The 259,319-nt window shown below is 43.8% G+C and overlaps 4 protein-coding genes across 9 annotated transcripts; 3 read left to right on the top strand and 1 right to left on the bottom strand.

Moving 5' to 3' along the window:
• Nucleotides 1-30,564: 30,564 nt before the first annotated feature.
• LNX2 (ligand of numb-protein X 2) lies at nt 30,565-117,916 on the bottom strand. 4 transcript variants are annotated; one of them, XM_057532760.1, is made up of 11 exons: nt 116,060-116,190; nt 115,333-115,499; nt 75,049-75,570; nt 63,691-63,917; nt 62,336-62,535; nt 57,278-57,646; nt 53,711-53,848; nt 49,738-49,915; nt 44,855-45,086; nt 34,564-34,722; nt 30,565-32,811 (listed from the first exon to the last, which is right to left on the bottom strand). In XM_057532760.1, exons 3-11 carry the CDS (start codon nt 75,453-75,455, stop codon nt 32,676-32,678), a joined length of 2,046 nt encoding a protein of 681 aa, XP_057388743.1. In that variant the 5' UTR covers nt 75,456-75,570; nt 115,333-115,499; nt 116,060-116,190; the 3' UTR covers nt 30,565-32,675. The 4 variants fall into 4 exon arrangements, with proteins under 4 accessions (XP_057388743.1, XP_057388742.1, XP_057388745.1 ...); XM_057532759.1 differs by lacking the exons at nt 115,333-115,499; nt 116,060-116,190 and adding an exon at nt 117,777-117,916; XM_057532762.1 differs by lacking the exons at nt 115,333-115,499; nt 116,060-116,190 and adding an exon at nt 117,777-117,912 and having other exon boundaries at nt 75,049-75,519.
• A 1,375-nt stretch (nt 117,917-119,291) lies between these two features.
• On the top strand, nt 119,292-120,904 carry LOC103018134 (RNA polymerase I and III subunit D). The gene is made up of 2 exons (XM_007164190.3): nt 119,292-119,425; nt 120,328-120,904. The coding sequence occupies exons 1-2, from the start codon at nt 119,400-119,402 to the stop codon at nt 120,701-120,703; spliced, it is 402 nt and encodes a 133-aa protein (XP_007164252.2). The 5' UTR covers nt 119,292-119,399; the 3' UTR covers nt 120,704-120,904.
• LOC114236017 (protein POLR1D-like) lies at nt 119,295-162,854 on the top strand. 3 transcript variants are annotated; one of them, XM_057532763.1, is made up of 5 exons: nt 119,295-119,425; nt 145,282-145,356; nt 160,558-160,821; nt 160,943-161,041; nt 161,734-162,854. In XM_057532763.1, exons 1-4 carry the CDS (start codon nt 119,400-119,402, stop codon nt 161,007-161,009), a joined length of 432 nt encoding a protein of 143 aa, XP_057388746.1. In that variant the 5' UTR covers nt 119,295-119,399; the 3' UTR covers nt 161,010-161,041; nt 161,734-162,854. The 3 variants fall into 3 exon arrangements, with proteins under 3 accessions (XP_057388746.1, XP_057388748.1, XP_028018711.1); XM_057532765.1 differs by lacking the exon at nt 161,734-162,854 and having other exon boundaries at nt 160,943-161,645; XM_028162910.2 differs by lacking the exon at nt 161,734-162,854 and having other exon boundaries at nt 160,558-160,839; nt 160,943-161,645.
• An 84,595-nt stretch (nt 162,855-247,449) lies between these two features.
• Nucleotides 247,450-248,715, top strand: GSX1 (GS homeobox 1). The gene is made up of 2 exons (XM_007164276.2): nt 247,450-247,861; nt 248,336-248,715. Exons 1-2 carry the CDS (start codon nt 247,450-247,452, stop codon nt 248,713-248,715), a joined length of 792 nt encoding a protein of 263 aa, XP_007164338.2.
• The last annotated feature ends 10,604 nt before the right edge of the window (nt 248,716-259,319 follow it).

The following is a 259,319-nucleotide window of genomic DNA, read 5'->3' as shown; positions in this document are numbered from 1 at the left end:
GATCAGGTTTGCCTTCAGGCTTCACAGTCAGGCAAACCTGGGCTCCGATTTGAAAGTGTGTTTCCAGGCTTTGGAAAGTGGCTGTCTCCTCAGGATTTATTGAGCACTTTCTTGGACACGCCACTGGGAAGTCACAACTACAGTACAATTCAACTGCTCTGGATCAATAAACTTGAAAAATTACAAGAAGTCAGAATTCATTGCCACCATTATCTCGACGATAAAATCTGTTTAACAAATCCTCTGTGAGCGAGACTCAAATTAATTGGAAAACCCAGTTAAATGGAAATGACTTGGCTTGTGATTTGGCGTTTTAAGAATCAAAATGGGAAACTGCTGGACGATCATTGCCGTTGCTTTGGACAAAGATAACCTGTTTGCACCTGGACCAACTCGTACTTCACTGGGCGTTTCCCACACTCACCGGAGACACTTAGTCACCATCGTGTGCCCCATAAACCTGGGACGATGTTCAGAAGATGACTTGGAGGGGCTGTGAACTCCTCTGGATGGACCCCACCTGCCCATCTTTGACATCCCCTGAAAGGGAGGTAAAGCGTCACATTCTAGCAACACTTTTATGGACATGAGGTGGGATTCTTTTTCCCCCCTCAGCCCGCAGTGAGTAGTAAACTAAGGCAATCAGACGTTATATTCTGATAAATAGATTCTGAATCCAGCACAAAAATCTGGGACAATCACAGAATCCGTATGGTCCTGGAATCAAAGGTTTTTTTTCTTTAAGAACCGAAATGGAATTTGGGATTATCAAGTGTTCACAGCCCAGACGAGAAGAGGCGGCCTGGAGGGGTTGTGATACTTGCTCCAAGCCAGCTGGATAGAGCAGAAAGAGGCCCAGACCCAGCTCCCAACCTCCGGAGGAATGCAGGGTCTCCCTGACCCGGGAGGGGGGCCGAGGCTCCCGCTTGCTTTTTTCTCGCCGGCCCTGCGGTGCACACACTTCTGGGGCTTGGCCCTTAATGCACTGGCCTCATCGCTCCAGGCCTGGCCAGAGTCTAGCCTTTGAAGTCAAGAGGCTGCTACGTTTAGACCAGAGCAGCAGATTTAGCAAAGTGAAGAAACTAGCATGGCCACGCCGGGGCCCCCCGTGGCTTAGCCAGATGTAGTTTGTGTGTCTGCTGCAGCTGCCCTCCCAACGCCTGGATCCTGGGACAGCAGGAAAGCAGCGATCCGCATCTCATTTCATGTGTGAGCGGAGAAGAGAGATGCATGCCTGACTCCCTTCTGTGACACTGGTTATTGGGAGTGGAACACTTAAAAAACCAGTGCTAAGGAAATTCTTGCCAAGAATTAGAAGAGAGAGTGTGTGAAGGGCCAGGAGCCCATAACCCCTCCTCGCTGCTCCCCGGACCCTCGGACCAGAGCCAGATGCGCCCTGGTCTTCTCTGCTATGAGAAAGCAGGGACCACTGACATGCAGCCTCTGAGCCAGGACTGTGTCACATGCTTGGTGGTCCATTCTGCAAAGCCCCCCCGCCCGCGTGAGCGCTGAGAGGGAGACCACTGCCCTTCCACGCCTGGGCTGCGTTCAAATACCACGGAAACAGCGTGGACTCTGTACACGGCTGCGCGGGGTGCCCAGCAGGTGATCTTCGTCCTTTCCATAATTCATTCACTTATTCAGCAAATCTGACCACTTTCTTTCCACCAGGCGCTAGCGCTGGGGATAAGACGGTGAGGAACGGGGATGCGTTTCCTGACCTCACGGAGCTTGCGGTCCAGGGGTGGAGAGCAAGTCAAACAGTAATCTCTACGGTAAACTGATTAAGTTATAAGGTCCCCTTTGCCTCCTCTGGTCAGTACACCCAGCGCTTTGTTACGGTGGCTCTTGGGTGCTAAGGGGACAGGTCAGTCTTGCCGAGACCGGGACCAGGGATCCAGCCAGGCCACAGGCTCTAAGCGGCAGAGAGACCAAGGGTGGCTTACAGACTCAGAGCACCCAGGTTACAGTCTGGTCCCTGTCTCTCACCAGCTGTGTGACCTTGGGCGGGTCAGCTGCGCATGTCTGAGCCTGCTTCCTCGGAGGTAGAATTGAGTCTAGCGCTCGGCCTCGGATGGGTCGATGCCTGCGCTGGTGCCCAGTGCCAGGTGTGGTGCCTGGCACATAGGAAATGTTAGCTGTTGGCTTGCCAAGAGTTCTTGGCTGGAAATTTAGTTTGTTGAGGGCAATTCAGTTTATTTGATTAACAGTAACAACAATCTAGGCAGATAGAGGGCCTGGGAGGCTATCGGGAGAATATGGCAGCAGAGTTCAAAAACTAAGACTGGTCTTAGGCAGGAAGGGCAGGCAGGCCAATGGCTGCAGCAAACGGAGGGGTGGACCCAGACCCCACAGCTGCCTCTGTTTTGCGTTTCCTGAGACCACGGACTGGGAGTGCACGGGACATCAGGAGAGGGGCCTGTGTTGGAAGCTACTGTGAGTTCTGAAATCAGAAAGCTTTCCTGACTTTTCCGTCTTGTTCACCTTTGGGCAGAAAAACTCCGCCAAGGTCACGCTTACTCCTGTGTCTGAACCTGGCTATTCAGAGGAAGACAGGACCCAGTGTTTTTCTCTAATTTTCACTGGAAGTCATAAGGAGTGAGGACGCCTGTCCTGGGCATGTCTGTAGGAGAGTTTAAGTTCATAGTTTAGGTTTTAAAACTGCAATTTGAGCCCATTAGAGAGAGATTGGGCTACTGACACACACGAGAAAACAGTGCATTAGCCTATTTCCTTCCCGTAAAGACCTGTAAAAGCCAGTGTGATTTTTGCAGAATGAGGTTATTGCAGCGAGTAATCGGCTCGGGCAGCACCAGAAGCCCTGAAATCAAGCAGACGGGGTCAAAGCAGGGCTGTGTGCTTGAGAGTGGGAGCCGGGAGCAAGGCTCTGTGCCTGGTGTGGAATGTGAACGGATTTATCTGAATATTCACTGTCACTGGGTGGGGTTAGGATCAACTCCATTTTATGGATGGGGAAGCTGAGGCTCAGGACCCCGGGATTGTGCTCCCTGGCATTGGGAATGGAGCAGCCTGAGAGAGGAAAAGCTTCCTCCCAATCGAGACAGCCCGGGTTTGAATCCCGCCTCTGCACCCACTGGCCAGGTGACCTTGGGCACGTTCTTGACTTGTGGGACCTCAGTTTCCTCATATAAGTAGCCCTGCCTTGCGGGGCAGTGGGGAAGGTTAAAACAGAAAATGCGCCAGCCTGCTTAGCCCTGCTCCTGTGTCTTGACCTCAGAGCTGCCCCTGCTGCCCTTAGCATAGCGACATGGAGGGGACCTCAGTCTGCTCAGCACAGGGGCAGGCGCAGGTGCAGGAGGCCTGCGGTGTGCTGCCACTTCCGCACTTGGGGAGGCCCCGCCCAGATAGAAGGGGGTGCCTGGCGACGCCAGGACTCTCCCGGCCCCTCCACATACCAGATGGGCGGGCCCCCTGTCGCCCCCAGCCGCTCTCACCTTCCAGCATTACAGCTCCTCGCAAACACCACCCCCCGTGGGTGGACCTTCCATGGAGCAGCTTCCAGCCCATTTCCTGGACTTTTGCCTTTGGATCTCCCGGCTTCCTCATCTGGAAGCAGAGGTCATGAAGTGGCCCACCCTTTGGGGAAACTTTGAGTGTAATTAATCTAATTGTTTAGAGTGCTTTGAACTCTTGGGGGTTATGGTTTATCATGAAGATTATCACCATCGGGATAGCAGCTATAATTAACTCACCATATACTTTGCCCAGGAACCATGTCTTTGAAAAACATTATTTGTAACTTTACAAATTGGATGGCCCCATCCTGGTCAGCAGCCAGCAGGGGACTCTTGAAGCAAGCCCCGGGGGTCCTGGACTGGTGTCTCTGAGCATTCCAAAGGGGAGTGGGGACAACTTTCCTCCCTGAGGGCCCTTCGCCCCAGTCGGTAAAACCACCGCAGCACAGACTTCAGAATCAAAGCGGGATCCTGTCTCAAAATCGCTCTTCTTAAGTTGCCAAAGCCGGATGGCAACTGCACCCGCAGAAAGTCCCTTTCTCTCCTCCGTCCAGGTCCGTGGCCCACCTGCATTTTACCTCTTCCGAAATCACTGCCGTCAGAAAACCCATTTTGATATCCTTTGAAAGAGCATTTATTTATTGAATGCTAACTCTGTTCTAGGTAAAAGGGAAATGAGACATTCTCTCTGTCTTTCATATGGTCGGTTATGGCTGTGGTCACAGAGGGGGAAGAAGCACACCATTTGGGGTGGGAGATGGGGGAGCAGCACGGATGAGAGACGGGAGGGTCACTGTGGAGACTAGCATGCGGGTTTGAAGGGGATGCTCAGACCATCTTTCCTCGCTTTCAAGGTCTCAATGGCCCCCTGAGGCAGGAGTTACGCCTTTTCTTAGAGGGGCCCCAGTTTTGCAGTCCCGATGCTGAAGAGGTCTACCAGTGACCATGGTTTGAAGTTAGCGAACACAGGCAGGCGGGGGACGCACGCGGGGAGAGGCAGAGGGGATCACGCACGCGCCCGCACGCACACGCACGCACACTCGCACGCATGCGCACGCACCCTGCGTACCTGCGCAGGTGTGGAGCCGCAAAGTGGTGCAGTGCGAAGGATTCGTACGAGCGAATCAAGGCACCAGCGATCGGCTCTCACCTCTGCGACGTGCATTGTGCTTCTCATCTGACCATCGGAAGAGTTCGTCTCCCAGGTCCCCTCTGCCTGATTCCACATTTTACGCTCCTTGGCAGGTATCACGTTTTGAAGCGAATGCAGTCGCAGGTCTTATGTAATGTGGTTTGCCGTGCGCGCTGTTCCTCTTCCTTTTTGGGTCCTCTTCCCTGCCTTTTCTTAATCGTTCTGTTGTTGCTTGAACGCCTCACGTGCTCCGAGTTCTTTAGAAATGTGGCAGTGTGTTTGTGTCTCATATGTTAGGATCCTGAAGGACCGCACGCTCGTCTCAGCTGGAAGAGGGGCAGGCAGGTGGGCCTAGCCAGCGGGCGGTTTTTGAGTGGTGTCCGCAGAGCGGTCTGCTAACGACCCCGGTAACAGAAGGCAGCATGGCCGCAGGAACACCGTCTGCTACCCTGAGAGGCCTCATGAATCCCCTCCTGTTTAGTAACTGAGGGTACGCGGCTCGCGGCTCGCGGCCTGGCCTCTGCCCGATGCAAAGCGTGCAACTTGCCTCAGGCAATGAGGGGCTCAAGAGAGCCCGGTTGTGTGACAGTGTCTTCTTAATAAATCACTCACCGCAACTGTCAGGGACGTTCTTTCCCATGGATGTCTGATTTAGGGAAAGCAGCCCTGGGCTGTGGACAGCCTTGGAGGAATTTGGTCCTAAAACAATGACCCAGAAGCAATCAATGACATAGCTGTGTTAGGGAGATGGGCCTTCCATGCTGTGGCTTTGGGCAACTCAGAAATCACGGATCCGAGCAGTGGAAGAAGAATTCCCAGGTTCAGACCAACAAGGTGTTCTTAACACCTCTGGCTGGCACTCCTCCGAGCCCAAGGATGCCGCTGCAGAAGGCTCTGTGGGCTGGCGTCCCCGGGGAGGGGGGTGGACCGGGGCGCACTCCAGTGCCATCTACTTGGTGATTGTCCAGCTCTTTCGAGGGTGTTCTCTGCAGAGCTTTTCACTGTGTGCTTTATTGTCTTGTTTGGAGCTCCTTTAAATGAAGACAATCCACGCCAGCACGGTTCTCTCATTGTTGCCTCTGGTCTGTTTACTCCCAGCTCTCTTTAGGGAGGAAAAGGCTGGAAACTGCATCCTAATGGCCCAATTAGTCCTAATGCTGTGCGGTGTTGACTGTTTAGTTACCACCATATTGTGTACAGAACTAATTGTGGTGAAAGCAAATGAATGGTCAGGAAACAAACAGGCTACTAGAAAATAATTACTTGGAGTGTATCTCTTTAGTACCTGTGCAGCGGATTTCATTATAGTCAACAGCCTCTAAGCTGCTCTAAATAGTGGTATTTGTCATTTTCATAGAAACTTGATAATGACATTAATTTATCTTAATGGCCTGTTCTATTGTTATAAATAGTAAAATTAGCTTAAATTGTCTTGCTTTTGCTGGTTTTGGATGGCTGCAGAGGACCTCACAGCAGCCGACGAGTAGATAATTTGGTGTACTTGACAGATTTCCAATAATTTGTTATGTGGAACATGAGTAATGCTAGTACCATTAATGTTCATTTTCCTCTAAATTCATTACTGCCCTTTTCCCTTTTATCTTTTTTAATGTCTGGGCCATTTTTCTATATTTCAAGTGGAGCTACAGAGCCTATTCATATTCAGCCAGCTATTAACATTCTGCACATAGCGAACATCCCATAGAAAACAACTCTTTATGAAATGATGAGCCTGGTCGCTCTTTATGACAGAAAAACAGGCAGAAATGGGGGGCTTACTGGTATCAGGGCCTGGGTGTAATTAAGTCAAATGTAATTTTAAAGAAATTTAAATGTTTTCATTTTTGTTTTTTTTTTTGTTTTTTTTGTTTTTTTTTAAACATTTGTTTTTTAATTTATTTATTTTATTTTTGGCTGTGTTGGGTCTTCGTTTCTGTGCGAGGGCTTTCTCTAGTTGTGGCAAGCGGGGGCCACTCTTCATCGCGGTGCGTGGGCCTCTCACTATCGCGGCCTCTCTTGTTGCGGAGCACAGGCTCCAGAGCGCAGGCTCAGTAATTGTGGCTCACGGGCTTAGTTGCTCCGCGGCATGTGGGATCTTCCCAGACCAGGGCTCGAACCCGTGTCCCCTGCATCGGCAGGCAGACTCTCAACCACTGCACCACCAGGGAAGCCCTAAATGTTTTCATTTTATGGCAAAGGTAAAATATACTCAAGGGAGAATCTAAGAAGGTGTAAATGCATTAACCACACCTCCTCCTTCCTCCCTTCCACATCACTCCTGTTTCAACTTCCTGGGGCATTTTAGCAAAGGTGAACAGGCAGAGTTCCCTAACAGTTCGATTCTAATTAATCCCTAAGAAATGTTACGACTGATTTCATTTCTGTAAGCAGATATGTTGACGTAACATCTGGAACAAATGTGAAGGCTATTTATCATCGGAAAAACTCCTACGATTTAGTTTGTTCGCTCTTAGTTCCAGATCTTTGTAATCCCCCCATTTACTGGGAAAGACCACAAAATCAGCTGCTTCTGTCCCTCAGCATTTTCTAAGTGCGTGTCCTCTTCTTTTGTGTCATGATGTGAAGGCTCTCAAGCAATAGTCCAATTAGAGCTTTTTATCATTTTATTAATATACGTGTTATGGCTAACATGGAAAAAAAAAAAGTGTGCACTATTTATCCAGGACAAGAGAAAGCCCACTGCCACTTGAAATGGGTTTCTTTTTACAACCTGGGCAGAATAGACATTATTTCTTAGCCTGAGTCCCGTGACCCACCCCAGGTTGAAATGCCCATGTGGGTACAGTGAAAACATGAGCATGTTTGGTGAGAAATAGGCTTTTCTATTATAAGCTGCATCTTTTAAAAAAGGGAACTTAACCAAACAGAAAGATTGACTTTCTTAGGATGTTTGGTTCTCAGCATAAGGGAGATGCTCTTTCCTGTATCCGTGCAAAACTCATCCCAGGATTCGTGGTTCCGTTGGGAGCGCCAAGGGAAGAAGGTGCACTGAATTTTAAAAATGAGACCCTGGACACGTCTGTCAAACCAAAAGTCCCCAAAATGATGACTTTCACGCTGAAATAGCAAATCCACATTTAAAGAACTTTTCCTGTCCATGAGACAAAATTATTTCTTTTCTCCATGGATACAAACAGATTTTGAAATCAGCCTGTTCAGTAAAATCACCCAAATGTACTCTTGAGTGTATGTATGCCCAGGCCCTGCAAACCTTGGGGAGGAATGAAGGATAATGTACTAATAATGTGATGTCTCAGAGGGGCAATTCATACAATATTTATCCTAAAGCAGAAAATGTGTCTGTCTGCCTTGTTCATTTATAAAATAATAGTTTAGGGGAATTAGGTACCAGCTAAATTCCTTAGTCAATGTGGTTGGTTTCACCCAGAGTCCATTAGACTCGGTTATGTATCTGCTGAGGAAGACACAGCCTGTCAGCAGTGCATAATGGATCATGAAAGATAAATGGAATTAGGCAATTGAATAATTAGAGTAGTGTCCACCAGAGCGGCTCTAAGTAAAGGGCTGCAGGGATTTCCATTAGAAACCTCCATTTCAACGGTTAGAAATCCATCTGGGAAAATTTGGCTGGTGCTGAAAAGTTAGAGCCCGGTGGGGAACTAAGGGGAAAGAATCTCCCCAGGGAGTGTCCTGGTACCCAAAAGCCAGTGTTGGGTGGTTTAGGAGCCAAGATGCTGGAGAGACTTGAGCCTTGCCCCCTTCCTTCACCTAAGTAAGTCTCCCAAGCACCAGGCTGGATGGAATTGAACATTTCCCTGGAGAGGGGGGAGGTCTGATCTGCTCCACTGTCCTCAGGCTTGGAGCCCTTGGAGATGCCTTAGGGAAAGGCTGTGCTGTGAAGGCCGTACCCTGGGATTGTGCAGTAGACAGCCTACACAACCGTGCTCTGCCGCCCTCCAAGGGCCACACCTCCAACACTTAGCACGGAGCCTGGCACCTAGAGGCTGCTCAGACATATCTGATGACTGAACCACAGATGATTATGACCTTTACTAAATCCAGTGAGAAAAAAAGAGAAGACAAATTGCTAACAAAGGTGGTCCCAGGCTTGGAAGACAAGATTAGAAGATTTTCTGCAGATGCAGGATGAGAAGAGAGTAAAGTCTGTGGGCTATTTTTAAGAAACCCAGAAAGCATTTCCTCACTCGGGATTTATTAAGCAGCTACAGTGTGCCGGGATACAAGACGAAACACAGGCTCCTGTCTCAGCAGCTTTGTGTCCACTGGGGGGACGGGCGTCATGCTGGAAGAGGGGACTGTCCCCCGGCGCTGGGAGCCTATGCAGGAGCCCAGTTGGCCTGGAGGCCCCGAGGAGTCTAGGCACATCCGTGTGCCCTGGAACCTGCACAGACATGCAGAAGCCTTTTTGTCCAATAGGATCTAGCTCTATTCCGGAAACTATTGCTGGAAGGAAGGAAGGTTTTTATTAAAGGTGTGATTACGTATGGAGGGAAACACAAAATCCCCTGGCCCGGCTTGGCCTCTGATTGGGTGCGGAGCCAGGGGCAAGTCAGTGACCGTCTTTAAGCCCAGTTTTCTCGGCGTCTGTAGGGTTGACGACGGCCAGCTCTTAGAGTCCCGGGATCTAGTGAGGAACGAGGGGCCTGAGTGTGCTGTGAACGTGGAGTCCCAGTGGATACGGTCTGGTTATGCCCATCACCCTCCGCTGGACATGCACACAGGTCCGTGCAGCTCTCCTTCATCAAACACACAGGCATCTTACTGTCCACCGCACGTGTTTGAATTTGGTCGTGTTGCCCTATTTTATAGAGAATGAGACTTAAGGAGGTGCAGGAATTTGTGCTAATCCGATGCCTGGTAACTGATGACACGGGTAGGACTCTAACTGAGGTCTGCCCAGCACAGAGGCCCCTGGGCCTCGGGGTTTGTTTGGCCTGCACAGAGGGGAGGTCCTGCACGACAGGGGACGTGCTGGCCACCTGCGTACGACAGTGTCCACGTGCAGAGCCCCACCCTGGTAGAGGTACACGCAGGCACAGGTGCCCCCGGGGGGCTGCCGCTGGGGGGGCGTTCTCAGTGCGTGCGGCCAGCCTCCTGCACACTTTTCATCCTGCAAAACCCAAACCCTGCAACTCCCTGTTCCCCTCCTGCCCAGCCCCTGACACCTGCTATTCTGCTTTCTGCTTCTACGAACTTGACTACTCCAGGGACCTCATACGAGCGTAATCATACAGCATTTGTTCTTTGGTGTCTGCTTATTTCACTGAGCATAATGTCCTCAAGCCTCATCCATGGTGTAGCCTGTGTCCAAATTTCCTTCCTTTTTGAGGCTGAATAATATTCCACTGTGTGTTCACGGCACAGTTTGCTTACCCATTCACCCCTCAATGGACGCTTGGTCTGCTTCCACCTCTTGATTGTTGTGAACAATGCTGTTGAGCACGTGGGGGTACAGTGATCTCTTCAAGGCCCTGCCTTCAATTCTTCTGGGCATATACTCGTAAGTGGGACTGCTGGATCATACTGTAATTCTATCTTTAATTTTTTGAGGAACCTCCACACTGTTTTTCATAATGGCTGCACCATTGTGCGTCCCCACCAACAGGGCACAAGGGTTCTCATTTCTCCACATCCTCACCAATACTTGTTATCTTGGTTTATTGATGGCAGCCATCCTAATGGGGATGAGGTGGTATCTCACCGTGGCTCTACTCATCTTTTATTTATTTATTTATTTATTTATGACTACGTTGGGTCTTCGTTTCTGTGCGAGGGCTTCCTCTAGTTGCGGCAAGCCGGGGCCACTCTTCATCATGGTGCGCGGGCCTCTCACTATCACGGCCTCTCTTGTTGCGGAGCACAGACTCCAGACGCGCAGGCTCAGTAGTTGTGGCTCACGGGCCTAGTTGCTCCGCGGCATGTGGGATCTTCCCAGACCAGGTCTTGAACCCGTGTCCCCTGCATTAGCAGGCAGATTCTCAACCACTGCGCCACCAGGGAAGCCCTCTACTCATCTTTTAAGACCTAGGTTAAACTGCTTCTCTACTGCCAGAATTCTCCCAACTTCTTCAGACAGAGTGAGCCTCCCGGGTGCACCCCTGACACCTGTCCCCAGCTCAATTATGCTTTATGAGGTTCTGTATTTATTTGTTTACCTGCATCCCCCGCAGGATGTTGAGTTCCTAGATGGTGGTCCCATTTGGTCAGTGAGGTGTTTTCAGCGTCCTGTACGCAATAGTTATTCTAGAGATGTTTGTTGAATGAATTAAATGTTTTGTCACTCATATTTAGTATAACATTTTGTTGATTTACCGGTTTTAATTTTTTTAGAGCTACACCTTACATAAAGTACACACATCTTAAGTGTACAGCTCAATGGATTTTTAAATATGTTTACACCTGGGTAACCATCTGTCCAGATCAAGACAGAACATTTCTAGCCCTTGAAAAGTTCCTTTGGGTTCCTTACCAGTCAAATGCCCACTCCCCAAAGTAACTCCTGCTTTTATTTTTTCACCCTCGATTGCTTTGCCTGTTCTTGAGTGCATATAAATGGACCCACAGGGTACCTGCTCTTCAGTACCTGACTTCTTGCATTCAACCCAGTATTTGGGAGATTCATCTTCATTGCTGTGTGTGTCAGTGATTCATCCCTTCTCATTGCTGAGGAGTATCCCATTGCGTGAATAACCGCGGTTCATTTAGCCATTCTCTTGTTGATGGACATTTGGGCTGTTTCCAGTTTTTGGCTATTGTGATTAAAGCTGTTACAGATATTCTCGGCTCTTGCAAATAGAGATGCTGTAAGTATCTTATACACGTCTTTTGAGGAATGCTCCTCTTGTGTTCTCATTTCTCCTGTGTCTGTGCCTTTGAGTGGAACTGCTGGGCCATCTTGTACGCGTATGTACAGGATTAGCAGGTAATGCCAGCTTTTCAAAGTGCTTGAATGAATTCACACTGCCGCCAAACAATGTGCGAGAGACTCAGGTGTTTCCTAGCCTCATCTATGCTTGACACTGTCAGTCTTTTGACTTCATTCATTCTGGTGATTGCACATAGCTTTTTCATGATCTTTTCCCTGATTTCAATTTTTCTTTGTACCAAAATTTTATTTTTATACTGATATTTAAAAATTTGTTTGTCGCAATTTCTTCTGTTTATTGAATGTCAGACTTCACCTCCTTCTGCATTTGAGATAGGAATTTAAATTTTTTTAAGTTTTTTTTTAAAGCAGGGCTTTTTAAAAAAAATTAAGTGTAGTTGATTTACAATGTTGTGTTAGTTTCAGGTGTGCAGCACAGTGATTCAGTTATATATATATTCTTTTTCGTATTCTTTTCCCTTATAGGTTATTACAAAATATTGAGTAGACTTCCCTGTGCTCTACAGTAGGTCCTCATTTATCTATTTTATATATAGTAGCATGTATATGTTAATCCCATCCTCCTAATTTATCCCTCCCCCCACCCTTCCCCTTCGGTGACCATCAGTTTGTTTTCTATGCCTGTGGGTTTTAGCAGGGCTTTTGAAGCATAACTGTTTGAACAGCTGGGTTGAAGCTCTGTCCTCACTGCAGGGTGAGCAGAGCAGTGTGAGGTCAAGAGGCTGGGTGTGGACCGATGCTCCGGGCGTGAATCCCACCTCTGACACCAGAGCTGCTGTGTGGTTTTGGGCCAGTTCATACACCCTCTTGGTGACGCAGTTTCTTCATCCATAAAGTCAGGAAAGTAATAGAACATGCCTCTTGAAGTTGTTAATAGGATTAAACAAGTTATTGCACTTTTAGAATAACCCCTGGCAATAAGTAAGTTAATACGTATTAAATAGTAACTATTATTGTCACTGAGTTTCTTCAGTGGCTTTTATTAAAAGTTGCTTCCTTTCCCTTTGTTTTCTTATTCCAGGTTGGTCCTAGTAACAGCTCTCATAAGGTTTAGGCATATATCTGGAATCTATGCTTTATTTTGTTGGTTACTTTTTTCTGTTCTTAAGCCAATGTCATACTGTCCTATTGATTGTCATTTGGTAATATATTTGATAATTATCTAAGAAGTGAGTTCTCCTGATTCCGCTTTTATTTTCCTTCCCCAATGCAGTGTTCTTGCCTACTTATTTTTCCAGTTGGATTCTTAGTATAATTCCTGTGGAAATTTCTAATTAGTTTTTGAACTGTATAATTTTTAATTAATTAATTTTTAATACAATTTAAAGTTACTTTCCATTTACAGTTATTACAATATATTGGCTATATTCCCCCTGGAATATATGTACAATACATCCCTGAGCCTATCTTACACCCAGTAGTTTGAACTTTATTTATAACTAACTACAGGAGTTTTTTGATCTTTACTGTGTCAGATCTTCATAGCCTGAAACAGAACCCAGCACCCAACTTTTTAAAACTTCCTTTATTTCTCCCACAAGAATTTTATAATTTTCTTTCAACAGATCTTGAAATCACCACACCAGGTTAATTTCCAAGCATATAAAGAATAAAGCTTTTGTGAATGGGATTGCCTCATTTACTATGCCTTCTGTTTATCTCCCATGTATTAGAAAGTCATTGATTGTGGTGGATTTCTGTCATAGCATGTCACTTTTGGGAACCTGTTGATTATCTCCAATAGTTTTCTGTTTGGTGGGGGAGATAGCAAATTATAGTGGGTAGAACATGGGCTTTGGAGCAGAAGAGCCAGACTGTAGATGTATCTCCTCTCGTGACTTGTGTGAGACACTCTGGGCAAATTGCCATCTTCTCTGAGTGATGGGGGTAATAATAGCTAGGGAGGACTTGTGCTGGAACTCTGGAACTTCTTTCTTTCTTAAAAATCACATAAGCTGCTGGGTAGATACCCAAAAGAATTAAAAGCAGAGTCTCAGAAATATTTGTACCTGACATTCAGAGCAGCATTATTCACAGTTAATCAAGAGGTGGAAGAACTCAAGTGTCCATGGATGATGGATAAACGAGATGTGGTCCATCCATACGGTGGAATGTTGTTCAGCTTTGAAAAGGAAAGAGATTCTGACACATGCAAAAATACGGATGAACCCTGAGGACATTATGCTCAGTGAAATAAGCCAGTCACAAAAGATGAATTCTGTGTGATTCCACTTATATGAGGTACCCAGAGTCATCAGATTCATAGAGGTAGAAAGTAGAGTTGTGGTTGCCAGGGGCTGGGGAGGGGGGAATGGGGAGTTGTGTTTAACGGGGACAGAGTTTCACTTTTGCAAGATGAAAAACATTCTGGAGGTGGATGGTGTGTTGGTTTTACAACAGTGTGAATGTACTTAAGGCCACTGAACTGCGCACTTAAAAATGGTCACGAGGGGAAATTTTGTTATGTGTATTTTATCACAATTAAAAAAATAATTCTTAAAAAAAATCATGCAAGCTGGAGTTGGCATTCTGGAAGCACATCCTTAGCAGATGGGAGTTAGTGCAATGAAACACATGCTATGCATCAAAAAAAAAATATAGGGCTGAAGTCCACGAACAAACGTTTAATTGTGCATGTTTAATATCTCCTGGTATGTAATAAAAGGAATCATATTTGTTCCTTCCTTAAGTTAGCAGGCTGGGGGGAAAGTCCTTCCATGACCTGCACCGGGGTGGAGGTGGAGGGAGGGGTACCAGGTGAGAGAAAGGAGGGTGAGAAGCTGCAAGTGTAGAATAATCGTGTTTATAACATTAATAACGGCGACACCAACAGGTAGCCCTTAATGACTCTTTGTGCTAAACATTTTGAAATCATCATTTTATTCAATATTCATAGCAACCGGGACTTCCCTGGTGGTCCAGTGGGTAAGACTCCGTGCTCCCAATGCAGGGGGCCCGGGTTCGATCCCTGGTCCAGGGAAGTAGATCCCACATGCCGCTGCAACTAAAAGATCCTGCAGGCTGTAACTAAGACCCAGCGCAGCCAAAATAAATAAATAAATATTTAAAAATATATATATATATATATTCATAGCAACCCATGAAGTAAGAATTATTCCAGTTTTCCCAGCAAAAAAACCTGAGGCTTAGTAGGTCAGTGAGGAGGAAGCAGCCGTATATTTGCTGTTTCTGCCAACAGGCCTCTTCACCCTGCAGGGGACCTAGAGTTGTTATTTCTTTTTTTTCTTTTTTTAGTATGGGTTTTCTTTTTTAATGTAAATTTATTATGATTATTTTAAAATTTTATTTATTTATTTATTTATTTTTGGCTGTATTGGGTCTTTGTTGCTGTGCGCGGGCTTTCTCTAGTTGCGGCGAGCGGGGGCTACTCTTCGTTGTGGTGCGCAGGCTTCTCATTGCGGTGGCTTCTCTCGTTGCGGAGCTCGGGCTCTAGGTGCGCGGGCTTCAGTAGTTGTGGCTCACGGGCTCAGTAGTTGTGGCACGCGGGCTCTAGAACGCAGGCTCAGTAGTTGTGGCTCGTGGGCTCAGTAGTTGCGGTGCACGGGCTTAGTTGCTCCGCGGCATGTGGGATCTTCCCAGACCAGGGATCGACCCCGTGTCCCCTGCACTGGCAGGCGGATTCTTAACCACTGCGCCACCAGGGAAGTCCTGGAGTTGTTATTTCTGAGAAATTTTTACCGTTTTCCAATTAAAGAGGACAGAAGGTGTTGTTCTCTCCCAGATTCGGTTTGACAGATCCCATGGAGGAAGGACCTGGCTTGGGTCACATGTCCTATCCTGAAGAGATGACTATGGTCACAGGAGGCATAGTGATATGCGGCCTCGTGAGAGATGGGGCCCTAAAAACACCCTTGTCTTGTTCCTGACTTTAAGGGAGAGGCAGCTGGCACTTCAGCGATGGCCACAAAAAGAAAGACTTGGAACATATTTTAAAAGACCAGAACAAATGGAGAAAAAATGAAGTTCATGGGCAGAAAATACCAATACTGTAAATGTAATATTGTAAAGATGTCAGTTCTCTCTGAGTGAGCTCAATGCAGTGCCAGTCAAAATCCCAGCAGTCTTTTTCAAGGAACTGAGCAAGCTGCATCTAAAATTTTACGTAGGAGTAAAGAACCAAGAATAGACATAGAATTCCTGAAGAAGAAGAAAATGGAGGGACTTTCAGATCAAATATAAAGTCTCATTATATAACTATTACTGTAGGAACAAAAATGAAATCGCATTTGTATCTGACACCACGCACAAAGATCACTTCTGACAAGGAAAGACTTAAAACGTGAGAGGCAAAACCTAAATAAATGAGTGGGTTATCGTAACATAGGCATAAGGAAGAATTCCTTCCAAAAGTTCCCCAAAGTACTAATTATAAATGAAAAGACTGGTAAGTGCAACTACATTAAACTTAAGACCTCCATTCATCAAAAGACAACATAAAGGAAATTTATATGAAATTCACAGTGGAATCCTGGCTCAGCTCTTGAAATGGCAAAAGGACATTGCTGGGAAGAGTGGTGAAATCTGAATGAAGTCTAGAGTTTAGTGTATAGTAACATATACCGATGTTGGTTTCTTCCTTGTGACGAATGCTCCTTGGTAATGTTCCCAATTAGGGGAAATTGGGTGAGGAGTAGATGGTAATTCCTCTGCAAGTCTTCTGCAAATCTTAATTATTTTAAAATAAAAAGTTTATTCACAACCTGGGATTCGATGTTTATGATATATGTAATCAGTAAAAAAGTAATTTTAAAGAACCACAAAAAAATCAATAAGAAAAAGTCATACCACCCAACAATAAAATGGGCAAAAGTCAAGAAAAGATGTTTTTCAGAAGAGGAAAAGTAAACAGTAAATAAACTTAAGGCAAGATGACAATCTCATCCTTTTAAAAAAATTTTTTTTGTATTGGGGTATAGTCGTTCTACAATGTTGTGTTAGTTTCTACTGTACAGCGAAGTGGAGTTCCCTGTGCTGTACAGCAGGTTCTGTTAGTTATCTGTTTTATACATATTAATGTACACATGTCAATCCCAGTCTCCCAAGTCATCCCCCCCTTCCCCTCTTGGTGTCCATACGTTTATTCTCTACATCTGTGTCTCTATTTCTGTCTTGCAAACCAGTCATCTGTACCATTTTTCTAGATTCCACATATATGCATCAATATATAATATTTATTTTTCTCTTTCTGACTTACTTCACTGTGTATGACAATCTCTAGGTCCATGCACATCTCTACAAATGACCCAATTTCGTTCCTTTTTATGGTTGAGTAATATTCCATTGTGTATATGTACCACATCTGACAATCTCATCTTAATAAGCAGACAACTGTCAATTAATGCTACAGTGCCATCTCATCTCAGCAGTTCTCTTATAAACTGCTGGTGGGAATGTAAAATGGTACACCCACTCAGTGAATAAGCTGGAGGCCCAGCAATTCCTTTCCTAAGTACATGCCCTAGAGTTGCTCTTGCTTTTGCACTTGGACACCAAGAGACAACTGAAAGGGTGTTCACAGCAGCATTGCTCATAATAGACAAAAACTAGAAACAACCAAAATGTCCATCGATAGGAGAATGGATAAGTAAATCACCCAGTGGAATATTATACAGCAGCAAAAATGGATGACTGTCAACAATATGCAAAAATAAGGATGAAGTTTAGAAACAATGTTGAATCAAAAAAAAGTCTCAGATGAGACAACAGATGGTATAATATTTTATGAAGTTCAAAATCAAGCAAAATTAAACTTCATATTAGAAAACTGTAGGACGGTAGTTACTCCAGGGTTGAGGATGAGAGAGGGGTATGGGTTCAGGGAGGGACACTCAAGTGCTTTTAGTGACCTTGGAGACATTCTGGTTTTCAGGTCAGGTAGGTTCATGATGTTCATTTATTATTTTTTGTCTCATGTTATCATATGCATTATTTTGTATCTATTAAATGTTACCAATTTGTTTCAAATTTAAAGATAGGTTAAAAAAAACAAGCAACAGACAGAGCAAGCATGTTGCCAAAATTCATGATGACAGGGCTTTTTTTAAAAAAGTCTAGTGTTTCTAGAGGAAAATGGAATCTTTGGAAGGCTTTGGGAGACTATGGAATATCCACATGTCTTCTCAGCTGGAACTGATGCCAAGAATGTAGAAAAGACGGCTGATCTTAGTGTGTCTAGAGGGCAGGGTGGGTGGATGCACGTGAAAATGCTATTCAGCCTCCCAACAAGCCTTCACTAAGAATGGTGAGTGCCCTGGGGATGCCAAGGGGGGAGGGATAGAGCTCTGCACTCAAGGGGCTCGTAGGGTGGAGAGGACACTGCTTCGCTAGGGAAATATCCAACAGTGGCAGAGATGATCTTTTCGGAACACAGGTGGATGATGGCGTGACCTTTGCTTACCCCTCAGGGCTTTCTCTATTTGCGGCGAGCAGGGGCTACTCTTTGTTGTGGTGCACGTGCTCTCATTGCGGTGGCTTCTCTTATTGTGGAGCATGGGCTCTAGGGTCGTGAGCTTCAGTGGTTGCAGCATGCGGGCTCAGTAGCTGTGGCACACGGGCTCAGTAGCTGTGGCTTGCGGCTCTAGAGCGCAGCCTCGGTAGTTGTGGCACACGGGCTTAGTTGCTCCGCGGCATGTGGGATCTTCCCAGACCAGGGCTCGAACCCATGTCCCCTGCACTGGCAGGCAGATTCTTAACCACTGCGCCACCAGGGAAGTCCCGCAGGTACGTCTTAAGAGTTTCATGCAGTTACAGAGGAGGGAGCGATAACTTGTACTTGGAGGGAAGAGGTGGAGGGCTTCCTGGAGGAGGTGGCGTGGGATATGAGGACATGTCCGTGACTTGCCTCAGCTTCCACTTACCAGCGTGCTTTGCCTGAATCACAGGTTGTCCTCAATGGGTGGGCTGTGTGTCCCTGTGGTTGCCACAATTTCTTTATCCATTCATCCAGTAATGGACAGTTAATTGGTTGCACCAATTTACAGTCCCACCAGCAGTTCACAAGGGTTCCTTTTCTCCACATCTTCACCAACACCGATTTCTTGTCTTTTTGGTATTAGCCATTCTGATAGGTGTGAGGTACTCTCGCTTTGTGATTTGGATTTGGATTTTCCTAATGATTAGGGATCTTGGGCATATTTTCACGTACCTGTTGGCCATCTGTAAGGAGGGCTATTCTTATTAAAGCATCGGCACTGTACCAAATGCCCACTACAGTCAGACCTTGGGGAAATTCATAACCCCCTCTCACTAATTTCTCCAGAATCTTCTACTGTGTTCTAGGTGTACTGTTTCTGTGTCACTCATCCTCTTCCTAGTGTCACATGGGCGAGTGAAAGTTGGGGTGAATGCACGTGAAAAGACACAAGGAAGGTGGCTCATATGACTGAGCTTCTTGAGGAGAGGAGGGGAGAGTTTTCTCCTCTTACGCCTCTGTCTCAACATTACTTACATCCTTTTACCCTTTATCCCTCTTAGCTTTCTTTTAACCACCAGTGCCCTGTCTAACCTAATTTTGAAATTCCTCCCCCCTTATGCCCAGACCCTATAAAGATAAAATACCCCCGAAAAGTGAGCAATTTGGATTTGGTGGAGAAGTCAAAAGTGAAATCCTCAACCACAGTGTTCCTGAAGCCGCCCTCCCAGCTGGGAGACAGACCCGGGGGCTTGGGGACAGGGGTGGGAGTGACAGCTGGTGGGGCAAGGGTGGGGACACCCTCATCAGGAACCTGGAAGTTCCATTCCGGTGTCTCTTAAGGGGTCGGGCCACTTGGCTGGCAGGCCATGGAGCTACAAGGTCAAGTTACTTGACTTGATTCTACATCTGTCAAATGGGAAAGATAATACTTACTTGCAGCGTTCCCTTTGCTCTGGGTCAGTAGACTGAATTCCACTTTTATGTCTGTTCCTTTCCAGTTTAGGGCCTGTAGAGAATTCAACCCCACTGAACTTGAGTTTCCTCACTGTCAAATGACAACGTGCAAGGTGATTTACCTGCGTCGTCCGTCAGAGTAACACGCAGACTGAGGCATGGTTAATCACTTGTTAAATAGATGAGTTTTTATTTTGGAGAAACACCGCCTGCACAGAGCATATATGAGAAAGGTTTGCATTGCATGAATTATTTTCCCATTTGAAACCCAGAATCTCGCTCAAATGGCTTCCCAGCCCACATTGTACTGAAGTACCCTGTTTGTTCCATTAACTATTCACAGAGTCAACTGGGGAACCGCTGTTATTAATTTCAATGGAAAGCTAAAATGCAGTTCATTTTCTGTAATTGCAGGCCCACGGTCTAAAGAGGCAGCAAAAGCTTTTAATCTGAGGCATTTTTAGAGGAGTATGATCAGAGTTACATTGAACATCTTTTGAAGGTACATAATTATGAAAACCTCAACGACACTGACATTCAAAGAGCCCAAACCATAGATGCGGGGAACTCGCATGCGGGGAACAAGGCAAATTGCCGTCTTAGTTACTCGTGATGGAGAAACGCCCACGGGGAAGGTCGGCAGTGTTTGCCCACCTTGCTTTTCTATTTTACTCCAAAGACGGGAGCTCTTCATACCGCATGGGGGGGTGGGAATATGGCGCTCTCGTCCGAAATGTAAGATTTCTGTAGCCCCAGAGAGCCTGCCCCCGGGCCTGCAGCCTCCCTCGCACCCCTTGCGCGGGGCGGGGCTCGGGCCCGGGGCGCGCGAGGGCGGGAGGGCGCTCCGCGCGGCCACCAGAGGGCGCCAGAGCGTCTCTGCGGGAGCGGCCGCCCGCCGGCCCAGCTGCCGGCCCCTCCACGGCTTCCTGCGTCCAGGCTACTCCTGGGTCGCACGTGTCTGGGCAGGGGGGCTGTCATCCGTTGGTCGCGACTGCATGAGGACAGAGCTCCCCCTCCGCTTCCCCGAAGGAGGAAGGACACTAAGAAGGCAGGGAAGTGCCCGCAGCAGCCACCTCGCCACCACGACTCCCATGGGGGCCTGGGGGTGGGGAGAAGCCGCGTGCGGGAGAGACGTCGGCTTTCGTTCAATACTGAAGTGCGATTTACAAACACACCCTCCAGGCGAGCTGCGCAGCAAGGGGGCCGCAGAGATAACGAGGCGGGGGCCCCCGCGCAGCAGGGGTGCCAGCCCCGCGCCCACTCAGCCCTCCCTCCGGATGGGGGTGACGCACGTGCCGTGGGCGCCCAGGCCCGCGAATCGTCCGCTCCGCCCCGCGCGGTCGAGAGGGCTCTCTGAGCCCTCCAGGCGGAGCTGGGGTGGGCCGGGCGTCAAGCCCCACAGGCGGCTCGGGGCCCCCAGGGGATGGGTCCCCGGTAACCTAAGTCAGGCTGAGGAAGCTGGACTTTATTCAGTGGCCTGAGGAACCAGCAGCGGTGTTCGAGCTGGGGGGCGATTGACCAGGTCCAGCCTGGCCTTGGCTGTCACCATGGCTGGATGGGTAGGAGGGGGCAGTTTACCACCGTGCAGCCCGGGAGGTGGGAGGAGACACTCACCCCCCACGGGTGCTCAGCGGAAAATGTTTTGCAGTTTGCATGCTGCGTTTCTGCAGTTCTCCAGATCTCTTACTGAATTTCAGTGTCAAGTTCTTAACGCGTGCATCTCGGAGTTCTGAAGTACACTTGAGGCTTTTTGCCAAGACATGTAACAGCACCAGGAGAAGGAGTGGAGAAGAGGCCTCCAAGGGCGTTCTCCTGTTTAGAAATTAAAATGGAAAAGTTTGAAAGCAAAGAGCTCAGATACAGGGGATGGGCTGAACTCAGCTGGTTTGACACTATGAACCAAGAACGCCAATCTTTTTCAAAGTCAAGGGTAAGCGTAAATCAGAACATAGATTTAGCATAGTTTGCAACCTTGCAGCGTTCCTACTCGGTAGAGCTTTTAACTCCTGGCCTCTCCGAGGTCCGGCAGAATACGATAATGTTTTAACATTTCTTCTGACTTCGCTCCTTCCCCTGTGAACGTCCCACAGTGCAAGGCTGTCCTCCTCATCCTCATGTTTGTTAAATGAATGGTGACCACCCCGAAGCACTCCTCATGGGGAAGGCGGATGTGAAGAGGTGGAGAGCAATTCTTCCTCCTATTTTCAAGATGCTAATACAATGCACTGAGGTAGAGTCTGTAGCAGGTGGTGGGCAGGGACAGTGGGGCTTCTGGATTCTGGTGCATATTTTTCCATTTGCCACTTTTGTGCAAATAAGCCACTTAACCTCAGTTTTCTTCACTTATCAAATGGGAATAATCTATACTGAACAGACCTCCTAAGGTTATTATGAGAATCAAAAGGAAAATTTGTAGTGAACGCACAAAGTGTGAGAGTAAAGCTGTTGATTGTATGGAATGTTGTGGACAGATGTGCGGGGTTATGATGTTAGTCATCGGTCGGTTGCCCTTGAACATGTGGGAAGACAAAAATTAGCGAACTTGCCTAGAAACGATGCCCAAATAGGTAAGCAAAAATAAATTAATCACACTCTTGTGTTCCTTGTACGGGTTCATTGTACTGATTTCAAACCACAGGGGTCTGGCCAACGACAGCTTTTCTTTCTCACCTCCAAACTTTTCTGTTGGTTGGTTTCTACTATTGTGCTATTTCTTTTTTTTTTTTTTTTTTAAATTTTATAGCTACTTTATTTATTTATTTATTTATTTTTGGCTGTGTTGGGTCTTCGGTTCGTGCGAGGGCTTTCTCTGGTTACGGCAAGTGGGGGCCACTCTTCATCGCGGTGCGGGGACCGCTCTTCATCGCGGTGCGTGGGCCTTTCACTATCGCGGCCCCTCCCGTTGCGGGGCACAGGCTCCAGACGCGCAGGCTCAGTAGTTGTGGCTCACGGGCCCAGCTGCTCCGTGGCATGTGGGATCTTCCCAGACCAGGGCTCGAACCCGTGTCCCCTGCATTAGCAGGCAGATTCTCAACCACTGCGCCACCAGGGAAGCCCTATTGTGCTATTTCTATTATGGAAAATTTCAAACATCCCCTTACTCCCTTCTATTCCCTTGTTCCCATTTGTCCCTCTTTGTTTGCTGGAGGATCCCAGACGTTGTCCTTTCATCCACGAATGCTTGCATGTCTGCCAAACGTCTTGCAAGAGCAGCTTTCTCGGCGGCCTCCATCCACTCCCTCACCCTCGGCACCGCTCTTCCCAGCCCCACCCCGCCATGGAGCCTGTTTTCTTAATATTTTTCTTTTAATTATTTATTTATTTATGGCTGTGTTGAGTCTTCGTTTCTGTGCAAGGGCTTTCTCCAGTTGCGGCGAGCGGGGGCCACTCTTCATCGCGGTGCGCGGGCCTCTCACTATCGCGGCCTCTCTTGTTGCAGAGCACAGGCTCCAGACGTGCAGGCTCAGTAATTGTGGCTCATGGGCCTAGTTGCTCCGTGGCATGTGGGATCTTCCCGGACCAGGGCTCGAACCCGTGTCCCCTGCATTGGCAGGCAGACTCTCAACCACTGCGCCCCCAGGGAAGCCCGCCTGTTTTCTTAAGAATCACCGAGGACGTCATCCGGAGACCATTTCACAGTCTCATCCTCAGCTTCCGACACTGTTGGATGGAGACCGCTGAGCCAGGCACTGTCAGGTGTGGCGGCTGACCCCCAGACCTGAAGGCGCTCACAGCTGCCGGGGGCTCAGCCCGAGGAGGAGCCCGCGGTCAGAGGGCGCCTGAGGGACGGCAAGCCCAGCCGAGGGGGAGGCGGGGCCGCCGTGGGGGAGTCGGAACCAGGACGAGCAGTGCTGGGAGGCTGGCTGCAGCCGGCCCTGGGGCTGGGCTGGAAGCCTCAGCAGGGCTTGAGAGGCTGGTCTGGGCGCTCCTGGAGGGATCGGCGTGAGCAGAGAGCCTGGCCGTGGGAAAGCTCAGCGCCACGTCTGGGGAAGGGGACGCAGGTCTGAGACGAAGGTGTGTGAGAGAACCTGCCGATTAGTGCATCGCGTTTAGGAAACATGCACAATGCTGAGCGTCAACAAGAGCTTGAGTTCAGAGGAGCCTCTAAAGCAGACAACTCACCTGAAGCGCGATTTCTTGCTAATTCCCAGGGGTGAGCTGGGGGAGCCGGCGTCTCTTGGTGTCCGCACGTACCTGCAGCCGTCACCTCTTTGCACAATGTGTCAGCCACCTCATATGCACCATCTCTAGAGCTGGCAGCCATCTAGCGAGGTAAGTAGTATTCTCCTTTTACAGGTGAGAGGCTGAGGTCCGAGGTTAAATGGACTGCCCCTGGTCTTCTAGGCGTCTAGGGTCTTCTAGGCCCCTGGTCTTCTAGGCTGGTCAGTGGCTGCAGCAGATCCAGGCCTCTCTGGTTCCATCCCCTGTGCGGAGCAGCTGGTCTCCCTCTAGATTAGTGTCGTGTGGGTACCAGCCTCTCTCGGCGCTCCTGTTACAGAGCCCGAGAAAAGGAGTAGGGGGTCCAGCGAGCGTGCCACGAGCCTGGAGCCCACCATATTGGCACCGTCGTCCTAGAGTGAGATCCCCAGTGAATGGGATGGAAGCTTCTGGTAGTTGGTAAACAGTCGACACACACACACAATCTGACCTGCAACAGCGACCCTGTGTCCTGCCTCTTGTGCCTCCTTAGAGAGGCCTTCCCTGACTGTCTCTCCCACCCTGTTCACTGCATCACATGTTTGCCATGTACCTGGCTTTATTTTCTTAATAGCATTTATTGCCATCTAAAATTATGTTATGTCTTCATTTGTTTATTATTCCCCTCTGTAGACTGTAAGCTCAGGAGGTAGCTTTGTCTTGGTAACTGATGGATTCTGAGTAAATGCCTGGCACGCAGTAGATGCTCAGTATTTGCTGGGTGAAGACGAATCAGTAAGTGTTTTGCCTGTTGTACCTGCCTAAGTCATTTGGATATTAAAAGTAACAAATGAAGACACTCCCCCTCCCCCTGCCCAAATTTCCACACTGTAGGTGTGAAGAGGGACAGGGACAAACTCTACTGAAAAAGCAGTCACTTACACTTAGAAATGAAGTAGTGAGGTCCCTGTCAGGGGAGCATTCAAGCAGGAATTAGATGACCATTTTATAGAAGTGGTTCCCATACCAGGAACATGGATAAGGACCTTCCAATTCTAAGGTTCCATGATTTGGGGTCAGTGAGGGGGAAAGACTTTAGTATATAGGTTGTGGGGACCTGGTTGACACAAGGACATCATAGTCTTTGGAACGGCTCTGGATGAGAGTGAAACCGCAGGTAACCGTTAGTTAAACCCATTTCACCTGTAACCTGCCTTCACCAATCAAGGTCGTTTGAATTGTTACAAAGGACCGGTGTGTCCTCCAGGCAGCACGGAGCCTAAGCAAGATGTTTTCCAGGATCTTGGAGTCAGCTGTGTCTAATTCACGCAGAGCCTGTTAAGACTGGATAGGACCACCGACCCTCCAAGGGGGCGTGCGTGAGAGTTACAGGCTCCGAGGCTTTGGAAGTGAGAGGTCCCAAAGCCCCGCCCTGAGCTCGTGCCCCGGGCCTCCGGCTTGGAGCGCCGAGGCCCGCCGTCTAGTTACGCCTGCGCAGAATCGGCCTGCCGTCTAGTTACGCCTGCGCAGAAGCGCGACGACGCACCTTCTCCCAATCCCCTTTCCCCGCCCCCCACGCCCCGCGCGCCCGAGGCGCCTGCGTCTTCGGCCCTCATCCCTTAAGTACCCCCGCCCCTCGCCTTCCTGCGAGTGGGTTTGCGGCTTGTGCTGCAGCTTCTGCGCTTGGCTGGCTGGCGAGTAAGCACTCCTTTTGCTGCAGACGTTGGCGTCCCCCGTGTTGGGGCTCCTGACGCGGCGGGCAAATGGACCTGGTTCCTTCCGTAACAAGGTGAGACAAGAACTCCTTTTCTCAGGCATTTGCTGGTTGTCCGCAGGACAAGCTTTGCTGCCCTGAGCACCCACCACTGTCGGCAGGCGGGGGCCCCAGGAGCAGGAGGCCAGCCCAGGCCCGGGGAGCGCGTGCATCTGCACAGACCACCCTGGGAGAGGCCGGGGTGTGCGACTCAACGCGTCCCATGACCTCAGACACTCTGGGATTGATTGGTTCTGAGTCGTGGGCGACAGAGGGCTTTTTCATAGAATCGGCAAAGTAAAGGAAAACTGTGTTTTTAACAGCTGCCTTCACCCCCAGAACGTCCACGTTGGATAATTGTCACTTCTCTTCCATCAGAGTCTAAGCAGTAGATCTTTCCAGATCTCTCTAGAACTAGTGGTAGGTCTGCGGGTGGTCCAAGAAGGGTGGTAGTTGGATTTACCCTTAAACAGAAACTTCTCGAGGAAGCAGGTGAGAACTGGTAGAAGTTCGTAAAGAGCCCATCCTCAAAGCATGAGTTGCAGGTGAGCAAGTGAACAGAGCCGGGAGGAGTCTCTGGGTTCGCAGGTGGCGCGGGGGCTGCAGCCGCCTTCCCGAGTGGGACGCCTGCTCTGGGTCGTGGGCAGGTGGCCGCAGGCTGGTGGCTGCAGGGTCCCCACGGGCTGGTCGCCTGCTCCTTTGCTGGTGAAGATTCCGCGTCTCTTACTTAGCACTTTACAGACAGTGGGCGCGGGGCGTCGGTACATCACTTCTGGAGAGCTTCCGTGTTGCCACAGAAACCAGTTGGCTTAGATTTACACTAAAATGGCAAAAGAGCTTTCTAATAAGGACCCAGAGGAGTTGAAACCTCCCCTTCAGCAGGCAGAGAGACTGAAGAGAAAGGCTCTTTTTCTGAATTCCCAGCCCCTAACTGGGCAGTAGGTCACCAGGCCGCTGGCATCTATACTGGTTCATTTATCACCAAGTGTGGACAAACTCAGGGGAGTCTGGGTTATGACAGGCAAAGTCAGGTGTTATAAAGCAGTGATCCAGAGCCCATCTGTGTCTTGTGCACACAGGAGGTGCTGGATAAGTTTTTGTTTAAACGACCACATGGTAAAGAAGCACGTCGATCACTTGAACGTGCTTGGGTATTTAAAGGCAACTTAAACAGTATACATCAGCCTGCAGCCTAAGCACCCCACCCTCCGTTTAGTTAATACCTTGACTTCACTTGGCACTTTAAGAATATCTTACTTCAGCTCTTAGCTTTAATACTGCAAGTCAGTTAAATCTGAACAAATGGGGAGGGACTTCCCTGGCGGTCCAGTCGTTCGGACTCCGCGCTTCCACTCCTGGCTGGGGAACCGAGATCCCACATGCCCTGTGGTGCAGCCAAAAAAAAAAAAAAAACTATCAACGAGTGGGGTTTTTACTCTACGGTCTGACGAGACCTTCAGGCATGATGAACGGGTGAGGTAAACTTAGAAGCTATCCAGGTTGGTTAACTTCACATTTAACTTTAACCATCCATTTATCTGACTAAAGCCTCAAGTACTTGAGCAATAAAGCAGCAGCCCACTTTAATACGCAAAAGAACGGAAATGAGGAAGTTGTAGCAATAGAATTGAGACGCCGTGGTCTTGTAGGGAGAAAAGTGCAACAGCTGTGAGGGAGGGAGGGCCGCGCTGTCTGAAAACCAGCTCACGTGGCGCAGTGTCCTGAGAAAACGAACCCCCCAGCTCCGCCTCCCAGCTCTTCCTATGGGAGCTTTCTCTGGGTTTAACACAGCTGTGTTTGCTCTGGATAAGTTGCTGACAGTGATCTCTGCAACTGCCTTTTTTCCCCTCTGGAAAATGAAAAACTGCTTTCGTGACTCCAGACAGCTTGGAAACTGGCAGCAGGACGGTGGGGACGGCGCTGCACCCCACGCTTTTATGAAACCTCCCCCGACATCTGGGCTGCAGCACCAGCTCCCAGGTCGTTTAGGTCAATAAGTTGCCTTTAATCCCACTCTGGCCTGTTTCCCACACGTTTTTTTTTTTTTATTTTTTTATTTTTTTTTTATTTTTTTTTAATGAGGATCTTGAATCAGATGCGTATGTTTGATTGATTGATTGATTGATTGATTTTTGGCTGTGTTGGGTCTTCGTTTCTGTGCGAGGGCTTTCTCCAGTTGCGGCGAGCGGGGGCCACTCTTCATCGCGATGCGCGGGCCTCTCTCGCTGCGGAGCACAGGCTCCAGACGCGCAGGCTCAGCAGTTGTGGCCCACGGGCCCAGCCGCTCCGCGGCATGTGGGATCCTCCCAGGCCAGGGCTCGAACCCGTGTCCCCTGCATTAGCAGGTAGACCCTCAACCACTGCGCCACCAGGGAAGCCCCTCCCACACGTTTTTTTAAAGGTATAATTGACTTACAACATTAGCTTCAGGTGTGCGAGATTTGATATTTGCATACATTGCAGAATGACCACAATAAGTCTTGCTAACATCGTCACCATACGGTTAGAACGTTTTTTTTCTTGTGATAACTTTTAAGATCTACTCCTTAGCAACTTTCAAATACGCAATGCAGTATCAACTATAGTCCCCACGCTGTACTTTACATCCTCATGACTTATTTTATACCTGGAAGTTTGTACCTTTTGATCCCCTTCACCTATGCCACCCCCTGCACCTCTGGGAAACCAGCAGTCTGTTTTTTGTTTTTGTTTTTTTTTTAAATTTATTTATTTATTTATTTATTTTTGGCTGTGTTGGGTCTTTGTTTCTGTGCGAGGGCTTTCTCTAGTTGCGGCAAGCGGGGGCCACTCTTCATCGCGGTGCGCGGGCCTCTCACTGTCGCGGCCTCTCTTGTTGCGGAGCACAGGCTCCAGACGCGCAGGCTCAGTAGTTGTGGCTCACGGGCCTAGCTGCTCCGTGGCATGTGGGATCTTCCCAGACCAGGGCTCGAACCCGTGTCCCCTGCATTGGCAGGCAGATTCTCAACCACTGCGCCACCAGGGAAGCCCCAGCAGTCTGTTTTAAGATTCCACATATGAGATGGTTTGGTATTTGTCCTTCTCTGTGACTTATCTAATTTAGCATGTTGCCCTCCAGGTCCATCCATGTTGTCCCATATGGCAGGATTCATTTCTTATGGCTAAATAGTATTCCATTGTTTACATACACCATGTTTTTATCCATTGATGGACACGTAGGTTATTTCCAGATCTTGGCTATTGTGAACAATGCTGCAATGAACATGGGGTGTCAATAACTCTTCTCCACATGTTCCTTGTGGGATATTATTGTAGTAAGAACGACTACAAACTGTGCTGGTGTCAGTTTTTCTGTATTCACATAGTTCAGAAACTAAATCTAAACAAATCTTGACTGTTTAGAACAATCATAATAATGACTAACTGGAGAAGACGACAAGGAGGAACCACAATACTGGTGGTCACGTTAGACTGCAGGGGTGGCCAGAGTCGACAGTGCAGAGGGGACAGAGCTTTTGGGTGGAGAGGGAGGGTCAGACGGAAGAGCACTTCACTGTGGAGAAGCCGGACACACTTGGGCCAGGTGGTCAGGGGCAGCATCAGTAGTCATAAATCCTGCTGACAGTATGTACCCTCGATACGACAAGAGGAAAATGGCGCTCTTCCTCCCCCAAACCCATGATCCCAGGCTAATCGTGAGGAACAGTAGACAAACACCGATAGAGCGCATCCTGCAGTGTCCCCGTCCGTCCTCTTCAACACTGTCAAGATCCTCATAAACAAGAAAAGTCTGAGAAAGTGGCCTCACAGCCAAGGAAGACCTAAGGAGATGTGACAGCTGGTGGTCACGTGTCATGGATGTGACCCTGGAACAGAAAAGCACAGGAGGCCTAGCTTCTCTCTCTGGAATACCTTGGGTTCTTCAGAAGGTGCAGAATCTGATATTTAATGTCTAGTTTTAAAAACTGTTTGAAACAGTGGTATTCAAGCATCTACCTGCCAAGTTTTCCTAGCACACATCGTGACCATAAAAATGCAATATAATAAAATCTTTTAGGAGGAGAAAGGTGTTTGCCCTGAGAGGTCGATAATGATTTCTCAAGGAGGTGATGTCACTTGAGCCAAGCCAGCCACGGAGACCCAGGAGGGCAGGGCGCGGGTGGTGGTTTAGAAGAGAGGCAGGGAGGGTGGGACCAGGTCGTGAGGGGCCTTCCACGCGGTGCTGAGCTGCTGTGCAGACGACGCGGAACCGCTGAAGACCTGCACACAGGGCAGGGATACGGTCAGTGATGATCCGGTTGGGGTTTAGGAAAGTTACTCTGCTGTCATGAGAGTCCGGATTGAAAGAGTGGAAGTAGGCAGAGGCTTGGGAAAACATTTCAGTTTTGCAGGACTGAGATGTAGGGGCCCTAAAGCAATAGGATGCTTAGTCTGCAGACTGTGGGAGCTACAGACCCAGGGCATCAGTGGTATTCAGAATGGCAAGGTGGCAATCAAAGACGGTACTTAAAACTATGACAGTAAGTAGGTTACCGGAGCCAAAATAAAGTCCAGTATAAAGGCGTGCTGAGATTCATCATAAGGAGGATCATTCTCTTGAAAGGGGGGCGTGGAGGCAAGAGGGGGCGGCGTGCAAGCTATGCCTCCACATACGGGACCCTGTGAACGTGCAGAGAAGGGAGAGCACCCCAGGGACACGGGAGGGGACACCACCAGTGTGTGTGGAGGTGAGTGGGGCTCCGGAGCTGTGGAAATCCTGATTGGGGTTGGACCAGAGGCCTTGGTTTGAGCTTAACTTACTAGGAAATTGGGAGCTAACTTTCAACTAAAACTTTTTTTTTTTTTTTTTTTTTAATGCAGGGACTGAGCAAAGCTCTACAAGAACAGAACTCCCAGTGTCAGGACTGCCTGGTAGATGCAGGTGAGGAAACCAGTGCTGCCGTCCAACAGAAATGCAAGGTGAGCCATAGAGGTGATTTAGTTTTCTAGTAACCACATTAAAGTAAAAAACTGGTCAGATTAATAAGTTTATACAACCCAATATATCCAAGGTATTAGCATGTCAACACGTGGCACTAGTCACATTTCTGGTGCTCAGTGGCCACCGTCTAGAGGTCCTGTACAGGCTGACATCCTGAGTGTCAGTAGGGATCGCCTGTGTTCTGCCTACAGCAGTGAGAATTAGGAGATGGATTCGTGATCCCAAGTCTTCAGGCTTGGGATATCGTCGTGATGACGTGACGCCACGAACAAAAACAAGGACCACCCATGAGTCAGCATCTGCTGTGCAAGAAAGAGACAATGTCGCTCTTACGGAAAGGATGATTTTTATTTCCATCCTAAATGATTATCACACCATTATTTAAACACATCTGAAAAATCCTGAAGTAATTTAAACTGAAGGCACAGAACAAATCAAAATATCTAACTAAGCTTAAAATGAGAGAATTCAAATATTTCGACAGTATCAATAAATTATGAACAAGTTTCCATCACCAAATATCATTCTGACCAAAAGCTATAGTCTTTTATAATAAAACCAAATTAGCTTAAACTGATTTCAAGATTTCCACGATAAAAATAATATTGGAAAAAAGCCATCTTTCAAAATATTCATTTTATCACCAGGTTCGCTGTAAGTATTTTATTTATAACAAAGTGGCAGTTAAGATATTTGTTGACGGGTGATCACTCCCCAAGAATGATGCGTTCTTACAAAATGTTTAAAAAAAAATAGCAAAGTAGGCTACAAAATTCTATTTGGGGAGCAGGAAAGAAGACTTGTTCCATGTCAATTAGAATAACAAAGCATTTCAATATCAAATTGCTTCAAAAGCCAGTCATCACATAACAGTAATATACTGCATAGGGCATCCCACTGTATCTTGGTTAACTGCTGATCATACAGTGTCGCTAAGGGCTTGAACAAGTCACTAACGATTATTGTTGCCATTTCTTATTTAGTCAAGAGATATGTTTAAAAAACATCGTTAAAAAACTCACTGGAATAATCTGTGACACGCTACAGAAACAATAAACCCCAGCAAGGCAACTGCTAAGTTTTGAAATGAAGTGGTCATGCTTCATAATATACTGTAGTATTCTGAAATACATTCTCTGATCAACACCGTTTATTAGAGGTCACTTGTAAATTAGCTCAGATTCTGAACTAGATTTCTAAATGAAACTTTTTTCAAGTATGCATAATATTCATAAGGTAAAGACTTTCCTCGTATTCACTTCTTTATGTGGGATTCCAATGGACAACCGTGATGGTTAAAGGACAAACAAAATGGGCTGGTCAGTTTTCAAAAACTTTTCAAAAAACATGAGCTAGTCTAGTGACCAAGGACTGATTGAAAAGTTTTTTTAAAATCTGGCATAGCAGGTTTCAGATGTTAGTATCTTTCAGAATTTTTCCTGAAATAACTAAGTAAAGAAATAATGGGGAAAAATAAGGGTTTCTAAAACGCTCAAGAGAATAAAATAAAAAAGGTGTGTCTTTACTTAGCTGTGATATATATGAATGTGCATTTAACAGCAATATGGTTTCATTTTTATCATCTAATTTAATTACATAAGTCACAGAAACATTTCCAGCCAAGTTTGCTGATAGGAGTATAATACAAACTCTAGAAAACGATTTTTAGCAAAAACTGCTTCAAAATTTTCCTACATAACAAAACATTCTTTCGGAAATGAATCTTTAATGCTTTTGGACCGTCCAAGTAAATGCAGCTTTTACCATCTCCAGCTCTAAACTATAATTATCTCCCAAATTCCTTTGTCACTGGATAGTGTTATCTTTTATTCTCTACTATTTAATAATGGTACATTATTTTTAAAAAATCTCTTTATGGGGTCTCAGACTTAATGTCTTCATCTATGAGTACTGAGATTAAAGTAGAAATAAAATAAGCCAGAAAAATCACCTTATAAACAGTATGAAGTTTTGAAATGTGGCACCGGTGTAAACTGGGAAAGGCTTATCCAAACTCAGAACGCATCCATTCCCAGCACTGCCGCCCCAGGGGCAGCACACGCTGCCCGTCTTGGGCACGTGGAACTCATTTTATGACTCAGTTATTGAAAACAGAGCCACCAGAAGTCGTCTGACCCAGCTGGCTGGCTCACAGTTTGGGCAGACTTCATTCATTATTATAGCTCACATTTTGACAGCTGAGAATCTGAATTCTGAAAATGTGGTCTCACAAGGGTTAGTGGAAGACGGGCACTGGGCACTGAGCTGGCAAACGGAAGGAAACCATTTAAATAACAAAGGACGAGCCTAGTGGTTTTGACCCTGCGTATACCCAGCTGTGTCAGCAGCCCCTAACAAACAGAAACTCGACAAAACCAAAGGGTTTTCTTTCCAAGCCCTAAAAAAAGGAAGATGTTTGACTTAAAACCAACTTCAGAATCTACACCAGGCTGCCAGGCCAGCAGACCACTGTCAGTGTGACTTTGCTCCTCTGCCCCTTCAGCATGGGGACCAACGCCGAGTGGCTCATGCCCACGGTCGACAGGCCGTTTACGGCCACGATCATGTCTCCACACCTGCACAACGACAGACAGAGAGAGTCACTGTTTCCATGATTCTGAAACTGTTATCCCGGGACTTGCTTCGCAGGAAAACCGCACTTAACCACTGTCAATGACTACGCTATGCTGTTTACTTCGAGAGAGATCTGGGGTGATTTTTAAGCCTATGTTGGCTTTCCCTTGCCAATCAAGGACACCCCTTGCCAGCCTCTCCTCTAACTGGTAGATGATTTTAAGGGCAAGCAGAATAATTTTCATATAAGCTTAAGCAACATATAGTTAAGAGAATAAATCTGCTGCCTCTTAAAAATACCAGATGATACATTTGGACGGTGTTGCTGATTTTCACTGTTCATTCTTACAGCTCATACATTCGAGGGCTCAATTAATTGAGACTAAGACCCACACCTCCTCTTTCAGCTACGGATGCTCACCGTCCTCCAAGCCGAATTACCACCAACGGATGATGAATCTGAAGACCTTTCTATCCTTTATGATTTTCAGTCTTTAGTTTGAATACAAATATGCTACTTTATTGTGAGCTACTTCAGTTTCTTTTTGGAAGTAAGTGGAAGTTAGTTTCTAATCTGCATGAGACCCAGACTGGTTGAGTAACTTGGCCAGGAGAACGGTGAAGTCATCCCCCCACTCCTCTTTCCTCCTAAAATAATGATTTTTCCATCTGCGTCAGGATGAGACTGGTCCGGAGCAAGCTAACCCTGATGGACTTGTCCCAGTGTTCTCGAGCCGTCACTTTGCGTCTGCAAACAGCGTAGACTCCCCATTTGTGCAGCCCTCTGACTAGGCTGTCGGCATCCGCTTCTCAAGAACCGTTTCTTTCATCCAACACTAGGCACTAAGAACTTAGTCACCCGTCTCCTCTGTTTGTGTAATCTCTTGATATGACACCTCTTTCTTCTCACCGTGCCTGAGCTTTGAAAAAGAGGCGGCACAGAGACTGAGAGAGTGCTTTTTGCCCCGTGGTGACAGCAGCGGGGCTGAATGGCAGCGGCTCTGAGCCACACCGTCCTGGTTTAAATCACCGTCAGCTGCTCCCAGCTGTTCGACTGTGGCAGGTTTTTAACCTGTCGGAGCCTCAGTCGTCTCGCGTATAAAATACGAACCACAGCAGCGCTGACCTCACAGGTTGCTAGGAAGAGTCAGTAACCCGTGCCCAGCACCTAGTCCCGTGCCTGGCACGCACGGCATCCGTCCAGTACGGACGAAGACTTCACTACATGTGCAAGGCCCTGTGATGGCTGCCAGGGATACAACAAGAAATGCAACAAAATCCCTCCCATGTGGACTTGCATAAATTGAATGTTAGGCTGACATAAGTGCTGCAGAGAAAAAGTTACCTAATGACAGGACTGGACCCAAGTGTTCAGAGCAAGCTGTCACGTCACAATGTGTCCAAATGACTCAGCTTTATTTTGTTAATCTAATAACAGGCACTGAACCTATGAGTGCCAAGATGGTAAAGGTGATGCTTCACTCTAGATCAGGGCTGGCAAACTGTTCCTGTAAAGGGCCAGATGGTAGATAAATATCTCAGGCTCTGCAAATCACTGGTCTCTGTCACAGCCACTCGGCTCTGCCATCGTGGCTCGGAAGCAGCCATGGGTGATATGCAAACGAGCGAGCGTGGGCATGTTCCAATAAAACTTTATAAGAACAGACATCAGGCTGGATTTGGAGCTGACCCCAGTCTAGATCGTGTCCATCACAATCAGCACAAAGTACATCATTAAACATAACAAGACTCACTTTAATCTTCCATCGTAATAAGCAGGAGTTCCCAAGACAATGGTTTTAATGAAGAAAGGCTGATTGGTGTGGTTTTCTTCATATCCACCAACGATACTGAAGCCCCAGCTTCCCAAGTAACTTCTTCTCAAAACTATATCATGGCAGCTGTGAAGGGCACTATAAACAAAAACAGAAATCAAGAAAAATTAGTGTGAAGGCTTTTTATAGCCTGTTCATCTTTGTTATAACTCCACACCATGTTACGTGCATCATTGTTGGGGAGCAATAAACAACATGCTAGAACTTCTCATCTGGTCTACTTTCTTAGCTCAGTGATCAGCATTTAAAAAGGCTCCTGGGATGGAGAAGAGTCCCACAGTGGCCTGACATTTTAGGACAGTGCAGGTTATTTTCATTATTCTGAATCTTCTGCAAAAAAACAAAGCACAAATGAGCAGTTGTCTGGTACACCCAGCAAATCATAGTGGAAGAGCCTCCCTCTTAGGAAAACCAGAGCTGCTACCCTAGGGGGCGGCCCCTCTGACCCACAGTTGTTGAATACGGGTTTGCATACAATAGAGACCTCCGAGAATCCACAGAACAGTGGCTGTTTATTGACAGGTATCCTTTTGACATAGGTGGGCTCAAAAATAGGTTTTACTATCCTGTGTATTTTTCTATTTTTTAATTTTATATTGGAATATAGTTGATTTACAATGTGTTTCAGGTGTACAGCTAAGTGATTCAGTTATACATATATATATATATATATATATATATATATATATATATCCATTCTTTTTCAGATTCTTTTCACATCTAGGTTATTACAGAATATTGCAGAGTTCCCTGTGCTATACAGTAGGTCTTTGTTGGTTATCTCTTTTATATGTAGTAGTGTGTTTATGTTAACCCCAAACTCCTAATTTATCCCTCACCACCATGTTTCCCTTTGGTAACTGGAAGTGTGTTTTCGAAGTCCATGAGTCTGTTTCTGTTTTGTAAATAAGTTGATTTGTATCATTTTTTTTAGATTCCACATATAAGTGATATATGATAATTGTCTTTCTCTGTCTGACTTCACTTAGTATGATAATCTCTAGGTCCATCCATGTTGCTGCAAATGGCATTATTTCACTCTTTTTTTATGGCAGAGTAGTATTCCATTGTATACATGTACCACATCTTTATCTGTTCCTCTGTCGATGGACGTTTAGGTTGTTTCCATGTCTTAGCTATTGTAAATAGAGCTGCAGTGAACATTGGGGTGCCTGTATTTTTTCAAATTATGGTTTTCTCTGGATATATGCCCAGTAGTGGGATTGCTGGGTCATATGGTAGCTGTTTTTAGTTCTTTAAGGAACCTCCATACTGTTCTCCATAGTGGTTGTACCAATTACATTCCCACCAACAGTGTAGTTGGGTTCCCTTTTCTCCACACCCTTTCCAGCATTTATTGTTTGTAGACTTTTTAATGATGGCTATCTGACTGGTGTGAGGTGATACCTCATTGTAATTTTGATTTGCATTTTTCTAATAATTAGCAATTCTGAGCCTATTTTCATGTGCTATTTGGCCATCTGTATGTCTTCTTTGGAGAAATGTCTGTTTAGATCTGCCCATTTTTTTGATTGGGTTGTTTTTTTAAATATAGAGCTGCATGAACTATTTGTATATTTTGGAGATTAATCCCTTGTCAGTCGCATCGTTTGCAAATATTTTCTCCCATTCTGTGGGTTGTCTTTTCATTTTGTTTATAGTTTCCTTTGTTGTGCAAAAGCTTTTCGTTTAATTAGGTCCCATTTGTTTATTTTTGTTTTTATGTTCATTACTCTAGGAGGTGGATCCAAAAAGATATTGCTGTGATTTATGTCAAAGAGTATTCTGCCTATGTTTTCCCCTTAGAGTTTTAAAGTATCTAGCCTTACATTTAGGTCTTTAATCCATTTTGAGTTTATTTTTGTGTATGGTGTTAGAGAATGTTATAATTTCATTATTTTACATGTAGCTGTCCGGTTTTCCCAGCACCACTTATTGAGGAGGCTGTCTTTTCTCCATTGTATATTCTTGCCTCCTTTATCAAAAATAAGGTGACTATATGTGTGTGGGTTTATCTCTGGGCTTTCTATCCTGTTCCGTTGATCTATATCAGTACCATACTGTTTTGATGAGTGTAGCTTTGTAGTATAGGCTGAAGTCAGGAGTCTGATTCTTCCAGCTCCTTTTTTTTTGATCAGTATATTTTTAAATTGAAGTATAGTTGATTTACAGTGTTGTGTTAATTTCTGCTGTACTAATTTCTGCTGTACAGCAAAGTGATTCAGTTTTACATATATATACATTCTTTTTCGTACTCTTTTCCATTATGGTTTATTGTAGGATACTGACTAGTTCTCTGTGCTATACAGTAGGACCTTGATGTTTACCCATTCTATATATAAAAGCTTATATCTGCTAACCCTAACCTCCCATTCCACCCTTCCCCAAATCCCCTCCCCCTTGGCAACCACCTGTCTGTTTGCTATGTCTGTGAATCTGTTTCATAGATAGGTTTATTTGTGTCATATTTTAGATTCCACATATAAGTGATGTCATATGATATTTGTCATTCTCTATCTGACTTCACTTAGTATGATAATCTCTAGGTCCATCCATGTTGCTGCAAATGGCATTATTTCATTCTTTTTTTTTATGGCTGAGTGGTATTCCATTGTATACATGTACCACATCTTCTTTATTCCTCTGTCCATGGACATTTAGGTTGCTTCCATGTCTTGGCTGTTGTAAATAGTGCTGCAGTGAACACTGGGGTGCCTGTCTCTTTTTGAATTACAGTTTCCTCTGGATATATGCCCAGGAGTGGGATTGCTGGATCATATGGTAGCTCTATTTTTAGTTTTTTAAGGAACCTCCATACTGTTCTCCATAGTGGTTGTACCAATTTACATTCCCACCAACAGTGCGAGAGGGTTCCCTTTTCTCTGCACCCTCTCCAGCGTTTATTGTTTGTAGACTTTTTAATGATGGCTATTCTGACTGGTGTGAGGTGATACCTCACTGTAATTTTGATTTGCATTTCTCTAATAATTAGCGATGTTGAGCACCTTTTCATGTGCCTATTGGCCATCTGTATGTCATCTTTGGAGAAATGTCTATTTAGAACTGTCCATTTTTTAATTGGGTTCTTTGTTTTTTTTGTTGTTGACTTGTGAGCTGCTTATATATTTTGGAAATTAAGCCCTTGTAGGTCACATCATTTGCAAATATTTTCTCCCATTCTGTAGGTTGTCTTTTTGTTTTGTTTATGGTTTCCTTTGCTGTGCAAAAGTTTGTAAGTTTGATTAGTTCCCATTTGTTTTTATTTCTATTGCCTTGGGAGACTGACCTAAGAAAACACTGGTATGATTTACCTCAGAGACAGTTTTGCATACGTTCTCTTCTAGGAGTTTTATGGTGTCATGTCTTATGTTTAAGTCTTTAAGCCATTTTGAGTTTATTTTTGTGCATGGTGAGACCTGTGTATGGTGTATCTTCACTGATTTACATGTGGCTGTCCAACTTGCCCAACACCACTTGCTAAAGAGATTCTCTTTTTCCATTGTGTATTCTTGCCTCCTTTGTCAAAGATTAATTGACTGTAGGTGTATGGGTTTATTTCTGGGCTCTCTATTCTGTTCCATTGATCCATATGTCTGTTTTTGTGCCAGTACCACCCTGTTTTAATTACTGTAGCTTTGTAGTACTGTCTGAAGTCTGGGAGGGTTATGCCTTATGCTTTGTCTTTTTCTTCAGGATTACTTTAGCAATTCTGGGTCTTTTACGGTTCCATATGAATTTTAGATTATTCTAGTTCTGTGAAAAATGTCATTTGATAGGGATTGCATTAAATATGTAGATTGCTTTGGGTAGTATGGCCATTTTAACAATATTCTTCCAATCGATATCTTTCCATTTCTTTGAGTCATCTTCAGTTTCTTTATTCATGTTTTATAGTTCTCAGCATATAAGTCTGTCACCTCCTTGGTCAGGTTCATTCCTAAGTATTTTATTTTGGGGGGCGCAATTTTAAAAGGTATTGTTTTTTACATTCCCTTTCTGATAGTTCATTGTTGGTGTAAAGAAATGCAACTGATTTCTCAATGTTAATCTTGTATACTGCTACCTTGCTGAATTCATTGATCAGTTCTAGTAGTTTTTGTGTGGAGTTTTTCTCATATAGTATATCATCTGCATATAATGACAGTTTTACCTCTTCCTTTCCAATTTGGATACCTTTTATTACTTTTTCTTGTCTGATTGTTGAGGCTAGGACTTCCAATACTATGTTGAATAGAAGAGATGAGTGGGCATCCTTGTCTTGTTCCAGATTTTAGCAGGAAGGCTTTCAGCTTTTCACCATTTAGTATTATATTGGCTGTGGGTCTGTCATAAATAGCTTTTACTATATTGAGATATGGTCCCTCTATACCCACTTTTGTAAGAGTTTTTTTTTTTTAAATGATGAATGGATGTTGAATTTTGTCAAATGCTTTTTCTCCATCTATTGAGATGATTACATGGTTTTTGTCTTTTGTTGATGTGGTATATCACATTGATTGATTTGCATATGTTGAACCATCCTTGCGAACTTGGGGTGAGTCCCACTTGGTCATAGTGTATGATCTTATGTGTTATTTTCTTGAGAATTTCTGCATCTATATTCATCGAAGATATTTTGGCCTGTAGTTTTCTTTTTCAGTCGTGTCTTTGTCTGGTTTTGGTATCAGGGTGATGGTGGCTTTACAGAATGTCTTTGGGAGTGTTCCCTCCTCTTCAGTTTTCTGGAAGAGTTTGAGAAGTATCGGTATAAGTTCCTTTTTGTGTGTTTGGTAGAATTCGCCTGTGAAGCCATCTGGGTCCTGTTCATGACTTTTTGTTCATAGGGAACTTTAAAATTGCAGATTCTATTTCACTTCTAGTGACTGCTCTGTTCAAATTACCTATTTCTTCTTGATTCAGTTTTGGTGGGCTATTTGTTTCTAGAAACTTGTCCATTTCTTCTAGGTTGTTGAATTTGTTGGCATATAATTGTTCATAGTATTCCATTATGGTTTTTTGTATTTCTGCGCTATTGATTGTTATGTCTCCTTTTTCATTTCTTATTTTGTATATTTGGGTTCTTTCTCTTCTTCTCGGTGAGCCTGGCCAGAGGTTTGTCAATTTTGTTTGTCCTTTCAAAGAACCAGCTCTTGGTTTTACTGATTATTTTTCTATTCTTCTAATCTCTATTTTATTGATTTCCCCACTGATCTTTATTATGTCCTCCTCCTGCTGATTTTAGGTTTTGTTTGTCCTTCTTCTTATTCTTTTATTAGGTTGTTTATTTGAGATGAAGGCCTGTATTGCTGTGAACTTCTAAGAACTGCTTTTGCTGCATCCCATAGATATTGTATGGTTGTGTTTTCATTGTCATTTATCTCAAGGTATTTTTAAATTTCCTCTTTGATTTCCTTGTTGACCCACTGGTTTTTTAGTAGCATATTGTTTAGTCTCCTTGTAACCATTTTTTTTCTCCCTCATTTCTTTTTCTGTGGTTAATTCCTAGTTTCATGCCATTGTGGTCAGAAAAGATGCTTCAAATAATCTTACTCTTAAATTTGATGAGGCCTGTATTTTGCCCTACTATGTGGTCAATCCTAGAGAATGTTCCATGTGCACTTGAAAAGAATTGTGTATTCTGGTTTTTTCTGGATGTAATGTCCTGAATATATAAATGAAGTCTAACTGTTCTGTTCTGTCAGTTAGGATCTTTATTGCGTTACTGATTTTCTGTCTAGAAGATCTGTCCATTGATATGAGTGGGGTGTTAAAGTCTCCTACTATTATTGTATTCCTGTCCATTTCTCCCTTTATGTTTGTTAGTATTTATGTATTTGGGTGCTCCTACAATAGGTACATACATATATGTTGATGAGTGTAAAATCCTCTTCTTGTACTGATCCTTTTATCATTATATAGTGTCCTTTATCTTTCTTTATGGCCTTTGTTTTAAAGTCTAGTTTGTCTGAGTATTACAACCCCTGCTTTCTTGTCATTTCCATTTGCATGAAATATCTTTTTCCATTCCCACACTTTCAATGTATGTGTCCTTTGCCCTAAAGTGGGTCTCTTGTAGGCAGCATATTGTGGGCTCTTGTTTTTTTTTTTTTTTTTTTAATCCAGTCTGCTACTCTGTGTCTTTTGATTGGAGCATTTAATCATTGACATTTAAGGTAATTATTGACAGATACGTATTTACTGCCATTTTAAACCTTGTTTTCTCATTGGTTTTGTATTTCTTCTTTGTCCCTTTTTCTTTTTTCTTTAGTGGTTTGATGATTTCCTTTTGTATTATACTTATGTCCTCTTCTTTTTGGTTTCTGTGAATCTACTGTATGCTTTTGATTTGTGGTTAATCCTGTTTTTGAAGTATGTTACCCCCTTCCTATATCTATTTGCCTTAGATTGAGCCTATATTATGACTGCCAAACACATTCTAGGGAAAAAGTCTCCATTTTCTTCCTCTCCTCCCCCTGGTTTTATGATTTTGGTGTCCTCTCTCACATCTTCATGTTCATCCTTTCGCTGTTCATTGTGGTTACCATCACTTTCACAGAATTTTTTTTTTTTTAATCTGTGTACTGGCTTATTTAAGTGATTTACTTTCCACTTGTGACTTTCTCTTTTCTATAGATTCTTTTTTATTTGGAGAAGACCTTTCAATATTTCCTTTAGGATAGGTTTAGTATTACTGTATTCTTTTAGTTTTTGCTTGTCTGAGAAATTCTTTCTCTCTCCTCCTATTCTAAATGATAATCTTGCTGGGTAGAGTATCCTAGGTTGCATATTTTTCACTTTCAGGACTTTGAATATATCTCGCTACTCCCTTTTGGCCTGCAACGTTTCTGTAGAGAAATCATAGCCTTATGGGGGGTTCCTTTATTATTAACTCTTTTTCTCTTGCTGCCTTTAGAATCTTCTCTTTAACTTTTGCCGTTTTTATTATAATATGTCTTGGTGTAAGGTCTGTTTGGGTTTATCTTGTTTATCCTATACCTGGATATGTTTCCTTCTTTAGGTTTGGGAAGTTTTCAGCCACAATGTTTTCAAATACATTTTGGTCCCCTTCTGGAATTCCTATTATAAGTAGATTGGCACACTTTATCCCATAGGTCTCATATTGCTTTCATTATTTTTCATTTGGCTTTCTGTCTGCTGTCCCGATTGGGTGATTTCCGTTATTCTACCTTCCAGGTCACTTATTCGTTTTTCTGCCTTATTCATTCTGCTGTTCATTGCCTTTAGCTCAGCTTTCATCTCTGCAAATGAGTTTTCTTATTTTTCTTGGTTCTTCTTTGTAGTTTCTAGCTCATTTTTTACAGTACTCTGCATTTCTGTCCATAGCCTTTCTTAATTCCTTCAGTCTAACAGACCCCATTTTGACAAGGAGATAATGAAAATACTGAAGAGGTCTGTTTCATTGTTTGTTCTTTCTGGGGAATTCTCTTGGTCATTTAATTGGGAGTGGTTCCTCTGCTTCTTCATTTTACTTATATTTCTTATATTTCCTTGTATTTCTTATATTTAGTTATGTATCTCTTACTCTGTGGTCTTGGAGGGCTGTTTATATTCAGGGGCGTCCCTGTGTAGCTTGTGTGGGTTTAATATATTTGGTGTGAGGGTTGTTTTTAGTATGGATGCATGTCGCCTCTTTCCTCAGCATGTGCTGGTCGTTATCCCCTTGATAAGGGGGTGTGCTGATTCCTGGTCCTGGGATTCCTGCTGGTGGTGGCAGCTCAGGCTCACCCCTGGAGCACATGATGGGAGCGCAGGTAGCTCACGACCACTCCTGTAGTCCAGGAGGGAGGTGGTAGTGGCTTTGTGACTGCTCCTGGCGTCTGGGCAGGAGGCGGCTTGCTACTGCTCCTGGAGCCCGTGCAGGCAGTGTCCTGACCTCTGAGCGCACACACAGGGAAGAAGGCTACAATGGAAGGTCCTGCCCCTCCCCTTGTGCGTCCCCCAAACAATGGTGCCTGGCCTCTAAGGCTTCCTCCGTGTACACCCTCAGGTGCAGTCGCGGTAGATTTCAGCGCCCCCGGGCTGTTTCTGCACAGCCAACCCCAGTCCTCTCCCCAGGTCTGATCTCCAAAGGCCAAGTTCCAGCACCCGCCTGCACTGGCGGACATGTGTCTCAGGCTGGGGAGTGCCGGGTGGTGGCGCTGACCATCTGTGCAGTCTTCCCACTGCTGAGGCTGCCATAAGACCAGCTGCTGCATTCTCCTCTGAGGTTCTGAAGCTCCCCTTCTGTCCTGCATTCTCCTCTGAGGTTCTGAAGCTCCCCTTCTGTCCTGCATTCTCCTCTGAGGTTCTGAAGCTCCCCTTCTGTCCTGCATTCTCCTCTGAGGTTCTGAAGCTCCCCTTCTGTCCTGGCTGATCTCCCCACTGGTGAGGGGGCCTCCCAGGGTGCAGGAACCTTTCCTCTTTCACAGCTCCCTCCCAGGGGCCCAGGTCCCATCCTGATTCCTTTCTTCCTTTTTTTTTCTCTTTTTTCTTTTTTGTCCTACCTGGTTATGTGACTATTTTCTTGCCCTTTCAGCAGTCTGAGGTCTTCTGCCAGCATTCAGTAGATACTCTGTGAGAATTGTTCCACATGTAGATGTATTTGTGGGAGAAGGTGAGCTTCACATCTTACTACTTCGCCATCTTGATCGCTTATCCATTTTTCCTTCTCAGGATTGCTTTGGCTATTTGGGGTCTTCTGTGTTTCCACACAAATTTTTTAATTTTTTGTTTCAGTTCTGTGAAAAATGCCATTGGTAATTTGATAGGGATTGCATCGACTCTGTAGATTGCCTTGTACTATCCTGTGCATTTCTCATCTAAAATCCTTGTTACTATTCCTGGCACTTCAGAAAATGCTCTGAACAAAGGAAGAGGTACTGACCCCAAAACTAGCCTGGAATAACAGATAAGGAAAGCTACAAGAAGCATGGGGGTTTCTCCAGGATGCCGTTGGTCTCCGCCTGTGCAGCAGCAGCAGAGGTGGGCACTTGGGCAGAACTGCTCAGCATGAGGGCACAACTTCACACACACAGTTCTGGGCTGAGTGTTTAATAAGATCAGTTAGGTTCCTTCTGATGGCTGACACCTCACAACTTAGATGGCATGTCTGCAGGAGTTGAACAGGAACCATTTAAATCTATGTTGACTTTTTAATGGGGAAAAATATCATATGAAGCAGTTAATCATCTCTGTCATGAAAAATCTCTCTCCACAAAGGCCCTAGAGTTCCCTGAAACAGTTATTCTATTACAGTTTTATGCCCTCTTACTTGTTTTTTTCCTTCTTTTAACTGAGAGGACAAGTCAGCAAGTTAAATTAATAAATGAAATCCAATAATATCCTTGCTTTTTGTGTTATTCTTTATGTGAAAGTACTTTATAAACCATATTGCACTGTATAAATGCTAATTATTATAAATTTATTCCAAATGAAGCTGGATGGCTCAGAAACGGGCATATTCTCATTGCTTATTTTAAAGAATCAGTCATTTTCGTACCAGGTTAAAAGTCAAAATATTTCATCAGTTTCAGAATTCTTCTGTACAATAAGAATCTTAACTGAGTTGGAAACAAATGAAGATGGTAATTCACATCCTCTCTACCTCAATACCACATTACACAACTACCACCTGGAGGTTCCAAAATGTCTCACGACCAGACACCAACCAACTACAGGATGTCCTGGCTGGTGAGCCGGTCATGAGCTGTGACCTCCTCCTAAAGGGGGTCAAGAGCAGTAGCACTTGAACACCAATGGTTTGGCCTAAAGACTCTTATGTCCAATAAGAACTCAGTTTTACACTCCTTTGTATGAAGAGTAGGGCTTTTAGAAATACTTCTAGGATAGGAAGAGGCCCCACACTTTGACTTGGTTTTTCTGGTGAAAAATGCACGTAAGTCTAAGTATGTATCAGAGTGAATGTTCATAAAGGACAGCTGTTCTAAGCAAGAGACTGACCACCCAATCTCATAGCTGGCCCACTTGGAAGCCTTTTGTAGGAATCAACAGAATAGCTTTATTTTTATAAACAGGTAAGTCTTTTCAGCTTCGTTCTTATTATCAAAGTTACCTTTTTAAATATAATAACCTAAGAAAAAACCTGATTTGATATTGCTACTTCTATCTAACTAAAGCCTTTTTTCCTCCTCAATGAGTGAATTTGCTGTGCTATACCCTGATGAAGGTTGCAATTGTGATTTTCTGTAAAACAACAGAAAAGCTGCAGTACCTGGGCAGCCCAAGCCACATGACCCACGACGGGGACCAGCTGGCATCGTACTCATTCTCGCTGACAGTGCTGGGCTGGTCATCTGGGCCATGGGCGGCCTCCTCCACAACCTGCACCTCCAGTGCTTTCAGGGCCACCGTGGGCGACGTGGCGCTGGCCTTCAGCATAGCCACAGCCTCACTGTGACTTAAACTGGTCAAATCAATGCCATTGATATTCAACAAGATGTCACCTGTTCAAATAAGGGAGCAAGAAAAATGAGCCACCAAGTGATTACTTCCCTGTAAATCCTGTTATCTGTAAACTAATCAACAAAGGTTAGTTCCAAAAACTCAGATGACATAAGGTAAAAGACCGTTTTTCTCTTTATAATTCTTAGAATACTGAGGAAAAATCCAATTCATGGACAACACTCCAAAACAATTCAAAAATTTTAAATAATGTAATAATATATAGGAAAAGGTTTGGCTCGAGGCTCTGGAATTCAGTTGGGGTCCACATCATCAGCCCTGGTATAGCTGTGGATGGGCCCTGGGCACCTTCATTTCTCTTCTTACGCTTCCTTCCAATTAGAAAACGATTTTATCTTTTGCTCTTAGAAAGGAATTTTTAATATATTCTACTTTATATTGATACAGTTTTATACATCTAGACAGCCCTACATAGTTCACTCAGTGCAATCATTTCAGTATGTAGAGAAGATACCCTTGGGCCTACACAAAGAAATGAAACTTGTGATTTGAACATGTCCTGCTTGAAGAAGAAAAATAGTCTTTGTTGCTCTGCCAAGTAATATAATAAAGAGCAATGAGGCTCATAACCAAAAGGTTAGGAAGGAAAGGATTAGTTCTTATAGGAAGCACAAACGTTTGTACTAAGAAAGCCCACAGAAAATCCTGCTCCCCAATTCATCATTTTTCAGATTATTAAAGCAAAACATTCTCTTTGTAGAAAACTTCGAAAACATAAAATAACAAGGAAATAAAATTACCTCAAATTCCACAATAGAAGGCTTTTGAAAAGTTATTTGTCCTAAAGATATAATTCATATACCATTCAATTAAATTCTGTAATTTTATGGTTTTATAGTCACAGAGTTGTATTGTACAACCATCATGTCATTTTTAGAAAATTTTTATCACCACCCCCAAAACCCTGTACCCATTAGTAATCAGTTCCCTGAGTCCTAAGCAACTACTAATCTACTTTCCATCTCTATAGATTTGCCTTTTCTGGATATTTCATATAAATGGAATCATGTGGTCTTTTGTGACTGGCTTCTTTTACTTAGCATGTTTTCAAGATTCATTTATATTGTAGAATGTATCAATACTTCATTTCCTTTTATGGCCAAATAATATTCCATTGTATGGATAAATCACAGTCTCTTCATCCATTCACCAGTAAATGGACATTTGGGATGTTTTTACTTTTTGGCTATTATGGAAAATATTGCTATAAACCTTCACGTACAAGTTTTTGTGTGAACATGTTTTCATTTCTCTAGGAATGGAATTACTGGGTCATATGACAACTGTTTAACTTTTTGAAGAACTGCTAAACTGTTTTACAAAACAGTTGTACCATTTTACATTCTCTCTGGCAAATATATGAGAGTTTCGATTTCTTTACATCCTTGTCAATGTTATTGTCTTTTTTTTTTTCCTATATTCATCCTAATGATGAATTTGCATTTCCCAATAACTAATGTCACTATCTTTTCAAGTGATTATTGGCCATTTGTGTATTTTCTTGGGAGAAATGTCTGTTCAGATCAGTTGCCCATTTTTAAATTGGGTTATTTGTCTTTTATTATTGAGTTATAAGGGTTCTGTAATCCCAAACTCCTAATTTATCCCTCCCCACCACGTTTCCCCTTCAGTAACTATAAGTTTGTTTTCAAAGTCCATGAGTCTGTTTGTTTTGTAAATAAGTTGATTTGTATCTAGATTCCATATATAAGTTGATATCATATGATATTTGCCTTTCTCTGTCTGACTTACTTCACTTACTATGATAATCTCTAGGTCCATCCATGTTGCTGCAACTGGCAATATTTCTTCTTTTTTTTAATGGCTGAGTAATATTCCATTGTAATATGTACCACATCTTCTTTATCCATTCATCTGTTGACGGACACTTAGGTTGCTTCCATGTCTTGGCTATTGTAAATAGTGCTGATGTGAATATCGGGGTGCACATATCTTTTCAAATCATGATGTTCTCCAAATACATGCCCAGGAATGGGATTGCAGGATCATATGGTAGCTCTATTTTTAGTTTTTAAAGGAATCTCCATACTGTTCTCCATAGTGGTTGTACCAATTTACATTCCCACCAGCATTGTAGGGAGGGTTCCTTTTTCTCCACACCCTCTCCAGCATTTATTATTTGTAGACTTTTTGATGATGGGCATTCTGACTGGTGTGAGGTGATACCTCATTGTAGCTTTGATTACATTTCTCTAGTAATTAGTGATGTTGAGCATCTTTTCACGTGCCTTTCGGCCATCTGTAGATAACAGGCCATAAGTGCGTGTATTTATTTCTGGGCTATCCTGTTCCATTGATCTATATTTCTGTTGATTACTGTAGCAGTGTAGTATAGTTTGAGGTCAGGGAGCCTGTTTCCTCCAGCTCCATTTTTCTTTCTCAAGATTGCTTTAGCTATTCGGGGCATTTTGTGTTTTCATACAAATTTTAAAATTTGCTGTTCTGTGAAAAATGCCATTGGTAATCTGATAGGAATTGCACTGAATCTGCTGACTGCCTTCGGTAGTACAGTCATTTTGACAATATTGATTCTTCCAATCCAAGAACATGGTATATCTTTCCATCTGTCTCATCCTTGATTTCTTTCATCAGTGTCTTATTATAGTTTTCAGAGTACAGGTCTTTTGCCTCCTTAGGTAGGTTTATTCTTGGGTAATTGTATTCTTTTTGATGCAGTGGTAATTGGGATTGTTTCCTTAATTCCTCTTTTTGATCTTTCATTGTTAGTGTATAGAAATGCAACAGATTTCTGTGTATTAATTTTGTATGCTGCTACTTTATCAAATTCATTGGTGAGCTGTAGTAGTTTTCTGGTAGCGTGCTTAGGATTTTCTGTATATAGTGTCATGTCATCTGCAAACAATGAGTTTCACTTCTTTTCCAATTTGGATTCCTTTTATTTCCTTTTCTCCTCTCGATTGCTGTGGCCAGGACTTTCTAAACTATGTTGAATAAAAGTGGCGAGAGTGGACATCCTTGTCTTGTTTCTGATCTTAGAGGAAATGCTTTCAGCTTTTCACCATTGAGTATGATGTTAGCTGTGGGTTTGTCATATATGGCCTTTATGATGTTGAGGTAGGTTCCCTCCATACCCACTTTCTGGCGAGTTTTTATCATAAATGGATGTTGAATTCTGTCAAAAGCTTTTTCTGCATCTATTGAGATGATCATATGGTTTTTATCCTTCAATTTGTTAATGTGGTGTTATCACACTGATTGATTTGTGGATATTGAAAAATCCTTCCACCCCTGGGATAAATCCCACTTGATCATGGTGTATGATCCTTTTACTGTACTGTTGGATTCAGTTTGCTAGTATTTTGTTGAGGATTTTTGAGTCTATGTTCATCATCAGTGATATTGGCCTGTAATTTTCCTTTTTTGTGGTATCTTTGTCTGATTTTGGCATCAGGGTGATGGTGGCTTCATAGAATGAGTTTGGAAGTGCTCCTTCTGCAATTTTCTGTAATAGTTTTGGAAGGATAGGTGTTAACTCTTCTCTAAATGTTTGATAGAATGCTCCTATGAAGCCATCTGGTCCTGGACTTTTGTTTATTGGGAGTTTTTTAATGACAGATACCATTTCAGTACTTGTAATTAATCTGTTCATATTTTTTATATCTTCCTGGTTCAGTCTTGGGAGATTGTACCTTTCCTAAGAATTTGTCCATTTCTTCTAGCCTGTCCCTTATTGCCATAGAGTTGCTTGTAGTAGTCTCTATGGTCCTTTACGTTTCTGTTGTGTTGGTTGTAGCTGTTCCTTTTTTCATTTCTAATTTTATTGATTTAGACCCTCTCCCTTTTCTTCTCGAGTCTGGCTAAAGGTTTATCAATTTTGTTCATCTTTTCAAAGAACCAGCTTTTAGTTTCATTGATCGTTTCTGTTGTTTTTATTGCTTGTGTTTTTGGTGTCATATCTATGATAACCATTGATTAATCTGTTGCATAATCCAAGGCCATGAGGGTTTACAGTTGATTTTCTTCTAAAAGTTTTAGCTCTTACATTTAGGTCTTTGGATCAGTCAATTTTTGTGTATGGTGTGAGGCAGGGCTCCAACTTCATTTTTGGAGAAACAGCTTTCAAGACTCATTTTTCCATATGAACAAACCAAGTGTATGGAGAATGCTATTGTTACCACTACCACCCCCACCCATACAGATTATATAGTATCAATCAATGGGGGTTGTGACTGAATTAATCCCTAAAAACCACTCCTTTTTATTAAGTTTGTCTCTGCTCCACCTCTTCTGTGATCCTCCTCCCACCTAGACACCTTTTTACTAGGCAACAAGTGTATTTCAGTGAGATGCTCCTTCAAAGTATCTGGCCCACCATAATGCTGGAAGCATAAATCTCTTAGAGGGTCTTTTCCAACATAAAATAATCCAACAGAGTAACTGTTAGAAAGATTATTAAGCTTCAGCAATTTCCCTTTACGTTAGGCATTTTTCTAACCTTATAGAGAGGCTTTATGCTTCCAGTATGTACAGGACATTTTAAAGGATTTTAAAAAGCCATGTTTAATAGAAAACTTTGTAGACATTCTTTACCTTTAAAAATGTGAGTTGACTTCGGGAGATGTGGTGAAACTGTACAAGATCCTAGCTTACCTCTCTTGATTCTGCCATCACGTGCAAGGCAGCCATGAGGTGGCACACTGGTCACAAAGATGGGCAGTTCCCCACTTTTACTTCCTCGGCCCCCAGCTACTGTCATTCCAAGGGACTCGTGTGGTTCCTTCTTTACAGTAATGTGTTTTTCTTGGCATGTAACACACTGGGCAAGATCCTGAACATGAGGAAAAATTTATTGGGTAATGAATAATATATATAGTTGAAGTAATGACAGCTAAAGTCAAAACATAACGTGGCAATTATAAAGTCATTAAAAAAAAAATCACTATAGAACTGAAAGCAATACACAGTTCTTCAGAAGCACATGAGCCCTGTGGATCACAATGGCAAACTTTGGACTACTGTATTTTCACAGGACTATATATGGAACGGAAAAACTCAGGACTGTTGACATAGGGGAAGTCAAAGTAAGATAAGCATATGATTTGTATAATTACCTTCAGCTCCCAGATATGATCAGTTCTAAAAAAGTAAATAATGCACTTGAATTTTAAGATTCTGAAGAGAAGCCAATTAATTTTACTTCCATTTTTCTCCTATATTCTTTGAGAGAAAAGTTGACATAGTATAAAAGTGTGGATTTTACTAACTGCCAGAAAAAAGCTACAGAGCTGTCTCCTGATTCTGACTAACAAGGGTTATCAGAGCAGTCAATCATGAAGCAGGTGCAAATCTACCTTCAAAATTTGTGAAAAGCTAAAAGGATATGAAATAATTGAATTTTTGAAGTTAATAACAGGGAAATAAATCCCCAACAAACTATATTCTCAGGGAAAAGCTATTTTTATTGACATTTGTTACTGTTACCTATTACTGAGATACTCCTGGAAGTAAGAAAAGGAGAATCTAAAATACCACTTTTCTTTTGAATTAGCATTCAATAAAATCAAAGTGTACATATGCAATACGAATATTAAAATAACATTTATCGAAGGCTTAACTATGTGCAAAAAAGCTCACAGCTTTACATGCATCATTTCATTAATCTTCACAGTGGTCCAGAAAAGTAAGTACTATTATTGGCCCCATTTTATGGATGGAGAAACAACTTAGGTCATGTAACTTGCCCCAAGTCATACAACTAAGTTCCTGCATAGGGATTTGAGCAGATGCAAATATATAAACATATGCTTTGCATATGTGCACATAATATGTATACATATTGTTTATATGTACCCACACCACATGATTACTGTCCTGTTAAGTGTAACAGTGGAAGCTAATGTCTCAAAAGGTTTCCAACATTTATCAACTCTGAGAAAATATAGATAATAATTAACGTTATTAACAATATCAACAATAGAAGTATGAGTTACATTTACAGAATTATAACATTTCCTTTAGTGACATTATTTGAAAGTGTTGACAAATCTGTGAATCAGGCCCTGGAACTGCAGGCCCATCTCCCTTTCTCTGGTCCTGGAATCCATGTACTCTTGAAATTTTATTAAGGGAACTACCTGCAATAACAGCCTAGTGTTCCTAGAAAACGTTATGACCTAGTAGAAAACCTGGAAATGTCTTAAGGCAGTCTCCTGTTTAAAGATATAAAATCTATCTTAGTATCCTTCAAAACTGGGCAAAACCCACTTTACCCACTTTATTGTGAAGACAACTCATGTAAAATCAGTCTTGAGTATATTTATAAGCAATTTTGGCTTGCAAGTATTTAATCAATTAAAGGTGGTTCTTTTATTCCTCTAGATGGCTCAGATATATATACATTTTTTTTTCCTCAGGAACCAAACCAAACTTCAAAGATTATACTCAGAATACTTAAAGGAAAGTTCTAAATCATACAAATGTTTATCTAAGCAGCTACTTAAGAGGCCTAGTAGCAGGCTAATGTATACTGTAATTTTTAATGATGATTATAATCATCTGAAGAGGTTTTCTTGTGAATCTGTGTTTATTTTCCCTAGGAGACCCTTATTTTTCTAAATCAGGATTTTATATAACAAATGCAGTATATTAGTAGCAAATAGCTAACACTTAAAAGTACATTACATGTGGCTGTTCTAACCAATAAGAGTTGCAGAGTACACGGAATAAGAATAAATTCAGCATTACTATTTAAAACATTGTCACAGAAAATTAAAGACAATAAGAGTTAGCAGCAGAGTTGAGAGAAAAATATGTGCCCCAAATAAGCAGAGTTCTCTATATGAATGTTGGAATGACTACAGTTTTAAAAATTGTCTTAAAATCATGTCATAGACAGTCGTATCTCAAATTATTGTAAAATTCAATGACATAAAAGGTTCAATAATCAATTTTTGCCTTATATTGTAATTTTAGGAATATATATGTAATGCATAAAGTAAGGAAAAGCCATATGAAACTATTCAAAACTAAAACAATAACTCCTTTTTAATAGTCATCATCATGAAGGCAATATTATAGGTTTCCTTCATACATTTCAGTTTCAGTTCAGAAATGAGAACAAGTCTGTGGTTACAATTTCTTAAAAAGTATTAACTAAACCAAAGACCAGTGACAAGTCTGTACTTGAGCTCAGAAAACCAGATAAACCTGATGGGCCAAAAGTACTTGTGCCTTTAAGGGATGCTTTCTTAGGGTACCTGTGACATTCCAAAGGTTAAGTATTCTCTCAAATACTGTACTTACATTAAGAAGTCATTTTAGCACACACGGAACTTCCTGTGGTTTTAAGCAGACCAACAGATATTTTTGTTTAGTAATTTATAATTTTACTTAGAGTGACTTTGGAAGCTCATATTTAGCTTATATTTTCACAGTTGAGTAAACATCATTTAAAAATTCCCAGCCTGGGACTTCCATGGCGGTCCAGTGGTTAAGACTCCGTGCTTCCACTGCAGGGGGCACGGGTTTGATCCCACATGCTCAGCCGAAAAAAAAGGGGGAAAAAAAAAAAAATCCCAGCCTACCAGAAAGTGAGTTCAAATGAAGGAAACAATATCAAGAATGAACTACCGGGGCTTCCCTGGTGGCGCAGTGGTTGAGAGTCTGCCTGCTAATGCAGGGGACACGGGTTCGAGCCCTGGTCTGGGAAGATCCCACATGCCACGGAGCAGCTGGGCCCGTGAGCCACAATTGCTGAGCCTGCGCGTCTGGAGCCTGTGCCCCGCGACGGGAGGGGCCGCGATAGAGAAAGGCCCGCGCACCGCAATGAAGAGCGGTCCCCGCACCGCGATGAAGAGTGGCCCCCGCTTGCCGCAACTGGAGAAAGCCCTCGCACGAACCGAAGACCCAACACAGCCAAAAATAAATAAATAAATAAATAAAATCAAGTAAAAAAAAAAAAAAAAAAAGAATAAACTACCACCCTTTTTAAATTTCTGCAACTAAAGTGAGACAGTATCAAGATTCTCAGCACAGGTAAATGACCTTGGTATATATTATAAAACCAGTGAAATACTGAAGAAGCAGGGAAAAACCTCAACATACAGGAATTTTAAAAGATTTAGGGCAGTCTTCCTATACTATTCATATAACAAAAAAAAATATGCTATACATGTAGCTATCGAAATTTATGAGTTATATGTTTAATATGCACATATCTAATTCTGTTGTAGGCAAGCTACCCAGTTGCTAAGTACAGGCTGTCAATCATTGTCTTCACTATGCTTTTTCAATTACACAACCAAATGTCACATTTAAATGAGTAAGCCAAGATAAACCCCACTTTCAAGCAGAACTAAAACCGGAGATTTTTTCTGGACAATCAAACATTTCTCATCAATCACCTGGCAGAGGGTCCTTCCCCACCAAGAAGCTCTACTGGCTGAGGGACTGAGACAATGCAGTCACTCTCCAAGGCAGCAAAACACACTGCGCATCCCGAACACCTACGAACACCTACGTGCACCTTCTCCAACAGAGTTAACAGCCCTCATAAATCTTACCAGCTTGTAACGATCATCCTTTGAGGGTGGATGAATTAAGAACCACAAACAAGGCACCTTACCTTATGTGAGCTGGGTCTGTTGTAAGGCAGCGGCTGTGTGTGGTGCTGGCTGCTCTGAGTTCCTGCTTCTCGGACAGCGTTTCCAGGCTGGGGTTTCCCTGGTCTAGAAATTGTTAAATTCACCGTCTCTCCACTAGCCTGGAGAAAACACACAGACACGACTGCCAGTCATTAACGATGCTTCTCATTTCACAAAGCACAGGCACTCCTCCTCACCGAGCCAGTGCCTTGCCTGGGGGGAACCGCAGGCACCCGGTGGTCTGAGAAGGGAGCTCGTCTTGTGAGCTCATGTTTTAAGACGTCTGCAGCTGAGATGCACGTGCACGGCTCTTGGACAGACTCTCCCCAGGCCCGCCTCCACAACAACCCAGGCAAAGCAAACTGCCCGTGTTCTTCTCTCCCCATGATTTCCTGAAGGGTAACTTTCTTCTGATACTTCTCTGCCCCTTCAAGGTTGGCCTTGGCATTGTGAGGGAGAGAGCAAAGGAAAGAATATAATAGGAAGAACTGATTCGAAACCTGATTAAAATCCACTGTGACTTTAAAAGTAAATTCCATGGTGGCTATTTTGGAAGTAATAATCAGCGAAAGTATGCACAGCTTTGTTTCTGTTTGCTATAAGTTTGAGTCAAAAATAGGACATCAGCTTAAATAATCCTGGAAAGAATGATTCTAGAGATCCTGTATAAGATTGTATTTATATAAATATATATAGTGTGTGTATTGCACACACACCTGTGTTACGTTAATTATCTTAGAGGTTTGTGACTATCATTTTAAATTTAGAGGCCCATTATCTATATCCATATATATTTTAAACGTAGATGTACATCTTTTAAAAGTTATTTTATCTTTGCTTTTAAAGTACAGGCCTGATATATTTGAGGGTGACTCTTGGTCATGACCACAATTCCCAATTGCATTATTACTCCTATGGGAAATTATGATGGCCTGCTTTCAAGGAATTGTGGTAGAAAGTGGGGACCTCCCCCATGATTATAGTCAGTAATGTTAAGAAATCACTATTTTCAGTTCTTTCCCCAAGTATTGAGATAAATTGACATACATCACTGTATTATTTTTAGTTTTTAAACTGGAGAATAAGTGTTAATTTTTATGTCCATCTAAAAAATATTTGCTTATTCAAGCATTTTATTCAACTAAATTTCAAACAAGTTCCTCAAAATAACTGAAAGAAAAACACTTAATACGTGGCCAGATTCCCAAAGCACGGAGTCTGGGTACTTGATCTAAGGGGTAAATACAAAAGTAGAATCCTGATGTTGAAAATTCTGACACTTCACATCATTCGATTGCATGGTGTGAAGTGGTGAGACGCTCCGTCTGTGACTTTACTTCAATGTACAGAATTAGTTTCATTACTGCTTACTACCTCATAACCACCAAATTCTGTAATTAGTATTTCAACTTTTACTGGAAAACCCCTGCTTATGCAAAACCTATTATTAATAGAAAAAAATCCTTGATCTTTCTAGATTTTTTGAGAGACAAAATTCTGTGCATGTGATGGAAGTGGGCATTTAGGACTTAAATGATGGACCAACATTTGGGTTTAGGCTGACTTTAAACAGAATGCACGTCTAATATGTCAGGGTTTCAAACACAGCAAAAAAAGTTCTGTTGAATTCAAGATTTTTAAAAATGCAAGATATTCAAATAACAATACCCTTAAGTCATAGTTGAGTGGTACACTCTGGTGCTGGGAGTATAAATTGGTATGATCTGATCTTTCTGGAGGGAAGTTTAGCAAAATGTCTTAAAATGAAAACAAAACATGAAAGTCTGTCCATAGGGGAACACTGAGTGAATCAGCTAGTAAAGATCATGATGGGGTTCTACACTTACTTTCATGGTAAGAAGTTCACAACACACTGCTGACAGAAAAAGTTGCAAACTCAGAATTTACAAGATAAGCACGTGTGTAAGTACTGTGTAAATCTGTATCTGTCTGTGGACATACACACTCAAAAGTTCGTAAGGATGTCCTCCAAACACTTAACATTGATATAGCTTGGGGTGTTTAGACTGAATTTAACTTCTTTATTTTCAGTATTTTATCTTCAGTGTACTCCTTTTTAGACATGGAATACATGTTATTTTTATAATCCTCAATAAGACTATTCATTTTTTTTTCAAAAAGAAGTTGAGCAACTTGAGTTTTCTATAGTCTGGGAAAAATCACAGCACAAAATATGATGCAACTGTTTGCATTATAAAAATCCAAATAAAATATATTATGAAAAATTTTAAATGTGTTTTCTACCTGTGTAACTATATTTTCTACATTTTGGTTAGAAATTTAGTAAGGACCATCTGTTTAGGAATTAGCATACTTTAACACTGCCTGAAATATATACAGGCAATATATTTCTCTCTTCCTTTCCATGTTACTGATCGGACTTCTCACTTCAGAAAGTCCACTCGACTCGCCTATTTCTCTTAACAAATCCCCAAAATGGATTAACTTTCTTCTTCTCCCCCCGCCCCAAGATGAAGTTGTTCTCAGCAGTGCAACAGCTGGCGTGATCCACAGGTAAAGCTCCTGGTGCCCCGAATGCTGCCTCTGATTTGAGGGAATTTCAAGGCATTCAATTTTTTTAAGCGTCAAGTCTATGAAATAAGACCAATACCTGAACCACCTCTCAATGCAATATGGCTGTGAGCGTGTGTGTGTGTATGTGTAAGCATGTGTGTGTGTTTCCTTAAGGCTATATTGAACCAAAAAGTGGGAGAAAAGGGAGTAGGTTAAAGGGGAGTGAGACTTGGGTTTTCTTAGTGTTAAAATCTCATTGTTATTTGATTCTATGTATATATATACCTATTTTGTGACTATCAACTGACCTTAATTCCAAAAGTTCGGTTATATTAACTAATGCTTGGTTTCCACTGGTAGCGTGTGTTGTGCTCGCTTAAACACTCCCATTTTGCTTCGCCCTCCTACAAGGCTGCAGGAGACAGCCACGTTAAATGCCACGGCACGCTGCAGGGCCTGAAGATCTTCTTGGACGGTTTTTAATGTATCTGCTTTGATGCTCTTACTGAAAACGTGTTTCTTCTCTAATCATGACTACCTCCAGAGATACTGTGAGGACAATGTTATGTGTTTGAAATGCTCTGAATTCCTTTACAAAAAAAAAAAAGCACTATAGAGATAAGTTGCTCTGAATAAAAAGTGATTTTCCCCCTCGTTTTTATGGATTGTGCAGTAAAGGTGAGAGGTGAGTGAAGAGACCAGGTGATCACAGCTCCTTGGGGTCTCACCTTCTCCCTTGTGAAGTGTGGACACTGCTGTCTGCCACGTGAAACCGCAGGGCCTTTCCTCCAGAAACAGCCCGCCTAGAAGTTCATGGGTGTGCAGACCAGAAGGGAGTCACCTGGGCTGAGGTTAGACTGGTGTGGACTGTGCAGAATTTAGGTAGCTGTGCTTGACTGTCCAACGAAGTCTCAAGCACCCCCCTGGATCCCTGTGTTGCCTGCTAGTGAGAACCAAGGCTGAGCGACGGCAGGGAGGCTGAGGGTCTGGAGTGGGCGCGAGGTGGGGCTCACCTGGATGATCTGGGCGGCCAGCTCGGGCGTCCCGTGCTTCAGGTCGTGGCCGTTGATGGCCAGCACCCGGTCGTTGCCGCTCAGCCTGCCGTCCTGCGCCGCCAGCCCCCCTTCCAGCAGGTCGAGGACGAAGACGCCCGGCTCGTCGGTCCTGCGGACGAGTTTGATGCCGAGCTGTTCGGCAGAGTCCCGTTTGTGAAGAACCACCTGGAAGACCTCTTCCCGGGGCGAGCCGCCCTCGGGGCGGTTGTGGGCGCGGCTGCCGAAGCGTCTCTCGCGGAGCACGGTGAGGTGCAGCGTGCTGCAGGGCTGCGACAGCACGGCGCGGGCGTGGTTGTGGGACACGCTGCTGATGTTGTGGTGGTTGACCTGGAAAAAAGGGTGATGACCGAAGTGTGACCATCTTTCATCTTCCCAACTTGTAGCAATGTTCATGTAACGGTTCTGAAGGAAACTGACGTTGTGAAAATGATACACAATCATTACTTACAAAGACAAGCACTCCAAAGGCATTTTAAAATGTACAGAGTTCCTAAAATTAACTTACAGTGACTAGCATTAACTAGAGAATAGTCATCAAGATCACAGGCTTTAATGATAGTCTTGAATGAGGGTCCTTGGTTCTGCCCTGTAACTGGATAACCTCGGGCAAATTACAGAACTTGTTTCCTCACCTGTAAAACGTGTTTACCGTCCACTTCATAGGGTCAGGAAGTGCACGACTAGACAACATCAGATATGGCAAGTGCTCATGAAAGACTAGTTCTTGTGGAACAGAAACTGAAGTTCTACTGGATTACAAATTTACTTTTCCAAAATGAAATACACTTAAGCTAGAGAAAATAAACTGAGTTTTATTTTAAGGAAAGTGGTGCATCTCAAGTATACAGCCTTATTTTTTAGATGAGTGACTTTTACTTTAAAGAAAAGCCGATAATCATAATTCCACTCTAATTCTCTCGCACACAAGTGTAACATATATTGTATAAAATAAGCATAATTTAATACAGAACATTTACTTATTAAACTTTATAACCTTGAAATAAGTAGTGACTGATCCTTGGACCTGTAACATCACTGACAAAATATACCCACCTTCAGTTATTTACCTAGTTAAAGGAAGAGATTAGCACAGTTCTTAGTATTTATCACAGTGAGAGTTCCTCTGAATCAGCCTGAGGTGAAAGCGAGGGGGAACCAGCGCTCTGAACATCGGTTATGTGACAGGCTCTGGGTGAGGTGTGATCACCTAAACTCCTTAAATTTTTTTCACATGAAATCTACGTGAAGCAAGACCTCCCCCCTTTCTGTTAATCTAGGGTTGACAGTTTTGAACACTGTTAACTTGAATTTTGTTGATTTTGGCCTGTTGGCATCTTTAAAAATTCAGTCATCAAATTCATAGATGTCATACACAAAGTTGCTATTCTCCCAAGTCTGCAACATCTGTGCATTTGGTAGCCATCCAAGCCCTCAATAAAAACACTGAATACGGGGTCAAGTAGAGAATTAAGGCAGTTTCTAAAAAAACTAGCCTGGCATGAATCCATTAATCAAAAACCATCATTTCTGGCTACTCAGCTAAGAGCTACCTATCTCTAGGCTCACAGTTTTCCTTATATTCAGGTATATCACAAATGACTTTACGAAATATCTGGCTGAAATCCGGCCATAGCCGTGTGCAAGCATGCAGCCTCACAGTATCCTTGTGAAGTAGGTGTGGAATATCCCACAGCTGGAAGAAGATTTTTTCCTTCATGAATGTGTAGTGGCTGGCAAAATGCAGAGAAAGCAGAGACCAGATAAAATACCGTCTCCAGGCTTCGTAAAAATAGCACCAGCAATAGTAAACTCTACCACTTTGGCTAAATGTGTTTTGTACCAATGCAGTCAACACATGGCTGGAATTATTTTCCTTCAAAACTGAACATGCCTCAATCATTGATGATAGATCAGACTGAAAATACCCATTCTTCATAATGCTTTAAAAGTTATATTATCTTTAATAGTGACACTGATGTAATTTATAACAATATTTTTTTTCTTCAAACTTCAAAAGGCTGCATCCAAAAGGCCTTGAAGGTTATATGGGTCTCCTCTTCAAAGAGGCTATTTAGTAGAATAAGGTGTGTGTGTGTGTGTTTAATGCGGGGAAAACCAAAGCCACACCCCGTCGCTGCATATAGTTTGCTAAAATAAAAGCACAGGCAGCTTGGCAGCTCTTTGCTCTATGATAAACCATCTTGACCACTCTTGGGGATTTTCAGATTGGCTCGCTGTGTTATTTATGTATCTTATACAGAGTTGGGCCAGGTAGTAAACCAGGTAGTAAAAAAAAATTCCAAGCAGCCTTCTTTCCCAGTGTTTACTTTTGAATGACCATAAATACTCCACATTTGGGCAAGGGGTGTGGCTTTACTTACTGGCTCCAGCATACCAGTCAGAAGCCGAGCAGAAGTTAGGGCCCACAGCAGGAGAGATCCTTTTGAATCCATTAACCAGGTTATGTGTTCTTACTTTTCTTATCAATTTGAATCATTAAACAAACTGGGCTTATTAAGATGATCATTACTAGAGATAGTAATACATGTGCCTCCGTAAACAATAACAGTGCCTTGGAATTTCTACAGTGTAAATTTACAGCTATGAGTTAATTTCCAAAAATGTAGTCAGTAATTTCAGATAACTATAATTCTGAGTTGTAAGGATTCAGTTATGTTACTAAACACAATTCTCTAAAACAGAAGAGTAAAAGGCCCGCTGCTGAAATATATTAGCAAATAAAGCCTGAAAAACTATTTAACCTCAATGGTATTCAAAGAAATGCAGATAAAAACAAAACATTTGTTTTTACCTTTAGAATTTAGAAAAAGAATGAGTAATATGTTAATACCCAATGCTAGTACATCACTGGTAGCAAAAAAGAAAACACAAAAATGAATGTACACTTATTAATAGGCTGGAAGTGGGAGAAAATGGGAGAGAGAAAGAACGCTGTGCGAGCTGCAGACGGGGGCATGTGGGCTCTCCTGATCTGGACCGCCCGGGTGTCAAAATGCCAGGGCAGCCAGCAGACTCAGACTGCGAGCTGGGAAGTCGGGAACACAGGGAAGGTTTTGCCAGCCTGGTGCAGCTAGAGTGCTAATGTCATAAAATGACAGCAACTACAGCATACAGTAAATAGCTATCTTTTACTAGTAAACCCAGTGAAGAGCTAGCTACGGTCTGAGCAGGAAGCTGATTTTATATAAGCGGGACTGGTTACGCTTCCTGTACCCCCTATTTCTTAGTATTTAGTAAGAAACAAAACACTGCTAGAAAGTTCAGTCTGTGTCAGCCTTGCTAAGGGCAATGAAGGAAGGGTTTGGGGCCCGAGTGTGTTAAAGTGGGAATAACACACTGTGAGGGGCAGCATACAAGTGGGAGTGGAAAAATTCCCAGAGGGTCCAAGTATTGTTTTAATAAAGGAGATGGCTATTCCTGACAGGATGTTATATCCAAGTCCACTCTTTTACTGATTCAGCAAGTATTTCCTGTGCTTATGACATGCACAGCACTATGAGAAATCTGTATCACAACTGGTACCGTTAGGGTGGCTGCAATCACCATAGAAAGCCAAGCCCATTTAAATAGTTCACTGTGATTATACACCAAGAGATGAAGAGTAAAGCAGTGAATGTTGTCAGTAATTCAAGTAAGGAGAGGTCAGAACGGGCGAGAAGGGCTGAGCAAGGCTTTAAGGATGAAGGTGGACAAGCCAGCACGATGGGACAGGCTGGAATTGGGAGTGAGGTGGCAGCAAGAAGAGCACCATGTCTGGCTTTTCCACTGGATTATAAATTCCACGAGGACTGGGGGAGTACCTTGCTCTTAGCTGTATTCTCAGTGGCTAGTACAGTGCCTAGAACATTACAGCTGCTATGCGTGAAGCAAAAAGGAAGGGTTACGATGAAGATGACAGGCTGTGCAAGAGACCACAGAGGACCGTGAATATTAATCAGTCTGGGTGTGACGCTCTAATCACATTTTCCCAAGGAGAGCAGAGTTACAGATATATTAACCTGGCAGTGATTTTGTCGGATTGAAGAGCGGAGAGCTGGGCGGCAGGGACGTCTGGTGGGGGTGTGTACAGAGTTAGACACAGCAGTGGGGGCCTGGACTGAAGAGGGAGCAGGGAAAGGGGGAGTGAGGGGTGGGTGTCAACACATCACGGTGAGGACCAAACAACGAAGGAGGGAGGAGTCCTGGAGCTTGGGTTCCTAGAAGATAGTTTTCCTTGTTATGAATATTTCTTCTCTCTCCTTCTGGAGGTTATTATTTCTTTTACCTTCAACTATCATCTACACTTGTATGACTCAAATACCCAGGCCAGTAGCCGCAGAACTCCCGTCCCATACAGAAGAATCCTCCCCTCCCCCTCCCCTCAGTCCCATGTGCCCTCTAAGAAAACAACACCTTGTCCCAAGCTAGTTCTTTTTGGGGAATAGCTATTTTTTCTTAAATATCATCTTCTGACAGAGAAGGTGAGGGTGGCACCAAGGGTTAATGAGTGGAGTGCACTAGGGAGCCGACAAGAGACGGCTATCGTTTCTGAATTCTAGCTTCAATCCCCTGGTATAAATTGTAACTAACCAGCGCTGCACGTTCTGTCTTTTCCAGATGGTAGTAATCAGTGTAGTAGAGGAAGATAAACTAGACAATGCAGGTGATGGGTGGATGAGAAAACTGGGCTTGGGATAAGAGGATGTCAGCATGGGTGGGATGGCCCCGAACCAGCCAGCCCTGCAGACCAGGCCGGGAAGAGCCCAGCCGGCCGCAAGGGCCCAAGCACTGCAAGCAGAGTCACATGTGGGATTGGAAATGAAGTAGGGAGAAAAAATACATTCCGCGTACATGGGCAACAGGAGAAATTACAGATAAATTCTGACTTGTTTTGCATATAATGACAGTAAACCTAACCTATATACAACTCAAGTTCCACAGTACCACAACGTTCTGTATTAAACTTATTAATAAGAACAAAAGAACGCAAGTTAACACAGTAATTAAAACAGATACCTGAAGAATCTGGTCTCCAGCAAGGAGTCTCCCATCTCTGGCGATGATCCCATCCCGATAGACTTCCTGGATAACAATGTTAATCAGTGGCGTTTCATTGCCACCCACAATGCTAATTCCTAGCTGAATATAAGGATTAGACCGGTGAATTTCAATTGTGGTGATTTCGCCTTCTGGTAAGCTAAGTGGCTGCTGTGTGGCTGCCAAGTTAGAAATGAGAGAGAGAAATAGATGGAAAGAGAAACAGTTTATATTTTGGTTATCATCTTCAGGTAAATAAGTCATCTTACATTAGTAGATGGCAAAGAACTATGCAATACCGCTGGATAAGGAAAGCAGAATGGCAAAAAATATCTGTTAAGATTATCTAAACATTTCTTCTCCCAAAGGTGATCAGTGAATTATCACAAATAGCCACTACGTATCAGATCACGAGGGGCGACACAGTGATCTGATGAAGCAATATTAAGAGAACGTCATCTCGACCTAACTGACGAGAGAAGGTTTGGTCGGTGGAACACGTGTAAATAATGCAAAGCAGCATAAAGACGACTCTGTGGCATGTGATCACCACGGGGTGAGAGAGGAGTCACAAAGGCTCTAAGAAGGGGTGGCTCTTGGAAAAGGGTTATGGCTGGGGCAGGGGAAACTTGAATTTGTAGTAAAATTTGGAATTTGTTCAAGAAAAGTATGTTTAAAAATAAATACCTAGGGCCAACCATCAAGACGTGCCCAAGATCCATGACTACAGGCCTTCTGTTCACTCCTAGTGGCTGTACAGTCAGATTCGTGGCGGCCACCAGAGCAGAGCATAGTCACAGGCGTGGCCGTGGGGTCAGATATACACCCAGCCCTTCCCCGGCGGCACAAGCTGACCAATTCGTCTCTCAAGATTCAGGCCTCTCCTGTCGCAAACCACCTCACAGCACCGTCAGTGGCATTTAGTCAGCTAACGGATGGGCAGGGTCTGGCACACGCGTGACACAGGCAGCACTTAATTTGCGGTATTATTTTTGTTGCTCTTGATGTTGTTGTTTTCTTAGTCAAGAAGCAACAAGCATTTGCACACAAACACCCAGTAAGAAGCAGGTCAACAACCAGTGAATCATGGACTAAACAGGAGAGGGAGGGAAGGGTCACCTTCCTCAGAGTAAGTTCCGAGCTCTGCTTCTAAACTGCAAACTGTCAGACTTGTGCACTTAAAAGGGTGAGTTATGTGCTATGTGGATTATATCTCAAAATTAATTTTTTAGAGAGGAAAGAAAACGCATGTTGGGAGAGCAGTAGGGAGTGGTGGGGAGGAAGGCAACGCCTGGTTTGAGAAGAGGCGAGGAACACAGGCGGCGGACACGTACTGTCCCCGGCAGGGCTCTCCTCGAAGACGGGGTTGTCCAGGCCAGGCTCCTCCGTCCAGGCGGGAAGGGACACCGATGTCAGGGTCGGCCCTGAACAGTCCGCTTCGGGTGATGAAGTAGCTGGAAGATCTATGACCGTGGTCCCATTTTCATTCTCGATCTCCGTCTGAGTTTTACTACTTTTCCGTCTCTCCAGGGCAACTCTCTGATGAGAAGCTCCAGGGCATCTAGAAAGAGAGCATCAGGTGGTTTCCAGACGATTTGAAAGGAAAAAAAAGTGATTAACAGTTTGTACCACAACAAAACAATGGCAACGGCTTCTATGCAAAAAGCACCTAGAAGTACCCACAAGCATTTCCACTAAAACGAAGTTCTTACCACTCCACGGAGCAAATTTAAAACAAGGCATTTGCATAAACATGTACTCAGGAACCTATTAGTACCAGAAATACGTACACAGTGTAGTACACCAGTACAGATCCCCCGGCACTGTGAGAATCATCCTGAGGTTCTGATTTCATAACCCCTTTTACAGGTCAAACGGCTGGACCACAGGAGTGGCAACCAGCACCTTCCTCCACAAGCCCCCTGCGTCCTGCCTTAGACCCTGAGTACCCCGGCGCCTCTCTGCTCTCGTACCCAACACTGCACATCACCTGTTAGTGGGTGGAAATACATCTGAAGCTTTACCACTTGCAGGAAGGCACAGCAAAGGCTCGCATTTATGACAGGCACGGGAGGAGAGGAAAACATATCTCCTGGTTTGTAAAAACAGAATTGCAACTGTGGAATTACAGATATGCTATGAAACTTGAAGAATATATTTCTAAGTACTGGGGAAACTTACATAAGCACCAAGAAATAAGGGCTGTTAACCTGCTTGTTTTTACTTACTTAGGCCAACAAAAGGGGCAGATATATGTTTGTTTAAAAATTTAAAGAAAGTCTTTATACACAGATGTTAAAAGTGCTGCAAGGTGCCAGTTCTTTCCCACCTGACACCCTGACTGGACAAAGTGACGAATAATGCCCAGTTTGAGGAGCGGGTGGAAGAACCGGGGATTTGTACAGGAGTGCCAGGCACACGCTCCTAGACCCTGACACGACTCTCAGACCCCACCTACTCTCCTGTTGGGGTAAGAAGTTTAGGAAAGGGTGGGCAGGATGGGCGACAGTCTTGTGGCTAGGGCTGCAGACCTTCATTCAATAACAGTATTCTTAAAAATCTAAAATTTCAATCAAAATTAAGGACAGAATTCAATTAAAATTGAAAGCTATTCCTTAATGATAAGAGTAATAAAATTTCCCTCATGAACTGAAGATTTATTTTAGGTCCTGGATTTCAAGTTCTTGAAAAGGATCATTATGAAATTTCTTTATTCAACACTCTCTCCGGACATGCTTTCTCTTCACCTTGCTAAGAAGGGGGTCCACTTATTTTCTTCCAGGGAGTGTTTCTGCAAGGGCCTGGCAACTATGTTTGAAAATTATGTCACTGAAAAAATTACTTTTGTCAAGTAAGCATATTTAATTAGAAATGCATTTTAAAATATTTTATTCAACAAAAAATTGACACTAAAAACTGAATCAGAAAAAATACTTTTGACTAAGAAGACAGGTAATGATTTAGTTCTCAAAATATGTTATCATACACAAGTATCTACACGGCCAATAGCTAGTCTTTAATTGAATAAAAGCACTAGGAACAGGAATTGAAGAGGAAATACAAACAATGTGAACATCTGGGAACTAGCCTAACAAACAACTAAAAAAATCCTACAAACTAAATAACCATAAAGGCTAAGATATAGTTATTAAACATGGAAAAACAAATTTAAAAAGCAAAACTTAAGATTGTTAGAGAGGTGAAGAAACAGGTATACTTATGTTTCCAGTAGGGCAGCAAATCGTTAACAGGAATTAAAGATATTAAAAATGATACCATGTAAAAATATGGAAGAACAATCCTACCCAGGAATAGAGGAAGGTTACAGAGGGAACCTTCGGGAACACCCATGTTTAAACATGATGGAGCAGCTGAGTAGACTGAGATAGAACAACCAGACAACAGCGTCAACAAAGAAAAAGCGGCCAACTGTGCAAATGCCATAAAGGGGGCAAATAAGATAAGGGCCAAAGCACTGGTCTGATTTGGAAATTAAAAGGTCATGGTGACCTTAGAAAGAACACTTTCAGTGATGAGGGCAAAAGCCCAGACTGTAACACAAGCAGTTCTGTTAACAAAATACATGCATTCCACAAAACTGCACACCAAAACTTACAGAGCTTAGGCGGAAAGAGGACCGGGATAGACCATTCAACACTGGGGCATCTGGGGATGGAGAATGGCTGCTAATGGGTACAGGGCTTCTTTTTGGGGTGTTGAAATGTTCTAAAAATTAGATTGTGGGGACTTCCCTCGTGGTGCAGTGGTTAAGAATCCACCTGCCAATGCAGGGGACACGGGTTTGATCCCTGGTCTGGGAAGATCCCACATGCCACGGAGCAGCTAAGCCCGTGCACCACAACTACTGAGCCTGTGCTCTAGAGGCTGCAAGCCACAACTACTGAGCTCGCTCGCCTAGAGCCCGTGCTCTGCAACCTACAATGAACAGTAGCCCCCGCTCGCCACAACTAGAGAAAGCCCGCACGCAGCAACGAAGACCCAATGCAGCCTAAATAAATAAATAAATACATACATAAATAAATTTATTAAAAAAAAATTAGATTGTGATGATGGTTACACAATTCTGTGAATATACTAAAAAACACTGAATTGTATACTTTAAAAATAGGTGAAGTTTATGGTAGGTAAAATATATGTCAATAAAACTAATTTTTAAACAAAAGGTGAATAGGGACTGAGTAGATCAGAGCAGGCTTGGACAGAGAAAAGCTCCTGACCACAGACAGCCCACAGCCAGCATCCCTCAAATTTGTAAACATTTGGAACTGAAAGAGAAAGGAAGAAACCAGAATTTGCTGGGTGTCTAATTAGGGCCAGTCACTGTGTAGACTTTATGTACAGTATTTCACTGAATCCTCAAAACTGCTCTATCATCCCCATTTCACAAATGGGAAAGTTAAAACAACTCACTACACCAGCATCACACAGCTATTAAGTTATGGAGCCAAAATTCAAGCCAACTCAGATCTGATTTAAAGGTGCCTGCTCTTCACACTGGATCATACTAAACTTATGGGGTTCTTTTCCTAGGCCTCAAGAAAACATAAACTGAATTTGTTCCACAAACTTGTAGCTAGAAACACAGTCATAGAATGTTAGAGTGAGAAAGGCTTTGGTGATCATGAAAACACAAACGGAAATCACAAACAGCAACAAAAACCTGTGCATCTTTTTAAATGGAGCATTTAACAATAACAACACAAACCGCAATTGGCACAGGGGGATATAACTGGGATCATTCCAGCAGGTAACTGAGTGTAGCAGGAGGCTAGTTTGGAGGCTATTACACATGATTAAAAGCAGCAGAAAAGAAGTGCCTGCACCACTGAATGAGATCAGGGTAGGCATGGGCTCAGACGATGCAGGTGGAAGTGGAGCCCTGAGACAGTGGGCTGCCCTTAACAAGAGCACTGGAGGCAGTGTGACCTGCCACAGGCTGAGGGCTGTGCCCCCCCCCCCCAGGCAGGCTTCTCTACATGCAGGTGTGTCTTTACATTTTTCCTAAATAAAGCCCAAAGGCTCTTGCAGCAGCTACAGCCAAACTGAGGGACTTTTCTTTTCCTGCTGAAGGTTATAATTTCATTCCACTATTCTGGCTCTCCTTATGGAGGAAAATCACATATGAACTAGCTTGATTTATGGCATGGTGGCATCAGTCCCTGAATAACGATGATTCACATTAGGAAACACACAGTGTAACAGAGCACACTGTATTACTGGTAGCAGTACTAGGCTTAGTGGTGGTGGTGGCAGCAGTAATAGTAGAGGTAAAATCAAATGGGGCACAAGTGCCAACACAATGCCAGGTACTTAATGCAACTCAAAGAGCGTGAGCATCTTAGAACCAAGAAAAATGATAAATAGAGTTACGGATTACAATATGCAAACATCACCTTAAGTGGTATCAGTGAAAATGTTAGATTAAGGGTATCTGAAAAGCCTCTCTTCCACAAAGCAATGCGAACACTGGCAAAAATTGTCAGAAAAATTTCTGAGCTCTGGAAATAAGCCAAGGTTCTGTAGCAATCCGGAGTGCATTTATTTGAGAAAAATGGCTGAGTCTTAGTAGACCAGTGAGCTCTGTAGCATTTGAACTTGCCCTATTCCCATCCCCACCTCCCCCAGTAGCCTGGGATAGCCATGGCCCACAATCACAGTGGAATCAGGAGTCTGGCAGCCACGGGAAGAGCAGACTGGAGCACCTGCAAAGCCCCATTTGTAGAGAACTGTCATTAACTGACCTGTTGGTTCCCTGGAAGACCTCACTCGCAAGGCTGTCTTTATCTGACCTGACTTGGGGCTCACCCAGTGCAAAGGCATTTGTTGGGGGGAAAAAAAAAAGGCAATTGTATAAGACTGTGGCTGCCTGAGGTAGACAAACAAAAGGCTAATCAAAAAGTTTAAAAGGAAAAGCTAGGGAATGAAATGTCCAGGGCTACATGCATGCACAAGAAAGAACTGAGAAGGCCCTAAACTCTCACTCCTGGCTAACACGGAAGCTATGGGAAGGCAGGAAACGAAGGCTAAGGAGGAGCTGCCGACTGCCTGAGTGCTGAAGGTGTGCCCACCGTGCGCACAGAGCCCCTTGGGAAGAGTGGGAGATTCACTGGTTACAGGCATTTAAGAAATTCTCTGTTCAATCATCAGCTGATTAGAAAAATCACTGAACAAACAGTAACAAACAGCAATAATAAATCCTGAAGAGAAAGAAGAATCTGATTTCCAGACTTGCCACATTATTTAAAATGTCCAGTGTTCAATACAAAATTAAGAGACATGCAAAGAAATAAGTAAGTATGGCCCATACATGGGAAAAAAAGGAGTTAACAGAAACTGTCCCTGAGGAAGCCCAGACATTGGCCTTACGAGACAATGACTTAAATCGAGTATTATAAATATGTTCAAAGAACAGAGGACTCCATGTCTAAAGAACTAAAGGAAAATATGAGAATGATATCTCACCAAATAAAAATACCAATAAAGAAATATAAGTTATATTAAAGAGCCAAATAAACATTCTGGATTTAAAAATAAGTACAATAAGTACAATAAATGAAATGAAGAATTCACTAGAAGAATTCACAGGAGATTTGAACAGGTAAAAGAAAGAATCAGTGAACTTAAAGGTAGGTCAACTGAGATTATCCAGTCTGAGGAATAGAAAGAAAAAGAATGAACAGAAAGGATAAAGCCTCTAGGTCCTGTGAGACACCATCAAAAGTATTAACATACGCAGAATGGGAGTCCCATAAGGAGACAGAGACATTAGGGCAGAAAGAATATTTGAAGACATACTGACCAAAATCTTTTCAAGTTTGATGAATGCTGAAAACAGCAAGAGTGAAGTACCTCATCACAAAGAAGTGACCCTCAGTAAGACTGCCGCCTGACTTCTCTTCAGAAGCTATGGAGAACAGGAGGCTGTGGATAGCATATACTCAGAGTGCTCAAAAAAGACTGTCAACCAAGAAGTCTATATCTAGCAAAACTATCCTTCAAAAACAGGAGAAATTAAGACATTCCCAGATAAATGAAAACAAAGAGTCTGTTGCTAGCAGACTTGCCCTATAAGAAATACTAAAAGAAATCCTTTAGGCTGACATGAAAGGACCTTAGACAGTAACTCAAATCCACATAAAGAAATAAAGACCACTGGTAAAGGTAACTACATAGATAAATATAAGACAGCATTAAAGTGCTTTTTGGTTTATAACTGCTTTTTGGTCCTATTTTGTTTAAAAGACAACCCTGCGCAAAGCAATCATTATAATTCTGTTTAGATGGGCATGTAATGCGTAAAGATGTAATTTGTATAACAATAACAGCACAAAGGATGGGGAAAGGAATGAAGGTATATATGAGCTAATTTTGTGTGTACTGGTGAAATCAAGTCAGTATTAATCTGAACTAGACTGTTGAAAATTAATATGTTACTTGCAATCCCCAAGGCAACTACTAAGAAAATAATTCAAAAAATAGATATGAACAGAAATGACAAAGGAATTAAAATGGCATACTTGAAAATATCTATTTAACAAAAAAAGAAAAAAGGGGAAGAAATGGATTAACCTTTAGAGAAACACAAAAAAGAAATGACATATGGAAACAAATAACAAAATGGCAGACATAAATTCTACCTTATCAGTAATTACATCAAATATAAATGAATTAAACACTCCAGTCAAAAGCCAGTGATTGGCAGAATGGATGAAAAAGACAAACAGGATCCAACTATATGCTGTCTACAAGAGACACATTTCAAAGACACCAATAGGTCAAAATTAAAAGGAGAGGAAAAAGATATACTATGCAAACATTAACATAAAGAGAGCTGAATGGGTATACTAATTTCAGACAAATAGACTTGAAGACAAAAATTGTTTCTAGTGACAAAGAACATTCTACCATAACGAAAAGGTTTGATTTACCACAAAACTATAACAATTATAAACATAAACACAATTAACAGCAGGCCCTCAAAGTACATGAAACCAAAAATGACAGAATTAGAGGAAGAATAGACAATTCAAAACTAATAGTCTAAGCCTTCAATATCCCACTTTCAATAATGGATAGAACAACTAGACATAAGGACAAGAAAAGAGACTTTTAACAATATTATAAATCAACTAGACCTAACAGAAATCTATAGAACATTCCACCCATCAATAGCAGAACACGCATTCTTCTTGTGTACAAAATGGAGTATTTTCCAAGATAGACTGTGTGCTAGGCCATTAAAAAAAAGCCTCAGTAGTGACTTCCCTGGCGGTCCAGTGGTTAGGAATCTGTGCTTCCACTGCAGGGGGCCCGGGTTCCATCCCTGGTCTGGGAACTAAGAACCCGCATTCCGCTCGGCATGGCCAAAATCATTAATTAATTAATTAATATTTTTTAAAGCCTCAATAAAATTTAAAGTATTAAATTGTACACATGTTCTCCAATAACAATTAATTCAAAATGGATCAAAGACCCAAATGTAAGAGGTAAAAGCATAAAGGTCTTAGAAGGAAACATAGATGTAAAGCTTCATGACCTTGGATTAGGCAGTGGTTTTTTAGCTATGACACCAAAAGCACAAGCAAAGAAAAAAATAGATAAAATGGACTTCATAAAAATTAAATTTGTCCTTCAAAGGGCACAGGAAAATGAAAAGACAACTGATAGAACAAGAAAAAATATTTGCAAATCATATATTTAATAAGGGCCAGAATATATAGACTGCTTACAACTTACAAAAAGACAAACACTCTATTTTAAAAATGGACTAATGATGTTAAGCATTTGTTCATGTGCTTACGGGCCATTTAAATATCTTCTTTGGGTAAATATCTATCCAAATCCTTTGACCACCTAAATTGGATTACTTGACTTTTTGTTGAGTTGTAGGAATTCTTCATATATTCTGGATACTAGACTCTTACTGGATACATGATTTACAAATATATATCTGCTTTTTACATTATATAGGAGAAAAAAATGCTGGTGAGAATGTGTCAAACACAAACTTCTCTCCAAGTTAAAATGTGAATTTGAAAGAGCAATCTTGTCTCAGCCTACCCTGACCCTTAAAGGCTTCAAAACCATTTGATGAACTAAAAAAGCTCTCAGCATAGAAAAAGACTTCTTGAAAGGTTTTCTCCATATTGTACAAACTTTTTAGAATACTGTTAAACTCTAAGTTTTAAGAGGAAAAGAAAAATGGTTCTGAATTTTGCCATAAACCAGGGCACAAATGCTCAATTTAACAACAACGACAAAAAAAAAAAAACCCAAAATTATCACTTACAATTAGCATAAGATGTTAGATTGCTGAGGATGAGGCAGGGATGAGGGGTAGAGAGGGAGGAGGAATGCTTTATAGTTGATGCTGCTTGGCAAAATTTCTGAAAGCAATTACTACAATGTTCCAGGAGTCATACAATATATAGAATATTTCTTAAGGGCTTTAGTTCTCCTTTCAAAGATGAGCACTTTCCCACATCTTTTAAAATTCTTCATTGTTTTCCTAACATATAATCAGTTAATAACTAGTCATTTTATTTTAAAACACAGTCATCTTTCATAAATGTTTTACTTGTAGCCATAGGAGAAAATGTCAGCTGTTCTCATACTGAAGCAGATTTCTTAAGTTCAAATAGGGAAGGCAATTTAAACTCAAAATTACCAGATTTAACAAACTATTCCTAATGCTGTATTTCTACTAATAATTAAAATAATCGTAATTCTGTGTCTCATGACATCACTCTTATTGCTAGTTTGTGTTGCTTTTACCTGGCTACAAATTTTTGTCCTCTTCCCACAAAGTGAAGCTTAGTTCCCCTCCCCTTGAATCTGGGCAGTTATGTGACTACAGCATAAGGGATGCTATGTGACTTTAAGGCTAGAGCATACAAGGCCAGGCAGCTTCTTGCCTTATTTATTGGAACCCATGTAAGAACTTAAAATACCCTGAGGCCACTGTGCTGGAGAGGCCACCCATAGGCTCTCCTGTGGACAAGTCCTGGCTGAGCCCATGCCTCTAGTGGACCTCCATCAAGGTGCCAGACATGTGAATGAAGCTGCCGTCCTGGAAGTAAATTCTTCAGTTGCAATTGCTGCAGCCCTGGGCTTTCGTTCTTCCCAGCTGTGGCCCAGATTGGACAGAACAGAGATGAGCCACCCCTGCTGTGCCCTGTCTGAATCCCTGACTCACAGAATCCATGAGCAGAATCAAGCACTCACTGTTTTATGTCACTATATTTGGAGCGGTTGGTTTCTCAGCAATAGATAACCAGAACATACATTAACAATTAAATTGAACAAACATTAGATGAGTGTCAACTTTCTAATCTTTATAATCAACAGTCACTCTTAGCTGCTTACATCAAGCAAGTCACCTCACCTTTTCAAATCATTCACCTTTTTCAATGTATCTTTCACAACACAGGCCTAAGACACTTTGGAAATGATTAAATTAGTAGCTCAAATATTAATAAGCACACTTGGAAAATAGAACTTTCAACTGGACATAATTGCTTAGCTTTTATCAAACTATAAATGAAGGGATAGGCTGCAATTCCCAAGTTTTTATATCATCAACATAAACAGCTTGATAGAAAATACTACTGATACTTCGACTACATATTAAGTTCTTATATGTATTTTAGTTAAGTAAATATTCCTAAAATAATTGTGTAATTTTTATCTCACTGCTATCAAAATACTTAACTAAATTGAGACTTTGTTCACTTCCTATAATACCCCAAAACCGATGTTCATAAAAGAGTCACAAAAGAAACTTATCTCTGAAAAAGACTAGTTCTACTGAAAGAAATAGGAAGAGCCTAAAATCTTCTTCAACCTCAGCCACAACTAGGCCTGACCCAGATAGTAGATTCAGGAGTTTGGTGTCAATCTCCAGGAAGTCTCTGTTATCGTGTTCAGATTCTATGCCTGCTGCTGACCAAAGACACACAAAAACTTAAGACTCTTGCATTTTCAAAAGTCTATACATCTATCCTACTCTTTTTTCTTAGCTCTTATTTTTAGACAGTGCAGCTTAAGTTTAAGCAATTTCTCTATAAATCTTCACGTTTCTGACATTTTAATAACATCTCATTCTATCTCATAAATCTAAATTATTTCTAATGAGTACACTCACTTTATAACACTGATATTTAGGAACAGAATGAACACGTATACTCGCGTGTATATGAAACTTTTACTACCACATAACAGCAGAGAACATGATTCACCCTGGGTAAGGTCAGCATGGTATGTTAGAACGGTAAGCAGAAATACTGAAGTTTAAGTCTAACCATGCCATTACCTATCTCCAAATCTTTGTGACTCAGTTTCCTGATTCGTAAAGTGAGGGGATAAGATTAGATTCAATTCATGATTTCATGTGTGTGTATAATGACAAGCTGTTCTATACCAGACTTATACTATTATTTCTAAGTCCAAAATATTGTGCTAAGCATTGTTTTTCACAGCAATCAAGATTACTGCAGATTTACACTGCACAAGTGGCTGACCTATAAAATTTAGAAGTCAACACATTTATTTTGGTCATTTTATGTGATTCTATCTCCAAAAGAGATGACTTTTAACCCTTCTTAAGGGTAGAAACAATTTTAAAGATCAAGTCTTTTATCAAAGTCAAACGATAAAACTCACTAAACAATCAGCCAAATAGATTACTTAACCTTTTAAAAAGCTTTTGTCAGTAGAATAAAAATCCCCACTAAATGTTTTAAAGTTTCCAACCCCTAGTTCTTGTTCAGTCAAGTTCTTGAACACAGAATTTTACAAGATCTCAGCGAATAAAATCACAGATACAGGCAGACCTCATTTTATTGCACTTCCCTTTACTGCCCTTCACAGACTGCATTTTTTACAAATTGAACGTTTGTGGCAACCCTGTGTGTCATCAGATGATGGTTAGCATTTCCAAGCAATAAAGTATTTTTCAATCAAGATATGTAAATTTTTAGACCTAATGCTATTGCACCCTTACTAGACTACAGTACAGCGTAAACAGAACTTTCATATGCACCGGGAAACCAAAAAATTCGTGTGACCTGCTGTATTGCGCTATTTGATATTCACTTTACTGCGGTGGTCTGGAACCGAACCTGCAACATCTCTGAGGTGTACCTGTAACCATTTCCATGTTGCAACAATATTATAATTTTTAACAGCTGCATGATATCCCGATGCAGTGATGTACTATTGTATTTTTAACCCTTCCCCTACTGTTAAGTAGTCAGATTGACCCCAGTTTACTGAACTCTGCACAATGTTGCAGCAAACATCTTTATATACAATTTTCCCTTCTTTTGGACTATTTCCTTAGGATAATAAGCTAGATAAGAGGATACTGACATTTACAGTTTTTGAAACAAACTGAGAAACTGCCTTGCAAAAAGAGTCTATCATTATATCCTGCTACCATGTGACTATAACAACCTCATATTGATAAGTGTGAAACGGTACTTCCTGACTGTAGTTTTTACATGCATGTTTTTGATAAATAATAATATTAAATGACGGTTGCATGCAACTTGTTTGTTGTATCTCCTGTGCGGGATTTGTCTGTTTACTTACTGATGCCTTGGCATTTGTATCGGGTTTATTTGTCTGAGCCACCTTTTTATAGCCTAGAGCCGCGTCTCTCTCTCTCTCACCTGTTTTTAAGGTGTGCCTCCAGGTCGCAGCGCTGCACTACATCTTGGCACACTGAAGAGAACGGACATAAAACTAATAATTTGTCCAGAAGTTTATGAACTAGAATGCTAGACTTCTTACACAACTTAAAATGGAGTCTCTTCCGGTCCAATGGACAGAAATCCTTCTCTTGCAGGAAGTTTCTGAGGCACTTGCAGCAGAAGGTATGTCCACAGGGGGTGTCTAGTGGCTGCAGCAGAGGCTGAAGGCAAATGTGGCAGACCAGGTCGTCATCCACTTCGTCCTGGTAATTGTATAAGTGGTTTTCTCGTGTCCAGTGCTGCTGGCCGCATTCAAAACACAGAGGATTGAAGGAGGAGGAGGAGGTCTGCTCCACAGGCACCATCTCATCGTTTGTCGTTCCCATTTTGAATCAACGGAAGCAGTTTCTGTATCTTCATACATTAGACTTCCATTAAAGGTTTGATTTCCTTTAAAAGACAGTGATGTATTTGACTAAAACCCAGGTCTGTTTTTCTAGACTAGACAAAACAAAACAAAACAACCAGAAAAGTAATTACTATCAATCAACATAGGCTAAAAGAATCAACATATTACTATGTTGACTTTTTTAGTAAAAAATTAAAATTTACATCAGGGAATAAATTAGTCGTAAAAACATAAAAATGACATTAACTGATTTGCTTGTTGGCTAAGGATGACTTACCTTGCCAAGTTCTTGGTGAAAAAAGAACTTAGGATTAAAAGCAAAGATGTCATATTAATATGTGGTGTGACACAGGAAACAATTTGTTCTACTGACTGAAATCCCCCAATACTTCACTGCTTAATGGTAGTTTCAACGCCAGTTAATCTACATACTATGCTAATAATGCAATTTGAGGTATATAATGGAATACATTTGCATTTGCCATCCCAGTCATGGTTCCCTGCTTCTGACTGATGTTACACATTTATAGTGCCATCCCAAAGATTGTGTCTTTGAAATGTAGTCTCAAGGATAATTCAGTGTCTTAAAAAAATGACCTTTGCTCTATACTGTTTGGGAGAAACTGGATTTCAAAATATATATGTATGACTTGAATATTCTCTCTCTATAATACAGATTGCAGAAAGACAGATCTGCACAGCATATATAAATAACATCTCTGCAAACTCCACAAACTTCAATACTATTTTATGCCATTAAGAGAAAAAACCCACTGATTCAATTTTAATATTAACTTTTAAAGGTGACAGGGTAATCTAAGACACATCTTTAGGCTTTATTCATATGTACATCAGGGTATTAAGAGTCAAGAGGATCCTGAGCGCTGTTCTCGACTCTGGAAGACTCTTATTTAATTGAAGCTGTCTGTTCACAAAGCAATAACTTTGTCTTAGCTTATTCCTGTTGGGCTGACCCCGAAGATGAGTGTGAAGTACAATGTGTGTGGGTGAAAACGGAGTTTTGGAATTGAACTCCTTGCCTATAAATGTTCCCTAAATAACTGTGTATATGAAACCTGTATAATAAAAAGAAGTATTCTCAATAAAAAAAAAAGAAACCCACTATAATTCAATTAAACAGATAAGGCATGTTATAAATGTCCATCCCAGCTCACATTATTCCACACTCCCATTGCTTCTGGCTTACTCAGAGCAGCAGAGTGCATGTGCCTGTGTGTGTGTGTGTGTGTGTGTGTGTGTGTGTGTGTGTGCACGCGCGCGTGCCTCCTCTAAGACAGCAGCCTGCTCCAGTTTGGTGCAGGGCTAGCAAGGAATGCTCCCCTCACATAACGGTTTCCATACCTCCTGCTGCTGCAGCACCAGGGGTTAAAAAATCACCTCCAAAGGCAGCAGCTATGTTCATTCTGAATATTTACAGTCTCTGGTATGTGCCAAACACTGAACAGGGAGATAAGGGAGGTGGGGAGAGGGACAGTTAAGAGAGCCCATCGTTGGGTCATATGGTAGTTCTATTTTTAGCTTTTTAAGGAACCTCCATACTGTTCTCCATAGTGGCTGTATCAATTTATATTCCCGCCAACAGTGCAAGAGCATTCCCTTTTCTCCACACCCTCTGCAGCATTTATTGTTTGTAGATTTTTTGATGATGGCCATTCTGACCGTGTGAGGTGATACCTCATTGTAGTTTTGATTTGCATTTCCCTGATAATTAGTGATGCTGAGCATCTTTTCATGTGCTTTTTGGCCATCTGTCTGTCTTTGAAGAAATGTCTATTTAGGTCTTCGACCCATTTTTTGCTTGGGTTGTTTGTTTTTTTTGATACTGAGCTGCATGAGCTGTTTGTATATTTTAGAGATTAATCCCTTGTCAGTTGCTTTATTTGCAAACATTTTCTCCTGAAACTAACACAACATCGTAAATCAACTATACTCCAATAAAAAAAAAGAAAAAAAAAAAGAATGCCCATTGTGAAAACTCAATGAACTAAATATTCTAAGAAAGTTGTGCACCGGATGCTGTGTGAATGCAGAGAAAGAGGAGGAGAGCTGGCATCTAACTCAGTCTGGCTTTGTAGCCAGAAATACTTTCAAGAGGGGACACAACACGGCTGCCGGGCTGTGACAGGAAGCCCTGGCCAGAGAGCAACACGGACAAGGGCCTCTTCACGTCCTGAGTGTGCACGGCACATTCGGGAATGAGAGCCGGTGAAACATCTGAGGCAAGAAGATGAACTCAGAGCGGGGGGATTCTGAAACCGGGGTCCTGTACCAGATCAGAAAGGGCAGACACCATGTTAATGCTGCTAGCATTTGTTTCAGTGATAAAATTCTCTTCTGATCATATATATATATGTATATATATATTTGCTATTTTATTTACTTGGAGTATTTATCAGAAAAACAATATTAACATTTTAAGAGATTTAACAAGAACTGCCATGAATTATGAGGGGGTGGGACAAGATTCAGATGGCATGGCTGAGTCAGATAAACTGTGTTTTTAAAAACAACTTAATAAAATAGTAATAGCAGCTTGTGATCTAAACTATCAGTACAGCATTAAGACAGCAGACACTTCCTGTACTTTGTAACTCATGGGGCTTACACTCTCTGAGCACCATAGCTTTTGTCAGTCCAAGGTATGTGAGATTATGGAGATAAACATCATTTACCTCAGGCAAATGGACCACTTCAATCTCTAGGTATTTTAATACAGAATGTCCACAGACTCTTGTTTCCTATTCAACTAGCAAGAAAATTCACATATCCCTTGCTCTTCTTTGTTTGTGATAGTATTTATCCTAATTTTTTTCTCAAGAATATACACTGCAATTCTGGCCTCCCACATAATGACTAAGGAAGCATTTCTCTTAAGACTATTATATTTTAGCTATTTTCTGAATCTCTAAATAACTTTGATTATTTTCCTATCACAAAATATTTTCATGAGGAAAAAGAACACGTTCCCATTTAAAATACCAAATAACAACCTCATTATCAACAGCCCCGAAATGCCTCTGTGTTACCATGACACAAACATTAAATGAAAATTTATCACGGGTAGATCACTAACACGTGCATATAAATATTGATTAAACAGTTTCAAGACCATACAGTCTAAGTAGTTAAGAGCACACACCCTGGAGCCAGTCTGTGAGGGTTCAAGTCCTTGTTCAGTCACTTACCAGCCCTGTGGCCTGACTGAATTTCTCTGTGGCTGTTTCCTCCTCACGTGTAAAATGGGGGTAGTAACAGTGCCGATCTCAGAGGGGTGATACAGAGAATAAACAGGCACATTAACAGGTGCTGAATAAATGTTAGCTATTACTACTATTACTAAAGATAAAGAAACAAATGTTCAGACAGATTTTATGATTTGCCCAAAGCTGCACAACTTATAATTACTCAGTAAGAGAGAAGGAAGATAAATTCAGTTCTTTCTTGTTTCAAAATAACCCGATAGTAAATTAAGTAATTATAGGAAAGAGGAACGGTGTTTCATGAAAGCCTGAGTGTATGGATTTTTTAAAGACGAAGGCAGCCTGCGCCTGTTTTCCAATCCCCAAGCCCACTCCTCTCCTCCCAGCTCCGGCAGGTGACTTGATTTCCACTTTGTGAGCAAGCCCACTCCTAACGGCTCACAAGGCTTCTTACACTACTGTCCCTCCCCTGAAGCTGTGAGTTCCTTAAGAGGTGGACCTCCAGCAGGGGAGAAGCTCAATAAAGGCTTAATGACCAACTGGGTAACCAAAGTTAGGTGGCCAGAAATACATTCATGTACACAGGAGGATATACCCATGTTTAATTTTTTTTAAATTTAATTTATTTATTTATTTTATTTATTTATGGCTGTGTTGGGTCTTCGTTTCTGTGCGAGGACTTTCTCTAATTGCAGCAAGTGGGGCCAACTCTTCATCGCGGTGCGCGGGCCTCTCACTATCGCGGCCTCTCTTGTTGCGGAGCACAGGCTCCAGACGCGCAGGCTCAGTAATTGTGGTGCACGGGCCCAGTTGCTCCGCGGCATGTGGGATCTTCCCAGACCAGGGCTCGAACCCGTGTCCCCTGCATTGGCAGGCAGATTCTCAACCACTGCGCCACCAGGGAAGCCCTCATGTTTAATTTTGATTTCAGACATTCTATTAACACAATTTGAAATACTAAAATACAAGTTAAATAATAGTCTTAAATATTTTCCAAAATATAAAGATAAAATGTAGCATTATGTGTATCTTTACAAGCTATATTATCCGTGTAGCTAATATAACAGTAATATAACAGGAACGGTAAACAGATGGATGCTATCAAATCGGCTGGGAGGGAATTCCCTGGTGGTCCAGTGGTTAGGACTCTGCACTTTCACCACCGAGGGCCCGGGGTTCGATCCCTGATCTGGGGACTAAGATCCTCTAAGTCGCGTGGCGCAGCCAAAATAGATAGATAGGTAAATAATCAGTTGTCTCATACTTTCTCTCATTTAAAAAATAAATAAATTGGCTGGGAATATTACAACACATTTAAGATAACATCTTGAAAGATAATCAGTACAGTGGAGAGGGAGTTATAAGACTGTTTACTACCTAACTCCAGTTATGACTAACATGCTTGCTTTTCCTGGTCTATGAGACAAGACTATCCTGCTACATCTTGAAGACCCTCGGAAGGAGCTACGGTTTTTCACAGTTAATTTGCACACTCCCAAACTATGTTATTCAGATCATTTCTCTTACTGTTACTTTTGACTCAGGCTGAAAGAGTCCTCACTGGCCCTAAACTAGGAGATCCAGCCCCGGATAAAAGAAGATGAGCTAAGGGTTACCACCAAAGTATGGTTAGATGGGGATCATCTCTGGTTCCTCTGACACATCACTGCTGAGTCCGAGGATACCTCTCCCCATGCATCCCAGCAAAATCCTACTCACGCCTTAAGTCTTAGCTCCACCTCCACCCCCTCTGTCAGATCCCATCAGCCTCCTTCCCGCTCCCGGTTCGCCCCCCCTTTCCCTTCTGTTCCTGCTGCTTTTTACACACGTCTTCGTCTCATCAATTACCACATTTGCGTGCTTGCTTATCTGTCTCCTTACCTCTTGGAGGTTACAGTAAAGACAGTTATCTTCTTTATTTCTTGTATTCCCAGGTCTTGGCACATATTGTGCAATTAAAAAAAAAAGTTCTCAGGCTCATACTGGAACCTGAAATGTATAAGAGTCCTGAGATGTATTATATAACTACATAAATATACGAGAAAACCTTGCACATTAATTTGTGGCACTGCAAAGCAATCAACATACTGGACCCTGCCCTATGATTATAGACAAACTAGGAATAAGATATTACTTCCTTTAATCTTCAAAAGTCTGAGGGGGAAAAAAAAAGGGTTTTTTTTGTTTAATGATGTCAACACAAGAAAATTTTCTTATTGTATATGTTACATATCAGCTTTCATAGCTACCTCTGTATAAAGCAGTGGTTGTCAAACTTTTACATCTAAGGATCCCTTTATCCACCCTGGACAAGTCTGGCTGTTTCTCAAAAAAACAAAACAAAAAACAAAAAAAACTACCATACAATCCAGCAACTGCACTCCCCGGCATTTATCCCAAAGAAATAAAAACGTTCGCACAAAAACCGGTACAGCTTTATTTGTAATGGCCTCAAACCAGAAACAACCCAACTGTCCTTCAGCAAGTGAGCAGTTACAGCCACACCACACGGCTCAGCAGTAAAGAAGAACGAACGACTGACGTGCACACCAGCCTGCGTGGACCTCAAAGAATTACGCTGAGCGAGAAAGCCGATCCTAAAAGGTTGCATATTATATTTTCCATGGATATAACATTCTTGAAATGACAATGCAATTAAGTAAATTAATTAAAATGTTTATTTGTTAATAAAAGATAAACCCATTACATGTTAACATTTTTATGAAAAATAAGTTTTTTCAAAATAAAAATATATATAGTGCGGAGAGAAGCATTGTTGATGTAGAATGTATTTTCCAAATCTGGAGTCTCAAATCTGTTTCTGCTTTCAACCTTTTGTGAGATCACATTGTCAAGTTTCCTCTGGAAAACTCTACTGAACACTCATGAGAGAATGAGGGTGAAAAGGGTAGGTAAAGTCTTAGTGTTACTGGGAAAATAATTTTGACCTTGTGGACCCAATGAAAACACAGGGTCCTGGGTCACCTGTGGACAAATAGTACAGAGCACTGAAGGGTTCTGACACCCCTCTTCCACAAGAAGAAGTACCAGTCAGTAACCAACAAGACTTTTAAAAAAGACAAAAACTGAAAAAGGCAAAATGTGGAAGTGAGCCCATACTGGAAGAATCTGGCTTTCCTGGAATGAAGCTCTTTCTCCAGAGCCTTCTCCCACTGAAGAAGCATATCTGGATATTTCACTGTACAGGGATATTAAGCATATTAAATGAGACCCTTACATAAATTCTATTCCTAAATTAATCAAAACTTATTTCCTATTGCATGTCATGAGGAAAATGATCAAATACCAGTTTTCCAACAATTCCACATCTATTATTTATAATTCTCTCACTGTCTACATAAAAGTGTAATTCAGCACACTTAGCAATTTGTCTCCTATTCCTTTTTATCAAGTAGAAATATCTGAAAAACCATTTAAAAATTCTTAAGATGCTACTTGTAGTTAGATGTACCCTATTTAATAATCTAGAAAATTAGTAAGCTAAGCAAAAAAATGCTAGAAGCTATGAAACTTAGGCTCTGAGCTCCATGCCAGCTGGGTAACTAGGTCACTACACAATTCATTTTCATTCACCACATGTTTATCCAGTGTCTACGAGGTGCTGGTATTATATAGATATTCTGGTGCCTAGGCTTCCTGTCTACACACTATCAGCTTTGCTTAAATAGTAATAAACCACACATCATACACACACACACAGTTTAAATCTAGCTCCAAAATTCTCATGATTTTATATCTTTTTATACACAATAAAATATTTACTGATATGTTATATTTACGTTTTAGTCCTGACATCTGTTACTGTTTTTTGATAACTTTAATAATCTTCTAAATATTTTATAAAAAGGAGGTTAAATTGTGGCTGGCAGAGAATTTACAAATTTCAAATGTCCTTCTACTTTAGTTTTTCTAATTTTGAACCACTAATCTATGATGAAAACTTTTTTTTTTTTTTAATGCAAAAACCAAAGTGGATTACCTACCCAATTTCTTCAGGCTCAGAGAGTTATACTAGAGTTATACTTCTAAAAATAATACTGGGCTTCCCTGGTGGCGCAGTGGTTGGGAATCTGCCTGCTAATGCAGGGGACGCGGGTTCGGGCCCTGGTCTGGGAGGATCCCGCGTGCCGCGGAGCGGCTGGGCCCGTGAGCCACAACTGCTGAGCCTGCGCGTCTGGAGCCTGTGCCCCGCAACGGGAGGGGCCGCGATAGTGAGAGGCCCGCGCACCGCGATGAAGAGCGGTCCCTGCACCGCGATGAAGAGTGGCCCCCACTTGCCGTAACTGGAGAAAGCCCTCGCACGAACCGAAGACCCAACACAGCCAAAAATAAAGAAATAAATAAATAAAGTAGCTATAAAAATAATACTAAATTATGTTACCTTATAGTAATTTAAAAATAGAATTGATGGGGCTTCCCTGGTGGCGCAGTGGTTGAGAATCTGCCTGCCAATGCGGGGACACGGGTTCGAGCCCTGGTCTGGGAAGATCCCACATGCCGCAGAGCAACTGGACCCGTGAGCCACAACTACTTAGCCTGCGCGTCTGGAGCCTGTGCTCCGCAACAAGAGAGGCCGCGATAGTGAGAGGCCCGCGCACCGCGATGAAGAGTGGCCCCCGCTCGCCGCAACTGGAGAAAGCCCTCGCACAGAAACGAAGACCCAACACAGCCAAAAATAAATTAATTAATTAATTAAAAAATGGTCCACATCAAAAAAATCTTAAAAAAAAAAAAGAAACGAAAACCCAACACAGCCAAAAATAAATAAATTTAAAAAAAAAAACAAAAAAAAACCCAGAATTGATATAAAACTATTTCAAAAAGGAAATACACCATATGGAATGCTAAACATTTCCATACAGCTAAATACCCAGACAGACCTCCACCAATAAGAAAAGGCTTCTGTGGGAAGGGGTCTTCCAGGAAAGACACACTCCCACAACACGTGACCTCTTCTCAGCAGCACTACTCATCAGCCAGCCGAGATGGGGCAATTTCTAACATCTTAAAGAATGTCACAAATTCATAAGAGTTGCACAATACATTAACAATGCTGGGTGGGTTGTGAGGGGAAGTAGTTTTCATTGGTTTAGTTTTATTGCATGCCATGTTCACCTGCTGGATATAATTTTAATACTTCTTTATATGACATTCAAAGGCAAGGGTTCTGATTTAAATAAATAATCTGTTTTCTTCTAAAGGATGAAACCTTTCAAACATTTAACTTCTTGCACAGTAAATTTAGAAAACATTTGTTTTCAAGTGATTGATAAATTCTTATTTTCAAGGTCTTTTCAATTTCTAATTTCTATAACTGTGGATCAAAATCCCTCTGCTAACTCCCAGTTATCCAAGGAAGTAAAGGGCATCAAAAAGAGCACTGGCTGTGGGTTCAAAATTTGGCTCTGCCACGCACTCACTAGCAATGTGACACCATAACGCGGCATAGCAATTAAAAGTTTATAAATCTCAATTTCCTCATGTTAGAAATAGTATCTTGCTTATGGCACAGGATTACTATGAAGCTAAAAATGTTACACTGCCAGAAAAACCTCTTACAAACCACAAGGCATTAAAACACAAACTTACGACTAGATTAATGACTGTAAAGGACGATGTAGATAAGAACAGACAGCTGGGCTAATCGGTGGCCCGAGCTCCTTTCACGAGACTGGTCACGGGAGGCCTGTGTCTGATTCTTGGCTCTGAGACCAGCAACCAGCTCAGCCCTTCCCCACTCCATAGACTCCACTCTCTGAACCTACAGACCAATGGGCCAAACCAGATAAACTCTAAAGTTACTTATAGACCCCCAATTCCATGATTCTAGAAATGTGCTTTGAGCACACATTTTTTCCCCAAAAACAGAACAAACTTTTTTCTTTACTATTATCCAGCATTGTATTAACTATAAAAATGATCTAAATCCAAAGCTTATCAGGAGAGGTTTTTGTGTGTTTCTTTTTTGTTTTTTGATTTTGTTCATTTGTTTGATCTTCATAGTACTGGACACTCTTTTAAGTTCCCGACCTGAAAATTTCTCTTTTTGCAGACAAGTGTATGGACAAGAGAGGAGGACTAGATATATAATTGAACATCTCCATATTTTTATTACGGTGGGACAACGTACGATACTATAGTGCTATAAGACAAAAATTACTTTTCTTACTGGTTCTCCTAAAGTGCTATTTAGGAGATGCTGCTACATCTATTTGAATTCTCCTAAAGTGCTATTTAGGAGATGCTGCTACATCTATTTGAAGGACTAATATGGTTAGTTTGTCTGCTTTTTTTTAAGGCAAGCATAGGTAATTGTCAGTAGTATAAATAGATGTTTTAGATGGCAGATTTTGCTCCAGACTCAAACTTACATTTTTCCATTCAAGAAACATCTAAAGCTACAGAAAAAGAACAAACTTTTCAGTCTTACTTCCTTCAATAACTGCAAAGAAATCAGCAGGACACTGCTACTCTGTGATCAAGCCCACACAATAAAATAAATGAAGTGGAACTAAACCACAGTCAGGAAAGGTTTTATGGTGGTGGTATTACTAATAATTAAGATTCCCAGACTTCATTATCTTAACTATCAGTAAGGTGTAAGAAATTTAAATGCTGCAGCTTTCCAAGCTAATTAGGGACACCGATAATTAAAAGAACAGATATTATTTAAGATGCTCAATTTGTCCCAGTTATAATTTAATGTATATAAAAATGATCAGCTCAAGAATGACTCTGGACCAGACTCAAAGGACCATCACCAAATGGCCAGACCTTGTGCTTTCTCAAGACCAGCCTAACAGGCAACAGTGTCAGGGGTAGGGACCAAAGCCTTGTTAGCCTTGGTATTTATCCAGAATGATTCTACTGTGTTGCCAGAGGTCCTTCTAATTTATTAAAAATGAGTTGTTTGAGTTAAATACAGTTCTAATACTGAGAAAAATTAAAAGAGAAATCCTCATATAATGTAACTCATTATCCAGATTCAGATACATCACAGATAAAACAACCCTTTAAAATATAAATGCCTATGTTACATGACAGGAAATAAAATGTACTATAAAGCCAGAAATTATAAGGGGCTGTACTATGTTAAATCATTAGGATGATCAACAATGCACCCTAAATTATATTAGTTTCCCATGTTTCAGAAACCGAGTCAAACAAAATCCCAGGTTTTACATGTTATGTAGTTATTACCTGCCTTTTTAACATTTCCACTAGGAAACTTTTACAAACAAAATATTCAAGAGCAAACTAATTACTCATCTCCCTAACCTTCAAACCTGACCTCCTTTTCAATCTCCTATCCTCCCTCTCTTCCATCCATCCATACGTCTGTGTTACTGAGAATCTCCTATGTGCCAGGCACTGTTCTAGGGCTAGGAGTTCAGCCCTGAACAAAACCAAAAATCTCTCCCCTTGTGAAGCTTACATTCTGGGGGAGAAGATAGACAACACACACACAAAATAAATAAAATACTGGGAGGTTAGCTTTTTAAATAGGGTGATCAGGGGAAAACGCACTATCAAGGTGGCACTTGAGTTAACGCCAAAAGGACATAACTAGAAATCCACACGGTTATTTGGTGTAAAATGTTTATTATAGACAAATTAAATAATAAGTATAAAGGCCCTGAGCTGACAACGTGCCTGGTATGTTCAATGAACAGTCAGGAGGCCCGTGTGGATGAAATGAAAAAGCAGAGAGAAGGAAATGGATCAGACCAGTAACGGGGGCTAACTAAACCCTATAGAACTTTGGCGTTTACTCTGTGTAAGAATCCTAACAGGATCGCTCTGGCTGCTACACTGAGAATAATCTTAAGGGGTCAAAGGCAGAAGCAATCAAGAGCCTACTGAAATATTATAAGCAAGAGATGATGGTGGATTGAACCAGGGTGGACACAGTGAGATAGTGACTCAATTCTGCATCTATTTTGAAGGCAGACTGGTATGATTTGCTGATGAATAAAATCTGTGCACGGGCTGCTGGTGGTGGGAGAAGCCAAGGACGACACCAAGGTTTTTAGTCTGAATTAGAAAGATAGAATTAATATATTTGAGGTGTGATAGTCTGTAAGAGAGTAGGTTTAATGGGTATGGCCAAGTTCAAACAGGTTATATTTGAAATGCCTATTAGACGTCTAAGTAGACACACGGAGTAGGCAGGCAGCTAAGTATACAAGTCCAGTTCAAGGGAGAGGACTGGGCTGATGATATAAATTCAGGAAGCACTGGTGTATAGAATAGAAAGCCATTCGATTGGGAAAGATCACCAAAGGAGAGTGGATGAGTGTAAGTAGAAGAGAAGGGGGCTGAGGACTGGGCCTTGGGGCATTTCAATATTACAAGGTCTGGGAGATAAGGAGGAACCAAACTGAGCAGGAGTGGTCAGCATGCAAGAAGCAGATCAGGAGAGTGTGGTGTGGAAAAACCAAATACAGAAAGTATTTCAACGAGGAGGGAATGATTAGCTGTGTCAGATCCGGCAGGCAAGTGAAATAAGATTAGGACTGAGAATTAAGCATTGGATTTAGCAACACGACACTCACCAGTGACCTTGACACAGAGTTTTGGTGGACTGGTGAGAGCAAATGCTTCCTGGGAAAGAGTTCAGGAGACAGGAATTAGAGCATGAACAATTCTTTTGAGAAATTATGCAATATGGGAAGGGGGAAATTTTGTATTCTGGGAGGAATTGAGACTCTAATAGTGATCCCCCCAACATTTAACAAAGGCAAAGATGTACAAGTTTATCATTTGCATCTATACACATCCTTAATTCCTTTCTTCTTGCGTCAGACCTCTCCCTCTGCTGTCTCAAGGCTAATTTCTCCTCCACCTGGGCTCAATATTCCATTCCTTTGGCAACCTTTGTCATTTATCTCATCTTTCTTTAACCTCTAACCTTTTCCCTTCCGCATAAAAAAGTTCATGTTTCAACAACAATGAAAACAAAATATTCTCCTACAGTTGTTACCCTTTCCCCCACCTTCATTTCACCTCCAATATTTCTGAAATATAAGACCATGCTTGCAGTCTCCGATTCCTGACCAAAAGGGCTTCTTTCTACCTCTACCAGCCACTGAGCCTGGTTCTACTGTGGTCATGGTCGTCGTGACTGGCTGCCAAATCTAATGGTCACGTCTCAGTTCCAAACCCTGCTTGATCTCTCTGCAACGTCACCGACTCCTCTTGCCTTGAAACTCTTTGCTCCCTTGCCTTAATTATACCACTCTGCTCTGGTTCTCATACTATTTACCACTCTTTTGTGATAGCTGTCCAATTTTTTCCTTTAGGCAAACTCTAAAAAATTTAAATTGTTGGGCCAAGTGAAAAGAAGTCTTCTGATTTACTTCATTAAACTGCTCTCCAAAACGATGAACAAAATTTTGATTCCTACTAGCAATGCTAGTATGCTAACTTCTCCCAAACTGTTCTAATCCTGGTTAATTTTATTCTTTTTAAATATTTATAAATCTGACAGTTGAAAATACAAAAATAACATCTCATTTTTTCTTTAATTTGCATCTCTTTGATTCTAGCTAAATTAAATTTATGATTATTATCCTTACTCTTGTGAAGTGCCTCTAGATCCTTGGCCTCACTTTTTTCCTACTGAATAGTAGCGTTTTTCTTAATTGATATGAACTTAATATATTACGATAACAATCCTTTATCACATTATTATAATTACTTTTCCTCTTGTTTGCCTTTTAGTTGTCTACTGGCATAAAGAAGTTGTCAATTTTCATGTAATTGAATACATTCATTTTCCCTGTAAAAATTCTTCCACTACTCTTATCCCCTCCTCCATAACAAGATGAGATGAAGATTTGCCTCTGTATTCTTCATTTGCATAGTTTTAAAAAAAAATGATTACACTCTATTCTGACTGGAATGCAGTATGAGAATAGATCTTTCTCTCCCAGTAGTTAATAATTGTCCTAATTCCAGTACATCTAACTCACACTTATGAGTGTAATGACAAAAACCATGTCATTACTGCCCTCTAAATGATCCTATTACTGTAGTTGCTAATGGCCCTTCTATACTCCCCGTATGCTATAACTAGAGCCAGAGAATCCTGTGTCTCTCTCACCCTGAGCCTCATTTTCCACACCCGGTCACCAGGTTCCTATTGATTCTACCTCCGGAATATGTTACTTATGCCTCCTCTTTCCTCTTTCCTCTCTCCCTACCACTACTCCGTTATTTATTACACTTGCTCATTTAGCCATCACTCAAAAGGTTTTCCCATCTTCTTCTCCTGTCTGTCCTTTACAACACTGGCATCCAAGCACCAGTGATATTATTTTCCCTGCTGAATACTCTTCTGTAGCCCTCAATTGTTTCTACAAAATGAAAGCCAAAGTCTCAAGCTGGCACTTAAGTCTCCCAGATCTGGCTCCTTTAGTTTCATTTCCTGACACAATTCTACACATTCCATGCTTTGGCTAAACCAAACTACTTACAACTTCTGACCTCAGCATGCTCTTCCCTCTGCCTGGAACGTCCTTTCCTACCTTGCTGGTCTGCAGAACGCCCATCCATTTAATGGCCAGCGGCTACGAAGCTCTTCCTGATCCACCCAAACATAATTACTCATTCTGTCCCTTACATCACTGTGTTATTATTACAGTCAATGTGTTCCTCACTGCTGTGGTCAGCAATCACTTGTTTGCATGGGTCTTCCCTGCAGACTGAATACCCCTTTAAAGACAGGAATCAGACATGTACACACTGCTATATTTAAAATAGATAACCAACAAGGACCTACTGTATAGCACAGGAAACTCTGCTCAATATCCCGTAACAACCTAAATGGGAAAAGAATTTGAAAAAGAATATATAAAACTGAGTCACTTTGCTGTACACCCAAAGCTAACATAGCATTGTTAAACAACTATGCTCCAATATAAAATAAAAATTAAAAAAAAAAAAAGACAAGAATCGAACCTCATCTCTATAACCTTAGCATTTGGAGCATGTCTGACACAGTTTGTGGTTAATCTCAACAATCAAAGAAGGAATGAATGAAGAAATTTCCTCAAATTTCACCTGCCTCACCAAATCCTGACTCTATCCCTAGAATTTTTATTCCCACTGCCTCTGTCCTAATTCAGGTTCCTGTTACTTCTTGATTATCTCCTCTCTGTCCTTTCACCTCTCCATCGCAAAAGGTGATCTCTTAACAAACAACTATGATTCTGTCATTTCCCTCCAGAAGAAAAATCTGGTTCTAGGAGAGAGACCAGGCTTCTTAACAGGACCTGTCTGTCTCTATCATTCCCACCCCACACCCCACACGCTGTGCTTGAGCTGGACGCTGCTCCAAACCATTTGATCACGAGCCGCATACCCTGATGTTCCCCAAAGCGGTGAGCTGGTCTCTGTGACCAGGAGAGTATCTTCCGGCTATGGCTCCCTCCTGTCTCTCCCTCACTTCCCCTCCTTTCACCTACTCTGTCCCTCCCCCTTCACTCAACAGTCTTTTCCATCACTCCATCCAAGTGCATAAGTGGCTCATTCATAGACCAAAATGCCAACTTTTAAATTTATTGTGAGACGTATAAGTGCCAAATGAACAAGATGAAAGAAATCAGATGCTCACTTGCTGGTGAACCCCCTACTCTGGATTATATCTATATCCTTTTGATGGTCCTTTGTAGAGTCAACATTCATCGCCTAAACTTACTTTTACAGCATTTTATACTTTACAAATTTACAGGCTAGTTTTACCTGTAAATCTTACCTATGAGATTTACCATTTTCAGATACAACATAAGGAGAGAATTATGGGAAGAGGAAACTATCTTCAAATCATACTGTAGAAAAGGGTTACTTCTGGAAAGTTTTCCTGAACAACATCTATTTTAAAATATACGATGTAGATTCTTGTTAGGTTTCTCAAAGACTGACAGTTCTTGAACTTGTCCTTAAATATTGTGCTTTGTTGTCCTGATAGGGGCCTCCAGCTACAGATAAATTATTATGAGAAGCTCTTAAGAAGTGGTAATAATTATCATTAGATATTTCAGTGGTTTTATCACTAATATTGAGATACTTAAGTGAGGACAATCTAAAAAACAAGAGATTTCACAATTCTTAACTGTTCCTATATCCTAGGTCTAAATAAAACATAAAACCTAATGGTCTTGTTGAAAGAACACTTCTTAAAATTTCAGAATTAAATTGTATACATAAAACAGCTACTATCTGGCAGAGTCACATTCTACTCCTCCAAAATTTATATATCATTGCTTCTTCAAATTTAGAGAGCTGAGTTAGGACTTTTTTACTTTAAAATATCCGTTGCTTAGGAGTCCAATATGAGAAACTGTTCTGGTTCTAGAAACAATCTGATTTAATCTGGATTAATCTATAAATGATTACATAGACACAAACACAAACCTTAACACTTTAGGAAAAAAAACCTATAAATTAGGATAGATGTTCAACATAAGCTAGTACAAAATAAATTAAGCAGAACAACATTTTCCCACAATTACTCGAACCTTATATCATTTCCCTTGATGTACTAAATATTATATATTCAGAGTTCATCCTAACACCTTAGAAATGTGTCTTCACTCTTAAGAATGCCTATAGTCTTCTGAATGGATACAAAAACAAGACCCAGTATATATGCTGTCTACAAAAGACCCACTTCAGACCTAGGGACACATACAGACTGAAAGTGAGGGGATGGAAAAAGATATTCCATGCAAATGGAAATCAAAAGAAAGCTGGAGTAAAGATTCTCACATCAGACAAAATAGACTTTAAAATGAAGACTATTACAAGACACAAAGAAGGACACTACATAATGATCAAGGACTCAATCCAAGAAGATATAACAATTGTAAATATTTATGCACCCAACATAGGAGCGCCTCAATACATAAGTCAAATGCCAGCAGCCATAAAAGGGGAAATCAACAGTAACATAATCATAGTAGGGGACTTTTAACACCCCACTTTCACCAATGGACAGATCATCCAAAATGAAAATACATAAGGAAACACAAGCTTTAAATGACACATTAAACAAGATGGACTTAATTGCCATTTTTAGGACATTCCATCCAAAAACAACAGAATACACTTTCTTCTCAAGTGCTCATGGAACATTCTCCAGGATAGATCATATCTTCGGTCACAAATCAAGCCTTGGGAAATTTAAGAAAATTGGAATTGTATCAAGTATCTTTTCCGACCACAACGCTATAAGACTAGATGTCAATTACAGGAAAAAAAAAAACTGTAAAAAATACAAACACATGGAGGCTAAACAATACACTACTAAATAAACAAGAGATCACTGAAGAAATCAAAGAGGAAATCAAAAAATACCTAGAAACAAATGACAATGAAAACATGATGACCCAAAACCTATGGGATGCAGCAAAAGCAGTTCTAAGAGGGAAGTTTATAGCAATACAATCCTACCTCAAGAAACAAGAAAAATCTCAAATTAACAACCTAACCTTACACCTAAAGCAATTAGAGAAAGAAGAACAAAAAAACCCCAAAGTTAGCAGAAGGAAAGAAATCATGAAGATCAGATCAGAAATAAATGAAAAAGAAATGAAGGAAATGACAGCAAAGATCAATAAAACTAAAAGATGGTTCTTTGAGAAGATAAACAAAATTGATAAACCATGAGCCAGACTCAAGAAAAAAAGGGAAAAGACTCAAATCAAAAGAATTAGAAATGAAAAAGAAGTAACAACTGACACTGCAGAAATACAAAGGATAATGAGAGGTTACTACAAGCAACTATATGCCAATAAAATGGACAACCTGGAAGAAACGGACAAATTCTTAGAAAAGCACAACCTTCCGAGACTGAACCAGGAAGAAATAGAATATATAAACAGACCAATCACAAGCACTGAAATTGAAACCGTGATTAAAAATCTTCCAACAGGGCTTCCCTGGTGGCGCAGTGGTTGAGAATCTGCCTGTCAATGCAGGGGACACGGGTTCGTGCCCTGGTCTGGGAAGATCCCACATGCTGCGGAGCAACTAAGCCCGTGAGCCACAACTACTGAGCCTGCGCGTCTGGAGCCTGTGTTCCGCAACAAGAGGGGCCGCGATAGTGAGAGGCCTGCGCACCACAATGAAGAGTGGCCCCCGCTCGCCGCAACTAGAGAAAGCCCTCGCACAGAAACAAAGACCCAACAGAGCTAAAAATAAATAAATAAATAAATAAATTTATATATAAAAAAAAATCTTCCAACAAACAAAAGCCCACGACCAGATGGCTTCACAGGCGAATTCTACCAAACATTGACAGAAGAGCTAACACCTATCCTTCTCAAACTCTTCCAAAATAGAGCAGAGGGAGGAACACTCCCAAACTCATTCTACGAGGCCACCATCACCCTGATACCAAAACCAGAAAAGATGTCACAAAAAAAGAAAACTACAGGCCAATATCACTGATGAACATAGATGCAAAAATCTTCAACAAAATACTAGCAAACAGAATCCAGCAGCACATTAAAAGGATCATACACCATGATCAAGTGGTGTTTATCCCAGGAATGCAAGGATTCTTCAATATACGCAACTTAATCAATGTGATAAACCATATTAACAAATTGAAGGAGAAAAACCATATGATCATCTCAATAGATGCAGAAAAAGCTTTCAACAAAATTCAACACCCATTTATGATAAAAACCCTCCATTTATGAAAGTAGGCATAGAGGGAACTTACCTCAACATAATAAAGGTCATATATGACAAACCCACAGCCAACATCGTTCTCAATGGTGAAAACTAAAACCAATTCCACTAAGATCAGGAACAAGACAAGGTTGCCCACTCTCACCACTATTATTCAACATAATTTTAGACATTTTAGCCACAGCAATCAGAGAAGAAAAAGAAATAAAAGGAATCCAAATCGGATAAGAAGTAAAACTGTCACTGTTTGCAGATGACATGATACTATACATAGAGAATCCTAAAGAGGCTACCAGAAAACTACTAGAGCTAATCAATGAATTTGGTAAAGTAGCAGGATACAAAATTAATGCACAGAAATCTCTTGCGTTCCTATACACTAATGATGAAAAATCTGAAAGAGAAATGAAGGAAATACTCCCAGTTTACCACTGCAACAAAAAGAATAAAATACCTAGGAATAAACCTACCTAAGGAGACAAAAGACCTGTATACAGAAAACTATAAGACACTGATGAAAGAAATTAAAGATGATACAAAGAGATGCAGAGATGTACCATGTTCTTGGATTGGAAGAATCAACATTGTGAAAATGACTATACTATCCAAAGCAATGTACAGATTTAATGCAATCCCTACCAAACTACCAATGGTATTTTTCAGAGAACTAGAACAAAAAATTGCACAATTTGCATGGAAACACAAAAGACCCCGAATAGCCAAAGTAATCTTGAGAAAGAAAAATGGAGCTGGAGGAATCAGGCTCCCTGACTTCAGACTAGACTGCAAAGCTACAGTAATCAAGACAGTATGGTACTGGTGCAAAAACAGAAATACAGATCAATGGAACAGGGTACAAAGCACAGAGATAAACCCACACACATATGGTCACCTTATCTTTGATAGAGGAGGCAAGAATATACAATGGAGAAAAGACAGTCTCTTCAATAAGTGGTGCTGGGAAAACTGGACAGCTACATGTAAAAGAATGAAATTAGAACACTCCCTAACACCGTATACAAAAATAAACTCAAAATGGATTAAAGACCTAAATGTAAGGCCAGACACTATAAAACTCTTAGAGGAAAACATAGGCAGAACACTCTTTGGCATCTGTCACAGCAAGATCCTCTTTGACCCACCTCCTAGAGAAATGGAAATAAAAACAAAAATAAATAAATGGGACCTAATGAAACTTAAAAGGTTTTGCACAGAAAAGGAAACCATAAACAAGATGAAAAGACAACCCTCAGAATGGGAGAAAATATTTGCAAGTGAAGCAACTGACAAAGAATTAATCTCCAAAATATACAAGCAGCTCATGCAGCTCAATATCAAAAAAACAAACAACCCAATCCAAAAATGGGCAGAAGACCTAAATAGACATTTCTCCAAAGAAGATATACAGATTGACAACAAACGCATGAAAGGATGCTCAACATCACTAATCATTAGAGAAATGCAAATCAAAACTACAATGAGGTATCACCTCACACCTTTCAGAATGGCCATCACCAAAAAATCTACAAATAATAAATGCTGGAGAGGGTGTGGAGAAAAGGGAACCCTCTTGCACTGTTGGTGGGAATGTAAATTGATATAGCCACTATGGAGAACAGTATGGAGGTTCCTTAAAAAAACTAAAAATAGAACTACCATACGACACAGCAATCCCACCCCTGGGCATATTCTATGAGAAAACCATAATTCAAAAAGAGTCATGTACCCCCAATGTTCACTGCAGCACCATTTACAATAGCCAGGACATGGAAGCAACCTAAGTGTCCATCAACAGATGAATGGATAAAGAAGATGTGGCACATATATACAATGGAATATTACTCAGCCATAAAAAGAAACGAAATTGAGTTATATGTAGGGAGGTGGATGGACCCAGAGTCCGTCATACAGAGTGAAGTGAAGCCAGAAAAACAAATATCGTATGCTAACACATATATATGGAATCTAAAAAAAAAGAGAAAAAAAAAAGGTTCTGATGAACCTAGGGGCAAGACAGGAATAAAGACACAGACGTAGAGAATGTACTTGAGGACATGAGGAGGAGGAAGGGTAAGCTGGTAGCTAGTGGGAAGCAGCCACATAGCAGAAGGAGATCAGCTCGGTGCTTTGTGACCACTTAGAGGGGTGGGATAGGCAGGCTGGGAGGGAGATGCAAGAGGGAGGGGATATGGGGATATAGGTATACGTATAGCTGACTCACTTTGTTATACAGCAGAAACTAACACACCATTGTAAAGTAATTATACTCCAATAAAGATGTTTAAAAAAAAAAAAAAGAATGTCTACAGTCTTGACCAGCAGGAAACCTAGTTTAGGAAAAACAAAAAATATCCATATTTCCTAGGTCTTTACTTAAGAAATATAGAAATTTTAAAATTATACTTTCTTTAAAATAATTAAACAATGGAGTCACATAAACACTTATTTCATATTACAAACTATCTTATAGTCACATCATTTCTTGTTATTAAGCACATCCTAATATGTGGTATAAATGGCTCAATACCATATGCTTACTACTTTTCTAGATGCCGACTGTGTCCTTCTAGCTATATTTTGCAGTGGTTGGAGAAGTACAAAAATACACATGAAAAAGCATTATGTGGTGGATGTATGTATCGCTGGATGGATGTGGGGAAGTGAAGTGTACAATATGCAAAACATTATTTAATCATATAACAACTTATAGTTAGGCTTAGCACAATTATGCTAAGGATATGTATAGTATTTCTAAAGTAGATGAAATGCTATTAACTACTCAAATGTAAATAGAAAATATCAGCTGTAGTGTGCTTAATAATTGAAAAGGGCAGGAGATGAGTCAGTCTTTATATTTACATATATATTTTTTACATATTCACAAATACAAATACAAATATCAAATTTCAAAGTTAAAGGAGACAATAAAAAGATATAAAAATGATATTACTGAGTATATTATCTTCTGACAGAAAAGGAGTTAAAATAAGTGAATTATTGATTTTTTTAGAACATTTTCCCTCAAACACTATCATCTTCTAACTATCATCTACCCAGGCAATTGCCTCTTTTTTGAGGGGTGGGGTGGGGAATGATTATGTTTATCATTTAAAAATGTTTACTTAAAGATTTTAAAGCCATATATTATACCCATTTACATCAGTTAATTATAAATCATTGGCCAACTAGTCAAATAAAAAAATGAACTACATTAGACCTCAGTATATTCTTTCTGTAATTTAAAACTTAGTATGTAGAACATTAAAAACAGTACTGACTGGGATGCGCATCACAGGTGACTTACTTTCTTATGTTTACCTGTACATACTTTCAAGGTTTTCTAAAATGGCCATGCATATAATAAAAATCAAGCTTGTTTGTTTATTTAAGCAATGTATACTCTCCAAATTAATAAAATAATGCGTGCAACTGGTAAATGAAGAAGGGAAAGAAAGAAAATAAGAGCACCTACACAGGGATGGGGCACATGTAGACAGGTGTCCCTAGCTTCTTAGCAAGTTTGCAGGCATCCTACAATTCAGTGGTGGGAGCACAACGTGGCTGGAGTATACACATCTTCATGATCTCTTTGGCATGATTATTTCCTTCATGTGCCAAACAGAAAATGTCTGTACTTAAATTTTCTCAGAAGTGGTAGATTTCAGTAACATATCACATGAGGTGTTATAAGGGGATTGGTTAGACCACAAAGAAGATTCCAGAGGAAGGAAATCAAAGAAAATGGCAATTTCCTACTACAGGAAGCTCCCTATCTCCGTAAATGATTTGTCCAGAAGTCACACACTCAGAGAACTCCATCCCATGCAGCCAGGCACGTGACTCTGACCAGAACTTATCCTTCCACACCTCCCCAGGATAAATAACTGTGGAGGTCCAGAATTAGGCCAAACACCCAAGATTAGTGCAAAAAGAGTTCATTCAGTTGTATGTAATCTTTTTACATAAGAGAGACTCACCAGGTCTGTGGAGTTCTAACTGTGAAGAAGTCTCTAAGACCTAAGCGTTCTATTTTGACCCTCTCCATGCCAATGTAAAGTCTAATAGTCAAGAGAACATCTTTGATCAACTCAAAATGGTTAAGCCCAGTTATCCTATACCCCTATGATGTTATACTCCAAACACTAACTTTTTAGCCTCTTTACATTGCTCTGACATAACTTCAACCACCTACTGTTACTATTCTTGGACCACTCCAGTCCATCTAGCACTCATCCCAATCTACTCGTACCAACGGTCCAATGACCCGTAATTAATTTGCACCCTCATCACAATTCCCACATTTCAAATAATGTTGCCTAATTACTTCTATTAAAAATATATATTAAAGTGTATATATATATAAAGCTACCAATGAGAGCTTCTGTTAAGCATGAGAAAACCAGGTTTTCCAAGTTAAAGGTGTTAAAATGGTGGCTGTCTATTTTATTCCAAGTTAAATAAATCTACCCATATACAGAAACAAGAAGGAACTTTCTGGCTTCTGAGAAATTTATTAGTCTTTCAAAATATTATCTCAGGATGTTGCTTCTGAACAGATCTAGCATTTCTTGGCCACTGATATTATAATGTAGTCAATTAAATTGCACCTAACAAACATTTACTGAGTGCCCACTATGTGCTAGGCTGGGTACTTAGCAAATAAAATTGAGTACCTATCCACAATTCTATTAATTGAACAGATTTAAGTCTCCAATTTCAACATATTATGTATGTTTCACAATAGTTTTCAAGAGAACTAACAGAATTGATCAAAATTAGAAATAACAAAAGAAAAGTTTCAGTTTTATTTGTGGCTCTTGGCAGATAAAATGTTTTCAATGTACACCCTTTTCATTTTAATTCATTTTGTTGGAGTAGGGAAAGCAGACAGATGTTCAAGTTAAAATGGCTATAAAAAGAAAACCTTTGGCTTAGAGAACAATCTTAAAGCAAAGGTCAGAAATCCATTACATAAAAATAAACATTTTCAATTAAATATTATTTATATATTTATTTCTACTTATAAATTGTGAGGATGCCTTTTAATCTACAAGATTACTGAAGTTCTAGTACACAGAGTTTACAGATTCATGATTTATCATTACAAACTTTCTATAATACTTTTAACAAAGCTAAATCAACTTTATTTCTAAAAACAAATTCTCAAGGAAAAGATGGTGAAGGAAATCCCATGAAGGTACATTAAACATACATGTAGGGCCAGCCCTAGATCAATTGTGTCTCATACATTTTGTTTTCTAAATCATTTTTCCCTTTTCTACGTCCCTTCCTTCCTCCATTTCAATATTACCTTCTCTATCCTTACCTATTTCTTTTTCAAACAAAACCTCTTTAAGGAAATAAATCTCAATCAAGTGATTGTACGATTTATGAAAATTAATATACTACCTTCTTCTAAGGACATTTGTATATAACAGAAGACACATTAAAGGAATGAATCTTTAATTAATTTAAGATACTGTCAAAGAAAAACATCTGAATGGAGCTGACTTAATAGGGAGACTTCCCAGCAAACACCTAGTATAATATATAGATAGATGCCTTTGTCAAGTTTAACGCGCCTGCATGAATGTGATTCTCTGAAGGTACCTTCCTCCCCTAAATAGGCATTTTCCCCTCAAAAATAATCAGGCTTCAGTCAGCCTTCCTGTTTTTTCCATTCTCAATCATAAAATTCTCTATCATTAGATTATTGCTAGAGGGAAAAACCTGTAAGGCCTGATTATCAGAAATCAATCTGTCCCGTTTATGAATGGCCAACATCCCTAAAACCACATCTTCCTAATTTCATGATAAAGTAAGGCACCCAGACAGGTCAATACTCTAAGAAAGATGGTCGCTTACAGGCACTGCTATCACACACACGGAGAGGCAGACCTTCAAAATAAGGGTGTCAGGGTTAGGTGAACTAGAAGAGGAACAAAGGGTTATGCAAGTAGAAGGGAAAAAAGAGGCATTTCTATTGTGATCATTTGGAAAAGTTTCTTAGAGAAGTGCTCTGGCTCAGAAACAAGAGGGGTTCTCCATGGGAAGTATGGGGGCCAAGGGACAAGAGCTTTAAAAGAGAGAAGGTGTCCTGGGGAAAGTTGGAGCACCACGTGTGGGTGTATGCATGTGAGGGAGTGGGGGGACAGAGGGATGGACTATGGTACAGAGAGAAGGCTGGAGGGACGGCTAAGCCACTGGAGAGTTCTGAGTCATGACTTGATGTGCGCAGGTCTGCGTGTCATGGGAGAAAACTCTGGGATACGTAAGGGGGGTACGGCAATAAGGAAGGAAGACAAAACAGGAAATTATTACAATGGTCAAGATGAATAGTAATGAGAACTTGAACTAAGGTATAATGTCTAGAAACAGTCCAAAGAAGAAGAGTGAATTTGAGCAGCATTTTAGGACGTAGACATTAAAGAGGGACAAGAGGGTAAAAGAAGGAGTTAGCATTCCAAAACCATCACAGACATATCCAAGAAAAAAGTCCTGTAAGTGAACTTTTCTCATATTTCCCATCAAAATATACCTACATTCCCTGTAATTCAAGATTAGTTTCTCAGTCATAAACATAAGAATTTCCTGGTATTTCCCCAATTTACCAGCCCATTTGATATTTTAGTCTGTGAATTATACCCTGTTAAGAAATAAAATGTCTTTCAAGATTTACAAAAAAAGTCCATCCTCAGGAGGAGTTGTAGTCGGAGCCCTGACCTTCTGCTTTGAACAACTAGGGCTCTGGGCTAGACGATCCGTAAAGCTTCGTCCAGTGTGAACGTCTCTGGAAGCAGCACAGTAAGGGCTGGGGGTATTTAGAGGGGAGGAGTCTCACCATTGTTTAAAACCAAAAGGCAACAATCATGGTCACCGCCTATGGACCTAAGGCCCACACCTGCCTGAAACGTCAATGCCCAATAACCTAAAGGAAAATACAGTGAAGTCAGAAAAAGACTGAGAGGCAGGAGACTAAAATGAGAACAAGTGAAAGGAACAGAATATGTGATGGCACAGAATATTGGGATGTTTGTTATTAGACAAAAGGGGATATGATTGATGTCATAAAAAGACAAATAGTCTAAATGAGGACAATTTTGACATCTAAAAGGAATGGGTTTCAGGAGATAATTATAATAGCTAATATTTATTGACTGCTTACTATATATCAGGCATGGTATTAACTAAACTGGGAAATTAACAGATTTAATCCTCATGATAATCCTGAGTTTGATATCATCAGTATCCCCATTTTTCAGATGAGGAAACTGGAAATAAGAAACACTAAGTAAATTGCCCAAGAGCCCAAAGCTAGTAATTGATGGAACCATGATTCAAATCAGGCACTCTGACTCCAGAGCTATAATTTTTAAAGTACATACCGTACTTAAGTGCCTAAAGTAAATGTGTAAAGATTGCACACACCAAAATATGCACATGTACGTATATATATACATATTCAGGTATACACACAAACATACATGTATACACACAAATACATATGTTCATACAAATAAATGGATGATAGACCCATAGGAAAATAATTTATCTTCTGTTGTTAGCATCAGGGAGGCTAATTTCCAGAAGAAAACACATATTGCTATTTATAGAAAGGCCAAAATGCTTAGACGGACCTAATTTCTTAATCTCATAGTTATTTCCCACAATTTTGTATTTTCATTTTAATTTTTACTGTGATAAAATGAAGCCTTAAAAATTGACATTCCAGGAATTCCCCAGCGGTCCAGTGGTCAGGACTCTGTGCTCTCACTGCCAAGGGCACAGTTTCGATCCCTGGTCGGGGAACTAAGATCCCAGAAGCCGAGTGGCACGGCCAAAAAAAAAAAAAAAGAATAGCATTCTTTTTTACATCCACAAAATTCAAATAACTTTGTGCTTCTGCATTCAGATATCAAAATCAATTTGAATAAACATAAAACCATACAGCATCTCAATTTTTGAGCTGTCCATCAATCTCTCTAAAAACTTCTTGGAAAACGTTCACTTATATTTGCCATGGGGCACAAAATTTTTACAAAGCTCTGAATGCAACTTCTTATATAAAAGAGTATCCAGTCAGCCCTCTGTATAGGCAGGTTCCGCACCTGCAGATTTGGACTGAAACCAACCAACACTGGGTGAAAATATCCAGGAAAAAAAATTCCAGAAAGTTCCAAAAAGCAAAATTTGAATTTGCTGCAAACAGACTATTTACATAGCATTTACATTGTATTTACAACTGTTTATACAGCATTTACCTTGTATTAGGTATTATAAGTAATCTCGAGATGACTTGAAGTACATGGAAAGATCTGCATAGGTTATATGCAAATACTATGCCACTTTATATAAGGGACTTGAGCATCCCTAGATTTTGGTATCCTCAGGGGTCCTGGAACCAATCCTCTGCAGACACTGAGAGACTACTGTACAAATGTTTTAACTATGTTTAAAGCTTTCTTCCTAAGCCTTCAAAGTACAAAAGGAGACTTCATGCTTCTTCATTGCAACAACACTGCCATCCAAGGCCATCTACTACTGCCTTGTATATTAATGTGTCAAGATCTGTATTCCCACCTTTTTGTTTGTGTGTTTTTTGCCAATGGCTCTGGGTTATATAATTTGGGATACAACTGCCTCTATCCCTACTAGCATCCTCAGTGCAATCTGAACTTAGGATTCCTAGTAAGAGAAGTTCACTTTTGTTACAGACAATATAATTATGTTTTAACAATGTAAAGGTCAGTCAGCAATATTTACAAAGCATTCATTAGGAAAGAAAATAAATGACAGACAACACAAATGAAAGTAAACAACAAGGTGTCTAGTAGAAATAGAACAGCCCTTATCATGTTTTAGCAACTATTTTGCTCCCCAGCAAACTATTTTAATGGAAAGAATGGGCTTCAAAAGAAAAACAGAAAAAAGTGAATAGTTAACAACTTTCCCTCAAATTAAATTTTTACACTTGGGATCTCGAACTTGAGAAACATAGATCTAAAAATTTAAATTTCTGGGTCTCAGTTAACAATGGCAGCAAATATCACCCAGAGACTATTACAGCAACCCAGGCAATCTTTTGGTTGCTGTTTCCATGGAAACCATCTAAAGGAAGAAAACCTAGTAGTAAAACATAATGTATTTAAAAAAAACCCCGATTCATCTTGTTGACCCCTTTCAGTTTACTAAACACGGCACATAACAGGTACATACATTAAGCACCAGAAAATTCACAATTCATTCAACGAATATTTGTCAATCATGCTGCGTGCCAGGCACTGTGCTAGGGGGCTGGGTCACTGTGGAGCCCTCACAGAGCTTGTCTAGTACAAAGACACTAAGTAGCCAGTGACACAGAAACAGGAAACAGAACGAAAGCTCATCAGAGGGCTTGATGAAAGCTGGGAAGTCTGCAGGGATGCGATTAATTCACAAAGCACCATGGACAATGTTAAGGACTTGGGTCTTTATTCTAAAAACAAAAAGCAGCAACTGAAGGGTTTTATGAAGGAGACTGACAAGATGAGATCTGTATTTCAAAAACTTATTCTGGATATACTGAGTTAAGAATTAAAGAGAAGCTTGAAAGAACAGGGGAGTGCAGTTAAAAAGCCAGTAGAGTAGTCCAAGGGAAAAAAGATAACTTGAACTAGGATGGTGGGAGTGTGGAGGGAGAGATTGGAGAGATTTAGAAGGTTAGACGGATGAGTTAAGATATTGTGGGGGAGTGAGGGTGAGAGAAAAAAACATCCAGGTAACTCCCAGGCTTTTAAAACAGACAGCAGCAGTGCCACTCGCTAGGTTCTGGTGGAGGAGAGATCATGACATACTGAATGTGGTGTGCCTGTAAGAGACGTCCATCCAGATACGGGTATCCAGGCCTGGTCACGAGAGGACAGGTCTGCACAAGGGAGATACGTTCGGGAGCTTTTAGTACAAGGAGGCACTGAGGCTATGAAAAGTAGGTATGAGGTCATCTAGGGACAAGAGTATAGAGTGAGAAAAGGGATAAGGACCAGTAAACATCAATACTTCTCGGTTTCATATTCTGACTTGTATTTTGTAACAAACATTCAATGTGGATTGTTAAGTATAGCTCAAGAGCAACAGAAAAGAATATAATTGATCTTGACCTTATTAAACTTGCCAATCTAAATATTTTGCTAGAGAAACAGGATCAGAATGATTATCAGGAAGATAAGAACCAAAGAGATTCCTAAATTATATTATACTTACAAGACTTAAATTATATTATACTTACAAGTAAGATAACGTAAAAGAGTCACAAAAGAAAACCATGTGGGGGAAGGTGTCTTCCTTCACAGTTTGATAAAACAAAATATACACCTGGGTGTTTCAGAGATACCATGACATGTTCAAAATCAAACCCAAGATCATTTCTACCAAAACTCAGTCCCCCTCTAGTGAACGGGCTCACTAGCACTGGCCATGTAGGCATGGAAGCCAGACACTCAGAGGTCATCTGTGACACTGCCCCCTCCCTCACCTCCCACATCTGTCCATTACAAAGTCCTACCAATTTCACTCTGCATAATTTTGTTCTGACTTAACTCTCCAACTTGTATTTTTTACCACAATCCTCATTGATTTCACTTCTCCAATCCATAGATTTTCTATTGGCTCCTTTAAAGTATAATGCGCTATTTTGACTCAAGACTTTTGCAAATATTCCACCTGCCTGGAATACTCTTTTCCACTCTCCTCTCCTAAATAACTCTTTCTTGTCTTTCAAACTGTGATTTCTTAAAAAAAAAAAAAAATCTGTCTGGCACCCAAGACTCTGATAGGTCTCCTGCTTTATGGTCTTATAACACCCTATACATTTCCCTCTTAGTACTTATCATAGTAATTATTTATTTGCATGATTATTTAATATGTCTTCCCCACTGGATTGGAAACTCTGTGAGTCCTGGGCCTGTGCTCTGCTCAGCATTACAGCCTGTGCACTAAGCACACTGCTTAGCACACAGAGGACGATAAATAACATTTTTAAATGAATCATTAATTCTAAACCACTGATAAATTACCCACTATATGGGAAGGAGAGAAAGAATTTAGGCTAAGTCTCTAACTCCAAGTCTTGAGCTCTCAAGCCCAATGTCACACTGACTGCCTAGGTTGAGACAGGAGGGGCTTGGTTGACAAAGAAAAAAAAAGGGATCAAGGGTCTAGATCAGCACTGTCCAATGGAAATACAATGTGCAGCATATATAACTTAAAATTTCTAGGAACCACCTTAAGAAAAAGGAAACAGGTGATATTCATTTTAATAATATATATTATTTAATCCAATAGATCCAATATTATATCACCACGTAATTAATATTTTTAAAATTAATGAGGTGTATTACAGTCTTTTTCCATACTAAGTCTTTGAAATCCAGTGTGCATTTTATACTTACAGCACATCTCAGTTAAGACTAGCCACACTTCAAATGCTCAAAAACCACATAAGGCTAGTGGCTATTACAATGGACAGCAGAGATACAGGTATCCATATCTACATGAGGATTAAAAGTATATCTGACAGAGTAAGACAGTCCTTCCCTCAAAGAACTGACCATCTAATTAGCAGATAACCAATAACCATTACATAGTGACATAAGAGTCATGGAAGCCTAACTGTAGAACCACTCAGTAAGAAAAGCAGCCCTGAAGCAAGGGTTATACATACTGGGTGATGCACACTAGGTGGGCGTCTCGCTGTAGGATGCTTCAAGCTCCTAGTAGAGTGACAGCCAGAGTTGTCACTCAAATGGCAGTTATTACAATGATTCATATTCGCAGTTCTACAATTCTGCACATTTACATTTCACAACCAAAAGGAAGGCAGTGTACAGTGAAAATATTAAAGCCTTCTAGAGTGATAGTCTTAAATTACTAAAAACAATTTACTTTCTTCCCCTCCCCATCTAACATTGTATTCTAACTGAATTCAAGGAAAAGACTACCTTTCCCCCTCCCCTTTTTAGAATAAAACTGATGCACTCAACACTCTTCAAAATGAAAGATACTCTAAGAGTGCCCACTACACACATTAATACTGTAAAGATACAACCTATAGAATTGATGAACACTGTAAAATGCACCAAGACATTTCAAATCAGCAAGCAGATTTGTTAAACAAGTAATTTTTAATTCAGCATAATTTTTACTATAATATTCCCTAATAACCAAGTTTTTTAGCAAAATGTAAAATGTAACAAACAGCTATTCTTCCATGGTTGTACTATATTTGCCAGATCAAAGGAAATGAGAAAATGCTGTTTTCTCTTAAGTCATCATAAAGATGACTAAATTTTTATTATGTTCAGCATTCCCTTTAAAAAGGAATAAGCAACAGAGTCATGATTTATAGTTTAAAAAAAAGTTCAAATAATCTTTTTTTTTCTATAATCATATTCAGCAGAGAAAACCTCTGTGTGGTAATATTTACATGTTCTTCAAGAGAAACAATTTTTTTAAGGTAATATAAACCAGCAAACAAAAGACGACTAAGTTAATTTTCAAAAAGACTAGCAACTTAACACAAATTTTGAGCTAATTTAAATCAAGGTACAGAACAGTATGGTTTAAAAATATCTGTCTATACAGATACATACATGAGTTTATATGCACAAAGCATGCCTAGAAGGATATACAAAAAACTCCTAATGGTAGTCAACTCTGGAGGAGCTGGGTGGCTAGAAAAAGGGAGTGCAAGTCTCACTTTCAATAAGTATCTATTTGTACAGACTGACTTTTATGTGTATGGGGGTATACCACAGTGGAAGCACATACAAAAGGAAATAAAATAGGAGGTAGAAATTCTAGCAGCCAAGCTTGGTTCTCACATACATGAAATTAAAAAGCTAAGTGAACAAACAAGATGTCCACATCAAAAATAAAAACAATTTTGTGGAGCACTAGAAATAAAGTAGTATGCCCAAGACAATGCTTTTTCTTCACTGCTTCATCTGTTCCAAAAATAATTAGGTAAAACACAAGCCTAAATATTAAGATCATATTTATCTACAAAGTGACTTCATACCCTAAAAAATGGAGAAATGCAGTTACTGCTGCATAATAAGAATCTTTTTTCAGGACATATAACATAGTTTATACCTATTCTATTCATACTCTTTGAAATGTCCAGGGTTGGAACACTTTTCTAAGAATCAATTTAACATACAGCTGTAATAACACCAGCAGATACAGACAAATTTGTGTTTTCTTGTATATACTTTCATTACCGTTGCTCAAGGGAAATCTGCTATTGCATTCTGTTTTTAAAAATGCACTACAACGTCAACTGATGAGTCATGGGTCACACTCCAAATTCTTACATACCAAAGAAAGCAGGGTACAAAAGTCTTACACATCAATTGTAAAGACTGTCTAATCAGCTGAGTTACAAATCAAGAGTTCTTCATAAGGTGAGATAGATGAAAGTTTTTTGAAAAGACGTGAGAAAATTTAAAATAAAACTGCAAGGATTGATAAAATCGTTTTCCCTTGGTCCTTCTTCTAATAACTGGTAGGTCTTTGTTTTTCTTAATTCAGAACATATGAATAGTAAGTACTGTTGAGATACTAACAGGTACAAAGTCTCAGCTTCATGCAAAGCCAAATTATCTGAGAAATGATTTTCTGGATGCCTTGCTTCTCTTCCTTCCTTCCTACTTTTGCTATTTAGTCATTTCATTGAGTGAGAAATCTCCAGGAGAGGGTACGAAAGGGCAAGAAACAGAGATGGCACTATTTGTGTCTTTCTGGCAGTGTTAGCTAAAAGTTTTCCTGGTGAAGAAGACAAGCTAATAGCTGAATCTGAGGACCAGCTGTAGATTTTAGTCATCGGTAAACATATCGCTGAGATCTGACCACACTGTCTTATTTTCTTCCTACCGTTTGCCATTATCCTTCTCAATTATCTGCTCGCCTGCCCCCACCAGCATGTAAACTCCATAAGAACAGGGATCCCACTTGTCTTGTTCACTGAAGAGTCTCACCATCTAGAACAGTGCCTGGCGTCTAACAGACATTCAATAAATATCCAGCGGGAGAAAAGACACATAATTATTACTTAGCTATCTCGGACCGGCACAATAGCAAAACTGTGGAAATTTCTTTTCTCTTGAGACTCCTCTTTATCTACAATTTATAATAATAATTATTAACTTTTGCCTTGCCACAAAACTCTCTATGCTTATGCTTTACCATTTAAATATCATATTTGCATCAAAATATAGTAACTGTAATGAAACTGTAATCTGATTTATCTCAATTTCTGATTTTTTCAATTTTCTATTAAAAAAATAGAAAGATATTCTTTAAGATGAAGATGTCACTACTTTAAAACTGAATTAGAAATATTACTAAGAATATTAAGCTTTATCTCCCAGATAGATATCTTTCCATAAATCCTAGTATACTTTGAGAGCAATTTCTTTGTTTTTTATTAACAGAGCAATTTTGTTTTCAAAAGGTTCAAGTAACCAACAGAGTAATTCTTTATGGACATGTAAAGAATGCTGTACTATGCCTAAGCATTTTAAGAGCTACTTAATGGTCTACTTTGATTTCCTCCAGGACCAGGTTTGATTTACTGCCTGTGAATCCAAACTATAAATAAAGAAAATTAAGTCACATTGTCACAGTTAGAAAGACTAAAATCACACTGAGCAACTTTATAACATGTAAACCTTTTATAAGAAAAAAAGTTAAGGGACTTCCCTGGTGGCACAGTGGTTAAGAATCTGCCTGCCAATGCAGGGGACATGGGTTCGAGCCCTAGTCTGGGAAGATCCCACATGCCGTGGAGCAACTAAGCCCGTGCGCCACAACTACTGAGCTCATGTGCCACAACTACTGAAGCCCGCGCGCCTAGAGCCCGTGCTCCACAACAACAGAAGCCACTGCAATGAGAAGCCCGCGCACCACAACGAAGAGCTGCCCCCTCTCACCACAACTAGAGAAAGCCCGCGCACAGCAACAAAGAGCCAACGCAGCCAAAAAACAAAAACAAAAAAGTTAATTGAAAACTTTCAAAAGTTAGTTGACAGCTGAGATTGTATCATCCTTCTGTATCCTACAAAACGGATTCATTAAAAAAAATTTTAGTGCTCACCATCCACACTCAGAAAAAATCCTGAATGCTTTATTAATATACCTTCAAAGGTGGACAAATCGTTCAAATATGCTGACAAATATGCTCCATACACCTGGAAAAAGAACAAGTCAGAGACCCAGAAAAATTATATCTATTTTTAACAAACTCTGAAATTAGTCTATTGAAGTATCAATTAATGTATCTCATCTATAATGAAAGCACAGAGCCTAAAATTAGAGAAATGAATGAGATTGATAAATATTTCATATGAGATCTAATTGCTATGGATATTTCTGAAATCTTACTAAATGGCCCTGACAGAATGGTCTTAAAAGGCAGACTACTGACCACACACATTACGTATTTAGTAGGAAAGACACAGGATGCAATCATATGCAGTCTGATACCTGGCTTCTCCCCAGTCATCTTATTTTTTAGCTTCAGCTAGCCCTAGATTACTGATTGTCTCCATATTGGTGTCTCACAACTATAAGAAACAAAAAGGGAAGAGAAATTCACACTAGAATATGCTACAGTTGACCCCTGAATAATGAGCGGGCTGGGGTGCCAATGCTCTCCCCACCGCTGCAGTTGAAAATCCGTTAAACTCTGAGGTGGGCCCTGGGTATCTATGGTTCCCTAGCCGCAGGCCGAGTAGTACTGCAGCACTATTTATCGAAAAGGAAAATCCACACGTAAGTGGGCCCACAGAGTTCAAACCCCTGTTGTTCAGGGATCACCTGTAAGAAGCACCATTTGAGAACTGTGTCCTTAAGCAATGTCATCCACCCCCCCCCAATTAAAACTATTCCATGTATTTCAGAACTTTCCCTCTTATTTACATAAGGTCTCAGAAATATGTTCAAGATATTTTGTTTGGACCCTTACTTACACCATATCTAAAATTTGACTCAAATGCATTTAAGAAACTATAAAACTCCTAGAACAAAACATAGGGAGAAAGTTTCATGACAGTGGATTTGGCAGAGTTTTCTTGAATAGGAGACCAAAAGCACAGGCAACAAAAGCAAAAATAGACAAATGGCACTATATCAAACTTAAAAACTTCTGCACATCAAAGGACACAATGAAATGAAAAGGCAACCTAAGGAATGGGAGAAAATATTTGCAAATAATATATCTGATAAAGGGATAATATCCAGAATATATAAAGAATGCGTATAACAACAACAAAAATCAAATAACCCAGTTTAAAAATGGGCCAAAGACTTGAATAGAACCCAAAGATGATATACAAGTGGTCAACAAGCATAATGAGAAGATGCTCAACATCACTAATCACCAGAGAAACGCAAATCAAAACCACAATAAGATATCACTACATACCTGGTAAGATGGCTACTATCAAAAAAGAGGGAATAACAAGGTTGGTGAGGAGGCAGAGAAACTGGAACCCTTGAGCATTGTAAAATGGTGCAGCAGCTATGGAAAACAGTATAGGGGTTTTCTAAAGAAATTAAGAGTAGAACTACCACATGATCCAGCAATCCCACTTCTGGGATTGAAAGACCTCGGATCCAGAAGAAGTGAAAGCAGACCTTCAAAGAGATATCTGCACACTCACATTCACTGCAGCACTATTCACAATAGCCAAGAGGTAGAAGCATTATACTATACTAAGTGAAATAAGCCAGCCACAAAAAGACAAGTACTATATGGTTCTAATTATATGAGGTATCTAAAGTAACCAAATCCACATAAACAGAAAATAGAATGATGGTTACCAGAGGCAAAGGGGAGGGGGAAATGGGGAGCTGTTGTTACGGGTACAGAGTTTTAGTTTTGCAAGATGAAAAAGTTCTGGAGATCTGTTATACAACAATGTGAATATACTTAATACTACTTAACTATGCACTTAGAAGTGGTTAAGATGGTAAATTTTATGTGATATGTTTTTTACCACAATAAAAACTGAAGCAGTATAAAATATTTTTGTTAAATTATTATTATTATTTTGATAAGATTCCTTTTACTTTACCCACTGAAAATGTAGCATCTGCACTGAGATAGGCTACACGTGTAAAATACAGTTGAGCCTTAAACAACACATGTTTGAACTGCGTGGGTCCGCTTATACACAGATTGTTTTCAATAGTAAGTACTACGGTACTACATGGTCTGCATTTGGTTGAATGACCAGATAGAGAGGAATTGTGGACAGGCAGGGCCGACTGTAAGTTTCTGTGGACTTTCAACTGCCTGGGAGGGTCAGTGCCCTTAATCCCCACGTTGTTCAAGGGTCAGTCGACTGTATAACCAGATTTCAAACACGTAATATGAAAAAAGTCAAATGTCTTGTTAATAATTTTGTATTGACTACTTATTAATACATTTTGAATATACTGCTTTCAATAAAATATTCAACTTTAAAATATTTTGTCATGCTTTAAGAACAGTAACTAGAGGGGCTGCAGGGTCAACGGAGCTTTGTTTTACGAGTTTGGGACTGGAGCATATTTACAGGTGAAAAAGCCAGCAGGGAGACAGATTAAATACAGAAGGCAGTTAACTGATGAAGCTCTCCTAAAAGAGACTCTGAAGGATGGGATCAAGGGCACATGTGGAAAAATGAGCCTTTAACAGACCTGAGACTTACGCAGACAAGCTGGGAAGGGGAGGGACAGAAATCTGCTAAATCAAATCAGATCCTCATGAACTGACCAGATTATCTGCAGGCTGTAGAAGTGGGGGATTGATAAAGAGTTTGTGAATGACGATGGTCTAGAATAATCCATAAGCGAGACAAGAACAAATCCTGATTAGGGCCAACAAGGCCCACATGACCGGCCCTGCCTACCTCCCAGGCCCCATCTCACACCACTCTTCCCCAGCTCTCTCCCACCCACCTCTTCACCCTCCTGCAAAGTGCCATCCCCACCTCTGACTGCTTCGCCTGAGAAGGTTTACCTGTATAACATCTACTCAACCAGATACCTGTTTCAAAGACAACTTCCTCAGGGCGGGTTCAGTGACACCCAGCTCCCCAGAGACTAGGTTAGTTCCCTTTGTTATACCCCAGACAACATCCCGTGCCACTGCTACCCAACAGAAAGAGAATGTCAACCACACGCACCATTTTAAATGTTCTAGTAGCCAAGTGAATGAACTATTTTTAATATTTTATTTAATCCAACATATCCAGGATATCACCATTTCAACATGTAATCCATATACAAAAACTATTGAGCTATTTTACCCTTTTTGATACTAAGTCTTCAAAATCAGCGCATCTCAATTCAGACCACGCACATTTCAAGAGCCACAAGTGCAGGTGACTACAGCACAGCCCTATACTATTTCTTCAAAGCACTTACCGTACTTTATAACTATAATGTGTGCTATTATTTGATGAATGTCTATCTCCTCTAGAATGTAAGCTCTATGAGGATACCTCTGCCTGCTGAATTCTTAGCTCAGTGTCAGAGCACTCAGTAGATGCCAAATAAACATAATTGACTGAGGGGAGTGCAGGGGAGGAGGGGTTGTTTGAGAGGTGATGCCCTGCACTGAGGGCCTGGCCTTCTAACAGGGTTGCCAAAGCAACTCAGGGAGAAGCAGTTAATCCAGCAGAGTCGTCATCTGGCAGGCAATGAACAAAAGCAACTTCAAGAGAAGCAAAGGTGCCAGTGAAAGCATATAGATTCCACAGATGTTAATACAACAGAGAATGGGAGGTGGGGTGGAATAAAGGGATTGGCAAACCATCTCTGCCCAGAGGAAGGGCACCGAAAGAGCAATTGTGGTTGTGAGGGAGCTGGAAGGATAGGCTAGGAGGCTGCAGTCAGAGAACAGGGTATATAAATTTAAGGTCTCGAATGTGGAAAACAGGGCAGAATGTCAAAATACAGTGGAAGTGAAGGTCATGGAGTTGAGGAGCCAAGGTATTAGAAGTCAGAGGTATTCGTCAACCTGCTTTGAATTGATGTGGGGTGGCCACAGTGGACGGCAGCTTGAAGCAGGATCTCCGTTCCCTGAGCGGGAATCAAACCCCGACCTGGGTAGTGAAAGCGCCAAATCCTAACCATTCAACCACCAGGCACTAGTGGCTAGAAGCAGGGCCCTGGCTCTTGTCTCCTTTGTAAAAAGAATTTTAGCAAAGAGACAGAAAATAGTGAAACAGGTAAGTGTTTATTAGACAAGCAGACACATGGGCAGGCTCAGAGAGTCACATGCTTTTGGGGTGGCTTAAACTGCTTATATAGGGGCAGTTTTCCAGGTCTCTGTTTTCCTCTGGCCAATCATCTTGCTTCCATCCCATACTTGGTCTGACTCAGGGCCCTCCCCCGTGTGCACGTGTATCTTTTAGCCAAGATGGATTCCAGAGTGAGGGTCTCCAGGAGGTTGGCAGGACAGATTATGGGCTACTGTCCCCTCCCCTGAGGACCCCTTCTGTGCATGTGTAGTCTGGGAGGTCGCCTTGACCCCAAGAATGAGAAATATGTGGCCTCCTTCCCTAAGCAGGGCTTAGTCCCTCTTTGCTCCTGCCATTACCGTTATCTCGAAGGGTCCACAGGAGACAAAGTCCAGTCGCTTACCCTGTTCCTGTTATTATCTTTGTCTCAAAGCGTAAACAGGAGACTAGTCGTAAATGTCTAACCTGGGGCCCATCCACCTCTTGCCTCGGAATGATTAACTCCATGACTGAATGTCTTTTAAGATTTTAAGTTCTCCAAGGGCAGAGAATCTTTTGTGTCCCATACAGCCCAGTGTTGATCACATCACGTATGCTGCTTGCTGAATACAATTAAATTGAAAGTCAAACTGCAAACATTAAAATCATGTGGAAGAAAAGTGGAAATGGTCACAATAAAACAATGAAAAAAGTAAGATATAAGCGAAGGACTCCAATTTACTGGTTCAATAACTATGTAGTTTAACTGAACAGGATTAAGAACTCTGATGAAGGATTAATTTTTAATATTGGTAGCCAAAATCCCAACTTTGTGGGGTGAGTGCGGGAAGGGGTACAAATACACACCAGACTCACTTTATTTTTACCTATAAAACAAAGTAATAACCAACAGAGCCTTTGGAAGCTTTACTAAAGCCAAGTACACCTTGTTTTACATAACATATATATCCTCATAACTTGGTTATGAACATTTTTTACAATGGCCCCCATTATACACTTTAGGGCAATTTGTTATTTAAAAGAACTCTAAGATTACTCTTTCAATAGAGGAAAAAATTAAAACATCATTTGTTTACATAAAAGTGGTATGCTTTTTAAGTGATAGTTTATAATATACTCATCTATGTAAATAAGCACAGAAACACACAATGTATGTAATTCTTATAGTATACTTGTATATATATAGTACATAAAGTTTTATTTGCCTATTGCTTATTTTCTACACTTGTTTCTATTTCTCATTTCTCCTTCCCAGTCCAATTTTGAGAAAAAAAAAATTTCCCCTACATAATTTCTCCACCGAGGGATCCTGATTATCAGAAGTAGTAGTATTAAATCTCGAGGCTGGGAAGATAAAGGTATAAACTATGCTCGACCCTCTCTGCCCACACCACTTCTTCTATTCCTATCTTTTCAGCTTTTCTTATCAATCTCTTATCTGCTCTGGAGTTTTGCTAATAAGAGGACAAAGTTATGACACAGCTGTCATCAGTTTAACTCTGAACAAAGCAATATCCCTACGTAAGTCTGTTCCTCCCTACTACACCCCACAACTTTCACAGTAAAGGGGGAAAAAGGAGGGAATCATGCAAATAACTATAGCAGCTGGCACTAAAATCACTGAATCCTAATAGCCATAAATTCTGTTATAGTTCCGGTATCTTCCTACAAGAACATGAAGTACTTTAAGCTTCTTTGCTGGCTCAAATCCCTTTTCTGTTTTCCCTCTGACCAGTGATTGCTCCAAAGATTTCAATAAGTCTGTGGGCCAAGACAGATCAAAGCCAATGGATCCAATTCATTTATTCATGCATACATTAATATTTATGGTTCTAGTACTTGGGGACTCTCCTTTGGTGAGCACATCAGGATCCCTGCTCTTATGAAGCACACATTGTGAAGGACAGAGCCTACAATACCTGCCTCTTTAAAAACATACTAACTAGATGCAATTATCACTGGAATGTATATCATGAACATTTGCTTCTTAAAAAACTCTTAACAACTTCTCATCAGTTAATACACAAAATAGCCATTTCTTCTATCCAACCAACCAAAAAACTTACATAATCACAGATTTTTCTACTCTTTTGTACTTTCTGAGGAAAAGAGACATGACAGGAAAGCTAAAGGGGATTTATTTTGTAAATCTCCCAGGCCCCTTAACAGGGTCATTTTAGGCCTCGCTAAGTCTTCTACAACTATAAGTTTACATTAAGATATACACAGATATACATAACGTATCTTTATATATATATATATATATATATATATATATATATATATTATATATATATATATATTTTTTTTTAGAACCAACATTACTTCCTAAGTAAACCTATGAAATGAGAACTTTGATTCTTCTAGAAACCTTGGATTTTGACATAGGAAGGTGGGCCTAGAGTGAACTTTAGCCCCATAAACAGGAAAAGTTAAATGGCTCTGCATAACAAAATTAAAAAGTACTTGGATTATGGGGGCGCGATCAGCAAGGAGAAGTTCAGTGAGAATAGTAATTCTAAGGGTAAGTGAGGGAATTCAACCCCTGTTCTGACTCCACAGCCAGCTTAACCAGTATACTCCAACGCCCTCAAGTCAGAACACCTAGGAATCACCCCTCTCTCATTAATCATATGCAGTCACTTACCTAGTCCAACCAATTACACCTCCCAAGGGCCGCACCATCTCTACTTCCACTGGCTTCACGCAGAATAACAACGAGCATCTACCAAGTCCTCCTATGTGCCAAGCACTATTCTAAGTAGCATACATGTTTTTCAAGTTTTATCCCCCAAACTCTATGAAATGAAGAACCTAAGGAAGAAACAGGTTACATAATGAGCGACAGAGCCAGATTCAAACTCAGATAACGTGAATCGAAAAGTGCTGAGCACTTAAACCCTACAGTGTAACAGCTCCTGCTCTGTCTCCCTACTTCCCATCTGGACCCTCACCATCCTCCAGACTGCCGCAGTTATCCTTCTGGAATGCACATGTTATCATGACATTCTCCTGCTTAAAATTAGCAGCTCTGTATCACTGACTGGATAAAGTCCAAATTTCTTAATGCGGCATACAAAATCCTTCATGCTTCTGTTCAAGTCAGTTCAATAAATATTTGAGTGCCCACTGTAAGCAAGGCAAAGTGCTAAGTGCTCGGAAATGAATAATACACTAGGCCCTGGCCACGACTCCAACCCCAGACACTGTGTCCTTCAGCCAGAGGAACCATATGCAGCTCTCATAAAGCAACACCGTACACGCTAGTCCCTTTGCCTACAAAGAAAATCTCTCAGCAATTTGAAGCGTCTGTGTGAGGTCTTCCTTAACAAGCTCCAGGCAGAAATGCTCCCACTTTTAAGTTCCCACAGCACCTGTTCAAATTGCTTTCAGGTAGCTGGCAGAAGACAGGTATGGAGCAGCTTCCAAACAACACCATGAGCCAGTTCAGGGCAAGAGCTGACCTCTGCCATCCATGCCCGGCACACAGAAGACACCCATTTGCTAGATGAATAAATAATGAAAAATGTATAACCTGATGAGAAAAAGAGAGGAACAAATTACAGAATTATGACTGCTAACACACAGGTGGAACAAATTAAAAGTAGTGTGGGCTTCCCTGGTGGCGCAGTGGTTGAGAATCTGCCTGCCAATGCAGGGGACACGGGTTCGAGCCCTGGTCTGGGAAGATCCCACATGCTGTGGAGCAACTGGGGCCGTGAGCCACAATTACTGAGCCTGCGCGTCTGGAGCCTGTGCTCCGCAACAAGAGAGGCCGCGACAGTGAGAGGCCCGCGCACCGCGATGAAGAGTGGCCCCCGCTTGCCGCAACTGGAGAAAGCCCTCGCACAGAAACGAAGACCCAACACAGCCATAAATTAATTAATTAAAAAAAAAAAAAAAAAAGTAGTGTTACTCTACTTTGGTTCCGAGTTGGCCTACATTTTACCCCTATGGGAAAACTCATGTGTGGGACTTGGACAAGCTAAAAAAGGCAAAACTTTTGTTATTCGTGGCTCAAGAAAGCCCTGACAGGCCAAAAAGGATACAAGATCAAAGTCCATTTTCTAAAGGGGTGTGGAGATGGGAATCAAATCTATCCAAGGAAATAAAATTGACCTACTGAGCTCAACTTCATCAGTGCTGCGTCACAGTACAAGCAAGAAAATAAATAAATAAATAAAAATCAAAATCTGTCCTGGGACGAAGGCCAATCTACAAATAAGTACCACTGCTGCAAGAATGTGAAATTCTTAAAGTGAAGACAGGTCCAGTCAACCAGAGCTCACAATTGTTTCCTCCTCCTGAACCGCCGCTGCTTTTCATTCAATTTCGTTTCTGTGATTTAAAAAGAAAACAGCTACACAGTTAAGGCCACGCATGAGTGTACTGTAGCTCCTGGCAGATACGAACGTCCTGATTCATAACCTTAAATGTACACAGAAACATCAGAAGAAACACTACATCTAAGTGGAAAGTCCTTCGTCTAAAACAGGGCATGAAGCTCTGAAAAGCGAGTGATGTCTTTCCTGAATGGTGCTCTGGGTGCGACTGCTTCCAAATCAAGATCCGAATTTTGAAATTACTCCCTCGAAGATGTCAAATCTCTCTCCCACCCTCTCCAGTCTAAAGGGAAGGGTGAGAATTCACAGGCAGCAGGCTGGGACCGAGGGTATGATCTCTCCCCACTCCTTTGCAGGGAACAAGACCGAGGTAAGGCAGCTGGCGGCACTCTCATTCACGGCAACATACATGCAGGAAACAGAAAACTCATCCCCAACTCTCCCCTCCCTAAAATTGGAGCAAGGGACGCAAAGACCAGCGAGACGGTGGCCGGAACCACCAAACGGTAACAGCGGCGGGCCCCCGGCGCCGGCAGCCCGCGCCCTCCTCCCCGGAGCAGCGCGGCGGCCCCACACCGGTCCGCGTCCCCGCAGCCCGGCCGGGCGAGGACAGCGCGGAAGACGCCGCGGCGCCGCTCCGGCCGCCTCCAGGGCGCCGGCCGCCCCACACCCCACGCTGCCCGCACCTGAGGCGCGGCCGGACCCGCGAGCCGGCGCAGAGCGAGGCGGGCAGGGCAAAGTTACTCACCGGGGGAGCGCGCCTGCCCGGGCACGTCCCGGCTCCCGGCGTCGCAGCCCAGAGTCGGCTCCACTTCCGCGGCCCGCTGAGGGAGCGCGGGGCCAGCCGGCCTCCGCTCCGTCGGGAATCGCCGCCGCCGCCGCGGATTTCCTGGCAAGAAGCAAACTCTGGCCAAGACTTCACTTCTCAACCGCCCCTGCTGCCTTCCCGCGGGCGAACGCCAGGGCCGGGCCGCGCAACCCGACCCGCACCCGGGCCAATCGGCGACAGCATAGGGCGGGAGGGGGCGGGCCAGAAGGCGGCCCCACCTATCCAAGAGCTCGGGGGGCGGGCCAGGCCGGGGCCGTCACTAGGAGTTAGAGTGAGCTCGCACCGCCCCTCGCCGCCTGCCCTCCCCCACCCCTCGGCTGTCCACGCAGCCTGCCTGATTTCCCCGCGCTCGGGAAGTGTCTCTTGCGCTCACCGCCGACAGCGCGAGGAAAGGGGAACAGCTGGGGGAGGTGGTGAACATCTAGGGGATCGGGGGTGGGGTAAGGAGAAGAGGTGGCGCCGGAAAACAACTGTGGGCGTGTCGGGCGGGAGGGCAGCGGGGGTCGGGGGGTAGGAACCGGGGCTGGCCGGGGTGATGGGGGCGAGGGGAGCAGGACCGACAGGAGGGGAGAGGGTTATTGGCGAAGAACACCTGAGGGGACGGAGAGCGGAGAGGTACGAAGGGAGAAGGAGGGCGGAGAGCGAGTCTGGGTGGTGAAAGGTTGCCGAGGCGGGGGCAGGGGCACCTGGGAACAAAGGTGAGCGAGAGGTTCCGCAGGTGAGGAGGCTTAAGAGGCCAAAAGGGAAAAGGACGTCCAAAGCCAGGCAGGACGTACTCCGGGGTAGAAAAAGATCCTAGAAGAGAAAGGATGGGGAGTGGGGACAGTTTCCTTCCAAACTCTCACTCCTCCCCTCTCCCCCAAAGATAAAAAACAAACGCTCGTCCTTTGACCCAGTTGAGCTGTGCAGCTGCAAGATCCCAGATGAGACAAATACTGTTACACCCATGCTATTCTGTGGTGAAATTCTTCAAAGTGTGTTGCTCAACTATAGTGTAAGTCTGTCGTGCCATGAACGCCCCCTTCCCCGGGAGGTGTGGTCCCTCCTGGGATTAATCCCGTCCCCCACCGGGCCAGCAGCAAGTCAGAAAAAGGCCCGATCCTGGCTCCAAGAAGGAAGGTGATCTGGGGGCGGCAGGTAAGGCCCCGCCCCCTTCGCCATCACCGGGAGGGAAGGTGCCAAGGGCTGAGCTCCGGCGCCCACTGGCCGGTCTCGGCCTCGGGGCGGGGCAGGAGCCCGACCGCACCAGTCTCCCGGCTAGCTCTGCGGGCCGACTCGCTCAGGAGCGCAGGTGAACGGCTCAGGCCTGGCCGCCGCCCTCCGCGCGCCGGGGGCGGGGCCCGTGGGCGAGGCTCCGCGGCGGCGCCTCCACGCCCCGCCCAGTGGCCGGGCCCTGCCGCGCCGCTGCGGCTCCTCCTCCCTCCTTCCGTCCGCGCTCCTCCCGTCAGTCCTTCCTTCCTGCGGCGCCTGCTCGCTTCGAGGTATGGGACAGCGCCTCCGGCCCGCCAGCACCACCTGAGGATCCCGGAAGTCGCCCCCGCCATGGAAGACGACCAGGAGCTGGAGAGGTAACGGCCGAGGAGGGGAGCGGGAGGAGCTGGCCGCGCCCTGCACCGGGAGCCCGCGGCCGACCGGGGCCTTAGCCTCCGCGGCCCGGCCTGGCAGCGAGGGCCTGGCTGGGAGGACAGGCGAGGAGGGAGCAGTGGGCGCCAGGGCGGGGAGAGGGGCCCCGATCGGGAAGGGAGGGGGGGACACCTGGGTTGCTTGCGTGGAGACGCTCAGTACACTCGATATCAAGGAGGGAACACGAGTTGTGAGACCAGAGTTAAGCCCCCTAACTGCCCACCCCCATTTGGAACAGGAAGAGTAAATAAAGCTAACGTGCACCAGGCCACTGTTCCCCGAGCGATGGGGGTGGTGTGTTGGTCGGGCCCAAGTCCCTCCTCTGTGCCGAGCGCTAATTGATCCACTCGGTGCGCTGAGTGTTTTCTCCCTCCTGCTTGGTGCTCTTCTCAGACTTTCCATTCTGGTTTCCTTACCTCCTGCAAACGGAAGCCCTAGTTGGCCCTGCACGTTGATGGTCTTTAGTTTCTATTTTTACGATAATCTGCGTTTTTCCACGCCTTTCAACTTCCTTTTCATCCTTTAGCAGAGCCCACCCTATTCTAATCCTATCCCTTTCTTGTGAGCCTACCAAAAGAAAATTTTAGCAAACTTTTTTGTTTTAAGGACACTCCCCTTGTGGCCATGTGGACGGCCAAATGGAAAAGGGAGAAATTGGAGGCAATAAATTATTGATTGGTAGAATACGTGGAGGCAGGAAAATAATAAGGGCTAGTGCTAATCGTTCTGTGTCATTGGAGTGCATTAGAGTAGTAACGTGTTGCAATTGTGATATAGTAGATGAAAAAAAGCTAGTTACAAAACCGTATTCAGTGTGATCTCATTTTTATAAAAAATATGTGTGTAGAAAAATATCTGGATTGAAGACCCCAATGGCTGAAGGCGAGAGGAAGACAGCCCTGGAAATGGTCCAGGCAGCTGGGACAGATAGACACTGTGTGACATTTGTATTGCACGAGGAGGACCATACCCTAGGAAATTCTCTTCGTTACATGATCATGAAGAACCCGGAAGTGGAATTTTGTGGTTACACTACAACCCATCCTTCAGAGAGCAAAATTAATTTGCGCATACAGACTCGAGGTGCCCTTCCAGCTGTTGAGCCCTTTCAGAGAGGCCTGACTGAGCTCATGAATGTCTGCCAGCATGTGCTTGACAAGTTTGAGGCCAGCGTAAAGGAATATAAGGATCAAAAAGCCAGCAGAAATGAAGCCACATTCTAGTGCCTTACGCACTATACAGGGAGGACTGACCGCTAGGATATTCTTTTCGTGCTCTTGCAAAACCCAGAAGTAAATGTTTGTGATTATAACATGATCTGTCCTGCAGAAAGCCCTGCTTCTAGCTCTTAACCCATTTCAGCTGTTGGAGTCCCTGCAAGAAACTGTATTCTTCTAATAAATTCCCTCTTTTATTTAAACTGATTTGAGTGGTTCTTTTTCCTTTGTCCTCAAGGTTGACTATTTTAGGTTTTTGTGGGTTTTTTTTTCTTTTAATTGAACCAACATTGAAAGTGAGGAAACTATGAGATAATCAGAGGCCTAGACAAGGACGTTGATCAAGGGAATTGAAAGGAATGTGTATGCACACCTGTGATTGGGGGCGAGGGAGAGATGCAATAGAGCATGACCCCAGATAGGCTGTGGATAGTCTAGAAAAGAAAGGTGGGAGTGAAGGGAGGACTTGGCCTCTTCCTAGATGTTTTTAGTAATTCATGAGACAACTGTGTCCTTTGCCATGATTGGTAGATTGGGCAAGGGTGGGAAATAATTTGAAAGAATTGTGAGAATTCTGGTTTCACGTGAGAATGTTAGGTGGTATCAGGCTCCATCTTTATGGTAGCATTTATAGGACAGATACCAGTTCAGTGCTCTAATTTCAGGATGCTAATATATTAAAGAAGGAGAAAACTGGGATGACCAGATAACATTTTCAGTCCTTGGGTAGGTATCTCATTATAGCCCAGGGTTACATTAAAAGGAACAGTATTTGAGAGAAAGTAAGGACAGGGAAGAGGAAACTTGCATGTGGGGAAAATGATTTTTTTGGAAAACCTAAAATATTCGTAAATCACACTTAAGAGCTGCCCTATTTACCTCTTCAGCCTTGTGTCTCATACCTGTCCTACCCCAACTTGACTCTTAATTCACCCTAAATATCTGTCAACCTTTGAACCTGAGCACCCCACCCCCCAGTACTCTGAGAGGGGAATCTGATTTAGGTATGGAAGCAGAGAGGATCTTCCAGAGATTACAGGAAGAGAAGGAGCTGGCTGTGCAAAAAGAAAAAGCATTCTGGGGGAATAGCACTTGCAAAAGTCCTGAAGCAGAACACTGGTGGTTTGAGGAAATAAAGGTCTTGAAAGAAGATGTGCGGATCTATAGCAGGGCCAGCAAGGAGGAGAAGGGCCTACGATAGACTCCATGGGAAGAGCTCTGGTGTGGAAAGGACTTTGGAAGTACAATGGGAAGACATCTGAGTAACTGATCACAGTGTGTCGGAATGGATTGTAGAGAGGCCAGGGTAGAAGCAAATAAACTGTAAGCGCTGAAGTGGCCTGGAAGGGCCATAAGCTAGTGATGGAGAAAAGATTGTGGATTTGAGATACGTTTGAGAGCCAAACTGGCACAGAATTGGTAGACCTCAGGAATTGGATGTGGAAGGTGAGGAAAGAGAAGGGTGACTCCTATCAAGGTATGGGGCGAAATTACTGACACGGGAAGCTTGGGGTGGGGGGGATTGATTGGGAGGTAGAGAAGGTGACTGGAATCAAACGTTCCCTGTTGAATGAGGTCATCTGTAGACAGGAGTTGGAGGCCATGAAAGAGATTTAAGTAGAGATAAACTTTGTGAGTTCTTGCCATAAAGATGAGGTAAATCCATAGAAACTGGAGTGTGATTAAGAAGAGGGCTTGGGCCTTTTCCCTGGTGGTCCAGTAGTTAAGACTCTGCACTTCCACTGCAGGGGATGAGGGTTGGATCCCTGATCGGGGAACTAAGATCCCACATGCCCTGTGGCAAGGCCAAAGAATTAAAAAAATTTTTTTTAATAAATAAAGAAGAGGGCCCAAGCCAAGCCTTGGACAAGCTCAGTATTTAAAGGTTGGGCAAAAGAGCAACCAATGACGTGGTGGGAAAGTCTGTAGACAGTCAAGTTGTGGAAGCCAAGACTTTAAAAGAGGGGAGAATGATGAATGAGTCACATGAGGACAGAAAGATATGGGTTGGAATTAACGGGGAGGTCGATGAGCAGCTGACAGCGTTAGTTTAGGGCCTAAAAAGGCTAAGCATTAACACTCGTACAAGAAGAATGGCTTAGTTTGGGTTTTCCAATAATGAAAATATACTGTAGGACGTTGGAGGCTAAATTAAGTGGGAGCAGGAATGGACGGGGAAAGATCAAAGTTATGGGGCAGGGACAGGGAGTATTTTCCCAGGGTAATAGTAAGAGAAAGCCAATGTCAGTGTGAGGACATTAGCACTTGAAGATGTAAGGAAGTCCTAAAGGCATAGTGGTAAACAATCAAACACTTGTTTGCCTCTTCTACAATTCTGCCTATGAGTAGTTCTGTGGTAATAGTAAACACGATTATTTAAATGAAGTTTAATGCCTATGAACCAAGACCTGTCAGGAGATGAAAGCCAGGTTTAATTAGTGGACATAGCAGTGTGGAATGGTGATAGTAGACTGAAGTCTATCAATAACAGTACACCCACTGGTGGAGATGCACCCACTGGTGGCCACCTGCCACATCTCATGGCTTCATTGCTCCTAAAAGGATTTATTGTCACTGATGATGTTGGATGCAGTCTTGAATCCGTTTAGGGTAGTCGTAAACTCAGGAACATACAAAACACCTTGACAAGGCAGACATGTGAAAGGAAAAAACAGGGCAGGGCAGGCAGGATAACCGTGAGTCACTGAGGTGTGGGAGGAATCTTTGCAAAAGGTCTGCAGGAACCTAAGGGAAGGCAGAATTGGTCGATGAAAAAGTGAGGGAGATAGATATGAATCATACATTTATTTATATAAACTGAAAAAAACTTGATCAGTATCTGATTTGCTAACAGCATTTCACTCTAAATAAAATATCAGTGGTTCAAGCTCAGAAATTCTGTTCAGCTATAAAGTACTGTGCCTTCTAAAGAGCCAGTTATTAAATAAAATGATTATATGCCAAAGGCTTTTAATATATAATCATTTGAGTACTTGCCTAGCACTTTCCATTTTCAAAGCACTTTACAAACTATTTATAAATTGCATATAGCTGCGATATCTAAGTGTTCTAATTAGTTGTTATAATGCATAGGGGCCTACAAAATCTCTGTGGAGATGAAAAGGTGTCTGCATAGAAAGTAGTCCTATCAGTGTCATTCTGAACCGAAGAGTGTCTTGCATTTCCGGAAATACGAAACCACACCAAATTCTACGGCCCACCATTCCCCACCCTTCTTGTTTCCGTTAAACATGTTATTAAGACTATAGGATAGGTAGACAAAGGTCATCTTTTCTGGTTAGGAAAATTCAAAGTCAGAGACCGTCTTTCTACTATCCTTCAAACTGGGCTATTAGGAAATTTGCCCAGATCCACCGGTCTGCTTTCAAGTACTTATAAAGACCCCAAATCCAGCCCTTTTGTGCTCAAATTCTTAACATTGGTTTTTCTTTTGCCATTTGAAAATTTATAAGCTACAATTACTGTGTGGTCTGTATTTTTTTTTCATAATGAAATTCCTTCCAAATCTAGATTTTTGGATCTCTATACAGCAAATATGTACCTAGTAGAGTAACAGTCCTGAGAAATGGTGGACATAAGAGAATATGAGTCTGTCCTAAAAAGCCCTCTGCTTTTGGAGAGGGCAGACTAGAGCTGTACACATGAAAAAGGTATCAGATTGCATTTACAACCAAGTGCCCTGATGTGCAGTGTAGGGTATTATCTGCTGAACATAGAATGGAATTGGCGAGGGACACTCTTGTAGCAAAGATTGTTTCATGCGCACCCACTCTGCCAGCCACTGTCCTGGGCGCTGGAGAGAGAAAACCATCAGGCAGCCTGCCTTCCAGTAATTCATGGAGTACTGAAGTAGGCAAACTTGTAAAAGAAATAGTGTTCCAGGATAAATGGTTTCCTTTTTCCCAGTGTAAAGAAGCCATTTGAGATTCTCAAGCTAGGGAATGCCATAAAGGTTTCGCTTTTTTGTCCTACACCTGTGCAGAATGAATGAGTGGAAGGAAACATTGGAAGATAGCTGGGAGTTAGGGGGCATTTGTAACAGTCCAGGTGTAATGTAAGGGGGCACAGTTGTAGGCGTGGAGGTAAAAGGATGGATACCAGAAACCTGCTGGAAAAAAATAACTTGGAGGGGCTTCCCTGGTGGCGCAGTGGTTGGGAGTCTGCCTGCTAATGCGGGGGACACGGGTTCGAGCCCTGGTCTGGGAGGATCCCACATGCCGCGGAGCAGCTGGGCCCGTGAGCCACAACTACTGAGCCTGCGCGTCTGGAGCCTGTGCCCCGCAACGGGAGGGGCCGCGATAGTGAGAGGCCCGCGCACCGCGATGAAGAGCGGTCCCCGCACCGCGATGAAGAGTGGCCCCCACTTGCCGTAACCAGAGAAAGCCCTCGCACGAACCGAGGACCCAACACAGCCAAAAAATATAAATAAATAAATAAATAAAGTAGCTATTAAAAAAAATAAAAATAAAAAATAACTTGGAGGCAGATTCTCTAGGGGTACAGGTGAGAGAGGTCGAGCAGGACCCCACATCCATGCCTTTCACAGCCCTTTGTTTTCCTACCACTCCCTTGCAACCAAAACCAGTAAGGCAGGATTTACCATCTCCTCTCCTAGACCTGTCCTTGATAATAGGAGTCCACCCTTACCACCTTCCCCTACCTGGTGAGAATTCACATCTTTAACAAGGTCGAGACTCCAGGACTACAGATGTGGAAATTGGGGGTGGGGAGAGGAGATGGGGCAGTGAGCTGACCGGCCCTTGCTGCCCTCTGCCTGTACCAAGTGGCTCTCCTCAAAGGGAGCATTGAATTCATTCATTCGTTTGTTCGGCAAAATCACTGAGCACACGCTAGATGCAGGCACGGTTTAGGTACTAGGGGGACAGCAGGGAACAAGTTGCCCCACGTGCAGTCTATTTTCTAACAGCAGGAGTAGAAAACAAGTGTATAAATATATAATGTAATTAAGGTAGTGATGTAAACAGGAAGTAAAAGAATCATGGGGTTTGAGAAGGCACGGAGAGTTTGATTAGTTGAGGAGGGCTTTTCTGAGGAGGTGACATGTGAGCAGAGAAAAGAGAGACCAAGGAAAAATGAGAACATGCTAAGAATTTTCTAGAAGATAAACTGAGATTACTGAGCAACAAACAAAGCAAAATGATGAACCTTTTTAAAGGAATAAACTTTCAGCTTTGTATGTGCGTGTAGTTTTTATTAGTGCCTAAATTCATAGCATGTGTCTTTAATCTGTATATGTACTTACCTAATAATTATAATAAAGAATTTTGAGTTATTGTGCAGGGCAGTAGCATATTGTAGGAGTTTGGGATTGGCTAATAGATGGATGTGTATTAGGAGAGTTGATCTTACTTTTGTTTTTGGTATTTTTGAAAGAAGCATATCTTTCTTAGAAGCAGAAGTGGTTGTGCCTGGGATCCTGCACATCTTTTCAGGCTAAATAACTGATAACTGCGAGGCAGTATCGTGTAGGAGTTAAGAGCTTGCACTGTCGGAATCACACTGCCTGAGTCTTGGTCTTGGCGCTAGACTTTTTAGCTATGTGACCTTGGACAAGCTGTTTGACCTCTTTGTGCCTGAGATTCTTCATCTGTAAGATTGGGATAAGAATAATACTTACCATATAGGGATGTTATAACTATTAATTTAGACAATATAGTCAAAGTGCTTAGGACAGTATCAGGACCATATAGCATGCTCTCAATCAGTGTTAGCTACTAATGTTATTACTATAATATCCTTAATTGTGTCGAACAAGCTGGTTTCATTCATATTTCTTCTAGGTGAAAACTTGAAAACAAAAACCTTAGTGCCCTCTGTTATTTTGTTGTTGTTGTTTCCTCTGGCTAAATGCAGCACTATAATATAAATTTATGGACCCCTGTATGGAAGGTTATCAGTCTGCTAAAGCCATTTCTTTTAAAAAAAGATAGTTTAAAATAGCATTCCTAATGTAACTGAATATAGATGAAAATCAAAGATAAATGGATTGTGTTTCTCCTCTTTTCACAAAGAGATTAAGATTCTGATGGAATATTTATAGTCTTCCTCAAGCTTCAAGACAAAGGTTAAGCAGGAAGGAAAAGCAAGTTCTATAGCAGATGGATACCTGGTTGGGTACCAGGTATCTGAATATTGATAGGAGGTCAGGGCTCAAGCTATGTCAGCTAAGCATAAAATTGCATAAAATAGAATATATTGGTATTTTACCTACTGATTCTCAGTAACTTCCAGGTTTGTTATGTAAGGCTCTTAATAAATGTCAAAAAGAAAAGCTACCTGTGTGCTTTTCTAAGTTTACCACGCTGACTTGGGTCAGACCTCAGAGCAATTGTAGATAATACCTCAAACCAATTCTCTCAAAGGGGCTCCTAGAGAAAATCAAGCTGCCCAGAGCATCTAATCAGACAGGGGCTGGACCAGTTGGCTTAACACTTTGGGGTTTGGAGGGGTTTTTTTTGGTTTTTGGTTTTTCTTTTTTAAGGGTGAAAGAGGCTTTCTTTCTAGGTGCCTCCTTCGCCAGTACTGTGTAGAGGTGAAGTGTAAGGACTCTGAAGGCAGAGGGCCTGGTGTGAATCTCCACTTTACTGCTTCCTAACTTGCAAATGTGGGACAGCCACTCAGCCTTTCTGAGCCTCAGTTTCCTTATCTATAAAACTGAGCTGATAACAATACCTACTTTATATGGTTACTGTGAAGAATAAACGCAATAAAGCACTTAGCACGATTCCTAGTACACTTCAGTGCTCAAACGTTAGCTCTTACTGTTATTGTTGTCATGTTGGCGCTTGTTTAAGGCAGTTAGTGGTGGCTAGAGCAGCAGCCTTGTAGGACTGGGTGCTTCTCTATCCGTGGGGGTCTCTGCCTGTCTCTTCTTTCCGCGTCGCACTGGCCTTCGCACTTCTTTCAGACTTGCCCAGCTTGTTCCCGTTTCAGGGCCTTGGCACTTGCCCTTGACATCCCCAGCCCCTCTTCCCCCGGATCTTCACATGGCTGTCTCTTTCCAAGGTACTTACTCAGAGGCCATCCTTGACCACTGTGTCAGTTACCCGTTCCTGTATACCAAATTGTCCTAAAACTCAGCAGCTGAAAACAAAAAACATTCCTCACAGTTTCTGTGGGTCAGGAATCTGGTTGGAGCTGAGCTGGAGGAATCTGACTCAGGACCTCTCACAAGGCTGCAGTCAAGGTGTCACCTGGGCTGCAGCTGTCTCAAGGCCTGAATGGGGGTGATGGGCTTCCAAGCTTGCTCACGTGGGACGGCCTCACGCCATGGCTTCTGGCTTCCCCCAGAGCGAGAGATCCAGGGAAGAGGGAGAATGCAAGATGGAAGCTCAGTCTCTCTACACCCTCATCTCAGCAATGACAGTCCATCACGTCTGCCCTGCTGTGTCTGTTAGAAGTGAAGGGAGGGGGCTGCACAAGGACAGGAATGCCAGGAGGTGGGGAGTCCTTAGGACCACCTCAGAGACTGCCTAACCCAAGATAACACGTGCGCCTACAGCCAGACCTCCATCGCTTTCTGTCCCTTGACTTGGTTTCATTCCTCCATAGTCCTCACTGTTAACTGATGTTATATTATGTATTTATCCATTTATTGTCTAACTCCACTTGAATGTAGCCTTTCAGAGGGCAAGGGCTTTGTCCTTGTTTGCTTTTGTATCCCCAGCACTTAAAACCATGCCAGGCATGCAGTAGGCTTTCGTCAGTCCTTAGTTGATGAATGAATGAATGACCGTGTGTGCGTGATTGAGTGTCAGTGTCTGCGCATGACTGCCACGGCAGGGAGGGAAAACTGCAGTTGCACTGACATTATTTTGTACACTTATCAGCTGACACTTGCATACTCAGCCACCACAGTAATAAACTCCAAGAAGGAAAGGGCTTCTTGAGTGGGGCAAGGAAGCATGCCTGTCCTGTGGCTTCAGTGGGAGGAATAGCTGAGGTGATGAGCGTCGTGGAGCGCCTCAGTGAAGGTGGCTATACCTTATAATCCATCTCCCTGATGTCTTCTCTGTATTGCCAGGAGCCTTGGATACTGACATCCCTTACCACCTCTATCCCATGCAACATTTGTTATCTTTTCTCCTATTGGTCTAAAATAAAAGGCAGCACGTCTCCCACTTAAGCGTGCTCAAAGGACATTTTGATTTTGCAGTAACAGCTATATGGAAGGGTGATATGGATTATCCTGGGGATCTTGTCCCCACAGAACTCTAGTGGAACAAACATTGTAGAATTATTATTTGGGGTACCACGAGGTGGAATTCCAAGGATTTGATTCTAAGGCATGCTGTTTTGTCAATGCCAAATACTACATCCATTTCCTGGCCAGCTGTCTGATAAATCTATACCATTTATTACAAGTAGCTTTGCTTTGGAAGAATACAGAATATATGTATTTTTTTTCAGCAGTTATTCTAAAGTCCTGCCATGGACCAGGTACACCTGGGATACAAAGATGAATCTCCTTTGGTTCCTGCCTTCACAGAGTTTGCAACCAGGGTAGACCAAAGAGCTGTGTATTTCGGAACTAAAGGAAAGGTGTCATTTCCTCTCACTCGTCCACCTTGTTCAAAACCATAGCCCCTCCCCCAACACCCTTACCCTGCAGTATTTTTTTAAATACAGCCCTTACTGAATTCACCTATTTATTGCATTTATTCTATATTATCTTTTCCTCCCCCACCCCTGCCACACACACATACTATAACATAAGCTCCATGAGGGCAGAGACTTTTGTCTGTGTGTTCACCGATATCTCTATAGCCGCTGGAGCAGTGCCTGAAGCATAGTAGGTGTTCAAAAAATATTTATCACATGAATGAATAGAAGATGGACACTGTATTTTTTAATTGAATATCCTAAGAGCTGAATTTGAATTTGTAATGCTGAAATAACTATTCTGTAAGCTTTGGGGTTGAAAACCACAAGTTTGTAGTTAGTTGTATGTCTTTAGCTGCATACTCCGTCCACATGGAGATGACAACATGCTGGGACCCACAGGGAGGAGTTCACTAGGCAAAAGGTGGTCATGACCAGAGCAGGCAGAGATGGAGTCCCAACCAAGTATCCCGCACAGTAGGAACCACTCAGATCTTACACATGTATCGACCAGGTGGTAGGGGAGTCCAGAGAAGTCACCTGAGCTGAGAAAAGTTGGCTATGTTGTTTTATTTGGATCTGAAGGGCCAGAAGTGGTTCCCATTGAGTGCATCTCATGGTCATAAGCACTGACCCCCAAGGCAGCCGCTGTTGATTTTGTGAGCACCTGCTCTACTTTACATACCTACTGCATGGTTTCAGATTTGGGGAGTTCACTGGACAATAATATTTCAAAAAATAAAATCTAATAGGGTGAACTGATGTAGAGTCGCATAGTTTTATTTTGCCATTGAAAATGAACTTTGTTTTGGTTGGAAATTATCAGAAATCCCAGTCTGTATATGGCCTGATAGCACATAAAGGTCTCCAGTGTGCGTTTTCCAACACCATCAAGCAATCCGTCAAGCAATTCAATTCTGACACTGTCTGCCTGGAGATAGTATCAGAGCTCACTCAGTCCCACAAGACTGCACCTACCCAACCCCACTTCAGATGCCAGCTGTAAATCCAGGTTATTTTACCTGTGCTTCTGACCTACTGGCTATAAATTGGAAGTTCTCATGACCTCATCCCTGGGCCCAGTTAATTTGTTAGAGAATTCAGAGAAACATTTACTTACTTTTTACTTACTTTTTATCAGTTTATTATAAAGGATACAGATGAACAGCCAGATGAAGAGGTGCATGGGCAAGGTCTGTGGGAGGAGGTGTGAAGTTTCCATGCCTTTTCTGGGCAACCACCTCTCCTCAAATCTCCACGCACTCACCAGCCCGGAGGTTCTCTGTACCCTGTCCTTTTGGGGTTTTATGGAGGCTTCATTACACAGGCATAATTGATTAAATCATTGCCGTTGGTGGTGGAACTCAATCTGTAGCCCCTTTCTCCTCCCCAGAGGTCTGCGGATGGGACTGAAAGTTCCAACTCTCTAATCACGCGGCTGGTTATCCTGGCGACCAGCCCCCATCCTTAAGTTACCCAGGGCTTTCCCTAAAGTCACCTCATCAACATAACAAAAGACAGCTTTATAGCTCTCATCAATTAGGAAATTCCCATTGTTTTAGGAGCTCTGTGTCAGGAATGGGAGGAAAACCAAACATATATTTCTTACTATAAGTCAGCATATCATTAAGACCAAACAGAATTAAATGAAGCATTCTATAATTTGACATCTGTTATGCCATTTTTATCACATTAGCTCCACAATAAGATGCACAGACTCTTCGGTTTTCTCTTGGATCCTCAGAGGATTTGGTCCACAACTCTAATTTCTCACCACCATACTTGGTAAATTATATGTGATTTCAGAATGAATTTTAATTGGAGCTTAGATTTCAAGATAAGGATTACGTATCATTGAGATTCCTCATCTAAAGTTATTTCAGATCCTGATTTGCTTGCTTACTCTGTTCTGCATACTTAAGCATAAATCCTGGTGTTTAGAATACTTAACAGGGTTTTTATTCGAAAGTGATTAATATTTAATTGGGGATATAAGTGTCAATTATCATCTCATTCCTTGAAGATGAAGAAAAAAGAGTATAATCATCAAGTTCAGTGTCTATCAAAGTAAAAGAGTTGGATTTATGTTCTCCATCAGAGCTTGTAATCTAAGCCTTCAGGACTTGGTTCTACAGTTGTTTTCCTGTTTTTTGTTTATTTGTTTTTATGGCAAAGACTGTACTTTGTCATTAAATGGATGGGAAAAAATGGGGATTCTAGAGCCTCATGATTAGAAACTATTCTGCTGCTGGCACATGGAAAGATGCTCAACAACACGTATCATCAGGGAAATGCAAATTAAAACCACAATGAGATATCACCTCACACCTGTCAGAATGGCTGTTATAAAAAGACAAGAAATAACAAGTGCTGGTGAGGGTGTGGAGAAAGGGAACCCTCCCACACTGTTGGTGGGAATGTCACTTGGTGCAGCCACCGTGGAAAACAGTATGAAGTTTCTTCAAAAAATTAAAAATAGAACTACCATCAGCCCAGCAATTCCACTCCTGGGTATTTATCCAAAGAAAACAAAAACACTAATTCAAAAAGATACATGTACCCCTATTTCATTGCAGCATTATTTACAATAGCCAAGATATAGAAGCAACCTAAGTGCCCAGCGATAGATGAACAGATAAAGAAGTTGTGTGTATGTGTAAGCAACGGAACATTACTCAGCCATAAAAAAGAATGAAATCTTGCCATTTGCAACAACGTGGATGGACCCAGAAGGTAATATGAAATAAGTCAGACAGAGAAAGACATATACTGTGTGAAATCACTTATGTGGAATCTAAAAAATAGAACAAATGAACAAACATAACTAAACAGAAACAGAGTCATAGATAGAGAGAAAAAACAGATAGCTGCCAGAGAGGAAGGAGCTGGGGAAAGGAGAGAAATAGGTGAGGGAGATTAAGAGGTACAAACTTTTAGTTACAAAATAAATGAGTCAGGTATGAAATGTACAGTGTGGGGAATATAATCAATAATTATGTAATATCTTTGTATGGTGACAGGCGACAACTAAACATCATGGTGATCATTTTGAAATGTATAAAAATATCAAATCACTGTGTTTATGCCAGGAAATAACATAGTGTTGTAGGTCAATTATACTTCAAAAACAAACAAACAAACTCAGAGAAAAAGTGATCCAATTTGTGGTTTCCAGAGGCAGGAGGTGAGGGGAGGGGGAACTGGATGAAGGTAGTCAAGGTACAAACTTCTAGTTATAAGATAAATAAGAACTAGGGATGTGACGTACAACACGATCAATACAGTTAACGCTGCGGTACGTTATATATGAAAGTTGGTAAGAGGGTAAATCCTAAAGAGTTCTCATCACAAGGGAAAATTTTTTTCTCTATTTCTTTAATGTTGCATCTATATGAGAGGATGGATGTTCCCTGAATTTACTGTGCTCATCACTTCATGATGTATGTGAATCAAATCATTATGCTGCACATCTTACACTTACATAGTGCTGTGCGTCAGTTATATCCCAATAAAACTGGACGAGAAAAGAAAGAAACTATTCTGCTGCAAATGTCAGTCTTTGGGAGTATCAGCCTGCAGGTGCGTCACTGCCTGCTGCCCAGACTTGCAGCAAGCACGCCAAAGGTTCCCTGTCTGTTTTCGTGTTGTAATAAGCTGGTCGCCAGCTGAGAGCATTGTGCTTCAGAACAAGCCCGGACATGAAGAATCCAGCTGGGCTTGTTGCTGGGCTTATTGCTAGCCAGACGCAGACGCGCAACTGAGACTGGGAAGTAAGAAGACCAGCCAGGTGGACAAACCAGTTTACACCTCCTTCAAGGCAGATGATGTTTTTCCCATTGATAGAGAAAGAAACTGAGGCCTGGAGAAGTTAAGTAACCGCCCTGAGGCTGTACGGCTAGTGAGTGGACATGAACGCAAGACAGCCTGACCCCTGAGGTTCAGCTTTCTATGTCCATGATGTTGCCTGTGTTACCCACTGCAGGAAGACAGGAAAGCTTTGCCAGAGCGTGTGCGCCAGAGAGTTCAGTTTGAGAGACGAAACTATTGACCAGTAATCCTTGTTTAGTTCTAAATTCAGGCTGAAACATGTTGGAAATGGGACTGTTTTCTATAAAACTTAACCATGAGAAGAGTCACTGAGTTACAGACTATCTGGTCAAGAACCTAGATATAGGCTTACTAATAGTCGCTTCATGAAAATATCACTTTCCATATTATTAAACTTCATTGGCATCATCTTTAAATACATTAACTTTTTAATCGATGTTATGCCAAAGCAGCACTTGATCATCCTCAAAATGTAGAAGACATCTTCCCGGACGGGATAAAGTAAGGGTGTGTGTGAGCTGAGAGGACTCAAGAGATGTCCAGGTCAGATCAGGTGTCCCCTGACGGCTTGCCCCTGGACGAGGCAGCCTCCCTAAGCCTTAGTGGTCTAACACATACAAAGGAGACGATGACTGAAAAGGTCCTTCTGAGGGTCAGCGAGATCGTATGTTCTGCTCTTGATCACTGTGCACACGACACATACTATTATATGGTATTTTTGTGTGTTAACAATATAACAACCGATACTATAGACCCATTTAAAATTTTTAAGATAATACATTTGTTCAGTGCTTTATAGCTACAAAGTAATTATATATATGACTGTTTGATCCCCATACAAACTCTGAAAGGGTAGTAGAAATATCTTCATTTTATAGACGGTATAACCAAGATGACAAGAAAAATCACAGAGTCCGTAAGGGCAGAAGTGGGATCCTCCTCTCTCCACTGCACTGTGGCCGCTTCCTCATTTTCCTAAGGTGACTTGAACATGTCCTTGGTTCAAACCTAGGAAGTGGCAACTGCTGGATCCCTCTTCTGAGAGCATCAAGAGATGTGGTAGAGAATGTATAGAAGTAGAACAAGTATCAGGTAATTCTACTCAGTCTGAACTTTTCAGGTGAGAGATTCTGCTCTGAAGCTTGAACTTTCCAGAGCTTGTCCCTGTACTGGTCACATCCACCAGGAAGTTGCCCAGCTGCCGACTTTGCACGGAGCAGACCTAGTTCCCGAATGAACACAACTGTTTGAAAAGCCAAAGAGCCAGGACCACTGGCTTTCTTTTTGTGCATATGAGATAGGATGCTTTCATATAATTTGTTTCTGATCATGTATTTCATAGGTCATGGCAGTGTGAGGCAATTCTGTTCTGACTGGGTCTCTGCCCACTCCCTGTTAGCTCCTTAAAATCTCACTCAGTTTCATCAGAGGATTCGGTAAGCTCTGTCAAGCAGGCTGATTATTTTGATATCAGGTACATGATATACAGGAAATTTCCTCTGACTTAACCATAGGAAGATAGAATTTCCTTTATATTATTTGCACTGATAAATAATCCCTCAGCTTTTCATCAAAACAGAATTATGCAACAGATAAAAATGAACATTCTACAAGCTTTTCTTTACAGTATAAATGAAAGGAGGAGATACTGAGATTAAAAAAAGTTTTGTTTTGGCAAATTCAGATACCTAAATGAACCCTTGTCCCTCCCAAGAAACATCGATGCAAAGAAAGCCCTCTACACTGCTCATCTTTTTCAGTCCTCGCCGTCCATCCGTGAGCCGGGGCTCAGTCTCATTTTACGGAGAGGAAACATACTCAGAGAAGGTACTGAACTTGCCCAGAGCACCCAGGTGGCTAGTGGAGCTGGCTCCCACTGTCCCACACTGTTCTCCAACATAAAACACAGTTTCCATAGTAAAAGCTTTGGATCTATCCTGCTTTGAAGTTAATAATTTAGGTACTTTTATATAGGTTTTCATTTTTACATGATTAAGCAATCACAGCAAATTACTTCAAGTAACATTTTCCAGGCTGAGTGAGTTTCAGTCACACTACCCCTGAATGCAGCCAGGACCCAGTTTCCCGTAAACCATCACTGGGCGGGGTCTTCTAGTGTGATTCCTGACACAGCTGTAGACATACGGTAGTGCTGGTCCTTGCAGTGTTATACTCCAAAGGTAATGACCTTGGGCTGAAGTATCATAATTATGGTCTATCCCCTCCTAATTTCTCCCCAGGATGACTGAAACATGCCATCCAGGTTCTGAGGGGGGAAGAAGAAATATAATTGTGAATTAAATGTTCCCCCTGCCCAGAAAAAAAAAGTCAGGTAACTAGTTTTAGGCAAGTTATTAACCTCTCTAAACCATAATTTCCTTGGCTTTATATGATAATGTTAATTCGATGACCTCTAACAGGAAACTTCCCTTACATTTTCATAATATAGTATTATATTTAATGGATCTTTACCTGAACATTTTAATTCATTTTGGTTTCTTTCCTTAACTATTATAGTAAAAAGAGCCTTGTAAATACTTGGATTTGAGGCCTTTCTGGGAACACTGAATGTGTAGGAATTAATACAGAAGTTTAGCATATGGCCCGATTTCTATCAAGCAAATGCTAAGGGAGAATTGTGAATTTAGGGGGTTGATATTTCAGAAGAGCTGTGAAAGTGTGGTCCTGAACATTTGTATTGAAAACGCAGCGCCCTTTTTTTGTAAGCATATTATCACACCCTGGGAGCAGGCCAGATGATGCTGTTTGTATAATCAGCACGATCTGTCTCAGAATTTTCCCTGCAGTCTCAGTTGGGTACCTGTTCCGTTTTTAACACAGTTCTAAACTCTTCATTAGCACTGCTCCATCCAGTTAAAGTGCAGGTGCTGTTCCATCCCTAAGGATGGACGGTATTTCAGTAGTAGACAAGCTGATTCTAATACGTGCAGCTACTTAGAGCATAGCAGTAAAAAGGGACAGGAGAGGACTGTGTTAAGTGTTTTGATCTTTTGTAAAATGTACAGTGAAACATCTGCTCCAGAACATGCTTTCATATTTCCCTTCTTGGCTAACACCACCACTTGTAAGTAATTTACAAGTCTGAATAATGAAGTGGGACTTCAGAGTTCACTAGTTCTTGACTGTCTTGCAGCTGGTTTCTGATGCCAAAACCACCAATTGTTATTATTCTCTCTGGATTCTTTCTTTTGGCAGTTGATGTATTGTTTGCATGGTATGATATAAACCTAAAGACTGGATTAATCAGTAATGGAATTTTCCACGCTTTGGGCTTTCCTCCTGTAGCGATTAGTCCCCATGTGCTGGTTCCTACCCTTTGGCCATCTCTGCAGCCTTTCTCGCGGTCCCTCCTGTGCTGTTGAATTCAGCATCTGTAAGGATGTTTGCATTGCAACAGAGTCTATGACTTCTGCCAGCTACGAGGGAAGCATCTCGGGTCTTTATAAGTAAATGTAAAACCTCGCTTGCACAGTTGTGCAGTTTTGGCTGACTTGTACCGTGAGCCATCTAAGTTCAGTAGAACTTTGAACTTTTATAAACATTTTCCTCAAAGAGACACTACTCCCCAAGTATCTGTGTGTGTGTCGAACTGCTCAATTCCATTAACTACATTATAGAAATGTAGAATTTTTTCCCCAAAGCACTTGTATGTATATTAACTAAGATTTTTTTTTAATTGGAAAATGGGATTGAAAATTGCCTTGTCCTTCTTAAATTCATTGTCATATGCATTAGCCCCTGAAAGACAACTTGAAACTTGACGCTAAAGAGTTTACAAAGAGTCAAGAATTTACTGGTTGTTTTCAATAAATTATTTTGTATAGTAGATTCTTGTATTTAATGACTGAGGTAGAAAATGTTGTCTGTGTGTATATGTACTATTTTTTTTCAGAAACTCTCCCAGCCAGTTTTGTAGGGGAAACTACTATCCCTCTCAAAGTACCCCTTGATACCTAGAGTGTGGAAGACAGGACTCTCCTGGCACTCAAGATGAGGCTGGGTCTGGAGGTGCACACAGTGGGGGCTGCAGGGGGCTGTGCCCTCTGTTTCGTCGTCTCTTGCCCTGTGCTGGGAGGCCCCCAGGCAGCCATTGAACCTGCGCTGGTCGCTAAGGAACACAGGCTTTCTCTTCCTCCCATCCCGTTGCGTATTGCGGGACTTCTGAGAATTAGAAGCACCAGTATGTTTTCTTCCTGGGTTCAACATTGCTTAATGCAGTTGAAAGGAAAACACTTTTTAAAGAGCATGAATTGATTAGGAAATCCTACACATTCTGGAATATTCTATATTTTCCCCATTCCTTGGCTCTTAGCTCCAAGTATAGTTTATAATCATTTGATGAATCAGACACTGAGATGTACATGGGGTGGGTGGCTTGTTTTCAGCAGACTGCTGCAGCCTTGACACAGCTGACGGAAACGCCTTCAGTGGGCTGACCAGGCCTTCTGCTGAATAGGGTGTCCCTGGGGCTGCGATCCAAGAGCTCTGAAGGGTCCTTTAGGACAGTCTGCAGAAACCCGCAGATCTCTGGTATAAAGTAAAGCTCTTTTAGGATTAAGAGAGTGATTTACAGACCACGCTATGGGCGAGGTGGCTTTTCTGGTGTGTGGTGTGTTTACCAAAGGGCAGTGCACCAGGCGTCAGCCCTCATTGAAGAAGGCTGCGGAGGCGCACCTTAGAGGCTTTCTATCGCAATGTTTCCTTTTGTTCAATCGTTGTGATTTTTTTTCCTTTTTGCATTTCGAACAGCTATTTGGTGAGAGTTTGAATTTTATAAAGAGATAACAAAATGCTTTCACGGAGTAAGAGACCTCAATAATTATTTTGACCTTATATTCTTTGACTGAGTTTACTTCTCCCAACTCATCTTTTAGTAAGGCATCTATATACTTTAGATACTTTTAAACTTAACTGACCTATCAGACAGACACGTTGTTCCTGGCAATGGTATAATTCACAGGCTTTTCTATTTAGAGTTTACTATCTTCTAAGGTAGTTCTCTGCCATCCCCACCCCATCTGCACAAAGTTTTTTCAGTAAGAGTTGCTTGTCTTCACAATACACAATTTACCGTGGCACATTTAACTAGGTCTTATAATATGAACTGAAAATGAATCACCGTATTTTCTGTGTGTGGCTTCTTAATTGGGATTTAAGAATAAATATTTGTAGAAATACCTACTACTTTGACAATGAGGTGACTTCATTATGAGGTCATTCCTCAGGTGAGGTGTTTTATGACCTGAGAGATAAGGTTTCCCTCTAAGAGCTAAACTAATAGAAGTCAGCCCACGTACTACCTGAAGAAGTCATCTCGCTGTAATAACAACCCACCCTCAGAGGTCACGCAGGATGGGTAGCTGTGGACATTTGAGACTGTCCAAGTCCAGGTGAAGCGACGGGAGTTCTGCCTTCACCACAGCGGTCTTTTCGTGACTGCAAATAATCACAGTAAAATGTGCTGCCAGCCCTCCCGCTGCCTTCCTCTCACGGGGCTCGGCTGTGTCGAGGCTGGGGTCTCGCCTTCACCAGAACTGTAGTGTCAGGGTCAGTTAAAAGTCAACTGCCCGGGTTCACATCCCAGCCCCAGTTTCTTCGCTCTTATTTTCTCCTCATCAATGACATAGTAGTTACCTCGAGGAGTTGTGAGGATTAAGTGTAAGATACGTGGCACATAGGTACTGCTGCCATCATCATTTTTCATCATACCCCCAGTGGTGCATATTAAGTGCTTATTGTGTCGATATTCAAAGGAGAGTTTCCTTGAACCTGGGCAGCCCCACGTGTCACAAACACGCGCAGATCTTCCGTCAGTGCAGTTCCTAGCCCAGGAAACACCCTTCTCTTGTTTTGACCTGCGTCCCTGAATGAAAGGAAACTGTGGGGTCCGTGGCGATGGGGGGCTGTGCCCTGTTGACGTCAGAGCGCACACTGCTTCAGAGTCCAGGAAGGATGTGAGCCGCGCAGTGTTCGGAAGAAAAAAGACACATTAACTTGTCAAAACCTTCTTTTCAGCGTGAGTGCAGGAGGTTTTGCCATAAGGAAATACTGTTTCCCAGTAGAGCTAAGCTTCCCTTTGCTTGTCTTAGGATTTCAGTTCAGTGTTCTGGAGGTTCTCATGACTTAGTTCTGTATGAGGAATAGTTATACTTGGAGACTAACATTTAATGTTCAATCAGATTACTCATACATTTGTATATGTGTAGGTCTTAGAGAACATACAGGAAGTTTGTTACTGATTCATTAATCTACAGGGAAACCTTAAAACATTCAAAATTTAGGTTTTCAATTTTTTACATTTATGCTAATTTACATTTTGACAATATATTAAAATTTGGTCCATGTTGAATACAGTTACATTTTGTTTTTTAATACTTTAGATTATTACAGTCCATAGAACTTACTTTATATGAAAATCTTGATCATAACAATATGATTAGTGATTTTGATGAAATAAAGGCAAGAAAATAAATTTTATGGAATAAAGATATATATAAATTTTGTGTCTTTATGTATTCATCTAAATATTACCAACCCGGGCTTCCCTGGTGGCGCAGTGGTTGAGAATCTGCCTGCTAATGCAGGGGACACGGGTTCGAGCCCTGGTCTGGGAAGATCCCACATGCCACGGAGCACCTGGGCCCGTGAGCCACAACTACTGAGCCTGCGCGTCTGGAGCCTGTGCCCCGCAACGGGAGGGGCCGCGATAGTGAAAGGCCCGCGCACCGCGATGAAGAGCGGTCCCCGCACCGCGATGAAGAGTGGCCCCCACTTGCCGCAACTAGAGAAAGCCCTCGCACGAACCGAAGACCCAACACAGCCAAAAATAAATAAATAAATAAATAAATAAAGTAGCTATAAATATTACCAACCCATTAAGAGAATAATCAATGTGTGCAGGGAGTTAATTCTATTATCTCATATTTTGCTAACTTAAATTTTTAAAAATCATAGCTTTACACATTTTTTTGAAGTACAACTGACTTACAATTTTATATTAGCTTCAGGTGTACAACATAGTGATTCTATATTTTTATACATTACAGAGTGATGGCCACGACAAGTCTAGTTACCATCTATCACCATACAGAGTTTACACATTTAAATTTTTATTGTAATGAAGGTATATTTGTCACGGTAGGAGGAATGAGTATATTTTATTTAATGGTTTTTAAGTGTAACTTAAATATTTAGAAGTATGGTACACGGGCCTGAAGGAAAAGGGTGGTTTTACAATATCTATTGATGAGGCACCGGCGGGGAGATGGGGCAGGGCTGGTGGAGAAGGCGGCCTCTGACCTGAGCGTCCAGTGGTGAGGACGTGGCCGCAGGGCGAGCCCTGGGCAGGGTGCAGCCCAGGCAGAGCTCGCCACGCACATGACGGCAGATACGGTGCTGCCGTCCAGCCGCTGTCCTGGCCAAACTGGGCTTCTGGACTAGCAAAGCTAAGGCCCGCGAATGTGCTGTCTGGCTGCTGTAATAAAAAGACCATAGACTAAGTGGTTTAAACAGCAAACATTTATTTCTAACAGTTCTGGAGGCGGGAAGTCTGAGAACCAGTTGCCAGCAGATTCGGTGTCTGGTGAGGGCCCATCTTCTCCCTGTGTCCCCACGTGGCAGAAGGGAGGAAAGAGCTCTCTGGGGTCTCTTTTATAAGGGCACCAATCACCTCCCAAAGGCCCCACCTCCTAATACCATTGCATCAGGAGCTAGGATTTCAACATCTAAGTTTGGGGAGGGAGGGACGCAAACATTGAGTCCAAAGCACTTTCCTTCACCATTTCTCAAGAAAGTATATGTTGAGGTCTTTTTTGAGCAATTACTTGATATTTAGCTTCTCTGATATTATTTCTTTAAAAATCTCATTTTCTTGTGTTCTTCATTATTTAATTTCTGTTGTTTCATCTTAGTTGCCTTAAATATCTTGCTACCCTGTCGCTATACTGATATAGTTAACTCTCAGTTCATTTATGTGAGTATAAAGGACCACAGACCCAGATAACTCAAAACTAATTTGTTTGACTTTGGATTTTAAGGCGATTTTGCACCAGATTTGTGTTCCCACTCAGGTTTTATTTAAGCTGCTATTATGATCAGTTTACGTTCTACAAGCATGTACCAGCTGGCTAATGGGGTGGACAGGCAGGCCTGAAGAAGCTGAGCTAGGATGGAAAATTGGCTGTGGATAATACACACATGGATCATTGAAAATCGACTGTAGCTTGTGCCTGTGCCCAGGAAACTGTCTGCGTAATGACCTGGCTTTCTGGGACTTCTTGTTTGCACCGGACTGTCTATTCTAATACAATGGATTTGTTTTACAAAGAAACCTTTAAGATGCTTAAAGGATCTAAGCATAAAAATTATGGTACTTAAATTTGTGTCTGAATTTTAATTGTTCAAGTCCTTGTTGTACTTAGTTCTTATATATTCTCCTACTGTTTGCTTTTCCTGTATTTTAATTGCAGTTTACACTTCTGTTTCACAACCTCATTAAAAACTATCTTGTTTCATGATGCGGATGTTTCATAATCTTTGATAATTTAAGTACCTAGCCTCTGTGGTAATGTGTGGTAGAAACTGACTTTGTTATTTCCTTGCCGAGAATTCATTAGCGAGAGTTCCAGAAAAAACAACAGAGGCTCCAGGAGTGAGGAAAACTACCTGACTTTCTAATTTTTTTTTCCTGTTGATTTTGAAGGTGACCGTTGTTATTTCAAGGACAAAGCACATGATTGCTAGAAGCTGTTTTGCCATTTGGAAGGAAAGCCCTGCAGAAGGAGCTCGTGCAGAGTGCGGGTGGGACGCAGCGAATGCGCCACATTCTTAGGACGAAGTCTGAGCAGCCCTCCGTTCCTCTGCCTCTCCCGGTCTCCTTGAATGAGCGTGGAAGCAGTGGCAGCTCTGTCAGCGCTTTTTTTTTTTTTCCCTTTTGCATTTACTTTATTTTTTGCCTTTTAACGATAACGAGAAAACGGCTCCTGCAGGACTTGCCCTGCAGATGTTTGTGGAGGAGACGGGAAGTATAATAGGAAGATGGAGGGCAGGTAGCCTTAAACCCACGGGTCCTTTTGTTTTGTTCCTCCCCCCCGCTCTCAGTGTCCCCAGTACCTCCTTCCTCATCTGAACACTGGTCGTGAAGACTACGTTGTCATGTTCAGATGGGACAGTGCTTTGTAAACGGTAAAGCTCGTGCCAACATGAGTCGTCCAAACAGTAACAAACGCCTCAGTCGCAGGCAGTCTGCTGGACCTGGGTTCTGCCCTGTCTGCTCCCGACCTGTCACCGCCTTTCATCACTGGCAAACTGGTTCACCCCAGGCAGTCTTTCTCGTACTTACACCTTCTTTTCTCTTGGGCTGTCGTTGTAAGTCAGAAGGTATCCTTAATCACGGCGGAGAAAGTTAAGAACAGCACTGGAGACAGTGTTCAGTGAAATCACAACTACAGAAGAATCCCCGTCCAACTTCACACTCTGGAAGGTGCCTAGACTAGGCCTTCAGGATCTCGGCATGGTTCTTGACCGAGTATTGTTTCCTGCAGACGTACAGCATTCCAACTGTATCGTGACACAAACTGGCTTTCGTAGGCATGTCCAGAAAGCTGGGCAAACGTTTTAACACTTTTTATGGGAAAATGCATTCTAGTTCATCTGTAACTGATACACAGTTTGTTCATAATTGGGGAACTGCCCAAGCAAGTTCTTTCACTGATGATTTTTTTTTTTTTTTTTTTAAAGGATTTTCTTATTTATTTATTTATTTATTTATTTATTTTTGGCTGTGTTGGGTCTTCGGTTCGTGCGAGGGCTTTCTCCAGTTGCGGCAAGCGGGGGCCACTCTTCATCGCGGTGCGGGGACCGCTCTTCATCGCGGTGCGCGGGCCTTTCTCTATCGCGGCCCCTCCCGTCGCGGGGCACAGGCTCCAGACGCGCAGGCTCAGCAATTGTGGCTCACGGGCCCAGCTGCTCCGCGGCATGTGGGATCTTCCCAGACCAGGGCTCGAACCCGTGTCCCCTGCATTAGCAGGCAGATTCTCAACCACTGCGCCACCAGGGAAGCCCTCACTGATGATTTTTAACTGTATCTGTTGTCAGGAGAGAGGACATATGGGTGGATCCAAGGATGATTGATCTCCTGGTTGGTTTTTTTGTTTTTTGAAAGCTACCCCTCTAATTGATGGGAAGGCGGGGGTGTATTTGGCATATTTTTACCCTTTGATTTTTTTTGCTTACATCTATAAGGGTGAAGAAGGATCTCTGTTTTGGAGCCAGACAGGATAAATTTTCCCTGAAATACTCTATGAGACAAAGCCCTCAGATCACATCCGTAGGATGTATTATTATTTTAAAGAGATGGAAGAAGGCTATGTGGTGTCACATGCACTTAGTATTCCCGACACCAGGAGGCTGGGCTATGACACCTGATCTGATTGAGTCCGGGGGTAAGAAGCAGACAAGCTGGTCAGTGTTTCAGTTTTTCATCAGCCCATCAGTGGGCCCTCCCAGGATGGATTAGAAAGTGTCCAGCTGCTGAGTTAGCTGAAATGGCATTTTTTTAAAGATCTCACTATTAACAGGAGTTTATTAAAACTTGTGTAAATTATAGAAAAATAGCCAGTATATCTGTTGAGGATTAAGAGGGTGGTGAAATAGTTTGAAAGAATACTATTAGAAATATGGAGGTGAATACCAGGAGAAACAGATAAAAAGGAGTTGAAATTGGTTTTTTTGGTGGGTAGGGAAGGCTGATGCAGAAGACTGCTGTATTTCATTATAAGTCTTTAAATAATATTTTTCTCTTTAAGCTATATGCATGCTTTGATAAAATAAAAATCAATACAAAATAAAACATTCTTATAAACTAAAAGAATGGTAATATCATTGAGGACTATGTGAATTGTACCTAGAGTAGTACTATAAGAGTGTAATTAAATGTTTTTATATAGAATCAATATATAATTATCCAGTTTCAAATTTTGTGATTAGAATTATAGTTCTGTCTTTGGACTATCGCTGTTTGCAACATTATACCTCTCTTTTTCTTAACTTTATAATAATAGTTATATCATAGGTAATATTAAAGTCAGGGATGACCATGGTCCTATCTTACTACCCATGACACCTTGCACAGTATCTTATACGTAGTAGTCTCAGAGTATGGTTGATAAATATGTCTTCTAGGCTTTTAAAAAACCTCTTTCTAAAAATTACACAAATAATACAGATTCACTCTAGAAAAAATAGAAAATGCAGAGAAGCAAACAAAAAACTAAAAATCTCCCCCAAACTTATCATTTTGGTAACATCCCTCCAAATGTTTCCCTGTGCAATAGGTACATGTAAATAAATTTAAAATAAAATTATCCTATACACACTCTTTTGTTCCCAGATTTATACACTTAACATGTTATGAATGTCTTTCTGTGCCAAGCATTTGTCTTCATTTTTTAATGACTGCCTAATCTTCCGCTATGTGGATATGCCATGATTTATTTAAACAGTCCCTTTTTAGTAACCATTTAAGCTTTCTATTCTTTTTCTTTAGCTGTTAAGTTTTTGAATGAGTATCCTTGTACATATAGTTTTGCATACTTAGCTGAATTTTTCTTAGAATAAGGTGGAATTTTTAGGTCAACATGTATGTTTTATTTTTAAGGCTCTTTATCATGTTTCCAGTTGTTCTCCAGAAATGTTATATCAGCTTTAGTCCCTGTTGGTAGAGAGAAAAGACTATCCATTTCTCCACTCCCTCACTGACTGATGGGCAGAAACAGATTCATCGTTGTTGGGTTAATTAGTATTTCTTAGAATAATAGTGCGTTTGAACATTTTTAATATGGATATAATTCATCATTTTGCCTTTAATTTTCTCTTCATTGTTCTTCCCCTATATGGAAAAGGTTTCTTTTTAATTTTTATGTATTCAGAACTATCAACCATTTAAAAACATTTTTAAAATTTCTCCCCCAATTTTGAAGTTTAATGCTTCAAAAGCTCTTTCTTTCCCAGGATCGCATATGTGGAACAAACTGATTTTCAGAATTTAGTGGGGTGACTAAAATTCTCTCAAATTTCTTCCTTTTTCCCACCAGGAAAGCAATAGAAGAACTGCTTAAAGAGGCAAAACGTGGGAAAACAAGAGCAGAAACAATGGGACCTATGGGCTGGTAAGTTCTTGAGTCATCTTCCTTAAAATTTAAACTCGTGTATATATTAAAGAGAAAAGTTTTCCTTAGCATATACAGGGAATGTAGAACCGTGGACGTAGAGGAACTCACTCAGAGGCAAGTGGTAGAACAGGGACACTGCTGAGGGCTGCAGCCACGAAAGTGGGCAGAGGGGTGTGGACAGAGAACACTTGTCATGGTGTTGTCACCCTTTGGTCCACAAGTCCCCAAGAGATATGATGACGCTGCTGTGCCTAAGGCCACCTGAGTGAGAGTAATATTATGTTTAAGAACTTCTATCTTGGGCTTCCCTGGTGGCGCAGTGGTTGAGAATCTGCCTGCTAGTGCAGGGGACACGGGTTCGAGCCCTGGTCTGGGAAGATCCCACATGCCGCAGAGCGGCTGGGCCCGTGAGCCACAATTACTGAGCCTGCGCGTCTGGAGCCTGTGCTCCGCAACAAGAGAGGCCGTGACAGTGAGAGGCCCGCGCACCGTGATGAAGAGTGGCCCCCGCTTGCCACAACTAGAGAAAGCCCTAGCACAGAAACGAAGACCCAACATAGCAATCAATCAATCAATCAATTAATCAATAAAAAAAAAATAAATCTTTAAAAAAAAAAAAAGAACTTCTATCTTAATTATAGTCCTCAGTAAATTAAAATTTATAATTTTAAGTATTTTGATTTTGTGACAGTTCAGCTGTGTAGAACTAAAGTTTACCTTTGCAGTTTCTATACAAAACAGAGCTTATTAAAACTTAATGATATAGACAAAGGAAGAATTTAACCTTAAGAATCAAGCCTACCCTTCTAAGCATTACTTTAGCAATAGCATTCGCATCCAATAAATATGCTGGCTTAGGTCTTTTATCCACAATTTAAAATTCACTATAATGGAGTACTGTGGGCTGTTAAAACGTGTAAAATGTAAAAATGGGACAGGAGTAGAAGCTAGATCTCTGTGGATTTGACTCTTAGAACCAAGCACAGGGTTTATGTCAAATATAAAACAAGGTTCAGTCAAAGTTAAAGAAATAAGAGGGAAAAGGCAATTCCTAAAAATCAAGCAACATAAAATAAATGGACCTCAATAAGCCATTTAGTAGATGGCTTAGCCACACATGGAGGAACTGTTTCAGGTGATCCGAAATTTGACTGTATTTCCAAAGACAAAAAAGAACTAGAAAGAAATCTTAAATTGTTTCCAGTTATCACGTTGTTGGTAATAATGTTGATATTGTTATTCTGAAAATATTGTATAGTAGGATAAAGCAAATAAGTAAATATTTGTTATAGATACCAAGATTTTCAGTGTAAAAGATACAAATATAAAATCAAAGATATAAAAATCTGTACTCCTAAATTTTAATTGGAAATATCAGTATGAAGTTGTGCTAGATTTTCTCTTTAAAAGAGAGAGAGAGAAGCTTTTCTAGCTCTGTTCACAGAAAAGTCCTGGAAACAATGACCAGCCACTCAGTAGCAGTGAGTATCCCTGGCACCCAGGGGTGGTGTATAAATTCTACTGTGGTATATGTAATTCCATTTCTCACTGAAAGAAGACAGATCCTTAGAGAAACAACTGGCTGCCGATCTGAGGCTGTTAGCCTGGAGTTAGCCCAACTGCAAGCTAGCTGTCACAGCCTCCAGCACTGCCCTCACTTCTTATGCCAACTGCAAGTTCCGGGAGCTCCCAAAACTATCCTCAGCTTCAGTAATTTGCTAGACCACACACAATTCACAGAAAGCTATTATACTTATGGTTACAGTTTATTACAGGGAAAGGATACAGATTAAAATCAGCCAATATAAGGGCTGCAAAGGGCATAGTCTGGAAAGGTTCCAGACACAAAGCTGCTGTTGTCCACTCCATGGAGTCAGGACCCACACATTACCCTCCCAGCACCAACATGTGACAATGCACTTGGCATACTGACAACCAAGGAAGCGCACCTGAGCCTTGGTGTCCAAAGTTTTTATTGGGGTTCCATTACTTAGGTATGATTGATTGATTGATTGCTCACATGGTTGATCTCAGTCTCCAGTTTGACCAATACCACAGTACCCCAAATTCCCACCCTCAATCACGTGGTTTGTCTCTGGCATGGCCAGCCCTCCCTGTAAGACTATCAGTTGTGGCCAGCTCCACCCTAAACAAAGGCGTTTCTATCAGGTATGACATTGCCTCCCAGAATTGATATTACCTCCCAGAAGCCAGGGCAAAGGCCAGACCTCTCTGTGGGCAAGACCAAACTGTTTACTACATAGATAGGAAATGTATAAGAAGAGCCAGAAAATCTTATCAGATCAGAAAGTAAAACTGTCAAAGACTACTGTAGTCATGTCAGAAAGACACAGGAACCAACTTGAAAGGCCTCCCACTAGTCAAAGATGGGATAATTTAATCATCAAAGAATAAAGCAATAATGATTGAGATAACCTAAAATATGTTAAAATCCATAAGGTCATAATAAAAATCACATCAAGAAACTTTTGGATGAGGCTAAGGGGCCAAATTATTATAAAACTGGTAAATAGTGAGGAAGAGCCAAGCATTTATCCTGTTCCTTGTACAAGTGATACTTCAAAGTTACAAAATAATTGATGAAAGAAAACTTCCTTATAGAATTGCAACTGTTAAATGTAGGACTATAGAATAAGATTATCATCACTTGAATAACAACTCAATTACAAGATAGACTATCTAATTTAAAAATGGACAAAAGATTTGAATAAACACTTCACCAAAAATGATATCAAATTGGCCGATAAGCATTTGAAAAGATGCTCAAATCATTAGTTATCAGGAAAATGCAAATTAAAACCACAGTTACTTATTCACTACACATGATCTAGATTGGCCAAAATAAAAAAAGACTGACAGCACCAAATAAAGAGGAAGATTTGGAACAATGAGAATGCTCACATATTGTTGGTGGAAATGTAAAATCATACAGCCACTTTGAAAAACAACTGGCAGTTTCTTATACATATGCACTCACCATACAGAATTCTTCTTCTAACTACCTATCAGAGAGCTGACAATGTAAGCCCACACAAAAATCTGTCCAGTAACGTCCATAGCAGTTTTATTCATGATAGCTCAAAACTGGAAACAACACATATGACCATCAGCTGATGAGTGGATACACAGTTGTAACATCCACATGTCCCATCCTCATCAATAACGAAAAGGAACAGAACTACTGATACACACTGCATGGATGAATCTCAGAAGCATTATGCTCCTGAAAGAAGCCAGACTCAAAACATTACACATTATAAGATTCCATTTATATGACATTCTAGAAAAGCCAAAACCATAGGGACAGAAAACCCCTCATCGGTTGCCAGGAGGTAGGGGCTGAAGGACTGAATTTACTGCAGAACTTTTCTGGGTGCTGGGAATGCTCTATATCTTGACTCTTGTGATGATCACATGACTACATACATTTGTCAAAACTCATCACACTATTTACTTAAAAGGATAAATTTTAGTTTGTATAAACTATACCTCAGTAAACCTGATTTAAAAATAAAAAGAATGTCGTTATTCTACAATCCCTAATGATACACTGGATCTAGGCAAAGATCATCAACGGTTGCTAAGTCTATCAGATGAGAAGCTGATGGGGAACCTTCTGATGAGTGGGTCAGGCTGACGACACCTGGACTCATCCATCAATCTTTATATCACGAGAAGATGCAATAGGAAGAGGGTACCACCACTTATGAGACATCCTTGTAAAGAACTTGAACGTGAATCTGATCAAGTCTCTAGTTAGAACTACTAGTTTGCAGGAAATAGAGGTCAGAGGAACATACTAAATGACATTATAGAGATAAAATTACGAAAATGTGGGGAATTCTACAGGACAGACAAACCAGTTTCTTTAACAAATGAATTGCAAGGAGAAAAGGAGGAGGAGTATCCTATGACTTAATAGATTTGGGACACATCTACATGTATACCTTGTTTGGATCCTTATCCAAACTAATTGAAACAAGGGTATTTGATGATATTAAGGAATTGATGTTGATTTTTTGTTAGGTGTGATAATAGTATTGCTGTTATTTTATTTTTTAAAAGCTATTATCTTTTAGAAGTTCATTCTGATGTATTTATGGATGCAGTGGTATAATAAGATGAAATGATCCAATGTGAGTCAATCTTTGTGTAACATTTGTAATCATTTTAGATTTCAATGAAATAGCGACCTCCTAGAAGGATACGGTAAAAATTTGGTGAGATAATGTATGTGGAAACACTCAGCATAGTTCCCGGCATGGAGCGGTCAGTTACTAAATGTTAGTTAAATCTGCTCTTAGCTTCTTTTTTCGTTTGTTTGGATTTTTTATTGCCATATAAAGTGCCATCTAACTGGTCTGGACTAAAATAAATAAATGTTCTAGATGTACCAGGCCAGGTGGAGTGAGTATCAGTTTCAATGCCAATTTCAGACAAAGGATACTCATTGAATGGTCAACGTTTTCTACCATTTCTATGAATTTTCCCTCAAATACAGTTTTTTTCATGTATAAACTTAAATGCCATATTTTTAAATATCCCGCAAGATTTTTAGATATGACATTGCTATTTTTAAATTGCAGTTACAAATCTCATTTGTCAGTGACAGAATTATAATTCCTTAAAAATTAGAAGTTGTATTTACAAGAATGAGCATATCCTTTTTTTTTTTCTAGTTGGAACTAAGGAGGAACATAAATTTAAATGGTTGACTGCTCCAGTTAATTGTTGATTCGTCAGATCTCCTGACTTGGTGTATATAACCACCTATGTGGTTGGCTTTTTTCATTTTACCTTTTGACCCCTTGACTCCCCTACCCCTGCCTCTGGTGGCCACCAATCTGCTCTCTGTTATCTATGAGCTTGATTTTTTTTTTTTTTTTAAGATTCCACATGTAAGTGAGATCATACGGTATCTGTCTTTCTCTGTTGGACTTACTTCACTTAGCGTAACGTCCTCAAGGTCCATCCATGTTGCCACACATGGCAAGATTTCATTCTTTTTTTATGCCTGAATAGTATTCCATTGTATGTGTATACCACAATTTATCCATTCACCCATCAGTGGACACTTAGCTTGTTTCCATATCTTGGCTGTTGTAAATAAAGCTGCAATGAACACGTGGGTGCAGATATCTTTTCGAGTTAGTGTTTTCTTTTTCTTCAGATAAATACCCAGAAGTAGAATTGCTGGATCATACGGTAGTTCTATTTTTTAATTTTTTGAGGAAGCTCCATACTGCTTTCCGTAGTGGCTGCACCAATTTACATTCCCACCAACAGTGCACAAGTGTCCCATTTTCTTCACATCTTCACCAATACATGTTATTTCTTACTTCTCTTATCTTCTTTCCAGCCCTCTGTCCTTAAGAGAGGAGAGATAAGGTGCCTCTACTAATATGAATTAGATTCGTGCAAACTTTGATAGGGGCAGGCTGCTTTGGTTTTTGGTGTAAGGCAGGACCTTGATCGGGCTGACAGTAGTCATTGGTCCATTTTAATACCTTCTGTGAAAGAATCAGCCTAAAGCTAAATCATAAATTCAGATGACTTGACAAGTAGATGAGAAAATATCAGTCAGGGTTCTTGCCAGATGAGGAGTGTTGAAGGGGATCACTTGTTACTAGGCAGCTCTCCTGATGGAAGTCATTTATCCTGACAACCTTAGTGCCACTTACTGGCTTGGTAGAACTTTCTGAGGGTCAAAGAACTAGTCTGTCAACATCACCTCTGCTTTTCCTGAGCAGAGTTGCCATATGCACAGGACAGCTTGAGATTTGTCGGGTACTGACTGACCTCCTCTCTGGGTATCATATCAGTTAGATTGGCTGTTCCAGAGTTATGGAGGACCCGGGCTCCTTACAGTTTTCCAAATCTCCCAACCAAAGGGTGTGATTCTTTTCCACATTTTAGTTAGCAGAAAGGAAGAAGAGGAAGAGGCATGCCCCCGGCCCCTTCAAGCACACTTCCCAGGAGTCGTCTGTGCCATTTCTACATGGACCCCATTGGCCAGAATTTAGTCTCATGTCTACACCAGCTACAAGGCCAGGAACTCAGTCTTTTTTTCCCAGTCAGTCATGTGCCAGATAAAATCTGAGGTTCTTTTACTACAGAAGAAAGGAAGAATGGATATTGGGGGGGCAACTAGCAGCCTCTTCCCAAGAAGGGCGGGAGAAGGATGTTGAAAAGAGAGTAAAAAATGGCAGACAAAGTAAGATGCTCCAGATTTATAAGAGGTGGATCCTGGGAGAACAGGATGGGAAACTCACACTCTCCCATGAGGTGACAAGACAAGCATTCCTGTTGACACTGCTATTTTTTTTCAACTCTCATAACAGTGGTTCTCAAATTTTGGGGTCTTTAGGATCCTTTACACTCTTGAAAATTATTGAGGACCCCACAGAACTTTTTACATGGGTTATATCTATTGGTATTTACTGTATTAGAAATTAAAACTGAGCAATTTTAAAGTATTTATTGATTTATTTTAAAAAATAATAAACATGTCACATGTGTAGATAATATATTTTTTATAAAAATAGCTATGTTTGCAAAAATTTACCTATTCAGTAGAGTGGCACTGTTTAATATTTTTGCGAACCTCTTTAATGTCTGGCTTATCAAAGACACCTGGATTTTCCTATCTGCCTCTGCAGTCAATCTGTTGTGATATGTTATTTTGGTTGAAGTATATGAAGAGACTCTGATTTCACACAGATACGTATTTGGAAAAGGAAGAAGTACTTCAATAGCATTTTCAGAAAATTGTGGCATTCTTTTATACTGCATCACTACTTGCAATTAACCTCAACAAGTGGTAGTTTCTTCACATTCTTTTTAATAATGTGGACTTTTCATATGCTGTTACAATAAAATCCCTTGGTCTACCTTGCACTTTTACTGGATCTTCCACTCATGCATGGTTTCGTAACATCATGAACTGGTCATCTGGAAAATATTGGTTCGCTGAGTTATGAAGCTCCTCCAAATGTTGACACATTTCATTATATAATATTTTTAAAACACATTTGTTAATATCACCACTCATCTCATCAGAAAAGTCATTTAAGTGTTGGGAAACTGTCAAGTTCACTGTTTTCCAAAAGTCTAATTTTCTTTCATTTGAAAGCTTCAGCTTTGTCGTCAGCAGTGAATACTGTGAGTTGTTTTCTTTGAAGTGCCAGCGCACTTACATCTGAATACCCAGCTAGGTCACCTTGCAGCTCAAACAGTCTCACAGAACTTCTTCTTGAGGCAGCTTTTGGTCCAGCACACCTAACAGGGACGGGCTGTGAAGGGAGGTCTGGTCCAAGGAAAACCATGACTTGCTTCTGCCCACGGTGCTGGGACAAAGAACACCTTTCCCATCCTGCTCATTCCAGGGGAACACCTGGTTCTACATCTGTTTAAATAAGTGCGTGTGTGTATGTGTGTAAATAAAACTTTTAACCACTAATCCAGTGGTTCCCAAATTTACCCGCACATTTGAAATCATCTGAGGAGCTTCCAAAAATACAAGTATCTGTTTCCCACCATCAAAGATTATTAGTTAGGGGTATGGCCTGAGCTTTGGGGTTTTAAAAAGATACCCAGGTGATTCTAAAGTGCACACAAATGTGAAAAACACTATGCTAATCCCTATTTATTAAAAAGAATGATACCAACCTGCTCTGCAGAATTGAGAGCATTCCCACACTCCTCCCAGGAGCAGACAGGTGGCCAGGTGGCCAGCCACAGGAGTCCCAAGACCCATCCCTGTCAAGTGGACAGATATCCAAAAGGAGCAGACAGTCGGTCAGTTACTAGTGGGCAATGGTCTGCGTTTCTAAGCATCTAGAAGATCTTCACATTGGCTTTAGAATTTGAAACAGAACTAGAGTGAGTGACATTATTTTCTCCTCTTGGATATTGCATGAGAGAGATCTTAAGTGAGGTAGTTGAGCCGTTGCCAGAAAGAGATTGCTGAACTAAAGAAAATGCAACTGGGATGCCGTTTTTTGTAGTGTAAAGAAAGAAACCATTTGGTGCTATATACTTCCTTGGATGTATTTCAGCAAAAGAATCTCTTGAGAAGCTGTTCTTGACAGAAGCCTCCGAGAAGCTGAAATATTGCCCCACGTGACTTCCTTTCAGTCAACATAGAGGAATTTATAAGCACAAATTTCAGAAATTTGCTCAGCTTCATTGTCTACAAAGCTGTTTTTATTCTGGTCACATTCACGTCAGCTGATCTTTGCCCAGGATAATGCTTGAGTCTACTGCCTGTACGATTTCAGCCTTATACGTTGGAGAGGCTTATGTTTTGGTACAAAAACTTCCAAAGATTGAATTTGAGAGAAAATGATTTTTCAGTTTTCTTTACCCAGTTGTTTTAAGGGGAATGACGTTTTGGGTGCTTTTCTGTTCAGCTGGGGGTCAACCTGGTGATAAGGGGGAGCACCACCTACGTTTTCTTCCATTTTACGTAATCAGCTTTCGATTACTGGGAAGCAAATCATTGCCCCAGTCTCCACTGAGGCACGTGGTGTTTCTACTCATTTGAAGATTCGCTCAGTACCGGTCGGTACATTAAGAGGCCAGGCGCAGGCAGCGGGTCAGAAGCCTGACTGTCCCGGCCTCGAAGCTGCTCACGCACAGGTGGACGCGGAGAAGCCCGCCGCTGAGCGCCAGACCACATGCTGGGACCAGCGGGGAGGGCAGGGAGGGCTCGAGTCTCAGACTGACTCGTGGGTGAGGCTCCTGGCAGTATTTCAGGGCCGTGGAGACCCAGAGCCTTGACTTTCCAGTTAAAGAACGTGGAGCCCAAAGAGGTTTCCCCAGTCCTGGTTAACTGCTGATGGGACCAGCACGGATCCCTCTTGTCTAGAGCCTCCGTCCTGTGGCTACTGTCAGCACGCAGAGCGCCGTGCGTCCTGCCCCCGCTTCCCACGTTCCCATCCCCCTCCTGTCTGGTTATGAAAGTGGATCAGGGAGCCCTGAATGCGCTCCCGTTGGCTTACGCGGCTGCGGAAACGACCTGTCCTACTGAGGGAGGAGGGGGCCGGGGATCGTGCCCTGTGCGTCCCAGGGCCCCGCTCCTCACACCCCCGCCTCTGACCCTCGCCTGGCCACACCTCCTGTTCCTCCTGGCCGTCTCCTAAACAGCGTCAACGCAGACAGGTAGCCTGGTATTTATTTTTGCTGCAGGACCTAGCATAGTGCCTTACGTATGGAAGATTCTCAGATTTTTAAAAATAAATACTGCAGATATATATGTACACGTATGTCAACGATTTTTCATTATTTTTGGGTGCAGTGGTGGAGACGGAGCATATTGAAAACCGGCCTCAGGCCTGTTGTATGCAGTGTAATTAAGGATTAACAGTGTCGCTGTGGGGATTAAAACACTATAAAAGACCTTCTCAGATGACTAAGGCACTTGATTGCCAAAGTATAACCCGTGGCGCTGCGGGTGGTTACGGTGACTGCGGCGTGTTGAACGAGGTAAGCTGTAACCAACCACAGCATCAGGTCAAGAGTATTACCTGGTTCCTTGGGGCGCTGGAAGGGTAGTTGTGCTGCTTTCTGTGGCTGTTACTTTAGAAGTACATCCGTGATCATGCAAAGCAACGTGCAGAATGGAAGATAAAATGCTGTTTGCTGGCGTGGAAAGGGCTCTGGCCGTAGAATAAAGGAATGAATTGGGGCGCAATGCACTGAACCCGGCTTCCATGATCCCGAGGCTCTATTTCCCTAAAAAGAAGAAGAGGAACCCTAGTTTCCCACAGCCTGATGTACTTCACAAATCTCCAAGTCACGTGTGTGCAGGGAGTTCTGTGCCTTTGTCCTTGTCTGTGTCAGACTCACCTGGGCTCCTGCACGGCCAGAGCTCTTAGCCGACTTAGATCTGCTTCTAGGAGTCTGTCCCAAACAGAGCAGCCCCGGCGGCCAGCACGCTGACAGCTTTTCACCTGCGGTTTCCTTCCCTGCCTGCTCTGGGCCATCTGCTTACTCCGCAGGTGCCTTTCTCTCGTCTGCTCCTTCTGTCCCAGCTGGGATGGTGCTGGGAAGGCGGACTCTGGTCCCAATCCCAGCTCCACGTCCTTCCGACTTGGGAGCCTGGATAAGGTGCTTTGCCTCTTGTGCATCTGTAAGAGGGGAGATGGCGGAGAGATGAAGTGAGGCATTGGTAACGTAAGGGCACAGGGAACTGCTCGCCGTCAGTGTCAGCAACACCGCTGTCGTCGTTCCTATTGGCTAGTGGTCATGTGTCACTATTGGAGGGGTCACATTCATGAAACTACTTTAGACACAAACGTGGCAGGTCTGTATCTGCAGAATGTTAGCTGTTACTGCCTCTGTCCTTCAGCAGCAGAGAGACAGAAGTATGAAAATCAGAAAGAAGAAGAAACTGCATTTATCTTTCCCCTTCTGTCTCTAGATTTGTTTTATAATTTACTGGTTTTCATAAGTTGACTATGATCCCTGTGGGGAGAAAGAGCCTCATTTTTGCAAATGACGTTACACAGTGTGCCTACTCGAGAAAAAGGGAAAGAAGTCTGAAAATTACAGCCCTGGCCTCGGCCCATCTTAATCTCTCCTGTGGCAGGCGGAGCCCTTCATCTCAGCCTCTGGGCTCACAGCTTTGACAGTGAAGGGACTCGCTTCATTTGTCAGGTTTAACATGGATAGGATGCCGGCTCTTGAGTCTGACGGTGCTGTCATGGGTACTTTCTAGAGCAGTTTTAACCAGTCTCATCCTATTTAGAGTTTTATATCCATTTATGTTGTTAGCACCTTAAATCTGGCTCTTCCCACATGAGCTAGTATAACTTTCTAAAATCAAAAATGAACCCAAAACAAAAGTAACTAGCCAGCGTGAGAAAGTCAACAGAGTTGGGGTCAGAGTTCCACAGGAAAGCAGCTGCCCATCCTGTGGCCTCCTGTGGTCCCCACCCCACATCCTTGGGCGCAGCCAGGGACAAAGCCGGTACAGACCCGCCCAGCAGCTAGGCCTGTGCCCGTGCCGCAGGGCTCAGGCTTTTGCCTCGATGCTGATATAAAGAAGGCTTTAGGACGGCTGACGATCTAACGCTAGCTTACTGTGTCATCTCAAATACAGAAAAACAGGGCACTAAAAGAGAGCTGAGAAACAAGGAGACAGAGAGCAATGAAATAATTTCCTAATGTGATGAAGGAGAGAAGGAGAGGAGGGTCACGTTCTGAAGGGCCAACGTACAGAACATGCACGGAGAAACTCAAAACTGGAAGGAAAAAAAAAAAAAAAAGTGGAAGGACCTTCGAGATCACCCACTTACTCCAGCCTCCAGTGTTATTTATACCCGAGGACCATTAGGAAATGCAAATTATAAGCTCAGAGGTACTACCCAGTAGCCCACTGACTCTGATACCAATGGAGAATTGAGATATCCTGGAAAGTGAAACTTGCAGATACAGAAGTTTAACCATCTGAAGTACCAAAACTTTAAAACTGTAACCATTTTTATGAACATTTCTGTAAAACATCTTTTTCGTCTTTCCTTGATGGCTCAGGTTCTTTTCATTTTTCAATCATTTTTTTTTTCATGGAGAAACGTCAGACATTCTTCTCTGTTCTTGATTAACTTATTATCCCAGGTGATTTGAGACTTAGCTGTCTTGAGTTTCCATCACGGACAAATCCCTGATATATTAACTTGAGTGCTATATATATTCTTTTTCATGAAGGGAGAGTGAATAGTAATAATATGGGTCCACAATCCCTTGTGTAAAGCCCTCGGATCCAGGTAAGTTTCTAAATTTAGATATTTTCACATTTTAGATAGGTACTATAGCCCAGACAGCGTGCACAACAAATACTCCAATGGTACTTGTTCAACACATGATCATTTCCTCAGCAAAGCATATGAATGCTTCCCTCAAACGGGATACAGAGTAGAAAGAAGTGCCCGGCGTCAGGTTAGGCCAGGTCTGGCTGCCAAATGAGTTGTTGTATCAGAAAAAGAACTTGGTTTTCAAATTTTGGAATTATGCATAAGAAATCCTAGCCCCATAGGTAACATTTATTGAAAATTTACCATATGCCAGGCCCTGTGCTAAGTGCTTTATGCATTATCTCATTAGACCCTTGCAATAGGTGGATACTTCTATCGCTTCCATTTACAAATAGAAAAGTGAGGCACAGAGGCATTAAGTAAGTTTCCCATGGTCACAAAGCGAATCGAGTCGGGGGACGAGGCTGCACACCGAGCTAGCCTTTACTAAGTGCTTGTTGCGTATCAGGCGTTGTTCTGAGCACATCCTCACTCCTTTGATCTGCGTCCGGTCCCCTAAAATAGTCACTGTTGTCCCCATTTAATAGATGAGAGACAACAGGGAGATTATTTAACATGCCCAAGGTCTGGCCTAAGAGACAGTATGATTCCAGAGCCCGTGTGTATACTGTGTTGTATGACTTTGTAGCCGTAGGACAACTGGCGGTGAGATTCCGCAACATTAATGGCCACATTACAGGCCAGAGCCGCTCTCTGCCAGGGACTTCCTCACATTCAGCATTGATGTTATTCTCCTTATGCTTCAATATATTCAGTGCAGATTTTATACTTTCTTTATATGGAATCGTTTGCCACGTGTCCCTTCACATCTGCCCTCAACTGCTCCCCCACCCCGGCCCCCCAATCTCGTTGTCCTGCCTCATTTATCAGTGGAGTGTGGGTGAGCACTTGTCACCATTTCTAAAATGTGTCCTGGCGTATCTGGGGGAGTCGCTTTCATACCCCCCCCCACTCCTCCCCCCACCCAAGTAAACCAAGTTCTCTCCAAGCCATGCTTGACTTTTCACCTTGAAGGTGGACACAACCTAGGCACAACCAGCATGAAAAATCACATCTTTGATGTGAAAAAGCGATGTAAAGGCTGGTTTTCTTGTGGACATTGTTCCAGAACACCACCTCGTTCTACGCTAGCTCTTTTGGTCCCTGTGTTGAGTCGGCGGGTTACACGAGCTGCGGGGAGCTAGGGATGCCTCCTCCGACGTGGTCCCCACTCACCGCATGACCGCTGCCGGTCTCTAGCCCAGGAGGAGCTTTGTCCACCTCAGGCAGGCGCGCGGTGCTGGAGATGACCTCACGTGGAAGACGGCAAAATGCAGCTGAATGCGCCAGCAGTTGCCACAGCTCTTAGTATCTCGGGTTATTGTCCTATCTGGCAATAATCATCTTCCTTCTTTGTTGAATCCAGACAAGAACTGACCAGTTTTACCAGCACTGACGACCCACTGCACTGAAAAGGCCCCAGAATTCCTCTGTAGCTGGCTGTTCTGCACCAGCCGTTCCTAGTCTGCCCCATCCACGAGAGGTGGGCGCTCCGTTGCTCACGAACATGATTAGCTCCTGCAGTAAGCCCTGGCCACAGCTGGCAAAGAGGGGCTCCTGGGCTCCTTGTGTTCCGCACTGAAGGGCAGTCCCTTCCCGCAGGCTGGCGGAGTCGTGCTGCTCTGTAACACACGCGTGTGTCGTGCTCTTCTGAATCTCTGCTGAGCTTGCGACTGCGGTGGTCCAGGTGTCGTCAGCCAGTCAGTGCCTGGATGCAGTGATAATCCTGTAAAGTCACTGAGGTCAGAGCCTGGCCGTCCCTCCTAACTGCCGTCCCGATCCTGTACCTCTGGGAGGTACACATGGCTATGCCTTGGGGCCCCTGAGGAGCGTCACGCTGGCGTGCTTTTCTGGAAGCTCAGCCTCCCCCAGCCTCACATGCAGAACCGTGGGTTTTCTTTGCTCTCTGTGGTTGCCTTTCTTCTTTGCTCCTCATCACCGTGGCTTCTGAACTTCACCAATGAAAGAAAACCAAACCTCCAGTGCCGTCCCCACCCAGTGTTCCGACCGCTTCTGCGGCTCCCTGCGTCCTTTCCTCCCTGAGTCCTTCTCCTCCTCACTGCTCGTTCCCCGTCACTCTTCCCAGCCTGAGCATGAAGCACACCGGCACAGGGGCGCACACACCGCTCCCGAGACCTCGCGGGTACTTTCTCTCCAGGCAGGCGCAAGAGCTGCTTATTCGCAGCAGGAGCCATTTTCTTTTCTTTTTTTCCTCCTCCTTTTACTAACAGATTCAGTGCCCTTCTGGCTGCCTGAGGTGGCCTGACCTCCATAACAGGGACACTTGGCTGGTGACCCCTTACATTTCTCTTCCGCGAGAAAATCACTGCAGTGGGGCTGCTGGTGGGTTGCTTTTGAGGTATCGCGTGGGATTCTCCTTGAATCAAAGTTTGATACAAAGATGGAGACTATGCAATACTACATTCATTTTTGTTTACTACCAGCCACCCTGAGTAACACGATTAGGACGGATCGGTTTCCTCCTTGGCTCAAGGCCAAGAGAAGTATTCAGGTTTTCATCTGTGTGGGGTTTTCTTTTCTAAAATGAAAGGTTTACTACACCTGAAAAATAAAACAAATACTGAGTATATAAATATACCTAAACATGTAAATTAACAATTTAACCAGTTACATCCTTCCTCCTGGGTGAACTTGACTCAGAAGCCCCTGAAATGTACACTGCACAGAAAGTCACCCAGAGGGTAGACGTGGGAACAGTGCTCCGGGACAGAGCACAGACTCTGAAACAGAAAGTCCTGAAATAGAAACTTTTAAGTTTTTTAGAGGGTAAAAGGTGATTATCGCATTTAATAGATTCTTTAGATATTTTTTTATTTCTAGAGTAGATCATGTAGCTCCAGTATTCATGATATAGCAAGGTATACTTTTTTTGTTCCTCAGGGAGGGACTGATCCTTCTTCTTTGATATTTAAAAACAAGCCACCATAAATTTAACTAAAAATGCAGATTCTAGTCAAATCAGGCATTTGTGGTATAAGGAGATACTATTAAATGACTCAGGTAATTTGGGTTGTGGTCAACGCCTATACGTAACATTGCGGTACTTGTTGGGAAAGTTAGTCCCAACAAGGAAGAAAGGGTTAAAGTCTTCAGATAAGGTCCAGCCAGTCTGTCTCCAGAATTCTAAGTGTCTTGGGTTTTCTCCCCTGTGCTCAGAGTTTACACTAGGTGGCATGCAAGGAAAGCTGAACAAATTCAGAGACTCGATTCTGTGGAAGCAAGAGTTCTTTGGCACTTGCCAGGATCAGAGGGTTCAGCTTTGGAGTCATTGTTTGATTTGTGATTGTTTTTTTTCCCCCAGGATGAAGTGTCCTCTGGTTGGTACAAATAAAAGATTTCTAATTAACACAATTAAGAACACACTGCCCTCCCAGAAAGACCAAGACCACGAACAAAAAGAGGTCAGTAAGGAACCTGCGACAAGCCAGGACCAGAAGGAGGAAAGCCGGCAGAAGCACAGAACCCACCCATACAAGCACAGCGGCCACGCTCGAGGCCCTGCCCGTCATTCCCCGCCGGGGAAGCGGGGCAGCCCGGAGAAGTCCCAGAAGCGGTCCAGCAAGCGGTGAGGCAGGGACGCAGGGTGAGCGCGACCGTCCCAGCACCCGGGCCTGGGCTGGTGCAGAGATGGGGCTGAGGACGGCCCGCGCTGGCAGCGCAAACACCCAAGAGGGATCTTCCAGCAGGGCCGCTGTTGTGACAGCGGAAGATCACCCGAGGCTCCAAGGAAAGAGTTCAGAGGGAGCGCTCTGAAGACGTCTCGGCAAGTTGAAGCTGCTTCAGCGGTGTAGTATACATATGTATTGATTTTATTCTATCTTGTTTGGAAGTTGGTTTCAAAATAAACCTAGAACTTAAAAGTTTTCAGAGATTATTAAAACTAGTTCCACTTATTTTTTGGTGTGCTGCGCTTGTGGTCCTTTCTCAAAATTTCTCAAAAAATAAAATACTTGTAAATCCTATACTTTACTTTTTTGGGTGACAAATTTAAGTTTTAGAAATCTGGCCAGTAACCATATTTGTGAAAAGGGCTAGAAATTTACCAAGAAACTCTGATAGCGCTGCACCTGTGGTCCTTTAAGTGAACAATGTAGGAAAATCTCCAAATCCTCTTGAATTTAGTGCTCCCTATCAATAACCAGAGGTTAAAAAATTGTCTCTGTGGTTTCCTTGTGCATTCTCAAACTCATTCCTGAGATAGAACAGTTTTTCTACACTTAATTTTTGGGGGGATATGTACGTTTTAAGTGATGCTTTTAAAAGAACCTTCAAAAGTTAAAGTGAACGTTATTTTCGTGCTATGTCTTATTTAGCTAAAGACCTACGATGCCACTCTTAGTATAGTTGTTTCAGAAATCTGAATTTTAAATAAAAGTGTGTTTACCATGCCTTTTTTTGTTTTTTCAATATCGGTGTGGCTCTGTTCTAACATACAATTATAAACCTTTCAAACCTGTATTCTTCCTTGCATTCTCAGGAAAATGTCACCAAGCACCCTCTTCCCCCATCCACAAAAGGAAGAAGAATCTGAGAAGAATCTCTCTGTCCATACCCCCCACCCCAAGTCTTCCAAAGCATCTGAACTTATGCCTGGCCGCTCCCAGATAATCACTCAACGCAGCCCCACTCCCTGCTTCCTGGCAGCCGAGAAAAAAACCCCGTCTAAGCGCTAGAAAGGAGCACATCCGCAAAGCCAGCTTTGGGGTGTTGGACGGACGCATACTGCTCCCCCCGCCGAGCTGCTCTGCCACACCTGCTCAGTCTGCTTGGAGCCGAAAGCTCAGGGGCACAAGCCCAGAGCCTGCCCACTCTGCACCCTTCTCCCCCAGACCCCGGCCTCACCCCATGACTTCGTACAGACACCCTTTCCTTTCAAACATTCAAGAGGAATCATTTGGCTCATATGACTGTAATCCAAATCCAGTTACGCCTTAGCCTATATCACTTGTGCTAAATTTGAAATGTTTTGTATTTAAATATCTATCAGAAACAGCACAGAGTTTTGGTTTTTAAACATTCTTGTTCTAATTAAGTAAAATAAAACTGGACTGTGTCATTTGTCTATGTGCTCTGTATTTAGAGCAAACTGGCAAGCTCATTATTCTTAAAAAAGGGGATGATTATAATGAGCATATTCTTCCACTCAGAAGTAAAGGAAGCGCTTTAGCCTCATGACACTTACTTTCTCAGACAATCGTGTTAAAGGACAAGTGTTCCACAAAACCATTTTCCCTTTAAAAACCACTGTCCCACTTGTGAAATTTTTATTAGAATCTTTAAAACTTTCATCACAAGCAGCCATGGTTTCCTGTGTTTAAATGTCAAGAGCAAATTATCCATCTGTGTTCCATATGTATACAGTAGATATCAGGGAGGGGCTGGTCCTGAGATGCAAACCCAGCCACCTCCTGCTTCTGCGGGGAACACACGGGCGTGGCGGCACCGTACTAAGAGATCATCCAGGGCTTCCCTCGTGGCGCAGTGGTTGAGAATCTGCCTGCTAATGCAGGGGACACGGGTTCAAGCCCTGGTCTGGGAAGATCCCACATGCTGTAGAACAGCTAGGCCCGTGAGCCACAATTACTGAGCCTGCGCATCTGGAGCCTGTGCTCCGCAACAAGAGAGGCCGCGATAGTGAGAGGCCCGCGCACCGCGATGAAGAGTGGCCCCCGCTTGCCGCACCTGGAGAAAGCCCTCGCGCAGAAACGAAGACCCAACACAGCCATAAATAAATAAATAAATAAAATTAAAAAAAAAAAGATGTTTGCGCTGAGTCTCTGGTTTTGAAACAAGTAGAGACAGAAGTGCACGTTTGGCCCTAAGCTTAGGAACTGCACTGCATGCTTCCACTGGAAAGCGGCAGGAGTTAAACCTAAGTGCAACCTAGCAGAATTCGTTTTCCGTTTTACCTCATTTTAGAAAACATCATGTCCAAGGAAGTAAATGAGAAGCCACGGTCTGTGCCACGTCCCGTCACCTGCTGGTGGCCGGTCTTTCTGAACAGCCCACACGTGCAGGGAGAGGGGGCCAGGGTGGGTAGTTCTCCTGAGACTAGGCTACGTACTGAGGACGTCTCCTCAGGCCTGATTCCGGAAGGTGGCCAGGGAGTTTTTAATTTCTCTGTGATTTTTTTGGGGGGTGGGGGGCGAGGGGTGCATAGATCTGCCTCAGATCTACAAGGTGGAATTTACCATTCTGTCATTGATTATCAATGTGACTTAACGTGGCACTTACATGTTTATATTATTACATAATATCTGTCACTGCTAGAAGTCTTGCCACTGTCTTTGGATCATAAAGAATATCTGGTAGGTAATCAGTGCTTGTTGAATAGACATTACCTGAGGTGAACCTCAGATAAACTGAAGCCTCGCCACTTTCCTAAGGAGTAGTAAACCCACAAGGTATTGCAGGCTATACGGAAACCTGCGTGGACAAAAACATTCATTGTCTGTCACCTATGGGCAAACATTGCGAGGCCCTTTTTCCCCAGCTTGATTGAGATATCCAGTATTTGACATACAACACTGTGTACATTTAATGTATACAATATGATGATTTGATAGAAGTACATATTGCAAAGTGATTACTACAGTAAGGTTGGTTAACACAGTCATTACCTGAGTTACCATTCTGTGTGTGCACGGTGAGAAAGTTAAGATATGCCTTTTAAAACCCCGTGTCCACGTGGTTATCTTACAACCCTATGAAGAAGATGTCGTCACTCCCATTACAAATAAGGAAACTGAGGAGAGGTTTAAAGTTTGCCCAAGGTCATGGAAGTGGCAGACATCCTATTGGAAGCCAGGACTGTCTGAATCAAAAACCTATATTCTTTCTTCTACCTTATGCTGAACTTGATCCAAACTCAGCACCCTCAAAACACAGGACTGGGATGTCTCAACGCACGTATGTCCCAAGGATTCCCAGTTTAAAAGCCTAAAGAACTTTTATAACCAACGCATTTCACTGGTTAAAATTTACTCCCGAGGAGCTCTGAATGCAGAAGCCCTGTGCAGGGAACATTGGCGCTGGAGCAGCATCTCCGTGGGCCAGTTTAGACAGCCGCTTAATCCCAGAGAAAAACTCTTACCCTTCCGTGCTTCAGTGGTTAAACAGCAGCCGACAGACTATAACGAGGGACACTAAACTCTCCATGTGAAGCACATATTTTAGGTGACTTCACATTTAACTTTGTCTTTTTTCCACCCACAAGAATAGCAAGATTTGGGAGTTAAAAAGTCTTAGAGGGGCTTCCCTGGTGGCGCAGTGGTTAAGAATCCGCCTGCCAATGCAGGGTACACGGGTTCAATCCCTGGTCCTGGAAGATCCCACATGCCGCAGAGCAACTAGGCCCGTGCGCCACAACTACTGAGTCTGCGCGCTAGAGCCTGCGAGCCACAACTACTGAGCCCGCGTGCCACAACTACTGAAGCCCGTGAGCCTAGAGCCCGTGCTCTGCAACAAGAGAAGCCACTGCAATGAGAAGCCCACGCACTGCAACCAAGAGTAGCCCCCCGCCCGCCGCAACTAGAGAAAGCCCGCGTGCAGCAATGAAGACCCAACGCAGCCAAAAATAAATAAATAAATTAAAAAAAAAAAGTCTTAGCGTCAAGGTCTCTGTGGTACTATAAACAACATCCTATGGTCCACTACCTTAGGCCTTGGAAAGGCACGTCTACAGATCATAGATTGAGCCCTGCCACGCGGCTCATCCAAGTATAGAGAATGAGAAGGAGAGTCTGCCGAATGGAAACTCTTGTTCTCAGCATGGAAAACAATGCCAAGAAGCAGGCACTCACACACACAGGAACACATTTTAAAAAGTACGTTAATTAATTAATGTACATTAAACTGGCACGACAACATAGTAAGTAGAATTCAGAGGGATTTTATAAAGAAATAATTTTTATTTGGGTTGCCATGCCATAAATCTCAGTAGAAGGCCCTGGGCATTATGAAAAGGCCCAATAATAAACACAGATTTAAGAGCATTATTAATAGTTGATTACATGAGCAATTTCTCCCATCTATTTAGCCCTGTATTTTCACCGCTGGCTTATATAACTTATAAAAATTTCCTAAGTGAGACATAAACTCCAGATAGAACATATTTTATAAAATACTGGAGGAAGATGTTTCTCCACCAGGTGAACATACAGCCTGCCCACAGCGGTGGTCCCCTGTCTCTCCCAAATTGTTTTTTCTCATTAATTCCTCAGGCATAGTCCTCTCAAAATGAACTAGTATACACTGTCCAATTATGAACCTCTATTTACTCCAAATTGTAGATCCATCAGCCGGATGGGTAGTCTTTCAAAGTTCGATGTCAGTTTACAAAGGAAAAACAGCAAGAGTGGTTTTCAATCCTACAGAGTTTTTTAAAAAACTATTTATTTATTTATCTATCTATCTATCTATCTATCTACCTACCTACCTACCTACCCACCCTGGGTCTTAGTTGCCCCACACAGGATCTTCGACACCACGAGCGGAATCTTCGTGCGGCATGCAGGATCTTTTTTTTAGTTGCAGCACGCGGGATATTTAGTTGCGGCATGTGGGATCTAGTTCCCCGGCCAGGGATCGAACCCGGGCCCCCCTGCATTGGGAGCCCAGAGTCTTAACCACTGGACCACCAGGGAAGTCCCTATCCCATAGGCTTTTTTAAAAAAAAATTATTTATTTATTTATTTATTTTTGGGCCGCGCATGGTCTTCGTTGCTGCACGCATGCTTTCTCTAACTGTGGCAAGCGGGGGCTGCTCTTCGTTGTGGTGCACGGGCTTCTCATTGCGGTGGCTTCTCTTGTTGCGGAGCACGGGCTCCAGGCACACAGGCTCAGTAGTTGTGGCTCTCGGGCTCTAGAGCGCAGGCTCAGTAGTTGTGGCGCATGGGCTTAGTTGCTCCGCGGCATGTGGGATCTTCCTGGACCAGGGCTCGAACCCTTGTTCCCTGCATTGGCAGGCGGATTCTTAACCACTGCACCACCAGGGGAGTCTCAGGTTTTTTTTTTTTTTTTTTTTTTTTAAAGTCTTTTTTATTTTTTTTTTTTTTTTTTTATTTTTCAGAAAGACCTTTTTTTTTTTAATAATTTTTATTTTTATTTATTTATGGCTGTGTTGGGTCTTCGTTTCTGTGTGAGGGCTTTCTCTAGTTGTGGCAAGCGGGGGCCACTCTTCATCGCGGTGCGCGGGCCTCTCACTATCGCGGCCTCTCTTGTTGCGGAGCACAGGCTCCAGACGCGCAGGCTCAGTAATTGCGGCTCACGGGCCCAGTCGCTCCGCGGCATGTGGGATCTTCCCAGACCAGGGCACGAACCCGTGTCTCCTGCGTTGGCAGGCAGATTCTCAACCACTGCGCCACCAGGGAAGCCCCTTGTCTCAGGTTTTTAATCCTATATCCTACATAAAAAACAAAGCATCGCTCACTCACTCACTCACTCACTCAGTAAACACTTAGAGAACCAAGCACATATGACAAGCACATGCTGGGCCCAGACTGGAGCAGTTTAACTCCTGTCCTCAAACTCTGCTGGGCCACGTTCATGTCTTCCAAATTCAAAGGTGTAGAGTATTTGTGGAGCACGAGATTTACTTCTCAAAAATATCTTGGTCATGCCTGTATTTCAATCTTCCATATGAGAAGCATTGGTGGTTGTTCATCAGCACAAAACAGCACAGATGCTTTCATTTTCATTTTTTAGGAAAAGTTTTCCATTTTGTTAAGTTCTAAAAATATGTATATATCTAATGAATCTTAAAAATATGTATGTGTTTCAAAACTGTAAATATTTATACATATATATATAATCAGCTCATGTAAAACTATTAGAAACACACTAAGAACACAGTAAAATTTTGGCAAAAGATGAAACAGCCACAGAAAATACAAACATCCAATGAATATACAAAAAAGAATCATCTAAAAAACAAACAAAAATGCAAATTAAAATGATTTTTTTCACCTTTTAAATTAGCAGGTTTTTTTTTTTTAAGTAATTCTGCTGACAAGTATGGTGATACAGATACAAGTATGGTGATACAAGTATGGTGATACAAATACTCTTTGCTAAAAAACTATTAGCAAATTAGAGAAATGCAAATCAAAACTGCAATGAGGTACCACCTCATACCGGTCAGAATGGCTATCATCAAAAAATCTACAAATAATAATTGCTGGAGAAGGTGTGGAGAAAAGGGAACCCTCCTACAACTGTTGGTGGGAATGTAAATTAGTGCAGCAACTATGGAAAACAGTATGGAGGGTCCTCAAAAAATGAAAAACAGAGCTGCCCTATGATCCAGCAATCCCACTCCTGGGTGTACATCTGGACAAAACTATAATTCGAAAAGATACATGCACCCCTATGTTCATAGCAGCACTATTCACAATAGCCAAGACATGGAAACAACCTAAATGTCCACTGACAGATGAATGGATAAAGAAGATGTGGTACATACATACAATGGAATACTACTCAGCCATAAAAAAGAATGAAATAATGCCATTTGCAGCAACATGGATGGACCTAGAGATTATCATACTAAGTGAATTAAGTCAGAAAGAGAAAGACAAATACCACATGATATCACTTCTGTGTGGAATCTAACATATGACACAAATGAACTTATCTACGAAACAGACTCACAGACATGGAGAACAGACTTGGTGGTTGCCAAGGGGGAGGGGAGGTGGGGGAGGGATGGATTGGGAGTTAGGGATTAGCAGATGCAAATTAATATATAGAGAATGGATAAACAACAAGGTCATACTGTATAGCACAGGGAGCTATATTCAATATCCTGTGATAAACCACAATGGAAAAGAATATGAAAAAGAATATATATATATATATATATATAACTGAAATACTTTGCTGTACAGCAGAAATTAACACAACACTGTAAATCACCTATACTTCAATAAAATAAATTAATAATAAAAAACAATTGGCAAATTAGAGAAATGCAAATCAAAACTACAATGAGGTATCTATCACCTCACACTGGTCAGAATGGCCATCATAAAAAAGTCTACAAATAATAAATGCTGGAGAGGGTGTGGAGAATAGGGAACCCTCCTACGCTGTTGGTGGGAATGTAAATTGGTGCAGCCACAGTATGGAGGTCCCTTTAAAAACTAAAAATAGATTTACCATATGATCCAGCAATCCCACTCCTGGGCATATATCTGAAAAGACGAAAACTCTAATTCAAAAAGATACCTGCACCCCCAAATTGGGGTGGTCACATGAGCCAGGCTGTGCCAGTCAAACAGACTACTTCAACTCTGAAGCCAAAAAAAGATTCATCCAAGCAGGGGACCTGACCAAAGAAGGTGCAGACTAGGCTAATAGATTCTGAACAGAAACCTACAGAGAGAGGGCAGGTGGAGCTAAAGTCATTGGATGGTCCTGTGTTCCTGCTTCCAAGCTCCCCAAAGAACCCTCATCCTATCTTTCCCAAAGTCTGGCTCTGAACCTGTTTGCCACTGTCCTTCCAATAAATTCCCTTTGTGCTTTAATTCATTGTGTAAGTTTCTACTGCTTGCAACCAAAGAACCTTAGCTAATACAACTATGCAAGTGTTAAAATAAAAGAATAAGAAGCTCCTAGATAGATTAAGTGAAAAATAGCAAAATACAGAATGGTGTGTAGTATGTTATGGTTTGTGTAAGAAAATGGAACATCATTACATAGGCATAGAATATCTTTGGACATGACCGTACTCAAGAAACTGTAAGCAGAGTGGGGGGACTGGAGTAGAAGGCAGGCCTCCTTTTTTACTGTACCTTTTTGAAATTCAAACCATGTACGTTATTTTGAAAATAATTTTAAATAAAGGAATTAAGTAGATATATATGCATCGTTATGGAAATGATAAAATGTTATGTGAAAAAAGCAAGCTACAGCACTTTAAGCAAAATATGATCCCATTTGTGTGTTACTCTTGAGAGAGAGAGAGACAGTGTGTGTGTGTGTGTGTGTGTGTGTGTGTGTGTGTGTGTGTGTTAGCTTATGTACCTAGAAAACCATCTGGAACTATACCTATCAAACTGACAGCAGTAAACATCATATTCAATGGAGAAAAATGGAAACCTTTTCCTCTAAGATCAGGAACAAGACAAGAATGTCCACTATCACCATTCTTATTCAAAATAGTACTTGAAGTCCTAGCTAGAGCAATTAAGCAAGACAAAGAAATAAAATGAAACCAAATCAGAAAGGGAGAAGTAAAACTGTTGTTATTTGCAGATGATATTATTCTGTATATAGAAAATCCCAAAGGCTCAACCAAAAAACTGTTGGAACGAATAAAAAATTTTGGATAAGTTGCAGGATACAGAGACAACATACAGAAATTAGAGTGTATTTCTATACACTCAGGATGAAACATCTGAAAAAGAAATAAAGAAAACTATCCCATTTACAATAGCATGAAAAATAATAAAATATTTAAGAATAAATTTAATCAAGGAAGTGAAAGATCTGTACATTAAAAACTACAAGACTTCGGTGAAAGAAATTGAAGAAAACAAATGGAAAGACATCCTGTGTTTATGGATATTGTTATGGAGTTGATATTGTTAAAATGTCCATACTAACCATAGCCATCTATGGGTTCAATACCATCAAAATACCAATGGAATTCTTTACAGAAATAAGAAAAAAAAATCCTAAAATTTGTATGGAACAACAAAAATCCCTGAATAGCAAAGCAGTCCTAAGGGACAAGAACAAAGCTATAGGTATCACACCTCCTGGTTTCAAACTATACTATAAAGCTACAGTAATCAAAACAGTATGGTAATGGCACAAAATAGACACATAGATCAATGGAACAGAATAGAGAGCCTAGAATTGAACCCCTGCTCATAGCCAACTAATATTTGACAAGGGAGCCAAAAGGGGAAAAGAGAGTCTCTTCAACAAATGGTGTTGGAAAAACTGGATAGACATATGCAGAGCGATGAAACTGGACCCCTGCCACTCACAAAAATGAACTTGAACTGTATCAAAGACCATAAGACCATAAGACATAAGACCTGATATTATAAAACTCCTACATGAAAAGATGCTCAACATCACTAAGCATCAGGGAAATGCAAATCCAAACCACAATGAAATATTACTTCACACCTGTAAGAATGGCTATCATCAAGAATACAAGAGATGGGCTATCCTGGTGGCGCAGTGATTAAGAATCCACCTGCCAATGCAGGGGACACAGGTTCGAGCCCTGGTCCGGGAAGATCCCACATGCCGCGGAGCAACTAAGCCCATGTGCCACAACTACTGAGTCTGTGCTCTAGAGCCCATGAGCCACAACTACTGAGCCCACGTGCCACAACTACTGAAGCCCGCGTGCCTAAAGCCAGTGCTCTGCAACAAAAGAAGCCACCACAATGAGAAGCCCATGCACCGCAATGAAGAGTGGTCCCCGCTGACCACAACTAGAGAAAGCCCGCTCACAGCAACGAAGACCCAATGCAGCCATAAATAAATGAATGAATGAATACAAGAGACAACAGATGCTGGTTTCCAAGCAATTTAACTGCACTCTAGAACAAAGTTTAAGAATGATTACAGGACTACAAAATAAATAGCCCCACCAGGCAAAATTCACAATGTCTGGTACCCAATCAAAAATTAGCAGACATGCAAAGAAGCAGAAAAATATAAGCCATCACTAGGAGAAAAATAAATCACCAGAAAATGATTCAGAGATTCTATCAGAGATGACAGAATAGCTAAAGACAATAAATATTATTTCATGTGTTTATGAAGCTAGAGAAAAGATTGAACATGTTAAGCAGAGGCATAGAAGATATAAAAAAGACCCAAATCAAGTAGAGATGGAACTATAATGTCTGAGATGAAAAATATATCAGATGAGATTAGTGGCAGATTAGACACTGTAAAAGAAAATACTAATGAACTTTAAGACATAGCGATAGAAACTGTTCAAAATGAACTACGATGGGAAATATGATTTTTTAGAAAAGGAACAAAGCATCATTGAGCTCTGAGACAAATTCAAGTGACCAAATATAATCGGAATTCTCGAAGACAGTGATGGATAGAGAAAAATATTTGTAGAAATAATGACCATAAGTTTTCCAGATGTAATGGAAAGTATAAATGCATGGACATAAGAAATTCAATGAGTTTCAAACATTAAAAAAAATGAAGAGGGCTTCCCTGGTGGTGCAGTGGTTGAGACTCTGCCTGCCAATGCAGGGGACACGGGTTCGAGACCTGGTCTGGGAGGATCCCACGTGCCGCGGAGCAACTGGGCCCGTGAGCCACAATTACTGAGCCTGCGCGTCTGGAGCCTGTGCTCCGCAACAAGAGAGGCCGCGATAGTGAAAGGCCCGCGCACCGCGATGAAGATTGGCCCCCGCTTGCCACAACTAGAGAAAGCCCTAGCACAGAAACGAAGACCTAACACAGCCATAAATAAATAAATTAATTAATTAAAAAAAAAAAAAAATGAAGAAAACCACACTAAAGCACATCAAAATCACATTGCTTTAAACAGACAGAGAAACTGTATTAAAGGCAGCCAAAGAAATGAGACAGCATATTCAGAGAAACAAAGATAAGATTCAAATCAGATCTCAACAATGGAAGCTACAAGACAGTGAAAAAATATATTCAAAATACAGAAAGAAAACAATCATCAGCCTAGAATTTTTTACCCAGTTAAAATCTTTCAAAAATGAAAGACCCTTGCCCACATCCTCATCCTCACTGTCAGGGAACCACCCACCATGCCCCCTCCTTGCACACTGGGCTCAGAGACTTTTTCTGGAGAAAGAAGCAGGACATAAAATAGATACCTCCTAATCTCTTACCAAAGAACCTGACTTTCTTTGCAACAGAACATGGAGAAGTTCAAGCCTAATGATGCACTCAAAAACAGTGGAGATTGTGGTGAAAGATGATTGAGAGGATACTGGTAGATTTGTTGACGATACAGGCTAAATTGAAGACTGCTAGTTTGCAGGAGAGAATTGGGGGGGAGGGGAAGCTGGGAGTAGCTCTCCTAGGATAATAACAAATATCAAACACTGACTTCAGGAACTATTCCTTCAAAGAAGCTAGAATTTGATTGGTTTAGTCTCTGGAACAATTGATGCCGCAGGGCATTGTTGAAGACAATAGAGCAATTATCCCACAATTTGTGGCATTTAACAGCAGGTTATGATGGGGGAAAAAAGCGCTAAAAAGAGCCCTGCCAAAGCACTGCCATCCAAGGTGGCTGTGGGCAAACCCAAGGCTGCACACCCTTGGTTGAGAAGCAACACCAAAGGCTTAACACTGCGTGTGTGTGTGTGTGTGTGTGTGTGTGTGTGTGTGTGTGTGTGTAAAATAGACTTCACTGAAATAAAAGCTAGTCACTAAACAAGTAATCAAGCAAATGGTGGTGGTTGGGGGGGACCAGAACCCAGAACTGCTATTATAAATTATCTAAAATGTCCAATTTCCAACAAAATGTAAGAGATATACAATGAAATAGGAAAATACGGCTCATACACTGGGGGACAAAAGCAACAGAAATTGCCTGTGAGAGTGACCAGATGTTGGATTTAACAGATGAAGACTTCAAAGTAGTTATAAGTATATTCAAAGAACTAGTGGAAATCATGATTTACAAAATAAAGGAAGGTATGCTGACAATGTTACATCAAATAGCTGGTATCAATAAAGAGATATAAAATTTTTAAAAGAACCAAGTAAAAATTCTGGAGTTGAAAAGTATAATTGAAATGAAAAATTAACTAGAGAACTTCTTGCCCAACTTCTTGCAGAAGAAAGAATTAACAAACTTGAAGATAGGTTAATAGAGATTATGCAATCCAAAGAACAAAGAAAATAAAAGAATGAAGAAAAATGAACAGAGCCTCAGGAAATGTGGAATACCATTAAGTACACCAACATACATGTAATAGAAGTACCAGAAGAGAGGAGGGAGAAAGAAAAAATATTTAAAGAAATAATGGTTGAAAACGTTCCTAATTTATTGAAAAACACTAATCTATACATCCAGGAAGCGCAACAAATTCCACAAAGAGATCCACAAATAGACATAACACAGTAAAAGAGCTGAAAGCCAAATACAAGGAGAAAATCTTGAAAGTGACCAAAAAAAAAAAGACTCGCCACTTGTAAGAAATCCAATAAGATTAGCAATTTACTTCTTATCAGAAACAGTGGAGGCCAGAAAGCAGTGGGATAACATATTCAAAGTGCAAAGAAGAAAATAACTGTCAATCAAGAATCTGATATCCAGCAAAGCTATCTTTAAAAAATGAAGACAAAACAAAGACATTATCAGATTAAAAAAATGAGAGAGTTTGTTTCTAGCACACACACCTTAATTTTTTCAGGCTAAAAGAACTGACCCCAGAGGGTAATTTGAATTCACATGAAAAAACCAAGAGCACTGGTAAAGGCAACTATGTAATTATAAAATACAGTAAAAATACATCTTTATTCTCCTTTCTCCTCTTAAATTATTTGAAAAGCAAGTGTATAAAACTGTATGTATACAGTGATTGTTGGTCTTGTAACATATAGAAACGTAATGATTTTGCCAATAACAATGTAGAGGAGGTGAGTGGGCACAAAGCTATATGGAACTAAAACAACTCCAGATAGTAACCTGAATTCTTAAGAACAAATCAAGAGAACCTAAAATGACACATACGAAGGTTAATATAACAAAAGCTATAAATATATTCTTAGTTGACACCAGTGCCACTTACTCAGATCTGATCACCAGATCAGGCAAAGTGGGTCCCAAGAGTTATAAAATTATGCGGGTATCAGGGAAGGCCCAAGAACGGGCATTCTTAGAGCCACTAGAATGTAAATTGGACCAACACACGCTCACCCATTCCTTCCAGTATGTCCCCGAATGTCCTGTACCCCTGCTGGGAAGAGATATCTAACATAAATTGGGGGTTGGTGTCCCTGTAGACAAAGGGCACAAGAGGATGATGTAATTGGCTGAGGACAAACCTCCCTGGACAGAGTAAATCCTGAGGTCTGGGCCCAGGGACGGGTGGGACGAACTGTAGGAGCCAGTCCCGTGACAGTGCATCTAAAACCCGGACATACATGGCCCAATAGAAAACAGTACCCTCTCCATCAGGAGGCCTTGTTGGGCACTGCCCCTGTGATACAGGATCTAACTGACCAAGGCATTATTAGTTGATCCAGTCAGCCTGTAATACCCCTCTCTCCCCATAAAGAAACCCAGTGGGGAATACCGGATGGTACAGGACCTCAGGGCAGTAATGAAGCCACTGAGGATACACATCCAGTGGTCCCTAAACCCTACACCCTGCTGGCTACTCTATGTCCACCAGGACCTAATATCCTGTATTAGATTTAAAAGACACCTTCTTCTGTATTCCATTAGCCCCAAAGCCACAAGGAATTTTTGCTTTTGAGTGGCAGGACCCAAACACGCAACAAAAACAATACTTCTAGACAGTCCTGTCCCAAGAATTCAAAAATTCCCCCATCATCTTTAGGGAAATAGCTAAAGGCCTAAAAGATCTACATCTGGAGGAGGGAACCCGCCATTCTGATCACCAGGCCTACTAAGGAGGCCTCTGAAAAAATACTGTAACTACCCTGAGCCACCTAGCCAATAAAGGGTATAAAGTGTCCAAGAAAAGGGCTCAAATATCACAAGCTAGAGTCACCTACCTGGGCTTCATTCTCACAGAAGGTCAGGGAAGCCTACCCCAGGAAAGGGAAGAAGCATTTGCAGCCTCGCCCCTCCCAGAACTAGAGGACAGCTTAGGGCTTTCCCGGGGGTGGCTGGGTTTTGCTGCATCTGGATCCCTAGCCATAGTCTAATAGCTGGGCCTCTGCATGAGATGTTGAAAGGGAAGGATGATGATCCTCTTGAATGGAATTAAGAATAGGGAGAGGCATTTCAAGAATTACAAAAGCAATTACTTCAGGCCCCTGTCCTGACCCTCCCAGATTTAGCTACTTCAACAGAGATCTAGGAGGCCATGGAGGGCTAGTTAATGAACACGGGCAGTACTTCTTTCCCCAGCTGCAGCTTGTCAAGCCATTAGGGAGGCTCATCAAGGAACTCACTACACGAGGGAAGCCCTATATAATTGGTTAGTTGGGGTCATGGTAACTCCTGGCATGAAAAGTATAATCAGTCGGATAGTTGAGACAGGCCCCATCTGCACAATGAACAACCCTAACACCTGATCGCCCCGACCAAAGCCCCCAGATAAGGACCATTCAGACCAGAGGGACATATCCTGGAGAAGACTGGCACATTGATTTCACTGTCATGCTGAGGGCAGCTGGCTACTTCAGGTGTCTCTTGGTGCTAGTAAACACATTTTCTGGGTTAGACAGAAGCATTCCCTGCCAGAACTGAAAAGAAATAATCCCCAGGTCTGGGTTCCCAGGATTCGTACAACGCGATAATGTCTCAAGTGCCCTGGGCATAAAATGGACCCTGCATGCAGCCTGGAGACCCCAATCAACGGAGAAAATAGATCCAATCAGACCTTAAAATGGGCCTTAGCCAAGCTATGTCAGGGAATGCCGACTGCCCTGCACCACATGCGGTTGGCCCCAAGGATAAGTTAAGTGCCCCTGAATTCCTGTATGGTAGACCCATTCCCCAAGCTGAAGCGAAGGGACACCTTAGCCCCCCTAAAATGGAACAGCCCAAGTGTGCCCTCCAGGCAGGAGAAACCGGGAAAGCTCTCACGGAATATGGGGACCAGGTGCTGCCTGCACCCACTGACCCGGCCCCCAACCCCTTCCAGCCAGGAGCCTGAGTGCATCTAAAAACCTGGAAAACTGGCAGCCTGCAAGCAAGCCCAGCTCACCCCTAAGTGGAACGGACCCTGCTTGGTGACCCTCACCACCTGCTCTGCCCAGAAGTAGCAGGGGTCACTCCGTGGGGACACTGCACTCGAGGGAAGAGGCCCCCGAGACCCAACCTCTGGAGAGGAAACCTGGGGCCACAGCCCCCTTGACTACTCGTGCGAACCACTCTCTGACCTGCAGCTTCTCTCCTGAAAAACAACCAAAGTTCGACCACAGCCACTCAGGCCCGGCAGAGAGCCTCGGCATCGGGGCCAAAGACCTGGAGCCCTGCCTTGACAGGTGACCATTATTCTTTTGCTGATATATTTGGGCACGTATCTTAAACCCTCCGGGGTCCTTTGTCTCCAAGAGGTTAGACAAACGGGGATCGCTCAGGGAGATGGTCAGGGCCGAAGACTGGGGGCCACCAAACAGACCTCACGGTGGCTGCAGGACACCAATGCCCACACTCAGCAGGAAGCAGTTACAGAAGACGGACCCGAGACCCTCAGTGGCCTCAACAATGAGGAGCAGGACAAAAGGCAGAGGAGGGAATCGTCACCAGCAAAGCCCATTCACAACTCCCGTAAAATAAAAATAGAATCTGGGTAATAAAATAAAGTCTAACCTTTTTTTTTCTTTTCCTTTGTGCTGAGTCTAGTTGCACCGACTCACATGCGGAGGCCTCGCACCAGGCACTTCAGACCGGAGTTCCTCCAGCGGAAGGGCTGCAGGACGCTCAGGTCAGGGGCCGTGTGCAGACACGCTGCGCCCGGCTCTGAATCTGGAGTGTGAGCGGCTGCGCTGCGCCTGCGCTGGACAACCCCGCCCCCTCCCTACGGCGAGAACGCTATAAAGCAGCCCCGCCCACAGCCTATCAGGAGAGCATGTGCTCTAGAGCCGGAGCTTACACCTCTCCGTTCTTTGATCAGGGAATAAAGCTTTCCTTTGCTTCTGAACCCAGCTCAGTCTCATTCTATTGGCACAGTGACACCAGGCAGGAGGACCCTTGCTGGGGCCCGACTTAAAAGGGTCGGTAACGCTTGGACTTCTATTCCTACCTGGCAGTAGTGAGGAAGCCCCCTCCTTCCAGTTCTGGGGTGGTATGAGATGAAGACAGCGAACACATAAGACTTAAATAACTACGAAAACCTCATAATATAAAACCACAAATTTCCAGGTTGCAATAATAAATTGCTTATTATATCAAGAACCAGGAAGATCTCAAACTGAATGAAAAAGGCAATCCATAGGTATCAAGATAACATAGGCGTTAGAATTCTTACAAAGATTGAAAGCAAACATCATAAAAATGCCTCAACAATTCTAAGCACTCTCAAAATGAATAAAAAAATAGAGCATCTCAGCAAAGAAATAGAAGGTCTAAATAAGAACCAAACAGAAATTACAATAACCAAATTAAAAAAACCACACGGACTCTACATAGTGGAGGAGCCAGATGAAAGCATCAGTGAGCTGGAAGACAGAACAATACAAATTACCCAAACTGAACAACACGGTGAATTCTGAGGTAAAGAAATGAATCACCAACATATTGCTGGTGGGAACGAAAAATGATCTGGCATTAAAAAAAAAAAAAACTACATGCAACTACCATATAACCCAGTGATCGCACTTCCAGGCATTATCCCAGAGAAAGGAAAACTTACGTTCTCGTAAAAACCTGTACAAAAATATTTATAGCAGCTTTATTCATAATGACCAACAACAGGACCAGATGTCCTTCAGTGAGTGAGGGTTAAACAAAATGTGCTCCATCCACACCACGCGACACTACCCAGCAGTGAAAAGGAACACACTACAGACACACACACAACAACCTGCTTGAATCTCCAGGGAATTATGCTGAAAGGAAAATCCAGTCCTAAAAGGTTGCATATTATATTATTCCACTTATGTAACATTCTTGAAATGACAGAAATGGAGAACAGATTAGTGGTTGCCAGAGACTTTAAGGAAACAGTGAGAATGAAAAGGATAAAAGTGCGGCATGAGATATCGCTGTGGTGATGGAAATGTTCTGTGTCTTCACTGTATCAATGCCAATGTCCTAGTGGTGATATTGTCCTAGAAGTTTTGCAAGATGTTACCATTGGGAGAAACCGGGCAAAGGGGACATGGAACCTCTCTGTACGATATCTTACAACTGCATATGAATCTGTAATTACCCCAAAATGAAAAATTTAAATCCATTTGTAAAAAAAGACAAATCACAGACTAGGAGAGGTTATTTGAAACAAAACCAAGAAAGGATTTGTTTTCAGAATTTATAAGGAATATGTAAAAATCAATAAGAAAAAGACATAAGTAGTAAAAAAAGAAAAACGAAGACAATTGTTTAAGTGTAATGTGGAAATAAATATGGCATAATGTTAAAGTTTGATAAAGCTGGGTGGTGGCTCTGTGGATGTTCCTTACGTGGCCCATTTCCTCTGTTTGAAATATTCTATGTGTGATAAAAATGACACTAGGTCACCACTTCTTTATGACTTGTTTCAGAGCAGTCACAGAGGAGGGATGCTTGAAATATCTCAAAAAAGTGGTGCAGTACAAAGTTTTCCAATTTCTGTTGATGGAAATTTTGGTAAGCTGATCTTGCTAAGATGTCGAGTCATTTGGGTCATGGGAAAAGCTGAAAAGATCTCTGAAACACTTGTCCATTTCCAGGACCCAGAGGACTTTTTCAGTGAAAAGCATGCCACATATTCTTTATTTTATCACATATACTCTAACTTTTATTTTCTGTAAATGAATAATACCTCAAGTAACTAATCATTTCCATAATTAACTGTTTTCAAGCACCTCCTAAGTTTTATTTTCCTCGTAATAATCTTGTAACTTTCAATAAAAACACTTATACTTTTCCTTGAATAGTGATGTATAAGTTTCCTTGAGGATAAATAGGTATAAATCTGTATCACTGAAATAAAAAATGAATATGTACTAATATTATTACCAAAATAATACTCTTCAGAAAAATCTTATCGAGGTTTTTACCTTTTGCTTAATGTCTTTTTCCCCCTTCCGTGAAGAAAAATCACAATTCAACAGTGAATTTAAAAACTCGGGCTTCCCTGGTGGTGCAGTGGTTGAGAATCTGCCTGCCAATGCAGGGGACACGGGTTCGAGCCCTGGTCTGGGAGGATCCCACATGCCGCGGAGCGACTAGGCCCGTGAGCCACAATTGCTGAGCCTGCGCATCTGGAGCCTGTGCTCCGCAACAAGAGAGGCCGCGATAGCGAGAGGCCCGCGCACCGCGATGAAGAGTGGCCCCCGCTCGCCACAACTAGAGAAAGCCTTCGCACAGAAACGAAGACCCAACACAGCCATAAATGAATGAATAAATAAATAAATGAATAAATAAAAATTAAAAAAAAAAACAAAAACAAAACTCATAAGCACCATTTCCATGCTACGCTTTTATATACCTGCATAAAAATAAGTCTTCAAAGTTACTTACAATTTTATTGCAAACTTGTACAAAAAGGCAAGTATTCAAACTACTTATTTTTTTACTTATAATATTAAGATGATGTGCCTAAATGTAGCTTCCTTTACGTATTTATTGTCTGGGGTATGCTGAACCTCTCATGACTATGAATTTATGTATTTCCACAGATTTGGAAAGTTTTTCCCATTGTTTCTTCAAATATTTCTCGTGCTTCATTCTCTTTGTTCTCTCCTTTGGAGATTCCAAGTCCACGTATGTCAGACTTTTTTGTATTGGGCCATAGTCTCTGAAGTTCTGATAACATTTTTTTTGAGGGGGGAGGGGTTCCTTTTCAGATTGAATGATTTTTTTGTTGCTGTGGTTCACTCTTCAGAGCCTTTACATAGTTGATATTTTTAGCTTTATTGAGATATCATTGATATATGTTAAACTGCATATGTTTTAAGGTATAATTTGATATGCTTTGGCATATATTTACACCAGTAAAACTTACAGCCATCATCAAGATAATGAACCTATCTATCACAATCAGAGTATTCTCATGCACCTTTTCATCCATCGTCCTACCCTCTTCCACACCCTCTGTCCACAGGCACCACTGATACCCTTTCTATAACTATAGATTAATTTGCATTTTCTAGAATAAGGTTGACTATGTATTCTTCCAAACTGAGAAGTACCCAAGACTTGGGACCTGTCCAGATAGTGTTATCACAGGAAGAATGTCAAGATGATTTCCTCAGCTGCACTGACCTGGAGCTGCCTCTTGACAGCCCAGCATGAGGAACATCTCAGGGAAGAAGGAGAAGAGAGCCAACAGGGGATTGGCAAGATGGGAGGAGATGGCGGGGGTGGTCTTGTGCAGGACCACCTTAGCTAAGCTGGAGCTGAGTCTCCCAGAATTCCCTCCCTGTATGGTTCCAGGTGAAGGGTGGCTGCAGGAAAACTTATGCCTGACTTGAAAGGGGGAAGTGAAGCAGCATCCTCGAAGCCCAGGATCGGGGCAAAGATACAGATGCTGCCACAGCGTCTGCCCGTGGCCGCTGACATGCCAGCCTCCTCCTCTGTGTGGGGCAGCGGCTGGGCCCACAGCTCCCACAGCTCCTCTGAGTTCCGGACCAGGTCCACGTGCAGCTCAGTAAGGAGAGGGCCGGCTTCTTCTGTAGGTAGCCCAGGCCCTGCAGGGGAGGGACCAGCGACACAGGTTCCAGTTTGTCTTCGCGGGTTCTGCTTGGTTCTTGCAGGTCTGGCTTGTCTTGCTCTGTCCTGTTTCACATCTGGGTTCTTCCCGGACGGCCAGCCCTGCTGACCTACAGCAAGGTTATGCCCACCACTGGACAACAGAGGCAAGCTTCCCATGGACACTTCACCAGCTCTCACAGCTGTAAAAAGCCCAATGCCCACAAAAGTCCTCTATTATGTATCACTTGTCTCGGCTCTGCTTCCTGAAATGAACCCTGAGCGATACAGCTTGGCCTGCGGCAATGACCCTGTCTGATTGACAGGGGGAAAAGGCCTTTTTCATTACTTTGGAAAAGAAACATCCAAGAGATTAGCTTACTTTAAAAATTTACAGAGCTCTCAGCAAATCAGTGAATGTTCCTTATTGTTGGAATTTTCTCCCACGAAGTAACTCTTAAGGACCTCAAAATGAAATCTGACACATACTTATGATAAACATAGCTACTGGATTTCCTTTTAACATTTTGCAAAAATTCTAGACTTTTAAGAAAATAAAAGAAGTCAACCCACAATCCAAGTATAACATTAACCTCAAATTATTTTTATTTAGCTAAATCCTCCCCCCAACCCCCCCCACCCTTTACAAAGCCACTTGAGAAATCCCATTTGACAAGGGATATTATTACAGTTTGTAATGCCCAACATCAGGGCAAGACTTTTTTTTTTCTCTTTTGTAAAATCGGTTTGAGTTATTTACAATGAACTTAAAAACCATGAACTTTAATGAAAAAGCTTGACAGGTTTGATGTATGATAGACGAAAGTTTCCAAAAAAAAAAGCCCAGAAAAAAAAATTTTTTTTTTCTTTTTGGCCGTGGAATAAAAACATGGGTCTAGCTACTCAGTCTCCTCTAAGAGAGCAGTGAAATAGAGTTGCCCGGCGATTATAAAATTTCTACAGAAAACTAGTTAACAAAAGAGATGTAAATGTTTTTCCATCAATGGAATAATGTAGCAGGAGGGGGTTGCGTTTTTCCCAACAAACAGAATCGGTTTTTGTGTGTTTGTCTGCAAGCTAGTTACTGATTACATTGTTTAGTTTATTCTATCCGGGTAGCTCCTAATAATTATTTTTCAGGAGAACCACAAAATAGATAAGGTGCAGGACATCCTTGCAGAAGAGTCTGGATTCTGGCCATGGATGGCCTGACTTACAGGATGTTTTTCAACACACTCCTTCAGGCCTTCCACTGCATTTGCACCCCAGCTCCTTGTTTTGTTAATGCCTTCGCAGTAGTTGTAAGCAGTTTCTCAAACATAATCTTCAGTGGTGTTTACTTTGACCACTGACTGTTGATTTAGAAGGAGCTCCTTTTTCAAAGGAAATCCCTCCACTTTTCCTGTGCCTACAGGCAAGAGAGAATAATTGTCATGGCACCCGGCCCCGTGTGTTTAGAGCTTTGAAATGATCACAAAATTACTTTTCCCCTTTCATTTATTTTCCTCTTAAATCCTGTTTTACAGTAATCATTCAAATGACTTCACTACATGGTCAGCCAAATAATGGCTTTAAGAGGCTAGCTATTTTAAATAGTGGGAACTAAATAGCCACTTCTCAGTACAAACCTTTTAAAAATGTGTTTGTTTAATGAACAAGAAATGTCTAGAATATGAATGAAAATGTGTCAAAAATACAATTACACTTCTTCTAAAACCCTTTTATGCAAGAAAAATGTAGATTTTTTTCCTTGTTTGTAACTTTCTTGAAGGTGGTATTTGTAAATGTCTCTGCATGAAATAAAGAGGAAGAGAACAGGGCAAGATTAGAAAGGAAAACATCTTTTAAAATTATTAGTGACATCTACCTAATGCCTTACTAATTAATATTAAATCATTGACTTTGCAATATAAATATCAAATAAGTTACTTAGCTGGGAGAATCTCTACACCCTGTGTTCTATCCCTTTTGTAAATTCTTTGACTCTATTAAGTTTATTCTTTGTGATGATGTCATTCTTTGGCTGAGTTTAATACTTAAACTACAGAAGGAATAAAACTTGGCTCACTCTAAATTAAGCTGGACTTTTCCTTCATTTTGATAATTCCTGTTCAACATTCCTTCCCTCCCCAAACAATGACAACAATATCAAACAACAATTGGATGCTGGGTGAGAAGATGCTTCCTAGCTGGGCTTGGGAGAAGATGGGCTCAGGGAGCCCTTTAATTGTTGAATTGACTCACAAGTGCTATGATGTCCAAGAGGCTGGTAAAGCTGGATATACTCAAATATATTCAGGAGGAACTTAAATAATTGATTAACTTTGTCATTTAAAAATTGGGGACTTCCCTGGTGGTCCAGTGGTTAAGAATCCACGCTTCCACTGCAGGGGGCACAGGTTTGATCCCTGGTTGGGGAACTAGGATCCCGCATGCTGCATGGTGCAGCCAAAAAAAAATTGTATTAAAAATTTGGGGGGGGGGATACTGCTTTATTTGGAAAATATCCAGATGTAGGAAGAATGCTAGAATTAGAAAATCACCGTTTGGCAGGAATTGTTTCAGTTAAGGATCATCAGTGGCTGCAAAAATTGGTGGGCAAAAGCAACATGAGAAAAAAGATATTTGCATGGTTTCAACATATATCCCCCACTGGATATGTATTAATTACAAAGGGGGAAAATAGTTAAATTCCAGTGGAGAAGCCTGGCCTCACTGAAAGCAGCTCTTTTTCCCCTTTCCTGTTTGCCCATTTCAGTTCCCCTCTAACCTTGAAAGAACCTACTTAATTCATTTTCTAGATAAAAAGAAGAATGAAGAATGAAGAATGAAGAATGAAGTAGTTAAAGAATGACTAGTTCTCTACCCCCATCAGCCCCCCTTAGCAATCCTGCCAGCAGATCACAGGGGCAGATAACATCTGAAGATAGAGTCAGCCAGCCTGCACACAATGGAGAAGGATGCAGAACCCAACCTCCTGCCTTGATGACTCACTGAGATTCTTTCCTTCTTTTTCCCTTTAAAAACTGTCATGGCTGAGCAGAAACTTTGGAGTTGGTCTTGGGACATGAGTCCACTTTCTCCCCAGATTGCCGCCTTTTCTGATTAAAGCACCTTTCCTTTCTGTTGGCACTTGTCTCTCGAATTATTGGATTTTTAGCTGTGAGCAGCTGAACCTGAGTTCGGTAACACCACCACCTGAACCGAAGGTCAAGGTTAACTTTACCAACCAGGGAACAAAGCAACACGTGTGCCTCCAAGGACATGCAGCAATTCTCCGGTTGTCCTACCACAAGTGCGCAACTGAATCTGATCATGGAGAAACATCAGAAACATCCAAACTGGGGAATGTTCTACAAAATAGCTGGGTGTCACGAAAGACAATGATTGGCTGGGTAGTTCCTGATTAAAGATGACCAAATAGACAAGACGACTAAATGCAATTCACTGTGGAAATGATCATCTGCATCTTATAGAGAGGACACAAAGTCAGAGAGGTTCGGAGACTGGCCTACAACATCAGTTTATGACATGACCCAGTACATGGAATTCAGACAGAGGTGTATGGATCAAAAAGGGCAGAACAAAAATGATTTTTGTCAGAGGCAATTTCGTGTAGTGCAAACCTATGAATTTTATAGAACAAAAGTCATGGACTACTGAATACTGTGTATTTGGCAATACACAGGCTGAGCAGGAAAGTAGAAAGAAAAGATGCACACAGGTGGGGACATCAGAGGAGTTTTCCCTGTCCCCCCTCCACCAGCCCCATGGATGCTGTGACAGTCAATCCTGGAGTGGAGTGAGTTTACCACACTATGTAAGGATCAACATTCTCCTGTAATAGCAGCATTATCCACAATAGCCAAGACATGGAATGAACCTAAATGCCCACTGACAGATGCATGGATAAAGAAGATGTGGTACATATATACAATGGAATACTGTTCAGCCATAAAAAAAGAATGAAATAATGCCATTTGCAGCATCATGAATGGACCTAGAGATTATCATACTAAGTGAAGTAAGTCAGACAGAGAAAGACAAATACCATATGGCATCACTTATATGTGGAATCTAAAATATGACACAAATGAACTTATCTACGAAACAGAAACAGACTCACAGACATAGAGAACAGACTTGTGGTTGCCAACAGGGGAGGGGGTGGGTGGATTGGGAGTTTGGGATCAGTAGATGCAAACTGATATATAGAGAATGGATAAACAACAAGGTCCTACTGTAGAGCACCCAGAATATACTGTAGAGCACATTCTTTTTAAAGTATATATATGTATATCTGAATCACTTTGCTGTACAGAAAAAATTAACATAACATTGTAAATCAACTATACTTGGTTTTTTAAAAATTAATTAATTTATTTATTTTTGGCTGTGTTGGGTCATTGTTGCTGCACGTGGGCTTTCTCTAGTTGCAGTGAGCAGGGGCTACTCTTCATTGCGGTGGCTTCTCTTGTTGCAGAGCACCAGCTCTAGGCACGCGGGCTCAGTAGTTGTGGCTCGCAGGCTCTAGAGCGCAGGCTCAGTAGTTGCGGTGCACGGGCTTAGTTGCTCTGCGGCATGTGGGATCTTCCCAGACAGGGCTCGAACCCGTGTCCCCTGCATTGGTAGGCAGATTCTTAACCACTGTGCCACCAGGGAAGCCTCTCAACAATACTTTAATAAAAAAAATTCTCCTGTAAATAAAAGATGTCATATACAGCCTTTATAGTTTTGGTTTTATTTCATTTTCTATTGCATCAAATTCTTTCATAGTGGGCAATTTAAAGGAAATGAATGTTCCCTGAAAATTCAGATATTTTGGTATGAAAACTGATATTCAAAATATTTTATGGCACTAAAAATATGAGGTTTGTGTTCATTTTTTTTCATTTTCAGACATCCTCCAATGCTTGTGAATGAGGCAAAACAGCTGTTATTTCTTCAAATAATTATTTATGAGATTTCTAAGATGTATGTACTTTTAAAACATTAATTTCCTACATCTTATGAGCTATATTACATATCATATCTTATAAGGAATACTTTTTAAAATCTTCCTGTTTTTTTGGAGTTAAGATACCTAAATCCCAGCCAGGCTAGTGACACGGAACAGGCTGGGTCCCAAACATGCCAGGTCAACTATCTTCTGTGTATTACTGCTCTCCCACAGGGCCAGTGTGCTAACACAGAAAGAGCCTGTGCTTTGAAGCTGGACAGACCTAGCTCTGAATTCCAGCTTTAGTACTTCCTACGAGTAGTTATACAAATGCTATTTCTGAACCAGTTTTCTAATCTGGAAAATGAGCATAATAATGCTTACTTCTCAGAGTTATTGTGAGGATTAAATAATGCAGATAAAGTATCTGGCATAAAGTCTGATACAAAGTACAAAGGCAATATTAGTTCCTTCTTTCCTCCTCCTTATAATCCATGACTGGAACAATTTATATGTCAAATTAGCACGAGATAACCTTCACGTTGGGTGTTGGGTTCATGAATGATTAGTACATCATTAAAACCTGATTAATTAATTAAAGAAGGCCATGCATGGACAATAATGAGAATTATCTCAAACTCTGAATTATGATTAGCCCAATACTGTGTACCTGAGGTCCAATATAAAATTATACATGAATATGTGTCCAATCAGTTCTCCTTTATCCTGAAATTTTAGCATTTATGTTAAAAAATGTTTTTGAAAATTTGCAAGGTCAGAAATCATAGCTCTGGAAATTCACATGGAAAAAGCTGACACGGATTAAATATACACAAAACCTTATAAGAAGTGAATAAGTACATGAAAATTCATTAGCCTGGTATAAAATTGAACTTCATCTATTTTTGTAATGCACAACCATGAATTCAGTAAACTAATGGGATGGGAGTTACATTCATTCACTCATTCCACAGATATTTATTGAGTACCTGCTATCTGAAAAATCTGTTCTCTAGAAGACAGAATAGATCATTGATTTGGGCAAGATGGAGGCCATTGACAAATTTGATGAGAGCAGTATCAGTGGAAAGGTGAAGACAAAAGCCTGATTGGAGTAAAGAGAAAATAGGAGATAAGGAAGTAAGGACACTGAGTATAGGAAATTTGAGAACCGCTACGAAGGAAAACCAAAATATTGGTGTAGTTGGAAAAAAGCATGGAGTCAAATTTTTTTAAGGTGGAAGATATCACAGTGTCTTTGTAGGTTAAAGGGAAAGGTCCAGTGGACAAAGAGAAACTGATGCTGCAAGAGAGAAAGTGGGAAGTTTAAGAGCCAAGACCTCAAAAAAATGAGAGGGAGTGGAATTCTGTGCAAGTGGAGGTATTGGCTTTAGGAGTTGAGGAAAGGCAGTGGATATAGGCAGAGATAGGAGTTGGCTGAAAGGGATGGTCATGGGAAGATGAGGTCTTTTTTATCTGCTTTTGTTTTTCAATGAAGCAATGGAAACACAGGGCTAGGTCAATATTTGGGTGGGTGGGGGGAATTGGAGGTCTGAGGCAAGAGAGGAGGGTGTGTGGAACAGTCCCTTTGGAGAGCAGAAGTCCAATTTGATAAAGACACAGGGTGAGACGGCTGCATGTCGCCATTCGTGGTCATGAATCTAAAGTGCGACCTGTCTGCACGGCATGTGCTTTTTTGAAGATACATTCAGCTGCTCAGGTGCCTGTCCAGAGAAGACAGAAAGCTGGGGCTGAGTTTGCTTTTTTCCTCCCAATAATACAGACAATTATAACAGAGGAGAAAGAAGTCAAGAGTCTATCCCACAGAGACTTCCCTGGTGGCGCAGTGGTTAGGAGTCCTTCTGCCAATGCAGGGGACACGGGTTCGAGCCCTTGCTGGGGAACATCCCACATGCCGCGGAGCAACAAAGCCCGTGCGCCACAACTACTGAGCCTGCGCTCTAGAGCCCATGAGCCACAACTACTGAGCCCGCGCGCCTAGAGCCCGTGCTCCGCAACAAGAGAAGCCACTGCAGTGAGAAGCCCGCACACCGCAACGAAGAGTAGCCCCCGCTCGCCGCAACTAGGGAAAGCCCACACACAGCAACAAAGACCCAACGCAGCCAAAAATAAATAAATAAAAACTTTTTAAAAAAAGAGTCTATCCCACAGAATCTGCCCTGGAAGAGGACAAGTAGGAGTGACTGACAGGGAAGAAGTGAAGTATTGAGGTCCTCCTGGGGTTGAAAATGTTGGGGGGCATTAGAGTCAATGGCCAGCTGGAGGGGGAGGGGTAGCGAGTGGGAAACGTGGCTTGGCAGGGGGTGCAGTTCTCAGTGAGGACGAGGGGAGATCACAGCGGAGGAGACGCCGGGCAGCTGAGAGTTCGCAGTGCTGACTGCAGCATCAACTTGGCTGCTGGTGCACAGGTGCTTCTGAGGAGATGAACAGTGTCCCGAGGGCCAGAGTCTTCAACAAATGAGGCAAAGTACCAGGAGATTGTAGTTGGGGACAGAGGCTGATAGCATGCAAGTCCAAGGAGCTGGGAGGTTGGAAGGAAGATGGAGGAAAAGTCATGGAAGGACCAAAGAGGAGAAGAGACGGCGTCCAGGAGAAACAGTGGAAGCAGCATCCTTGGGAGGAAGCCAGGTTTCAATTACAGCAAGAAGGCGACTTAACACGTTATGAATCGATTTAGTGTGAGATGATTGAGCTTTTAAAAAATTGAAAGAGAATACTTATATATAATAGAGTGGAAAATATAAGACCATATCTGATCAACTTTAGATAAGCATTGTTCCGTAAATTTCTAAAAATGTGTGTATGTGAGTGCATGTGGTGTGTGTGTCTGTGCGTCTGCGTGTGTTATGTGTGTACTAGCTATAGGTATAACATGTATTCCTTACTGTAGGTTGGAGTCAAACAAATTTGAAAGCCATGGCATTCGGTGACTATATAACCCTATGAGGATAAGAATCTTTATGGTGATGGGTGACCTGGGTGGCCTGGAAATAATAAGAGAAGTGAGGCATGATGGGAATAATGCTGGTGATCTGTAAGGGAGACGGAGTCCTGAAGCCCCAGGTTCTGGTGGCCTGGCTGGGGCCTGTCTCTCACCTGGGCCCAAGTTCGTGTGACAATTTTAGGATCCGATTGAGCGGCACCAGCAAGAGGTGACAGAAAGGCTGCTGGCATCTAAGCTGTTGTGCAGGTGGAGACTGCCTCTTTTGCAGCTCAAGCAGCTGTGTTGGGAGCACGAGCCCAGCTGTGTCCTGGAGGGTTTCTGTTCAGGTGGAGGGAGGCTGGCATAGATTTGCTTGGTCCAAGAAATCGTCATCAAGAGGAGGTAATGTCAAAACTGAAAGTGATATAATCTGGGGCCTTGGAGACACAGAAGCCTCAAGAAATGCTCAGCTTGGGCTTCCCTGGTGGTGCAGTGGTTAAGAATTCGCCTGCCAATGCAGGGGACACGGGTTCAAGCCCTGGTCCAGGAAGATCCCATGTGCTGTGGAGCAACTAAGCCCATGCACCACAGCTACTGAGCGTGCGCTCTAGAGCCCGTGCTCCGCAACAAGAGAAGCCACCGCAATGAGAAGCCCGCGCACCACAACGAAGAGTAGCCCCCGCTCTCCGCAACCAGAGAAAGCCCACGCACAGCAACGAAGACCCAATGCAGCCAAAAAAAAAAAAGAAAGAAAATGCTCAGCCCGACTTCATCGTGATTAATTAAAGAGATAAATATCCAGGAATCGCAGCAGCATAGATACACTGATTCATTTTAATAGCTTGCTAATAAATTCAAGGTTTTGCTAATGCTAATTTGGTATGGCCTAGTTGGGTATTTTAGTTCTACTAGTCAGAACTCTCTGTAAGGAAATCACGAATGTTAATTCAATCTCCATAAATATAAGATTTTTAAAAGTGACACAACTGCGTGACGTGGCCTGAAACTCCTTTTAGCCACAGTTATCTCAGCTCATCATTGGGTCCTGGTCACGAAGAGGACCAACAGGACTAATAGATGATTCAGGGCAAATCCATCCCCAATAATGAAATTTTTAAAGATATAGCATCACCTTTCCATATGAAAGGCAGGATGTTATGGAATGTCCTTCTCTCTGTTAAGGAACGATAACCTCATGAGTGACGCTTAAAGGTTTCCCACAGGAAATACTGTAAAAGACAAAAAGTCTAATGACAAGACTAGCTTCTGCCCGTTCCACTGGAGGCATCCATCACTGTAAATAATGACTCACACTGAGGTCGTCCTCTTTAGGCTGAACATGGATGTATGTACCGGGCATTCACATGCATCGTTTCCTGCTGTTTTCTTGACCACACTCAGAGACGGGCTTCACAGATGACTGAAGTGAGGCTTGGATAGGTTCTTCCATCAGCCAGTGGCTCTGCGTGACCCCCGCTAGGCGTCATCCTGCGCAGGGCGGTTGAGTTGGTGAACCCGGGGCAGTTCCTGCTGACTCCTCTGGACCTGTGCTCCAGAGGGAGGACTCGCCGCAGATGCCCCAGCAAGTACACGCTCCGGCCAGACGGAGCCCCCCAACCCCAGTTCCAGCTCTAATTCCAGTACTCCTCCCTCCTGCCTTCCTGCCCTTCTTGGGGAAAACGGACAACAAATCCTATGATTCTTCTTTGACTTACATAGTGTTTTTCCCTTTCTGAAGATGGAAGAAAAAAATGCATTTCTCCAAATCAAAACTACAATGAGGTACCACCTCATACCAGTCAAAATGGCCATCATTAAATGCCTACAAATAACAAATGCTAGAGAGGGTGTGGAGAAAAGGGAGCCCTCCTCCACTGTTGGTGGGAATATAAATTGATGCAGCCACTATGGAAAACAGTACGGATGGTCCTCAGAAGACTAAAAATAGAGTTGCCATATGATCCAGCAATCCCACTCCTGGGCATACATCTGGACAAAACTATAATTTGAAAAGATACATGCACCCCTATGTTCATAGCAGCACTATTCACAATAGCCAAGACATGGAAACAACCTGAATGTCCATCGACAGATGAATGGATAAAGAAGATGTGGTACATACATACAATGGAATACTACTCAGCCATAAAAAAGAATGAAATAATGCCATTTGCAGCAACATGAATGGACCTAGAGATTATCATACTAAGTGAAGTATACCAGAAAGAGAATAGGACAAATACCATATGATATCACTTATATGTGGAATATAAAATATGACACAAATGAACTTATCTACGAAACAGAAACAGACTCTCAGACGTAGAGAACAGACTTGTGGTTACCAAGGGAGAGGGAGATGGAGGAGGGATCAGCAGATGTAAACTATTATATACAGGATGGATAAGCAACAAGGTCCTACTGTATAGCACAGAATTATATTCAACATCCTGTGATAAACCATAATGGAAAAGAATATGAAAAAGAATGTATATATGTGTAACTGAATCACTTTGCCATACAGCAGAAATTAACACAACATTGTAAATCCACAACACTTGAATAAATTTTTTTCAAAGTGCATTTCTCTTTCCCACAAATGCCCGAGATGGGGATGACAGATTAAAATCTTGATTTTGCAAAGTTTAAAAGTCATTTTTCGATGGCAGGGAAATGGGAAACTTGGGACTTACATGCTTTCTTGCTTTGGGATTGCTGTTTCAGTCAATTTAATTCTGATTGCATTTGGCTACAATATGAGATTTATGTGAATTTAGAGCACTTAACAATCCCTCTGTTTTTCTACGGCCTGGGTCCCCGACGCTCACAAAACTTCCGCTGTGCGTTTCTGAGAGACAGTCACGCACACAGAGGTCCAGGTCTCAGCAGAGGCCCCTGCAGAGATACAGGGAAACTAGAGACAGAGACAGAGGACTCTGATCCGGGGTCACGCTTTGCTATAATATCCAAAAGCAAAACTGTTTCAAGTGAGAGCATTAAATAGTGAATGTCAATCAAGGATTCCATAGCCAAGATATCTACCAAGTGGGGACGCAGTGACTTGTGGTTTCGCATCTAAGCCGGGCAGGGACCTGGAAAGATTGTCGGACATGTGCTGATTCGGTTCCATTTTAGCCATTTTCTTCATCTGTGCCTAATTAGTACAAACTTTCATTTGCAGGGGAGGGAGCATGAAGAGAGAAACTGGTGGAGGGAAGCCTAACAGTGAATTGTTCCAACTATATCTCTGTTCAGTGTGTCAAATACATTCTTGAGGCAGGTGCTCGAATTCACAGGCTCTTTAGAGAGAATTTAGCAGCCCCAGGAATATACTGGTTAAGAAGAAGAAAGGAGGGGCAGGGGGGAAACACACAGCATCAGCTGCTAGGAAGGAAAAAGCTAATTGCAGAAACTTCTCTGCCGGGGAGAGGTGCAGCTGTCAAAGCAGTAAGGTAAATGAGTCTCAGACTAAAGTGGATTTTGCAGTAGAACTGTGTTCTCTGATAAATAGGGGAGCTTGAACTCCAGCACCATCCCGCTATTCCGTGGTAATGCCCCATTTTGGCACTGACTGGGTGGTCTTAAGCCCACTGCCATCCTGGCTACACTGGCCACACCAATCAAGGCCCCGCAGCTGAGACCCTGGCTGACCTGCCTCAGGAGCCTTTTTTCAAACTCCAATTCACTCATTTGTGTGGGATGCTTTTTTTGCTACTTTATTTATGGGATTACATAAATGAGCCATTAAAAATGTAAATCTTCAGAACAGTGGAATAATACAGATTTAAACAATCAGCTCGGGGCGGTACAGTACAGAAACAGCCCTGCACCCGTGCTATCGCCCTGTCGTGACTATGGCAACAATAGGGGGTGAAGGGAAAGGACAGAGGGGAGAGAAAGAAAACATCCCGCATGGTGGCCGTCACTGGCACCAGAGAAAGATTAGGGTGTTTTTTTAAAGGAGTATTAGGACGATAAGGAAGATGTACCATTATAATCAACAAAGGACGGGGCACCCCTCACCCAGTGCAGTGCCAGGACAATCAGGCACAGCACAGATCTGAGAAGTTTATCCCACCTCGTGGCAAAGTATTTAACCCTTTTGTGGCTTTTTGCAGAGGCGAAGAAGAAAAAGAAAAGAAAAGGGGATGAGTTGGGACAGAATCACTCTCATTTCCTTATCTAGTTGTGATAGTTTTAGATTTTTTTTTTTTTTTTTTAACTCTGCTTCTACAAGTGAATTCTATGGGATCCTCCCATCAGGGTAGTCAGGCCAGAGCCAACTTTGCCACCCTTCTGCTCTGAGCAGGGCACCCCTGACGGGCAGCAGGGGCGATGTGTGGTGCCCTGTTAACTGGCAGCCTGGGGTCCCCCCAACTGCAGTGGGTCCTGAGGCCCCTCCGCAAAGTTGAAAAACACCGCCCTCTGCTAAGGTCCCCATCCCCGCCTTTGCCGTGACCATCCTGCAGCTCTGACACGTAAAGGGGCAGCATACCGGTGAGGGCGCCATGGGGAATAGGCAGCATGGTGGGTGAGACAGGTGGGCCTGGCAGAGCAGGTGCCCCAGGAAGAGTAGACTGACCTGTGAGCCCAGGCAAGACTCTCCCAGGCGTGATGCCCAGACACCCCTGTCAGCAGGCAGAAGCAAGGAGCCTTTGACGCCATGTCCTCTTATAGTGGCCTCATTACTACCCACAGCCTAGGAAGGTCAGGTCAGCTGGGTTACAACTACAGCTGCCTCTGCTCAATGCGCTCCGCGTCCTGGTCTCCTGGGCAGCCTTTCTCTTGGGACTGCTTGTCTCATTGCCTCTCTGGCTGTATCCTCCACCCCCCCAAATTTACCCTTTGTACCCACATTCTTCATTTGCTTCTTCCCCTCCCATGTCCTCGGAAATGTCCAGCTACTATCCCAGAGAAGTGGCTCAGAGCTTTACAAGATACAAGCATTTGCTTCCCACGGCCAATCCAGATTGGGAAGAACAGGCCCAACTCATGGTTCTTTGGGGAGGTGGTGTGCGGAAGATACACACCGAATGAGCCCTCCCATCCCAACTCACTGAGGGCTCCTGATCACGGAATTCTTAGAACTCCAAACTCGGAGTTTATGACAACGCTTCCGAGAAGGGGTTCTCAACCTTTGCTACATGCTGGAATCATCTACAGGACATTAAAAAATATTGAGTCCTGGGTCCAGCTCCAGAGATTCTGATTTGATCAGCTGGGTTATACCCTTGGTATCAGGCATTTGTTAAAGCTCCCCCAGGGCTGAGAACCACTGGTCGAGAGATAATGCAGCTGAGGAAGAACTGTCTAAATGTATACAGTGCTTTTACCTTAGATGTCACAGCAGCGGGGCTGTCACAACTTAGGACAGCTGGGTGCAGAGGGGCAGGGGGTGTGTACAGTATGCAGAGAGGGGAAAACCAGGTATCTTTCGGATTCGGATGGGAAATGGAGATGGATGTTGCCTCTTTGTTATAGTAGGCACCGTGGGTGGCACAAGAAAGACCTGGGTGAGTGTCTGTTATGTCCAGAGGGGTTCTCAGTGGGGATAAGAGGTGGTGTTATGGCTGCCTTAATGGATTCCAGAGAGTTTGAAACAGTGGTATTGGATTCATTCCCTTTTTCATTCCGTGAATAAGTGCTGAGTGACTGCTATTTTACTGGCACTTTGCTCAGCCCTGAAGATACAGCAGAGAACAGAAATCTTCCCTCCTAGAGCTATGTTCTAGCAAAGGACACAGATATGACACAAGCAGTGACCCCAATCATTATTTAAATGACAATTTCAGTAAGTGCTGTACAGGCTGTTGTGCAAGAGTGTCACAGGGTTGGGTCTACACCCCCTGAGTCCCTGTCCAGCCGTCCATCCCGTAACCTGGACTCATTCTGAGCACAGAGTAGGACGTATTACATGACATTGAACTCATGGGGCCAAATCTTATTGTTAGCTGAAGTGAATTTCCACATTGAGAATTAGGCTCAAATAGGTTGATTTCTTATTGCTTCTCCAATTGTCAAGTTGGGAAAGAAGGCTTTTGGTGAAATAATATTAAAACCGTGTGAAATGATATCTGCAGACGGAGCCCTGAAGAGTTGGACTGACCAGCTGGGTTAACCCAAGTGAATGTGAACTAACAAAAGCCATCACAAAGCAACACGAGTTGGGAACAATATTGCTTATGCTAAATCCATGTGCATTAAAGAGGCTCTGTAGGCACCAAAGAGGCTCTGCGGGAGAAATGAGGTGTGTGTGTGTGTGCGTGTGTGTGTGTGTGTGTGTGTGTGTGTGTGCGTTGGGGAGGGACCTGGGAGGACAGGATGGATGAGGAGAGCTGACAGAGAAGGAAGAGGAGAGGAAAGCTGGAGTCCCTGCCCCCACCCCTGCTGTTCTTTCCCCTCCCGTGGCCTTGGCTTTGGCACTGCTCTGTCCCACTGCTGTTTGAAGTTTCCTCATTAGCCACAGAAATGCAGTCCTGCCCAAAGCTCTTCCCCAAAACCTCATCTGAAAGATGCTCCTACACTCACAGAGGACGCACACATCACATAGATGGGATGGATGGCTCACAGGGACACGACATATTTTCAAATTGAAGATAGAGAGTAAACAAGAGTCCGAGCTTAGGAGTGACCATAGTTAATCCTCAATCATTTAAATGAGTACAGAAAAGCCAGGCTGTAGAAAATCCAGAGGCATTTTCTATTTCGTTTTGGATTGCAGTTTTTTCTTTATTAGACTTATCATGGCAGATTGGGAGTCTTTTGAGAGCAGAGACTATGATTGATTTTTTATTCTAGTAAAAAAGTAACTTGCTTATAATAGGAGTGCTGCATTAATCTTTGCTGCATAACAATTAGAGAAATGCAAATCAAAACTACAATGAGGTACCACCTCACACGGGTCAGAATGTCGATCATTAAAAAGTCTACAAATAATAAATGCTGGAGAGGGTGTGGAGAAAAGCGAACCCTCCTACACTGTTGGTGGGAATGTAAATTGGTGCAGCCACTATGGAAAACAGTATGGAGGTTCCTCAAAACAACGAAAAATAGAGTCGCCCTATGATCCAGCAATCCCACTCCTGGGCATATACCTGGATAAAACTATAATTCGAAAAGATACATGCACCCCAATGTTAATAGCAGCACTATTCACAATAGCCAAGACATGGAAACAACCTAAGTGTCCATTGATAGATGAATGGATAAAGAAGATGTGGTATATATATACAATGGAATATTACTCAGCCATTAAAAAGAATGAAATAATGTCATTTGCAGCAACATGGATGGACCTAGAGATTATCATACTAAGTGAAGTAAGTCAGACTGAGAAAAATACCATATGATATTGCTTATATGGGGAATCTAAAATACGACACAAATGAACATACCTACGAAACAGAAACGGACTCACAGACATAGAGAACAGACTTGTGGTTACCAAGGGGGAGGGTAGGTGGAGGGGTGGATTGGGAGTTTGGGATTAGTAGATGCTAACTATTATATATAGAATGGATAAATAACAAGGTTCTACTGTAGAGCACAGGGAACTATATTCAATATCCTCTGATAAACGATAATGGAAAAGAATATGAAAAAGAATATATACATATGTATAAGTGAGTCATTTTGCTGTAGAGCAGAAAGTAACACAACATTGTAAATCAACTACACTTCAATAAGATTAAAAATTTTTTTTAAATCTTTGCTGCATAAATTAAATAAGTGATTTTACTTACTCAGAAATTTGTGGGGAAAACTAAGGAATACGCCAGCTATCCTGAATTCTGTATTTCTGAAAGGTCTTCTATTCTCTCAAACCTCCAAGCTTTTGTGCATTTGGTTTCATCTATTTAGAATTCTTTCTCTATCATTCCTGTCCTCTCTTCCTCCTCCAAGATCCAAATTCTAAACTACAATCAGCCTCCAGTTTCAGCTGAGTGATGTTCTTCCCACCGTCACCGTCAGGCACTCCCTCTGCCCTTGAACGCACCCCATTCACGGGTGCCACGCTGCTGTGAAGGGCCTTTTTGTTTTGCTGTCTCCCCACTGCAGTATATGCTCCGTGAGTCTCTGGGCTATTTTTATCTTTCGGCCTCAGGGCCCAGCACTGTGCTACATTTAGTCTATAAAGTTTCTGCATACATGAACAAGTGAATGCATAAATATCTATTAGTTAAGGTGTACACAGCTAAAAATTAACTTAACAATCCCATTGGTTCTTTTTATTTTTTTGTGAGTAATTGTCTGAGTTTATTCAGGAAAAACAAATAAATAACAAATAAGTGAATAAAAAGTCAAACAACAACAAGATCATGCTACCTTTTTCTCATGATACTTCATATCCTGCCATTTCATGAAGTTTTGTTTTTTTTTTTAACATTTTTATCAGAGTATAATTGCTTTACAATGGTGTGTTAGTTTCTGCTTTATAACAAAGTGAATGAGCTATACATATACATATACCCCCATATCCCCTCCCTCTTGCGTTTCCCTCCCACCCTCCCTATGCCACCCCTCTGGTTGGTCACAAAGCACTGAGCTGATCTTCCTGTGCTATGCAGCTGCTTCCCACTAGCTATCTATTTTACATTTGGTAGTGTATATATAAGTCCATGCCACTCTCTCACTTCATCCCAGCTTACCCTTCCCCCTCCCCGTGTCCTCAAGTCCATTCTCTACATCTGTGTCTTTATTCCTGTCCTGCTCCTAGGTTCTTCAGAACCATATATATATATATATATATATATATATATATATATATATATATATATATATATTTTTTTTTTTTTAGATTCCATATATATGTGTTAGCATACAGTATTTGTTTTTCTCTTTCTGACTTACTTCACTCTGTATGACAGTCTCTAGGGCCATCCACCTCACTACAAATAACTCAATTTCATTTCTTTTTATGGCTGAGTAATATTCCATTGTATATATGTGCCACATCTTCTTTATCCATTCATCTGTCGATGGACACTTAGGTTGCTTCCATGTCCTGGTTATTGTAAATAGAGCTGCAATGAACATTGTGGTACATGACTCTTTCTGAATTATGGTTTTCTCAGGGTATATGCCCAGTAGTGGGATTGCTTGGTCATATGGTAGTTCTATTTTTAGTTTTTTAAGGAACCTCCATACTGTTCTCCATAGTGGCTGTATCAATTTGCATTCCCACCAACAGTGCAAGAGGGTTCCCTTTTCTCCACACCCTCTCCAGCATTTATTGTTTGTAGATTTTTTGATGATGGCCATTCTGACTGGTTTGAGGTGATACCCCACTGTAGTTTTGATTTGCATTTCTCTAATGATTAGTGATGTTGAGCATTCTTTCATATGTTTGTTGGCAATCTGTATATCTTCTTTGGAGAAATGTCTATTTAGGTCTTCTGCCCATTTTTGGATTGGGTTGTTTGTTTTTTTGATATTGAGCTGCTTGTAAATTTTGGAGATTAATCCTTTGTCAGTTGCTTCATTTGCAAATATTTTCTCCCATTCTGAGGATTGTCTTTTCATCTTGTTTACGGTTTCCTTTTCTGTGCAAAAACTTTTAAGTTTCATTAGGTCCCATTTGTTTATTTTTGTTTTTATTTCCATTTCTCTAGGAGGTGGGTCAAAAAGGATGTGCTGTGATTTATGTCATGGAGTGTTCTGCCTATGCTTTCCTCTAAGAGTTTTATAGTGTCTGGCCTTATATTTAGGTCTTTAATCCATTTTGAGTTTATTTTTGTGTATGGTGTTAGAGAGTGTTCTAATTTCATTCTTTTACATGTAGTTGTCCAGTTTTCTCAGCACCACTTATTGAAGAAGCTGTCTTTTCTCCATTGTATATTCTTGCCTCCTTTATCAAAGATAAGGTGACCATATGTGCATGGGTTTATCTCTGGGCTTTCTATCCTGTTCCATTAATCTATATTTGTTTTTGTGCCAGTACCATACTGTCTTGATTACTGTAGATTTGTAGTATAGTCTGAAGTCCGGGAGCCTGATTCCTCCAGCTCCGTTTTTCTTTCTCAAGATTGCTTTGGCTATTCGGGGTCTTTTGTGTTTCCATACAAATTGTGACATTTTTTGTTCTAGTTCTGTGAAAAATGCCATTGGTAGTTTGATAGGGATTGCATTGAATCTGTAGATTGCTTTGGGTAGTATAGTCATTTTCACAATATAGATTCTTCCAATCCAAGAACATGGTATATCTCTCCATCTGTTTGTATCATCTTCAATTTCTTTCATCAGTGTCTTATAGTTTTCCATTGGTTCTTAAGTACAGAAGTTATTGGAGAGTTTACTTTTTCCAAGTGTTTCCCTTCCCATTTTGGTTTCAAGTGAATTTTAAATGAATGGATAAAATTACTAGGATAATTTAAAAAAACAAGCACATTATGGTGCTTGCCATGTGTCAAACTCATCTCTAAGCACTTTACATATAGAATATTTTCTACGCCAGACTTTATATTTGACTTACAGCAGTCTGGATATATTGTGCGTGAGCACACGCACACACACACACACCCCCACACACACCCACACCCACATCTTCTGATGAGAGGAACCTTGATTATTTATTGTTGCTTAAATATATTAATACACTTAATCAATTTCTTACAAAAATCAAAACCATCATGTGAGTTGGAGAAGTTTTCCTGTCTAAATTTATAGCTTGTACAGATGTGATTTTTTCTATGAAATAGGGAACGTCAAAAGATCTGGGAAACATGCTGTGGGTCTCGAAGAAAGATGCTTTCCATTGAAATTGCTCCTATGAAAGCTGCTTTTCGATCTTATTTTCTATAAATCGGGGCTATGGAGGAAGGACAGGATAACTTGTTCAAACTTTGTGACTAGAGGCAAACGTTTTCATTTTCTAAATGTTTTTCCATGTTGAGAGAGATGAAAATTTCCTAATTATGAAAATCACCCTTGCAGGTTCTTCTTATTTTCAGGTTGGGGAGCATTGTTAAGTGATGTGGAATTCATAGGGTCAAGTTTTATTGTGAGCTGAATGGTTTACAGATTGAGAATTAGGCTCAAATTGATTTCTTATTGCTTCTCCAATCCTCAGGTTGGGAGGGAAGGCTTTCAGTGATATGATATAAAAGGTGGTGTCTTCTGCCAGACTTGGGTTTATCCGATGAAGGTGATGATGTGATGATGATGATGATGGTGGTGGTGGTGGTGGTGGTGATGATGATGATGGTGATGATGGTGAGGATGATGGTGAAGATGATGATGACAGTGAGGATGATGATGATGGTGATGATGGTGAGGAGGATGATGATGATGACGGTGATGATGATGGTGATGGTGAGGATGATGGTGAGGATGGTGAGGATGATGATGATGGTGACGATGGTGAGGAGGAGGATGATGATGGTGAGGATGATGGTGGTGGTGGTGAGGAAGAAGGAGAGGAAGAAGGAGAAGGGGAAAGAAGAGGAGGAGAAAGAGCAGAAGAGCTACCAATAGCTGTTGTTCATCCCCATTATGCTGCATTTATTGGTTAACCTGATGACAACATTGATTATTTTTCTTAATATTAACAATTGTGAAACTACAGAATATTCTGAGAGAATTTCTGTTTGGTCTTTTGTGCCAAATCAGGAATTTTCACCTGGGTAATGCCCGGTCGTTTTGTTCATTTTCTGGGCCCTAAGCATTTGGCAGGCAAAACAAGAATTCAGAGCTGTAGTTTTTTAATGACTTCAGCAGGAGTGTTCTGCCCAGGATTTCTCTGCCCCTTTCCCACTGAGAAACTTGGATTGATGTTTTTAGTTGTTTATCCAAAAGTGAATAAACAAAACCTAGTGACCACATTGCCTTTTCTTTCTTTATCGCTTACTATTTCGAGGCAATCAACATTTTAAAAGTTACCATCAATTCGTCTTCTATATTTTGCCTTCTTAGAGAAAAAAAACAAAACAAAACTAAAGCCCACTAACTAGTTTAAAAGAGATGATACAAACAAAACAGGCTTTTTCCTCCCCACGAACTGTGTATATAATTACTTGAATCACGTTGAATTTCACCCATATGCTGGGGAAGGAAAAAAACCGGCAAAAATAACTACTGTGAATTCAAACTGCAAGTGAATGGAACCGGCCTCATTCATAAATGTCATATGAAGCTTTGGTTAAAAAGGCAAGTCTGTCATTCCAGGGACAGCAGCTGTTGTTATGTTGAACAAAATGGATACAAATGGGTATTATTTTAAAGTGAAATGCTTAATTTCAGGCCTAACAAGCACACTGTCCTCTGTGTAGCCCGGTGTCACACAAGCCATGATCTCCGGTAGAGGGCTTGATTGCACAGGAAATCAAGCTCACAGGCTGCGGCTGACCGGACCAGCACACACACTGGCAATGTTTGAGTTACTATGGCAATCACAAAATGGGAAGGCCTTTTCTTCTTTTCCCCATCTCTGCATGCAGCCGCAGCCTGCTCCTGAATAGGCCACATCTGCAAAAAGTTTTAACACGGTACTCAGATAAAGAAAGGATCCCCAAAATGAGCACTGACCCGTCTCAAAAAATGTTGCAAATTTTACACACAAGAATTGGGGAGCTGGGCCACTTTGCACAGGTTATGTCATAATGCAGACACAAAGGGATAAAAGCGCATGAAGGCTTTGGCTGTCAGATATTGAGAGGAGGGAACAGCAGAAGTAAATGACAGCTTAAATGCAGATGTAAGGAGAAAAGTCAAAGATGGGTGACAGAAAGTTACTGGTCAATGAACAAGGGAGAAATTTCAAACACACACACAAAAAACAGACAAAAGGGTAAAATACAATAAAATCTATCCGTAGAGATTTACTGAGAAAACCCCCCAAAGCATACTTAGCAAACCTTAGAACTATGAAACCCTGTGAAACCAACACATGGCTCTTCAGACGGGGTCTTTGTAGACTTGCGGCATCCCACCACTGTTTCCACGCAACCTGCCAACAGACGAGGGTGTTTTCAAACAATGGCAGAGCCCTCTGGGGAACGGATAGTTTAGACACAGCCTGGAAAAAATGGATGTTTGCTGATAAAAACTATATAAAGACAGGTATCGACGATCTTGGGAAACAAGCCTTTCTTGGAATGGAGGGACTTGCTTACACTAATTCCTGAGCTGTTTTAGGTGGAAAAGACCTCCCAACCCCATAACGTCCACTTCGCTACACACTTAAAAATCTGACTCTTGGATTTTCCTTGAGTCTCCTCATCTCTCCCGGGTTTCAAGGTGATGGGCAGTTTTCCAGAAGGGAGCTTCCTGTCCATGCCTTTGGCACGAGGGGCACCATCTTTAGGCTTCAGAAGAACATGGCTCATCCCCCCCACCCCGTGTTTCCCCCACCTCCACCCCTCCATCGCCACAGGGTCAGGAAAGATGCATTCCCTCTCGAAAATTCCAAGTGTTGAGAAGAAGCAAAACTACTGAAATTAATCTTCACTTCTTTTAACTTAAAGAGCTCTTCAGGGCGTGAAAGCCGTTGGAAAAGACTTGGGTGGGTAGCGGACTGAAAAGTCGCCATTTGCAAGAGTTGAAACTCAGAGGAAAGAATACTTTTAAATACCATGAACTCCCCACAAAAAGTCCACAGGGCTGAAAGGCGTCCAGAGTCCAGTAAAACGGACACAACATTTCACATTCATTGACTCTTGTTCTTTTGCGGGAGTCTTCATATGAAGAGAAAGAGACAATGGCAGACAATAGTGCTACCTTATCAAAGTTCATTCATGCAGCTACTTCAAATACTTCTAACTGCTTGTCAATAGGTCTTGCAAGTCTGAGATTCTAAACGTTCTGTCACATTTGTGTACTAACCACTTAAAGTTCTGCTAAAGCTTTGTGACCTGGACTGCCTCCCCTTTATGTGGGTCAAAATGCAAGGCGAAGCCATTGTGTTCAACGGCCTTCATTAAATTCATTGATTTGACCTGTATTTTAAAGACCAAAAGTCAAATGGAATGGGAAGTTAAAGTTCCCATACAAAAATCTTCTCCTGGTCACTCTTCGGCTTCCTTGAACTCTCTGGTGTGAAGGCAAAGGACATTTTAGGGCTGTTTGAAGTCTGGCTTGCAGCTAGACAAGCTTTTTGGAGAAGAGTTGGGGTTTGTGTTTCATTTTACGCAAGGATGAAACAAATGCTAAGGTTGAAGGAAGCTATTGTCTTGAACTTGATTTTCTTCCCGAAGAGGTAGTTTTGTTCACCTTATACAGCAGGCTTGCAAGGCTCTGCTCTGCACTGCTCTGTCCTGGGGTCTCTGTTCCTGCTCAGAACTCTCTTGAGTGAATTATCATTCTTTTAGTCAATATGCACTTTTGGACTTAAAATGAGCTTAAATTTTCTTTTGGACGTTTTGAGGCATGTCAGCATTTCAAAGCCCTATCTTTTTCTTGTGAGTGTTTTTATGGCAAAAAAATGGCCACAAACAGTGCTCATTTAAAGTGGGGAGGGGTACCGGTGGGAGGTGGAGGGAGGCGAGGGAAGAAAAGGAATTTTCAATTAAAAAAAATAGAAAAGTGCCCTTCAGCGGCAAGTCCACCTTAGCCCACTGTTTCTCCCTCTCTCTCCCATTTTTAGCCTTCATCATTCTCCTGCACTTTCCAATTAAAAGTAGAAAAACCGGGACTTCCCTGGTGGCGCAGTGGTTAAGAATCCGCCTGCCAATGCAGGGGACACGGGTTTGAGCCCTGGTCCGGGAAGATCCCACATGCCATGGAGCAACTAAGCCCGTGCACCACAACTACTGAGCCTGCGAGCCACAACTACTGAGCCCACGTGCCACAACTACTGAAGCCTGCATGCCACACTACTGAAGCCCGCACACCTAGAGCCCGTGCTCCGCAACAAGAGAAGCCACCACAATGAGAAGCCCGCGCTCCGCAACGAAGAGTAGCCCCCGCTCGCCGCAACTAATGAAAGCCCGCGCGCAGCAACGAAGACCCAACGCAGCCAAAAATAAATTAAAAGTTCTTAAAAAAAAAAAAGAAAAGAAAAACCATCCACCCATTTTTTTATAGAAAGACAACATAAATCCAACTGTTGATACCACTTGCTAAATTCTGGAGATTTTTTTTCCAACTAATTCCATCAACACAGTAGGGCCAGGAGAGAAGATACCAGACACACCAGTGACATGGGGTGGAGGAGTCTGAACCTCGAGGAAATGATGTACCCGAGAAAGCAGAACCAAGTGGACACTGAGGCTCCACGTCAAAGCAGGAAGGAGTCAAGAAGCCCGGGGGTGAATGAAAACGCTTGTTAGAAATCACACACCTTCCAGGACAGAGTTCTCGAAAGTCACGGAGACTCATTTCTGTGCCCAGAAAGTTCACTTCTAACTGTTGCCAGGGGTGATGACAGTATAATGATACAGCATCTTTGTTGAAGGAGATATTCTCATCCTTGCTCGATAAAGGGGAAAATTGAGACTCAAAGGTCAAGTAACTTTCCAAGGTCACACAGCAAATAGATAGACGAATAGAACCCAGATCTGTGTGATCACAAAGCCCACGCTCTGAGGGAAACTTTGTGTAAAAATCTTCCAGTCACCTGTTCTTACGAATCTGTGAGTTTGGCTGAGAGCTATGAAAAGATATATTAAATTAAGTATTAATAAGCATTGATTGGGGGTTACTGCCGTAAGATAAGAGATATTTTCCTGAGACTATCTTTTAAAAGAGAATAAATATATCTCTTGGGGCAGATATAAATAGCAGAAGTCAGGAAGGTAGACCAAGAAAGTGAAGTGTTCGCTCAGCTTATCCTCAGGGAAATCGCACCCATGTACAAATCCCCAGAGCATGGTCCCGAAGACTAGAACAGAGGGTGGTGGGGTGAACCACGAGGGCCATGATCACGGCCACCGTCCCATGCTCCCCTCAGGCTATTTTGCTCTGCCTACCTGAGGATTGTGGTCTCTTCACCCCCTCTTAGGACAAAACCTATATTGATATTTAACACGCCTGGAAAGTTACTGCCTTTCTTTATATTTTTTCCACAGATCATACTTTTTCTGGAACAGAGTTTCGAGTTCAATATCGATCTTTTGCAGATGAGGACACTGGAGCTTAGGGACCTCTGGATCTTCGTCTTTTGCCCTCCATGGTAGGCATATGGCCTTGTGTTAAAAAGGCAATTTCTGGGACTTCCCTGGTGGTCCAGCAGTTAAGACTCCGCACTTCCAGTGCAGGGATGTGGGTTCGATCCCTGGTCGGGGAACTAAGATCCCACGAGCCGCGCAGTGCGGCCAAAAGAAAAACAAAAAAGGCAATTTCTTCCTTTCCTGTGGCTGAATTAAAAGAGTTACCATTAAAAAAAAAAAAAAAAAAAAAAAAAAGAGTTACCATTGTTTTTGTTCATCACTAATTTAAGAAACCCAGGGCCAGGGCCGTCTCCTCCTCAGTTCCAGAGGGGTCAGGCCGCCTCCCTGGTGGGGCCCAAAGACCATCCCAGGGGGCCTGGAGGACAGAGCGTGGAGCCCAAGAGGAAAATTCTTGAGCCTTAAAATCTAGTAGAATTTGCCCTGCTTGGTTTTGGACTCCCCCGGGACCCATGACCCCTTTCTTCTTTCTGATTGTTCCCTTTTGGAACAGGAATGTCTATCCTTTGCCCATCCCACTATTGTATTTTGGAAGCACATAGCTTACTGTCCAGTTTCACAGCTAGAGAGAAGTTTTACCCCAGGATGAATCATACCTTGAGTCTCACTCATACCTGATTTAAATAATAATTAGATGAGATTTTGGACTTAGAGTTGATGCAGCCATGGGTTGATTTGGGGGCTGTTGGGATGGGGTGAATGGATTTACATGCAAAGCGGATATGAACTTCGGGGACCAGAGGGCAGAGAGTTATAGGCTGAATTGTGTCCCCTCCCAATTTATATGTTGAAGTCTTAACCTTCAGTACCCCAGAATGCACCTGTAATTTGGAGAGAGGGTCTTTTAAAAGATAATTTAGTTAAAATGAGGTCACTAGGATGAGCCCTAATGCAACCACATGGGTGTCCTTATAAGACAGGGAAATTTGGACACAGACCCACACGGAGGGAAAACCATGTGAAGAGTCAGAGAGAAGACGACCACCTACAAGTCAAGGAGAGAGGCCTCAGAAGACAGCGACCCTGCCATCACCTTGATCTCACCCTTCCAGCCTCCAGAGCTGTGAGCAAGGAAATTTCTGTTGTTTAAGCCACCCAGTTTGTGGTACTTTGTTATGGCAGATTTAGCAAAGGAATATACTACGATTCCAATGTTGCAGGGCAACATTAATTTTTGTTTTGGTTATTTTTATCTTTTTTGGCTGCCATAAAACACTGCAGACTCATACTGATGACATAAAAACCCTAAGAATTTTTTAGATAATATGTTCATGGTATATAATAAAGAATGTGGCCTTTGTCCCTGGTTCCTGGTAAATGACTTCTAAATCCTTGGAATTTCTTGAGTGATACAAGTGTCTTTGCAGGAACCCTCCTACACTGTTGGTGGGAATGTAAATTGGTACAACCTCTGTGGAGAACAGTATGCAGGTTCCTTAAAAAACTAAAAATAGAACTACCATAGATCCAGCAATCCTACTGCTGGGCATATATCCCGAGAAAACCATAATTCAAAAAGATATATGCGCTCCTATGTTCACTGCAGCACTATTCACAACAGCCAAGACATGGAAGCAACCTAAATATTATTCATTTATTTTATTCTGATTGTAAATTTATCTTTTGTAGAAACTATTTTAATGTAGGAAAATATTGCAGAGAAAAAAAAATTAGCTATAATTCAATAAGACTGAGAGAACCACTGTTAAAATTCACTCTATTTAAATGCTGTCATCTATCTATCTATCTGCCTAATAAAACTGGAATCATCCCATATCTTGGAATTATAAAGTGTGATTTTCACTCAGCATTATGTTATGATGTTTTCCCCCATTGTTAAAAATTCACCAGACACATTTTTAATGACTGCATAATTTCCCATCCCATATATGACCCATTATATATATAATAATTCCCCTTTTGGACATTCATTTATTTAAATATATTTGTTGAGCATCTTCTATATATTAGGTACTAGCAATAACATGACAGATCAAGTCTTTGTTCTCCAAGAGTTACCATTCCAATGGGGGAAATTTTTTAAATAAGCAATTAAATATATAACAGGGTGTCAAGTTATGACTGTTATATAAAAAAAGATGAAGCAGGGAGCTCTAGGTTAATATAATGGATTAAACACATGCATCCAATTTAACCCCTCTGGAAACACCACTAAAACCACATAAAGTGGTTTTTGTGAGACATAACCCTGTAGAATCCAGGAGAACAGGAGATGAACAAAAGTGAAATTTAGAAGTTGTAAATTGGGGACTTCCCTGGCGGTCCAGTGGTTAAGACTCCGCGCTTCCACTGCAGGGGGCTCGTGTTCAATCCCTGGTCGGGGAACTAAGATCCCGCATGCCTCGCAGAATGGCCAAAAACAAACAAACAAACAAAAAAACCCAAAGAAGTTGTAAATTGGAGAGACAAATAGTACCCAATGTTAGAAAACTAAGCAAGCTGAATCCGCACATCTACTCAAGTTGTATCACAGAACTCTCAAAAGGCACAGGGGCTAGAAGCACCGGGTATCTCTGGAACTGGGGGTGAAGGAGAGAAATTAAAATAAAGAGGACAGGTGAAGCCATTTAAGAAGCGGCTCTTTCCCAAGAGCTCCACTCTCATCCCACTCCACTTGGCATCTGCCCCTAACCCGTCGTAAAAGACTAGATGTTTGCAGTGTGAAGAGTAACTCTGGACGAAAGAACATGAGACAGTGCGATTCTAAGGACAGGAGGATTAGGTAAGCTTGTGCTTAATGAATGCCAAATGCTAAAGTTTCAGCATTCACACTCCACCCTGCTCCACTGCCCACCCCCAACCCTTACCGGTTACATGCTCCCATCTGGCCAGACTCTGACCCTCCAGACAGGAGACTGGGAAATCTTTTAGCCCAAGAGTTTAAAATAAAGATCCTGACGTTGGAGGTTCTTCAGCAACAGACCCACCAAGACCACTGTAGAGTGAGACTCAAAAGTCAACGAGTCCACTCACAGCCAGAGCTTCCAAAGAGCTTCTCAGACTCAACTCTAAATCACTAGCAGACGTCAAGGACTAAGAGACACCCAACAACCCCCCAAAATAGGGAAGCCGTTTGGAATGAAACAGACACCAGGAAGAGAGGAATTCTACAAATTTATCTGAGGATAAAATAGTAAACAAAACTGACAAAACCCTTGCCCTTATAAGTGTAAAGGCTTTGAAATACCCAGGAGGGATTTACTGGCAGGTTGGGCAGAATGAAAGCAGAGAACGGTGAGAGGAGGTCAGATTCTGCTGTAATCTTGGGGTGGCACTAATATGATTGGCTGACAATTTCCATGCAGAATATGAAAGAGGGGAATTAATGGTGAGTTATGGATGACGCCAAGAGAAGAAAGAATGAAGACTGGAACATGGCTTGGGACCTGTAGCATTTGACACGCCTATTACACATTCAGGCAGAAATGTCATTAGGCAGATGGATCCAAGTCTGGAGTATAAGGGAGAAGTCCAGGCCAGAGACAAAAATTGGGGAATCGTCATTCTTCCTTCTATGCCTTTCCATGCCCTGCTCTCTGTATCAGCTGAAGACATCCATTCCATCAGATGGAAGTATTCTCCTTCGATCTACCCTTGTGAGATGGAGGTGGACCAGAGTGAACTCAGAAGCAGGAAACACAGAGCAGTCCAATCCCTGCTGGATACCCAGGACCTGGCCCACATGACAGCCCTGTCAGGTGCCCTGGAGGAGGAGTTGGGCTCCTGTAAACTCATGGGGAAGCTGACACCACTCTCTCCCCCTTGGCACCTTCATCTAACACTGACAATATTGCTCTTTTCTTGCAAAACTAATTTGGGGCTTGCTACTCAGTTTTTCAAAACTAAACCGATATACAAGTGGGGATACATACACAGCATCAGAAAAGCAAGGGAATGATTAACTTAAAAGTTATGCGTAAGTATGGATATGGGTAAGTCTGGGAAGGAGAGAGAAGCACACAACTGGGAAAGAACCCAAGGTCCTGGCAATTCTCTGCTCCTTAGTGAAGGGCACCTTGGTACTCACTCAATAGTGTTGTTTTAATGGTAAACATACATGTATACACTTCCCTATGTGTGCTATATTTCTCAATTAAAAATACTTAAAGAGAGAAATGAAGTAGGGTTAGGGATTGGAAGCATGATGGAGAAGAGGCTGGTCCGGGAAGGCTTCTGGGAGGGAGTGACAGCTGAGCAGAGACTGCCGTGAAATGAAGGATCAAGCAATGCAAAGGAGGTTGGGCAGGAGTGGGACCCAGGCAGAGAAGAGCCACTGTGAACATCCTGAGATGGGAATGAGCTTGATGTTTTCAGGGAACAACACAAAGGCCAGTGAGGGAGGCGGCAACTGTAGGTCAGAGAGGAGACTGGAGCCAGGCCGTGCAGGCCGAGTCAGCGAAGTGTGTTAGCTGTTAGCGTCAGTGCTATTTGCATTACTGATATGATTCCCAGTGGATGGAAGGCCACTGGAAGGCTGTGAGCAGTGAAGGGAAGGGATCTCGTTTACGTTTTATAAACATGACGCTGGTTGTCTTGTGGAGAGTAAATAGATGGTAGGGGTGCAGAAGTGGAAGACAGGGACCACTTCAGGGAAGCTACTGCAACCATCCTAGCACACATTGAGGCTGTTTTGGATGTTTGGCTGTCCTGAATGTAACTCGTATTTCCAAGCTCCAAGTGATAACACCAAAATTTGTCATTTAATGAACTCTATGGACAGTCTACCCCAAATCCATTTTTCCCTTTACCTAAGAGATCCCTATTTTTATTCAACAATTCTCCACTTCCCTACACAATTAAGTGGAAGTAAATCCCACCGTCAGCTTCAGAGCAGACCCTGAGTAGTCTGAGCAAACCAATGGGGAGGGTCCTGGACTGTACCTTGAGATATGCTTCTGGCCAACAGAATGTGGGGCAACATCAGTTGGAGCTTCTGGGGAAAGCTTTCCAGCTCTTAGAAAAAGAGTGGCTTCTTTTTTTCATCCAGGGCATGACAACATCCAGAAAAGGGATCTCTTTCTGGGCCTTCAGCCTCAAGCACAGACAGGGAGACAGAGCCCGGAGAATCGGGGAGAATCCACGCTGAGGCCTTGACGTGTCCCAGCAGGAGCTGCTCCACCTCTGCACTTCTCTGAGTCCCATAATCAAAGTCCTTAATGTCGAGCCAGCTGGAAACAGGTTTTCTGTTCTTTGCAGCCAGAAGTGCGCTAACCAACAGAGCAACCTCATTCTGGAGGCTCAACAGTTCCTATCAGCTGGTCCTCAACCTTGAACCTCTCTTCAAAGTCTTCTCCTGGGAGATTCGAGGGGGTGGTTTACATGTGCGTGGGGACGTCGGCACGTTTCTTCCCTTTTTCATCTTCCTGATGGGTGTCTGTTTATTCACAAGTCCTTTCAGGGAGGGGCTTCAGCACGACCACTGCTGCTGGTGTCCCTGTGACAGCCGACCCCCGCCAAAGTCACCATGTCTCGGTGCTGTCAATGTGCCCACTGCTGGAAGTGGCAACGGTCCCCTCCAGCCTTCAGTGCGAGAGACCAGGGCTACACATTCCATGAAGAAAGGGAGAGCACATCTTCCTGCACAACCCCTGCCATCAGCCCCTGGCCCATACCTAAGCACCCAAACCTCCAAGAGTTACTACCCCTCCCCCTACATCAACTTGTGCAAAATATATGTGGGGGAAGGGTGAAGACACCAGCCTCACCTAGATGCTCAGCAGAATGCCGGACTCTCAGCCCCAATTTAGGGTTATTTGGAGCAATCTTCTCTATAAGCTTCAGTTTTGTTTGCATCTGTTTCCCAGTTTTTTTCTGAAGACAGGATCCTAGAAACTGAAGTAATAATACTCTCTTGGTAAATACTGACAAATTTTGAAATATTTCCCAGTATTTAAATAGACACATCTCTCCATCTTGTTTTATTAGTCTGGATTCTCTGAGAAGCAAGTACCAAGACAGGATTCACTGTGCCAAGAATATTATTAAGGGAAGTGAGAGAAACTAGGCAGTTATCTGGGGAAGGTGGGAGGGCTGTCAGACTTGATGCAGATCTGATCACCCCAAGTGGAGGAGAGAGGAAGAAAGGTAGGATGCAATGGACACATCCTAGACTGCTCTGGAGTCTAAGGAAGGTTTGGAAAAGCTCTCAGTCCTCTAGTCAAAGTCAGCTGTCACTCTTAGAAGAAAACATAGGGCTAAATCTCATGGCCTTGGATTTGGCAATGGATTCTTAGATATGACACAAAAGCACATGCAGCAAAAGAAAAAGCAAACAAATTGGACTTCATCAAAATTTAAAACTTCTGTGCATCAAAGGACATTATCGAGAAAATAAAAAGACAATCTATATAATGGGAGAAAAATATTTACTAGTTATATACTTATATGATAAGGGACTTGTATCCAGAATATGTAAAGAATTCTTACAACTCAACAATAAAAAGACAAATAACCTGATTAAAATATGGGCAAAGGATTTGAATAGACGTTTCTCCAAAAAAGATATACAAATGGCCAAAAAGCACACAAGAAGATGTTCAACATTGTTAGTCATTAGGGAAATGCAAATAAAAACCACAGTGGGGTACCACTTCACACCCACTAGGATGGCTACAATTTTTTTAAAAAAAGAAAATAACAAGTGTTGACAAGGATATGAAGAAATTGGAACCCTTGTACATTGCTGGTGAGAATGTAAAATGGTTCTGCTGCTATGGAAAACGGTTTGGTGGTGTGAGACCCCATGCTCCAGGGGACTGGCCTTTCCAGGTCTTGAATTTACAAGTAGAACCAGGGGTGACCTTAGAAAAACCTGACTCCATTTTAGTGAGTTCTTACCTCTTATGACTACAAAGTAGGTTCATCCTCCTACATTGGCCTCCCCCTGCATTGATCTGGCACCCTTCCTGCTCCTGGGCAAGAGTCAGATTGCCCATCTAAGTGGAGTCAGTTCCTGCAAGGCCAAGGGTGGCTTCTCCTAAAGCCCTAGGGTCACTCCCCATCTCTCCTTATGCAAAGTGTTGGGTTCTGGGGACTTAGACGTGCTTCCTTGGAGACCCAGCCCAGCTTTCAATACAGAGCAAAATACCGGACCAGCATGTTCTGCTGGACCCTGCCACTTTGGCTGAGAGACACACAGTTTGGGGGCTGGCACGTGGCCGCTCCCAATCTCTTAGGGCCAGCAGACACCGGCTCCGTGTCGTGGCATCTGCCACCAAAGCAAGACACAGGGATCGAGTTGCTAATTCAGTGGCCTTATGTGTTTCTGCAGGCTTGTAGAAAAATGTCTCCTCCTTTTTCTCCTCCTTCTCGTCCTCCTCCTCCAGAACTGGCTTTATTAACAGCAAGAATTCAGGCCTGCTCTCATGTGATCTGAGCCTCCCCCCAGCCTTCGACCGCGCACACTCCCTGCCGTTACTCGCTCCATCTGGGCCTATTCGCCAGGCTCTCTGCTTTCAGTATCTTCCCCCACTGATGTCAGCAGCTTCTTAACCCGAACATGTGGGCCACAGTTTTCTTCTGAAGTGTTTGGATGCAATTTCAGAACTATAACATGAAAGTTTCTGCTTCTCTCCACATTTTGCCAAGTATCTTGCTAGAGTCATTGGTGACGTTGGAACCCAGGTGACTTGGGACTTTGTAACGTTCCCTGAAGCAGAGGTGTGTTTTAGCCACACTCAAATCCTCCTCTCTGGGAACTAGCCTTGCACCTCCGGAAAAAGAGCGTCGCGTTTGGATCCCTCGTGGCTTCCACCAAGGGCTGGGGGCTCTTGCCAAGTACTTGGCCCTTTGCCCCTCGTTGCAAATACCCTTCCAGAGCTGCGGGAGCTGGGCTGGGCTGCCAGCAAATGCGATCAGCCTAAGTCGACCCTGTCCTCTGATTTGAAGGAACATTCCACTTTCTTTAGAACTTGTTTGCACGCGCTGGACTTTGTGTCTGATGCAGCCAGGACTGAAAAATGGGCTCCGCCAATGGTTCTACAAGTAACTCCAACCGCCCTTCGCATCTCAGCTGCATCCCACGCAGCCTGGCTAGGTGTCCTGAGCCTCCTTAAGGCACTGTGTAGGGGGCCGCCAGGTGAGCGCGGGTCCAACCCAAGGGGGCTTGCAGGGAGCTCCAGAGACGTAATTCAGGTTTCCTCAGGAGAAGAGAGACTCGGAGGAGATTGTAAGGTGCTATCAACAGTCCCTTCTTTCGCCTGGAAGGATGTCTGGGTGTCCTCACAAGGACACTTTCACTGACCAGCACTGAGGCCCCACCCAACTCTGAGCCTTTGGTCCTTTGGGGCAGTGACCAAGTCCCCTCACCACTCTTTCACTTCTTGCTTGCAAACCACCAAGAAAAAAAATGTCTCTCAAGCGTCTCTTCCTGAAACTCTAGTTAAGCTCTGTGCCCTGCACTCAGTTTCTGCTCTCACCACCTGCTTCCTGAATGGAGACGCCGCTCAGCTTCCAGTGGAGGCAGAGGGCCCCTGCACTGACCTTCTACCGTGCATTAGGTCATTTGTGCTTCATGATAGCCCTGTGAGGACGTAACACTATCACACCCATTTTACAGAAGAGAAAACTGATGCTCACACAGGTTGAATAATTTTCCAAGGTCACCAACTACTGATAATTGAAAGTGGGCAACAAATCCTGAGTAACTGCTGCGAAGCCAGGGTGCTTAACAGCACTCTGCCTCCAGAAGACAACCCCCCATCTTGGCCAAGCCCTCAGCCAAGGCGAACTCTACCATCTTCGTCAGCATCCTTTGCCAGCACTGTGACCCAGTCACCTCCACAACCAGTGCAAAACTCCTCCAAGAGCAAGAGAGACTTTCCCTGCACCAGGGCTTCTCCACCTCAGCACTGCTGACATCTGGGGCCAGATAACTCTTTGCTGCGGGGGCCTGTCCTATGCACTGGAGGATGGTGGCAGCACCCCTGGCCTCTCCCCGTTAGATCAGCCGAATCCCCCATCCCAGCTGACAAACGAAAATATCCGCGGACACTGCCAAATGCTCCTGGGGGACGTGGGCGTGTGAGGCTGACAAGATTCCCTCCTGGTTGAGACCCACTGCCCTCGGGTACTCATTCTGTCGGCTCTCTCTCTGCTTTTGAGCTAGAGTTCCTGAGAAATCAAGATCTCCAAGACAAAGCCCGTCCCCGCGGTGGCACTGCCCAGACTTCCTGTCACCATCACTGTCCTGTGTGCTCCATGATGCACAGCCCCTTCTTCGGCAACTCAGATGGCCCCAGTGGACTCGGCTTAACCATTGGTCAGCCTCCCTTTCAAGAGACTGTGCGCCTGGACTTCCCTGGTGGCGCAGTGGTTAGGGGTCCGCCTGCCAATGCAGGGGACACGGGTTCGAGCCCTGGTCCAGGAAGATCCCACGTGCTGCGGAGCAACTAAGCCTGTGCGCCACAAATACTGAGCCTGCACTCTAGAGCCCGTGAGCCACAACTACTGAGCCCGCGTGCTACAACTACTGAAGCCCACGCACCTAGAGCCCGAGCTCCGCAACAAGAGAAGCCACCACAACGAGAAGCCCGTGCACCGCAATGAAGAGTAGCCCCTGCTCGCCATAACTAGAGAAAGCCCACGTGCAGCAATGAAGACCCAACTCCGACAAAAATAAATAAATAAATAAATAAAATTTTTAAAAGAGACTGTGTGCCTAAACTCCCCGCCCCTCCGCCTGCCCAGGCTTCTTGGGGGGAAACCCCTCCATCTCTCACCAGACAGACACAGATACCCCGAGCTCGCCCTGCCCTGCTGGTCTAGGATGCTGGGTTCCTTGACGAACACATATCCCAAAGAGGCTGTGAAGAGTAATTTGGGGTCTTTTCCTGACCCAAAATTACTCTTCACAGAGTAATTTTTTTTTCTCTTCACCACTGACCTTCAGTGGAGAGCAATTCCTGGCACCAATGCCCATGAACTGTCTAAAGGGAAGCTGGTTCCCAGGTCTCTAGGGTCTGCCTGGATCCTTTCTCTGACCCATTCTTGAGGGGTGAGAAAGTAAAGAGTGGGTAGCAACACCATTTTCTTTTCTCCCTGAAAACCGACTGAACCTTTTTCTTCAATTCGTTATAATGCTCTGTATGGGCTAAGTAAAGGGTGCTTTATAAATATGAACTCAGTAACTCTGGCAGCCACTTTGACCCCACCTTTCCCCTAGTGCTTGTCCCAACTAAGCCACTCAAGAGCCCCTTCCCTTAGATGTGGAATTAGAATCAGGAGATTCAAGGTCCCTCTGGGTGCCTGGACCTGTAAGACATCACTTGGCAGCCATCAGAGGCCACATTTTCCACTACATGCACCAAAACAGCAGAGGAAGCCAGCGTGCAGAGAGCAAGAGAAGAAAGACCCAGAAGAGCAGAGGTGAGTGGCAGAGAGAGGCCTCAAGTTCAAGTTCCAGCTCTCAGCACATTTCCAAGGCCAGGATGCACTCATGTCTCTGGGACTTCTGACCCACTCCTGGATCTTCACAACAAACTCTCACGTTTTGCATCAGACGGTTTAAGCTGGTTTACTTGAAAGACAATGGGAAACTGCTTGTTACTGAAAGCCAAAGCACAGACGTTCTAGTGAAGAGAGCCGTTTACTGGTCCTTGTATGGAATCAAGGTTTCCATTGCCATTGTAAAAAGACCCTTATAAGTACATGTAAGATAAAGATTTAGACGTAAATCAGGATGCAAGTCATGAGAGATGAGGCCTGGTGCTCTTTCTTGCCCTTTCAGGAGAAAGCAGAGAACAAGCAGCTGGATGTGAAAGACTCTGGGATGAGGCTGGAAACAAACCAGGCTCATCTTCTGGGGGAGGCCTCGCTCCAGGTCTGGGGGGTCGGGTGGGCATGAGGCAGCCTGCGAGCCGGGAGGTCAGCAAAGGCAGAATCACAGGGAAGGTGGTGAACCCCAGGGCCGGGGAGCATCTGCTCTCAGAGGCCGGGGTCAGTGCCCAGCGCAGGCAAGGAGTTGAAGAAGCGAGGGCCGGCCCACCCACCAGAAACCCTCCTTTAGTTCCTGCAGTCGGCATCCTCAGAGACATGACTGTTCATGTACAGAGTCTTTTCCTGCTTGCTTTCAGGTCAGAAAATCAGACCAGGGCATGAGTAAGCCTGGGCTGATCCATTCACGCTAATGACCTGAAGCAGTGGTCTGCAGAGGAGAGTTCCTGCGCTCTGGGGGAGCTCAGGTCTGGCTGGATCAGGGAGACAGCTGAGCTTGTCGGTGGATGCTGAGGACCAGGCTCCTGGAAACAAACCCTTGGTTCATTCCCCCTGTTGTCCAACGCAAAGCATGATGAGGTGTGAGCCTCACCTGGTGGAAGGGGCCAGGTGGAGACGAACCCTGGCCCCCCACAGAGGTCCCAACCTTCACGATTCAGGCAAATACCCATGGAAATGCCCAGCGGACACCTCCGTGGCCGCTTGTCTGGGATCTCTCTGGAGAAGACGGACTGTGTAGGCAATCCATCACGGCTGATGGAGCCGTCGGACGCTGGTGCTCTGCGCCTATGCCTACCTCCATAACATCATCTCGTTTTTAGACTTCTCCTAATTAAGAAAGGTTCTCACCAGCAACGGCAAAAATCCTCACCACCTCTTTCATTATCTCAGCTTTTCTTCCCCTTAATTACTATTGAGCTCCTGGCTGATTAAATTAGTTTGTTGAGGTCCTTTCTGAAATCTTGGGGAAATTATCTAAAAATCATGAAATCAATTCCCTTACGCTGTTTTAATCTTTTATGCCCTGGGCTCAAAGAAGGATGGGCAGACAAGTGCAGGCCCTCTGAGAAGTGTGCAGCCCGACACTGCTGGCCAGCCTTCTAGGGCCTTTGTGGACCATCTGGGTCAATTTCCTTCCAAGTAAATGAAATGCAAATAAAAATTCCAGCAGTTTTTCAGCCGCCGGCTGTCCAGCTGATTAGCATGACAGAGGCCGGGAGATGAGGCCTGACCCACTGCACTTCCCCTCATCTCATTAAGTTGTAACTCCGCCGCGGCTGCATTCAGGGTGTTTATTGACGCTGAAAGGCGTCTTTATCCCAAACTAGCTAAATTCACATTCAGAGTTTTTACTTGGAAGTCTTGCCTGCTCCAGCATCCACATGAAAGTGAACCTATTGTGGCCGGCCCATGTGTCCTGCTGACTCTGAAACAATCTGGAGGTTTCCCAAAAAAGGTTTATTTTACCAGTTTGTATGCTGCCATCTTCCCCCGCAGCCTCCAAAGGCGCAGGGGCACCCGGTGCAGGAAGAGGTAGGGGTGCGCGTGGGGGGAATCCGAAAGTCAAGCTCTCTGATGTTGGGGAGGGAGGGTCCGTGAGAAGGCTTTCGGTCTGGATGATTCCCACATCTGCATGTACGGCGGCGGCGGTTCAAAGATTTCTCACCGGGGCTCTGGCTCCGCAGAGACCTCCGGCTGGGCGCGCGGTCGTGCAGCCCACACCTCCTGTATCTCCCTCTTTTATGAAGCATTTGAAGGGCAGTGTCCCTCTACCTGTATCCATTACCCACCTACAAAAGCATGTTAAGACAGGAGCCTACGAGGCTGGGAGGTCCCGGGACCCTGTAACCCTCCCCTGTTTTCATTTGAAAGAATTCCTGCGGAGGATATGTACCCCAATTCGACCCAAGAGGAAGTGAAATTCAAGAGGGGGAAGCGGTCATTATTACTGGCAATTTTCTGCTTGCCTCCCCCCAGCCCCCGCACACGCCGAATGAAAAATTATGGTCAACACCCTATCTCTCTGACACTGTTGGTCTTACAGCCAGGAGAGAGCTTTGAAATCGAGTTTAATGAATAATCTGGGTGATGAGTGACTTTCTGATGTGAAAGCAAAGCCTGAAGATTCTAGTGTGCAGAGACTTCTATGGGTGAAGGGGTAGGTGTCCTCCAATTCCTGCCTGAGACCACCAGCCGTCTAGAAAGCACTTTTTAAATCAAGTACACCACGTTGGTCCTGTAGCAATGCTTTGCCAGCCTGCACAACGACCCTGACCTTTGCCTCACAGGATCTGTGCTGTTGTAATATTTAACAGTTTTCATTACACTCTTTTCCTACACTGTGTTTTCTTTTAGGGCTGCTTTAATAACTCAGCAGATTGGCCACTTTACAGATTGGCCCAGATCTCCCTGGCTGTTGATGAAAACCTGTGGTTTCCCCTTCTGCTGGTCAGCAGGAGAGGGTGGGTGGAGCCTGGCCTGAGAGGGAGTGACCCGCTGGGGACTGTGGGAAGGGCTGTCACATGTGCTCGACTTGCTTGGCTACAGACGTCTGGCCCATCCCATGAGGCTTGTAACTGTAAAGGAGCAAACGAGGGTGCCAGGGAGTGCTTGGGCAGGAGAAAAGGGCTAGCTAGCCCGGGCCACGGCATCTTACTGTGGGCCGAAACGCAGGACCGTTAGGTTTGAGAGTTGAGACAGTGTCTGGAGGGTGACTGTAGGAATTACGATGGGGGTGGATAATCCAAGTGGTCCTGCCTGACTGACTCGCTGAGTGGATGTTGCTTTCTGGAAACTAGCAGAACCCATTTATAAAGGAACCATCTGAATGGCCATCATTAAAAAGTCTACAAATAATACATGCTGGAGAGGATGTGGAGAAAACGGAACCCTCCTACACTGTTGGTGGGAATGTAAATTGGTGCAGTTACCATGGGAAACAGTATGGAGGTTCCTCAAGAAATTAAAAATAGAACTACCATACGATCCAGCTATCCCACTCCTAGGCATATACCCGGACAAAACTATAATTCAAAAAGATACACGCACCCCTATGTTCATAGCAGCACTATTCACAATAGCCAAGACATGGAAACAACCTAAATGTCCACTGACAGATGAATGGATAAAGAAGATGTACATATATACAATGGAATACTACTCAGCCATAAAAAAAGACCAAAATAATGCCATTTGCTGCAACATGGATGGACCTAGAGATTATCATATTAAGTGAAGTCAGAAAGAGAAAGACAAATACCATATGATATCACGCATATGTAGAATCTAAAACACGATACAAATCAACATATCTATGAAACAAAAACAGACTCACAGACATAGAGAACAGACTTGCGGTTGGCGGGGTGAGGGATGGAGTGGGAGGTTGGGGTCAGCAGATGTAAACTAGTATATATAGGATGGATAAACAACAAGGTCCTACAGTATAGCACAGGGAAGTATATTCAATATCCTGTGATAAACCATCATGGAAAAGAATATGAAAAAGAATATATATGTGTGTATAACTGAATCACTTTGCTGTACAGCAGAAATTAATACAGCACTGTAAATCAACTATACCTCAATTAAATTTTTTTTAAAAGTGCCATCTGACAGCACATCACCCCTTCATTCCTCACAGTGACCCTGCATTTCACAGATCAGAAAACTGAGGCCATTGCATTGCACCAGCTACACAGGGATTCACTGCCTCAGCTGAGGTCGGAAGTAGCCCTCAGTGACCCCGGAGTCCATATTCTTTCCAACGCACTTTCCCGTCTCCTCCACACCACACACTTCCCATTTCCCATTCCCATGTGGGTCAATTATGTCTCTCAAAGGAATAAAACCATGGGCCAGGGGAGCTGCACCCAGGGTGTTTAACAACCCTGTGGGTGTATCTGCTCGATGCCACCTACCACAGGCATCTGTGCTGCCTGACACCATATCTGCTTGGAGAGAAGGCAGAAGGTATAGTCACCAGAAGAAAGAATAAAGGCGCCACACGCCCCCCTCCATTTCCACTGATTATTGCTGCATCCCCGCTGGGGACGTGGTCAGGGCCTTGGCTTTTCTGATCTTCCCTGCGAGCCAGGCTCCCCCAGGGACCCAGCTGGCCAGGCCACAGCGCTGTTACATCCTGCCCCCTCGCCCTCCCTCACCTGATCACCCCTCACTATCCAACCTGTGGGAGACCGGACAACCACCGAGGGCCATAGGCTGACTCTGAAGTGACAGGTCTCCCCCCAGAGTGGATCCGGGAGAGCCATCACTTACCAAGTCCTTGAAGGGGAGAACAACTTCGCCCCAGTTTGGACCATATGTAACAACAGTGTATCCAGGATAACTTTTCCAGTTTATCCTACACAGATAATAAGGCAGTAACAGTGATGGGCTGACTATATGCCAGGCTCTATATTAAATACAATGGTCTTGCGTACGAAACGAGAAAAGGGCATCATTACTGGATCCAGCACCAACTGGGCCACAGTCTTCCTCACTCTTCAAAGTGTAGCCCGTGAATCAACAGCATCAGATCATCTAGCAGCTTGTTAGAGAAGGAGAATCTTGGACCCCACCCCAGTGCTACTAAATGTACATCTGCATTCTAACAAGATTTCCAGGTGATTCATACACAGCACTTTGAGTCTGAGAAGCACTGATGTAGGACTCTTTTTAAATCTGGGATAAAGGAAAGAGTATGATTTTTTTCCCCTCAAATGAGGCTGTACATATAGGACTTCTGAGCAAACTTGGAGCTTCTTGAATATATGTTTCCTTTCTACCTGGTAAGAGGTTCTTCAAGACTTCTTGTAAAGCTTACTATCCCTCCCAAGCGTTTATGAGCACAAAGCTTTTCCCTAACAACATCCAAGCAAGGGCAGGAAGCTCATATTTTTGAGCGCCCTCAAATGTGCATTCTGTGATGTATCTCAAGTCATCTCCACAGCAATCCTGTGAGCTGGGTATTTTTGTTGCTGTTTCTCTTTATAAGTTTAAAAAAAAAAACTTAGACTGAAAGAAACTAGACTCAGAGGCACGGACTGGTTAGTAGTAGCAGAGCTGGGATTCAAATCCAGGTCGCCCTGATGTGTCAATGCCCACACCTTCCCCCTGTGCGGCCAAGCACAGCAGAGTAAACCTAAAAAGGGTCCAAATCATATACATTACTATCCTCTTATCTGGAAGGAAAATGTTTTAAGGCCAAATAAAAACATTCCAAGTACAACTGCATCTTTATATTCCTAGGACTATATCATGGAAGGAGCAAGAAAAGGTGTTGTTATGTTTTGTTTTTACCTGTAATGCTATTCAGGTCACTGCTTACAGGATTTAGACCCAAGGAAATGGCTAGTTTAGATCTTTAAAAGAAAAAACTCAGAAAAGAGACCATGTATATTTGTGGCTCTACTTAAATTGCCTAGCCATCCTGGGATATGGCTGCAGAAATATGGTATAATAGCAGTGACAAACAGAAGACACTAATGCATAAATACTGGGGCTAGGGAAGACTTTGGACACTTCATCAAGACCATCACCAAGTGTAGGGACTGCCATATCCACAGCCTTAGTCATTTCTCTTAGGAGCTAGAGGCCAAAGGAGCAAGAGAGAGAAAGTCTGACAACAGCTCTGCTCTCTCAATAATCGAGTGGGTCCCCTCCTTCAAACTCACCACTGGCTGGGTCAGGCAGTGACTCTGCCTGCCCTTGTATAGAGAGAGTAAATACTTTTGATGATTTTGGGAAAGAACATCGTTTCTGTCTAGAATCATTAATTCTGCAGGAAGTTTCTCAGATTCTCACTTCACTGGGCCAGCGTAAGGATTCCCTTTAAAGCTGGATAGGAGAATTGTGGATGAATTTTTTTGTATCAAAATAAATAACCATCCCAAATGAATGCACTGTAATGAAATAATTAAACCCCAAAAGATGTTTTCCTTTAGGGGGATTAGTGGGAAAGTATAGATATTTCATGCAGACCCTGTTAAAATTCTACCAAGCAATTAAGAAGTATACTATTTTCAAACTGACTTACTAAAATATAATTTGATGGAGAGATGAGGAAAAGGCTGATTCCTGACATTTGCCAGGGCACCTGAAAAGGATTTTCAGAGCAGTGGCTGATATGCACATTGCATCCAAGGGGATGACAGTTTATTCTTTCATAATACTTAAAGACCCTGACCTCACCATTTTGCTTAAGTTCCAGGTCAAAAACTTTCCCATCTCTCTCTATGTTCCCTTTCACTATGCCAGCCCCCCTTCCAGGGTCCCAGTACCGCCTGGTGCTTCCTGGTCACTGGAAGGTCCCTAATCCAGAAAACCTCCACTCTTCCTTCCATGAAGTACTTCAGGGTACAAAATATACTCTCCCTCTTTCTCCTCACCCCATCTGAACTCCTGTCCAGCAGCAATGCAAACCTCAGTTTGTGCTGAGGAAAAATCAGCCTCACTAAACTGATTCACTCTAAGCTGTGAATGATTGATAGTCCCATAAACACCCCATAGCTATTTACATTTTAAAGGATCTTATGCACCCTACTGAATCTCTATCTGCATGCATTTCAAGCTAGTGAAGCAGAGGTTTTTATTTTTAACCACATAAACCATTTGGAACCTGTCATATAAAAGGTCAGACCTTCTCATCACTTAGAATCACTTCGTTGGTTTAGTTAAAACCACTGGGGCTGCATATTATTTTCACGATCACATGCCTAATGCTTTCCTGGGTCCTGCCATGGGCAAAGCAACTTGATGAGATAAACAAGGTCTCTGGACTCGATCCCTGCAAATCTAGACCTAGCCTAAGGGGGTTCTGTGTCTGTCTTGCCTCTCTCCATCCTTGCAGGATCAGACAGAAGTGCCCCAAACAGCCAGCTGGGCTGCATGTAAGCCACATCTTTGGTGGCATTTAGCAAGATGAGGATGGAGACAAACTGACTTGTGTAACAGCCCTACTATTCCCTGCCCTCCACCTGCTCACAGATTCTGCCGTAGCCCCTTAACCCTCTGAACTGGGGATTCAGTCCCACTTCCAAAATTCTGGGCTCCGGGTATAGAAGGGAATAGAAGGAACCCCAGGTGGGTTACACTCTGAAGAACAGCACTAGCTGGGAGTGTTTCATCACTGCTGTCATTCCGTTAACTGAGCATTTACTAACTGACAAGCACTGTGTGAAGTATTTCATCGCTACATCAAACCTATGGAGGAAATATCATTTCCCCCATTTTACAGATGATGAAAGTGAGACTCAGAAGTTAAGCAATTCACCCAAAGTACCACAGCTAGGAGAGGACAGAGCCACAATTCAAATCGAGATCCGTCTAATGCCCAAGCCCCAACTCTTACCTGCTATGTTATGTATATGCGGTCAAAGGAATAGCATGATCTTAGAGTCACTTTGTGAGCTGGGTCTGTTTCTCTAATAGGTACAGCAGGCCCAGTCAGTGCCTAAGACTTCTTATACCTTTACGACCCATGACAATGTTTTCATTACTTTAAAAAAATAATAAATTTATTTATATTTTATTTATTTATTTTTGGCTGCATTGGGTGTTCGTTGCTGCGCGCAAGCTTTCTCTAGTTGCGGCGAACGGGGGCTACTCTTTGTTGCGGTGCGCGGGCTTCTCATTGTGGTGGCTTCTCTTGTTGCGGAGCACGGGCTCTAGGTGCACAGGCTTCAGTAGTTGTGGCACGTGGGCTCAGTAGTTGTGGCTCATGGGCTCAGTAGTTGTGGCTCATGGGCTCTAGAGCACAGGTTCAGTAGTTGTGGCGCACGGGCTTAGTTGCTCCGCGGCATGTGGGATCTTCCCGGACCAGGGCTCGAACCCGTGTCCCCTGCATTGGCAGGCAGATTCTTAACCACTGCGCCACCAGGCAAGTCCATCACTACCTTTAAAATCAAGAAAAAATGAACTTTTATGTTGAAAAAATGTTTTACTATATATTTATATATTCACCTTTATACCAACAGTCATAAAATATCATTGACTTTTTCTTATGGAAAGAGAGGCCACAAAGGCAAAAGTGCCTGGGGCTCATGAGAGTCATAACACAGCCCTGCCCAGAGCTGGCCCCCCCAGCGGTTTCTGCTGCTTTGCCACCTGCATCACTGTCGACTTTAGAATCAGCCTCAGAAGAGGGACGGCATTATTATCTCTGGTGTCAGAGAGGGACAGGTGAGAAGCTACGTAATCCTCTCCAAATCCTGGAGACCAGGTCATTGGAGCAAGTGTCTCAAGGTCTAGTGGTTTGGTCTGCACATCACACCTCGGGGGTGGAGGTTTGAAGAAGACTCACGGTTTACACCCCACCCCAACCCCCAGACCAACAATCACCCAGACCCAAGATCACCCAGACCAGGGGCCTCCCTGCAGGAGCCATCAGTTCACAGGTGATGGCACAAGGTAGGTGGCTCTTTGCCAGCAGATCTGACCCAGTAGCAGGTCAGAAATGTTTTCTGCGGCTCAAGACGCTGGCCCAGGTGAGGACTGGTCATCCAAGCCAGAGACGCATCTGCTGGCCTCCGGGAGTCCAACCAATCCACGTGCTTTGGCTTCCTTCAGGGAATAATTCCCTGGAGGGTGCCCGCAGCCTGGCAGTTGCCTTTGAGAACTCTTCACCAGCATGAAGGGATTTTCATGCAGACAATAAACACCGGCCTGGAAAAAGCCAACTTCAGTGCAAAACATTGTATTCCTCTCTCTCTCTCCTTTTCTTTATGTTCTCTTGCTTTTTTTTTGGCCTGCATTGGGTCTTTGTTGCTGAGCACAAGATTTCTCTAGTTGCGGCAAGCGGGGGCTACTCGGGGGCTACTCTTCGTTGCAGTGCGTGGGCTTCTCATTGCAGTGGCTTCTCTTGTTGAAGATCACGGGCTCTAGGCACGCAGGCTTCAGTAGTTGTGGCACACGGGCTCAGTAGTTGTGGCTCGCAGGCTCTAGAGCACAGGCTCAGTAGTTGTGGTGCACGGGCTTAGTTGCTCCGCGGCACGTGGGATCTTCCCAGACCAGGGCTCAAACCTGTGTCCCCTGCATTGGCAGGCAGATTCTTAACCACTGCACCACCAGGGAAGTCCCTCTCCTCTTCTTTAACTTAAAGGATACAGCTCAAAGTTAAAATGGCAGTTTTCAGTGTTCTATAATAAAGGATGCTGAAATAAGGGTTATGTGGCCATGTGTTAATTAGTGCTAATTTAACACTAACGGTCATGTAAAATGTTTATGCAAATACATCCCACTTTACCAGAGCCTCACTTTAAATATCCCTAGGTGACTGTAAGTCAAGATTTTGCAAATTGAATACTATGTTAAATATACCAACGGATTGGCTTTTTACCAGAATCCAGAGATGATTCGTTTTGCCAGTTCATGACATTTTTTTTTTTTTTGGCTGTGCCTCGAGGCTTGCAGGATCCAGGGATCGAATCCGGGCCCTCGGGAGTGAACGCACCGAGTCCTAACCCCTGGCCCACCACAGAATTCCCCAAGTTTACGACATTTTGAAGTGCGCACAACCTTGCCTATATTTATATATCTTGTAAACTTGAATTTTAGCATATCAAGTTTTCTCTAAATAGAACACAAGCTATTTGTTAGTTTCTCGAGTTCAATTCTGGGCTCTAACCCATAACAGCAATATAAAGCATTAGAATGGTGTTCATGGAAATATAATTTTTAAAAAAACTGTCTCAAGCAGAGACTAAAAGCTTTGAGGAAAAGGTAATAGACTTGTATTAAATAACAAAGGAAAAAAAGTTAATGCTAGCATCCTATACTTGGGAAAAATAATACTGTTCCTGAATGTTCCCTGGAGGGTATGCTGCTTTTAAGTTGTTTTCCCATATATGGAACAGATCCAGCTCCTGGATCCATCGTCTCTATTTTCAAAAGCACATCACATTTCTGCAGGATTTGAGAGCAGCCTGTGCTATGGTGAAACAAACACTGTTATATGAAGAATATAATCCCCCCATCAGACAGCCTGAGTTCATTCATTCATTCAACAAATTGTTAGGCACTCTGCAAGCAGACAGCCTAGTGACTGCCCTTATGCAGATTACTTTATAGACGGGGACAGAGTGGATATAACCAAGCTGGCCATTAAGACATTGCTTCATTTACTGGGGCTTCATTAGCCATTAGCTAGAAAGTGATATAAAAATCCATTCTCAAGAACTTTGGGCTGGTGAGAAGGGTGAGGGACACACGGCCCTACCTGGAGATGGAGAAACAGATTCTGTTCCCTACTTTGTAATTTTTGCTTCCTGTCTCATAGTATCTGCTAGTATTATTAATAACTCTTTGAAGCTGCTCTCATTTGCATTTTATAGAAAACTAAACTGAGACTTGATGATATTAAGTTTCATGACAAAAGTCACACAGATAGTAAGTTGTGAAGCCAAGATTCAGACTCAGGTATGACTGACCTTAAAGGCTTAATTTTCTTTAAATCTTTTTCCCCACTACTTTTGAAATTTTTTATTTTTATCAAAGTTATATAGAGACGTTGTTTAGTGAATCTACATATTTCTACAAGGCTAAGGCCTTGTGTCCCTCCTCCTCATTTCCTCTTCCTCAAAAGTAACGATTTTTTGTTGTTTTAGATGGTTTATTTTATATTTATATTCATATCTTTAAGTAACATGTTATTATTGCTACTTCTTGATTTTTTTTTTCAGTTTTAGGCATCGCCAAGTGGCTTTCTTTATATTCTTGGGAATATAAAGGTTTTACTCTCTTTCCTCCTATCTTATCAATATAGTGTTTTTAAACCCTTTGTCTACAGAGTTCAGTGCTTACATAGTTATGACAAGGCATAAGGGCAGAGTGAGAAGTTTGGCAAAAATCTCTTCTCAAAAAATAATGACAAAACTGGGCAAGATGGTTAAAAAAAAACCCAAAAAACCACCAACCATTTCAGGATGCTAGAAATCAAAGCCATGTAAAACTTGCAAAATATTTATTCAAGGAAGACTTCTGAACTTTGGGAAAGAACACCAGGACTCTGTGGAATTGTAGCCTGGAGCTGATCCCATCTATCACCTCCTTGCCTTTCCTCCACCCCAGCTCCAGTTTGGTGGTTCTACCAGGGCAGGGCGGGCTGTGAAAACTAGCAGCTTCACCGGCAGAGTGAGCTGACTTGATTAAGAGTAGAATGCAGAGGGCTTCCCTGGCGGCACAGTGGTTGAGAATCCACCTGCCAATGCAGGGGACACAGGTTCGAGCCCTGGTCCGGGAAGATCCCACATGCTGCACAGCAACTAAGCCCATGCGCCACAACTACTGAGCCTGTCTTCTAGAGCCCATGAGCCACAACTCTGCAACTACTGAAGCCCACGTGCCTAGAGCCCGTGCTCTGCAGCAAGAGAAGCCACGGCAATGAGAAGCCCGTGCACTGCAACAAAGAGTAGCCCTACACTCCACAGCTAGAGAAAGCCTGCGTGCAGCAACAAAGACCCAACACAGCCAAAAAAAAAGAGTAGAATGCAGAGAATCCCCATGCCCTGGGCATCGTCAGAAATGGTAGCACTCCCAGTTCCAAACAAATGGGAATGGTCAACATCACAGATAGCCTGAGGCTGGGGCAAAAAACATACTGTCAGACTAGCCAGAAATGTAACAGCAAGATCCGTGGAGGAAGACAGCCCTAATGACCTCAGTGATCTCTGACATGTCCCTGGCAGTCTAGAAAGCAGCACACATCTGCAAGACTGTGTACATGAACAAGGGAGACCGGAGAGGGCCCCAGCTAACATAATCCCTAGCTGAACACCAGGCCTTGCATACACACAGAGGAGATACACAGGGACCGGATGAAAAGCAAAATCCAGGGAAGACTTGTAAATGACCTAAATCTTGAGTGTGTTCCCCAACCTCCATACAGATCTATCAGCAAAAGATGGAATTCCTACAAACTTAAGGTGTTCGAGCACAACCTCTGATCAATCACTGGTGGCCCACTAGGTTACACTGACACAGGGATGACCCCTAGGAAGCTAGGATCAAAAATAAAAATAATAGTTTAAGTAAAATTGACAAAAGACATCAGCAGGTGCACACTGCAAGGGAAACAGACTCTTTGAAATTAGTCTAGGCAAGTCCCTAAGCAAATGAACGAACAAACAAACAAAATTCCACAATGGCAACTCGGAAAGGGGCAATGGGTGGAATTTGAATCTAGAGTTGCTATAATGTAGTAACTGAAATACCTAGTTTTCAACAGAAAATTACAAAATATGCAAATAAACAGGAAAATGAGACCCATACTTTGAGGTGGGGAGTAGTTAATACAAACTGTCTCTGAGGAATTTCAGATGTTAAACTTCACAAAGACTTCAAAGAAGTTACTATAAATATGTTCAAACTAAGGGAAATCAAGTTTAAATAATTAAAGGACGTCACCCGCTCTCCAAACGTTTGCTGCTGGTCTTGGTGGCTTCTGGCCCTTGCGAGTCTGAGGTTCAACCACATGCAGGGTCCATCTCTCCCAGTCCACGAACCAACCCAAACCAGTTCCCAACAGCACGGGGCATCTGTGGCATCTGGCGTTGGCTTTGCTGCTCCCTCTGTAGCCAGGGAGCCCTGGGGCCAGGTGGGAGGAACCAAGGCCCTGTTGTCTGCATCTCTCCTCTCTCTCTGCCTGCCTCGGCCTGCTCAGTCTTTAGGACAGAGTTTCTGCCTTGCTTTCCTGGGTGGATTCAAGTGGCTCTGCTGGAACTGGAGGCCTGACCCCCATCCCCACCCCCAGTTAATCAGCTCTTGTCAGGGACTAAGTCTGTGCCCAGTATCCCCAGGTGGGGACCTTGCTTCCAGTCTGACAGACCTCCTGGAATCATCACACTCCACCCACTCAGCCTCGTTTCCACCTGCCTCTCCTTCCAAGGCATTTGGACATGAGGAATAAGACCACCCTGTAGAGGTAAACTGTGCAATCAACATGGGGTCGAGGCAAACAGAGACCCAGAAACTCAGTGGATCCCAACCCGAGGGACCACACTCTAACCCGATTGGCTGTGAATCTTGGCTAAGAAAGAAAATGCTAATGAGAAGACAGGTGGGTCTACAACAGAAGGTTAGAAAAAGAAAAGTCCCAAACCAATGTCGGCAGTGCCTATCCCATTTCTGGCTGGAAATCGGGCAGTTTGACCAAGAGCTTGGTCGTGCCTTGTCCCCAGGCAGGGTTATCTTCTGGAGGAAGGAGTGTATCTGTCCTAATACTATTATTGAACTCATCTAAGCAACTCCCTCTGCTCCAATTCCAAGCTCACCAAGCAACCTCCTGACATGAATACTGATAATTCTGACTTTTTGCTTAGCTCATCTAATATGAAACCATGCATTGATCTGGCCAACTAGACCACTATGTTTCTGCTGTGAATTAGTAAGTGGGTATTCTGCCTTTATGCATCAGCCCGTTGTGAGCTTTGGTGAGGTGAGTCAGAACTCCCAAGTTTAATGAGCTCTGAAGGAAAATAAAAGTTCTGCTCCTGGAAGGCACAGGACCAGCCCTTGGTCACTGGTAGGCTGGCCGTGGGTGATGATCACCTTGGGGGAGTCGATCAGTCTTCCCATCTTGACCTTGTACCATGTCCACTCACCAGCCTGGAGCCTTCTGGAGACCACGGGCAGCTGGGTCCAGTCCCAGGTTCTCCAGACCCCTTGGCCACACGGACTTGGATTTGCCTGGATGACCATCTGGGTGATACGGAGCCTTGCATATGGGTAAGAGAAGCAGGAAGCCCTGCATGGAACAGTGGAGGCCAAAAGAGGGTGTGGAGTCCTTGTCAGGGGAGCTGATTCTTGAGCTGAGGTTTGGGCCATGAGATCTGTGGTTCTGGCGGACACTGCTGGGGAGGCATCTGGAGCAGAGCAGGTGCATGAGCGAGGGCACAGAGCAGAAACAGCCTGGACTCTGGGGAGATGTGGGGAGTTCTGTAGGACTGCAGTACCCAGGTGAGGCCAGGGGAAAGTCGAGGCCAGAGAGATAAATAGGGTTTAGGTCAGCCCCGCCCCACCGAAATACAATTTGAACCGCATATGTAATTTTGAATTTTATAGTATCCATATTAAAAAAGTAAAAAGAAACTGGTGAAATTAATGTTAATAATATACATTTTTGAGTCCTAAATATTTCAGCATGTAAAAAATGTCAACATTTCAACATGTAAGAAAATATTAGTGAGATACTTTATATTATTTTTCTAAGTCTTCAAAGTTTGGTGGGTATTTTGCACTGACCATGCATTGGAAGCGCTCCAAAGCCACACGTGGCCGGTGGTGCCTCCACGGGACAATACACGTCTTTACGAAGGGCCCGTCTGGTGGGATGCGGACTGATGTAATCCTGCGAGCAAAGAGGGGTCACTGAAGGGTTTCGAAGAAGGGAGTGGCATGGTCAGTTTTGTGTTCTAGAAAGATCTCTGGCCAGGAGCGGGAAGAGAAATCAATTCGGGCAGAATTGCATTTTGGGCAGAAAGGAATGGCCAAAGACAGAGCAGCGTGCGCGCACGTGCGTCTGTGAGTGCGTGAGGAGAGGAAGGGGTGTGCACTCTTCCTCCTCGGGAAACCACTTCACGGCAGGGTTAGAAACCAAACTTGTGTGAGAAACGTGGACGGTTTAACCACGTTGCGTGTTTTTTGGTTTTGGAGGCAGACCACTCTCCAGGGCTGCTGCCCTACCCCACTCCCCCCAGTCCAGGCAGAGCCCTCTCTATGGTCCCAGCATTTTCACACCACTGTTACTGTCCTGGAGAAGAAGAGAAGCCCCAGGGCGGGTGGCAGGCCTGGAGTCGCGTGGGTGTCATGCCTCCCGCCCAGAGTCCACTGCTCAGCGCGGAGGGGCTTGGCCCCGCCACTCCGGTCCCACAGGGCAGCCTATTGAGGGGGTCAGGGCTCAGCCCCTGCGGCTGCTGGTGAGGGGCCCCGAGCGGGGAGCCTGTGTTGGGCAGGTGGGGGGGCTGGCAGTGCACCCCACGTCCCCCTAGAGCAGGAGGAAGATCCCAGAACCTCAGGACAGGTAGAGACATTTTCCCAGCCACTTACGCGGGACCCTGGACAATTTCTCTGAGCCTCGGTTTCCTTATCTCCAAAGCAGGAATCATAGCTTAGCTGATGGGGCTGTCTGGAGGTGCACAGGCGACAATGCGGGACAGCGGCCTGGCACACAGCCCTGCCAATGGCTGGCACTCGTGAGCACGTGCCCTCTTCCCGCCACCTCGGGGCTGTCCGGGTCTTATTCTGTCACAGGCCCCAGGCTGCGGCCACTGGCTCCACCTCGTCCTGCAACGCTGGTGCCCCTTCTCCTTTTTAGTGACAGCAAGGTGGCCGAGAGGGCACAAAGGGACCCGCGGGGGCGCACCCACGTGCTGGCAGGCGCCCTTCCCTTCCCTTCTCTTCCCAGGGTTCCCACTCCAGGACCCAGACCTCTGTGCCTGCCCCTCAATCTCCTCCACAAGGACGCCCTGGGGTGGCGCAGTCTTGTCTCGCAGGGCTGGGGGTACGAGCGGTGGAGGGTTTAGAAGATGTCAGAGAGGCTGCAGGTTAGAGGGAGGGAGAAAGGCATCGGAAGTCGTAAACCCAGCGGGTCCATCACGTGTGTATTTCTGGGCGTCTGCGTGTTCAGGATGATGGGAAGCTGCTTTGATTTGCATGTGGCCTCCTCCTTTGTTCTTTTCTTGGGTTGGATGGAATCAGCGATCATTACTGCACTTGTTGGAAGCACTGTTATAGTCAGATCTTGGGGCCACACGGGTGCCCCAGACACTCAAGGTAAATGAGAGCCCAAGGAAGCCCTTCCTGAATACAAAATTCTGTCCTAAGGAAGTCTTGGAGATGATCTGTTTACTAGAGTGCCTGAGCCCTGGGCAGAGCTGCGTCCTTGCGGCGTCCTCCGGGGGCGCGCACGCGTCTGCGGTCCGTCCCCCCAAGCATCCCTTGGGAGAAGCACCTGCCTCTTTATGGCTCCTGGGGCTGGAAGACACCTCCCCCATGCCACCCCAGAGGACTACAGTCTTGGATGATCAAACTTAGGTTCTTTAGCCTAGGCGTGAGTGACTTTTTAACCGTCCCCAAGGGTAGCCTCATGCTTTCAACTTCAAGTCCCCTCTTTTGAGGGGCTCGGCTAAAGCTGGGACTGCCCGGGAGGAGGCGGAAGTGACAGCATTCAGGATTGTATTGCCAGCTGCCCGAGATGAGTTTCCAGCTGCCTTGGAGGAACCTCCACAAAAGGGAAGCAGTTTGATGTCCCCTCCTCTCCCAGGAGCCTTACCAAATCCCTGACGGCCTAATTCCTCCGGCTGCCCGGCCCCCCCGCCAGTTCAGCCTGCTCAGAGGAGGTGGCCTGTGCTGACCCAACAGCCGGTGTCACTGGCAGCAGAAACGGCACAGGGCTTCACAGTGAGCTGTAAAGTGACTGCTGGAAAAACCCGGCCCCAGGCAGGCACAGCAGGCCTGCCTCATTCATGGCAGCTCAGACCTTCAAACTGGAACCCCATCCATCACTGCCTCCTGTCCTATGAGAGTCCAAGATCTGAGCTCCAGGCCTGGCAGTTCCCGGAGTCACATGGATGGCGATCTGCAGGTCCCTTTGTCCTCTGGCCTTTGCAGGAAATGGGCCTCGTTCTCACATTTGTTCCCAAACAGGAGTCTAGACTTGGGGGGAAAACTCCAAATCTCTATTGATTGTGCCCTAATGGAGGGAGGTTAATCTGTGGTCTTTGCCCTTAGCTGTCACTGAAGAAAATAGAAATGGTTTTCATATTTCTGATGGGCGGCAGGAAAAAAAAAAACACTTCAGCTTTATTTCTCTTTTAAAGAAATATGACTATTAGGCCTTTGGAAATGAATGACCTCAAAGGCACTAATTAGTGCTCACTTATGTATTTAGTTCACAATCAAAAACATCAGCCTAACAACTCTATAAGAAAAGGAAAAATTATCTCAAGGTGAAAAAGAAGACTCTGCTCTGAAAAGTCCTTGAGAATTAGATTACAGATGAAAAAAGGTAAATCATCTTTTAGAGAATGTTCTTTAAAAATGCAGACTCACCATTCTGAGAAAGATTTTGTCCTAAATACTGTTTTTTTCCTTAGTGCAGAAGTTGATTAAATTAAACACCAGCTAACTAAAGTGAGTGAAAGATCTGCGTGGAAAAGAAAACATCACGGCATGCAAGAGCCCTGTGTTAATGAGGCCTTGGGAACAGAAGAAGGAAGGACAGAGTGGAGCCTGAGGGGACATTCTGCAGGGAGAGAAGGGGGGGCTCCTGTGGAAGCAGGCTGCAGGGATCCCCAGAAGTCTTGGGAAGGCATTGGACTTCCTGTGGTTCCTGGGATGGGGTGAGAGTCAAGCTATTTCAACCAAGTAGTAAAGGAAAAGTTGAGCCTGGCAGGCTGCAGGGTTTCAGGATTCTCAGGTGGCAAATCTTGAGTCAACCTCGCTTAAAAACCCACTTTACAATTCTCATCATCCCTGCTATGGACTGAATGTTTATGTCCCCCCAAAATTCACACTTTGAAACCCTAACCTCTAATGTGATGGTATTAGGAGGCGGGGCCTCTGGGCGGTCATTAGGTCGTGAGAGAGGAGACTTCATGGTAGGATTAGTGCCGTGATAAGAAGAGACACAGAGAACTTGCTTTCTCTCTTTGCTCCACGCCATGTGAGGACCCAATGAGAAGACGGCTGTCTGCAAACCAGGAAGAGAGCCCTCACCAAGAACCCAACCCTGCTGGCACCCTGACCTTGGACTTCCAGCCTCCAGGACTGTCAGAAAATAAATTCGTGTTAATCCCCCAGTCTATGGTGTCTGTTGTAGCAACCCGAGCGACTAAGACACCCCTGACCACAGTTTCCATCCCAGAGGTGCCCTCCTCATTCTCTCGTGTGGTCTCAGTACTCGTGGTGGACACCAGTGGTTGGCTGACCTGATCCCCACCCCAGTCCCCATTCCCTGGCTCCCTTCCAGTGAGGGTGGCATGTCACAGAAATCAAGGTGGAGCTCCCAGGAAGCTTTGGTTCCTGACGAAAAGCCAGTGCCCTCCCACCCACCCCCGCTTTGTCCGTCCCCTTCTACTCCTCCCTGCCTGGAATGTGATGAGGTATGGAGTGCAGCCTCTGCCACCATGAGGGACAAATGTGAAGACAAAAGGAAACAGACCGTGGATGCTGGAGAGGAAAGATAAGAAACCCTGGGTCAGGGCTGCCCTGGTGGTGCAGTGGTTAAGGATCTGCCTGCCAATGCAGGGAACACGGGTTTGAGCCCTGGTCTGGGAAGATCCCACATGCCGCGGAGCAACTAAGCCCATGCGCCATAACTACTGAGCCTGTGCTCTAGAGCCCGCGAGCCACAACTACTGAGCCTGCGTACCACAACTACTGAAGCCCACGCACCTAGAGCCCGTGCTCTGCAACAAGAGAAGCCACCGCGATGAGAAGCCCACACACCGCAACAAAGAGTATAGCCCCCGCTCGTCGCAACTAGAGAAAGCCCGCATGCAGCAACGAAGACCCAACGCAGCCAAAAATAAAAAATAAAAATAATAAAATAAATAAATTAAAAGAAAAGAAAATCCTGGGTCCCCTAAGAGTGTTATTGCATAGCTTCTCCACACATTGTTTTTATGAAAAAATAATGTCCTATGTGTTGAAAACATTGTTGGTCATATTTTTTGTCATTTGTAGCTGGGAGAATTCCTAATGGGTACAGGGTCACCCTCCAGAGCCCTGGAGAGCATTCCTCAGGTTATCAAGCCCTTTGACTCTTTCAGAGTCAGAGGCCTAAGGAAGACTGTCTTCTTCATGACAGTCTGTTCAGCCCCTATGGGGACAGAGCAGGGCTGGCAGGGGTGTGAGTTCTCCTTCTGTGCCCTGGTATACATTCTCAGAAACAGTCTTCAGACCTCCAAGAGCATCTCCTGTATTTTACTAGAAGATTCATGAAACGATTCATGGTATTTGTCTCTGGGAATGGTATTGTTCAGATCAAATACAATCGCCCTGTATAGAATCCCCAAACCAGACTTTTCTTGCCTTAGAGAGTCTGTAGAGTGATGGAGACAAACCCTGTCTCCCAGGGAAGTTTGTACCTGGCAGTACCTTTTGTACCACCACACCACGCACAAACAAGACTCACTCCCCACTTGCCTGGGCCACGACACACGCTCCCCTGGGGTCCACCCGAGCAGACACAGGAGGATTGTAGGTGGAATGCCAGCAGCCTGCTGGGCTGGGCTTCACACCCAAGGGGACAGTGGGCCCAATGTTGGATAATTCAACCGAACAAACCAAACTCTGCCTTGTTATCTGGGGAGAGGGGATGCGGGCCAGAATGAATGAGCTTCCTGCCTCTGGGGACCAAGTTCATCAGGCTTCCGTGGCCACATCCATGCCTCCTCCAGTGGAAAACTCAGATCCAGTACAAGTCTTAGCAAGCGCAAATGTAAACCTATTCTTTGAGATCTTTTCCCCATAGATAATTGCTAAACTGTTTCAGACCAGGGAGAAAAAGGCTAGTATTTGGTTAGTAGTCTCCAACATTATTTACAGAATCTCAGGCAGAGTGATTTTGTATCCGTCCATCTCACTTTATACTTAAAAAAAAAAAAAAAAAAGTAGCCCTCCCTTCCCTCACCACCTCGCAAACCTGCATTAAACTCCAGCACGTTTCAATCTATGCATTGATGACTAGGAGGAATACATTTTCTGCCACAGAGATGTAGTTAAATCTCTAGCCCTTATTTTTAACCCAGCACCATTTCTGAATCAATTTCTATGGAGAGAGAATACCTGGACATTTAAATCCATCAAAAAGGAGTAAATGAGCATTTCAGATACATCTATCAAGAAGAAATGCCCCTTCTCCCCATCATTGCGGGGCTTTGTCAGTCGCCTGGCAGATGAATGTCCACGTAAGTGTTTATTAATCACTCCCGTGTACGCTGATGGGCCTGAACACTGCTCCTCTACGCCTCTGACACGTACCAAGTATGCGGTGGGATTCTTCTGTCTCTTGAGCACAGTTGCTTACTTTGTTAAAGTTAATTTCCACTCATTTCTGGCTTTGATGGGAAGATTCCTTTATCAATTCAATTCATGTGTGTTGTCTGCAATCAAAGCAATATTGTCTGCTAATGGGAGCTCCGTCCCATGCTCTCTCTCCATTTTATGCTAACGCCTTTCTTCTGCTGGTCCTGCGAGGGACAGTTTGGGGAAGACGCTCTCTCCCTGGCCTTCAGAGACAGGCTGCAGCAAGTGGTGGACTGACAGCCATTTCCTCTGCCAGCACTCCCCAGCTTAGGGAAACGATGAGCTACTCTTTTCCCCAGGAATTATCTGGGCTGAAAAGCAAGTCAGGGCTTCCCTGGCGGCGCAGTGGTAAGAATCCGCCTGCCAATGCAGGGGACGCAGGTTCGAGCCCTGGTCCGGGAAGATCCCACATTCCCAGAGCAACTAAGCCCGTGCGCCACAACTACTGAGCCTGTGCATCTGGAGCCTGTGCTCCGCAACAAGAGAGGCCACCGCAATGAGAAGCCGCAACGAAGAGTAGCCCCCGCTCGCTGCAACTAGAGAAAGCCCACGCGGAGCAACAAAGACCCAACGCAGCCAAAAATAAAATAAATAACTTTTTAAAAATAGAAAATAATTTTAAAAAAGAAAAGAAAAGCCAGTCAGTGGGGTAAAGAAGATAATGGGAGACGTGTAATGGCAATTTTGTATTCCTACCACCATCCGTAGGACCAAGTCTTATTCTGAGATTCAACACTCTTTACACACCAGACCCTCCAACAAGCTCTCCCTCCACTATCCCTCCAGCCCCATAAAATTCATTATATCCCCGACATATATACTCCTGTGCATCTTCTCACACTGTCCTTTCCAGCTCCTCTCTCTTCCCCAACTCATCCACCCATTGGCAGGCCATTAATCTAAGTCCTACCCCTCCTGAACGACGAAGTCAAGCCTCCCCTCCTCAAAGACACGCTTCCTCTCAGCCCCAGGGCCACAAGAACTCTTCTCTGAATGCTTCCAGAACTAAAACCCACTAGGACTGCACTGGCACACACCACCTTGTGCTGTGTGGGGCTGGCATATAGAGGAGCATCTGAAGCCAGCCAACCCCAGCCTGAATCTGACGCTGAAACTCAGAGCTGCATGGCCCTGGGCAGTCACTGAATGCTTGTGGAAGTTTGTCCATAAGGAAAAGTAATGAAATAACACTTATCTTGTAGGGCTGTTGTCAGCATTCACAGTAATTTATGGAACCCGCCTGTCACAGTTCCCAGACGATGTGGGAGCCCAGTAAGTGGTAACAGTTATAAATCCCAACTGGATGACAGACCCCCAGAGCAAAGTATGGTACGTATGGTACTTTTCTGTACTGCAGAGTATGGAAAGTTAAACCTATGCGCCTCAGACCCTCTCGCCACTAAGGTTCAGGTTATACGTAAGGTTCCAACAACTAAACGTATTTCTTCACTATTTGGAGGACAGAAGTGAGGCGAGGCATCTCAAGAACTGTGAAAGGTCTGAGGTTTTGCTCTACATGCAAAAGCTAACAGGTTAGTCGGCCACAGTATCATAAATGCTGGTAGAAGACAGGAGATTCCTGGGTCAGAGACAAAGGACTTCATGACTCACAGAAATAGCAGTAGCCAGAATATCAGCATTTCCTTGTGCTGATTCCTCAAATCCCAACTCCCACGGGGCAATGTGAGGAGGGTCACATGACACCCGCACATGCAGTGGGTTACGTTAAAGGAGAGGAACTTTGAGCTTAGAGAACCCAAATCTTTTATAATGTACAGTAGGCATGCCTAGCCTTGCTCTGGATCTCTGAATCCAAGGCTATTTGCTATGCAAGCATCCTTGGAAAGATAGTCTAGAACAAAGCCGTCAGTACATCTGCGAGATGTGCAGACACAAGAGACTCATGGAAAATCATCTCCCAGCAAGGCCATCTTCCTGCTGCCAGCTGTTGCTTCTGGCAAAGATGGTCGTGGAGATTTGGGGTTTTCTACAGCCGCATCCCAGTGTCCAACCACTAGCTTCATAGTGTCCAAAGGAAATCATAAAACTAGCAAATCCCTAGCCCCAGGTCACAGCTATGACTGATTTCTGAGCTCAGCTGTGCCTGTGACAGCCTCCTGACGTTCCTCTTTCTTGATTGTGGCAGGCGGGTTAGATGTTATTGAATTTCCTGAAGGCCCAGCCTCGAGTCTATTTCCCCATTACTTCCAAGAGTTCTTTAAGCACTAAATTTCCTGCATGAATCCTTCCTTTACTGCTTAAAAGAGCTGGAATGGTTTCTGTTTCCGGTACTAACTAAAATAAGTAGAGACTAAACCTAATTATTCACCAAAGCTCCTATGCCTCTGACTAGAGACTTCTGATGGTGCTGAAGGTGGTGGTGATGATGGTGGTGGTGGTGATAACAATTAGTAAAGGAAAAGAAAGAGAGTGAAGAAAGGAAGAATAAAGCAGGGACAAGAGGAGGGTGAAAAATCTTCATTATTTTTCTCCTCTTCCATCAAAATATCATATATTCTCCAAAAAGAAAGCTTTTTTGAGTCTTTATCTACTACAACTATGGAAAGGAGAAGCAAGCATACTTATTACTGGAACCCCAGCCTCACCAATTAGAGCTCTTGTTTTGTTTTGTTTTTTTCAAATTACATTTTCCCCGAATTTCTCTGTGATGCAAGACAGTTTTCCCAGCCTCTCTCACACGGGCTGGTCACATCTTGGCTGGATCAGGGCGAAGCCTGATCTCAATGCCATGTGCAACAGTCACAAAGCTGTTTTCATACCTGTACCGCATCTCACAGGGGATGGAAAGTAAGGAAACATTCATGTCTTTAGCCTAAGTCACAGCCTAGAGGTTCTTCCTGAAATGGGGGTTCTGGCTGACTCAGTCACTCCCAACAAGCTTTTCTGTTCAGTGTCTGGGACCCTCTACCCTGATCCGCTCTCTAATGGTGACCCAAGATGTCCATCCCCGTCCTGTGTAGGAACTTCTGGAAGGGCATCTCTCAGAACTGCCTTATGATTTCTCCACACTGCACGGTGCTATTCTGCTCAGGGGCTGGCAGGGAACACACCCTTCCTATGCAATGCAGGTGGCTGGGTTCTGGGATTTGCATGAAATTGCTCATGTGATCTGTGCATATGATAATAGCTAACATTTATTGAGTACCTGCTATGTGACAGATGCAGTATTAAATGCTCTAGGGGTCTTTTAACCCATTTCAGTCTCCCAACAATTCTGTGAAGCTCCATACTTTATACATGTGGCAACAGAGGCTCAGAGAATTCATCAACTCACCTAGATCACAACCAGGGTGTCTTCAGAGGCCTCTCTCTTACACCTATGTTATCCTGCATAAAGCAGGAACCTAATGAATATTTGTTCAATGGATTAGAACCAATGTGGCAGAAATTACTGATTTCCCCCATTATCCATTCTTTCCTTCATCTTAGTAATAACCACCACTATCATCCAAGATTTTAGCTGAGTCCCTGCCTACTTGGCCAGTTACTTCTCTATGCCTCAGTGTCTACACTTGTGAAATAGTAAAAATTAGTACCTGTCTCATGTGTTTCTCAAGTGTACGAACTCCCAGTCAAGTAGGCTACTAACCCCGAACCATCCCAAACCATAATAGCTGACCAATAAAATGCATATTTTAAATTTCCAACTTGTAGTTCATTTTATTGATTAAATTAATACATGTGCCAGGCACATAGTAAGTCAAATTCTGGCCAATTGATTTAATTAAACTCAATGCCATTCTATAAATCCATCTCAACAAAGGATTAAGAAGCTCCAGAGAAAGCTTGACTCTTCAGACTCTCTGTCATGAAATAGAATTACAACATATTTTAACAATAAATGAACTACTGATTAGGAATATAAAATCTATATTTTAATAGTCACATACTATAGTTTGGGGTAGTTTTTGGTTAGTAATCTATTTGACTTGATTTTTAAATACTTGAGAAATTATCCTCTCGTAAACCAACTGCCACCTAAAGAAATATTCCCAGGGGAGCATCCTTTTCCACCATTGTCTTCCTGAAGTGCTTGTGTTAAACAATCAACAGCCCTCTCCCTCTGAAGCCAGCTCGATGAAGCTATTTCCCACAGAACTCAGTCCTGCTAACTTTTGCACCCATCAGAGAATCAAGAAATGAAGAAAAGGACATGGGAAAGTTGGGATGTATAATCTAAGAAGCTGCCCCATTACTGATACCTTTGGTTGGGGTGAGGACAAGTAAGGCAGCATCTGTACCCCATACAGGGGCCACGTGCATTGTGAATTGGAGTCAGTGCCACGGTTCGGTTGTGGCAGTGACGCTCCTACAAGGTCAAGAGACTTACTTACAAGGTCCTAAGACAAGACAGTAAATTGGAGAGACCGCTCAGGTTGTTCCCAATTTGTGCTTTGATCCTTAATGAGTCACAAAAGCTTATTGAAGTGTTTGTGTCTGCTGCACAAAGCCGACAAGATAGAAGCGGTATCTTCTTGTTAGCCCAGGATAGAACCAGCTAGGCTTTGCTCTAAGGCATCTGCTGATAGGAACTGCCCCATGGTATCAGCCGCCACTTAAGAGCTGGAGAAGGAAAAGAAAGTGACTTTTCTTAGGGATTCAGTTTATTCACAAACTCTACATTGTTAGCTGGAAACAGGACTTCTCTCTGAGGCCCAGAGCCCACGCAGAGCAGATCCACTAATAAACAATTCTCTGTAGAGTCTAACTTTAATTTTCTTTCTTTTTACAAGGGCCTGCCGTACTGGAGACATTAGCCTGGTACTCCAGAATGACACAGAGATCTGTACAGTTACTCAAGATGCGACGTTCTTTGTGGGAATGAAGAACCGGGGCTCTGGAGGATGAGGAACACTAGCCAAATGGCGAGGACGTTGTCCTTTGGAACCACACGTGACCGCAAGACAGCATGGCCCCAGAATCCACTGGCGGTCCATCAGGGGTGGGAATACCCAGCTCCCTGCCCAGGGGTAAGGGCATCACTGCGAAAATCCTAGAGCAGCTCCCGCAAGAATCAAGGTCTCCAGCACCCCTCCTTTTCTGGGAACCCCTCCCCTCCTCCAACCCCTTCCTCTCTTCCAAAATGTAATGAGCACGCGGCCAGCATCGATCACCCGCTCACTGCGCCTCCGAGACATCGCTAGCCGAGCACTTCGCTGAACAAAGCGGGAGCTTGGCTGTGTTGGCTGGGGGTGGGGCTTGGGGTGCTGGGCACAGAGTCCCCAGGCCTTTGTAAAGCAGTCTGCTCTGCTCCGTACAGCACACCACCGAACGCCAGCCGTAGACACGTCCTCTGCTCTGTCCCTTGCAGTGGCTTAGCTTTGCTTTCTTGGGTGTTTCTGAGCCAAAGGCTTTCAGAGGATGGGAGGCTGGAGGCGCGGACGTCTTCTGGGTTTGCTCTGGCGAAAATGGGGAAAGAGGAGGGCGTGTGGAGGGAACTGAGCAGCAGCAGGAGGGCTCCACCGTCAGTGGGTTTATTGCTTTATGCTGCCACCTGGCTGATCGTGGAGCTGCGGGCTCCTGCCGGCAGAGAAAGGAAGACACACGGGAAAGAAACATCTACACTGGAAGGTCTCAAAGCCAAGTTTCCTGATGGGCATGTGACTCTAGGCCACAGACATTCGAGTCCAGCCTCGTGACTCAGGAGTCACTGTGGTCCCCAGAGGGGGACGGGGGCTGATGCTAAGGGCCATGCTTAAAGGTAAGGGGTCCGTTCATCCACGGAAAACTACTTGAGGTGAGACTGGTTCTGCCTGTTTCAAACCCTCCATGTTTTCTTCTTCTTAAAATCTGCAAACACTTCCTACTGAAATCTTTAGTAAGACGTTCCAGGCTCACCTTCCAGGTCCCCGAGTAGGAGAATACCCTCCTTCCCGCAGAAATCACCTATGCTTCCATTGATGTCAAGGGGGAAGAGAAAAGGAAAAGGTTCAGGGTGAATTACTTGGGCCGGACAATCCATGCCAAGGGAGGGCCTCACTAAGCGTTCCTGCAGCCTGTCGCTCGGGAAGGAAAACACAGCTCACATTTACTGACTGTCTTGGACAGCGTGCTTGGGGTTTTACGAGGCAGGAGGGCTACACAGTGGTCCTGGGGCAAGATGTGGAAGAAGACAGCCAATCTATCCCAGGCTGAGCGTGTGGATAAGGAAAAAACTCTCTGGAGGGGAAGCACAGGGCGGGTGTCAGGGTAGATGCCAGCTAACAGACTGGCCTGTGGGTACTTGTAAGGCTGCCCAGGAAGGCCTTCCAGAAAATCATATGGGAGAAGGAGGCCAGAGGCCCCACAAGGTTCAAATAGAAGCTCTGATTATTGGTATGAATTGCCTTCACCTGCACCCACTGACCGGAAAGCCTGGTTGCATTCAGGATACACGTACATCATCTTTAATCCCTACAAGGAAGGTGAGGTATCATTCTCATTCTACTGTAAGAAAGCTAAAGTACCAAGAGCTTCTGAAATCTTGTGACGCTCGTCAAGATGCAGCTGTGATACACTGAATAGGTGCAAAGAAAGGATAGCTCCTTTATTGCCATTAGCACCCACATTAAACATTTATTCAATATATCTAACATGCCAAGTGCTGTGACAAAGGTTGGTGACACCAGTATTAAGTCTATTCCTGCCCTGATGGCCTTGTAAGGTAGTTGGGAAAAAACAAGAGGACCTCCAGCTGCTATGACATGATTCCCACTGATTCCTTCCTTTGACTTGATTCTTATTATCTGGCTAGGTCAGGTGTTAGGGACCATATTAGCTATGATTGAATATAGCCACGTGTAGTAGAAAATTCAAATAATAGTTAAAAAGATAAACATTTATCTTCCACTCACAAAAAATGAGTGGAGCAGCTCCTTGATCCTCAGGGACCCTGGTTCTTGTCATCTTTCTGCTCTGTTATTCCCAGCCTGAAGCTTCTATCTTAAGGATTATTTCCTGGTCTAAGATGGATGCTGAAAATTCTTCTCTGACTTTCAAGGAGCCCTCCTTTCACTGGTGTCTTTAAATATGGGTGTTCCCAGCAATACATCTACAATCTCGCTTTTTCTCTATACTCCCCCACCCCCCAAGCTCTTCCATCCTAAGACTAAAGCTACCATTTCTGTATACGTAAGTCCCAAATCTCTCTTTCCATCTCTGATCTCTCTACCCAACTTTAGACTCACATTTTCACCATGGGACATCAGCAGAAGCCGCTGAGGTTAAGGATGAAAATGCAACACGTCCAAATATGACATCATGTTGCAGCTTCATGAGCAAAAGTGGGCCCTGCTCTGAAGATCCCTGTCTCTGCCTGTGGCATCACCACCCTCCCATCCCCTTGGACCAGGTGGCCACAGGTGTGTGTGACTTCCTCTCTCATGCCCTTCCCCTCCAACACACACACACACACACACGCGCACACACACACACACACACACACACACACAACCACCCTACTTGACCTTACCCATTCCCCCTTCAAATTCTTTCCTAACCCCACCCCAGCTCAGGTGGTCATTACCCATCACTTGAACTGATACAATTTTCTCCTTGTTTGTTTCCCTCCCTCTGTTCATTCAATAGTTCAACAAACATTCATTTGCAAGCCGACTCTGTCGGACCCTGCTCTGGCTTTTCTCTGTCCCCATCAACAGGACCTCCTACTGCTGCCAGTTGTATGTCTCAAGTTCAGATCTGACGCTGTTACTACCCCTGCTTAAAGTTTTCTGAGTAGGATCAAGTACAGAGCTGTTAGCGTGGCCCTTCACGGCTTGGCCTCCGCTTCCGTATCACACCTGTGTCCAGGCACCTCCCCTCACCCCTGTAGTGGGCGCCCCCCACTCCTGCCTCCCAGAGGCCCTCAGCATTCCTTGGTAGGTCAGGGGCTCTCCGGCCGCTCTGCTCCACTGAGCGGTACGCCCACTCCTGGCAGAGCGGTCTGAGTCACTACCGGCCTAGTCAAGGGACCAGCCCCTCCCTCACCCATGAGGATTCCCACTCCATTGGCTTCAGCCAGAAAGCACAGAAACGGTCACTGATAATTCCAGAGCACACCCCACATCTCTCTCTAACCAATCTTTCTTGAGCTACCTGTGGGTTCATCCAACTTCTCCAGAGCAGGACACTAGATTGCCTTGAATGGGACCACCTTGCCTCTATGAAGCCATGTTGCCTCCAGATTTGCCATTTACTCAACAAATTCATTGAGCTCCTGTCTGTTCGAGCCCGGGGGAGGGTGTGGTGGCTGGGAGAGGGTCAGACGGTCCCTGCAGGTCAGTTACCCCTGCCATGCTCCTAAGTGTCTAGGTGTACTAAGCAGGCAGACCAGGAACTCCTCTTCCCCACACTACCTCCTGAGTCAGGCCACTTTCATTCATTTTTTTATCCAGCAAATATAGGCTGAGTATGCACTATGTGCCAGTAACTGTTCTGAGTTGGGAAACAGTAATGCACAAGATAGACAAACAAGCTAGTCCTCGGTGGGGCATACATTTCAGTGGGGAGGCGGGCGCAGGGAGCAGAAAAACTGAGGAGTAAAGGACACAGAGTTAGAAGGTGTTTATAAAGCAAGGAACCCTGTGGGGAGGATTGGGGAAAGAGGGGTGATATTTTTAAGTAGGGTCGTTGGCCTTCCTGAGAAGGAAAATGACATTTGAAGAAATCTGCGAATGAGATAAGGGAACAAGGACCCTCCTCAGCCCACCCCCAATTTGTGCAGTTTCTGCTGCAAATATATTAGAGCTACATTTCCAGGGGGAAAATGGCGTGTTCTCCATACCAACAGGAAAGGAGGTAGGCTGAGAGAAGAAAAGACCGGGACAACAGAAAGTTATTCCATGTTGAACTGTCCCTGATGGACACTTGAAAACCAGCTCGGGGGCAGAGCAGGGCCCACCAGGCCGAGGGGTTCCCCCGGGCGCCGGTCCCGGGCGGTCAGGCTAATCCCGCCGCCTCCTTCCACCCCTGCACCGCCCTGGGGGCGTTTGCTCGTGCGAGGAAAGTTCTAACCCCGCAGAAGCCAGCACTGGGAGGCTCCGGGAGCTGGAAAGCCGCGCGGCCGCCCGCGTGCACCCGGGGAGCGGGGGACCCCCGACCCCCAGCCCGGCTCCAAGGGCAGCGGCCAGAAGCCAGGCGGCGGCACAGGCCTCGGGGCCGAAGGGCGCTGGGCACCCTCTCCGGGCCGCACCCAGCCCCTCGGTTCCTGCCCGGCCCGCAGAGCTGGCCTTCTGGGGGCAGGGGCGGGCGCAGAACTTTTTTCCTGAAATTATCCAACTCCTGGGGCGCAGCCGGCGGCCCAGGACCGCCAAGCAGGGAGCCCCCTTTCCGGCCACAAGCCGCCCGACTTAGAGATTGAGGATGAAGTGTGCCCTCTTTCCAGGCTTCCCCGAAACCCCCTCAGGGATGCTGTTTTGCTTGGGCCCAGGTCTCTCCCGCGCCGAGTTGCACACAAACCTTTTAAACATTTCAGCACAAAACCCAATCCATTGTGGGCCGCACATTAAAAAGTGTTATTCGCTTTGAAGTTTTTGTCTAATGGCTCTAAACTGAAAGAAAATGTTTTCCTATTACTTAATTCAATCATAGCGAAGAGACTTGGTAAAAAGCCCACGGATTTTGCCCCAAAGTGTGACAGAGTTCTCTTTGTGTTTGCTTATCCTCTGCTGTCACACACTTTAATTCGCCTCTCTTTATCTGGCATTCAAAACTTTCTTCAATGACATTCAATAAGGTCCAGAGGCTGGAGGAGAAAAAAAAAAAAACTGGTTATTTTTCCCCCCTAGATATTCTTTCCCAGTAGCTTTGGCCTTGCTCGACTTCAGGGGCTCTTAACTCCTTCTTCCCCGGCTGCGGGCTGTGACTCCCTGGAGAGCTCTGCACTGACCGTTTGCGGGCGCCGGCCCCCAGGGCACAGCGGCTGCCTCTGCCACCCTGCGGGTCCTGCCTGCACCCTGCGCCTCTCCCACCTGCCTCTGCCCAACAGGGAGCCCCTCTCCCGGCCTTGGTCCTGCTCCGGGCCCAGTCTCCGGGGTCCAGGCCAGCCCACGTTTCTCAGAGAGCAATTAGAACCGGCATTAGGTTACACTGATGCACCCTGGCTTGTTTGCAAACACCCACTTAGAACGGGGAGCCTTGGGGAGGAGACCTTGGCGTTGAGGGCAGCAGTGGACCCCGCCAGCCCCCCAGGGCAAAACAATCGAGGAAGCATTGAGCCCTTACTCCTCCTGCTAGATGACAGGCCCTCCATCCAGGTTATCTTCCCCATTGCCCCTCTCTCTTTTATGGAATCCGTTATTTTCTCTCACATAAATTCTCTTTGCTTTTTAATCAGCTATAATTTGTTGCTGTTGTTATTGCAGAGATGTCATCAATGATGAAAACCGTGCAAATGCTTCGATTTGGGGCCATCTTATTCCCGTGCACTGATTCCCCCGGCCGGAAAGCTTCCCCCTCCATCTCTCACAATTCCTTTCAGGGCTCAGAGCAGGTGACTGCAGTGACTTGGTTCCAATAAAATCGAAAGTAAATGTCTTCCTTGAAAAGTCTCAGGCTGTACATTCAAAATGTTTATGCTAATTTCCCATTGTATGGAAAAAGCTCCTGCACGAAGCAGCTTTGAGCCCAGAGGACGATTTTAAAAGCTGAAGCTGTGTACACAAGGCCAGGCGTTTGAAGTTGTTTAACCATTGTGTGACCAGAAAGAAGAGAGTGACACGACAGGAGCAGGTCTTGGGGAGAGGGGAGCTCCGCCCGGGTGGGCGAAGGCAGCAGAAGCTGGGAATACAACTGCCCCTCGCACCGCTCCTCCAGGGTGAACTTCGGGAAGGCAGTGATATCGTAGCGCACCCGCGGGTCTGTTGGGGTGTGCGCCGGCGGAGAGAGCGCCCACACTCTCCACGTCTGGTGGGGTGTGAGATCTACATCTTCACCGGCCAGTCTTTCCTCCCATTCCCTGCCTCTCTGTCCGCGATTCTCAGCGGGTGATTCCTCTTTACATCCACGGCCACGTCGTTGACTAGCATCTCCCCAACAAAGACTGGGCGTTATAGGCAGCATCAAAGTTAAGACTATTTGAGAAACTCAGAGAAAACAGGGACAGCGATGGGGCTAGTGCTGGATAAGAAATACCGAGCCCTTCTCCTCTCTGCCCAGCGGTGCCACTCCTGCAGGAGCCCTGGTCCTTCTGCTTCCGACACAGGAAGATGAGAGCGATTCCACAGGTGGAAATCGGAGGCCGGCTGTGGGGACGCTCGCGGGGTGCACAACGCCGAGCTGAGGAGACTAAGTGGAGGCAGCCTGATCTTGGGAGGCGAGGGGGAAATGAGAGAAGGAGGGGGACGGGGACCGAGTGCGCAGAGAAGATGGGGGTGTGCGCCCATGGGGATCTGTGGAAGCGAGGCACTGGGGGTGCGAAATCAATAAGATAAACGGGCCGATCGCCAATGCAAAGCCAAAGGGGAGTAAGGAATAAAGAGAAAGAAAAGAATATTAAATCGCAGGAGAATGAGAAAATAAACCCGCAAAGGGGAGAGGAGGGGGCGAGGGTGCCTGTTACGGCTTGGGTGGGGTTGACAAGAATGGAGTACATTATGCAGTTCATTTAGTTAACAAGTGAAATAATGAGGAAGCGTGCAGAGTGAATGCCAAGAGAAAAGGCACAAAAACCCTATTGAGAGGCCCCGGCCGCTCCTGGCGTAGCCCATCACATGGCAATAGTCCTATTTAAGCGGCGCCGCCGGCGCCTTTCAGCACCACTAGCGCTGGCCAGCACCCCGCGCTCTCTGGGCGGCGCCCGCGGCAGCAGCGGCGGCGCCTCCGGCCTCCCCGGAAGAGGCAGCTGCGCGCGGCCGCGGTCCGGGGAAGTGCGTGGGGAGCCCCGAGGTGCGCGGGGCGCCGGGAGCGGGCTGGCGGCGGGGCGACCGCGCACCGGGGCCATGCCGCGCTCCTTCCTCGTGGACTCGCTGGTGCTGCGCGAGGCCGGCGAGAAGAAGGCGCCGGAGGGCAGCCCGCCGCCGCTCTTTCCCTACGCGGTGCCGCCGCCGCACGCCCTGCACGGCCTCTCGCCCGGCGCCTGCCACGCGCGCAAGGCCGGGCTGCTGTGCGTGTGCCCGCTCTGCGTCACCGCCTCGCAGCTGCACGGGCCCCCCGGGCCGCCCGCGCTGCCTCTGCTCAAGGCGTCCTTCCCGTCCTTCGGCTCGCAGTACTGCCACGCGCCCCTGGGCCGCCAGCACTCGGCCGTGTCGCCCGGGGTCGCTCACGGCCCCGCGGCCGCCGCTGCCGCCGCCGCGCTCTACCAGACCTCCTATCCGCTGCCCGACCCCAGGCAGTTCCACTGCATCTCCTTGGGTAAGGCGGGGAGTGGGGAGGTGGGGCGGGGGACGGACGGGACCGGGCAGACGAAAGCTGGCTAGGCGGGCATGGGGGACGAGGACCCTGGGCGTTCTGCGGACGATGAGGGTCATTTCGGGCCCCTGAGTGGACACTCTGGGTGGCGTGCGGCTGGAGGGACGGGACAGGACACGGGGAGGGAGGGTGAGGCAGAAAGTCCAGGCCCTGGGGGGGGGGGGCTCCCAGGACGAAACGAGGGCTGGGGCTCACGGCGCTCCAAAAGGGAGCGCGGGGGCCGCGTGACTCCGGGAGTACCAGGGTCCCGAGGCTTGGCGAGGAGGAGCCCGCGGTTACGCCGCTGTGCATTGTGTTCGGGGCAAAGAGGTGGGTGAGAGACCAAAGTCCCAGGATTCTGACGGCCGCCTACCGGAGGATCGGGCCCACAGCGCAAGGGTCTGATCGCTTCCGTGTCTGCACCCCTACCCACTCCAGACAACAGCTCGAACCCGCTGCCCAGCAGCAAGAGGATGCGCACCGCGTTCACCAGCACGCAGCTGCTAGAGCTGGAGCGCGAGTTCGCCTCGAACATGTACCTGTCCCGCCTGCGCCGCATCGAGATCGCGACCTACCTGAATCTGTCCGAGAAGCAGGTGAAGATCTGGTTCCAGAACCGCCGGGTGAAGCACAAGAAGGAGGGCAAAGGCAGCAACCACCGCGGCGGCGGCGGGAGTGCGGGTGCCGGCGGGGGCGCACCGCAAGGCTGCAAGTGCGCGTCGCTCTCCTCAGCCAAGTGTTCCGAGGATGACGACGAATTGCCCATATCTCCATCCTCATCGGGGAAAGACGACCGGGATCTCACGGTCACTCCCTAGGCGCACGCCTCCCCAGGTCGCCCATCCCAGACACTCCCCGCGGCTCAAAGACTGGTCCTGGGACGCAGAACTGTTTCCCAGGCACCCACTGCCAGATGGCGGCCACGCACGGATTTGGCACAGCTTTGCGGAGGTCCCTGGCCCTGGGAAGCGCCGAGAGCTTGGCACACCTGACCCTGGTATCCCTACCCCAGGGCCCGCGGCCGTCCAAAGCGGACTCCGAGCTGTGCACACACTGCACGCGCGCGAGTCCTTCTCAGCCACGCAGCGCAGCGGCCCGGCCCAGCGCCCTGCTGGCCGCCGGCGCCTCCCCGCCCGCCCTCTCTGGACTGGCCCAGGCTTCCTCGCTTCCTCCACTCTCCTCCACCCTGGGTCAAGCTCGGCCTTTGACCCCTCGGGTGCCCATTCGTTCCCCCTCCCCTTTTTACGTCTTTCCCTCCCCACCTCTTTCCTGCGGTGATTTATCCACGCTCCCACCCCCCCAGACACATTTATGAACTTCTGGGTTTTGTTTTTCTTTTCCTTTCTCTTCCGCTCCTCGAGGAGCCTCCTCGAAGTTCAGTCGTCCCTCCATCAGACCTTGCTGTGCCCATGGCTCCTCTCCCACGCGCGAAATTGCCGCCCGTGGTATTCGTGTTGGGGAAACCGATTCACTTTGTTTCGGCGACGCTCTGCATTCCCCCCGAGGCCGGCTCTCTGCCTCTGACCACCCCTCTTCTCCCAGACCCCAGCCCTGCCCCAGCCTAGCTTGTAACTGTAAGGTCTCTGTAATACCAGAAGATATTTATTTATTTATTTATGTACAAAAGTTTAAATAAACTTTTTTTTTTCTTCTTAGAAATCCACGTGGCTCGGGATCCCAAGCCAGGTTGGGGCTTCCCGCTGGGGCCGGGCGGGGCTGGGTGGCGGAGTCCAGCTCCGCTCCTCGCCTTGCAGCTCGTCAACCCCTCTCTGCACCCTCAGCCCCCGAGACTCCGCCTTCGGCGCCCACCGACCGGGTGCGCTCCCGGGTCTCCTGTCCGACTCGGGCAAGGTGCACCCCTGCAGGAGACAGCAGAGCCCTGTCCGGAGGGGAGGACGGGCGCTCCCCGTGCTGTGCCTGTAGTTCTGACCCCTGCAGCGCCCCCGTCCCACCTGGGATCCGGCCCCACCTCCAGCCCCCTTGGTTTGGCTGTCCCGACCGCCATCTCCAAGGTCAGCGACCACTCTCGCGCGAGCCGCTGAACTCAGCCCTTTGCTGAGCTCGGATGGATAACTTGTTATTGTTATCAATCTATTTATTTTCATGTATCGTATTTGTCAGGGACAAATTCCCAGCGAAATGGTGCGGCCTCCTCTTGGAAAAACCCGCTCGCTTTGCTTTAAGGCAAACTGCATTAGCGGGGTCCCTACTCCCAGACCGCTGGCCGCGATTTCGGGGACCCAGAAAGATCCGGCGCCGGGGTTCCCGCGAGGGGTCCTCTGTAGCCGGAGCTGGTGGCTCCGAGACGTTACGTTCTCACGGATTCTTGTTACAATCCCACAGCCCCCTACGATTTATAATCCACCCCCCAGCCCTCCTCTGGAGATACGCTGGGGGTTTTACTTGTACGTGAAGGAAAAGACGCAGGAGGTGCGCGGGTTCCGCGGAGGCGGAAGGCGCACGGCCACCGGAGCGGGTGTTTCTGCTGCTCAGGAGATCGGATACGTGAAACAGCGGATCCGGATTCTCACGACCTCCCCAAGCCCCCCATTCCACGTCCTAGGGGCCTGGTCACTTCTTTTCCTTCCAGATAGCTCTCCGCCACACACACATACACACACCCCACGCACACCCTGGGGAGCGCCGGACTCCGAGTATTTAGGCAGAGCAAACACACGTGTCCTTTCGGCGAGAAAGGCGCTCCAGTTGGGGTTGCTCAACACATGCGGGGTCATTTGAGTGCGGGGTTCTCTCTCCAGTTCCGCTAGAATAAAGGTGGGCGCGACCTGGCTCCCCACGGAGAGGCCACTCCTGGTTCCCCCTGGAGCAGACGCATGGGTTGTGCCCCAGGCAGATGAAAGCCTGTCACGCGCGCCCTTGGCACCCTCCCTCTGACCCCCATCCCCATCAGTCTGAACCCCAGTCTCACGGGAGACCAGTTCTCCGCCCTCCCAGGAGGGGCCATTGTGCCAATACGAGACGAAGCCGAAGCCGGAGTGCTTTAAGGCATACCCTGAAGAGAATACCAACGAATGTGTTATTATCAGTGATTCTGACGCTTTCCGAGTTTGGGGAGGCTAACCCATTGCTCTAACAGCCCTTCGGTAGTGAACTTTCGCATCCTTTAGCGCCAGCGCTACCCACCAGTGTACTTTTGAGGCTTAGGACCCGGCAGCAGCAGGGCCCCCAGGGGACAGGTGGATCCGAAGGGCTCGCTTTGAGCCAGCACCTTTCCTGTATTATGGGGGTCGGGGGGTGCACCTGAGACAGGCTCCCGCTGGCTCTCGGTGACACACCCCTGGACCAGAAATGCAGTTTCGGAGATGGGCGCGAGCTGGGGGGGGGGGGCGGGTGGGTGGGTTGGCGTGGGGCGGGGGGAAGAGGTGCCTTACTCAGGGAGCCGGAAACTGGGCTGGGAGCGTTGTGAAGAGGTTGGATCCGCCCCCCCCCCAGCTACCCCCGACTCCTTCAGTGTTGCCATCCTATGCAGTGGCCCCTCCTGTCCCAGCTGCTCGCAGAAGCCGCAGATCCACTGCGGTGCGCCGTGTCCACGCGGCTCCAGTTCTCCTGGGAGCGCGCTTTTCTCCCTCTCATCTTTCTCTACCCAAGACTTCACTTCCCCGTCCCGCTCCCAGAAAACCAGCTTTTTCGCTTTCTGGTGGGCTTTCCTGGTGAGCGTTGGGGAAAAAACGCAGCCTCCTTGCGTAGGTCCCAGTGGTTACCAAGGCGGTGACAAGAGGGCGACGCTGCGCAGCGTGGACGCGGCTTCGGCGCGCGGGGGCTCTCGGCATCCAGCCGCCGCCTACAGGGGCGGCTACCGGCTTTTGCGTCCCAACACTCTTTAGTCCTCACTTTGCAGTCTCTGTCGGTCCAGACCGACTCTGCTGCCTGGGCTGGGGCCAAGGCACGCGCTTCTGCGGATATGGAGCTTCTTATTTGGGGAGACAGAGTTCAGTCTAACCACCCTATTTTGAGCTGGAATTTGGGATTTGCAAGGCAAAATGTGAAATTAAAATCAAACTGAGTTATCTTATCAGGATGCAATTTCCTGGAAATTATCATTGAGTGTGACTAATCCACATACAGACCCCTGAGTTTATTTCAGGGACACCATCTTTCTTTTCTCTGTGGTTTAGTGGCTAGGAGTTTGGATGCTAGAATCCAAGTGACCGGCTTTGCAACCCATTTACACCATTTACTTACAAGCTGGGTAACCTCGGGCAAACCACTGGTTCTTCCTAAGCCTCAGTTTCTTCATCTGTAAATGGGGATTGTGTTAATAGTTCCTTTGTTGGGTTGTCGTGCAATATTAAAGCATAGAATTCACATAAATTGCTAAGCACAAGGTCTGCCGAGTTTCAATAAATGCTAACTAACAACACTGCTGTTGTTGTCACTTGTCATGCCTATAGCTGTGCCCGGGGCATAGTGCGGAATTATTTTCTGAAAGCTGGAAAGCGACCACTCACACACAGGCTGCTACCCAAATCTACCACTGCAGGGCTGGAGAACAGGCACAGATGCAAATATCTCCAGGACTCCCTGGAGTCAGTTGTTCAGAGTCAGTAACGGTCGGCTCTGCTTGGCCAGGCACTGCCCAGGTGCCGGGACTCACTGAAGGCCAGAGAGGGACTCTTTCCACCTGCATTTAGACCAGTTCCTCAACTTCCTCACTACTGACATTTTGGGCTAAATAATTCTTCCTGTGGGGACTGTCCTGTGCATTGTGGGCTGTTTCACAGCATCCCTGGCCTCTACCCACTAGATGGGGGTAGTACCCTCTACCCCTCCCCCCAGTTGTGACAACGAAAAATGTCTCCAGACACTGCCAAATGTCCCCTTGAGAACCACTCTTCAGGTTGAGAAGCACTGATTTAGACTTGTGTCTTTTCTGCTGAAGTTGGCCAGTCCACAGTGGCCAGGATTTGGCAGCCTAGCTCCAAGCACACCTCTCTCCTTCCCTTCATCCATCCCTCATGGAATAAGTGGACCTTCTCCATCCGGAGCACTGGATTCTGCACTCGGGAGGGGCTTGAGAGGAGGAAGGGGAAAGAGAAGATGAGTGGGGGTCCGAGGGGAGAGACCAAAGATGCCTGCACAGTGGGAGCATGGCCGCTAGTCTGGACAGCCCTGGGCGTCTGGGTTGAAAGGGTGAATCAATCCGAGGCGTGCTGGGCGAGCAGAGTTTACAGAGCCACTAGGGCCTTTCCAAGAACATCCTATCCATTTGTCCCACGACCTGTAGACAACGGGGCTCCCTCTTGCGTTGTGCGCATGGGTACCCACAAGACCAAACTTCGGGGGGAAAAATTTCAGAAGCCTGGGTGGTATCCCCATCAGTCATAGACACACTCACACACTCACCACCACCACCATTTCAGACTTTCAATGACTGAAAGTCTGAAACTAGAAATCAATTCTTTTTGCCTAAGGCCTCCCATATTTGGTTCAACACAAGTACCCCTGAGAGTAGTTACCACTGAGCACATCGTTCACTTTTTCTGAGAAAAGCCTCTGGAAGGGCAAAGAGCAGAAAGTCCCTGAAGGGGAAGGGATGCAGGGGACGTGTAAGAGCAAAAAAGGGGGCAGCGATCAGGGGAAGGGTCCCAGAAGCCTCCCTGGCATGGACCAGGGCTGCCTGGGTCATGTGCCCCCGAGCCTGAGCTCTGGGGATGAGTGAGGTGCTGTGGGATGATTCAGAACCGGACTCGGCCACAGAGTCAGGAGTAAGCTGATTCCAGTGAGGCAGTAACACCACCCATCCAGGGCTTCCCCAGTCTCGCATGTGGTGATCAACAGGTGGGCTTCTAATACGGACACCCTAATAGAAGCGTGTGTGTGTGCGTGTGTTAGAGATGCTGAAACGAAAGGAAGGTAAAGAAACCTGGAGGAGAACCAGGTTACCCTGTGGTTGAATGCCCTGCTTCAGGTCATCCTGTCACTATGAATCCAAGCCCTGGTTCTTCTAGCAATCTCCCTGGAAACCACCAAGAAATCCAAGGCCTCGGTCCTGACACCTTGCATCCTGGTGTCCAGGCCTCTGTCTGTGAGTGGGCCTTCCTTCCCAGCTCGGGAGGAAGTGCTGCCCAAGGCACACTGGCAGGTGCTCGACCGGGCATGGTTTCAGGCAGTAGCGGGTAAGGAAGGTGCTGCCCTCAGGAGCCGCCACAGTCAGGGGACGGGGCATGAGTGCACAGCGGGGCTCAGAGCCCTGCAGAGAGGAGCTTCCCCTGCTGGTACCGCTGGACCCCAGGCTTTTGGGTCACGGGAGGCAGGGGCCACCTCCAGAGGCTCCCTGTTCCCAGCGAGTGCCAGAGAGAAGCAGGTGTCTGCCTCCTCGGTGCCCTGATGTGGAGAGTTCGTCGAGTAGCTCTGTTACGGGCTGGATTGTGGCCCACACCCCCAACTTATATGTTGAAGCCCCAACCTGCAGTACTTCAGGATGTAACCACGTTTGCAGGTGGGGTCTTTGAAGAGGTAATTAAGGTTAGATGAGGTCATAAGGGTGGGGCCCTAATCCGAGACGACTGGCGTCCTCCTAAGAAGAGGATGAGACAATGGACATGAGCACACCCGGAGGGACAAACATGTGAAGGCACAGGGAGAAGGCAAACCAAGGAGAGAGGCCTCAGGAGAAATGAACACTGCCCAAACCTTGATCTGAGACCTCCAGCCTCCATAACTGAGAGAAAATAAATTTCTGTTGTTAAGCCACGCAGTCTGTGGCATTTTGTATGGCAACCCTAGCAGACTAAGAAAATTTCTGATCAGGGTGGGGCTCTCTAGACCCACACTCCCCATGCTAACATAGGAATATAAGAAGAATGTAGAGCAAAGAGCACTGGGCTGGGAGTCGGGCCCCTCTGAGGTAGCCGTCCCCCTTGGACACCTGAGGTCCAGCCCCAGTTATGCCACCAACTTTGGACGAATCATCATCTTCCTGGATCTCAGCTTCCTCTTCTCTAAAGTCGGGGGTGTCACTGACATTAGTGAGGTTTCTTCTTTTTCTGACCAGGACCATTCCCCCTCTCTCCAATAAGCATCTAGATTTTCTTTTTTCAAATGTAAATTAAGGTAAGTTCTGGAAAAAAAGGAGGCATCCACCGAGGTAGACATTCACACACTGTGGGAGTTCCCCAGAGCCAGGGTCCCAATTTCCACGACAGAATCCAATGAGGATTAGATATTTACTGCTTATCCTCCTCCCCAGCAAATCAGGCATGGGCATAGGACCTGGACCCAACATTTTCCCCAGAAGTCTGAATCTGGAGGGGAGTGACACAGAGTTGCATGTTTCAGTTAGAGATTGTTTCCTGTGGCTGTGAAGCTGAGAGCCTCTGAGTGACGGCAGATGACCTATGACATTGGTAGAGGGAATTGCCCAGGGTGGGAGCCCCAGAGGGACATCTAATGAGACTGTCCAGTGGTGAGACCTTGGCTGTGCCTACCCTCCCTTCCTGCCTGGTTTCCAGGCCATTTCACCGGCTTTCCATGAACTATCAGATGGCCTTTCATTCAATACCTTTTCTGCTTACGTAGCGGGAATTTGTTTCTGTTGTCTGCAACCGAGAGCTCTGAGTGATTCAGGAATCCATGCCATGTATGAGCCATTTAGATCCTGCAGAGGACTGTGAACAGACCTGGAACAAGCATGACTGTCGTGTCCGTGGAACCGAGTCTCAGTTCTGACCGGGTGACCGGTACTGCTTTACGTAGGATTCCCTGGACCAGGGCTTTTAGGCTGGTGCCCATGCATTCCCTTTGGACGCACCGGGGCAGTCAGACTTGGGTGGAGAGTTTCAGACTTCATCATCCAGACGTTATGGCATGAGTCACAGCTGGAGCAGGAGCTGGCCTCAGCCTGGAGCAGCGCTGGGCTTCCTGGGGGCAGCAGGAGCAGCCCCCCCTCCCATTTTCACACCTGCAGGGAAGCTGTGCTCAGGCCTGCACGGAGACTCAGGGCACGACCTCTCCGTTTGCCCTGCCCAGCCAGGCCCCTCTGAGGTAGCTGTCCCCCTTGGACCCACATTCACAGAACTGCTCAGGCTGTGTGGTATTTTGCTCTTAACGGAGGAATCTCCCCTCTCTCCAAGACTCTCCGTGGTAGTTAATAATGTCCTAGAGGTGCTCGATAACTTTTCTAACCACAACCCTTTTTATCACTTGTGTTAGAAGCTGAATTCAAGCTACTTTAAGCTAGAAGGTGTCTCTTGGCTTACGGAACCGATTAAATTCCTAGTGGGACTGTCCTGAGGTGCTCGAGCGAGTGATGGTGTGGGGAGACGGTTCACCCTCTCCCCACTCCCTTGGCTTTACTCCTCTCTGTGCTTCTGCCTCCTTCTTTCCTGCTGTAGAGGCTCTGTCCTTAGAGATGGGACAGCCTTGAGTGTGGGGCTGGGGGCAGGCAAAACGGGGCAATGGCAACAGCGGGCTCCAGGCTTACATTGTCTTGGCTAAATGGCCTTGGCAAAAAAGCAAGAGTGTGTTTCTCTCCCCGAGTCCTGTGGTGATGCCAGAGTGGTGGCAGGGGTTGTCCAAGGTGGCAACCCTAGAGGTGACCATCCTAACCACAGATCAGCTCTGCCTGAACCGCATGTCAATCCAGTGGCTGTAGGCAGGGGTGGCACTCAGGGGGACACTACGACTGGAGGCCCAGGAGCGCACAGGAAACGGGGTTTGTTAACTTGCTGTCCAGCAAGGTAAACAGCCTGGCTAGCCACTTCACACAGCTGGGGGTCTTAGACACCACGGCCTCCCTCCCCTACCCACCCCAACATCCAAGCCTAGTGCCTGCAAAAGTGATTCCAAAACTAAAACACCAAACCATTTAAAAAGTTGCCTTTGACACAAAATCTGACTTTTTCCTACACGATACCTTCAAATGTGGCTTTCCTAAAGGACTCTTACATTTGCTTTCCTCTGGGGACAAAAAGGCAGGAAGGTCTCCCCTTCCACTAAGGAACAACTCTCAAAGCCCAGCCCCTCTCCTGAGAGCTCGCAGGATTACCAATTCACATTGTTTTTTTCTGTTACACTCTTAAAATTGGGAAACTGCACATAGCTATGTGTGTTTCTATCACCTGTGCCACGGTGCCCAATGCCCCTAGATGAATGTCTTCTCAGGGGCCAGGATGCAAAGGAATTCCAGCTGCACGAAAGCTGCCCAGTTAAATGTCCTCCAACCCTCGCTCCCTCTTTGCTTTGCTCTAACAGCCACTGATCTCCCCGTGCCACATAATTCCTCTGCATAACCTTGGCCCGCTACACCAAGCCTAATACGACACATTGCTGGATAACCACAACGCCCTTTCCCTCCAGTATCTTTTAATTAAAATGTTAATTTGCACATGCCCAAGTTATACCAACTCCAGCCCAGAAAGAAGGGTTTAAACTCTAAAAGGATTTTGAAATTCTTTCACCAACTTAAGGCATTTTGGGGATACGGTTTGTACGAAAGATGCTTCAGAAAATGAAGTTGTCATGTATTGTATGTATAAATAAACCTTTCAGTTCCCTGGCAGAACCCAAGCTCAGTGGGGCTGGAAAAGCATTCTGGGTATTGGCATGCAAATGAGCGTGTCCACAGCAGTTACCGGGCACCTCGGAGTGGTAAACAAGCTGATTGTCATGGGAAATGTAGTCGGGTTGCTCTGTTTGAAACTGTTTTGCAAATCCCTTGTTTGGTTAGATTTCTGAACGTCGAGTTTGTGAACTCAATAATACAGCTTAATACCAAATTCCCAGTCACACCATCTTTGGACGCCTGACAGCGCTGTGCACACCATAAAGGGCCGTACAAGCAGGCATGCCCAATTAGGCTTGGAATGCACACACAGAAGGCTGAAGTGAGACTTCGCCGCAATCAGGATATGGCCAGAGTGCAGAGGGGCGGGCGTGCGGACACCGCACCCCTGGCTGCGCCCTGCCTTGGCCAGGGCTCTCTTCCTCCGGAGCTGTTCCATCCCTCCCACTCCCAACCTGGCCAACTCCTACTCAGCCTCCTCTGGGAAGGGACCAGCCCATCCATCTCAAGGCAGCACAACCTCGTTCATTCCACGGATGAGTCCAGTGCGTTTTCTGTGCCGGCGCCTGGCTGGGCTCTGACCACAGAGAACCGCTCTCTGCATCCCCATGTGTCTCCCCACCTAAGCAGTGCTCCTCAAGGCAAGACACTGGGTCTGACCCCTCTGTGTCCCCAGGTCCCAGCACCGTGTGTTTCCTCTTCTGTCCTCCTGCTGTTGCAGCCCCGGCCTCTGCACCTCCCTGCTTGCCCCCTGCGCATCCAGGGGAAAGGGCTCTGCTCTCTCCTCCAGCTCCCTGCCCACCTTTGCCTCCAAACTCACGCTGAGGCCTTTGTCAGCTGCCTCAAGCCCACCCCTCTGAAGAGCCCACCGTCCGGGAAGCCAGCCCTGAAGATTCCTTCCCTGGAAAAGGGCATCTGCTTCCCAGCAGCCGTTTGCCTGTGATGCTGGGAGCAGGTGCACGCGCTGGGGAACAGGCAGCAGTACCTCCTGGGGGGTCGGGCAGCCCACGTGGAGAGTAGCTTCCCCGTGAACCCCCGACTGATGGTGGAAACGTGAGAGGGGAGCAGGCACGGGGAGAGAAATAGGTAACACGCTTCCTGGCCACATTGTACTTCTTTGGGTAGAAATTTGGTCATGGAGATGAAAATGGTGTACATGGTCTTATTCAGAAATAACTTAGGTCCCTGTCTGGGTCTGCCTCTGTGTGTCCCCTCTTATAGTTTGGGATCAGATCACTTCCATCACCCACTGTTATGAGAGGAACTGTATGCCCCCAAATTCATAGGCTGAAGCTCTGACCCCCAGGACCTCAGACGTGGCTGTATTTGGAGTGACGGCCTTGACAGAGGTGATTAAGTTAAAACGCGGCTGTTAGCACAGCCCCTATGCTATTCTGACTGGTGTCCTTATAAGAAAGGGAAATCTGGGCACAGACACGCACACCCACAGAGAACAAGCCTGTGTGGACACAGCAAGAAGGCGGCTGTCTGCAAGGCAAGGAGAGAGGCCTCAGGAGAAACCAACCCTGGTGACACCCTGATCTCGGACTTCTAGCCTCCAGAATCGTGAGGAAATGAATTTCTGCTGTGCAAGCCGCTCAGCCTGTGGTGTTTTGTTCCGGCAGCCTGAGCTGACTAAGGCATCCAGTACGTGTTCAGATCTTCTCTTCATGCAGAGACGCCCCTGGGCATGGAATCAGCTCCTCAGTCAGACGTGGCAATTCTTACAGGGCTGCCTTGGTGTAAAAGGCCACACGAGCTGCCCCTCCTGGGGCTGTGGCACAGCCAGGCAGCCACGGAGCCCTGGTGCCTCTCCTGAACTTCCCGGCTGACTCTGACCCCCCGCCCCGCTCATACACCTGCTTCCTCAACCCCTGCCCCGCTCATACACCTGCTTCC

The sequence above is a fragment of the Balaenoptera acutorostrata genome, chromosome 18 (assembly GCF_949987535.1).
Source record: "Balaenoptera acutorostrata chromosome 18, mBalAcu1.1, whole genome shotgun sequence".
Lineage (NCBI taxonomy): Eukaryota > Metazoa > Chordata > Mammalia > Artiodactyla > Balaenopteridae > Balaenoptera > Balaenoptera acutorostrata.
This window is presented reverse-complemented; position numbering and strand designations above follow the sequence as displayed.

Bases quoted from the DNA above. Each gene is read 5' to 3' on its own strand.
- LNX2 (XM_057532759.1), bottom strand. From the start codon at position 75,455: ATGGGAACGACAAACGATGAGATGGTGCCTGTGGAGCAGACCTCCTCC. The intron at 62,536-63,690 runs GTACGTGTCCGC...CTAACTTGGCAG, and splicing joins GGAGAGCCCTGCCGGGGACA to CCACACAGCAGCCACTTAGC. The intron at 45,087-49,737 runs GTAAGCTAGGAT...TTATTTGAACAG, and splicing joins TGATGGCAGAATCAAGAGAG to GTGACATCTTGTTGAATATC.
- LOC103018134 (XM_007164190.3), top strand. From the start codon at position 119,400: ATGGAAGACGACCAGGAGCTGGAGAG. The intron at 119,426-120,327 runs GTAACGGCCGAG...ATATGTGTGTAG, and splicing joins GACGACCAGGAGCTGGAGAG to AAAAATATCTGGATTGAAGA.
- LOC114236017 (XM_057532763.1), top strand. From the start codon at position 119,400: ATGGAAGACGACCAGGAGCTGGAGAG. The intron at 119,426-145,281 runs GTAACGGCCGAG...TTTTCCCACCAG, and splicing joins GACGACCAGGAGCTGGAGAG to GAAAGCAATAGAAGAACTGC. The intron at 160,822-160,942 runs GTGAGGCAGGGA...ATCTTCCAGCAG, and splicing joins CAGAAGCGGTCCAGCAAGCG to GGCCGCTGTTGTGACAGCGG.
- GSX1 (XM_007164276.2), top strand. From the start codon at position 247,450: ATGCCGCGCTCCTTCCTCGTGGACTCGCTGGTGCTGCGCGAGGCCGGC. The intron at 247,862-248,335 runs GTAAGGCGGGGA...TACCCACTCCAG, and splicing joins GTTCCACTGCATCTCCTTGG to ACAACAGCTCGAACCCGCTG.